The sequence below is a fragment of the Triticum aestivum genome, chromosome 3B, assembly GCF_018294505.1.
Source record: "Triticum aestivum cultivar Chinese Spring chromosome 3B, IWGSC CS RefSeq v2.1, whole genome shotgun sequence".
Classification (NCBI taxonomy): Eukaryota; Viridiplantae; Streptophyta; class Magnoliopsida; order Poales; family Poaceae; genus Triticum; species Triticum aestivum.
In genome coordinates, this window is record NC_057801.1 from 226,457,985 (window position 1) to 226,746,342 (window position 288,358).

The 288,358-nt window shown below is 45.1% G+C and overlaps 1 protein-coding gene and 1 pseudogene across 1 annotated transcript; both read left to right on the forward strand.

Annotated features, from left to right (window-relative positions):
• Nucleotides 1–71,661: 71,661 nt before the first annotated feature.
• Nucleotides 71,662–72,336, forward strand: LOC123065258 (monothiol glutaredoxin-S3). Its single transcript, XM_044488597.1, has one exon. It carries the CDS (start codon nucleotides 71,730–71,732, stop codon nucleotides 72,117–72,119), a length of 390 nt encoding a protein of 129 aa, XP_044344532.1. The 5' UTR covers nucleotides 71,662–71,729; the 3' UTR covers nucleotides 72,120–72,336.
• Nucleotides 72,337–164,081: 91,745 nt separating this feature from the next.
• LOC123065259 (ERI1 exoribonuclease 2-like) lies at nucleotides 164,082–164,995 on the forward strand (annotated as a pseudogene).
• The last annotated feature ends 123,363 nt before the right edge of the window (nucleotides 164,996–288,358 follow it).

The following is a 288,358-nucleotide window of genomic DNA, read 5'->3' on the forward strand; positions in this document are numbered from 1 at the left end:
GGAGCGGCGTTTTCGAACCGGACTGTTTGGTAAACCGGCGGAGGTAACTACCTGGCCGCTGTGCCGGGTTGTGTGGCGAGCTTCATGTTGCTGAGTCTTCATAAGAAATTTGGGATCCAAGTAAGCAAGAGGATGAGAAAATTTAACTTTCCGGTTTGCCTGGCGAAATTTTGGCAAAGGCAAAGGATCTGAATCGGAAGAGAGAATAATTACCTCCGCGGCATCAACATTACTGGCTTCAGCGTCCTCCTGACAAGTATCATCATCAATAAGGCGTGTAAAAAGTAAGCCTAGTGAATCGAGTTCTACCTCAAGGTCCGAGTTACCCACATCATCATTAGCAGCCGGATAAGATGAAGCAGTGGTTTTCCTCTTTTTAGCAGGCTTCTTGATAACCTTGGTCTTTGGCCGGGATGACCGTTCTGTTTTCTCCGGTTTGTCTTGCGGAAGCTTCTTGCTCCAAAACAGATTATCACCCTGAGTAAGCAGTAGTGGATGTTAGGCAGAAATAGTAATAACAGGTTCAGTAAAAAATGCAATCAGAATCTTACAGCTGGCGGTTTGTTGGCAGCACAGAAAGGGAGCAGGCCGGTTTGAGCGCAGAGGTGTTCCGGTTCGTTCAACATTTTCTTCACAGCCTCTGTGACTTCATCATCTGAGAGCTGGATGTTGGTGTGTCGAAGCGGGTCATCAACGCTACCAGTATACTTGCACATTAAACCGGAGCGCCGGCTGAGAGGGAGTATGCTCCATGATATCCAACAGCGTGCGAGATCTACTCCTGTTAAACCATTGGCCATGAAGGCTCGGATCTTGGATAATTGTGGAGCATATTTACTCCTCTCCTTGGCACTTAACCTTTGTGGGAAGGGGTGTGTATTGCTGAGCCGCTCCGGACGAAAGCCAGGCAAAGGATTTTCATCATCAGGGGAAGTATCTTTGCAGTAAAACCATGTTGCATTCCCCTCCTTGGGGTGACTATGTAGTCTGGCATGGGGATAACTGATATCTTTCCTTTTCTGAATTGCCATACCGCCCAATTCGGTATTGGGACCATTAGTGAATTTTGTGCAGCGGTTTAAGTGGAAGCAGTCTCTGAATAATTCAACTGTGGGTTCCTCTTGAAGGTATACCTCACAGAGCACTTGAAAGTGACATAAGTTGGTAACAGAGTTGGGGCCAGTATCTTGCGGGCGGAGTTGAAAATTGGCTAACACATCCTGGTAAAATTTAGAGCCGGGTGGTTTGAAGCCCCGGGCTAAATGATCCGCAAATATCACAACCTCTCCCTCTTGAGGTGTGGGAGGACATTCATCACCAGGAACCCTCCAGTGGATAGTCTCTTTGTTGTCTAAAGACTAAATTATCCAACTGAGTTTCTGTGACACGAGAAGGAACCCAGTTGCACTCATATACTTGTTTGGCCATGGTGAGATCTACAAGAAACATGTGATTCCGGTTCAAAAATATGTTGGATAAAAGAAGGCGCTGGTATGAACAATGCTAAACTGGAGGCAGTATATTTAAACCGGATTTCTATGAAGTGGCATCATATGGTTAAAGAGTTCTGGCGGTTCAACAAGGGGACTAATGGTATATACCGGTTTATTAATTTTTTTCTATATTAAGTTAAACCGCCTGATCTAAACATTGAAAGCAATTGAGGTTGCGGATGGCTAAGTATGCAGAAACAGGTTTCACAAGGTCTTATTGCAGCAATGGATCTGAAGCAAGTTCAGAAAAACAGAAAATATTCAAAAGGTTAAGGCAGAACGGAAGTAAATCAATGGGCAGGTATGTGGATGAGATCTATAGACTTAAGCGTGAAACTACAGGCGGATGCTAAAAAGCTACTGCTAGTCAGAGCAGGGTTTCACAGATCTATCCAGGAGTCTGGGTACGAACATGAACAAGTGATGAACAAGGCAAGAATACGAAACCCTAGAACAGATCTATATTAAGCTTACCAGAATCGAGGAAGACGCGGAAAGCTACCGCAATGCTCTGGTGCGTTCAGGTTGATGCAGCGGCCCAAGACGGTGCAGAGGTTAACGGCGGCGGCGGAGCTCCGAGGCTGGTGACGCGAGGAAGACGAAGAGAAAGGGGACGAGGGGGAGAAAGGAAATGACCCTTCGGTCCTATTTATAAGGAAAAAGACGTGCGTTAGGCGCGCGAATCCAGGAGCCAAAATTTTAGAAGTGGAGCTGCTGCCTTGGGTATCACAGATCTATTAATAAAAGAAGGCGTCATAAATGTTAACTTCGTAATGACGTCATGCCGGTTTACAACAACCAGAGATGATGACGACATGGCGGTTTACTGATTACCAGAAGATGTTGAAGACGAAGATTCTCGTGAATTATTGACATGAACCAGTTCAAATCAATCTGGGGCCTAATGTTGGGGATATTACCCCTGGGCGTGAACCGGCCTACCTGGGCCGGGTTAGCTTCATTAGCAGTTTAAAGGTGATTAGCAGATGAAGGCCCAAGGCCTGTAGTCGGTTTAGAACCTGTAGCCATAAACCGTCTCGATATGTAAACTTGCATTGTAAGTTAGGAATAGAGAGAGACCAACCGGGATACGAGTATGAACCGGTGTGGGGCTCTGTGGACCGACGGGCGTCACCCGTGTATATAAGCGGACGACCCGACGGTGTTTCAAAGACAGACAACAACAACTCGAGGCCTAGGCGAAGCTTGTTTGCTCCCTAGTCATCGAGACCACATCAATTCCATCACAACTAGACGTAGGCTTTTACCTTCATCGAAGGGGCCGAACTAGTATAAACCCTTGTGTCTTTGTGTCCGCTTTAACCCCTTCAAGTTAACCCGTAGCGATGGCTCCACGACTAAGTCCTTTCACAAGGACATCTGCCGTGAGAAATCCACGACATCGTGCATGTGTATATATGCATGTGAGAGAAATAGTGTTTTCCAACTGAGATTAGTGAAAAGAGTGGTACATAGTAGTCAGAAAGAGAGATAGAGAAACAGAGAGAGCATGTGCGTGAGACACCCCGACACCCTGAGAGAAATTGTGAGCATGTGTGAAAGAGAAATGCCGATGCATATAAAGTGTGTGCACTTATGCGTTAGATAGAGAGATATCTACGTGTAGAAGGCGGTTCTACGCATTAAATTAAAATATAAATGGCATTATTATTTTTGGATGAGATCATGAATTTTGCAAAATTGCGTATGGACGAAAATCGGTCTATCAGACACCCATACTCTATTGAATTCTAGCATGTGCATGTGTTTATTTCATATTATCGATCCATAGAGTGAGAGCAGTTTGAAATACAGGCAATGGATGCTTTTGCAATTCATATATAAACATTAATTAGTGCACTCCATGTTGTTAGTGTGAAGCACTTTATACATTTGTCACTTGCATGGATACATTCCAAATTGCTAGCTACGAAATAAATTACATGTCGAATTCAACATAAAGGGGGTTTCAAAGATTCGAATTCATAGGAAGTGCATTCATCTATTTGAACCCGAGATAATGGCATTTGTAAATCAGATGTAAAAGGGGGCATCAATCTTTGTTGTGAGTTTGAACATGGTATATATATTCATACGCATATCTAACTTTTTTTGCAACCAAGGAGATTATACCTGGAACCATGCATGAACTGAGGTAAGTTGCATATTTTTTAATATATACTCGTGTACAATGTATATTAAAATGTACCCCCTCCATTCCAAAATAATCGTAGCTTTAGGATTTTCAAGAGTAAAGATTTGTGAAGTTTGACAAATCCTGAAAGTTCAATTCAAGAGAACCGAAAACGTTAATGCTTCTGCTCCCAAATATTGAACGAAGCGCCAAATAGGCCTCTGGTCACCCGAAACCACGCGAGACTAATGTTTTGGTGGTAGGAAATTACTGTCCTGACTCTGGCCCGTGTAGCCTATCGGTCCGATGTCCAAAGGTCTAAACTGGGGTAGGTTTGTAACTTCACCAAGACGCCAGTCTCAACCGCCTCCGAGAAGCATTCATATGCCGTGGGCGCCTAAACACCCATGCGCTCGGCCAAAATCTATCCCGCCCACATTTGGGACACCTGACATGACTATCCTACCCCCAACCCGCAATATGTCCAAAATTTTAGATGGGGGCAAAGTTTGTAACTTTCCCCAAATTTCAAACAAGCGCGTCTCAAACCTAAACATTGTTCACCCTTAGTTCCCAGCCTCCCTCCATTTCCCCATTCATACTCCGTGGGCGCGAAAACGCCCTCTCTACCAGCCGCGAAACCCCAACCTCCTCCGTCCTCCACCCCATAGCGGCCAATCCACCGCCGCCCTCCTCCATCACGGTGGAGCCGGTACCCCGACGTTGTCGTCCAACGCAACCGCAACCGCAACGTCCTCGAGGACTTAGCAGCTGAAGCCGAGGCAGAGCTACCTCCATGACGCCGACACCGACGTGCGCCGTACCAGAACCACTCCGACCACTCCGTCATGCGCCTCACTGATCGGCTCCACTGTCGCAACCGTCCACCACACCGGAGTTCTTCCCACTACGCCGTCGTTCGCCGCCTTGGATCTGCTTCCCCGCCGCCGACAGACGGCCACCGCACCACACTCAACAACTTGGCCATGGGTTCGTCCAAGGCTGCACCGTCCTCCACAACTTCTGGTTTCCGGCGAACAACAAGATCGTCGGAAAAACATAAGGAGGACATAGTACTGCCAGCAGAAAGAGGTACTCCTCTTCCCTTATTCGTGCAAATCTTACGTCTCCGCTCACACCGTATTCGTCCCACGAAAGAAACTAGTTGAGCGCTTCTTACTGCATCTTCTTCGTGATACTAAATGCACAAGGTTTCCTCCCTTTTACTATTTCACCTTTGCTAGACGTCAGCAGCCCGCCTGGATTTCAATTCAGGGTCAGTCGAACCGCAATTAAAAGAAGCAGCACCCGCTTAGGCGCGCGGAGCACCTAGTGCGCCTGTTCCCCGGGGAAGCGGCGCATCGGTGTCTATCATAGGGGTGTGGGGTGCAAGAGCTGCTTGCGCCCAGTCTGGAGGTCGGCGGGGCTTGAATGGATGGCCGGGGGGGCGGTGCCAAGCACGGTGGTGCGGTGAGGTCTTGGGGAGGGCGCAGGCAAGGGAGGAATACTGGGCCGGTGGTTGCTGGCGTTTCGAGGAAGATCGTCAACACTGACTGGCTGGAGGTAGATGAAGGCGATCTCCCCGTTCTTTGTACATCGGACGGTGCAGAAAAAATGGACTGACCTATTTGCTTTCAGTCGACTGTTATTTTCATAGAATCCTATAGTAATTGAGTGTGCCATGCATGTTGTAGAGCTATCATATGTCTCCCGTCATTTATTTCTCACCGACCTGATATCTGCTACCTTTACACTGTACTAATTGTGCACACACTTCACCCATACTCACACTATTGTTTTTTTATGCATGGGTATTTCAGACTCTGACGCAGTGTTGATGAATGCAGAAAAGAAAAGACAGAAGTCGCTCCAGTGTAATTCGAAGATAAGTAGTAAGCATTTCAACGCTCTAATGGGTGCAGTGTCAGCAGTTGGAGATAGTAAAAGTAGCTCTGCAGTTGATGATCTCAATTGCCACACGCAACCATCCTAGGTGCTTGCTTTAACTTCCCGCTGTCAAATGTGGTTGCATGTTGAATATGGTGTCTAGCTTGTATTGCTTCCAATTTGGTTAAATTGCATCTGCTTACTTTACACATTATACCTTTGATAATGACATGCCTTCCTGTTTTTGATACATACTACATATGTCTATTAACCATGTTCATACATCAAACTAATGCTCTTTTGTATCCCTCGTCAATTACTTATGATGAGACAGTCACCGTGTGGGTTACTGTGAGATGCCCTACTCGTTTAAACAGTGCAGTGTCATCCTCCCCACATGATTCTCAAGAAACAGCAAGGCTAAATGAAGATAGTCAACGTAGCTCTCTAGTTGATCACCGCAATTCCCCCACACCACCATCGCAGGTGCTTGCTCTTACTTGGCAGTGTGATATGTGGTTGCATGTTGCATATGGTGTCTACCTTGTAAATTGCATCTGCTTAGTTAACACATTATACCTGTGAATATGACATGCCTTCCTGTTTTTGGTACATAATACGTCTTTCTATTAACCATGTTCTTACATCAAACTACTTCTCTTGTGTATCCCTCATCAATGCTCCTAATTTGTTAAATTGCATCTCCTTAGCTTACACATTATACATGTGAATATGACACGCCTTCCTGTTTTTGGTACATACTACATCTGCCTATCGCACCATGTTCTTACATCAAACTACTGTTCTTGTGTATCCTGCGTCTATCGCTTACGATGAGACGGTCACAGGCGTGGGTTAATATGAGACGCAATACTCTTATAAAGAATGCAATTTCATCCTCTCCACATGATTCTCAAGAAACAGCAAGCCTAAATGAAGATATTGAACGTTGCTCTGTACCTGAAGACAACACTTCCCCTACACCACCATCACAGGTGCTTGCTCCAACTTCGCAGTGTGATATGTGGTTGCATGTTGCATACGGTGTCTAGCTTGTAATGCTTCTAATTAGGGTAAATTGCATCTACTTAGTTTACACACTATACCTGTGAATATGGCATGCCTTCCTATTTTTGGTACACACTACATCTATGTGTTAACCTTGTTCTTACATGAAACTACCTCTCTTCTATATCCTGCATCAATTACTTATGATGAGTCACCTTTATTCGTTGCATATTGCATATTATTTCTAGTCTGTTGCCATGTATTGCTTCTAATTTGGTCAAATACATTTGTTAGGGCACCCTTTTAATTTGGCAGAGTGATATTGGTTTCATCTTTCATATGGTTTCTAGCTTGCATCGATTCTAACAAGTTCAAGCACCTTGTGCTTAGTTTACACTTTATACATCATACATGTCAATATGTCATGCCGTCCTGTTTTCATACATATTCCATCCTCCTATCATGCAGCTGCCTTACATGAAAGTGGTGTTCGTCAGTATCATGCATCAATAAGTTCTGAAGAGCAAATTTTATTCCTTTTTCTTGTGGGTTTGACTTGACAAGGCAAAATCAAGAAAGAGGGAGGAAAAGAGTAAGGAAGGCGATGATGATGGTCCTCTGCAGCAACGTAAACGGAGCATCTGTACCGATTCTCCTGGTACTGATAGTGCATTACATGGTCCAAGTCTCCGCTCCCCTACTCCACCATCCAAGGTGCTTGCTCTAACTTGGCAGTGTGATATCTGGTTGCAAGTTGCATATGGTGTCTAGCTCGTATTGCTCCTAATTAGTGTAAACTGCATCTGCTTAGCTTACACATGATACATGTGAATATGACACGCTTTCCTGTTTTTGGTACATACTATATCTGTCTATCACACCATGTTCTTACATGAAACTACTCTTCTTGTGTATCCTGCATCAGTCACTTATGATGGGACACCTTTAAGTTGGCAGTGTGATATTGGTTTGCGTCTTGAATATGATTTCTAGCATGTATTGCTTCTAGTTTGATGAACGCCACCTATGACGAGACAGTTTTAACTTGGCAGAGTGATATTGATTGCACCTTCCATATGGTTCTTGCAGTGTTTCTAATTTGTTGAAGTGCCTTCTGCTTAGTTATCACCTCATAGGTGTGAATATGTCAAGCCATCCATTTTTTCGTACATATTCCATCCTCGTATCATGACTTTGCCTTTCATCGGAGTAGTGTTCGTCAGTATCATGCATGAATGAGTTTTGAAGAGCGAATGATATTCCTTTTTCTTGTTGGTATGACCTCACAATGCAAAATCAATAAAGCTGAAGGAAATTGGCAAGGCATTGGATGATGGTGGTCCTTCCGAGCAACTGAAACGGAGGTTCTCTACAGATTCTACTCCGCCATCCTCCCAACATGATTCGCAAGACAACGCAAGGCTAGACAGTCAACGTAGCTGTGTAGATGATGAGCACATCTCCCCTACTCCAGCATCACAGGTTCTTGCTCTAACTTGGCACTATTATATGTGGTTCCATGTTGCGTATGATGTCTAGCTTGTATTGCTTCTAACTTTGTTGAATTGCATCTGCTTACTTTACACATAATGCCTGTGAATATGACATGTGTTCCTGTTTCTACATCAGACTACTATTCTTGCATATCCCGCATCAATCACTTATGATAAGGCACCTTTAAGTCGCCACTGTGATATTGGTTGTGTCTTGCATATGATTTCTAGCATATACTGCTTCTAATTTGTTGAAACGCCATACAGTTTGAACTTGGCAGAGTGATATTGGTTGCATCTTTCATATGGTGTCTAGCTTGCAGTGCTTCTAATTTGTTGAAATGCCTTCTGCTTAGTTACCACATCATAGGTGTGAATATGTCACACCATCTTGTTTTTCATACATATTCCATCCTCGCATCATGTGTTTGCCTTTCATCCGAGTAGTGTTCGTCAGTATCATGCATGAATGAGTTCTGAAGAGCGAATTTTATTCCTTTTTATTATCGGTTTGACTTCACAATGCAAAATCATTACAGCTGAAGGAAATTAGTCCGGCATTGGATGATGGTGGTCCTTCAGAGCAACTCAAACAGGGGGTCTCTACAGATTCTACTCCGCCATCCTCCCAACAAGATTCGCAAGCCAACACAAGGCTGGACAGTCAACGTAGCTGTGTAGATGATGAGCACATCTCCCCTACTCCACCATCACAGGTGCTTGCTCTAACTTGACACTATTATATGTGGTTGCATGTTGCGTATGATGTCTAGCTTGTATTGCTTCTAACTTGAATTGCATCTGCTTACTTTACACATAATGCATGTGAATATGACACATGTTCCTGTTTCTAGAACATACGTGTACACGATGAGCACATCTCCCCTACTCCACCATCACAGGTGCTTGCTCTTACCTGGAACTTTTATACGTGGTTGCATTTTCCGTATGATGTCTAGTTTGTATTGCTTCTGATTATGTTGAATTGCATCTGTGTAGCTTACAACTTATACCTGCAACGATCACTTACCCATAAGACACATTTAACTTGGGACTGTGATGTACGTTGCATCTTGCATTGTCTTCTAGCTTGTACTGCTTCTAGTTTCTTGAAATGGCACTTACGACGAGACACTTTTTACCTGATAGAGTGATATTGGTTGCATGTTCATATGGTGCCTAGCTTTCATTTCTTCTAATTTTGTTGAAATGCCTTCCGCTTACTGTTTTTTCATACATATTCCATCCTCCTATTGTACGTGTGAATATGAAACGCTGTCTTTTTTGTATATATTCCATCCTCCTGCGCTTGCCTTACATCAAAGTAGCTTTCATCTGTATCATGCATCAACCAGTTATGCAGAGCTAATTTTATTCATCTTCTTGTGGTTTTGACTTCATAAGGCAATATCAGAAAATAGGAAGGAAAAGAGTAAGTTAGGGGATGTTGGTGGTACTCCGCACCGACGCAAACAGAGACTCTCTAGATTTGCCACTGCTACTGCTAATGAAGTTGAAGTCCCAAGTTTACATGGTGAGTTCATCTCCTGCACTCCACCATCGCAGGTGCTTGCTCTAAGTTGACAGTGTGATAATTGGTTTCATGTTGCATATGTTGTCTAGCCTGTATTTCTTCTATTTTGATTAAATTGCACCTGCTGAGTTTATACGTTATACATGTGCATATGACATGGCTTTCTGTGTCTAGAATACACTGCATCTATCTATCATACCATGTTCTTACATCAAAGTACTGATGTTGTGTATCCCGCATCAGTAACTCATGATTGGACACTTTAAACATGGCAGTTTCATAGTGGTTGCATCTTGCATTGATTTCTACGTTGTACTGCTTCTAATTTTTCGAGTTGCCACTTATGACAAGACACTTTTAACTTGGCAGAGTAATATTGGTTGCATCTTTCATATGGTTTCTAGCTCGCATTACTTCTATTTTCTTGAAAATCCTTCTGCTTAGTTTGCACATCGTAGCTGTGAATATGTCATGCCGTCCTATTTTTCTTACATATTCCATCCTCATACGATTGTCTTACATCAAAGTATTGCTTGTCTGTATCATGCATCAATGAGTTCTGAAGAGTGATTTTATTCTTTTGTGTTGTGGGTACAGCTTGACATGGCAAAGTCAAAAAAGAGCAAGGAAAATAATATAGTAGGGAGTGCTATTACTCGTCGGGTGAAACGAAAAAGGCTCTGCCGTCGAGATTCTGCTGGTACTTATAGTGCAGTAGAAGGTCCAAGTCCACCGGCTAAATCTACAAACACAGTATCACCTGCTCCACCAGCTGCAGCATCCGCTTCAATTGTACCAGCATCTCGACCAGTTACTCGTTTGTTTACTCCGGAACTGGCCAGTTCCCAAGCTGCCTTCACACCTAACACTACTTCCGAAGCACTATTGACACAACAGAACTTGGCAAGATCAGATGAACCTCATGAGCATCAACACCAAGACGGTACCTGACCGAGTCAAGATGCAGTTGCATGCTCCTTTATATGTACTCTCACAGTTTGATGTACACTAACACTTTCCATATTCGTTGTTGAACTAGCACCACGGCGAAAGCGGAAACAGACATCAGGGATAATGCTTGACAGTTTAACAAAATCTAAAGGATGAAGAATGGAGATCCATTTTGAGGCAGGTTTAAAAAGGCCACGTGATGCTACAGAGTCAGCCAAGTTAGTATCAGAGGCAGCCGTTGCCGTTAGGTGTCATGCGCGTATCCTCCCAATGTGGATCCAGTACAGGAATGAGAAAGACAATACCCAGTTTAACACCTTCCTTGACCATTTATCTGTAAGTAATGTTATTCATCACAATTAGTAATATTGTCTTGCTCTATCCCATACTTTCTAGCTTCCTCCTAATAAGACTCGCATTCTTTTTTCAACAGATGAGGTTCAAGTTGGATCCGAAAGATGATGCAACTAAACAAGCATGCACTCATGTTTTTCAATCTGCTCTGCCACAGTATCGGTACCACCTTAGAAAATCTCACTTTGAAGGCAAGACTAACAATGAAATCACCCAAACATCTCCAGTGGAATATATTACAAATGAAGGCTGGACAGCCCTCGTTAAACACTAGTCTGATCCAAAGTATCAGGTAGGCTATATGTATTTGACCAGACCACATATTGAACTTGTATTTATGTATGTGCCTTACAAGTGTATCTTCTTCTAGGCTAACTGTTTGAAGAACAAAACCAACCGTTCTAAAGTGAAATTCCAATAGACAACAGGATCACGTAGCTATATTGCACACTGCGAGGCTCTTGTAAATAGCTGCTACTTCCTCCTTTTTTTCTGCCATATTAACGTATCTATATTGAATTGTTCCAAATACAGCGGAAAGCCCGTGCGGACCAAAAAGAACCTAAACCGAATGCAGTGCAAATCTTCAAGGATTGACACACCAGCAAGATGAAGGGCATGAGCACACCAGTTCAAGCCGCTGTTGTAAGTCCTTACTCCTCCTGCCTTGAACTGATTGGTACTGTGATGTGTTCATTTAACTACTTGGTTTTGCAGCCAATGTCAGTTACTCTGTTCACTTTTATACACAGTTGTCTTAATGTATCATTTCACCTTACATGGTTTAAAAGAGATGAAGGATATTCTTTTGGTCTTGATCTGTAATCTAGTTGTTATGTTCACGTGCGCACACAATGATAAAATAGCCTGTTTGTTTTATATCTGTTTGCCCATGATATGAATGATGTCATACTTTGTTCATCCTACTTTAAACCATGTCTCTTTATCCTTAGATGTCTACGAATGTGAGGAAATAGACAATATAGTAGGCATGCTACATGGACATATGTTCCGAAAGTGATTTTATTATGTAGTTGGCACTACAATACATGCTAATGTATTACAATACTTCACCAAAATAAGTTATGTATAAACGTTTAACCTACTTTGTTTGTTTTTGTCTCATTAGTAACTCACTGGTACACTAATCTACAAGTTCAAACTTTCAGGAAGCTATGGAACAAATGATTGAACAGCCACAACCACCTGAAGGTGACGAGGCTACTACAGGCACAATGTCACCTCTTGCTGCAGTGCGTCAGTATCTCTCCACTAACAGTGCAAAAAGCACCTTCATGCGTAATTCTGGGTTGGTTGTCAAGGTAACCTCGTCCAAATTGCCTACTGAACAAAATCTTCCTGCTAGACAGAGTGATATATCTGTGCTCCAGACACAAGTCCAATCCCTAATGGACGTTGTTTCGGAAACAAGAATAGTGGTTGAGAAATGTCGTCAAGATATGAATGGTTTTGAAACCAGACTATCAGACATTCGCTTCGTTGTTGAAGAGCAATGGTGGAAAAAAGGTGCAGATTGTGCTGCTCCATCAGATTTTACAGCCTGAAACATTAGCACTCAGGTCAAATGATCTGTGCTTCTATACATCTGATGGTGCTTTTATCTGGAAGGACTGTAAACTTTATGCCAACTCACCTTTTGTTGTATGATTGGAATTTATTTTGTTGTGATACAACATTTATGATGCTGCCACAGGCTGCAGTAATTATGACGCTATTTTTGTATAGTGTAGGTTTATCTTAGTAATGTATTCGGATGAAAGCTTCGTAGGAGCCCAACATGCCAACATTCGTCAGGCCCATTCCAATTGGGCTAAAAACGATTATGGGCCGAAATTGGCATGTAGCCCACTAAAAATATCTGGGCTTAAATTAGCATAAGCTTTCAAATTTTTCTGGTAGGCCTGTGCCCATAGTGGGCCTTTAACAGGCCTAAACATAATTTGGGCCCTCAGTAAAAGTAGGTTGTTTACAGGTGTAAATATGTCGATCCCATAAAAAACATGGGCCTTTAATAGACCGAAAGTGAGATTGGGCACCAAATAACCCACTGGACTTAGCAGGCCGAAATGGTGGCCCATTTACGATGCGGATATTTGACAGGCTGAAATTCGGACAGGCCGTAAATGCGCCGACCTAATACACGGGCCTTTAACAGGCCGAAACTTCGGTCGGGCTAGATTATCGTCATTTTTATATGGGCCATTAATGGGCCCGATATGACGTTGGGCCACATATGGCCCATGGTTTACGTCCGGCGTTAACGGGCCGAAAATGACAACAGGCCGAAAGTGGGCCAAATTTATAGTGGGCCTCTAACAGGCTGAATAACAGACATGTCCGAATATGACCCAAATCCTTCACGGTCGTTTATGGGCCAAAAGTTTTGATGGCCTGTAAATGGGCCCAAATGAAACCGGACCTTTAACAGGCCGGAAATACACCGGGCCGTAATTCGGCCCAATTACTTAGCGGACTGTTAACGGGCCAGAAGTGACCATGGGCCGCATTGATGACAAGTTTAGACCAGGCCGTTGACAGGCCGATTTGACAGAGAATGTTGGGCCTTTAGCTAGGTCGACCCATTATGGTCTGCAGAATCTTGTGGGCCTTTAGCTGGGCTGGCCCATTGTGGTCCGCAAAATCTTGTGGGCCTTTAGCTGGGCCGGCCCAGTATGGTCCGCTAAATTTGTGGGCCTTTAGCTGGGCCAGCCCATTATGGTCCGCTAAATCTTATGGGCCTTCGGTTGGGCGGCCCACTTAAACTTTGTTGGCCACTTTTGGGCCGGTCCACGTGTCAACATATCATAGGCTCATCTCGACCGTTGGATGAGTGACACCTGTGCCAACGCGGAGCTGACACGTGGATCCGTCAGCCAATGAGAATTTTACACGTGGAAAATCGGCATTGGTCGTGGCTGTTAACGGGTTATCGGATCCAAAATCCGACCCAATAGCTTAACGGCGTTCCGTTATGGTGGATGCCACGTGTCGGTCACCCTTGACGAAAGCACTTCTGTGACGCGCGATTTATCGTCATGGAAGTGGACACTTCCGTGATGATAATTTTGGTAATGTCATGGAACACTTCTACAACAGCACAGGTATGACTATCTTGATTCTGTCATAAATTTGTCATGGATGTACATGCATGACAAAAAACGCGACCTATTGTGACAAACACGTATCATCACGGAAGTGTATTTTTATTGTAGTGTAGATGGGTGAGGACTAGATCTGCACGGAGTGTCACGATGGTGCATTGCCGCCTGGGTTATATGGCTGGTGGTGGGAAACCAATGAGGCAAGAGGCATGGATTTTACAATTCACCCATGTGGAGCGCGGGAAGCATTTGCTGGAGCACGGGAAGACTAAGTGGAGCACACATATAACCCTAATACTATATGCGGTGCCACATGTTTTTTATCACACACATGTTAACATAAGGAAACGTATGTGTAAATTACTAATCATTGCACACGAGTACTCGCAGACGCATCGTGTGCGATACTCCTAGCCACCGCAAGCAACTAGTTTCTGTTTTTCAATGTTTTTTGTACAAACAGAATCGCACACGAACTAACTATAGTAACCGTCTGTGTTATAATTTCTCATCGCAAACAGTTCATCCGAGTGGGTTGTTTACTGCGTATCACACGCTTTTGTTGGGGAACGTTGCAGAAAATTAAAAATTTTCCTACGGTTTCACCAAGATCCATCTATGAGTTCATCTAAGCAATGAGTCAAGGGAGTGAGTTTGCATCTACGTACCACTTGTAGATCGCGTGCGGAAGCGTTCAAGGGGATGGTGATGATGGAGTCGTACTCGCCGTGATTCAGATCACCGATGACCAAGTGCTGAACGGACAGCACCTCCGCGTTCAACACACGTACGGGACGGACGACGTCTCCTCCGTCTTGATCTACCAAGGAGGAAGGAGAGGTTGAGGAAGATTGCTCCAACGGCAGCACAACGGCGTGGTGGTGTTGGTGCAGCAGTACTCCGACAGGGCTTCGCCAAGCACGTAACGGAGGAGGAGAGGTGTTGAGGAGGGGAGGGGCTGCGCCTTGGGTTGTGTCCAGCAGCCCTCCCCTCACCCCTCTATTTATAGGGGAAGGGGCAAGGGGGGCCGACCCCTCTAGATGGGATCTAGAGGGGGAGCGGCGGCCAGGGAGGGGGACTTGCCCCCCCAAGCAAAGGGGTCGCCCCCCTTAGGGTTTCCCCCCCAACCCTAGGCGCATTGGCCCAAGGTGGGGGGCGCGCCCAGCCCTCCAGGTGCTGGTTCCCTGCCCCTTGCGGCCCATGTGGCCCTCCGAGAGGGGTGGCCCCTCCCGGTGGACCCCCGGAACCTCTCCGGTGGCCCCGGTACAATACCGATATGCCCCCGAAACTTTCCGGTGTCCGCATGACAACTTCCCATATATAAAACTTCACCTCCGGACCATTCCGGAACTCCTCGTGACATCCGGGATCTCATCCGGGACTCCGAACAACATTCGGTAATCACATACAAGTCTTCCTAATAACCCTAGCGTCACCAAACCTTAAGTGTGTAGACCCTACGGGTTCGGGAGACACGTAGACATGACCGAGACGGCTCTCGGGCAATAACCAACAGCGGGATCTGGATACCCATGTTGGCTCCCACATGCTCCACGATGATTTCATCGGTTAAACCACGATGTCGAGGATTCAATCAACCCCGTATACAATTCCCTTTGTCAATCTGTACGTTACTTGCCCGAGACTCGATCGTCGGTATCCCAATACCTTGTTCAGTCTCGTTACCGGCAAGTCACTTTACTCGTACTGTAATGCATGATCCCGTGACCAACCACTTGGTCACTTTGAGCTCATTATGATGATGCATTACCGAGTGGGCCCAGAGATACCTCTCCGTCATACAGAGTGACAAATCCCAGTCTCGATCCGTGTCAACCCAACAGACACTTTCGGAGATACCTGTAGTGCACCTTTATAGTCACCCAGTTACGTTGTGACGTTTGATACACCCAAAGCACTCCTACGGTATCCGGGAGTTACACGATCTCATGGTCTAAGGAAGAGATACTTGACATTGGAAAAGCTCTAGCAAACGAACTACACGATCTTGTGCTATGCATAGGATTGGGTCTTGTCCATCACATCATTCTCCTAATGATGTGATCCCGTTATCAACGACATCCAATGTCCATAGCCAGGAAACCATGACTATCTGTTGATCAACGAGCTAGTCAACTAGAGGCTTACTAGGGACATATTATGGTCTATGTATTCACACGTGTATTACGATTTCCGGATAATACAGTTATAGCATGAATAAAAGACAATTATCATGAACAAGGAAATATAATAATAATCCTTTTATTATTGCCTCTAGGGCATATTTCCAACAGTCTCCCACTTGCGCTAGAGTCAATAATCTAGTTACATTGTGAGGAATCGCACACCCATAGAGTTCTGGTGTTGATCATGTTTTGCTCGCCAGAGAGGTTTAGTCAACGGATCTGCGACATTCAGATCCGTATGTACTTTGCAAATATCTATGTCTCCAACTTGAACATTTTCACGGATGGAGTTGAAACGATGCTTGATGTGCCTGGTCTTCCTGTGAAACCTGGGCTCCTTGGCAAGGGCAATAGCTCCAGTGTTATCACAGAATAGTTTGATCGGCCCCGACGCATTGGGTATGACTCCTAGGTCGGTGATGAACTCCTTCACCCAAATTGCTTCATGCGCTGCCTCCGAGGCTGCCATCTACTCCGCTTCACATGTAGATCCCGCCACGACGCTCTGCTCCACCATTCAACATATACACGTATCCGGTTTGTGACTTAGAGTCATCCAGATCTGTGTCGAAGCTAGCGTCGACGTAACCCTTTACGACGAGCTCTTCGTCACCTCAATAAACGAGAAACATGTCCTTTGTCCTTTTCAGGTACTTCAGGATATTCTTGACCGCTGTCCAGTGTTCCTTGCCGGGATTACTTTGGTACCTTCCTACCAAACTTACGGCAAGGTTTACATCAGGTCTGGTACACAGCATGGCATACATAATAGATCCTATGGCTGAAGCATAGGGGATGACACTCATCTCTTCTTTATCTTTTGCCGTGGTCGGGGACTGAGCTGAGCTCAATCTCACACCTTGCAACACAGGCAAGAACCCCTTCTTGGACTGATCCATTTTGAACTTCTTCAAAATCTTATCAAGGTATGTGCTTTGTGAAAGACCTATGAGGCGTCTCGATCTATCTCTATAGATCTTGATGCCTAATATATAAGCAGCTTCTCCAAGGTCCTTCATTGAAAAACACTTATTCAAGTAGGCCTTAATGATGTCCAGAAGTTCTATATCATTTCCCGTCAAGAGTATGTCGTCTACATATAATATGAGAAATGCTACAGAGCTCCCACTCACTTTCTTGTAAATGCAGGCTTCTCCATAAGTCTGCATAAACCCAAACGCTTTGATCATCTCATCAAAGCGAATGTTCCAACTCCGAGATGCTTGCACCAGCCCATAAATGGATCGATGGAGCTTGCATACTTTGTTAGTGTTCTTAGGATCGACAAAACCTTCCAGCTGCATCATATACAGCTCTTCCTTAAGATGTCCGTTAAGGAATGCTGTTTTGAGGAACATCTGCCATATCTCATAATCATAGTATGCGGCAATTGCTAACATGATTCGGACGGACTTCAGCTTCGCTACGGGAGAGAATATCTCGTCGTAGTCAATCCCTTGAACTTGTCGATAACCCTTAGCGACAAGTCGAGCTTTATAGATGGTAACATTTCCATCCGCGTCCGTCTTCTTCTTAAAAATCCATTTATTTTCTATCGCTCGCCGATCATCGGGCAAGTCTGTCAAAGTCCATACTTTGTTTTCATACATGGATTCTATCTCGGATTTCATGGCTTCAAGCCATTTGTTGGAATCTGGGCCCGCCATTGCTTCTTCATAGTTCGAAGGTTCACCATTGTCTAACAACATGATTTCCAGGACAGGGTTGCCGTACCACTCTGGTGCGGAACGTGTCCTTGTAGACCTACGAAGTTCGGTAGCAACTTGAACCGAAGTACCTTGATCATCATCATTATTTTCCTCTTCAGTTGGTGTAGGCATCACAGGAACATTTTCCTGAGCTGCACCACTTTCCCATTCGAGAGGTAGTACTTCATTGAGTTCTACTTTCCTCCCACTTACTTCTTTCGAGAGAAACTCTTTTTCCAGAAAGAATCCGTTCTTGGCAACAAAGATCTTGCCCTCGGATCTTAAGTAGAAGGTATACCCAACGGGTTCCTTAGGGTATCCTATGAAGACGCATTTTTCCGACTTGGGTTCGAGCTTTTCAGGTTGAAGTTTCTTGACATAAGCATCGCATCCCCAAACTTTTAGAAACGACAGCTTATGTTTCTTCCCAAACCATAATTCATACGGTGTCATCTCAACAGATTTAGACGGTGCCCTATCTAAAGTGAATGTAGCTGTCTCTAGAGCGTATCCCCAAAAAGATAGCGGTAAATCGGTAAGAGACATCATAGACCGCACCATATCCAATAGAGTGCGACTACGACGTTCGGACACCCCGTTACGCTAAGGTGTTCCAGGCGTGAGTTGTGAAACGATTCCACATTTCCTTAAGTGTGTACCAAATTCGTGACTTAAATATTCTCCTCCATGGTCTGATTGTAGGAACTTTATCTTTCAGTCACGTTGATTCTCTACCTCGTTCTGAAATTCCTTGAACTTTTCAAAGGTCTCAGACTTGTGTTTCATTAAGTAGACATACCCATATCTACTCAAGTCATCAGTGAGAGTGAGAACATAATGATATCCTCCGCGAGCCTCAACGCTCATTGGACCGCACACATCGGTATGTATGATTTCCAACAAGTTGGTTGCTCGCTCCATTGTTCCGGAGAACGGAGTCTTGGTCATTTTGCCCATGAGGCATGGTTCGCATGTGTCAAATGATTCATAATCGAGAGACTCTAAAAGTCCATCAGCATGGAGCTTCTTCATGCGCTTGACACCAATGTGACCAAGGTGGCAGTGCCACAAGTATGTGGGACTATCGTTATCAACTTTACATCTTTTGGCATTCACACTATGAATATGTGTAATATTACGCTCGAGATTCATTAAGAATAAACCATTGACCATCGGGGCATGACCATAAAACATATCTTTCATATAAATAGAAAAACCATTATTCTCGGATTTAAATGAGTAGCCATCTCATATCAAACGAGATCCAGATACAATGTTCATGCTAAAACTTGGCACCAAATAACAATTATTAAGGTCTATAACTAATCCCGTAGGTAAATGTAGAGGTAGCGTGCCGACGGCGATCACATCGACCCTGGAACCATTCCTGACGCACATCGTCACCTCGTCCTTCGCCAGTCTCTGTTTATTCCGCAGCTCCTGATGTGAGTTACAAATATGAGCAATGGCACCGGTATCAAATACCCTGGAGTTACTACGAGTACTGGTAAGGTACACATCAATTACATGTATATCAAATATACCTTTGGTGTTGTCGGCCTTCTTATCCGCTAAGTATTTGGGGCAGTTCCGCTTCCAGTGACCCTTCCCCTTGCAATAAAAGCACTCAGTCTCAGGCTTGGGTCCATTCTTTGACTTCTTCCCGGTAACTGGCTTACCGGGCGCGGCAACATCCTTGCCGTCTTTCTCGAAGTTCTTCTTGCCCTTGCCCTTCTTGAACTTAGTGGTCTTATTGACCATCAACACTTGATGTTCTTTCTTGATCTCAACCTCTGCTGACTTCAGCATTGAAAATACTTCAGGAATGGTCTTCACCATCCCCTGCATATTGTAGTTCATCACAAAGCTCTTGTAGCTTGGTGGGAGCGACTGAAGGATTCTGTCAATGACCGCCTCGTCAGGGAGGTTAATGTCCAGCTGGGTCAGGCGGTTGTGCAACCCAGACATTTTGAGTATGTGCTCATTGACAGAACTGCTTTCCTCCATCTTACAACTATAGAACTTGTCGGAGACTTCATATCTCTCGACCCGGGCATGAGCTTGGAAAACTAGTTTCAGCTCCTCGAACATCTCATATGCTCTGTGATGCTCAAAACGCTTTTGGAGCCCCGGTTCTAAGCTGTAAAGCATGCCGCACTGAACGAGGGAGTAATCATCAGCGCGAGACTGCCAAGCGTTCATAACGTCTTGGTTCTCTGGGACGGGAGCGTCACCTAGCGGTCCTTCTAGGACATATTGTTTCCTGGCAGCTATGAGGATGCTCCTCATGTTCTGGACCCACTCCGTATAGTTGCTGCCATCATCTTTCAGCTTGGTTTTCTCTAGGAACGCGTTGAAGTTCATGTTGACATGAGCGTTGGCCATTTGATCTACAAGACATATTTGCAAAGGTTTTAGACTAAGTTCATGATAATTAAGTTCATCTAATCAAATTATTACAATGAACTCCCACTCAGATTAGACATCCCTCTAGTCATCTAAGTGTTACACGATCCGAGTCGACTAGGCCGTGTCCAATCATCACGTGAGACGGATAGTCATCGTCGGTGAACATATTCATGTTGATCGTATCTTCCATACGACTCGTTTTCGACCTTTCGGTCTCTGTGTTCCGAGGCCATGTCTGTACATGCTAGGCTCGTCAAGTTAACTCTAAGTGTTTTGCATGTGTAAAACTGTCTTACACCCGTTGTATGTGAACGTAAGGATCTATCACACCCGATCATCACGTGGTGCTTCGAAACGACGAACTTTAGCAACGGTGCACAATTAGGGGAGAACACTTCTTGAAATTGTTGTAAGGGATCATCTTATTTACTACCCTCGTTCTAAGTAAACAAGATGCATAAACATAATAAACATCACATGCAATTATATAGTAGTGACATGATATGGCCAATATCATATAGCTCCATTGATCTCCATCTTCGGGGCTCCATGATCATCTTGTCACCGGCATGACACCATGATCTCCATCATCATGATCTCCATCATCGTGTCTTCATGAAGTTGTCACGCCAACGACTACTTCTACTTCTATGGCTAACACGTTTAGCAATAGAGTAAAGTAATTTACACGGTGTTCTTCAATGACACACAAGTCATACAAAAAAATAAAGACAACTCCTATGGCTCCTGCCGGTTGTCATACTCATCGACATGCAAGTCGTGATTCCTATTACAAGAACATGATCTCATACATCACAATATATCACTCATCATTCATCACAACTTCTGGCCATATCACATCACATGACAATTGCTGCAAAAACAAGTTAGACGTCCTCTAATTGTTGTTGCATCTTTTACGTGGCTGCAATTGGGTTCTAGCAAGAACGTTTTCTTACCTACGAATAACCAGAACGTGATTTTGTCAACTTCTATTTACCCTTCATAAGGACCCTTTTCATCGAATCCGCTCCAACTAAAGTGGGAGAGACAGACACCCGCCAGCCACCTTATGCAACTAGTGCATGTCTGTCGGTGGAACCGGTCTCACGTAAGCGTACGTGTAAGGTTGGTCCGGGCCGCTTCATCCCACAATACCACTGAAGCAAGAAAAGACTAGTAGTGGCAAGCAAGTTGACAAGATCCACGCCCACAACGAAATTGTGTTGTACTCGTGCAATAGAGAACTACGCATAGACCTGGCTCTGATACCACTGTTGGGGAACGTTGCAGAAAATTAAAATTTTTCCCACGGTTTCACCAAGATCCATCTATGAGTTCATCTAAGCAACAAGTCAAGGGAGTGAGTTTGCATCTACATACCACTTGTAGATCGCGTGCAGAAGCGTTCAAGGGGATGGTGATGATGGAGTCATACTCGCCGTGATTCAGATCACCGATGACCAAGTGCTGAACGGACATCACCTCCGCGTTCAACACACGTACGGGACAGACGACGTCTCCTCCGTCTTGATCTAGCAAGGAGGAAGGAGAGGTTGAGGAAGATTGCTCCAATGGCAGCACGACGGCGTGGTGGTGTTGGTGCAGCAGTACTCCGACAGGGCTTCGCCAAGCACGTAACGGAGGAGGAGAGGTGTTGGGGAGGGGAGGGGTTGCGCCTTGGGTTGTGTGCAGCAGCCCTCCCCTCAACCCTCTATTTATAGGGGAAGGGGCAAGGGGGGCCGACCCCTCTAGATGGGATCTAGAGGGGGGGCGGCGACCAGGGAGGGGGGACTTGCCCCCCAAGCAAAGGGGGCGCCCCCCTTAGGGTTTCCCCCCAACCCTAGGTGCATAGGCCCAAGGTGGGGGAGCGCCCAGCCCTCCAGGGGCTGGTTCCCTGCCCCTTGCGGCCCATGTGGCCCTCCGATAGGGGTGGCCCCTCCCGGTGGACCCCCGGAACCTCTTCGGTGGCCCCGGTACAATACAGATATGCCCCCGAAACTTTCCGGTGTCCGCATGACAACTTCCCATATATAAAACTTCACCTCCGAACCATTCCGGAACTCCTCGTGACGTCCGGGATCTCATCCGGGACTCCGAAAAACATTCGGTAATCACATACAAGTCTTCCTAATAACCCTAGCGTCACCGAACCTTAAGTGTGTAGACCCTACGGGTTCGGGAGACACGTAGACATGACCGAGACGGCTCTCGGGCAATAACCAACAGCGGGATCTGGATACCCATGTTGGCTCCCACATGCTCGACGATGATTTCATCGGTTGAACCACGATGTCGAGGATTCGATCAACCCCGTATACAATTCCCTTTGTCAATCGGTACGTTACTTGCCCGAGACTCGATCGTCGGTATCCCAATACCTTGTTCAGTCTCGTTACCGGCAAGTCACTTTACTCGTACCGTAATGCATGATCCCGTGACCAACCACTTGGTCACTTTGATCTCATTATGATGATGCATTACCGAGTGGGCCCAGAGATACCTCTCCGTCATACGGAGTGACAAATCCCAGTCTCGATCCGTGTCAACCCAACAGACACTTTCGGAGATACCTGTAGTGCACCTTTATAGTCACCCAGTTACGTTGTGACGTTTGATACACCCAAAGCACTCCTACGGTATCCGGGAGTTACACGATCTCATGGTCTAAGGAAGAGATACTTGACATTGGAAAAGCTCTAGCAAATGAACTACACGATCTTGTGCTATGCTTAGGATTGGATCTTGTCCATCACATCATTCTCCTAATGATGTGATCCCTGTTATCAACGACATCCAATGTCCATAGCCAGGAAACCATGACTATCTGTTGATCAACGAGCTAGTCAACTAGAGGCTTACTAGGGACATATTATGGTCTATGTATTCACACGTGTATTACGATTTCCGGATAATACAGTTATAGCATGAATAAAAGACAATTTTCATGAACAAGGAAATATAATAATAATCCTTTTATTATTGCCTCTAGGGCATATTTCCAACAGCTTCTTGTTTACATGAATCATTTGTGTTCTTTTGGCTCATCGCAAACAGTTCATCTATGTGAACTGTTTGCCGCATATCACACACATCCTGTTAAGTTGATCCATTTCTGCTCTCTTCCCTAATCGAAAACAGTTCGTTCGAGTGAATCGTATGCCGTATATCACACAAACCTTGATCTAGCTGACCGTTTCTGTTGCATTCCCTAATAGCACACAGTTCATCGGAGTGAACTATATGCTGTATATCGCACACACATTGATATGGCTGCCCATTTCTGTTGTTTTGACTCATCGCAAACAGTTCTTCTGGATCAACCGTATGCCCGGCATCGCACACGTAATTAAAATCTGAACCATGTTTGATGTCTCCACCATGGCAAACGTTTTGCATCTTTTTTGACGGTTTTTACATCCCCCTTTGCAATTAATGCATTGCACACAGTTTCGTCAAAGGGTCTCTGATTGTAGTGTCGCGTTAGTAGCGTCCTGCAGTAGTGACTAGAGGCATCTCTCTCATGAGCATACTACAGTGGGTAGACATATTATTGTTGGCAACTGATAAAAACACATAGTTATGACGTTATTCATGTCATGATCAATGCATAGCCATTACATCTGATACAAGTAGACCGAAATCCATCTGCATCTACTACTATTACTCCAGCCCTTGACTGCTATCCAGCATGCATCTTAAGGTATTAAGTTCATAACAAACAGAGTAATGATTGGAGCATGATGACATAATGTAGACAAAGCAAAATCAATTAATATGATTGAACACCATTGTTTACCCTTAGTAGCAACAATACAAATATGTGCCTTGCAACTCCTCATGTCATAGAGTAAGGACACTGCAAGATTGAACCTACTACCAAGCACCTGAAGATAAATCAATCTAGTTGGCCAAAAGAAATAGATAGATCAGGGAGAAATACAAGGCTATAAAATCACACATAATAATTCTCAGAAAATACTCAATTACTTTCAATTAATAATCTGATCATAAACCCACAATTCATGGGATCCCAACAAACACACCGCAAAGATTACATCGAATAGCTCTCCAGAGAGAGAGAGAGAGAGAGAGAGAGAGAGAGAGAGAGAGAGGCATCTAGCTACTGCTATGGACCCGTAGGTCCTATGGGAACTACTCACACATCATCATGGAGGTAGCAAGGTTGATGAAGATGGCCTCCATGATCGATTCCCCCTCCGGCAGAGGCCTCCAGATGGGATCACAAAAGAACAAAGGCTTGTGGCGGTGATAAAATTGTTTCGAGTCTCCCCCTTGGGGTTTCCGAATGCCTATGAATTTATAGCACTGAAATTAGGTCAGTGAGACCTCTGTGGGGCCCATAAGCTCAGGTAGCGCCCCCTAGGGGCGCCGCCTATGAGCTTGTGGCCCTCTCGTAGATCTTATGGCCTCCCACGAAGTTTCTAGGGTCTCTTTTGGTCCATAAGAAATCACCATAAATTTTCATCATGTTTGGACTTTGTTTGATATGGGTTTTCCGTGAAACAAAGAAATAGGCAAAAAAAATAGGAACTAGCACTAGGCACTGAGTTAATAGGTTAGTTCCCAAAAATGATATAAAACTGGCATGTAAAGCATACAAGATTGATAACATAATAGCATGAAACAATCAAAAAATATAGATACATTGGAGACCTATCAGTAAGCATTGTGCATTATGCTTTATGTACTAACCCATGATCTATTGAGGTTTCTTTGTTGGGTTAGGTATGTTTCCATGGGCCTGCATCAAAAGAAAGATATCATATAACCTATGGAGGATGACATCAAGTGGTGATCTTCATCAAGGTTGTTGTGTGAAAGTTCAAGTGGAGCATCACGAAGAGGTCATGCTTGAAGCTTGCCGCCCATTCTCGTGATAATGGACATATGAAGATGTGCCTAAGAGAGGTTCACCCATAGTGGAGTATGGGGGAGCAATCTACTTGTCTTCATCGAGTGTGTGCAATCAAGAAAGGTGGTCAACCTTGAGGAGGTCAAGATCGTCATCATCTAGCTCAAGTGGACTATGCGCAAGACTAAGCTTTGTCCTTGATAGGTTTTCTATTTTATCGGTCTCATGGTGCTAGTTGAGAGACCGAAATATAGGGTCGATAGCCGTACTATCAAGGGGGGATCTCGAGTGAGTAGCTTAATCATATCATTCATAGAGAGCTCAAACCATTGCATCCTTGGTGTCATCTTTCTTGGTTCTTATTTAGCTTTTATCTATGTGAGGTTTTCATTTTGTGTTCGTCTTCTTGTCAAACTCAAGCTCATTGAAAAGGATGTTGCATACATCATCTTTGTGTTTTCGGTGTTGGAGAGTTTGCCGGTTCATATTTTGGGAAGGTCTTCTTCCTTATCCTACTGGCATTTCTTCTCCATTGCTAGTTCTTAATGTATGCAACAAGCTTAAGTTTGCTAATTTTGGAGTTCGTTTGCAGATGTTATGATAGTTTCGGTATTACTTGTTTCTTCTGTTGTGCATTGGCCTTCTGGTAGAGGCCAAGTGGTAGTACCACTCGCAAACATGGTAGTACCGTTGCTATTACCGCTTGGAAAATTCCTTATGAACGTCTCTATTGAGCTCACAATAGTGGAACAATAGTGACATGATAGTACCGCTTGCGCGGTACTTTCGCTTATCACTATCGCTTGTGTTCGAAGGGTGTACAAGTTTTTGTTGCCCATTTTGCTCTCGTGGCAGTTGGACGGTAGCTACATAGTAGTATCGTTTCACGCAGTACTTTCGCTCTAGCGCTGCTCTACTACCGCTTGTTCCTACGTAACCCTTCGACAATTAGCGGTAGTACCACTAGTCGGAGGCGGTAGTACCGCTCTGATGGAACTACCATTCTAGTACTTTTGTACTCATTGGGTTGCGTTGATCGGGCTAAGCGGTAGTACCGCTCCCCCGAGCGTTAGTACCACTTGAGCATGGCCAGTGCACATAACAACTAGGTTTGTGGGGTATTATAAAAGTCTTCTTCCCCATTACCTCGAACGGCTTTGATCAAGCTTTCTCCTCCAACATTAACCTCCTAAAGCTTCTCTCTCTCTTTATTTCTCCCAAGATTCTTGCTTGTTTTTGAGAGAAAAGAAAGAGGAGATCTAGATCTACATTTCCATCAAATCCATCTCTCCTCTAAGAGGGGGCGGACCTAGTGGATCTACATCTTGGAGTTCTTTTGTATTCTCCTTGTTCTTCCTCTCATATTTCTCCATAGCTTTGGTTTCTTTGGTGGGATTTGAGAGTCAGGGACTTGAGCACTTCGTGTGTTCTTGTCATTGCATTAATTGCATCAGTTTGAGTTCTTCATGGTGATTCGTGAAAGTGAAAAGTTGAGTAGCTTATTATTCTTGGGTGTTTGGGCACCCTAGAACTTGCCTCTTGGGTGCTTGGGCGCCCTACATGGTTGGTGGTGTCGCGGAGCTCAAGCTCAATCTTTGTGGTGGAAAGCTCCGAGCAAGCTTCGGGGTCTCCAATTAAGTTGTGCAGATTGCCTCGAGCAATCTGTACGGGTTCGGTAACGGCCCCCAAGGGTCGCCAATTATACGGGTTCGGTGACTGCCCCCAAGGGTCACCAATTGTATGGGTTCGGTGACCGCCCTCAAGAGTCCCTTATTGGAATCACGACACCTTGCATTGTGCGAGGGCGTGAGGAGATTATAGTGGCCCTAGGGGCATTTGGTAGCATTATGCCTCCACACCGCTCCAAATATAGATTAACATATGTAAAGATGTGAAAAACGGGATACATTGTCATATCTGTGTGCTCGGTTATCTCTTACCCGAGCCTTTTACTTATGCACTTTACTTTGTGATAGCCACAGTGCTTCATGTTATATATCTTGCTATCACATAGTTGTTTATCTTGCTTAGCATAAGTTGTTGGCCCAAGTAGGTGAGCCTGTTGATTTATGTTCGTGTTTGACAAATTAAACGTTAGTTTTATTTTATATTTGTTCGACCCTAAACTGTAATTATTTTAAAGCGTCTATCACTTCTCCCCCTCTAGGCGACATCCATGATATTTCAACTAGGGGCTGTTTGGATAGCAGCCCGTGAGTACCCAACCAAAAAATTGACATTGACTCAGGACGTGGGCATGCGTTTGGTTTAGTGCCCAGAATCTCAGATCTGCGCCAAAATTTTGGTTAAACATTCTGTTTCCTCAGTATTCTGCGCCAACAGTTGGCGAGACGAAGGTGACGGAATCTTGCGCCAAATATTTGGCATGCCCTCAGTTTGGTAGGGCTGGTGTGGGCGGCACCCAAACAACCCTTGCATGAGCTCCTGCCCATCGCAAAATAGATCAACTTCTTTGTTGTTTTATTTATTATTGAGTTAAATACATTATAGGTGCCTTAACTTGTTTGATGCGGTTAGTTTGATGTTCAAACTTAAAAAATACATAAAAGTGATGCCGTAACTTGTCCTGATGTTTAAATACGATGTCTCTAAACGTATGCCCCTGTATCTAGTGCTCGTGTGGACGTTGGACCACATGTCAGTGGTAGTCGGCGCTGGACGCGCGAGGTGAACTGCGTGTGCTAGGTTTTTTACGGAACCACCCTTGATTTTAAGTAAAATGTTGCACAAAAATGTGCTAGACATAGGAGTGGAGGGAATTCGAACAAGGGAGTGCCTCACAAAGATGTTGACCACCATGCCACGATTCTGTTCACGTTTAAATTATTGCTAGCAGTTTATATAGACGATTTCATGTATCGCACACATTCTTTCTACCATTTTCCTTATATTTTCCCCCAAGTTCCTATCATGTTTTTTTGAGTGAAGTTCCTGTCAAGTTTTCATTATACATAAAATTTTCCATATGAAAAAATTAAAATAATTATCAATATACAATTATTATTTATTTTATATCTGTATTTTATTCTCATTATTGTTTACTTTGAAGTGATAAAAAGATCTTTTTTCAAAAATTATTGGATTTAATAAGTTGAACTCATATTAAAAATTATTGTGCGAATTTATGTATCTTCCTTAAGGACCACAAGCACGCACAATTATTCTGTATCTTCATTGTATCTTTAAAATACACAATTATTAAAAAATGAGAATAATTTTTTTGAAATACATGTTCAAGTTCAATCGCATTTAAAAAATGTTCAACATGCTTTTGGAAAATGTTTCACGTGTACTATAAATTGTAAACGTGTTCTTGAAAAAATGTTTGACATACATTATTTTTTTTAACAACATGTATTTCAAAAAATGCTCATTGTGTCTTTAAGAAATGTTCGACGTGTATTAAAAAATATTGTGTAAAATTATTCTTACATTTTTACAATGCTTAACATGTTAGTACATTTCTAGAATTTATTACTATTACACAATTATTTTCAACACATATCTAACACTTTTTTAAATACAATATTGTCATTTTTTAATAATTGTGCATTTTAAAAATAAAATAAAGCTAAACAGTAATATTGGTGCTTGTGGTCCTGAATGAAGATATATAAATTTACACAAGAATTTTGAATATACGTTCAACTTTTAAATCCACATATTTTTTTAGAGAAGGTTCATGTTTATCTCTTCAAAGTACACAATAATGAAAATAGAGCATAGATATAAAATAAACAAGAATTGCATATTATAATCGTTGTATATTTTTCATATGGGAATTTTATAGCATGCACAGGTGGGGGAAGGAAGTATTCGGTTCTGTTCGCATGCAGATAAAGCACCTGAAGGCTGACATGCAAAGAATTAAAGAACAGGAGCTCACCCCAGGTCGCATGCAACAGCTACGTGATGTGAGTAAGATTTTGCATGAACTTTATCTACGAGAAGAGATAATGCAAAGATAACGGTCCAGGGTAGATTAGTTAGTAGCTGGCGACCAAAATACCAAAAAATTCCAGAACCGTGCCTCTCATCGGAGAAGGAAAAACACGGTCAAATACCTACTCCGCCCAAATGGATCCAGATGTTCTGATGATGAAGGTATGCGTGCGTTGGCAAGGGACTTCTACTTTGAGCTGTTTACCTCCCAGGGAGTAGCTAACATGGATAGAATTCTGGACAACATTCATGTGTGTGTCTCTGACAACATGAATAACGAGCTTGGGGCTCCCATCTCGGATAAGGAGATTGAAAGAGCACTTTTCTAGATGGGGCCAACTAAATCTCCGGGGCCGGATGGAATACCGGCACTCTTTTATCAACGACACTGGTCGTTGGTAAAGGAAGAGGTCTATAAAACGGTGAAGGATTTTTTGAGTGGAGGAGAGATTCCGAAAGGGTTCAATGATACTATCTTAGTCTTGATTCCAAAGACAAAGTCACCGGACTCTCTTTCACAATTCAGAGCGATTAGTCTGCGTAACGTTTTGTACAAAATTGCAGCCAAGGTGCTTGCTAACAGATTGAATAAGAGTTTACCAATTATGATCTCTGAGGAGCAAAGTGTGTTTCTGCCAGGGAGACTAATTACGGACAATGTTCTAGTGGCCTACGAGTGCGTTCATGCAATAAGGAAAAGGAAGAGAAAGAAACCGCTGTGTGTGGTAAAATTAGATATGATGAAAGCTTATGATCAAGTTGAGTGGTCCTTCCTTGAAAATATGATGATCAAATTTGGTTTCTCTTAAACCTGGACAGCCATGGTGATGAGATGTGTTACATCGGCAAGGTTTGTGGTCAAGCTTAATGGAGACCTCTCCCAAGGTTTTCTACCGGCTCGGGGTTTAAGACAAGGGGACCCGCTCTCTCCGTACTTATTCCTATTTTGCGTCCAGGGTTTTTCTGCCTTACTAAAGAAAGCACAACAGGAGAAGGAACTTAAGAGGGTGTCTTTTGGGCGCACTGGCCCCACTATCACACACCTCTTATTTGCTGACGATAGCATTGTCTTCCTGGAAGCTTCGGTTGATAACTTAACCTGTTTGAGAGCTATTTTCCAGATTTATGAGAATGCATCAGGTCTGAAGGTTAATCTCCAGAAATCGTCCATATTTTTTGGCAAACGGTGTAGTGAGGAGGATAAGACAAGTCTTAAAAATGTGTTGGGAGTTCAGTCCGAGGCTCTCAATGAGAAATACCTAGGCCTCCCCACTATGTTTAGGCGATCTAAGGATGGATGCTTCAAACATGTCAAAGAGGCAGCGAGGGGGAAAGTGTCTGGGTTGAAAGGACAGGGCTTGTTGAAGGCAGCAAGGGAAGTGCTTGTTAAGTCGGGATTGCAGTCAACGCCGACTTACTGTATGAGTGTTTTCCAACTCTCCAAGAAGATGTGCCAGAACCTGAAATCCATCTCTTTGAAATTCTGGTGGGGAGCGGCTAACTGCGAGCAAAAAGTCCATTGGGTTGTATGGGACAAAATGTGTGGCCGCAAAGGAGAAGGGGGAATGGGTTTTAGGGACTTTGAATTATTCAACCAAGCGCTTCTAGCAAAGCAGGTGTGGCGAATCCTCATGGTACCCGGGTCGCTATGCGCGAGGGTCCTTAAGGCTAGGTACTTTCAAGACAGGGACATCATGTCTACTACATGCCCCAAAGGAGCCTCATATACATGGCGAAGCTTGATACATGGCAGGGATTTACTCATGCATGGACTAGTCTGGAGAATAGGAGATGGCTCTAAAGTTAATGTGTATCATGACAACTGGATACCTCGCAGCGGCAGCATAGTACCACTGGGTGCTGAGTTTGATCCTCAAACGACCAAAGTAGCAAACCTATTGAACGCCCAAGGCTCGGGGTGGGATGAGATGAAGATTAACATGATCTTCTATGCCACGGACGCTGCTAATATCAAGCAAATTGTTGTAGGAGGAACCGGCAAAGAGGATTACAGGGCATGGAACTTCACTAAATCGGGCATGTTCACTGTCATATCGGCGTACCATCTTGGGGTCTCAATGCAGAGAGCAAAATGGGGAATGGCTTCATGCTCTAATCCGGTAGCAGATCACAGGAGCTTCTTGCAGCTATGGGGGGCCGATGTCCCTAATAAAGTGAAGATACACACATGGAGAATGCTCTCGAATGGTTTGGCTATTGGAATGGAACTGCGGCGACGACGGATTAAACAGGGGATCTTTTGCATTGCGTGTGGGCGCGAGGAATCCATAGCCCATCTGTTCTAGCAATGCCCTCATACTGCTCACTTCTGGGAGTTGCTGCGAGAGGAAACAGGAGTCCAAGTACCAGGCGGAGTGAAGGCTGCTGAACTAGGGAGGAGCATGCGTTAGTTCATCCTGGAGTGGATTGCGACTGCACCGGCGGATGAGAGGGACCTGGTGATGATGGCGTGGTATGAACTATGGTTAGCAAGGAACAATGCAAGAGATACGAAGAAAATAGAGGAACCGGTCACCATTGTCAGAAGAGTTCTGAATTTGATGGAGGAGTGGCGAACAGTCCGTGCAAAGGATCAGCGACAACCGACCCAGTGAGCGATGCCAACGTGGAAGAAACCTGAGACGGGATGGGTGAAAGCAAATGCGGATGGTGCAATGACAAAGCATAAATCGGCGGGAGCAGGAGGTGTAGTCCTTAGGGACTGCCATGGTGAGTTTCTTGTAGGAGCATGCCATTTTTTCCCGGCTATCATCGATCCCAAAGTTGCAGAGCTACAAGCGTGTCGTCGAGCCATTGAGCTTGTTCAAGAACTCAATGCGTAGAAGCTCATCCTTGAGACAGACTCCAAGGAGACGGTCAGGAAGCTGGTGGATGTCAATAAGGACTTCTCTTGTACTGGCCATTTGGTACAGGAGATCAAAACCTTACTTCTAGGGGTTCAAGAACACCGTGTTTTATGGGTTCGTAGGAGTGCGAATAAAGTAGCACACATCCTAGCTAGGTAAGGTTGTTGTAATTCGTTATGTAAGACTTGGCTTCATGTGACACCGGAGTGTATCCGCTCCGAGGTTACAGAAGAGATGAACTACGAATAAAGAAGCAACGTTTTTCCCTCAAAAAAAAGGAAACTAAACATGAATTTCACTCAGAAAAAAACAAAACACGGTAGGAACTTGAAAAAAAAACTGGTAGAAAGAACATGTGCAGAGCGATATGTGAAATCTTCTATATAAATTGCTAGCTTGTAATTAAACGCAAACCACAATGTGACATGGTGGTTCGCTCCTTAGGGCCAGTTATTTGGGCGGCTTAAAAAATAAGGCACCTCTCCCCGGCTTTTCCCATAAGCTATCTCCTATATTCATTGTGGCTTCTAAACTTGTTATAGGCTCATTTTTTAAGCTGGGGAAAGGTAGCTTATTTTTTAAACCGCTCAAAAGAATTGGCCCTTAGACAGGCAACCAGGAGGTCTTTGGTCAAACCCTCCACGACCACTTCTATCATTTGTTTGTGACATTTTACTTAAAGGGTATGTCTAGAACACATCTAGATGTGACATAACTATGTCACATCTATGTTTTGTTTGTGGTCCTCTTATTTGTTTTTTTGAATGATGATGCTTTTTTCCTCCACGCTGGTTTTTCTATTAGACAATCCTTCGCGCCTGGTGCCCAGCTGTGTTTTTCTTCGTACATGATGCCCCCGACTAGCCCAGCCCATTTTGCACTTCGAATAGTAAAACTAACGAAATAGTAAAAAAAAACTAAGTTACCATGAATCGAACTAGGAACCAGTTGACATGAGTAGATCACATATCCCAAATGGAACGACAACATTAAGGAACCATCAACAGAGAGAAATTAGTGACTAGTTTTTGAAACTTCAAAATATGACTTTTTTTTCTTCAGAAAAGTGATTTTTTTAAACACGGACCCTTTTTAAATTGTAAATACTTTGTAAAAGCTCGGACATTTTATGGAAATGCAAACCTATATTATTATTATTATTATTATTATTATTACTATTATTATTAAATGGGAGCATATTTTGAAACATGAACAAAATTTTAGAACATGAACATCAACATTTTTTAGAAGCATGAACATCGTTTAAAACTCTGAACAAATTTTAAAAATGCTAACATTATTTGAATTTGTGTAAAAAAATAGAACCATGAATATGATTTATTTTTTCAAAATTTGCGTACATTTTCAAAACACAAGCATTTTCAAAATTTGAAAAAAAACATTTTCTCATGGATGGGTGGCTATTTGTCCTCAGTCCCCAATGAGTGCGCCATGCTAATTTCAATCATGGTTGCACAAGAAAATCATTTTACTTTCCAATAATTTGTATCAATGATTGTCTTGGAGAGAAATAAAAAAGGTTAAACATAATATGGAGATAAAAGAGTTAGTTGCGAGTCGATAGTTGACTTGCAACTGGGCCCCTACAAATATTTGCCCCCTAGTTACGAGTCGATGGTTGACTTGTAACTCGGCCCCTACAAACATATGCCCCTCCCCCTCATTGCGAGTTGATTGTTGACTTGTAACTCGGGCAACTACAAAAAAGAACGATGCATCCTAGTTACAGGTCGATGGTTAACTTGCAACCGGGCACCTACAAACATACGCCCCTCCCTAGTTGCGAGTCGACAGTTGACATACAACTAGGGCCACTACAAAAAAGTACGACGCGTTCTAGTTGCGAGTCAATGGTTGACTTGCAACTAGGGCAACTACAAAAAAGTACGATTCATCCCAATTGCGAGTCGATGATGAACTTGCAATTGGGCCCCTACAAACATACACCCCCCTAGTTGTGTTTCGATGGTTGACACTTGATAGGCAACTGGGCTACAAGAAGAAAGTACGACACGTCCTACTTGCGAATCGATGATTGACTTGCAACCGGGCCCTACAAACATACAAATGCCTATAGTTGCGAATCAATGGTTGGCATGTAGCTGGGGCCACTACAAAAAAGTACGACGCGCCCTAGTTGCGACTCGATGGTTGACATGCATCTGAGCCAACACAGACATACGCCCCTAGTTGTGAGTCGATGTTTGACATACAACTGGGGCCACTAGAAAAAATTACGACACGTCCTAGTTGTGAGTCGATGGTTGACTTGCAACTGGCCCCCTACAAACATACCCCTAGTTGCCATTCGATGGTTGACTTGCAACTAGGCCCCTTGAGGGAGTCCTGGATTAGGGGGTCCTCAGACAGCCGGACTATATGCTTATGCCGGACTGTTGGACTATGAAGATACAAGATTGAAGACTTCGTCCCGTGTCCGGGTGGGACACTCCTTTGCGTGGAAGGCAAGCTTGGCAATTCGGATATGTAGATTCCCTTCTCTGTAACCGACTCTGTGTAACCCTAGCCCCCTCCGATGTCTATATAAACCGGAGGGTTTAGTCTGTAGGACAACGACAATAATAATCATAGGCTAGCTTCTAGGGTTTAGCCTCTACGATCTCGTGGTAGATCAACTCTTGTAATACTCATATCATCAAGATCAATCAAGCAGGAAGTAGGGTATTACCTCCATAGAGAGGGCCTGAACCTGGGTAAACATCGTGTCCCCCGCCTCCTGTTACCATTAGCCTTAGACGCACAGTTCGGGACCCCCTACCCGAGATCCGCCGGTTTTGACATCGACATTGGTGCTTTCATTGAGAGTTCCGATGTGACGTCTAAATAAGGCTCGAAGGCTCCTTCAATCATCTACAACGACGCGGTCCAGGGTGAGGTTTTCCTCCCCGGACAGATCTTCGTATTCGGCGACTTTGCACTGCGGGCTAACTCGCTTGGCCATCTGGAGCAGATTGATAGCTACGCCCCTGGCCATCAGGTCAGGTTTGGAAGCCTGAACTACACTGCTGACATCCGCGGGGACTTGATCTTCGACGGATTCGAGCGCATGACAGGTACACCCTACAGCCACGATGAGCATGACCTAGATCTGCCATCGGACGGTGTTCAGGAGATAGCACCTGCAGCTGCCCTGGCTTTATATCCAGTGCAAATCGTGTCATCCGAGGACGGGAGGATGGACCCCGCCATGGAAGCCGCACACTCAACAGCGATAGAGCCGAACACAGATTTCACTTCCAATGACGTCCGTGTCATCGGACTCTCGGACTCGTCTCCGGCCATAGGCTCCGAACCGCGCATATCCGCGCCCATCGGATCTGACTAGGCACCGATCTTGGAGTTCAACTTCATGGACATCTTTCAACACTCGCCCTTGGGCGACGTGCTAAACTCATTAAAATATCTCTCCTTGTCAGGAGACTCTTGGCCGAACTATGTCCGGTTTGAGTGGGAAGCGGACGACGAAGGAATTCGTTACCCACCCACCACCCACTTAATAGCCACTGTCGATGACTTAACCGACATGCTTGATTTCGACTCCGAAGACATTGACGGTATGGACGACGATGCCGAAGAAGAATAGGAACCACCGCCTATAAGGCGCTAGACAGCCACCTCATCGGACGACATATATGTGGTGGACATACCCAAAGAAAACAATGGCGAGGATCAAAAGGATGCAACAACTCCTGAGAAGTAGCCAAAGTACCGACATCAGCGGCGCCACTCTAAACCCCGCCATAGCAAAAACAGCGATACCGGCACAAGAAAGAATAACACCCCAGACGATGCCGAAGACAACGAAGACCCCGCAGACCCCGCGATGGAGCAGGATGAGCAAGGAGACAGCAAACACAGTCCGGGGCCGCTATCCGATCACAGCGATGCCGAAGACAAAACTTATAAACCTATCTCCAGAGAGGAGAACAGTCCGGACGACAATGTACACATCATCCCAAAAAACACTTGGAACAAGAGCACCTCCACAAGAGACTTATTGCCACCGCGAGGAGCTTGAAGAAGCAGAAGCAGCGGCTTAAAGCCGTGCGGGATACGCTCAACCATAGATGGAACAAAGTGCTCGACACTGAGGAAAGATACGGTGGTGATCGCCAGGCAACGAGCTACCCAAAACGTAAGCTGCTGCCCGAATTCAACGGCGAGGCTATCGCGCCCATTCCGCCGAAAAACAATACGGTCGATCTGCCGGACCGGCCACCTCGTGGCCGAGACAAAGCGGCTAATGATGCCGCACACAAATCAGAACCCCATAAAGGAAGGGAGGTCGCAGCCAAGTACCAGAAACACGATCTATGTGAGCACATGGACAAAAGAGCTAGCATAACCAGGTCCATCTATGGATCTAGGAAACGTGTTCCTATGCAGAATCACGGCCACCAAACCGACTATACTGATCAACTACCAGCTCGTAATCAACACCGAACACTATAGCTGTCGGACCCATGCCACGACAAAGCCAAGTACAGGGGTGCCGCACACCCCCTGTGCTTCACCGATGAGGTGGTGGATCATGAATTTCCAGAGGGGTTCAAACCCGTAAACATCAAGGCATACGATGGAACGACAGACCCTGCGGTCTGGATTGAGGACTTTATTCTTCACATCCATATGGCTCGAGGAGACGATCTCCATGCCATCAAATACCTGCCCCTCAAGTTGAAAGGACCGGCTCGGCACTGGTTGAAAAGCCTCCCCGAAAATTCCATTGGAAGCTGGGAGGAACTCGAGGACGCTTTCAGGGCTAATTTTCAATGGACCTATGTCCGACCTCCGGATGCAGACGATTTAAGTCACATAACCCAACAACCCGGAGAGTCAGCCCGTAAGCTTTGGAACAGATTTCTCACCAAGAAGAACCAAATCATCGACTGTCCGGATGCCGAAGCCCTAGCAGCTTTCAAACACAGTGTCCAGGATGAATGGCGTGCCAGACACCTCGGCCAGGAAAAGCCAAGGACAATGGCAGCCCTAACAACTCTAATGACCCGCTTTTGCGCAGGCGAGGACAGTTGGTTGCCCCGCAGCAGCACCAGCGATCCAGGCACATCCGAAATTAGGGATCGCAATGGAAAACCACGACGCAATAAAAACAAACGTCAAAATAATGAAGACAACCCAGACAATACATCGGTAAACGCCGGATTCAGGGGCTCCAGACCCGGTCAACAAAAAAAGCCATTTAAAGGCAGCAGAGATGATCCGTCCAGCTTAAATAAAATTCTAGACAGGTCCTGTTATATTCATGGCACCCCTGACAAACCTGCGAATCACACCAACAGAGAATGCTGGGTCTTCTAGAAGGCCGGCAAGCTAATCGCCGAACAGAAAGGGAAGGAGCCGCTAAGTGAAGATGAGGACGAATCTCGCCAGCCGAACACTTGGGGCCAGAAAAAATTTCCACCGGAGGTCAAAACAGTGAACATGATTTATGGCACCCACATCCCAAAGAGGAAGCGCAAACGCGCACTCCAAGACATATATGCCGTAGAGCCCGTCGCCCCAAAATTCAACCCATGGTCGGCCTGCCCGATCACTTTCGATCGCAGGGATCATCCGACTAGTATCTGTCATGAGGGTTCGGCTGCCTTGGTGCTCGACCCAATAATCGACGGATACCATCTCACCCTAGTCCTCATGGACGACGGTAGTAGTCTTAATCTGATATATCAGGACACAGTCCGCAAGATGGGGATAGACCCATCAAGAATCAACCAAAGCAACACTACCTTTAAAGGAGTAATACCAGGCGTAGAGGCCCGCAGCACGGGCTCTTTAACGTTGGAGGTTGTATTCGGTTCTCCCGATAACTTTCGAAGCGAATAACTAATCTTCGACATTGCTCCGTTCCGAAGCGGCTATCATGCACTACTCGGAAGAACGGCCTTCGCTTGTTTTAATGTGGTGCCGCATTATGCTTATCTCAAACTCAATATGCCCAGTCCACGCGGCGTTATCACAATCAGCGGAAACATAGAGCATTCTCTTTGTACGGAAGAATACGTGGCGGCTCTAGCAGCCGAATCACGGAATGGCCTTTCCAAGTCGAGCAACTCATCGGTCTCCGAGACCACGGACACGGCTAGACGTGTTCGGCGCACACCTAGTTTTAGCAGCTCAGATAAACCTGAGCTTGATTAACGGCTATGCCCCCATATGTGGCGTGGGGGGCTGCCCGCATGTTAAAGTCCATAGTTCGACTTGACCCTATTTACACTCAAGAGATTGCATTTTCATGGTTCACTAAGATAAACCGACTTTGCGCACGGTCACACCAGATTCTTTCACCTGGGTTTTTTTACAGATGCCATCGTGCTATACCCTTCAAAGATACGACACAACGGAGACAAAGGCGCAGACATGCAGCAGGGCCCCGTTCAAAGGTTTCTTTTTAGATTAAGACCCTGTGTTGACCTTTTTATTGTCTCTTGTTGTCTCACACCCTCCTGGCACTTAAAATGACGAAGAGGGATACCGGCGTTATTGGAGAGCTTATGATTCGTCGTTCTAAAATAGACGTTACAGAGGCAGCAACCAGTGTGTTTCTGAGATCTATACTCTCACCACAGGCGCTCTTTCGTCACGCCGGATTGATGCACGTACCTTGAAATTCAGGGCTCATTAGCGAGGGCTGTATTCAGCCCAGTATATGTTGTAAAGTCCGAATACCTTCGGGAGTGTTCGGCGTCGCGAGTTTGGCCTTATATGCATCAGCTCCGAATCATGTCTCTGGTCAATAGTTGGGTTTGCCCGGCTCCCATGTTTTGCTACCTTACGTCCCGCTCTATCGGCAAAGGTGGCACTGGGAGAACTACTGCGATTGTGCCTTGGTTCATCCGGATGAGCACCTCAGTAGAGAAAGCCAAAAACTGACTGTCATGATAAAGCGAGAGACTGGTCAACCACTCGATGACTCAGCGGAATCTTCGCGATTCCTCCGCATTAATGAAGGACCGGTTTTCCGGTCACGTATGTAAACACGCCATATTCAGATAAACGCGGACATACCAAGGGCTATATAGTAGCCCCACCATCAAACTCCTATGGCTAAGTGAAAGTGTTAAAGCTATATAGTCCGATTGCCTCGTTCGCCGTGCTACCACCTCCTTAACGGACCAAGACGTTGGATCAAGTGTGATACGCGCTTTTACCGAACACCCCCGCGTTATACGCGAGGGGGCTGAAGCCGACGGCTGCAAACTTTCAGGTTATATACATATATACATAAACGGCCGCACAGGAGGCACTACAATACTTCACGAGAAAAGGTATAAATGCAGCCTTTATTATCAAAAGCATTGTTTTTACAATCAAGATACATGTCATTCGAACATGATATTCTTTTAGCACTAAGCCTTTATTAAATGGGCACCTTCTAAGACTTCTTCAAAATAGTGCTCGGGCGAGTCCTGGCCCCCGGGTGGACCCCTGGTTGCAATATCGGTAGCCTCCGTCCTCGCCCAATATGTCTTATCACGAACAAGGGCCATCCGTGCACCCTCTATGCACGCCGACCGCTTGACAGCGCCGATATGCGGCACAACACGAATAAATCATTGCACCAAACCAAAATAACTATCCGGACTTGGTTCCTCCGGCCACAGGTGATCCACGACAGCCTTCATGGCAAGCCCGGATAACCTATGGAGCTCGGCCTATTCGCCATTTCCTCGTTCAATAGCAGCGGATGCCTTGGAGTACTGAACTGCGACCAGAACAATCTTTCTGCTTCATGATCTTCTTGATCTCGGAAATACTGTGTCGCATCGGCAGCACTCTTTGACAAATCCAAGTACGTGTCTGGAGAACTCCACAATTGATCAAGAGGGGCGTACTTCGGATCGCGAATTTAGTTCGCAATAAAAAGGGCTTCCCAATTGCGATCTCACCGACTTGCCGGAGCTCCTCCCGAGCCGCTCTGATCTCAGAGCGAGTTTCCTTCGCTGTCTGTAAGGACTTTTCTAGGTCAGTCGTTTTCGCTTGGTTTTCCTTTTCGAGAAGCTCATATCGGCTAGCGGCATTCTGTAGCTCAAGAGCCATGTTGGCCATTCTATCCTCACTTTGGCGACGAGCAGCCTGTTCGGCTTTTAATTCATGAGCTGCCTTCTCAGCAGCCGCATTGCTTCTCCTGGCTTGCTCCTTGGCCTGGGCAAGCTCAGCCCGAAGGGTCTCCACGGCGGCAGCACCATCTGCAGTCAAAGCATATTATAAATCCCAGCATCATGCTCTTATTAATATTCGCTGACCACCCAAATATACATACCATGTGCCTCGTCATGCCGCTTGTTCACAAGCGTGATGTCTTCATCCGACACATCAAGTCGCCGCTTCAGTTCGGCAAATTCGGCAACCCGGGCAGCTACCGGGGCTGCAGCAGCCTATGTACAAAATTGGCACAATCGTTACCTGGGATTATTTCTATTTTTGATCCTTTGATCGCCCCGTTCGGATGGCAACCAGAGTCTCAGAGGCTGCTATCTATACACAGTGCACCTTGTGTTTACAGTACAATCAAAAAATATCACATTGCGTACCTCAAATCCTCTTAGCAGGCTCGTAAAAGCTTCATTCAACCCGCTTTTTGTGGACGAAATCCTGTCAACCACCATACCCATTAAGGTACGATGTGCCTCTGAGATAGGTGCTTGCCGCAGAAGACCCGTCAATGTGTCCGGCTGTATATCCGATAGTTCGGGGCTTTTTCTGTTGGTCTCTCTAGGAGCCTAACACCCCGGACCTCGGGCGGCCGAAGAGTTACCTTATGGCCTTTGCGGATCGGGAGAGATCCTCCGGGACGACACCTCAGGGTCGCCCGCCTTATGAGGCGGAGAAGTAGGAGGAGGCGTTTCTCTCTCCATCATCTCCGGAAGAAGATCCCCCGAGGACGAAGATTGTTGAGGGATGCTATAGGCCGAACTGCAAAACATACGTCTCAGTCATTATTCTCAGGAAAAGAATGGGGTATGCTCCTTTGTTCACTTACAGCTCGGTTAACGGCTGGCCCCTGTCGGCATTGTGCAGCAATGTTTCCCTCTGGGGTAGGGCACCCTGATAAAGGTTTCTTCCCTCGTTTGGAGACCTCTGCTTCCAAGTCTTCGGGGGCGGCCCTTTTCTTCCCGTGGGAAGAGGGGTTTTGGATCCTCCTCCCCGTTCATCCTCCGACACGGGAGTACCAATTTCCCCAGTTACGATGCGTAACGTACCTCCAGCATGAAGTCCGTTTTCGGCTTCCCCATTCCTCTCCTTGTCCTTCCCTGATGGCACTTGATAAGGTGCACAAGCCAGCATCCTGGTTAATATAGGATCCGCCGAATCTTCGGGAAGAGGGGTCGAACACCTGATCCTCTCCGCCTTTCTTATCCAGCCCTGGCCGAGGATGGTTTTCAGGATAATGTTGTGACAAATATAATGAAAGCATGTTCGGTTGTGGAATTACTTACCTGGGTATTTGGATGGTTGCAATCGAGGCCTGCATCCTTTGTTGTGTCCGGACACTTTATTCGTGATCCGGAGAATAATTGATACATCCCTTCCAGCATCATGCCGAAGAATTGCTAAACAGTTTGCGGTCCTTCCGGGTTGAACTCCCACATACGGAGAGGTCGGCGTTGGCATGGCAGGACCCGACGAACTAGCATTACTTGGATTACTTTGACAAGACTGATGTCCTTCTTGATGAGATCCTGAATGCGGCTTTGCAATGTTCGCACGTCATCAACCGATCCCCAGTCCAGCCCCTTGTTAACCCATGATGCAAGCTGTGGCGCAGGAGCGGAGCGGAAGGCAGGGGCGGCCACCCACTTTCTACCTCGGGGTGCTGTGATATAAAACCACTCCCGTTGCCATAGGTCAGAAACTTCCGGGAAGGAACCCTTTGGCCATAAAACATCGACACCTTTGCTTATTATAGCACCTCTGCACTCCGCATGTCACCCGTCGATCATCTTTGGCTTCACATTGAAGGTCTTGATCCATAAGCCGAAGTGTGGGGTAATGCGGAGGAAGGCCTCACACACAACGATGAACGTTGAGATGTGAAGGAACGAATCTGGAGCTAGATCATGAAAATCTAGCCCGTAATAGAACATGAGCCCTCTAACAAAGGGATGAAGATCGAAGCCTATCCCTCGGAGGAAGTGGGAGACAAATACGACGCTCTCATTGGGTTTGGGAGTAGGGATAGCCTGCCCTTGAGCAGGAAGCCTGTGAAGGATTTCGGCGGTCAAGTACCTAGCCTCCCCAAGCTTTGTGATGTCCTCCTCTATGACAGAAGAGGCCATCCACCGGCTTTGAAGTCTGGATCCCGACATGGCCATAGGTCTGAAGCACTTGGACTGAGCCTTGGGTATTGGAACTCGAGGTGGGGGAAGGGAAGGATCAAGTGCGGAAAGAAAAGGACAGGTCTTGACCTCTTTATAAAGGGGATGAATGTCAAGCATCCTTCGCGCGGCCGTTTGGAACTTGCCTAATCCAAGGAGTCATACTAATGGAGCGGTTGGGTTACCCACACCCATATTGATGAGAATCCCGTGATAAGGGGACACGATCTCTGCTTCGACAAGACGTGCCAATGAAACCGCCTCGCGAAACATGTAGTGGTAGGTTGGAAAATGGTTTGAATAATAATCGGGCCGCGGCGTGATGTCATGCTATGGACAAGTTGTCAGCAGATTAGACTCGTGGAAAATTGTACTCTCTATGGTGGTATGTGGAATTTGTTTTGCAGAGCCGGACACGATTCTTGTGTTCAAGATCTACTTTGGAGTATTCGGAGAAGGAACCCGCCTTGCAATGCCGAAGACAATCTGGGCGCCGGACTCATCGTCATTGAAGCCTGGTTCAGGGGCTACTGAGGGAGTCCTGGATTAGGGGGTCCTCGGACAGCCGGACTATATGCTTATGTCGGACTATTGGACTATGAAGGTACAAGATTGAAGACTTCGTCCCGTGTCCGGGTGGGACTCTCCTTTGCATGGAAGGCAAGCTTGGCAATTCGGATATGTAGATTCCCTTCTCTGTAATTGACTCTGTGTAACCCTAGCCCCCTCCGTTGTCTATATAAACCGGAGGGTTTAGTCCGTAGGACAACGACAATCATAATCATAGGCTAGCTTCTAGGGTTTAGCCTCTATGATCTTGTGGTAGATCAACTCTTGTAATACTCATATCATCAAGATCAATCAAGCAGGAAGTAGGGTATTACCTCCATAGAGAGGGACCGAACCTGGGTAAACATCGTGTCCCCCGCCTCCTGTTACCATTAGCCTTAGACGCATAGTTCGGGACCCCCTACCCGAGATCCGCCGGTTTTGACACCGACACCCCTACAAATGTACGCCCTTCCCACTAGTTGCGAGTCAATAGTTGACTTGCATGTCAGGCAACTACAAAAAAGTACGACACATCCTAGTTGCGAGTTGATGGTTGACTTGTAACTTGGCCCCTACAAATATACGCCCCTAGTTGTGAGTCGATGGTTAACATGCAACTGAGGCTACTGAAAAAAAGTACGACCCGTCCTAGTTGCGAGTTGATGGTTGACTTGCAATTGGGGCTAGTACAAAAAAGTATGATGTTCCAGTTCCAAGTCGATGGTTCACTTGCAATTGGGCCCAAACATACAACCCTAGTTGTGTGTCGATGGTTGACATGCAATTGGGGCCACCATAAGAAAGTACGACGCGTCGTAGTTGCGAGTCAATGATTGACTTGCAACTGGGCCCCTATAAACATATGATGCCCCTAGTTGTGAGTCAATGGTTGACATGTAACTAGGGCCACTACAAAAAAACTACGATGCTTCCTAGTTGAGAGTCGATGGTTGACTTGCAATCGGGCCCCTACAACCATATGCCCCTAGTTGCGAGTCAATCGTTGAAATGCAACCGTGGTCACTACAAAAAAGTACAACGCGTCCTAGTTGCGAGTCGATGGTTGACTTGCAACTGGGCCCCTACAAACGTACACTCCTAGTTGTGTGTCAATGATTGACTCGCAACTGTGTCCCTACAAACATACGTCCCCCTAGTTGCGAGTCGATGGTTGAGTTGCACCTAAGCCCCTATAAACATATGTCTCTCTAGTTGCGATTCGATGGTTGGCTTTCAACTAACTAAAAAAACTATGACATGTCCCACTTGTGAGTCGATGGTTGACTTGCAACTGGGCCCCTACAAACATACGCCCCTCCTAGTTGTGAGTCAATGGTTGACATGCAACTAGGGTCACTACAAAAAAGTACGATGTGTCCTAGTTGCGACTCGATGATTGCAACTATGCCCCTACAAACATACGCCCCCTAATTGCGAGTCGATGGTTGACATCCAACTGGGGCCACTAAAAAAATATGACGTGTCCTAGTTGCAAGTCGATGGTTGACTTGCAACTGGGCTCCTACAGACATACGTTAGCCCTACTTGCGAGTCGATGGATGACTTGCAATTGGGCTCCTATAGACATACGTTGGCCCTACTTGCGAGTCGATGGTTGACTTGCAACTAGGGGCCCTAAAAACATATGCCCCCTCTAGTTGCGAGTCGATAGTTGACTTACAACTAGGCCCGTGCAAACTTATGCCCCTAGTTGGGAGTCGATGATTGACATGCAACTGGGGCCACTACAAAAAAGTACGATACGTCCTAGTTTCGAGTTGATGGTTGACTTGCAACTGGGGCAAATACAAAAAAGTATGACGCGAGTCGATGGTTGAATGGCAACTGGGTCCCTAGAAACATGTGTCCCCCTAGTTGCTGGATGATGATTGACTTGCAACTGGGCCCCTACAAACATATCTTCCCCCTAGTTATGAGTCGATGGTTGGCTTCCAACTAGGGGTAACTACAAAAAAAGTTTGACACGTCCCACTTGCGAGTCGATGGTTGACTTGCAACTAGAAACCTACAAACATACGCCCCTCCTAGTTGTGAGTCGATGGTTGACATGCAACTAGGGTCACTACAAAAAAGTATGATGCATCCTAGTTGCGAGTCGATGGTTGACTTGCAACTAAGCCCCTACAAACATATGCCCCACAGTTGCGAGTCTATGGTTGACATGCAACTGGGGCCACTACAAAAAAGTATGACGCGTCCTAGTTGCAAATCGATGGTTGACTTGCAACTGGGCTCCTACAGACATACGTCCGCTCTACTTGCGAGTCGATTGTTTACTTGCAACTAGGGGGCCCTACAAACATACGCCCCCTCTAGTTGCGACTCGATGGTTGACTTACAATTGAGCTCGTACAACCATTCTCCTCCTAGTTGTGAGTCAATGGTTCACATGCAACTGGGGCCACTACAAAAAAGTACGACGCGTCCTAGTTGTGAGTTGATGGTTGATTTTCAACTGGGGCAAGTATAAAAATGTATGATGCGAGTCGATGGTTGACTTGCAACTGGGTCCCTACAAACATACGCCCCCCTAGTTGTGAGTCGATAGTTGACTCACTATTGGGCCCCTACAAACATGTGCCCCCCATAGTTACGAGTCGATGATTGACTTTCAACTAGGGTAACTACAAAAAAGTTTTACACGTCCCACTTGCGAGTCGATATTTAACTTGCAATTGGACCCCTACAAACGTACGCCCCTCCTAGTTGCGAGTCGATGGTTGACATGAAACTAGGGTCACTATAAAAAATATGATGCTTCCTAGTTGCGAGTCGATGATTGACTTGCAACTTGGCCCCTACAAACATATGCCCCCTAGTTGCGAGTCGATGGTTGACATGCAACTAGGACGACTACAAAAAGGTACGAAGCATCCTAGTTGCGTGTGGATGGTTAACTTGCAACTAGGCCCCTACAAACATAGGCCCTCTAGTTGCGAGTCGATGATTGACATGCAACTGGGGCAACTACCAAAAAAGTATGATGTGTCTTAGTTGTGAGTCAATGGTTGCCTTGCAACTAGGCCCCTACAAACATAGGCCCTCTAGTTGCGAGTCGATGATTGACATGCAACTGGGGCAACTACCAAAAAAGTATGATGCGTCTTAGTTGTGAGTCAATGGTTGCCTTGCAACTGGGCTCCTATAGACATACGTCTGCCCTAGTTGCGAGTTGATGGTTGACTTTCAACTGGGGGCCCTACAAACATATGCCCCCTCTAGTTGCGAGTCGATGCTCGACTTACAACTGGGTCCGTATAAACATACGTCCGCATAGTTGCGAGTCGATGGTTGACTTGCAACTAAGACAACTACAAAAGAAATCAATTTTTGAGATGACTACTTGCAAATGAGGCGACTACAAAAACTACAAATAGCTCTATTATGGAGTCGAGGGGTTTACATACAAACTAAAAACAGGATATTTTTATTTTTGTGAAAAAACAACTAGGCAAACACTTGCTTACGCAATATACAAAAAAATGACAAGGAAAAAAGAGTGAATGGAACAAATTGGGGAATACAAAAAACAACATTGCCTACCATCTCTGAGCCTCAGAACCGCCAGGTCAGGTCATGTCCTTCTTTGGATTCGAAACAAAACAATAGAACTAGAAGAACATAAGAGGGGAGGGACAACTCGAGGGAGGCTGGCGTATCAATGTAATATTCTCTCGGTTACACTCTTTGTATTCTAAAAAAACACAAACAAAGGCAACGCCGGCCTAACAAAAAAGAAAAATGGCAAAACAGTCCTGCTCTGCTGTAGGCCTCCCGGCCCGACAGACTCTACAACGCGGCCCGGATCGTTCTCGACATGGGCGATCACTCTAGTGCGAAAACAAAGACACATTAGATCGGACGGCTGGACATCTAGATGCACGATCACTAAATTTCATCAAGATGTATTTTAGCAATCCCGCTGGAAAAAAGTAAGAAAAAAGAAACACAATCACGGAAACGACCGGAAAACACATGGACAAGGATGCGCAGATCGCTCATGTTGGGACAACAACAACAACACATGAGCCGTGCTAAAAGAATATGAATGCCCGTGGGGCTCCCCTACATGTGGGCCAGCGACATGCTTGAATGCCCGTGGGTCCCCTTTGCCTTCGGGCTCCGGAGACGGCCACTCATCTCTGCAAGGACTGCCCATTTGCCGCCGCAGTTTGGTCTCACGTCTAGGTGTGGATGGGAGAGGACTTTGGGGCCACGCCCACGTTGCCCCCTTCGATGGGGATTTCGGACTGGTGGGATTCGCTCACCATCAATTTGCCCAAGGACGATAGAAGAAGGCGGAGCGGCCGCTTCCTTTACACCATCTGGAACATCTGGAAGGAACGAAACCGACACATCTTTAATGGAACTCGCCTCATGCACCTAGAGGTTGCAGCTATTGCCTTCGACGACATCAAGCAAAGGTCTCTGGCCTTTGGCCGGGCACAGGTGGCAGCCGGTATTGGTTGATTAGTGCCATCGTGTGGGCTTTTCTAGGGGTTTTTGTCCGGTTTCTTTCCAAAAAACCGGAACACTCTTGTACATAAACCTGATTCTCCTTCTTATATGAAAAGGCAGTGCTCCGACCGGTTCCTCAAAAAAAAAATGCCCGTGGGTATTGGATACGGTGGGTATATGTCTAGAGGCGTCGTATTTGAACACCGAAACAAGTCACAACATCACTTTTATGTATTTTCAAATTTCGGCATTGAATCGTTTGCGCTAAACAAGTTAAGGCATCCACGATGTATTTAACTCTTTACTATTTTATACCAACCCATCAGGAGGCCAACACGCAGGTAGACTAGGGGGCTGTTCGGAATCTCCCCAGCTCCGTGAAATCCTGAGAATTGTGGAGCTGGTAAACAGGCGCTCCGTGAATTTGAACTATAACTCCACCTGCTCCCGGAGTGGAGCTGTGGAGTGGAGTACATGCGAACAGGGCTTAGGTCGTCGTTTTATGGATTCTGTACAGTTGAGATAATACTGGACGAACGCGCACGCACCCAACGCCAGCCAGCGGCAACGTACGGTAGGTGAGCACTCGCCGTCCGCTGACCCTCGTCAGCATGATGCGTGCTCGCTCGGTTGCTTGCGGGGCCGTGTCCGGGGCCGCATCACGCGCGTCACCCGTAACTGACTGACGTAGGTGCATGCCAAATCGCCATCTACGTTGGACATCCATCCGTCCGGGTCTTCTCTTCTCCCCGCCGGTCGCCGGTCGGTCACTCCATTCCGTCACACTCCGTGGACGCATGCGCCGACCAGAAAGGAAACTAGTGTGTTACTTGCTGTCTTGGGCGACCCGACTAATTAGCCCCTCTAATTTGCCCGTATGAAACGGCCATACCAGCTAGGGAACCGGATCCTCTAACGTTAAGAAGAAAAGTTAGAGAAGCTACAATTTCCTAACTTTCCTTCTTGCAATTCATATGATTAAGGCTAAAATAATTTAAATTAAAATGCAAATTACAGATTTAATGTGTAAATTTATAATCATTAATATAAACAATTTGATGGTGAAATAAAATTAATTATAGATTATTTATATGTACAGTAAATATTAATAGTAAATAATCCGCTAAACGTCTCTAACATTCCTTCTTCATTTTACACTATGATTACACCGTAGCACCGTGACTTTGCTTCTCTAAGTTAGAGGATCCGCACGTGTTCTAATTAGAGTATACGTTGACATTCACTGATTTTAGTGATTTTCTACCATTCCTTGGTATTCCAGTTGATTTCTTGTGGTAAGAGCATCTACAACCGGATCCGGATACATCAAATCCGACCACTCAAATCGTCCGCTGACGCGTCCGGATATGTTCACGGACAGTGATTGGTTACACCTCAAATAATCTCTTCCACAATTGGATAGCTCAATTAAGACTCTTCAAATCCATACAATTACATGCAACTTGAAACCTAATCTAAGCGGAACTCGACTGGCTCCACTGTACCCATGTTCGGTCGGTTGCGCCCCTCGAAGTGTTGCTCCGGTCACCAATGAGATAGACTAGGACATAGGACACACACCGGCTCACGGGACTCGAGGCATCACTGCCTCCCATCCCTACTCTTTCTTGTCAGAGTCCGGAGCCTTGACGGTATCGGTCGATGTGAGGTCGACACCAAATCCGTTGTGGTCAGAGACCACGTCCACCACGACGCGCCTGTGACGCCCGGGGTTGTAAGACATCCGTTGAGGCGCTGCAGAGAGCGACTCCGTCTCGCCGCCGTCTGCCGCTTGGCTACCGTGGCCTCCCGCGCCCTCTGCCATGGCGTTCGGACACCGGACAAAGCGCACTGCCTCTGGGGAGGCAGCAATGACCTGCCCTGCGCCGGATTCACGCACCATTTGGGCGGAAGCGATGGATTCGTGTCAAATTGAGTCCGACTGCTGTCGAGCACTCTCCTCGCGGGCGCAGTGGAGCGCAATGCGGACGACCATCTCCTCCTCGAGGGCCGACTGAGATGAGGTCCAGTTCGCGCATCGGCTGACGGAGGACTCCATTTCGCTGCCCGCCATGCCGAAGAAGGTCGGAGACCGCCAGATGGGAGCTTGAGTGGCGGACTGAACCGAAGGGAAGTGGAGTGGAGTGGTTAGGGTTTGGTTCAGGGAGCGGATGGGGAAGATTATATGTGAGGTCGGGGTGGGCCAGCATGGGCCGGTTCTGACATGGCCGTCGTGCCCGGTCACGCCTGGGCCTCCCCTTATACGCCCAAATTAGGGCTGGATATGAGGGGTGGCGGTCAGCTCGAGCATTTGAGGTCAGTTTGAGGCACCATCTAGGTCGCATTTTTTGACTGGTTACCGACTGAGCCGTCTGCCCGAGCATTTGAGGGCAGTATGAGGCACTTGGATGTAGATGCTCTTTTATGTTGGAAAAAATATTAGTAATTCAAAATAGTAGTTACATCATCCATAAAAAGGGGTACACTTTCGCCCAGAGGCTCCTCAAACCACTCCTTAGTTGATGTAAATGTGGCCAACCTAGCGAGATCATGAGTTACATTATTCACTTCCTTATTACAAAGTTTAAAACTAGTGAAAGTAAAATAGTGTGCCAGAAAATAACACTCATTAAAACTGCAACCGTCGCTCCCACAGAATGTCCCCCATCCTACTTGGTGCCAATGACCTCCATATTAGCAGAGTTAATAAAAGGTGGTTGCAACCCGCCTTTTGTGCAAAAGATAAACAAAATATTAATGCCAAAGCTTGCACACCAATCAATCTTCCAATTTCCACCGAAAATGAAACTTTATCATCTCTGAGTACAACACCATTTGTGTCCCTAAGTAGATCTTCATCAAAATATGCATTAACATTAAGTTCAACAAATCCCTTAGGAGGTCTAGCCCATCCTCCTCTTTTAATGGTTGATTTGGGGGAGGAGGTAGTTATACTTTGATGTTAAAGCACAAATACCCATAGAAATTTGGAATGCATCTTAAGTTTTTCCTTTATGAACCAACTTACGTTTTTCCCACCACAAGTACCAAGTGGTATTTGGAGAAGCCGTTGAGGCCGCGGCCGATTATGCTAACCTCTTTGGTTGCGCACATGCCAATTCCCGATTAAATACCTAGGAATACTGGTTCATTATCGGCGTCTCACCATTGCGGAGTGGAAGCATATGGAGGAGCGTCTAGAGAAATGGTTGAGTAGTTGGAAAGGAAAGCTGCTCTCAGTTGGAGGACGGCTTGTTTTGATTAACTCCGTTCTCACAAATATAGTTCTCTATATGCTTTCTTTCTTCCAACTTCCAAAAGGGGTCCTACGAAGACTGGATTTTTTTAGATCCAGATTCTTTTGGCAAGGAGACAGTGAAAAGAAAAAATACAGGCTAGCCAAATGGAGCGTGGTTCGTAGGCCGAAATACCAAGGTGTCCTTGGTATTCATGACCTGCAAGTCAAGAATGAGGCCCTGCTCAGTAAATGGTTGTTCAAACTTCTTACTGTGGATGGTGGTTGGCAAACCATGTTGCGCAACAAGTATCCAGGCCAAAAGGCAATGTCTCGGGCATATTGAAAACCTGATAACTCACACTTTTGGGATGGCCTAATGGCGGCAAAGAAACATCTCTTTCGCTTTGGGTCTTTTGCGTTAAAAGATGAGTCGGAGATTCGTTTCTGGAAAGATATCTGGCTAGGCAATGCTAGTCTCAGAGAACAATATCCAACCTTATATAACATTACTCGTGATAAGAATAAAACTATTGCACACGTGCTCAGTTCCTCCCCACCGAATATTTCATTCAGGCGGGATTTGATTGGCCCCCGACTTATCCCGGTTGGATTCAATTAACCTGACGCAAGGCCGTGATGTGTTTCGCTGGAACCTTACTACATCAGGGTCTTTCACAGTAGACTCTATGTACCATGCACTCATGCATTTTGATGTATCAGTGAGTAATAATAAGAAAATTTGGAAGTCCAAGATCCCACTAAAAGTGAAAATCTTCATGTGGTATATTCGTAGGGGAGTTGTGTTAATGAAAGACAACCTTGCACGGTGCAACTGGCCAGGGAGTAAGAAGTGTTGTTTCTGTACTCATGACGAGACAATCAAACACCTCTTCTTTCAGTGCAAGTTTGCACGTTCTACGTGGTCAGTCATCCAAATAGTGTCAAATTTATATTCGCCCATAAGTGTTGCCAATATTTTTGGTCATTGGTTGGACGGAGTACCAAATAGGTTCAAAACGCTAATAAGGATGGGAGCATATGCCTTAGTTTAGTCGCTTTGGCTATGTAGAAACGATTTGATTTTTAATGAAAAAATGCTTCTCCTCTACAAGTTATTTTTCGGTGTACACACTCACTATGTACATGGTCTATGCTACAACGACCGGAGTACCAACCACTGTTCAAGGCAATGTGTACGCGATTGGAGCAGGTGGCTAAGGAGATTTTTTCGTGACATGGATGGCAGCATAACCTACGGATTGGTCCACCACCTTCTTCGACATAGGCATAGTGTCGGTCTATAGGACTCTACTGTTACCAATTTGTCGGTTTGTATTTCATGATTTTTTTGTCAGACTTGTGACTTTTGGCTGTGTGCATCTTAGTTATGCAGAGGCCGGGAGTTACTCATAATGCTTTATATTCACTTGATGCTACATTTTAAGATAATAAAATCGCCCTTTATCAAAAAAAAAGTACCAAGTGGTAATAACGATTAATTCACGGGCACTCCAGAGACTCAAAATTGATAGATCCTGGTAGAAGTAATAAAAACTCAAGAACAACTTCCCCCCACACGATTAATTACACAAGCTTTACTAATCACTTTTTGCGTCCCCAAACTGCACCAAACATCCTTCGCTATTGGGCAAAGAAACAACAAATGCTTTGTATCTTATGCCTCATTAGAACAAGTAGGACAAATAGGTGAGACTTTCAAATGTTTATTAGCAGGCGTAACATGACACGGAGAGTGCCATGCAACATATGACAAATAAAAAAAATTACATTTGTTGGGTAAGATAAATTTCAAATCTTACACCAAATAGAATTAACATTGGTTCGTTACATACCATCAATATGTTGCAGTTTTTTCCCATGTTGTTGCTCCCATTCCATAAAATAAGATGACCGAACAGTGAAAAATATATTATATTTTGTATAACTCCGAGCAATAAAATCTGACATGTCATGCAAAGGAAGCGGAATCGCAAGGACACGTCGGGCATCAATAGGCCAAAAACGTCTGTCTCACCAAATCTTCATCCCAAAAATCTGTAACTGGATTAATAATATACGAAACCAATATGGAGTAATAATTTTCCTACCCAAACAATTTGGGATCCATGCATCTTCCCACATATTGATACCGTGCGCATTCTCAGCTCGCTAGATATACCAATGCTTCAAAAAGTTGACTCTCGTATAATACTTTGTCAAGTAAAAGATGATCCTTTTTAAATTTGCATTCATCAAATCAACATAGAGAAAATACTTTTCTCTCCATATATTAGCACATAGAGAATAGGGATTATCAAGTAGATGTCACACTTGTTTAGCCAATAAAGCTAGATTGAAGCAATGTATGTCACGGAAACCCATACTTCCTTCGTTTTTTGGAATGCACATCTTCCACCAGGCCATCTAATGGATCATCTTCCGATTGTCCTCATCACCCGCCAGAAATGTGACATCACGTCAATGATTCCTTTATAAAAAAATAGGAATTTTAAATACAGATATAGCATAGGTGGGAATAGCTTGTACACCAAATTTGAGGAGCATTTCCTTCCCTCCAACTGATAACATTCTTTCTTTCCATCCACTAATTTTCATAATTATCGATCGATCAAATACCGGAAACAGTCACTTTTGTTCATACCCATATTGGCTAGCAAACCCCTAATATTTGTCATTGAGAGCTTCAGTCATTACGTTCAGAGTTGTTCAAATCTGTTCCGTGTTGTCAACCTTTGTATTTGGACTAAAAAATATGCTAGCTTTTTCAACAATCAACAAGTTCCACTATAATATCCTTCAAGAAAGGCCACTCAACTTAGTCATAAGCTTTGTAGATGTATGTCTTGATAGCACACAAACCCTCTTTATCCTGCCTCTTATTCTTAATTGTGTGGAAGCACTCATATGCCACTAAAATATTGTTTGTAATCATTCTTTGGGGCAGGATTAACTTAAACGAGTGGCAATCACTTTTGAGATAACTTTGTATAGCACATTGCTGTCGGTGTACTAGAGTAGGGGTACCCTAGTATCCCGAACTGGTGCACGGGCAGTCGCAGCGCCCCGCGGCAAGGCTTGCCAGGTGCCCGCCAAGGTCCTCCGTGGTTCCTTTGGAGCCATTCAAAAACAAAGTGTTCAAGTCAAGGAGACAAAGCCCCGGCAAGAGGAGCTTGCCGGGAAGGAGACAAGGCCCCGGCAAGAGGAGCTTGCCGGGAAGGCCAACCGAGGCATTTCAAGGAACTTGCCGCGACACGCTACGCGTCCCGGCAAGGCCCGGCGAGTGACAAGCTTCCGGGCGCGACAAGACAACGACCGCGGCAAGGCGCTTGCCGCGGCAGGCCACCACTTTGTACCCACGCTCCAGCGCATCCATCAACGTGTCGCCATGGGACCTTTCCAGGCGCGCGTGGCGAGAGGCTGTGCAGCCAGCGGTGCGAGGTGGCAAGCGGCGCTGACAAGATTGCCATCGTGGCGAGCGGTGGCGCCCCTGACGGTCCCTTTTCTACACTGTTTGGGTGACACAGACGGGCATTTAATGCCTTTGTCCCCTGCCGTCAGGGTTAGGTAGGATACACTGTACAAGTAGTTGTACCAACCACAATTCCTTTCCAGTTTTACCCTTGCCTACGTTGCCACCTGTTGGTGACCCCTTGAGCATATAAAAGGAGGCCCATGCGCAACGTAGAGGGGGTTCGAAGCATTCGAAACCAGAGAACACTCACGCTCTCGAGCAAGAACACAATACAACCACAAAGCAGCAGTAGGAGTATTATCTCTCCGGAGAGCTCCGAAGCTGGGTAAAATCGCTCGTGTGCTTCGCCTCGATCCGCTCTTCGTGCGATCTCTGCCCCCCGCCAGACCAAAAGGGGCTCCGGTCCCCTAGGTGTTTGTTTCCCACGACATCTTTGGCGCGCCAGGTAGGGGGCGTCGAAGTTGTGTGAACCTGATCCGGCGTTCACGCGAGCTAGATCTTCATCATCTTCATCGACATGCCACCGAAGAAGAAGGCTTCGGAGGTGGCTGCTCCGTCCACGTCGATCCCACCGCCACCGGAGCAAACGGGTGGTGGGATAGACGCCGGCGGAGGAACGGGCGTCGACGAGGGAGCTCACGCTGGTACCAGGTCCAAGGACAAGGCTGCGCAAACCTCGGCATCCGTACATGCACCGCGCCCATCTCAGGAGGTGCGGGGCCAACATCGTCATGGTACTCGCGGTACCATACGCTCGTTGGACCAAAATCGAGCTGGCGGATCTCAAGGTGCTCAAGACCAGCATGCACGCCAACCTGCTGGCACGAGCAAGACACGGTCGCCTGGACGAGATCCTGCTCCTTCTAACATAGTTAGAAGTCCGAGCATATCCTGCTCCTCGCACCGTTCACCGCCACCCAAAACTTCGGAAGAAGCTTTGGCACGAGCTCAACTGCTCCTGGATTACCTTCCAACGGTGGACAAGATCGACGATTGGAGGGCCACCATTCAAAGTCTCATCGGCTTCGCCAACGGCGGCACTCCACGACAGCCGGCTACATCGCAGCCGCGGCAAGATCGCCATGCATGAGTCGATGGCGACAAGACTGGTGGGGGTGCAACCACCGTGCACTCTCCACCCTGAAGGCCAAGATCGCCGACTCGCCGGGTCAACCTTGACACTGACTCCACAGCGTCGTCAGATCCACGAGCTCGTCGCGATCAGCGCCAAGTTCTTCAAGAACGACAGCAAGAAGACACTCATACACGCATCGAGCACCGAAGAGAAGCGTGGCGTCAGTCAGACTAGCGCGCTGGGCCCACTATCGACATGCATGCGCTAGGGGAACCAGGCGACTTGTCGTACGCGGTAGGTTGCCCTGCGTTCACTCGTGAGCTGCGGCAAGTCCAGTGGCCCAGCACGAAGAACTTCAAGCCAGATGTACCAGAGAAGTACGACGGCAGGTTGCATCCGTCGGAGTTCCTCAGCATTTACACCATCGCGGTGCAAGCTGCCGGGGGACGCGACGACAAGATCCTTGCCAACTACTTTCCGCTGGTACTCAAGCCCAATGTCAGATCCTGGCTTATGCACTTGCTGGACAACTCCATATCCTCCTGGGCAGATCTGTGCCATCAGTTTGTCGGCGCCTTTACAGGCGGCCACAAGCCTCATGGCCAAGAGAGCGATCTTCATCTGCTCGCCCAGAAGGAAGGAGAGCCCCTGCGCAAGTACATTCAGAGATTCAGCCAAGTACAACGCAACATCCCAGATGTCCACCCTGCCGCGGTCATCAGCGCGTTCCATCAGAACGTGCGTAACCGCAGGATGCGGGAGGAGATGGCGATGTGCAAGATCAGGGACGTCAGTGAGCTATATGCCCTGGCCGACAAGTGTGCACGTGCTGAGGAAGGGAGGAAACTCCCCGGAGAGAACACATGAGCAGGGGGGTCTGACAGCGAGGATGCTGCCCCGGCAAGGAAAAACCGGCGGTGGAACAACAGGAAGAAGAAAGGCAAAGATGTGCTAGTCGTTGAGCAGTCCGGCAACGGAGGTGGCGCCAAGGAAGCCGAAGCTGTGGCAGCCGCCGACAAGCAGGACGGCTCCGGCAAGCAGTACTGCAAGATCCACCGCACCAAGGGCCATGATCTCCAAAGCTGCAAGAAGGTCGAGCAGCTTGTCGAGCAGCAAAAGGCTAAGTACGAGCGACGCGACAAGGAGAAGGCCCAAGAGGGTACTGGAGGATCCGGCAAGAAGCGTCCCGGCCGGGGAGGACGCCGCGGCAAGGCCAAGCAGCGGCAAGGAGACAGGCCTCCCCGCGGCCGCGACAAGGACGAAGATGACGATGAAGACGAAGATATGGATGATGATGAGGCCGATGAGCAGGAGTTTCAGAAAGCCACAGAGGTCCTATGCGTTGACGGCGGTGCTTCTCTGCATACTTCACACCGCCAGCTCAAGCAGTGGGTGCGGGAAGTCAATGCAGCAGAACCACCAGTCGAGTCACGCAAGCCTCTGAAATGGTCCAGCACGCCTATCGTCTTTGATATTGAGGACCACCCTGATCGCATAACTGCAGTCGGGTGCTTGCCGATGTTGGTCTCACCAACTATCCGCAACCTCAAGGTCACTAAGATGCTAGTTGACGGCGGGGCCGGCTTGAACCTGATCTCCTCCGCGGTACTCCAGAAACTCCAGATCCCTGACAGCGAGCTCGAAGAGACCGGCACTTTCCAAGGAATCAACCCGGGAAGGAGCAAGCCGAAGGGAAAGATCACGTTGCCGGTGACATTTGGCAGCGAGCTGAACTTCAGGACTGAGAGAGTCACTTTTGACGTTGCTGACTTCCCATTGCCCTACAATGAGATACTCGGCCGTCCAGCGCTCGCCAAGTTCATGGCAGCCTCTCACTATGCCTACAACATGCTCAAGATGTCAGGTCCGATAAGTGTCATCTCTGTCCCTGGTGACAAGAAAGATGCTCTTATCTGCACCGACAAGATCTACCGGGAAGCAGCAGCCGCAGCGGATCGCAAGCCATTTGCCGCTGAAGCTCCCAGGGGAAAAAATAAGACCATGTCCGGCAAGAGTTCTGATGCCCACTCCGGCAAGCGCACCTCTTCGGAGTGCTGCGCTACCGTCGAGGACGCACCATCGAGCTCCACCGGCAAGTGTAAGAAGATGAAGACAGCTCCGCCAGAGACCAAGAAGGTGCCCGCCAAGGAGGACGCCACTGGTGGTACCTTCACCATCAGTGCCACTCTCGACCCTAAATAGGAAAGCGCGCTCGTTGCTTTCCTGCGGGCGAATGTCGACGTGTTTGCGTGGCAACCGTCTGACATCCCCGGTGTTCCCAGGAAAGTAATTGAGCACCATCTTGCCGTCTGTCCTCATGCGCGGCCCGTCAAGCAGAAAGTCAGGAAACAAGCAGTGGAGCGCCAAGAATTCATTGCAGAAGAAATCAAGAAGTTGTAAGTAGCAGGCCTTGTCAGAGGGGTGCTCCATCCTACGTGGTTGGCCAATCCTGTAGTCGTGCGTAAGGCAAACGGGAAATGGAGGCTTTGTATTGACTTTACTGATGTTAATAAAGCTTGTCCCAAAGACCCATTTCCCTTGCCGCGCATTGACCAGATTGTTGACTCCATGGCAGGATGTGATTTGCTTTCATTTCTTGACGCATACTCAGGATATCATCAGATCTTCATGGCAGAAGAGGATGAGGAGAAGACCGCATTCATCACTCCATGTGGCACATACTGTTTTATACGGATGCCTTTCGGTTTGAAGAATGCTGGTTCAACATTTGCAAGAGTAGTCCATGACGCTTTTGAGCTACAGTTGCACAGAAATGTGGAAGCCTACATGGACGACATAGTGGTCAAGAGCAAGGACAAAGCAACTCTGATTCAAGATTTAGACGAGACCTTTGCAAATCTGCGCAAGATCAACCTCAAGCTCAACCCCGAGAAGTGTATGTTTGGAGTCCCTTCCGGCAAGCTTCTCGGGTTCATCGTGTCTCAGCGGGGAATTGAAGCCAATCCCGACAAGATCAAGGCCATTGAGCAGATTGAAGCACCAAAGCGCGTCAAGGATGTACGAAGGCTTGCCGGCTGCGTGGCTGCTCTCAGCAGGTTTATCTCTAAGTCTGCTGAGCGCGCCCTGCCATTTTTCAAAATATTGAAAAAGGCAGGTCCAATGAAATGGACTCCGGAAGCGGAGGCCGCGCTGCAGGACTTGAAGAGATACCTGTCCTCCACTCCAATACTTGTCGCGCCTAAGCCACAAGAGAAGTTGTTGTTGTATCTAGCGGCAACCAATCAAGTGGTTAGTGCTGCGTTAGTAGCGGAGAGGGAGGCGGATGATGAGCCAGAGACCACGGCAAGTGCATCCAGCGACAAGCAGGGGGCTTCCCCGACAAGCTCTGGTCCCGACAAGGATGGATCTGCGCAGGCACAGGAGAAGAAACAGAAGAAAATGGTGTAGCACCCAGTTTACTTTGTCAGTTCCCTTCTGCAGGGGGCTAGGTCAAGGTACTCTGGTGTGCAGAAATTGCTTTTTGGCCTTCTAATGGCCTCGAGAAAGCTGCGCCATTACTTCCAAGCACATGAGATCATAGTTGTCACTCGCTTTCCGCTGAAGAGGATACTGCAGAATCCAGAAGCAACAGGCAGGATTGTCGAGTGGGCACTGGAACTGTCAAGCTTTGGCATCAAGTTTGAGAGTAATTCAACTATTCAGAGCCGGGCATTGGCAGAATTCATAGCAGAGTGGATGCCAACACCAGATGAAGAAATTCCAGAGACGAGCATCCCCGTCAAGGAAGCAAGCAAAGAGTGGCTGATGTACTTTGATGGTGCCTTCTCGCTGCAAGGCACCGGTGCGGGCGTGCTGCTTGTCGCACCCACCGGAGAGCACCTCAAGTACGTAGTCCAGATGCACTTTTCCAAGGAGCAAGCGACAAACAATAATGCAGAGTATGAAGATTTGCTTGCCGGTCTCAGGATCGCGGCAGACCTTGGGATCAAGAAACTCATTGTCAGGGGTGACTCATAGCTTGTCGTCCGCCAAGTCAACAAAAATTATCAGAGTCCTTTGATGGAAGCTTACGTGGATGAAGTGAGAAAGTTAGAAGAGCACTTTGACGGCCTACAGATGGAACATGTTCCGAGAGCTCAAAACGACATTGCCGATGGCCTGTCAAAATGCGCTGCACTGAAGTTACCTATGGAACCAGGGATCTTTGTGCTCAAATTGACTCAACCATCTGTAACACCATCAACTGGGCAGAACAAGAAGAGGAAGTTGATTTCTGTTGACTATTTTCCGGCAGAGCTACCCGAAGCCGCCGCCAAGAAGGTCCCCAAGATCAACACCAAGAGTGCTGAGGAGCAGTCTGCTCCGACAAGCCCTAGGGTTTGTTCCGTTGAAGCAGACGCTCCCGACAAGTTTTGCTCCGGCAAGCTTGCCGAGGAACATCAAGCTCCGGCTGAGACGCAGGTTCTCGCCGTAGAAGCGGATGTTCCCGCAGCAGCATATGTGCCTTTAGTCCTTGTTGTCGAGCCACAAGCTCCAGCATGGGCGCAACAGATTGTCCTTTTCCTTCAGACAGGAGAACTTCCCGAAGAGCAAGAAGAAGCGGAAAGAGTAGCCCGGCAGTCAAGTATGTACCAGTTTGTCGACGACATACTGTACAGAAGAAGATTCAACGGTGTGAAATTGAAGTGTATTCCCCGGGAAGACGGACAGAAGCTGTTGGCGGAGATACATGGAGGCATATGTGGTCACCACATTGGCGCAAGAGCACTTGCTGGCAAAGCATTCCGGCAAGGTTTCTTTTGGCCGACAGCCCTCCAGGATGCAACTGCACAAGTAACCAAGTGTGAAGCGTGCCAGTTCCATTCCAAGCAGATACACCAGCCAGCTCAAGCTCTCCAGACGATCCCTTTATCCTGGCCATTTTCGGTCTGGGGGCTCGACATCCCCGGCCCCTTTCCTCGAGCTGTCGGGGGCTTTGAGTACTTGTACATTGCAATCGATAAGTTCACAAAGTGGCCGGAAGTGGAAGCAGTGAGGAAGGTGACAGCACAGTCAGCAGTCAAGTTCTTCAGGTCGATTGTTTGCCGTTTCGGGGTCCCTAACAGGATCATCACCGACAACGGCACACAATTCACGAGCCGCACCTTCATGCAGTACGTCCAAGATCTTGGCGCCAAGGTCTGCTTCGCTTCAGTTGCTCACCCGAGAAGCAACGGTCAAGCGGAGAGGGCAAATGCTGAAGTGCTGCATGGGCTCAAGACCAGGACTTTCGACAGGCTGCACAAGTGCGGAAAGAACTGGATTGAGGAGCTGCCGGTGGTTCTTTGGTCGATCAGGACGACGCCAAATCGAGCCACTGGCCAGACACCTTTCGCTCTAGTCTATGGAGCAGAGGCAGTTCTCCCCACGGAACTCGTATACGGATCGCCTCGAGTGCTCGCTTATGATGAGCTTGAGCAAGAGCAGCTGCGACAAGATGACGCGCTGCTCCTTGAGGAGGATCGTCTTCAGGCTGCTGTACGAGCTGCTCGATACCAGCAAGCTTTGCGCCGCTACCATAGCCGCAAAGTTAATGCCAGAAGTCTCGAGGAAGGCGACCTTGTTCTTCGGCGCGTTCAGTCCGTCAAGAATTCCAACAAGTTGACGCCGAAGTGGGAAGGCCCTTACCGGGTGAAACGAGTCACTAGGCCTGGCGCTGTCCGCCTTGAGACCGAAGATGGCTTTCCGGTGAGCAACTCCTGGAACATTGAGCATCTTCGTAAGTTTTACCCGTAAGGCGCAGTTGCCGGAACCTGTTCCGGCAACCACCTTTTGTACAAGTCTTGCCGCTGTTGCATGTAATCCTTTGTACAAAGCCGGGCGCAGACCCCGTGCATAAATAAAGCTCATGTGCTCCACACATCTTGTCAATTTCATGCTTTCTATTTTTTGCATGTGTTATCTGACACTTTGTGCAGCACCTACCCCCGGTAAGCAATAACGAGCCTTAAGGCTCCATATCTTTATTTTCTATTCTTTCTTTTTTTTCAAAAGGAAGGTTCCCTCGCCCACAAGTTTGCTGGGGGGGAAGGAGGAGATAATGGTGTGGACCAGGCGCCGTTCAAGAAAGTTTCGCCTTGCCGGGACGCAAACGACAGAAAAGCTAAGTTGCCAAAGTTTGAGCAATCAGTTTTAAAATTTTTAAGTTATCTTCCTCGAACGACCGTGCTTTGTATGGAAAACCTGTGCGCGGAGGAACCAACTCATAGCTAGTTGCGCCCTTACTTTGTTTCGAGTCCGCTCAACAACTTAAGTGTGCTGCGACTAGTTGCGACAAGGTTTCTTGTCGGTAGCGGCACCGCCAGCGGGCTGCTGATGTTCCGCACTCAGCGCTCGCGGCAAAGGTGCCTACGCCGGCAAGTTCCCTAAAAGCGTAGGGCAAAAACATACAAAGGAAGGAATCAAGTAAAGGAAATAACATAGCATTCGATACCCAAAATAAAAGTTATATTACAAAGACAACTTGTCGCAGTTCTAATAGATTGTTCTCGTAACATGACTAGTAGCGGCAAGAAAAGGAAAAGAACAGGCGGCCTAATCTACGCGATCGCCGTCAACTCTCTTGACTTCATTCACCTTGTCCACAATGGGTGCGACAAGGGCCTTGAGCTCTTCCAGATCAGTATCCGGAGGCAGCTTCCTGAGGACATTGGTGAGGTTGAGGCCTAGGTTGCGGAAGGCCACCTTCACCAACACCTTTTGAAGAACTCTTGCGCAGATCGTGCGCGACTCGTCGGCCAGCTGCTTTGGGATCCTCTCCCGGAGTTGCTGGAGAGCCGTCGCCACGCCCTTGAAGAACAAAGTAAGCTTGGCGCTGGGTTGGAGGTTCTCGTCGGAGGAGTACCCGAAATCCTCCATCCCAGCTGCGCCAGCTCCTCGTCGATGACTGCGGCGATGTTTACGAGACCCTCTGTCCAAAGCTCCACAGTCTCCCTAAAGGTGTTCTGGGTTTCGGCGGCCCTCGTCAGCAGTGCTTCGTTGGCCTTGATCTCCTCCTTCAAGGCCACCTCCCGCTCCTTGGCGCCGTCCAGCGTCTCGGTCAAAGTAGCCAGCTTCAACTCAAGATCAGCGTTGGAGTCCTTGGCGGCGCTCAGCTCCTTGCCCTTCTCGAGGAGACGACCCTGCAGCTCGCCGTGGGCGTGGGCGTCCTTCTCGCGCTCACGCTGGAGCGCGGCAAGCTCTTCATCCCTCGCCTTGAGATCGGCCTCCAGCTGCGTCACCTTCGTCTCCAGCTCTTTCTTGGCGGCCTCAGCAGCTGCGGCAGCATCCTTTGCCTCCTTGAGAGCACCGCCAAGTGTTTGCTCGCGCGCAGCAAGCTCCTCCTCGTAGCTGTCCAGATTGACCTTTCGCTGCGTCAACTCGCCTTCCCGCGCAGACAGCTCCTCGGCGGCAAGCCGCTGTTGCTCTTCAGCTTCAGCCTTCTCGAGGAGGAAGGCCTTCCGCGCCTCGACAAGCTGCGCCCACTCCTCTGCAATGGACCGGAGGGCTTCCTGGTTGCGACTCTGGAGCTCCTCCGCATGCTTCTCAATATCCACTCCCGCCTGCGCGACAAGCGCTTCCCGGGATTCCAGCTTGGCTTGCCGGGCGCGGTAGAGCGACAGCAGCCTCCGCAGCAGCTGTTCCTTCTCAGGCTCTCCGCTGCTGCTGCTCGGCGCATCGACCAGCGTCAGCCCAACGGAGGCGAGCACCTCTCCGTCAAAGACTTCTCCTTCGACCGGCGCCCTGGAGCTTGACGCCCAGGGGAGTTTGATGAAGACGCCATCGCCGGCCTTCATATAGGCGCCGGGCTGAGGCTCTTCGGAGCCTGGCGCTGCGGCGGCGGCGGAGGGATCGGCGGTCGGCGTAGCGCCTTGTGCTCCTGCGGCCTCGGGGCCGTCAGTGCGATCACCAGACCCCTCGCCAGCTCCTATGGCGGCAGCTTTGGCGGCCTCCTCGCCGACAGGATCATCGGCGCCGGCTTCCTCTTCGGTGGCAGCGGCGTTGTTGGTGTTGTTGCGCGTGTTCTCCTCGCCGGTGGCCTCGGTCTCCATCGGCTCCGTGGAAGATGGATCTAAAGACCGGAAGAGGGAGAAGAAGTCAAGAAAATATCCAAGAAGAAAAATTAGAAGAAGAAGAACCCAAGGGAAGTTTTCTGGCAAGAAAGATTACCTATGCTGGGCTCTGCAGTCATGGGCTCCACCACCGGGGGATCGCTGGTCCCGTCCCTTGCCGGAGAATTGTCCCTTGCCGGAGACTTCTCCCTTGCTGGAGAACGCTCCCTTGCCGGGGAGTCCTCCCTTGGCGGCGTAGTTGAAGCAGATAGCATCTCAGGGGCGGCTTCCGGTTGCTCCTGGTGAGGCTGTTCTGCTCCTACACAAACCAACAGACAGATATCAGCAAATGAAGAGCACCCATGCGCGCCCAACAACCGGAAGTAAACAGATACTTACACTGGGGGCTGCGCTGGGGGCTGCTTCGGGGAGTAGTTGCCGGGTCCGGCAAGGTGGTCTCGGGCGCGCCTCCTGCTGTCGCGGTGGGCTCGTACTCGATGACAATCACCGGAGCCTTGGCCCTCTTCGCCGCTCTCTGGGCCAGGGTCCTGAGAAGTTCAGAGTAAAGCAAATCGGATGCAAGACAAAAACAGCAAGAATTGAAGAATTACAAATACAGCAGAGAATCTTACTCTTCTTCTTCCTTGTCGGAGCTGAGCGCGGAGAGGTCGAAGTCTGGCCCTCTTTCGGCGCGACGAGGCGGAGGAGTAGGCTCCCTCGACCGCTTGGCGGGGGCGGCGGGAGGATCAGAAGCGGCGGTCCAGGAGGACCCCGCTCCAGTTGCAGCAGCAGCGTGAGATGCTCCCGCGGCAACAGTGCTTGTCGCGGTGGAGCGTGTCCCGAGGCGCGACGGCTGTTGACTCGTCTACCGCCCCGCTACGTCCCCGGTCCGGTGGAGGCGCCTTCTTGGTGGAGCTGGGTGCTGCGCTGGGAGCTCTGCTTGCGGCAAGCTACTTGAAGACGGCTGGCCGCTCGCGCCCTCGGCGGGCTCGCTCGACTCGGCTTCGGGCTCGGCAAGGTCTCCCTCGCCGGCAAGCTCTCCGGCAAGCTCGTCTCGATCAGCAAGGCTTGCCGCCTCGGCTGCCTCTATCTCCTCCACGGTGAATCCAAACTCACCCGCGGCAGCGGCCGCCGCCGCCTCCTCCGCCCTAGTGGCGATGCGCCGCATCTCCGCATCGGTGGTGTCGCGGGTGAGGCTCTTCTGTTCGTCAGAGCGGATCACCACCTCCATCAAGCCGTCGAAGAACTGCTGCACGACGTCGTCTGCGGGCTCCTGCCAAGTTGGAACAATTCCATGCGAGTCGCACTGCGGCATCATTGCGCGGATGCGATCAAGCGAGGAATTGTTGCACAACAGGACGACGCTCTGCGGCAGCCTAAACCATTCGGGATGCTGAGGGTCGTGCTTGAACAGCTCCTTGAGCATCGCGTCCAACTCCAGGACAATGAAATTGAAGTTGAGGCCCGGGCGCAGCCTCATGATATCCGCCGGACCCCCGAACTCCCAGGCGGGTCTCCTCCTCTCTTGCAGGGGGGCGATGCGGCGGCGAAGAAAATCTGCGCCAACGGCGCCTACAGTCAGCCCGGCAAGCCTGAGCCGCAAGATCCGAGTGATGGCAATCTTTAGCTTATCATCGTCCGCGGCCAGGGCGCTCCAATCATTACCGCGCACTGCTGGGGCTTGGCGCAGGGCAGTAAACGGCTGCGGGTTCTCCTCAACGATCCAACACCATTCTGCTCTCCACTCCTCCCATTTACTGCGGAGCTCCCCCTTCAGATAAGCCTCCTTCTTGCTGGCTCTCGAGATCCAGGCGATTCCGCCAGCTAAAGGCTCTCCTCTCTCGACCCGGGGCATAAAGAAGTGGCGGAAAAGAGCTACATTTGGGTGGACTCCGACAAAAATTTCGCAGAGATGTGCGAAAACTGCCATGGTCAGAACAACATTGGGGGTGAAGTCAAGAAGATGGAACCCCTAGGTGTTCATGATATTGCAGAAGAACTCAGAGAAAGGCGGGCAGAGCCCGCAGTAGAAGAACAGTGCAAAGAACGGATATCCATTTGGAGCCCGTTCCGAAGCGGCGGCGGAGAGTACCTTCGTGCGCGGATGCGCTCGCGTCTCCGTCGACCAGAAGAGGTAGTACCACTCCCTCAGCTCCTTCGCGGCGAGCTCGGGGGGGGGAAAGTTGCCCGCTCCTTTCACAGCGCCTCGGCCGACTTCACACCCTTCCCGGCTTTCGGAGCCATGGCGGAGGTGGTGAGGGAGATCGACGGCGTTGGTGGTGACGGTGGCGATGAGGGGCGGAGCGCTGCTCTCTCTCGACTTTGGAAGAGGGGGGGAGCGGCGGAGATTTCTAAGATTGGAAGTAGCAACGGGCAAGATGGGGGAACTGCCCCTGTTTCCTCTGCTTATAAAGAGGGACGGGGCGGACGTTCCGCTTTTCCGAATAAAGAACCACCCACGATCTCTCCCACGATGCCGCATTCAACGCGTGCCATTAGGGGAGAGCGCGGTGGATACGGAGTAAGATACATCGTGGACCCAAGCCACGCGTGCCCGTGCCCTGTTTTGGCCCTGGCCCAACAGCGCTCGGCACCGTGTGTGGCCCAGGCCCGGGGGCTCCTGTCGGTGTACTAGAGTAGGGGTACCCTAGTATCCCGAGTTGGTGCACGAGCAGTCGCAGCGCCCCGCGGCAAGACTTGCCGGGTGCCCGCCAAGGTCCTCCGTGGTTCCTTTGGAGCCATTCAAGAACAAAGTGTTCAAGTCAAGGAGACAAAGCCCCGGCAAGAGGAGCTTGCCGGGAAGGAGACAAGGCCCCGGAAAGAGGAGCTTGCCGGGAAGGCCAACCGAGGCATTTCAAGGAACTTGCCGCGACACGCTACGCGTCCCGGCAAGGCCCGGCGAGCGACAAGCTTCCGGGCGCGACAAGACAATGACCGCGGCATGCCACCACTTTGTACCCACGCTCCAGCGCATCCGTCAACGTGTCGCCATGGGACCTTTCCAGGCGCGCGTGGTGAGAGGCTGTGCAGCCAGCGGTGCGAGGTGGCAAGTGGCGCTGACAAGATTGCCATCGTGGCGAGCGGTGGCGCCCCTGACGGTCCCTTTTCTGCACTGTTTGGGCGACACAGACGGGCATTTAATGCCTTTGTCCCCTGCCGTCAGGGTTAGGTAGGATACACTGTACAAGTAGTTGTACCAACCAGAATACGCTTTCCAGTTTTGCCCTCGCCTACGTTGCCACCTGTCGGTGACCCCTTTAGCATATAAAAGGAGGCCCGTGCGCAACGTAGAGGGGGTTCGAAACATTCGAAGCCAGAGAACACTCACACTCTCGAGCAAGAACACAATACAATCACAAAGCAGCAGTAGGAGTATTATCTCTCCGGAGAGCTCCGAAGCTGGGTAAAATCGCTCGTGTGCTTCGCCTCGATCCGCTCTTCGTGCGATCTCCGCCCCCCCGCCAGACCAAAAGGGGCTCCGGTCCCATAGGTGTTCGTTTCCCACGACAATTGCATAGACCGATCGGTCTAAATTGAGTTGTCTTTTCCGATGAATTAACCTTTGGGATCATTACAATTGTAATATCATTCCATTCTAGCGGTACAAGTATTCACCGCAAGCCAGAGCTCCTCGGTCGAGTCTTCCCCCAACATAAACCAAAAAAAATTTATAAAAAATGGCAGAGAGTCCATCTCGTGTCCGTGGTTTTAAACCATCAATGTCAAAGAGGGCCTTAACTAGAGGCTGATGATGTGCCTATTGAAAAAACATTTGGGTTCATTCGATTTTCCTGAAGCAATTGGGTTTTCATCTTGCGGTTGCCCTGCCTTCTTCCTTGAGCACACTCATCGACCCTCCCACCAATACAACGATCGGCCAAATGGCTAGCAAACCCCCACCTGTGGCCAGTGGTGCTGCCCCGCGTCCCTCATTTCCCTATCTTGCCCTCATAGCGCCTATGTAGTGATGTTGCCACCACGACAAGCCATTTCGTCCCCATCTCCAACCAAGTCCTAGCTTGTCCTCTCCATATAAACATAATAACTATCTGCCTAGTGCATTGTCCACCAAACTACATGTGAAGATATTGATCCAACATCATTTTATTCCTCACTCGCCATGAAAATGTGAACCAGGAGCGGGGTTTGACCGCGTCACAACAAACATAATGACAATTTCTTGCTTTATCCCTCATCCCCCGCATGAACACTTTAATGCACACTCGGTCTTTGTTTGCTTCACAACAAACATGGATGTCTCCTACTTATATGGGCGATCAACATCAAAACATGACCCATGTCTGGTAGCGACAAACATCAATGTCAACCCCTGCTTTATCCATCATTGGCGCAAAAAGTTGACCCACATGCGTGTTCCTACTGCATTGCGGAAAGCTTTGACATTGTTCTCCCTTGATAGTCCCTCAAACTCGAGTAATCAATATTGGGCCCCAACATGATAATGTAACCCAGGTATGGTTTTCGACCATGTTGCGACAAACATAAGCGCCAGTCTCCCACTTTATCCCTCTCTGATGACCAATATTGTCTCTTAGCGTGAAACATGACCAACATACTGTTTTTGACCGTTTTACGACAAGCATTGGCGTCAATCTCCTACTTCATGACCCTCCGATAACAGTGGCGAAGGCAGAATATTCTTCAAGGTATGGCCGATGTAAGAAGCTAGGTGCACAAAATACAGATTGTGAAGTTTTCCTCACTGGATACCAATATGCAACTCCTATGACTCTTGATGTGAAAACAAGAACCACATTTTCGGCTGTGTCATGCCAAACATTGGCGTCAATCTCCCGGTTTATCCCCGTCAGCTGACTAACATTGGCTCACAACGTAAAAGCATGAACCTTGATTTCTCCTAATGAAATCTGAGAGGGAGGCCTCTCTTTTACTAAAAAAACAACAACGTAAAAACATAAACCATGTGTTGTTTTCGACCACATCCCGACGAACATCGATGTCGATCTCTTGCTTTATCCCTCTCCAATAACTAATATGCAACTTATGTGACCCTGGATCAACCAGAGCCGAGAGATTATCATGTGCCCCAGGTTGTTGGCACGAGTTTTCTAAGAGCATCTCCACTCGTTCGCCCCTCCAGGGGCTAGAAAAAGCGTCGCCCTGGAGGGCGCGCCGGCTGAAATATCGGCTTGGGGGCGATCTGGTTCCTAGCCGTCGCCCCCAGGCGCCGATTTCAGCCCACTTTCGGCGCAAATTGACCAATTTCGGCCCGTATTTGACGTGCTTCGGCACAAATTCAACATAAAAGGCTATTTTTTATCACATAGTTCATCGCAGAAAATCAATAAAAATTAAATAGTTCAATACAAATTATATAGTTCAACAGATAAAAACTCATATTTCATCACACGTCGAGCTAGGCGTTGCCCTCGAGCCTCCATAGGTGCTCCACCAGATCCTGCTGCAGTTGTTGATGCACCAGTGGGTCTCGGATCTCCTGACGTATATTGAGGAAGGCAGTCCAGATTGCCGATAGGTGGTGATCAACTTAGGCTAGAGGACCCTGCCTGTAATATGGTTCAGTGTCAAAAATTGGCTCTTCCTGCTCGCTCTCAGTGATCATGTTGTCTAAGATGACACAGCTAGTCATGATCTCCCACATTTGATCTTTCGACCAGGTCTGAGCGGGGTACCGAACAACAGCAAATTGAGATTGAAGCACACCAAATGCCCGCTTGACATCCTTCCTGCAAGCCTGCCGAACCTTCGCAAAGTGGGAGTTCTTGCCTCCTGGCACAGGGTTTGAGATAGTCTTCACAAATGTGGATCATCTTGGATAGATGCCATCTACTAGGTAGTATCCCTTGTTATAGTGCCGCCCATTGACCTTGAAATTCACCGGAGGAGAATGACCTTCAACAAGCTTGGCAAAGACATGCGAGCACTACAGTACGTTGATGTCATTGTGAGTTCCTGGCATACCAAAGAAGAAGTGCCAAATCAAGAGGTCATGTGTCGCCACTGCCTCAAGTACCACACTGCAACCGCCATTGGCGCCTTTCTACACCCCTGCCAAGCAAATGGATAGTTCTTCCATTTCTAATGTGTGCAGTCGATGCTTCCAAGCATCCTAGGAAATCCACTTGTTGTATTCTGTGCTAGGATCCAAGTTGTGTCTTCAACATTGGGTGATCGCAAGTATTGCGGTCCAAACACTGCCACCACTTCCATGCAGAACCTGTAGAAATACTCAATGGTCGTGGACACGACCATGCGCCCATAGTCGTCCAGTGAATCACCGGGAGCTCCGTATGCAAGCATCCTCATAGCTGTCGTGCACTTCTGGAGTGAGGTGAATCCAAGTGTGACAGTGCAATCCTTCTTCACTTGAAGTGGCCGCCGAACTCCCTGATGGAATTCACAATCCTGAGGAAGAGCTTTTGGCTCATCCGATAACGGCGCCGAAATACTTTGTCGCCGTGCAGTGGAGCGTCGGAGAAGTAGTCGGAGTAGAGCAAGCAATAGCCTTCGAGTCGATGTTGGTTCTTTGCCTTCATCCGCCCCGACGCCGAGCCACCTCGCCGAGGCTTTGCATTGCTCGCTAGCAGGCTGGCCAGGGCGGCAAGGACCATGAGATGCTCTTCTTCCTGGGCGTCGTCTTCGGCTTCCTCCTCCAGCAGCGCCGCGAGTACCTCCTCGTCGTCGGAGTCCATAGCCGAGCAAACAAATCGCCGAACACCTGGCGGGCGTGGTAGGCACGCAGCCGCCGGTATCCCGCCCTGCGCGGCCAGAGCGCCAGAAAGCTCGCCCAGGGACGGGGTGGAGGATGCTGCGGCGAAACCCTTCTCTTTTTCGGCGGGCGAATGGCTTCTCTAGCGGGGGGGAGGGCACCACCGGGATCGGCAAGGCGGCGGGAGGGCGTGCGTGCGGCGGGGGGGGGGGGGGAGGGTGATCGTGACATGCAAGATGAGTTTTCTCCTGACAGAGGTGCCCCAGACAAGTTTTTCCCTTCCGCCGGAGCCCCCAGGCGCCCCCCAGTGCGCTGGGTTCGGCTTGGGATCGCCGGGCCCAAAAACGGGCCGAGTCGGCGGATTTCGGTGTTCTGGATGCACGATTGGGTGATTTTTTCGGCGCCGGCTCTAAAAAAGTCGCCTTGAGGGGCCTGTTGGGGACGCGATTGGAGATGCTCTAAAACCTGTAAGCGAACAAATGCATTTTCTTTTCATGCATATGAATTTGATGGAGTGTGGATAAACCAACACCGTAACCATCTCCCCCTATTTATAATATACCAAAACTAAGCATAAACTTAGCACCAAACACTGTGTGGTAACGTCAGCAATGAGGAATGATACGAAAGTTTTCTAGGTTGTTGGCTGCCTTTGGGCCAAGACTCCAAGTTGACCGAAAGTAAAGATGATCCCTCGACGAAATTAAAACATTAGAGCCAAACGGTTAAGAACGCGTTTCTTGGCATAGCTGGCGACCATTAGATCGATAGCACCAAAGGAACGAAGTCACTTAGGTACTCCAGTAGTCCAGTCTACTTGTGTACCACCTAAAAACGGAAGTGATGTAACCGGCGACACCTTCGTTTTCAAGTGATGATGATGGCAGTGACGTCCGCTAATTAACTCGTACTCCCTCCGTCCGGAAATACTTGTCATCAAAATGGATAAAAGGAAATGTATCTAGACATATTTTAGTTCTAGATTCTTCCCTTTTTATCCATTTTGATGACAAGTATTTTCGGACGGAGGGAGTACGTGGTATACGTGACAGCAACAGTCTGCTGACCTTATACTCGTACAACTGGATCGCATAGATATTTCTTTTATTTTAAGAAAATTTATGACATGCTCATTCACTTGTTATCAAATATTTTTTTTTGTTTGTCCGTAGAGCGGAATGCATTTACGTCATGTATGTTCGACGTATCTACCTACAAGGAAACTCATATGTGTCTATGATGTATTACTCAATTTTTTTTTATTTACTCCGCATATTAGCTTTCGTCAAAGTCAAACTTCGTAAACTTTGACAAATTTATAAACAAAAAATATTAACATATGCAATAACAAATTAATATCATTAGATTCATTATTGAATGCACTTTCACATCACATTGAGTATACTATTGTTTATTATAAACTTGGTGAGACTTTATGAAGTTTGACTTTAATTAACTCTAATGTACAAAGTAAATAAGAACGGAAGGAGTACTAGTAGTTTTTAGTGAGTGGGTATGTGTGATACTGTGTATTTGCTTGCGTGCAAGCGTTGTATCCGATGTTTCCAATATTTTTTCAATACAATATGGAATAAGGTGGGTAAAACTCTGTGCATGTGCCATGTGGCACGCCATGACAAGGAAGCTGACCTAACGTCCCATAGCTTTATGCACTCTGTCCTAACCCCAACCCATATTTCTGACCTCCACATATCCACCTCCCTCCCCCACACCTCAGTACTGCTCGTCAAACTCAAGCGCACGAACGAAGGAACGACGGACCACATGCAGCAAGCCAAGGCGCCGGCACCGTGGCTGACGGCGACGGCCACTGCCATGATCAGCAGCACCGACGACGTGCGGAGGACGGTGCAGGCGAAGCCGGTTGTGGTGGTGGGGCGGCGGGAGTGCTGCATGGCACACGTGGCCCGGTGCCTGCTGCTGGGGCAGGGCGCGAACCCGGCGGTGCTGGAGGTCAGCGACGACGCCGACCCGGCTGCGCTCGTCTTCGCGCTCTGGCCCAAGGACAACAGCACCAAGGTGGCCACCGAAGTCGCCTTCCCGGTGGTGTTCATCGGGGGCAGGCTGCTGGGCGGGCTGGACAGCCTCATGGCCATGCACATGGCCGGCGAGCTCGTGCCGGTCTTGAAGCAGGCAGGAGCCCTCTGGCTTTGAACCTCCGTTCACGCCGTGCCGTTAATTAGTTAGCTCTCGCCATATATGTGTGCGAGTGATTTGTTTCGTGTTTATTATCGCCATATATGTCCTCATGCCATCTAGTAGTATTGTAGACTTCCCTTTGGGAAACGAAAATGGCAAAGAAACAGAGTTTGTTCATAAGATGTGTGCAAAAGGATTTGGAATCATCCTACAGACTTCCATTTTGTTTTTGTTTTTCGAGGAGGCTTGAATAACTCATGAATTTTGTAAGCTCTCAAACTTTGCTCACTTGTGTCCTGCGACCCAATTGTCTATAGGTTGGTTGAGCTCATGTATGTGTCAATCGAACAGGACTAACAATTTTCTATAAAAACACAAGAGGAATCATACCGTTTTCCGGCAAGTCAATAATTACTGCAAAGTCTTTCTTTTATCCGGCGAACATTTCGGAAAGGAGAGAGTTCAGGAGTTTGACCCACATTACCAACGTCGGTTACGAGTGTTTGGGTTGATGCTAGCGGAACTGGCTACTGGCCAGTCGCCTGATTTTATGAAATGGATCAGTCGAATCCTAACCAATCGACTGAACCAAAATTGTGGTCAGCCAATTTCAGTGTTATAGCACACGTTAACTCTTTTTGCATGCGCTCAGTCTTTCGAAGATGCTCATATGGGTAGGATGTGCGTGTATGCGTTTATAAAAGTGAGTGCATGTGCGGGCATGCGTTCATAGCACTTGCTTCTGTACTGTGTTATAAAAACTCCTTTTGCATACAAAACCAACTGGAGCTCACAAGACTTCATGGACCCAATGTAAAACAATGGCCCGTTGATAAACAAAAATAAAAATAGAGAAAAACAAATAAAAATGCAGACAACTTACACAAAAATTGCACATTTGTACGATATGCAAAAATAAGCATATAGGAGTGGAATCTATGCAAAAAAGAAATTTTGTAAGAAGGAATGAATTATTTATTTTATATTTGCAATCTCACACATGTATATTTAGTTTTATAGATGCATACAATACATATATGCATACATACATACATATATATATATATATATATATATATATATGTATATATATATATATATCAAAAATGTATTATTACGATGAAAAATAAGCATACACTAGTGAGGTTTGTGCAAAAGTAGTATTTTCTCAAAAGTAATGGATTAGTGACATCGGTATTACCTTTACAAAATAAAATAAAATGAAAACTAAAACAAAATCTAAAATAATAAACTAGTGGCATTGGCATTTGATCCATGGTGTCTCTACTTATCCGGATCAAAATAATGAATATCGGTATTACCGTTTAAGAAGAAAGAAAAGTTAAAACACAATAATGAGAAAATTTGTACACAGTTTGAATAGAAATTGCACTTTTTTATAATATGAAATAATAAGCACAGATAGTGAAATTTCACAAAAAAAATCCTAAGTAGGAATGAATTAGAGGTATTGGTATTGCCCTTAAAGATAAATAAAATAAAATAAAAACTTAAACAAAATTAAAATATTAAAGTTTTCTAAGAAACAATGAATTAGTGTCATTGGTTTACTGTTAAGAAGAAAGGAACTGGAAATAATAAAACAAATAATGAAATATTTTGTAAACAATTTGCACAGAAGTTACACATTATTAGTGTACATAAAATCATGAATTTTTGGCACATAATATCTATACTCCCGTATAATATACCAATATCAAGGTATATAGACCGTTGGATCTTTGTAATCCAACGGCTCACATTCAATTACTTCATATAATGGACTGCGTGGCCACATACAAGCCGTAGGATAAGCTAATCTAACGGCCGACCATGCAGGTATTCGCGGTGGGTGGGTGCTGCCAAGACTACCACCGTGCGAGAGTACATGTCGACTCCTGATTATTTTACTGTCCACTGGCCCACCGCTACTTTCTCTTATAATTTTTTTTTTGAAACGGAGGTAAAAGATTTGCCTCATATATTAAATAAGGAGAGGAGAGTTTGTTACAACACGCATCCAGAATACGGCATGACAATTATTCTCGCAATAGAAAAGACCCTAACTTCTTTGCCCCGGCGGTGATCCAAAGGTTTGCCTCGTCGATGATGGTGTTGAGTAGAGTTGGCGGAGGCTTGCTCTTATGCCGGAACACTCTTGCGTTTCTCTCATTCCAAATGACCCACGACACAAGCATGGTGATCGAGGCCTTCGCTTTTCGGTTGGTGGTGCCCACGGCGCTCATGCTCGCCCACCATGTCTTGACTGAGTCGAAGGAGCTCCACGCCGACGTGTCCATGTCGTGTATGAGAAATTTCTGAATAACCAAATTCCAAAACCTCAACGTGAAGCGACATCTAAAGAATAGATGTGTTCCACATTCTTGCACTCCCCTGCACAAGGGGCAGGGGCCACAATTTGGCCAACCCCGCTTAGCCAGTCTATCAGCGGTCCAAATTCTATCTTGCAGTGCGAGCCAAGCAAAGAACTTGACCTTCGGTGGGGCCCAAGGCTTCCAAACCATATGGTCCATGGGGGAGAGGACCAAACCCAAAAAAAGTGCCCTGTAAGCAGAGGCCCGCAGAGTAATGCCCAGAGTCCGAGTGTTTCCATACTATGTCGTCCTCAGCAAGCTCATCAAGATGCACCTCATGCAGAAGCATCCAAAGGGTGAAGAATTGTGCTACGTGTTCGGTGGAAACAACCACAGGTGGCCTGATTTTGAGGATCCACGCGTTTTCCTTGAGGGCCTCCCATACCTTCCAATGTTTCCGCGATGAAGACTCGTAGATGAGAGGAGCAATGTCCTTGGGCTTGCACCCAAGAAGCCAAGGGGATTCCCAGAAGGGTGTCTTCGCCCCATTCCCGACCTTGATTGTGGTGCTAGCATAGAAGAAGTTGAGATCTTCCTCATCACACGGGTTACCTCTCCCAACCCACAATTTTGTTGGGTCCTTCCATTCATACCAAGGCCACCGCAGTCTCAAGGCCCGCGCGAACTTATTGGTGTTGAGGACCCCAAGCCCACCATAAGCAAGCGGCCGACAAACAATGTCCCAATTGACCTTGCATTTTGCCCCGGTTGTCTTATCTGACCCAGACCACAGGAAGGCCCTCTCAAGCTTGTCGATGTTTTGGAGGATGGTGGGCTGTATGACAAGCGGCATGATGAAGTAGATCACTTGGGAAGCGAGCACCGACTTGACAAGAGCCGCGCGTCCAATGGTGGTGATGTTCTGGCCCTCATATGTTGTCAATCTGCTTGCCACCTTGTCCACAAGGAACTGCAAGTCAACGATCTTTAGCTTCCACACAGAGAGTGGTAGGCCCAAATATCATAGAGGGAAGGAGGCCGTAACCGCCGGCAGCCCTTGGGTGATTTGCCCCAAGTCAAGGTTACCGCACCGAATCGGAACCATCGAGCTCTTATGGAAATTGGTGCATAGACCAGTGACATCCCCAAAGCCTCTCAGAATAGTCGCAAGGTTGTACACATCACTTTTAATTGGAGCTACAAACACGGCTGCATCGTCCGCATAGAGGGAGGTACGCACCATGACACCTCTCCCTCGGAGCTTATGAAGCAGCCCCTTTTTTGTCGCTATGTCGAGGATACGCTGTAGGGGGTCAATAGCTATGACAAACAAGAGTGCAGAGACGGGGTCCCCTTGGCGTAGCCCCTGGCCGTGCTTGATGGGAGCACCAGGTACTCCATTCAAGAGGATCCTCGAAGATAAGGAACATAGGAGTGCTGCAATCCACTCTCGAAATTTGCTTGGGAAACCTCGTCTCCGAAGGAGGTCAAGCAAATACTCCCATTTGACAGAGTCAAAGGCCTTGCGAATGTCCAACTTGAATAGCAGGGAGGGGGTCTTGCTCTTGTGAAGGCGCCGCGCGAGGTTTCGAACATACATGAAGTTGTCGTGGATGCTCCGTGTTTTCATGAAAGCACTTTGAGCGTTGGAGACGAGGGTGGACATATGCGGTCCAAGCCTTATGGAGAGCACTTTTGCAATGATCTTGGCGATTCCATGAATGAGACTGATGGGTCTATAATCGACGATGCTCTCCGCCCCATCCTTCTTGGGAAGCAACACAACATTCGCAGAATTGAGCCAGTGAAGATTTGTTGTGTGGAGGGAGTCAAAGCATTGAATCACCCTCATGAGGTCGTGCTTGATGATGCCCCAACACTTCTTGAAGAAGAGGCCGGTGAAGCCATCCGGCCCAGGCACCTTGTCGCTAGGCATGCTATTTATTGCCTCGAGGACCTCCTCCTCGGAGAAGGGAGAGTCAAGCTCCTGTAGGTCATGCGACTCCAGGTTAAGTTCCTCCCAATTGAAGTCCTTTGTGCTTGCCCTTCCCCTTTTCATTATATGCGAGAAATGGTCGTGAATTATTTTTTCCTTGGCGTTGTGATCGGTCACCCACCCTTGATCATTCATGATACGGTGAATGTGGTTTTTCCTCCTTCGCGCATTAACCCGACGATGAAAGAACTTTGTGTTGGCATCACCTTCTTTGATGTTTGCAATTCTGGCACATTGCTTCTTGCGTGCTTTCTCGAGCACAGCCAGGCTTATGACCCTTCTCTTGAGCCTAGCCCGAAGGTCGAGCTCCTCGGGGGAGAGCAGCCTTCTCTCCTGAGCAATGTCAAGGCGTAGGATCACCAAGAGGGCGGCATGGAGATGGACCTTAGCTTTAGAGAAGAGACCCCTACTCCACTGTGAGAGGCGCATCGCCGTTTTCTTTAGCTTGTGGAAAAGGATAATGTGTGGCTCGGTGTGCTCAACGGGCTCGACCCAGGCCTTTTGGACCACCTCACTGAAGCCGGGCATAGAAGTCCAAAAGTTCTCGAATTTGAAAGTCTTAGGCCTCCTAGGACCCTTATCATCGGCGAGCAGGAGCGGGCAATGGTCGGATAGGGATGAAGAAAGTGCATGGAGCACGTGGTCGTTGAAGGTGATGTCCCACTCCGCATTGCAAAAGAAGGAGTCAAGCTTGCTCAGGGTTGGGTTTGCCCTCTCGTTGCTCCAGGTGAACCTCCTATTCTGGAGGTGGATTTCTTTAAGCTCACAACTATTGAGAGTTGCACGGAACCGGTTGTCTCGTTTCTCTTATAAATTCATTTTGCAAATATTATGATCCAGTTTTTCCTTTGTTTTCACCAATGCTTTTTTGCGTAGACTTCTAATCATCGGACAAACTAATCATTGTATGCAAGTTAAAAAAAACTAATCATTGTATGCATGCGTGTACTTTACTTTTTTTGTGAAAAGTATATCTACCTTACTTGAAAAAAGAAGTTGATAAATATGGACAATCTGTTCGTATATAGTGTACTATATAAAAATGACTTCAATCCCCCCATCATACAACACTTCACAATGGTCCTTAAATCTACACGTGCATGGCACGTGCCATGTACTGGTAGTATTTGTTTGTATATAGGTACACTCGGCCAAAAAATCACAAAAAACAAAAATAACCAATAAAGGAAAGAAAGAGGGAAAAAGAAAAACCCCATAGAAACAGAAAACAGGAATAAAAAATGAAGCAAAATACCATCAAATAGGAAAGAAATGAATAAAAAATTAAAACTAAATAATGACAAAATTTGCACACAATCTGAACATAAATTGCACTTTGTTATAATAAGCACGAATAAACACATAATAGTGAACTTTTTCGAAAAAAGAAAATTTTCTAAAGAAAGAATGAACTAGTGGCATTGGTATTTGATCCATGGTGTCTCTATTTCTCCCAATCAAAATAATGAATTAGTGGTATTGATATTCCCGTTGAAAATGAAAGAAAAATTATAAAAAAACGATAATGATAAAATTTGCAAACAATTTGACTAGAAATTGCATTTTTTTTCTAATATGCAAGAATAAGCACAAATAGGGAAAATTCACAAAGGGAATCCGAAGTAGGAGTGAGTTAAAGGTACTGGTACTACCCTTAAAAATAAAGAGAATGAAATAAAAACTAAAGAAATTAAAATAGTGAAGTTTTCTAAGAAACAATGAATTAGTGTCATAGGTTTCCTGTTAATATGAAAGGAACTGAAAATAATTAAACAAATGATGAAATATTTTGCAAACAATTTGCATAGAAGTTGCGCATTTTTAAAATATGGAGGAATAAGAATACAATAGTGTAATTTTCACAAAAAGGAAGTTTCCTGGGAAGAAATGAATTTGCGGCGTTGGTATTATCATTAAAGAATAAGGAAATAAAATAATACAAAAAACTGAAATACCAAAGTTTTCAAGAAAGAATGAATTAGTGGCTTAGTTATTACTCTTTAAGAAAAAATAAAATGAAATGGAAACTAGAACAGAATCAAAATAATGAGGTTTTCTAAGGAAGAATGAATTATTAACATTCGTATTACCCTTTAAGAAGAAGAAAATAAAATCGAAACTAAAACAAAATCAAAATAATAATTTTTTTAAGAAAGAATGAATTAGTGTCATTAGTTTTACCCTTTAAGAAAAACTAAATTACTTATTTAATTAAAATAAGGAAGAATGTATTATTAGCATTATTATTACCCATTTAAAAATAACAAAAAAGTTTGCAAAACTTGCACACAACTTCGCTCTTAAATTACACTTTTTTAGTACGCAAGCAATAATCATATAGTAGCGCAATTTCGCGCATATTGCATACTATTTAGGTCTGTATATTACATTCACCCAACATCCTAATAAATATCAACAAAAATAAAAATAGAACCAACTAACAAAGAGAAACAGAAAAACAAAAGTGAAAGCACATAAAAAATGAAGGGAGAGAGAGGAGAGCTGGATCGCACAGTTGATGGGCTTCGGCCCATAAGGAAATCGGCTGACCCAATTAAGGGGCCAGTCAAAAAAAGAAAGAAGCCCACAAAACAACCAACACAGGCCAGGAAAAAAACGCAGCACGAATCTCAGAGAAAAACCAATGGCCATAAAATTGACTGACCCAAAAGTGAAATTTCAGCTGACTGAAATGTAGCTAAAGTCAATGGTAGCACGTTGAAGATGATAACTCTTTTAAAAGACTAAGGTTAGGGCATCTCCAGCCGCTGGCCCTCCAGGAGGGGCAAAAAATCGCCCCCTGGGGGCGCACCGGCGCTAAACCGCGCACTGGGGGCGTGATGCCCCCCAGTCGCGGCGCCCACGGTTTGAGAAAAAATAGCAAACACGGCGCAAAACGACTCAAATTTAAACGCAAACACGGCGAGTTTGTTCAAACTTAAACATATTTTACAAAAAAAACCACGGGCTACTCCCGCCGTCTCCCTCGCCGCCCGCCTCGCCGCCCGCCTCGCTGCCCGCCCACGTGGTTCTACATGCCGAGGAGGCTGTAGAACCGCGTGTAGTCGCCGCCGCCGTCATCGTCATCGTCGTCGTCGCCCCCGCCCCCGCCTAAACCTCCGGCGTCCCTGCTACACCCTTCCCCCGGTTGGCGCGGCGGCGGGTTGGAAGGTCCGGGGGCGTCGTCGTCGTCGTCGCTGTCGAGGATCACGACGCCGCGCTCGTCCTCACGCCCACGCTTGCGGGCGGCGATCTCCACCAGGGCCCGGCACTGCCGGACCGTCTCGTTGCGGAGGTAGTCGTCCCGCGCCCACTGCATGGCGTCCTCGTCGGAGAAGTCGCGCCGGGCTATCTCCTCGTACTCCGCGGGGAGGCCGGGCTCCGGCTTGGGCTCGACGAGGACGAAACGGCCGGTGGGTGGCGAGGCGTTGGCGCCGATACGGACGCCGGAGCTGCGGGTGCGCGCGGCCACCGGCGTGTCCTGGGGCTCCGGCTTGACGGGGCGGAGACAGGGCGAGCCGCCGGACGAAGAGGAGGACCCCCCGGTCTCCATGCGCATCGGGGTCCAGGAGCTTCCCCGGCGGCGTGAAAAGGAAGGGGGGCGGGGTAGTCAAGGCGCGGCCTGTTGCCGCCCTCGATGTACTTGAGGATGGCGTCCAGCGTGCGCCCTGGCACGCCCCACCATCGACGCCGGCCGGCGGAGTTTTGCCTGCCGGAGGGCACGACGCTGTTGGTGGCCTCGAGCTGCTAGGCGTGACGGCGGCGGAAGTACGGCTCCAACAGCGGGCTGTTGGGAGCGTACCGTGGCCCCTCCCTCGCCGCACGCGGCAGGTTCGAGCGGATGCGAGCGATCTCCGCACGCCGCGCCGCGCCGGTGGGTATCGGGGGCACCGGTACGTCGCCCGCGCTGATCCTCCACGCCCCAGGCACCCGCATGTCCGGCGGGACCGGGTACTCGGCCTCGTAAAGGAGGCGAGCCTCGTCTTCATGGAGATGGCAGCGGCCGAAGCCGTTCGCTGCCGCGCCGTCGCCTGGGAAGCGCTCGGCCATTGGTTTTGAACTAGAGACGGCGAAAGGAGGAGAGGAGAGGGAGGGAGGAACGACGGCGGAGGGGAAGTGTGAGTCGACCGAGCGCGCCGGGGCGCGGCATATATAGGCCGACGCGCCGCCCACACGCGTGGCACCGTGCGTACACGTGGCGGGCGAGGCGAGGGCGAGGGACGCGCGTCGTCCGGCCTTCACTGCGCCGCCCGTGAAGCATCAATGGCGCAGGCTGGCCGGCGCGGCAGCGCGGCAGCTTTGGCATTGATTCGCTGCGGGAAATGAGGCGATGAGGACGACGAAGGGCCGAGAAGTAATCCGTGTCGCTGACGCATCGGGCCCGCGGTTTCTTCGAGCCAAAAAAGTTCGCCCGGCGCCCCCGAGCGCCCCCCAGCGCGCCGGGTTCGGGCTGGGTCCGCCGGCGCTGTTTTCGGCCCAAGCCGGCGAAAATCGGGCTCCTGGGGGCGCGACTGGGCCGTTTTTTCAGCGCCGGCGCGAAAAAAACGCCTGGGAAGGCCTTCTTGGGGGCGCGGCTGGAGATGCCCTTAGGGCATCTCCAACGCGAAGCCCTAAAAGGAATACAGTTTCCGTCCCCAAACACGGATACCGGAGCCAGTTATTGAACCGCATCCTCTAAACGTCGAACGTGCTACATAAAAAAAATTATGTGATCACACTGAGGAATACTATGAAGATGGCGATAATAATCAAACTCACCACGAGTAGGGGAAGTAGTGAAGAAGTCGGTGAAGCGCGACGATTCCTGCAGCTAGATTATACCTTCCAGCCGCAAGAATATTCTCTAAGATGAGAGTCGAGGAAGACGACCCCTTTGAGGTATCCATGTGTTCCATACCAGTAGTCCAACATAGCTTCAACGTTGTGGAAGAAGATCTCCGAGAAAATACAGAGATAGAAAGCCCAGCAATGCTTCTCATGTAATGAGTCTAATGGCTCCTGGGCCCAAAAGTATTTTTTGAAATGTCAAAAAAATCAAGACAAAGATTTTATGTGTTGTTAGTCACATCAAAATGCTACCTGCAAATTTTGAGGCAAAAAAGTTAAGCTTTTTGCCTGTATAAAAAAACAAAATGAACACCAAATGTTACCCCCAAATCTCATCCCCAACTTTTTTTTCATCGACAAATAACCGCTTCTCCGTTTCACATGAAAATTGTCAAGCATTCTTGCGACACTAACACTAACATCCACACAAAAATTCAGATTTTTCTGAAAACATTTAGTATTTTTTTCGCGGTATTGTTCACCCGGGAGCATGTGCTCTCGGGAGCCAAAACGCCCCTCTCGGAGTCTAATTCTAATAGGCCAAAAATAAGAAAGGCTCCAGGCATTTAGGGTTTTCTTGTCTCCCATCGGCACTGGCGTCGATCTGTCTCATCTCCTATGGCCTTAGGACCATGGAGGCGCGATGGATCCTGGCCCTTGTTGACAGGACGACTCATGCTTCGTATTTAGGTGATTGTTTTGGGTCTATTTAGAGTTTGTGTCCTGCTCGGGAAGGAGAGACGACGGTGACTCCCTGAAGATGGAATAAGGTTCTCCCCGCCTAGCCCCTATCTTGGCGGTGGCGGTGCGTCTCGCATCGCCGAAGGTCGTGTTGAGGTGTGTCTCCGGTGGATCTCATGGGATTCGGTCGATGTTTGTCTTTGTTGGAACGACATCGATCTGGTTCTTTGTTCATTTGTGTTCTCGTGTCTACAGCTTGGATCTTCTCCATCTACGCTTCTCTTCAGTGGCGGCGATTGCTATTCTAGTGCGCTGGTCCTTTTGGGACTTAGCACGATGACTTCTCGTTTGTCTACTACAACAAGGTTTGCGCGTCTTTGGTGAGGGAGGGGCAATGACAGTGGTGCCTCTTCGGCTCGCTCCGGGGCTTGTAGTCATCGGTAGGTGGTCTAGGGACATGGATTTAACTTTTGTTACTTCTTGTGTTCTTTATACTGCCATGATATTTGATGATTAGATCGAAAGTTTTTCTCGCAAATAAATATCTATTAGACTGAGGTTATAGACTGTCTAATTGGGAGCCTGAACACTTAGGCCAATTAGACCGGGAGAGTGCGGAGCTATGTGGGACAGATCCCATTAGGATTTGTGTGCCTCTTAGGGGGTCTCCCCCCAGACATACACATATATATGTTATCACCACTAGTAGTTACCACCACTTGAGTTTTGTATGTTGTATGTAGTATCTATCAATTCGAAGAGTATGTAGACGTAGTATGTAGTATATATACTCATTTTTAGGTAGTATGCATCATATTTTGAGTATGCTCTTTTTTACGTACAAATATATACGTATTTCACAAATATAATAAAACTATGGTATAACTTGCAAATTTTTATATATAATATATGAACATACTTATAATGATAAAGTAGTATATATAATACCACATGATAGTATATGAGATATGTGGGGTAACTATCCTCAGGTGGTAGAATGGATTTTTAGGATGGGAGAGAGGGAAGCGGGGTGCCAAATTGGATCTATACTCCAATTAGGATTCGACTAGGAGGTGGAGGGGGATTCCTCCTCCTCCCCAATTCGGCCAAGACCTTCCTTATGGAGGTGGCGCCCCATGTGGGCCCACTAGGGGTTGTTATTGCATGACGAACCTTCACAAAAATTTCACCTATATAAAATTCCGGATTTTTAGGATGTCTCAAGAATCCATTCCTAGCACTACAAAAAAATACACTTCCATGATGATACGTGTTTGTCATAGTAGGTCACGTTTTTTGTCATGCATGTACATCCATGACAATTTTATGACAGAATCAAGATAGTCATACTTGTGCTGTCGTAGAAGTGTTCCATGACATTACCAAAATTATCATCACGAAAGTGTCCACTTCCATGACGATAAATCGCGCATCACAGAAGTGCTTTCGTCAAGGGTGACCGACACGTGGCATCCACCGTAACGGAACACCGTTAAGCTATCGGGTCGGGTTTTGGATCCGATAACCCGTTAACAGCCCGGACCAATGGGAAATTTCCACATGTAAATATCTGATTGGCCGGAGGGAACACCTGTCAGCTCGTCAGTGGACCAGAGGTCGCCCGTCCATTGGAGGAGACATGCCTATGATACGTCGACACGTGGTTGGGCCCAACAGATATTTTGCCGTCAGTGAGCGGCTTTGCCGTCAGTATTTCGTCGGGGTAGACAGCAAAGAAAGTTTTGCCGTCAGGAGCTGACGGCAAAGTATGACCAACGGCAAATCTGTGCTTTGCCATCTGTGAGCGCTCTGGCTGACGGCAAACCTAGCGAAAGGATGACAGCAAAGAAACCAAGACGGCAAACTGTCTCTTCGTCGTCTGTTGTTTCACTGACTAACGGCAAAGGGTGGACACGTGTCTAGTTTGACGGTAGGTAACGGTGCCCCAGTTTTGCTGTCTGTGTTTTTCATCCACTGACGGCAAAGTCAGTTTCTTTGTCGTCTGCCTTCTATCCTACTGACGGCGAACTAATAGGAAAAAAAACCTGGCACCGAGCCTTTCTTTGCCGTCTCCTTTTGGTCCCACTGACGGCAAACTAATTGAAATTAAGAAAGAAAAACCCCCACCCGACCGCATCCTCTGTCTCTACCGCGCGCGCTAGGGTATCCCGCCCGTCCCCGGCTCCACCGCGCCGCCGCCGTCTGTCTCCACCTCCACCGCGCCGCCGCAGCTGGTCCCCGCCTCCACCGCGCCGCCGTCGGGACCATTGTCCACTGCGCCCCCCACCCGTCCTCCTCCAATGGCGCGACCGCCACCGGGCCGTCCTCCCCTGCCCTAGCCGTCCCCCACCGGGCCGTCCTCCCCTGCACGGCTGCCGTGGGTAGCACCGCCGCCGGTTCCCTCCTGCGCCCCCCACCCGTCCTCGCCTGCGCCCCCCACCCGTCCTCCACCGGGCCGTCCTCCCCTGCACACGGCTGCCGTGGGCAGCACCGCTGCCGGTTCCCTCCTGCGCATCCGCCGCCGCTGGTCACCACCGAAGCGGGGCACCACCTCCCCCTCTGCCCCAAGCCCCCCTCTGCCCCACCCCACGGTGAGCACCGCTCCCCATCTCTGTTTGTATTCTTTTAGATGGATAGATGTATGGATTGCAGTATGTGGATGGATTTATAGATGTATGTAAGGATGGATGCATAGATGGATGTATGTATAAGGTTGTTCTGCCTAAATTTTTTAGTATAAGGTTGTTCTGCAAGGCAAAATTTCAACTTTTGATTAATGCTCGTAGGAAATTAAATGCTCAGTTTTTGGCAACATGCTTAGATTGGAGAAGACAAGCCAGAGAGTCTAGTCTTGCTACACATATATATATAGTTGTCAATTGTGAGATGATGTTGATAATGTTTTTATCAGATTATTTCACGAGTGCTTATGTTGGTTGTGCCGGTGCTTTTCATGTGCAGGGATTTTCTCTTCACCTCGAGGAGCATTATCCGTCCCGTTGTCATTGCCATCGTTGTTTAACTACCGCCTCTACGGTCTCGGGGTGAGCTTGACTGTCATCTCCTCCCCCTCCCCTATTTGCTTCGTTCCGTTCGTCGTGCCGATGCCACTAGATTTTATTTTCATGTCAAGTCTCGTAACCTAGGCGTCTCCCGTTCGAAAGGGTGGCATCTATAAATATGCATGTCTTTGCATATTTATAACCGTCATCCTTTCGAATTGTCCACGTTATCCATGGACAGCCCGAGTACGTGTAGATTGGGTTTCGTTTCCCGTGCTCTACTTCGGTCCTCAGCAAAATTTCGTCAGCGCCACCTCGTTGTTCTCCGGGTGCACATTCTCTCGGCTTGTTGTCGAGACGTGTATCTGGAGAACAGCGGGGAGGTGCTGCCGAAATTTTGCCGAGGACCGGAGTAGAGCACGGGAAACGAACCCAATCTACACGTACTCGGGTGGGATTAGGACCCATCTTTACCTATTAGAGATAGGATTCAATCCATGGATGCACGTTTCCCTTTTGTATGGTAAAAAATTAAAATCATGTCGTAAATAATATGACAATGGTAATTAGGTGTGTATCTAGTCTTAATTACATTATACATATCTTGATGAATATGAATTTGGTGCCTCTACTGTTAGTTCAAGTACCAGTATGGATGACCGTGAGTGGATGTACACTGGACACCCTAGTCAGGCTGGCATGACCACTGAATGGGTGATGAAGACCAACGAATTTGTGGAGGCAGCATTTGCTAGAGGCCAAAGAAAAAGTTGGTGCCCCTGCTTGAAGTGTCGCAACGGCACAAAATAGTCGAAGAAGACGATGTGTGTGCACCTGCAGAAGCATGGGTTTCAGCGTGGGTATACCCGGTGGACCCTTCATGGCGAGCCTGAATGTAGCAGAGAGGAGGTGGTGCGTCGGCGAACCGACAACAATGGTACCGGGATAGTTGACATCCTAGCTGACTTCAACGATGCACGTGAAGAGGGATCAGAGGAAGAACCGGAGGAGTCTGCGAGGGCCTTCTTAGAAATGCTGAATTCCTCACAACAAACCAATGTCAGCTGGATGCCATTGCACAAGCAATGTCTATAAAGACCCAGTTCAACATGAGCAGAGATTGCTTTAATTTGATGGTGACATCTTGGGGTCGCTCTCTCCCCGAAGGTCACAAACTGGCTACAAGTTGGTATGAAGCGAAGAAAATCCTTCGTGCACTTAAGATGCCCTATGAGCAGATACATGCTTGTCCAAACGGATGTGTCTTATTTACGAAAGAGTATGCCGATGACACGTATTGCGCCAAGTGCAAAGCCTCTAGGTATGTCGAGAGAGACCTCAGTGATGGTACGAAGAAGCAGAGCAAAGTCCCCGCAAATGTTCTTCGATATTTTCCAATCTTGCCAAGAATTCAACGCCTTTACATGAACGAAGATACAGCCAAACAGATGACATGGCACAAATATGGGATAAGACACGACAAAGATGATCATGGGAGACCGATGCTGATACATCCATCTTGTGACCAAGCTTGGAAGAGTTTCGATCGCATACATCATGAGAAAGCAAAAGAGGCAAAGAATGCACGAGTTGCCATCGGACTCGATGGGTTCAATCCGTTTGGTATGGTGTCAAAGACATATAGTTGTTGGCCCGTGTTTGTTGTTCCCCTCAACCTCCCCCCCCGGCGCCCTAATGCAACGCAAGCACATGTTCCTGTCATTGATAATTCCAGGACCCAAGTATCCAGGGAAGAATATAAGTGTGTACATGCAACCACTGGTAGATGAGTTGAAAGAAGCTTGGGTGAACGGGATACGGACATACGACACTGCTAGCAAAAAGAACTTCACAATGCATGTTTGGTACCAGTACTCATTTCATGACTTACCGGCGTATTCACTTTTCATGGGGTGGTCTGTGCATGGGAGGTTCCCATGCCCAAGGTGCAAGGCAAGCATGAAGTGCCGTTGGTTGCAGCATGGTCGCAAGTATTCTTGCTTCGATTTTCATAGACAACATTTGCGTCTTGACCATCCATTTAGAAAAGACAAGAAGAACTTCATGAAAGGTGAAGTCGTTGAACACTCGGCACCACCTGAGATGACGGGTGAACAAATTCGTGATCAACTAGATGCTCTCCAGCCTGATCCCAAACGTCCTGGGTATTTCTTGGGATATAACGAAGAACACGCGTGGACTCATAAGCCATGCTTATGGGATCTCCCTTACTTCCACCAGCTCGAGCTTCCACATAATATTGATGTAATGCACACTGAAAAGAATATCGCCAAGGCCATTTTTGGCACATTGTTCAACATTGCTGAGAAGACGAAGGATAATACTAAGGCTAGACTTGATGTAATGAAGCTATGTCATAGACCCAAACAAAACTTGCGACAACCCGAGGGCAAGAAAAACTGGAGGACGCCAAAGGCGAGGTTTGTTCTTACTAGGGAACAAAAGAAGGAGATACTCATGTGGTTCAAAACTTTGTTGTTCCCTGATGGGTATGCAGCGAACCTTATGAGGGCAGTGAATCTTGATAAATTGAAGCTCAACGGGATGAAGAGTCATGATTGGCACATATGGCTTGAGCGGTTAATGCCGGTGATGATTCGAGGCTATATCCCTGAGGATGATTGGGAAGTATTGGCAAAGCTTAGCTATTTCTTCCGTGTTCTTTGTGCTAAAGAAGTATCTCCTACTGTGATAGATGAGATGGAAGAACGGGCCCCCGAGTTGCTTTGCAAGCTAGAGAAGATCTTTCCACCAGGATTCTTTAATCCGATGGAACATATGATTTTACACCTCCCTTCCGAGGCAAGAATGGGTGGCCCTGTGCAGAATCGTTGGTGCTATGGACTTGAGAGAATGCAGAAGACTCTTCGAGCTAAATGTAAAAATAAATGTAGAATTGAAGCCTCCATAGCCGAGGCATTCTTGGCAGAGGAGATTACAAACTTCATGACATCACGCTATGCGGCCAATATTCCAAGCTTGCATAATGCAAAGTCTCGATACAATACTGGCGACCCTAAACATGAATCCAAGCTCAGCCTCTTCAAAGGGCAACTCGGACCTGTGGGTGCTTCTGGTTCAAAGCATTTGGATCCGAAAGAGTGGAAATCGCTTACGTTGTATATCCTCACCAACCTTCAAGAAGTGCAGCCGTACATTGAGTAAGTGTTGGTACATTATGTAACATTTACTCACATGTTTCTCTCTTAACTCCGCTCATTTCTCATTGGGCAGTGAATTCATTGCCCAATTCTCGAATGGAGGGGTCGAACGTGATTCACTTGAAGAGTATGAGCTTCTTGCTGGTGAAGGAGACGGCAATTATGGTTTCATTTCTTGGTTCAGAGAAAAGGTAAGGTATACTTCTTGGAACACTTGAAGTTGGTATTACGTGCGACTAATACACCTATCCTTCTCTCTTAAACTTGTAGGGTACGTCGATATTGGACAAAGAGTTGAAACAAGTTGCTAATGGGTTTGACTATAAGGTCGGTACATTTGATAAATACGACATCAATGGGTATCGCTTCCGCACACATGGGAACGAGGAACGTCGGGACGTTCTAAAATCAAGGAACACGGGAGTGTCGGCTATTTGCAATGGAGTTGAGTATTATGGAAGACTTGATGAAATATATGAACTGCATTACTTTGGGGCAAATCCTCCGAAAGTCGTTGTCTTCAAATGCCATTGGTTTGATCCGGAGAAGGTTAGGCGGAGGGATGATATTGGGCAAGTCGAAATTCGACAAGACAGCAAATTAGAATGTGAAGATGTCTATATTGTGGCTCAACAGGCGACACAAGTTTTTTATCTCAAGTATGCATGCCAAAAGAAGTACCTTAAGGGTTGGGATGTCGTGTACGATGTGCCGCCACATCGTAAACATCCTTCCCCCAGTGAAGAGGATTATCAACCTCACATCGACCCTGACACATATGATGGAGAATTCTTCCAAGAAGAACATGGGCCTAGAGGCCGTCTCAACATCCATCCACGCATGGAAGTACACATTGACAGTGAAGAAGAAGAAGTCGAAGAGGAAGAAGAAGAGGTTACGAACGTGGAAGACCTCTCAATGCTTGAACGGTTACGTCTAGGAATTGCCGATGAAGGTGACGATGACGGTCAACATGAGGACAACATCCTTGACGACACGTATGATACTGATGATGAGGCTAGAACTGACCTTGAAGAAGAGACGGATTGTGATCCAGATGATCCCGACTATTTTTAGTCGTAGTGTTGAACTGTAATGTTGATTTTGTACTAGTTGCTTTACCATGACCCAGATGATCTCAAACATGTTGTAATGTTGAATTTGTAATATTTTTGAACTTATGCTTATCTATTTGAAGTATAATGTAGTTTTTGTACTATAATTGCCTGGTAATTCTCATTGCGTATGTTTTTTGAACTTATGCTTATTTGTTTGAACTATAATGTATTTGTACTACAATTGCATTGGTAATTCTCATTGCGACAATTGTTTGAACTTATGCTTATTTATTTAAACTATAATCTTGTATTTGTACTAATTGCTTTACCTTTTTTCATAGCAGGTGAGTGAAGCATGGTGGGCCCGCAAAGGAAAAAGCCCGGGCTCCCCATAGCGAGATCTTTGCTTAGCACTTTTATCGCCGATCCTCCGCCTTCCTCTCATCCTCAGGCTCATCGAGGGAGAGGAAAAGGCCGGGGAAGAGGTGCACGTGGAGCAAATGCTAAGAGAAACCCGGTTCGGCCAGTGTCTAAGAGGGTGGAGGACGAGCCGGTGTCTCACTCCCCCGTGTCTGAGAGGGTGGAGGACGAGCGGGTGTCTCACTCCCCCGTGTGTGAGAGGGTGGAGGACGAGCCAGTGTCTCACCCCCCCGTGTCTGAGAGGGTGGAGGACGAGCCGGTGTCTCACTCCCCCGTGTCTGAGAGGGTGGAGGACGAGCCGGTGTCTCACTCCCCCGTGTCTAAGAGGGTGGAGGAAGAGCGGTTGTCGTCGGAGGCCTATGACGAGGAGGCCCCTACCTCTGACAAGGAGGCCTCGACCTCTAACGAGGAGCATGCTGGTTTCATCCAAGTTGAGGAGGGTCGGTCCGTGTACCTACGTGGTTCCTCAAGGCTCCCGGAATGAGGGCTTCCTGTGGAGCAGAGGCCATGTATTGCTCCATGTGGAGAAATGTAACTAACTTTGGCTTCCCATTTTCTACCTTCAATGTATGCAACAATTGCTAATAACTTTGGCTTCTCATTATGTAGCAGTTGGAAGAAAGCTGGAGCTAGCACGGGAAAGTACCGACACGTGAACGGCGTCCTTGGGAGCCTCATTAAGGAGCATTACCCTGGCATGGTTACTTTGCCTGGGGAGGGCAAAGTTCCGGAGCCAGCATGTACCTGGGACCACTACAAAGCCTATGAGGATCTTGGTGTAGCCAACAACATCGAGTTTCACAACAAAGCCGAGCGGGTCTTTGCCGAACTTTGGGTAATCATTAAGTTTCCTTCACACACTGCAGTAGCAAAACTATCTAGGAAACTTAGATTTAGATTTTACTTTTTTTTCTTAATAGAATGCTAGCAGACTATAATATTGCAGTAGCAAAACTATCTAGAAAACTTAGATTTAATATTCATGTGTTATTGAATAAACCTGACTGTATAAACCTGGGTGCATATATATAAACCTGATTGTGTTATTGAATAAAAATCACACACTGCAGTAGCAAACCTGATTGTGTTATTGTGTTATATATTGAATAAACCTGACTGTATAAACCTGGGTGCATATATATAAACCTGATTGTGTTATTGAATAAAAATCACACACTGCAGTAGCAAACCTGATTGTGTTATTGTGTTATTGAATAAACCTGACTGTATAAACCTGGGTGCATATTTATAAACCTGATTTGACTATAAATGAACTAGCAGATTTTACCTGTTTCTATAAATAAACCTGGGTGCATATAAATAAACCTGATTTGACTATAAATAAACCTGTCTCTATATTTTCCTGTTTTCACTATAAATAAACTAGCAGATTTTACTTTATTTAGATTTTATAAGAAACCTCAGACTTAAAGGTTTGAAAATTACTGCACCAAACTAATTTTCTCTATATTTGCAGGATTTCTATAGATGCGAGGATGGAAAGTTGGAGGAGGCACGAGCAGTTGTCAACAAACATTGCCCGAAGCTTGTGCATAATCTGATGCATGAGGCACGCCCTTTAGCCGTCCGCAAATATATGGCAACTCAAGGCTATAAGAGTCTTGATAAGAAAGCTGGTAGGAGACTCCGTCTTGAGAAGGACAAGTACATGCAGGTAAAGCATATTCATGCTTGTTATTTCCTCAACAGGCTGGCACTCAATTTCTTTTTGACATATATGAGATGCAATTGATCAATTAGGTTACTCCGAGATGGTGCGTCGATAAGGGGGAGTGTTGGGAGCGGATCATGGACTATTGGTGTTCCAAAGAGTACAGGGCGAAAAACAAAGATTATAGAAATTGGCGAGCCGGAATGCTGGATCCACCACATCATCAAGGCAACTTGAATGTTATGGAGTACGGTGAACGTTGGGTATATCTTATGGAGTTCTTCATAAGCTTTTTCTTGTCATACATGTTGCCAATCCTTGTGATGAAATCCTAATCATGTTACTTTGGTTGCAGGCATCTCACAATAATGCTCCAGTGCCCAACCTTTTCATCTCGTATGCTTTGGCCCATAAGGCACTGTACAGAACAGCCAAGCCTTACGATGAGAATGACACAGCATCCGCGTACTCCAGCAAGACCGCCTACGATCGGATGGAGAAATTTAAAGGGAAGGCAAAAGAGTTGAAAGGGCCCGAGTATGATGTGACAACAGAGCCTCTTGACCACGCGTAGGTCATGATCTCTGGAGAAGGCAGGAAACATGGCAGGGAAGCAATTGCAGGAGGCATGTTCCCTAGTTCCTCCCGTAGCTCTCTCCCTGAATACAAAGCTCGGTTAGGTATCTCAAAATCTTCTACATGTAAACGCTCGACTCCAGCTACGGTTGAGATGGAGGTATTCTATACAAGTCCTTCTATATATGTTTGTTTCTTACTTACTGTTGGATTGAAGATGCGATTGCCATGCCATATTTTGCAGGCGAGACTGGCGGAGTTGAGGCGAGGGGCGGCGGAGGAGAGGGCGGAGGAGAGGCGAGTGGCGGCGGAGGAGAGGGCGGAGGAGAGGCGACTGGCTGATGAGAGGATGCAGCAAGCGGTGCAGCAGGCGGTGTTGGCACAAACTAGTCAATGCTTTGCAATGTTTGCGGTTAGTTCCTTAATTGCCAAACACATACATAATCTTCACTCAATCATAATCTTCTACTACCAGTACTTAATCTTCACTCAAACATAATTTGCAGGCTTATTGTACCCAGAATGGTATGCCCGCTATGCAGATGCCTCAATCAGGCCATGGATCTAATGCTGATGGATCTTCACATGCACGAGGCCCAAGCGACAACAACATTGGTGGTTCTCCGAATGTTTGAGATCGAGTATGGTTAGTGCGTACATATCTCATTTACGTAGGTCTCAAATTTGTCAACGTAGAAACAAGTAGCTATCTTGATTCTTGAAGATCAAACTTATAAGTAGAGACAAGTAGATACCATTTGAACCGTTTCAAACTATAATCCATTTGAACAATTTCAACCATGATCTTAATTAAATATATGCATTCTTGAAGCTATTTATTTTCATGATTTAGAGAACACTTGAAGATATTCATGATTTAGAGACAAGTAGTTACTTATTTTCATGATTTAGAGACCATTTGAAGATCTCCATGATTTAGAAACTTGTAAGTAGAGACCGTTTGAACCATTTAAAGATCAGACTTATAAGTAAAGATCTAGTGTTAAATTAGCATGTTCAAAATTGGATAAGTGTTCAAGAAACTCCATATGTACTAGAAGCTTTTATTTTGGAAACTCACTATGGAATATGGATCACTATTTATTTTGTAGTGTTGAAGTACTTTCTTTTGTCTATTTGGCATATTGATGATTTCAAGCACGTTATTTGACACACACCATTCAATCTTGTAGGTTGCCACCTGGATGCTCTTTGGACTACGACATGGACATGAAGGCATTTGTTGTAGCTAGTGCCAAATCTTACGTAGTGATGCCATCTTTGTTCATTGTGTATTATATGTTGTGGAACTTTGTTTTGGGACTATATGCTATGGAACTTTGTCCCGGGACTATATATATATGCTATGGAACTTTGTTTTGGGACTATATATATGCTATGGAACTTTGTTTTGGGACTATATGCTATGGAACTTTGTCCTGGTACTATATATATGCTATGGAACTTTGTCCTGCGACTATACATATGCTATGGAACTTCGTTCTTATATTTGTTCGTTGTTACTTATATTTGCTATGGAACTATGCTGTCCTGTTATGGTTCTGTGCTGATATGGTTCTATACTGTGTATTAAACTGTTTAATTTCTGATTTAAAAAAAGGAGCTTTGCCGTCAAGTGACAGACGGCAAAGATGCCACATGTCACCAGCCTGTGCTTCCGCTGGCATTTTGCCGCCTTGCCAACAGGCAGGTTGACGGCAAAGAGGTATAGTTTTGCCGTCTGGGCCAGCAATACTGACGGCGAAATATAAGTCTTTGCCGACTGGGAAAGAAAACCAGACGACAAAGTCCTGCTATTTTGCCCACTGGGAGTACAGTGACAGACGGCAAAGTATGCTTCTTTCCCGTCAGCCAAAATTGACAGTTGACGGCAAAGATAATAGACTTTGCCGTCTGGTTGGACGACCCGTAGACGGCAAAACACTTGACGCCGGCCGTTAGACCGTCCGTTCCGTCTGGTGCAATATTTTGCCGTCAACTTTCCGCAGACTGACGGCAAAAATATAGACTGACGGCAAAGTCTTTGCCGTCAGGGAAAAAAAAGCAGACGGCAAAGTATTCTTTGCCGATTAATCTTTGCCGTCTGACTTTGCCGTCTACTTCCTGACGGCAAACTCTTTGCCGTCTGGATTTACGTCTTTGCCGTCTGTTATGCCCAGACGACAAACTAGCAGTTTCCTGTAGTACTTACTTAGGTACTAGTGGGCCAGCCCAATAACGGCCTGCTTAATAAAGGCCCATTTAAGGTCCGAAGCCAGATATGGCCCGTTAATTGTTCGCCGAATATTTGGGCCCATTTACGGCCCGAAGCCAGATCTGGCCTGTTAATTGTTCGTCAAATATTTGGGCCCAATTACAGCCCAGTGACTTTTGGCCTGTTAGAGGCCCGATGTAGACATGGGCCCATTTCAGCCTGGTGTGACTTTCGGCCTGGGAATGGCCCGTGCTACCCATGGGCCATATATGGTCCGACGGGACATCGGGCAACACTTAAGCCCAACGTAACTTTGGGCCTGTTAAAGGCCTGTCGCATAATTCGGCCCGTTGATGCCTGTACTAAGCTTTCGGCTCTTAAAGGCCCATGATATCAGTGGGCCAACTAAGGCACGAGATATGGTTCGGCCTGGTAACGGCCCATGACCGAACTGGGCCCAGAAAGGCCCGGTCTACATTTCAGCCTGTTGAAGGCCCGTCGAAGACTAGTGAAAACTGAGGCCAACATGCATTTCGGCCTGCTAAACGCCCATGGTTTCATCTGGGCCGTAACAGGCCAGTACAATATTCAGCCTGTTAATGGCCCAATGCTACCTGGGCCAAACTAAGTGCTGGGTCCACAAAAGGCCCAACTAAAATATAGGCCGATGTAAGTTGTGGGCCTGGCGCTGAAAGTGCGTTATATCGACTATGGGGGTGAATAGGCGATTTTTATGAATTCTTCACTGAGAAATTTGCCGGTGAGGAAATTCCTTAGCGAAGAACTACTTGCAGCGGAATAAGTACTCAGAAGTAAGCATAACAGAATAAAATCATGGTCATCATGATGAAATGAAGACTAGCACAGAGTACAGAAAGCGTAATCACAGGATAACACAAGATGAAGACAAACAGACCGAAGAAATTGAACTGAGGAAATTGAGAAAGTCTTCAGTCAAAGTCTTCAAACACAGATATGAACAAACACTCAACACAGTAATGAGGAAATGAAAGGGTTGAGGAAATAGAACCAGTTAGTTGGTGAAGACAATGATTTGGTAAACCAGTTCCAACTGCTGTCTCAGTTGTACGTTTGGTTGGAGCGGCTGAGTATTTAAACTCGAGGACACGCAGTCCCGGACACCCAGTCGCTGAGCACGCAGCTCAGGACACCTAGTCCTCACCGTATTCTCCTTGAACTAAGGTCACGCAGACCTCGTCCAATCACTCGTGGTAAGTCTTCAGGTGACTTCCAAACCTTCACAGACTTGGTCACTCGGCGATCCACAATTCCTCTTGGATGCTCTAGACCATGACGCCTAACCGTCTGGAAGAAGCACAGTCTTCAAAGGTAACAAGCGTCGGATCCACGCAGGATCAATTTCTTCAATGATGCTCAATCACTTTGGGTTTGTAGGGGTTTGGTTTTGGGGTTTTCCTCACTTGATGATTTTCGCTCAAAGTCCTCGGAGGATGGGTTGCTCTCAAATGACAAGTGTCAAGTTCTCTCGGAGCAGCCAACCAGCTAGTGGTTGTAGGGGGCGGCTATTTATAGCCTAGGGAGCAGCCCGACATGATAAGACATAAATGCCCTTCAATGATATGACCGTTAGGTGGATAAGATATTTTGGGACAGCTGGCGCGCAGCGCAGCAACGGTCGGAAATTTGACTCTCAAATTCCTCAGGGCTATCATGTTCCTCACTGTGTAGGCAATTCGCACTAGCGAATTCCTAACTCCTCAGTCAGAGCAAGGTCCTCAGTGACCAGAAGAACTGCGTCTCTGTCACTGAAGAAATTGACTGAACTGTATGAGATTTCCAATGGCTTCACTCGAAGGGATTGGTAGGTGTAGGATTTTGAGTTGAGCATCACATGGAAATTTTTCCTTAGTATTTCCTCGACCCCCTTTAACAGTACGGTGTTTCCTATGACTCAAGAAAGAGAAAATGAAACTATGAAAACAAAAGTCTTCACGCTTCATGTTCCTCAAATGAATATCAAGTCTTCAAGGTCACACCAATTTCTTCCCTTTCAAAGTCTTCAGAATATCAAAGTCTTCAGTCGAAGAACTTCATTTTTAGGGGTCGACTTTCTCTGTAAATATCAAACTCCTCATAGACTTATAGACCTGTGTACACTCACAAACGCATTAGTCCCTTAACCTATAAGTCTTCAATACACCAAAATCACTAAGGGGCACTAGATGCACTTACAATCTCCCCCTTTTTGGTGATTGATGACAATATAGGTTAAGTTTTCAACGGGGATAAACATATGAAGTGTAAATACAGATATTGAGGAATTTGATTGCAAGATATAGAAGAACTCCCCCTGAAGATGTGCATAGTGAGGAATTTACATTTGAGGCAATGCACATTTGAAGAGTTGAATCATGGAGATCTCCCCCTATATCTTGTAATTTATACACGCATTTGATATATAATATGAAGAATTTGAAATGCATGATGAAATATGGTGCCTGATGAAATTCAGCATGCGTGCAATATCATTAACGAGGAATAAGCATGCCGAATAAAGCATCAAAAGTATCAGAGCATAGTGCAACAAAAGTATCAGCGCACCATCGGGTCTAAGATTACAACTCGATCCAAATAAAAGTTTCAGAAGAACGAGAGTTGTAACTTGAAAAATGCCCTTAATATAGACCCGCTTGAAGACTAACTCAGATTTCTCCCCCTTTGTCATCAAATGACCAAAAGGACTGAAACTAAGGACTAACGCCCCTGAAGAATTTTAAGTCGATGGAGGAGCGCCAGCGTTGTCGGGATTGGTTGTTGTAGCAGGGCCTGCCGCAGTGTCGTCCAAATCTTCATACTCATCGGTGTCACGTGATGAAGAATAAGAGCTGGCCACCAGTTGAGGAACTTTGACCCTCTTGAATTTCTTCGGAGGAGGTGCAGACCAGTCAAATTCTTCCTTGAGACCCATAGTCTTCAGTTCTTCAGCGCTATAAACATGAGTAAGGACAGCCCAGGTGCGGTTGAAGGTTTCATGAAGGTAGTATTGGTTCTTCTTCACCGCATTGTGTGTTGAGGTCATATTGTGAAGAAGTGCACCAAACTAACGCTTTACCCATTTGTGATTGCGATCAACCTTCTGATGAAGACTGAGGAGTAACTCACGGTCAGTCATCACCCTGGGTGCTGTGGCTTGAGCATTTTGCTGGGCTGAGTTATTTGCGGAAGAGTCATGTGTGGCAGAGTCGTCATTGGTGGAGTAAGATGCAGCCTTGCGAAATTGACCATGCAATGGACGAATGCCTTCATCGATCACAGCAGTTGCCTTGGCTTTATCATCAGATGATGAAACTGTCCGTTTGAGGACTTCAATGGGAGGCAAGTAGCTACCGTGGTTCAGAGCGTCAGCTTTGTAATTCAGTGAAGATCTTGCCCTGATGAATCTCATAATCCAAGGCGCATAGGGCTTCAGCTCGAATGGTGACATAGCAACATTGGCCAGAGTTCTCATGAAGAAATCATGGATGTTGATGGGAACGCCATGAATGATGTTGAAAAGCACATTCTTCATGATGCCAACGACTTCTTCATCATTTGAGTCGTGGCCTTTGATAGGACTCATTGTCTTCCTCAGAATGTGATAGACAGTCCGAGGCACATAGAGTAATTCCTTGACGAGGAATTTGGTTCGAGGGGCCTGCCCAGGCTTCAAAGGCTTCATGAGCACTTGCATATAGTGATTTCTCAGTTTAGGGTCACTGTAGATGCAACGTGCACTTCATGGGGAGGATCAAGAGGAAGGACACGAAGCAATTCAGTTGCCGGTGCCTTGTAGTGAGTGTATTCAGTCATCCAATCCAACACCCATGAGTTGACATCTTCAACGTCTCCAGTGATATGCAGTGTAGCGTAGAATTGAAGAATGAGTTCTTCATTCCAATCAGAGATGTCAGTGCAGAAATTGAGTAATCCTGCATCGTGAAGAACACTGAGGACTGGCTCGAAGCATGGCAAAGATTCCATATCTACGTGAGGAATATGTTCATGATCGAAGATTTTGTCTTTGTCAAACAACACTGAGGAATAGAAGTTGGCTTGACTAGCAGTCCAGAAACGCCTCTTCCTTATGCGAGCAGAGTCATAGGGGTTGTAGTCGGTGAAGAATACATGCTCGGAAAAGAAGTCTTCAGCCTTGAACTTCTGTTTGCTTGAGAACGGATTCTTTGGCTTTGGCAGAGGGATGTCCGTGAGTTGCATCACCACCTCAGGAATCACGAGCTCAGGAATCACGAGCTCACGAGCTGAGGAATTTCTGGTTCCTCTTCTTGTGCAACCTGATGATCATCAGCAACAGGTTCTTCAGCACTAGTGGCTAGAATGTCTTCATGAACAGAGGGAGTGGCATGAGTTTCTTCAGAGCCCAGTTGAACTGTTGGTGCAGGGGACTGAGGAATCTGTTCGATAGGTGTGAAGAGAGGAGTATTGGGATGCTGACTTTCCCAAAAGTCATCATTCATCACTGGTGTGGTGCATCCTATATCCACATCTTCATCTTCAATTTCCTCAACACCAGCCTCTTCAGCTGTGAACTGAGGCATAGGTGAGGAAATGACTGGCGTTGAAGGGATTTCGTCCACTTCAATTTCTTCATCAATCTGCTCTGACGAAGCAGCAGAATGATTTTCTTCATCAGATCCGCTTGGGATCACATAGTCTTCTCCAAAAGGAACAAGGTCCTTTGATGGCATGGAGGAAATTGGAACAGCATCAATCGGATTTTCGAGTGAGCTGGTCATTGGCTTCATTTTCTTCGCAGCCGAAGATTCTGACGCAGCTGATGCCTTCCTTTTCTTCACTGTAGCTCGCTCTGCAGCCTTGGTTTTCTTCACCTCATAGGCAGATGGAAGAATTGGAGTTGGTGTAGGCGCAGGAGGAGCTGAGGAATCTGGTTGATTTTCTTCAGGCGCAACTGATGCAGTTGCCCTGATCTCTTCAGTTTCTTCAGGCGCACCACTAGTGGATGCCCTGGCAATTTCTTCAGCGGCTGGAATGGAGTCATCAGCCCTGGAACTAGCATTTTTTTCAGCAGGCTGAAAGTCATCAGCGGTGCTGGCATGTTCTTCAGCAGGCTGAGCAGAGTCTGCAGACTGAAGATTTTCTTGTTGCGATGGGGCTGCAACATTTGTGAATTTCTTCGTCAGATTGACGAATCTCACTTTGGCTCCTTGCCAATCAGCATAGTAGGCATCAAAGTCTTTGCTGAGGGCTTGAATTTCAGACTGAGCCTTGAGAAGTTCCTCAAGTGTCATTCTGACAACATTTTTCTTCAGGAGCTTCTCCTTTCTGTATTGAGCTTTCTTGATTTCTCTTGCCTTTTCGAACTTCCATTTCTCTTGATTGATGAAATGGGTCAGCATGTGACTTTGACCAGGAGTCAGAGGAAAATCAGGCATTGGGGTGTTTGGATCCTTGTGCCAGAGATCAATGTAATCGAGGATTTTCCTCGGATCCAAAAGCAGTGGCACAGATGTGCCTTTGGCTCTAGCGGCCTTCACCTGTCTGTCTCTGATGATTTCTGCAAGTTCATCATCAGAAGCTTCATCATCAGAAGACACATGGAATGCGACCTGTTTCTTCCTTGGACTTGGCCGAGGACCGCGTCCAGCTGTTGCTTTAGTCTTCAATAGTGTGGGGCCTGATGAGGACATTGGTGCAGCTGAGGAACTTGCTGAGACACCAGAGGCAATCGAGAAACCAGCAGTCCTTTGACATGTAGGCAGATGCACAGGAGCTGAGGACTTTGAAGGAGCTGCTAAGGACTTTGGTGGAGCAGTAGCAGTGTGAGGAATTTGCCGTGAGGGCATTGCGGAGGAACTTGGCCGTGAGGGCGCTGTTGGTGAAGCACTTGGCTTACGAGCAGGCTTCTTTGGCATGGATTTCCTCGGCCTGACCGAGGCCTCAGTTGCAGCAGCAGTGGCAGAATCCTCATTGAATTTCTTCACTGCCTCCTTGGCTTGTCTTGCCAATTTAGCTTGGCGCTTAGCCCATTCTTCAGGAAAGTCCTCACCACGCTTGATGCTGGTGGATCAGCTACTTGGCCAGGTGCCAATGGAGCTCTTGGGCATGGAGGATTTAAAGCAAATTTCTTCATATACTTTGGAGTAACATATCTGTACTCCCTCCATTCTCTTGCCCATCTTCTCTCAATCCTCTGTATGCGCACTTTGCGCTAATTTTTGTTTTCTTTGCCGAATTTTGCTTCATCAGGTGTGCAATAGTCCTTGTAAATGTCATCAGGGATCTCGAAAGCAGTCATGACCTCAGGCTTCTTTCCTCCTTTCTGCGGCCTCTTACCGTCTTCCATATTCTTCAGATGAGGAATTTGAACAATTGAACACTCTGAAGAAGTATGCAGTTTTTCTTTGAGGAACGCTGCAAATGAGTTAAGTTGATGAGAACCTAGTGATTCAGCAGCAGACATGAGTACCTGTGAACAGAGTATAGGTGCGAGGAATGTGGAGAGGTCATATGCGTTCTCAGAAGGTTTTTCAAAAAGAACAAGTTTTGAGGAATTTAACCAGATGAACCTTGAGGAATTTCACTAAGCGTTCTTGTCTTAGGTTCCAGAGTTGTACAGATCGAAAATCCACACAAATAGGGAATCTTGAAGAAAATGATTGCTTAGAGAAACAGTTCAAGATCATATGGTATGTGAGGTGTTCATATGTGTGAAGATTTGAAGAATAAACACCTTTGAAGATTTTCAGGAAAGTTTGAGAATCAAAGTGAGTAATAAAAGTAACTTTTAATTACCCGAAGTGAAGAACATGACGAACTGAGAAGAACAGATGTGAAGTTCGTCAGGTTAGATCTCCCACGCCCTAACTTGGCAGAGGAAGACAGCTACGCCGGTGGCGGAGTGAAGATTTCCGCGACCGGCACGAGTACGACGGCGACGAGGTCGAGGCAGCGAAGCTCTTCCTCATCGGCGACGATGGAGTAGCGGCGGCGCTAGGATTTGAGGAGCTTGAGCGAGAGAGAGCGATCGAGCGGAGTAAATGAAGTGAGGAAGGGGAGAGGGGTATTTATAGACACGGTGAAAAACAGTTCGCCCGAAGATTTTGGGACGAACATGCCCCTGCCCTTTCTCCTTCTCGCGACATGTGTCACCCACGTACTGTGTAGTTGAGATCGTGTAAGATCGTGGGTGAATATAATAATGCATCATGGGATGCGGAACGGTTTGAGCGGCAAAACCGAAAATCTAGATAAGATTTGTTTTAAAGTTTCGTTCGCAATTTCTTCAGCTGACAAGGACACAGTGAAGATTTTGAACGAGTTTCAAATAGAACGCACATGAAGAATTTGTGAATAGATTGGGTTGAGTATAGCATAGAGGGGGAAGGGTCCGATCACATTCACTTAGCAGAAAAAAGCAACTTGAAGAAATAGCCATAAGTGAATGCTGTAGAGGACATAAACTCATATATATATATATATATATATAGCCAACGAAGAAAAACGACGGAAACAGTGAAGATTTTGCAAAGTTGAAGAATTTAAAAAAAAACTGAAGAATTTCAAAACTGAAAAAAACTCAAATTGAAGATTTTCAACTTTTGTGGTGGCGTGACCCACCGTATAAGAATGATGATTTCAGACACCGCGTACAATTGTCGTAGGGTTCTGAGAATTAAATTCTTCATTAATTTCTTCACACTTAGAGTGTTATTCTTCATTGATTGAAGAAAAACGTTTCTTCATGTGTTGCACATCTAAGTCATCAATTTGCATAAGTGTCAGGATGTGTGTCCTTTTCAAAGAACATTCGAAGATTCTAAGATATTTAGCTCACACCGCAACTTGCTAAATCTCTTCTGATCCAAGGGCTTAGTGAAGATATCAGCTAGCTGTTCTTCAGTCTTCACGTGCTCGATGGAGATGTCGCCCTTCAACACATGATCACGAAGAAAATGATGACGAATCTGAATGTGCTTTGTCTTCGAGTGCTGAACTGGGTTGTGAGCAATCTTGATGGCACTCTCATTGTCGCAGAGGAGAGGCACATTCTTCACGTTGACGCCATAGTCCTTGAGGGTTTTCTTCATCCAAAGCAGTTGAGCACAGCAAGAGCCAACAGCAATGTATTCAGCTTCCGCAGTAGACAGTGATATGCAGTTCTGTTTCTTCGAGGACCAACAGACCAAAGATCGTCCGAGGAAATGACAAGTGCCAGATGTTGACTTGCGGTCCACACGATCACCAGCATAGTCAGAGTCAGAATATCCAATGAGATCAAAAGCAGAGCCCTTGGGGTACCATAATCCTAGTGTTGGTGTGTGAGCTAGATATCGAAGAATATGCTTCACAACCTTATGGTGTGATTCCTTCGGTGCAGCTTGAAATCGAGCACACATGCAAACACTAAGCATTATATCTGGCCTAGATGCACATAAGTACAATAAAGAACCAATCATGGAGCGGTATACCTTGTGATCGAAGTCAATACCATTTTCATCAGTGCATAGATGGCCATTTGTGGGCATAGGAATTTTGACGCCTTTGCAATCTTGCATGCCGAATTTCCTCAGTACATCTTTGAGGTATTTCTCCTGAGATATGAATATGCCATTGCGCTGCTGACGAATTTGAAGATCTAAGAAGAATTTCAACTCTCCCATCATAGACATTTGATATTATTCACTCATCATATAGGCAAATTCATCACTATAACGTTGGTCAGTACAGCCAAAGATAATATCATCAACATATATTTGGCACACAAACAGTTCATCATCATAAGATTTAGTAAAGAGAGTAGAGTTGAGTGAACCGGGTGTGAAGCCATTCTTCACGAAGAATTCCTTCAATGTATCATACCACGCCCGAGGGGCTTGCTTGAGGCCATAGAGGGCCTTATTTAGTCTGAAGACTTTGTCAGGATTCTTTGGATCTTCAAAACCTGGGGGTTGAGCAACATATACTTCTTCCTCAAGCTTACCATTGAGGAATGCACTTTTCACATCCATTTGATATAAGATGATATCATGATGGTTAGCGTAAGCAAGTAATATGCGAATAGCCTCAAGTCTAGCAACAGGTACAAAAGTTTGATCGAAATCAATTCCTTCAACCTGTGTGTAGCCTTGAGCTACTAGTCGTGCCTTATTCCTCACCACAAGGCCATTTTCATCTTGCTTGTTGCGGTAGATCCACTTTGTGCCAATGATATTATGCTTGCGAGGATCTGGACGTTTGACCAGTTCCCAGACATTGTTGAGCTCGAACTGATGTAGTTCTTCTTGCATAGCCTGAATCCACTCCGGCTCCAGAAATGTTTCATCTACCTTAGTGGGCTCTGTGATAGAGACAAAAGCATAGTGCCCACAAAAGTTAGATAAATGTGAAGCTTTTGAGCGTGTGAGAGGACCTGGTGCACTAATGTCATCGATGATCTTCTCCACTTGCACTTCTTTTGCAACGCGAGGATGAGCTGGTTGTCGCTGAGGAATTTGATCAGCATTTTCTTCAGCACCATTTTCCTCAGGATTTTCTTCAGGTGCATCAGCTTGATGTTCTTCATGAACTGGAATGAATTCTTCAGCAGATTCTTCAGTAGGAATGACATCCTCAGTTGCCTTGAACTTGATAGAATCCTCAGGTGCTGGTTCATATTGGGTTTCATGTCAGTGAGGAGTTCATAGGCCGTCTTCTTGAAGAATTTGTGAAGATATACTCTGTTGATGATGTGGCACGCAGTATCAATTGCATCAATCCAAAAACGCTGAGGCGTTTTGTATTCATCAAGCATAGTGCGAGCCATCTCAACAAGAGTTCTGTTCTTGCGCTCCATGACGCCATTTTGCTGAGGAGTATAGGGAGCAGATAACTCATGAGTAATACCAAGTTCATCAAGATAGTCATCAAGACCGGAATTCTTGAACTCAGTTCCATTGTCACTTCTGATGTGCTTGATCTTCACACCAAAGTTGGTTGAAGCCCTCGAGGAAAAACGTTTGAAGACTTCCCGCACTTCATGTTTGTAAGTAACAATGTGTACCCATGTATATCGAGAGTAATCATCAACAATGACAAAACCATATAGAGATGCATCATTAGTGACTGCTCAGTAATGATTTGGTCCGAAGAGGTCCACGTGAAGCAATTCGAATGGACGAGTAGTGGTCATGATAGTCTTCACTGGATGCTTGGCCTTGGTCATTTTTCCTGCTTCACAAGCTCCCCATAAGTGATCCTTGAGGAATTTGACATTATCAATGCCAATGACATGCTTCTTCTTCGCAAGCGTGTGCAAATTCCTCATGCCTGCGTGACCAAGTCGTCAATGCCATAGCCAGCCTTCTGAAGCTTTTGCAAGTAGACACACGGCTGGTTGTGGTCCTGTAGAGAAATCAACAATATACAAATCTCCTCTCCTAAAGCCTTCGAAGACTTTGGAATTGTCAGCTTCCATAATCACAACACAGCGATACTTGCCAAAGACAGCAACCATATCAAGATCACAAAGCATTAAGACTGACATGAGGTTGTATCCTAAGGACTCAACAAGCTTGACTTTGTCCATGTGTTTATCCTTAGAGATTGCAACCTTACCAAGACCCAATACCTGACTTTTGCCTTTGTCAGCAAAGATGATATGCTTCAGATGTGACGGTGATAAGGGAGCATCCATCAATAGATTCTTGTCACCAGTCATGTGATTCGTACATCCACTATCGAGGACCCACTCAGTAGTTTTGGGTTGATCATCCTGCAGATGAATTAGTGTAACTTACAATCTCATATGCTTCATCAGTGAAGAATATGATATCAAGTTCATCAGATGAATTTCATCAAGCAGTAAACAGATATAGCAGTATGAGGACATGTGAAATGAAGGTTCATTTCATCATGATTCGCCTGCGTCCTTTCAGGAAATTTTGTCAGGTCCCCAGCAAATTCTTCAGACGTTAAAGCACGTCTGGAGACCTGACCCTGCAGAAGAGATTAGTTCCTTTTCTTCACCACCCACATCTGAAGGGGTGGCAAAGAGTTCATCACTCTGCGAGCACCATACGAGAATGGTGGCATAGAGGCCAAACCATTTCGTTTCACATAAGAGGGGTTAGGGTAAGCATATGAATAAGTAGAGAAATTCTTTGAGGACTTATGAACATAATGGTTTGAAGAATAATGCACATATTCATAGCCCTTAGCTCTACCCTGCGAAATAGAGTGGTTAGCACGATGATAATCATATGAGGACTTTGATCCTTTTGAGGAATTTGATCCATGTGAGGAATTTGGTCCGTATGAGGACTTGGATCCATATGAAGAACTTGGTCCATATGAAGAATTTGATCTGGGGTTCCTGTTCTTCACAGGTGGTGTCATGAGGACATTCACCTGAAGACTTTCAAGGCACTTCTTGGGAACCCAGATTTTCTTCATAGGAGAACCATTCCTGCAGTTAGTGCCAACATATCTAGCAAATACTTCACCATTCTGATTTTTGAACAGTTTATAGTTGGAGTCAAATGACTCATCAGAAGAATGAGGAGATTCACATGTAAAGCCAGATAAGTTAGATGGATCAACTGGATGTCCCTTTGCAGCAACCCATGAGGTTTTGGGGTACTGCTCAGGCTTCCAATATGTTCCATTAGCATTAAGTTTCCTCTCAAAGGCGATACCCTCTTTCCTAGGGTTTCTGTTGAGGATCTGCTTTTTAAGCACATCACAAAGAGTCTGATGCCCTTTGAGGCTTTTGTACATGCCTGTCATGTACAATTCCTTCAGCCCTGCATTGTCAGTGATACTAGCAATGTCCTCAGATGAGGAATTAGTGATAGCAGAGGTAGGTGAAGAATTTGTAACAGTTGAAGCATTTGAACATTCAGGTGAAGAATTAGCAGATTCACGTTCAATGCACTTTAAGCATGGAGGAACAAATTCTTCCTGAGAAGCGCTGATTTGTTGAGCTAGTAATGAATCGCGCTCCTTCTGAAGATCTTCATAACACACTCTTAGCTTTTCAAGATCTTCCTTTCTTTGAAGAGATTCAGAAGAAAGCTTCTCGTGATCTTGCTTTCCTTGAAGAAATTCATAAGAAAGTTTCTCATGATCAGATAAGAGAGTGTTATGATGACTTTAAAGGTTATCAAACCTAGACTGAAGTCTCTGAAGATTTTCAGTCAGGGCTTTAGTGCGATCCATTTCTTCACCCAACATATCATCACTTTTGTCTAGCATGTTTTGAACCTTTTCAAAAGCCCGTTGTTGTTTTACAACAATCTTAGCAAGTTTAGAGTAGCTGGGCTTGAGATCCTCATCAGATTCATTTTCACTAGATTCAGAGGAGTTGTATTTGAGTACCTTTGCACCTTTCGCCATGAAGCAATAGGTGGGAGCGTAGCCATCATTATCTTCATCAGGCTTGTCGGTGGGGTCAGTTTCTTTAGTGTTGAAGATGGACTTGCTGACGAAAGCAGTAGCGAAGGCCAGACTCACCACACCAGATTCAGATTCTTCAGACACACCCTCTTCCTCATTTTCCTCAGATTCAGCTTCAGAGTCCATTTCCTTGCCAATGAATGCCCGAGCCTTCTTGGAGCTGCTCTTCTTGTGAGATGAAAACTTCGAGGATTTTGATGACGAAGATTTTGACGATGTCTTCTTCTTCTTCGCATCATCGGAACTGTAATCCTTGTACTTCTTCTTCTTCATTTCCTTTTCCCACTGAGGACAATCTTGAATATAGTGACCAGGTTTCTTGCATTTGTGGCACAGCCTTCTCTTATAGTCACTGGATGAGGAATCACTACTTCTTAAGGATTTTCCAAAGCGACCACGTCTTGAGAACTTCTGGAATTTCTTCACGAGCAGTGCTAGCTCCTGGCTCAATTCTTCAGGATCACCAAGGCTACTACCAGAATCCTCACATTCCGAGTCAGACACAGCCTTGGCTTTCAGGGCACGTGGTTTGCCATAGCTCGAACCATAGAGATCTCTCTTTTCAGCAAGCTGGAACTCGTGAGTATTTAGCCTTTCGAGGATATCGGCAGGATCAAGAGACTTGTAGTCAGCACGTTCTTGTATCATCAATCCAAGAGTATCAAATGAGGAATCAAGCGATCTCAACAGTTTCTTCACCACCTCATGATCAGTGATGTCAGTGGCACCGAGGGCTTGAAGCCCATTTAAGATGTCAGTGAGGCGATCAAAGGTTTGTTGGACATTTTCATTGTCGAGTCTTTTGAAGCTGTTGAAGAGATTCCGAAGAACATCAACTCGAGAGTCACGCTGAGTTGAGACTCCTTCATTCACTTTGGACAGCCTATCCCAGATAAGCTTAGCAGTTTCCAAAGCACTCACTCTTCCATACTGTCCTTTACTCAGATGGCCACATATGATATTCTTCGCTTGAGAATCGAGTTGCTTGAATCTCTTCACATCGGTAGCATTCAGTGAGGGTGTGACAGAGGGAACACCATTTTCCACAACATACCAGAGATCGTTGTCAATTGCCTCAAGATGCATTCGCATCTTGTTTTTCCAGTAGGGGTAGTCCGTCCCATCAAAGGTAGGACACCCAGCCGAGACCTTGATCATACCTGCGATCGACATAACTAAAACTCCAGGCGGTTAAACCAAAATCACACAGAACAAGGGAGTACCTCACTCTGATACCAATTGAAAGTGCGTTATATCGACTAGAGGGGGGGTGAATAGGCGATTTTTATGAATTCTTCAGTGAGGAATTTGCCGGTGAGGAAATTCCTTAGCGAAGAACTACTTGCAGCGGAATAAGTACTCAGAATTAAGCATAACAGAATACAAGCATGGTCATCATGATGAAATGAAGACTAGCACAGAGTACAGAAAGCGTAATCACAGGATAACACAAGATGAAGACAAACAGACCGAAGAAATTGAACTGAGGAAATTGAGAAAGTCTTCAGTCAAAGTCTTCAAACACAGATATGAACAAACACTCAACACAGTAATGAGGAAATGAAAGGGTTGAGGAAATAGAACCAGTTAGTTGGTGAAGACAATGATTTGGTAAACCAGTTCCAACTGCTGTCTCAGTTGTACGTCTGGTTGGAGCGGCTGAGTATTTAAACTCGAGGACACGCAGTCCCGGACACCCAGTCGCTGAGCACGCAGCTCAGGACACCCAGTCCTCACCGTATTCTCCTTGAACTAAGGTCACGTAGACCTCGTCCAGTCACTCGTGGTAAGTCTTCAGGTGACTTCCAAACCTTCACAGACTTGGTCACTCGGCGATCCACAATTCCTCTTGGATGCTCTAGACCATGACGCCTAACCGTCTGGAAGAAGCACAGTCTTCAAAGGTAACAAGCGTCGGATCCACGCAGGATCAATTTCTTCAGTGATGCTCAATCACTTTGGGTTTGTAGGGGTTTGGTTTTGGGGTTTTCCTCACTTGATGATTTTCGCTCAAAGTCCTCGGAGGATGGGTTGCTCTCAAATGACAAGTGTTAAGTTCTCTCGGAGCAGCCAACCAGCTAGTGGTTGTAGGGGGCGGCTATTTATAGCCTAGGGAGCAGCCCGACATGATAAGACATAAATGCCCTTCAATGATATGACCGTTAGGTGGATAAGATATTTTGGGACAGCTGGCGCGCAGCACAGCAACGGTCGGAAATTTGACTCTCAAATTCCTCAGGGCTATCATGTTCCTCACTGTGTAGGCAATTCGCACTGGCGAATTCCTAACTCCTCAGTCAGAGCAAGGTCCTCAGTGACCAGAAGAACTGCATCTCTGTCACTGAAGAAATTGACTGAACTGTATGAGATTTCCAATGGCTTCACTCGAAGGGATTGGTAGGTGTAGGATTTTGAGTTGAGCATCACATGGAAATTTTTCCTTAGTATTTCCTCGACCCCCTTTAACAGTACGGTGTTTCCTATGACTCAAGAAAGAGAAAATGAAACTACGAAAACAAAAGTCTTCACGCTTCATGTTCCTCAAATGAATATCAAGTCTTCAAGGTCACACCAATTTCTTCCCTTTCAAAGTCTTCAGAATATCAAAGTCTTCAGTCGAAGAACTTCATTTTTAGGGGTCGACTTTCTCTGTAAATATCAAACTCCTCATAGACTTATAGACCTGTGTACACTCACAAACGCATTAGTCCCTTAACCTATAAGTCTTCAATACACCAAAATCACTAAGGGGCACTAGATGCACTTACAATCTCCCCCTTTTTGGTGATTGATGACAATATAGGTTAAGTTTTCAACGGGGATAAACATATGAAGTGTAAACACTGATATTGAGGAATTTGATTGCAAGATATAGAAGAACTCCCCCTGAAGATGTGCATAGTGAGGAATTTACATTTGAGGCAATGCACATTTGAAGAGTTGAATCATGGAGATCTCCCCCTATATCTTGTAATTCATACACGCATTTGATATATAATATGAAGAATTTGAAATGCATGATGAAATATGGTGCCTGATGAAATTCAGCATGCGTGCAATATCATTAACGAGGAATAAGCATGCCGAATAAAGCATCAAAAGTATCAGAGCATAGTGCAACAAAAGTATCAGCGCACCATCGGGTTTAAGATTACAACTCGATCCAAATAAAAGTTTCAGAAGAACGAGAGTTGTAACTTAAAAAAATGCCCTTAATATAGACTCGCTTGAAGACTAACTCAGATGTCTCCCCCTTTGTCATCAAATGACCAAAAGGACTGAAACTGAGGACTAACGCCCCTGAAGAATTTTAAGTCGATGGAGGAGCGCCAGCGTTGTCGGGGTTGGTTGTTATAGCAGGGCCTGCCGCAGTGTCGTCCAAATCTTCATACTCATCGATGTCACGCGATGAAGAATAAGAGCTGGCCACCAGTTGAGGAACTTTGACCCTCTTGAATTTCTTCGGAGGAGGTGCAGACCAGTCAAATTCTTCCTTGAGACCCATAGTCTTTAGTTCTTCAGCGCTATAGACATGAGTGAGGACAGCCCAGGTGCGGTTGAAGGTTTCATGAAGGTAGTATTGGTTCTTATTCACCGCATTGTGTGTTGAGGTCATATTGTGAAGAAGTGCACCAAACTGACGCTTTACCCATTTGTGATTGCGATCAACCTTCTGATGAAGACTGAGGAGTAACTCACGGTCAGTCATCACCCTGGGTGCTGTGGCTTGAGGATTTTGCTGTGCTGAGTTATTTGCGACAGAGTCATGTGTGGCAGAGTCATCATTGGTGGAGTAAGATGCAGCCTTGCGAAATTGACCATCCAATGGACGAATGCCTTCATCGATCACAGCAGCTGCCTTGCCTTTATCATCAGATGACGAAACTATCCGTTTGAGGACTTCAATGGGAGGCAAGTAGCTACCATGGTTCAGAGTGTAAGCTTTATAATTCAGTGAAGATCTTGCCCTGATGAATCTCATAATCCAAGGCGCATAGGGCTTCAGCTCGAATGGTGACATAGGAACATTGGACAGAGTTCTCATGAAGAAATCATGGAAGTTGATGGGAACGCCATGAATGATGTTGAAAAGCATATTCTTCATGATGCCAACGACTTCTTCATCATTTGAGTCGTGGCCTTTGATAGGACTCATTGTCTTCCTCAGAATGCGATAGACAGTCCGAGGCACATAGAGTAATTCCTTGATGAGGAATTTGGTTCGAGGGGCCTGCCCAGGCTTCAAAGGCTTCATGAGCACTTGCATATAGTGATTTGTCAGTTCAGGGTCACTGTAGATGCAACGTGCACTGTCATGGGGAGGATCGAGAGGAAGGACACGAAGCAATTCAGTTGCCGGTGCCTTGTAGTGAGCGTTTTCAGTCATCCAATCCAACACCCATGAGTTGACATCTTCAGCGTCTCCAGTGATATGCAGTGTAGCGTAGAATTGAAGAATGAGTTCTTCATTCCAATCACAGATGTCAGTGCAGAAATTGAGTAATCCTGCATCGTGAAGAACACTGAGGACTGGCTCGAAGCATGGCAGAGATTCCATATCTACGTGAGGAATATGTTCATGATCAAAGATTTTGTCTTTGTCAAAAAGCACTGAGGAATAGAAGTTGGCTTGACTAGCAGTCCAGAAACTCCTCTTCCTTATGCGAGCAGAGTCATAGGGGTTGTAGTCGGTGAAGAATACATGCTCGGAAAAGAAGTCTTCAGCCTTGAACTTCTGTTTTCTTGAGAACGGATTCTTTGGCTTTGGCAGAGGGATGTCAGTGAGTTGCATCACCACCTCAGGAATCACGAGCTCAGGTTTGTGCTTCTGTTCTAAAGGACGCCGAGGGGCCCACATGTCATGAAACAAATTTGGACCCATATACAAATTAAAAACTAAAGGACGAGGATCGAACTTGCGACCAGGGCCTTCAAGCCGCACGTCAATAGGCAACATACGTAGAACAACAATGTTTGTTGTACCCCCCCTTTGTTCACATAATCTTTTTATGTTACCATAGCCTATTTAATGGATAACATGTAATATTATTTTTAGTACTATTTGCCTTCACTTACTGGTGGGTTCCATGTGTGCTCTCTCTCTCTCCTCCCCTTCTGCGTTTAGACGCACGAGCAAACACGAAGAACTCGCAGGCGATGTTGCCGTTGACCATATCTGGACGCGTTCACAAGTTACGGCACCAGTTTCACATACTAGCAGCACTAGTCAGTGTGTACGTGCAATGCACGTTAATTTGGAAGTATATTAAGTGCATGCGAATATTAAGTAGGATATTATTTGCGTGTTATTATGTGATTAGCACTATTTTTGGCATGAAATTAACTACACGCTAAACGTGTTGAGCACTCGACATTGAAGCAGTCTAGGTCGTTGGATGACAAAGAATACATGTGGCTTGATGACGTTTTATATTTAATTTGATACGGCTCTAGCAGAATATTCAATCGATCAAACCATAGATTTTGTTCAGTCTGACTCCGACTTTAAATTATACGACGATCGATATAAAATAAACGGAAATGATAAACGTTAGGATTTTAAGCATGGCAATCTGAACGTTATTCATGGAAAATTTAGATTACGCGGCGGCGGGGGGCGTCTTGCGGTGGGAAGCGGCTCCTCTGCCGTGCTCTATGTGTCGTCGGGCCATTGACCGACGGCGACGGCAGCGTCTTGCGCCATTGTTGGCATACTCTTGGACGTTGGCCTAGCTTCAAGGAAGGCCAAAATGTACTGGACTTTGGAGCGAGTCAACTGGCCAAAGGAGGCGACTGGCGTTGGTGCAAGGAAGCGGTCGACGACGGCCATCCATGCCGCTGAGGGAGGCACTGGCACCCGCGTGGGGACAAGCGCTTTCAATGGCGCGGCGGAGACATTCGTGTGCACGGGCACTAGCACGAGCGCGCACGTTAGTGCACGCGCAGGCGTGTGCGCTGGTAGGTGCACGGGCATGCGCATCAGTGCACGCGCAGGCGCATGCGCTGGCAGGTGCACGGGCGCGTGAAAGTCGGTGAGGACCTCGTGGAACCCTGTGGCATCAAGCTCGGCGACAATGTGCAGCTCCCAGCCCATCAATGCCACGGGGATGGGTGCTGGCACAGTCGGGGCGACGGGAGCCGGAACGGGAGCGGGGACAGTCGCGGCGTCTTCCCGCAAGGCCAGTTCAAGCTCGTCCCAAAGTGCCTTATGTTCTTGAGACTCCGGATGGGTGTCTTCCTCAGGAAACTGGAAGACTAAGGGCAGACCATCGTGATGCGACATGGCATACATTTAGGTCAGGCTAGTTGGAGGTAGACGACAGGAGAATCAGAGAGGAAGAGACAAGATTGTAGCGATACCGGGTAGTGCGGGGTTGATTTTAAACTACGGCGCCGGCGACATCAAAAGTGGGAGCAGTTAGGACGAAGGTGGGCGGCGGAGCCTGGTCAAAGGGCTCGCCTCCCGGTGAGCCTGAACAGCGGTCTGCTCGCACGCCTCCCTGTCAGCCAACGTAGCGGTCTGCTCGCACGCCTCCCGTCGACTCACACGCTTGCTCGGACGGCACCTGCCGATGAGAAGCGGGACTCGTGGTGGCACGTAAACGCCCACGGTTTCAATAGTGAAAGCGTTCGCCTTAACGTGACAGGTCTTTGTTACAAAATACCCTGGCTCTTCATTTGTGCAACTTGTCATAAGCAGTTTGTCTCAAATTGAAGAAAACAATTATGAAGTAATGTTTGTGCCATATCACGTGACCATGCTCAGTTTCAAGAATTTATGGTCACTTTTAGATTTTCTGAAATTTAAGATCCAGGATTCGAAACTATATCATAACCCTCATCATGCAATAATTTTTCAAGCCATACATTTGTCCTGTTGTATTTCTAAAGAAAGGATTTGGTCAAACATTTTTCTTAGTTAGACTTCAGACAAGTTATATATGCAGAGTAAAAGGATAATCCCTCCATACCAGTGCATTGCCTGATATATTAACTCAAGTACTAGGCACGAACAAACAGGCTCAATTCTGTGCTCATCCTGGTGTAGTAGTAGTACTAGGCAATGAAGTTCACGGGTGACCTTGGCGAGCGGCGACCAAGGGAATTGAACCGTGCTCGGCACGGTAGGTAACATTGTCTAGTTACTAAAGCATCCCTTCGTTGTTCATCGGTAGTCATTATGGACCGGGGACTTGAGGGGAATTTCCTACGGCTGGAATTCTGGCCGCCAGATATTTCAACTCGAAACGTTGAGGCTCGACTGGTTGGGGTTGCCTAATGTGCGTACCACGCACGCCACGAGATGGACACGAGCCCAATTTTTTTATTTTTTTTATATTTTTAGGATCAACACGAGCCAAGGTCTAGCTGGTACGCCGTTGGGTCCTACCATTCAAGAATACGTAAGGAACCTTTTAAATTGCCGAACGAATCTATGTGTAGTACAATGCCCGTATTGTCCTTGCAAATACTAATCTCAACGTGGTAATTGATTTATGACGAGTTGTTGAATTAGAGTGAGTTTGTGATATAGTGATCTCAACGTGGATTTCACATTTCATGGTATCCCTAGCTAGTAATTTTTTCAATGCAAATTCAAATTTAAAAGATGAACAATATAGAGGTGAGAAAGCTTTATATGTATCAAGCATATGACCACACACACACACAGAGAGACACACACTTACAAACACAACAACAATCCAATAATTAAAGTGCATCTATTTTTCCAAACCATGCATGTACGAGACGAATTCAAAAATACTCCTTCTATTCCTAAATATTAGTCTTTTAGAGATTTCAACAAGTGACTACATACAGAGCAAAATGAGTTAATCTACACTCTAAAATATGTCTATATACATCCGTATGTGCCAGTCCATTTGAAATCTCTGAAAAGACTAATATTTAGGAACGAAGGGAGTAAAATGTAAGACATGCATGGTCCTCCGCTCAATTTTTAAAATGAACATGAAACTGAAACATGAATATTAAGTCTAGTACTACAGTACATGCAAATGTTGTGTTTAGGCGGAGCTATGATTGTCGGGGGTCAACCCCTTGACCTTAGATAAAATTGTGAAGCTCTGTTTAGGGTTTTTTAGATTATATTTGTCCCCACCCTCCCAACCACTGATTGGTTATGCACCCCCACCCCTCCTCACCGGGAGAATATCATGTGCCTCCATACCTTAGATGCCATATGCCGATACGAGTTGCTTGGAGCTTGTAGATCTGAGATATAGCAGCTCACATGATGTCTTAATATTTTTACAGGAAACCTTGATGAGTTTGAGAATTGCACACAATTTGTACAAAAACTACTCAGATGCCCTTGGATCCCATATCCAACGACCTCGAAGCTCGTAACACCGTAGCATCTAAGATGAAGGAGGACATCACATTCTCCTGTATGTAAGAATATCATGTGCTACCACACCTTAGATGCTTTGGTGATACAAGCTCTTCGGAGCCGTTGGATTTGCGACCCAACACCTCCTCGGTGGTTCGAATGGTTTTTTGCAAAGAAGCCCCCAAAGTGTTCGGCCACTGCTTACAAGCACAAAGACTGCTCAGATGCCATTGGATCTCAAGATCAAATGACCTCGAAGCTCATATCACTGTAGCATCCAAGCTGCGATAGCACCTTATGTTTTCTCGCACGGGAGAATATGAGGTGCTCCCGCACCATAGATTCTATGGTGATACAAGTTCACGGAGATCTAACGGCCCACGATAGGAGGTTTGAATGCTTTTGCAATATATGGTTGAGAGAGTTTGGGAAATGCGCAGAAAGTACAAGTACTACACATGTGCCATCTGATAACTGATCATACGACCTAGATGCTCATATCACCGTAGCGGGTAATTAAGCTAAGGGGAGCACCTAATATGAGCAACAGGGAGCCGTTGGATCCAAGATGCAGCGGCACACACGAGGCCTGAATGTTTTATTTGCAAAAGAACCTTTGGAGAGTTTGGAAATTGCGCATAATTACAAAGACTAACGGTGTAAAAACTCCTATCACCATAGCATCTAAGCTGCGGGGTGGATGTGATATTCTATGCCACTGTCATTTTTGTTCGTAAACTTGCAAAATATGTGTAACTCGTGCCGTTACTTGTCTAACCGCGCAAAGTGTTTGTTCAAAAAACCATCCTACACTGAAATATCGGAACAACACACGGGGGTCCCACTTGTCATTAATCAAATTTGGACCTAAATCTAACAAATCTGAAAGACGAGATTTGAACTGGCAACCTGGACTACAAAGCGTAAGTTGATAGCCTGAAACAACAACTGTTGTTGGCTTTGTCCCATAACTTGATTTTATACAGTATTGCGTTGAGTACAGTAGAGGGAGTGCCTCGTCAACACGTGCATGACCGTTGACTCACTTACTGGTGGGTCCCAGGTCTACGATCTGCCTCTTCTCTCCATCGTCTAACCTTTGCACGGGCACACACGAAGAGCGGCGCTAGCTTGCTGTCGTGTTATTACAACTAAAAAAAAGCTTGGAAAATAGAAGAATTGCCTAGAACAAGAGACGTTGTGGCTGGTCGAGACGGAGCTAACCACATCTATCCTCTTTGCCACATTAGCATGATGAAGCTGTGTGGCTAGTGGGGTGTTTTCGACCGACTGGCCGGGTCCCTAGGTTGAACCATAGGTATATTTTTATAAGCACATTTTTCCTCCGTGCCGAGACGTGGCACACCCTACCGCGCGGTTTCGGGGTCCTCCCGGGTGGTGCACGCATATATTCTTCCTGACGTGGGACGCCCTACCGCGCGTCTTCTGGGTCCTGCTCGGTCATAGCGCCGAAGCAAGTAAATGAGTCATCAAATCATGAAAGACCACCTTTCCCGCCGAGTACATCAGTGAAGCACGGTGGCTAGCTAGTTGGGCTAGTTCGATCGATTAGCTAGGCCACCACCACATTTGTTTTTTGCCCCTTTTTTTATGTACTTGCCGGCAGGTAAATTCAAATATCCACCGCGGTGTTGCTCTGGTGTTTGGGTGTGGCCGGACTTTTAATTATTTGATTGACGGGAGTAGGCGCAGCAGGATTTTTTATTTTTTGATTGACGGGAGCAGGAGCGGCAGCAATTAGTCACGATGACTCCGCTTGTAAAACCTACTGCTCCCTGATGTGAGAAGTCACCGACTGGTGTTTTACTATGGTGAAAACCAAAAGATTCCCCGCTCCTTGGCTGGCTCCCTCCGCCTTCCCGTAGGTTGCATTGCCTTTCAGCCGGTTCGCCCCCTTTGCTTCCTGTCCCCATTGCTTCTACTTGGTGCCATGGTGGCGCAGCAGATCATGGAGTCCGAGGTGAGGCGCCTGACATAGGAGCTCTAGGCCAAGGATGCGGAGCTTAGGGCCAAGGACGTGGAGCTCCGTGAGCTCAATGAGGAGAGGAGTGCCATGCTCCTCCATTGTGTGAGGGAGTTCACAGAGCTTCAAAAGCGGCAGGCGTCCACCAAAAAGATGCTTGAGGCGTCGGCGGTGTTGCTGCAGAAAGCGGGAGATACGATAGGCCGTCAGGGGACCCGGCTGGAGCGCGAGCGGGCCGATCATGACGAGGTCCAGGATCGCCTCAGCCACTTGATGAACGAAGTTGCCACGTACGTGTTGCGGCTGCGTGATGCCTACCGTCGTGCCAGCGCGATCATTCCGACCGTCAGGCTAAACCCGGTCGACTTCAATGAGTTGCGGCTTCCTCACATGGTCTCCTTCTTCACCTATATCTTCGAGGAGCTGAGCCGTCTCCGGGCGATGGTGGGGGCAAAGCTGGACAAGGAGGGGTTGCGGGCTGCCGTCGCTGTTGCCGGGCCGCCGTCGCTGTTGCCGGGCGAATCCTTTCAGGGCTCCATCACCGGAATCCATTCATGCCATTGGACGCCGTCTTTGACGAGCTGGCTCCCATCGACTGGGAGCGGGCTCTGCGAGCGGTTGCACCCTGCATCACCAACGTCGTGCGCCTCGAGAAGTAGAGGGACTTCGGTGGTGTTTATGCGCCCTCTGCATGGGCATGTCCATGTCTCAGCACAACATGACCGTTGGATCAAACTCAGACGGTGCAGATCAGTCACTGTAGCACAAAGCGTGTGTGTGTGTTTGGTTGCATTCTCATCTCAATATAGTTGCTTCCTCTTCGTGTATTTGTGTTAACCTAGTACTGTGGACTCATGCACCCTTCATGCACTCTGCCAAACACCCAAAAGTGGGTTGAGAAGGGAACTTTTGCTCCCATCCCGTGCACCCTTCATACACCATGCCTAACACTATTCGTGCTTCATATGGTTCATGTTTCATGGAGTACTGTAGCACCGTACTCTCCGTGCGTTGTAGACCTAGTTCTGTTAACATTGATCTCACTGTTCATTCTCGACCATACAGTCGAAAAAGCGGTACTATGTTACTACATTACTATTCATATAGTTGACATGTGCACAACATCATTTGTTATCGTCATATCTTACTACACTAGCAACAATATTATGTAGTGCTGACGTATGAACCACTGCACATGCCTAGTAGTAGGAGCAGTGTGTATGTTCAAGTGGCTGCCGTGTTTCGCACTCCTCCATCATAAGAGTGGAAATGCTTGCTGTAATCATTTTTTCTTCAGAAAAACAGTGGACATGCTCTACCGTGCAGATCCTCCTCCAGCCATGCACTAAATTACTCACTTTCGCCGACGTGTGGGATAGCCAGCATTTGGGTCCACCAGCCATGCACTAAATTACTCCGTAGTAGAGTGACGGTAGACTACCCCGATTGAAGCTCCGCAGTAATGCCCAATGAGCCATCAAATCACAAAACCCCCTCCTTTCCAGCAGTAAGTTGGACGGTCGAAGCAACCATCATTTCACTCTTCTCTCTCAGCTTCCTCTCTTGAAGAAAACCCCCACTCGCTTCGCTTCTCCCTCATCTCGTTCCTCATTTCACTCTTCTCTCTCAGCTTCCTCTCTTGGATGGACGCTAGAGCACCGGCCGACATGATGTCTATGGTTCTGTCCAAAACCATCGAGGCTCATGGTACGAAGAAGCGCAAGCACCCCGCCGAGACTACCGCAGACAAGCTCAAAGCCATCGCCCTGTCCAAGCCCCCTCTCTGGGATCCCTCATTAAGCAAGTCCAGGTAATATCTCTTCTTGACGATCTTTTTCTCGATCTTGATCGTGTTTTTTCATCTAACACGCATTACTAGTACTAGTAGTACAACTTTCTAGGTGATCTTGCATGTGATTTTTGTGTGCCAAATGACGGTTCTAAATTCCTCATTTGACCAAAACATGCAAGAGGTTGACACTGATTTCTTATAGATTACTTTCAACTACTCCCTCTGTCCCAAATTTCTTGTCTTAGATTTGTCTAGATACGGATGTATCTGTGACTTCATACATTCGTATCTAGACAAATCTAAGACAAGAATTTTGGGACGGAGGGAGTACTTTATGAACAGCAATGCTACCTTTGAAGAGGGTATATTTGCCTCAGTAACTTGTGTTATGGATATTGCAAGTGATCCCTCTGCTCTCATGCCTTTGAAGACATGTTCTAGTGTCTTTGTTCACTCATTTCTGTGCGTATATGTAGTCATATATGGAGTATAATATCAAAAATCATCTTATATTTTTGAACGGAGGTAGTAATAAACTATGGTTTCTGTTTGAATTAGAACCAGGTCCGCGGTGGAGATGAAGTTCTCAAAATCATGCCGTGTGAACTGGAAGACCCGAGGATGAGTTCTGCTGCTAAACTATCCAGCTGTTGTGTCCTTGTCGCCGTGTGTCCTGAACTAGTGTTTTCCTGTAGCATTGTTGTTAGGCGTGTTCTTGAGGCTGTACTTGACCACAACAATTTCCTGGATGTGCCTTCGATTACGAAGGGTGTGGTTCTTGTAAAGCTTCCCAACAAATCTGATGCGGCATGTCTTCATCATCATGTTTATGAGTGGAAAGACCACTCTGTTAGGTTCTCCAAGGTTGACGAGATGGTGATGGTGCATGTAGACATCTCTCACGAAGTCCATGGCCTAGTCAGTTATGCGGGGTTCATCCCGTAGGTCAGTGGCAAGAAATAGTCTGCAGAGTTTAATTAGTGCAACTTTGCTTGTCTGTAGTAAGTACTATTGTTCAGTACTTGATTTGTGTTTGTGAACCATGTATTGTTTATTAGTACTGCTGCTTTTGGTGTGTGGTCAGTCCTGAGAATGGTCTATGTTAATGTTTGTCCACTCAATTCAATCTGTATATTATGAAGTATCCAGATCATCTTTTTTGTGAGGAAGGTTTATCAATTATGGTTACACTCCAATATCTGTATGCATTGCAGGGTTTATCGCACCCACCAGGATTTCCAGTCCCATGGATTTCAGTCCATATGATTTGTCACGACCTTTCGACCGTCCTACTTGTGGGAGTAGGCGGGGCCCCTGCATGCCACCCATAGTTGGACGATCAATCTTTTGTTTAGTACTTCAACATAGTGATTTCCTGGTAAGGATTCACTCGTGTCACATCAAGTAAATCTTATTGATTTACTGTCTAAATCTTATTGATTTAATGTCATGTTTTCTTTCTTTTCCTGCAATTTTACGATGCAGGTTTTGCCATGTGACTTTCATCACAGAATAAACCATTTGGTTTGCTCTACGATGGCTATTTTTGCAGGTTTCACTTCTTATGTCGTGTCAATAACAAAGGCACTATCCATCACTTATATTACTGGGGAAAAGCGGATCAGTCTGTTGTCTGAGTACAAGCTGAATCCCTATGATGAACTACAGTTTGGTTTAACAAAACACCACAATTAGTCCTTCTCACGTTTAAAAGAAATGAAGAAAAAACTGGATCACGGTCACGGATCCTAGTCAAGTTAGAAAGCTGATCATAGCAGACCAGACACGATCGCCGCTGTCTCGCACATCGGTACCACTTTCAGCAACGGATCGAGCACCAGCAGTTGCTCTAGCACTGACAGCGGCAGCAGCTCAGTCTGATCCAGCACAGGATTGGGCACCGACCGCGTCAGCGAATCAGGCCGATCTACCGGAGGATCGGGCATCGACACCGGCACCTGCTCCGACACCGGCACCAGCTCTACAAGGAGCACCATCTCTGGCAGCAGTGGCGGATTTGGCACCTGCACCAACACTTGCACTTGCATCTGCTCCGGCCCGTGCAGCGGCAACCAAACGAGCAGTTGCACCGACAACAGATTTGGCTGCAATTCGCACTTCATATACCAAAGTCCTTACAAAACCGACACATCCACCTTCTTGGTAAGCATTGGCCGCCCAAGTGCTTCGTTCTTTTTTCTTTCCATTTTGTTTCACATGATTCACTGTGTTGATCTAACTATTTGGGTATGTCTTCTTGTTTGCAAACAGAGAATTCCTAGAGCAACGAGGGAGTTGTTCAACAATCCGGGCGACCGCGGCCAAGTTTCTCTTACAATGCGCAGCCTTGGTGTGAATGAACCTGCTCAATATACCGTAAGTACAAAGGATGGTCGCATGACAATTGATGCTAAAGGATGGTCAAGGTTCAAATCTAAATCATATCTTGCGGTAGGGGATGATGTCAAAATCGAACTTTCTCGGCAAGGAGAGCTGGTCCAAATCAACTTTGAAATTCTTCAGTAGCAGCACACAATTGCCGAACTGATCTATCCTCCAAGAGATTTTGATGTAATAATCTGGCATGGTGAAACAAGTGTCCTGTGTGTATAAGTAGTACGACAGTATATTTATCACATGGTATATCATTGATAGAATTGCAACTCTCATTGCTGGTTAGGAACTGTCGTTCGATTTCATTCCAACAGTTGTTGTGCTTTATTCAATTTTGTGTATTCGCCTTGCGACAGCATCTAAAACCAGCGTCGTACCAATCGCTTGCAATATGAAAAGCGCTGAGGTAGAACACATGGGCCCCCAAACATGCAGGGTGGGCCTGCAGCCCAAAGTCCAGAACCATGAGCATGTCTGAGTATTATATTCTCAGCTGAACCCCCATAATGCCTGTGCGTTGCACGTAACATCAAGATGCATTTGTGTGAGTATTTTATCTTGTGAGAGAAAAGGATGAATGAGGGAAGGCCTTATTTGCAAATGTCGAGAGGTGTGTGGGTACCTTTTTGCAAAAGTGCCATAGTTTCCTTCCTATCCGTCAGATATAAATCGGACGGCCTATATTGCAGGATGGCAGGCACACCATCATCACCAAATCGTCTATACTGTGTTAAAAACAACTCTGTTTTTTATAATTATATATGTTATATATATTCCCCTTCATTTTTCTTCTATATACAGTTGTGATATAAAAGATTTGTATATTTCTTTACAGAGGGAGTATCTCTCTGTCAAAAATATATTTATGTGTAACTAGTTACTCCTGTCTTTGTACTTCCTTTCGCTGATATGTGGGGCATCCGGCAACGGGGTCCACGTGCCATATGCACAAATTAGAGTGCACAACTGCACGGTAGACACACCCTGGTCGTAGCGCCACAGTAATGCCCAATGAGCTGTCAAATCACAACCCCCCCTTCCAGCTTTAGCAGTAAGACAAAGCGACAATATTTCACTGGACCTGAATCCCCTTCTCCCTCATCTGCTTGTTCAGAGAAAACCCCATCTCGACGATTGCATAGGGTTTTCTCATGGAGAACCAGGTACGAATTCTTCATCCATCCCCGATAAATCCAAGTCCCTTGGTCGCAGGTAATCCTAGGATGGCAGCCGCCGTCGTTGATGCATTTTTCTTCCTACTGAATCTAGTGTGTTTCATTTGCAGTGCCCAAAGTGTGAGGACCCTACAGGTTTCTGCGCCCTCAGCGAGACGCCACACTTGTTCCTTCTCATCCTAACACAGGATTTTAAAACATGCACAGTATGTTCCTAGAATCCTCTTTTCTATCCGGGAGGGTGGGTTTTTTTTGAACATGCTGTCGACTAATTTGGAAATTTGGATTGCTATATATGGATAAAAGGTACTACTAGTACGATGGTCAACACTGACGTGCAGGAGGAAGTTATTTCCAGATTTGGATAGGGAATACATTGTGTTCTCATATTATTTTTCCTGCAGTGCATTATTTGCTCTGCCAGAACACATGTACTCAAGATGCTCGGCCTTGCCATAACTGAATACACCAGTTTAATGGTCACAGTGAAGACAAGCCATGGATATAAGTTCCGAGTTGGGTTCATGAACCAACAAGATCGCTGCTTTTTATGGCCGAACTTGGACAAACTTTCTCAAGTGTTACGGACTGAAAGTTGGCGCACGAATGTTGATGGAAATAGCAGAACCTGGTCTCATCTTCACTGCGATCTTCCACCCCGATGTCCTTCCAATTGTTCATCCATGTTAGTTTCATATCTGGTTCTTGCTTGTTGCCTCGATTACTTCTTAATCCACCTATTCTGTCTAACTAATCACAATTTAACTTTAGAAGTAGCAACGAATCTCTCACGAAGATGCTACTTCTAACTAATATTTTATTATAATTGGTGGCACGTGTAGGTTTTTTCAGAGTTAAGCGGGCTGCTCGTTTGTTATTCTATAATAACTCGGCTATTACTGATGGCACTGAAGTTGACTAGGATGACATCCACAAGTTCCTACGCTTTATTGATCGTCTTGAGGTCCTTGTGGCGCGTTTCAATGGTGGAAGGCCACGTGGCATATGTGTGCCACTGCTGCACTCGTTGAACAGGTCCAACTGTGCCGAGAAACTTATGGTATGAGCTATTTTCCGTTACATATGTTGTTCATAAACTATTACTTTTACACAGTTTTACAGTTGTGATCTTCTTGAAACAGAAACTGCCCAGTTCTATTGTTCCTATACAGATGCCTGACCATGGTCGAGTCAGACTTGCGCTTGGTCACAACATGATGTTTATGTCGACATACTCCATTCCCCTTGGAGGTGAAAAGGTACTTATTCATTGGTGGTCTCAAATAATGAAGGCCCGTCCATCTTGGAGAATAGGACAGAAGATTATGTTCATGCTTTTCCATGGCTCTAAAGCGAGTATCCTGTTTATTGACCACATTGCGAGATGAAGCCACTTTCAGAAGGTTGTGGATGCGTGGGGTGGCACCTGAGCCTTGTCCTGGGGCTTGGCGGCCTCACCCTTGGTTAACTATAGGCAAAGTAGCACTGTTCGAGGCGTGCTTTGTATGGTTGAACCTGTATAAGTACTCATACTACTTTCAGCTTTGGTTGTTAAGTGCCCCTGCTGGTTTCATTTAAGGTTGTTAAGTACTCCTGGTGCTTTTACATTTTGTCGTGTTTCTTCAGTCCTGTCTTCCTCCAGCCGCCAAAACCTAACCAGCACCGGCGGGACCGCCTACTTCCGCCTCCCATGGCTGGCTGCGCCTCAGCGCACGCATCGCCGCCACACCGTCTCCTAAATTGTTAACGCCAACGTCCGAGGCCTCGCCGTCGTCCTCCGCACGCTTTGGTGCGCTCACCGCAGCACCGCCCTCTCGCGTTGTCAACATGTTCAACAAACAACAGGAATCGACAGAAGTATGTGGAGAGGATGACAGTAGGGGCCCACCATGTCAGCGTATGGAAAAATAAAATGCTTCCTCCTAGTGTTTCCTGACATGTGGGACCCACGACATTGTCAGCGTATATAGTCAATAGACAAGAGAACAAAACAAGATCGGCTGACACCTGGGACGTAGCTGCTCGAGCAGTATTTTTTTGTTATTGTTGAGACGGAGCAGGGTTTGAACTGGGTTGTGGCCCGTCTAGCCCAGACTTATATTTTATGTTCACCATGTGACCAGCCCAGCTATTTTTTATTTGTGAAAACGAGCCCAGTTTATTTTTTCTGAAGAATACCCAATCTAGGCCTACTTATTTTTCTATGCCCTGATGGGCTGCAACTCTTTCAAGACGCCTGCAAATGTTGAAAGTAATGTGAAATGGGTTGTAAATAAAAAAACAGATGACAAATTGGCAATTACTTTATAATTGCTGAATTTTTTCACATTTTCAGATTCCTATTTCACTGGGCATTAACCTAATTCAAATATATCTTCAAAGTACTTTAAATCTGGCTCAACATTTCGGTATTAAAAATAGTTTGGAACCCACAGAAATATGCGAAATTGGCCCTGGCTAACCCAAAAACGGACTGCAATAAATTGCATAAGAAGTTGCAATGAGCTATATATAAATTATTAAAAAAGAGGGAACGGTCTGACTTGTGGGCCTGTTAAGTTGACGCGTATGCAGGATTTTTTAGTTATTATATACGTCAACAAACGATTCTAGCAGATGTAACCATTGGATGTCAATCCAACGGCCGTCGTGTTTCTTCAATCTCTGATCTTCTTTCTGCAGCCGCCAAAGCAGTGCCGAGGGACCGCCTGCTCCCGCCTCCGGTGGCCGGCTGTGCTACCACGCAGCCTCACCGCCCCTACTACTCCCACCGCTGGCCAGGGCATCCCTCTACTCACCCACACCCCCTGTTATTCTGCGGTGACGGCAGCCTCACACCGTAGCCGAACCCGTGAACCCTCGTACTCCTCTCCGCGCGGGCTTCCACTGCCGCATCTTCCCTGGCTCCGCGTCGTCCCCTTCCTAGGCCTCGCCGTTGTCCACCGCCCTGGTGCTCTCGGTGTGGCGTGGTCAATGTGGTCAATGACTGACTTCCATCGGAAGAGTATTGTACGTGGAGAGGCTGACAACTGGGTCCATGGCAGCTGCAAGGAAGTGCCTCCTTATTACGCGGAAAATAATTATTCCTCCACCCGACAGCAGGGACCCACCAGACAAGCCACCGTATTTCGTGAAAAAACATTTCCCCCTAACTGTTGGGACCCACCGGGCGGGCCATCGTATTTCGCGAAAAAACGTTCCCCCCGCTGTCAGCTCGGACCCACCAGAAGTGCCTCCTTATTACGCACACAAAAATGAATACTCCCCCTACTAGCTGGGACCCACGTTGGTGTGAGGCTGACTTGTGGGCCTACTAAGTTGACTGGGACGGAGGCCTTTGTCAACTTAGTCAATATGAACGATTCTAGCTCCAGTGACCGTACGATGTCCATCCAACGGCCGTAGTGCTTATTCAACCTCTGGTCTTCTTGCTCCAGCCGCCCAAAGCAGCACCGGTCGTGCCGCATGCTCCTGCCTCCCATGGCCGGCTGTGCTGCCGCCGAGGCCTCACCACCCCCTACTATTCCCACCGCTGGCCAGGCCCTGCGGCGACGACAACCTCACACCACAGCCGAACCAGTGAACCCTCATACTCCTCTCCGCGCGGGCTTCCACTGCCGCGTCTTCCCTGGCTCCGCGTCGTCCCCCTTCCTAGGCCTCGCTGTCGTCCACCGCCTAGGTGCTCTCGGTGCAGCATGGTCAACGTGGTCAAGGAATGACTTCCATCGGACATGGACTGTACGTGGAGAGGCTGACAGCTGGGTCCATGGCCGCAGCAACGAAGTGCCTCCTTATTACGCGGAAATAATGATTCCTCCACCTAACAGCAGGGACCCACCGGACGGGCCACTGTATTTTGTGAAAAAAAGTTTCCCCCTTGACTGTTGGGACCCACCAACTACATCTTCGCATGCAAGGAAGTGCGCCCCGGCAAAAAAAACCATTCGCCCCCCTGACTGCTAGGACCCACCAGCTACATCTTCGCATGCAAGGAAGTGCGTCCGGGCAAAAAAAAGATTCGCCCCCTGACTGCTGGGACCCACCAGCTACATCTTTGCATGCACGGAAGTGCGTCCGGGCAAAAAAAAACGATTTGAACCCCTGACTGCTAGGACCCACCATCTACATCTTTGCACGCAAGTGCCTGACAGTCGGGACCCACCTGGTCGAAGCGTACGCAGCGTTGTCATTCTGGTCGCGAACGTTGGTAACCCACAAGTATAGGGGATCGCAACAGCTTTGGAGGGTAGAGTATTCAACCCAAACTTATTGATTCGACACAAGGGGAGCCAAAGAATATTCTCAAGTATTAGCAGTTGAGTTGTCAATTCAACCACATCTGGATAACTTAGTATCTGCAGCAAAGTATTTAGTAGCAAAGTAGTATGATAGTAATGGTAATAGTGGCAAAAGTAAAGATAGCAGATTTGTAGTAGTTGTAACAGTAGCAACGGAAAAGTAAATAAGCAAAGCACAATATGTGAAAAGCTCATAGGCATTGGATCAGTGATGGGTAATTATGTCGGATGCGATTCCTCATGTAATAGCTATAACATAGGGTGACACAGAACAAGCTCCAGTTCATCAATGTAATGTAGGCATGTATTCCGAATATAGTCATACGTGCTTATGGAAAAGACCTTGCATGACATCTTTTGTCCTACCCTCCCGTGGCAGTGGGGTCCTAGTGGAAACTAAGGGATATTAAGGCCTCCTTTTAATAGAGTACCAGACCAAAGCATCAACACATAGTGAATGCATGAACTCCTCAAACTACGGTCATCACCGAGAAGTATCCCGATTATTGTCACTTTGGGGTTGTCGGATCATAACACATAATAGGTGACTATAGACTTGCAAGATAGGATCAAGAACTCACATATATTCATGAAAACATAATAGGTTCAGATCTGAAATCATGGCACTCGGGCCCTAGTGACAAGCATTAAGCATAGCAAAGTCATAGCAACATCAATCTCAGAACATAGTGCATACTAGGGATCAAACCCTAACAAAACTAACTTGATTACATGGTAAATCTCATCCAACACATCACTGTCCAGCAAGCCTACTATGGAATTACTCACGCACAGCGGTGAGCATCATGAAATTGGTGATGGAGGATGGTTGATGATGACGACGGCGACGAATCCCCCTCTCCGGAGCCCCGAACGGACTCCAGATCAGCCCTCCCGAGAGAGATGAGGGCTTGGCGGCGGCTCCGTATCGTAAAACGCGATGAAACTTTCTCTCTAATTTTTTTCTCCGCGAAAGCAAATATATGGAGTTGGAGTTGAGGTCGGTGGACGTCCAGGGGGCCCACGAGGTAGGGGGCACGCCCTAGGGGGGCGCTCCCACCCTCGTGGACAGGGTGTGGGGCCCCTGGCGCTGATTCTTTCGCCAGTATTTTTTATATTTTCCAAAAGTTATCTCCGTGGATTTTCAGGTCATTCCGAGAACTTTTGTTTTCTGCACAATAAACAACACCATGCTAGTTTTGCTGAAAACAGTGTCAGTCCGGGTTAGTTTCATTTGAATCATGCAAGTTAGAGTCCAAAACAAGGGCAAAAGTGTTTGAAAAAGTAGATACGTTGGAGATGTATCAACTGCCCCAAGCTCAAACCTTTGCTTGTCCTCAAGCAATTCAGTTGATAAACTAAAAGTGATAAAGAAAAACTTTTACAAACTATGTTTGCTCTTGTTTTTGTAAATATGTAAAGCCAGCATTCAAGTTTTCAGCAAAGATTATGAACTAACCATATTCACAATAACACTTAGGTCTCATATTTACTCATATCAATGGCATAATCAGCTAGCGAGCAATAATAATAAAACTCGAATGACAACACTTTCTCAAAACAATCATGATATGATATGACAACATGGTATCTCGCTAGCACTTTCTGAGACCGCAAAACATAAATGCAGTGCACCTTTAAAGATCAAGGACTGACTAAACATTGTAATTCATGGTAAAAGAGATCCAGTCAAGTCATACCCAATATAAACTAACAGTAATGCCTGCAAATGACAATGTGCTCTCCAGCGGGTGCTTTTTAATAAGAGGGTGATGACTCAACATAAAAGTAAATAGATAGGCCCTTCGCAGAAGGAAGCATGGATTTGTAGAGGTGCCAGAGCTCGATTTTAAAATAGAGATGAATAACATTTTGAGCGGTATACTTTCAGTCTGAACGCAACAACTATGAGATGGCGATATCTTCCATGCTACATACATTATAGGTGGTTCCCAAACAGAATGGTAAAAGTTTATACTCCCCCACCACCAATGAGCATCAATCCATGGCTTTCTTGAAACAATGAGTGCCTCCAACTAGCAATAGCCCTGGGGGAGTTTTGTTTAATAATTTTGATTTGCTTTGATCTTTTTGATCATGGGACTGGGCATCCCGGTTACCAGCCATTTTATCGTGAATGAGGAGCGGAGTCCACTCCTCTTGAGAATAACCCACCCAGCATGGAAGATACAAACAACCCTAGTTGAAATATGAGCAGCTCGAGCATACAAAACAGAATTTCATTTCAAGGTTTGGAGTTTGGCACATACAAATTTACTTGGAACGATAGGTAGATACCGCATATAGGAAGGTATGGTGGACTCATATGGAATAACTTTGGGGTTTATGGAGTTTGGATGCACAAGCAGTATTCCCACTTAGTACAGGTGAAGGCTAGCAAAAGACTGGGAAGCGACCAACTGAGAGAGCGACAATAGTCATGAACATGCATTAAAATTAATCTACACCAGGTGCAAGCATGATTAGGATATAATCCACCATGAACATAAATATCGTAAAGGCTATGTTGATTTGTTTTCAACTACATGCGTGAGCATGTGCCAAGTCGAGTCACTCAATTCATTCAAAGGAGGATACCATCCCATCATACCACATCATAACCATTTTAATAGCATGTTGGCATGCAAGGTAAACCATTATAAACTCATAGCTAATTAAGCATGGCATAAGCAACTATAATATCTAAATGTCATTGCAAACATGTTTATTCATAATAGGCTGAATCAGGAACGATGAACTCATCATATTTACAAAAACAAGAGAGGTCGAGTTCATACCAGCTTCTCTCATCTCAATCAGTCCATCATATATTGTCATTATTGCCTTTCACTTGCACGACCAAACGATGTGTACAATAATAATAGTGCATGTGCATTGGACTAAGCTGGAATCTGCAAGCATTCAATTCAAGAGAGAAGACAAAGTAATTTGGTCTCTAAGTTAAATCAACAATCATGCATATGAGAGCCACTAAGCATTTTCATTATGGTCTTCTATCTCGACCCCCAAAGGAAAGAAAAGAAACAAAACTATTTACATGGGAAAGCTCCCGACAAGCAAAAAGAAGAACGAGAAATCTTTTTGGGTTTTCATTTAATTACTACTACAAGCATAGAAATTAAACTAACTATTTTTTTTGTTTTTTCTTAAGGTTTATCAAACACACAAGAAGAAAGCTAGAAAAATAAGTTAAACTAACATGGATAATACAATGAAAGAGTATGAGCACCGACAACTAGAATAGTGTGTGAACATGAATGTAAAGTCGGTGAGAAATACGTACTCCCCCAAGCTTAGGCTTTTGGCCTAAGTTGGTCTAATGCCAAGGATAGCCTGGCTGATATCCGAAGTTATAACCGGGGTCGTACTGAGATGCAGCAGCTAATGCCTCCTGAGCTGCGGCATGTTGGCGAGCTGCCTCTGCTCTCCTCTCGTGTTCGGTTGCCTCCTCCCTGGTAACAACATATATTTGTTTTGCCTGGTAATCAAAAAGGGAAGCATCGAGGAGAGTAACATGGACAGCGCGACGTCTGTCAAAGATTAGCCGATACTGGAGGAATGTTCATTCCTCAAAAGAAAACGATGTCTGACCATGCGTCAAAATCTAAATAAGCGGGAGGCAACTCCATATCTCCTTCACATGGAGATATACCAAGATAATTAGCAACACGGGTCGCATAAGTTCCTGCAAATAAATCTCCAGATATACCATTCTTATGCAACCTACATGCAACTATTGCCCCCAAGTTGTAATCTTTATTACCTAAAACAGCACTCTTGAGGACACAAATATCAAGGACACACATGTGACATGCTTCATCTTTACCGTTAATGCATCTACCAATGAAGAGAGCAAAATAATGTATAGCAGGAAAATGAATGCTCCCTATGGTAGCTTGTGCTATATCCCTAGATTCTCCCACAGTGATACCAGTGAGAAAGTCTTTATATTCAGATTTGTGGGGTTCATGAACATTGCCCCACTCCGGGAGTTTGCAAGCAATAGTAAAATCTTCTAGGTCCATGGTATAAGATTCATCATAAATATCAAACAGGACATTCTGAGAATTACACAAAGATATAAATTTAAATCTTCTCGCGAGTGAATCAGTCGATTGGTAGTACTGAGGACACTTATATTGTATGAAGTCCTCAAGATCGGCATTACGCACAGACGCATCAAATTCATCCTTGATGCCTGCATTAACCATAAAATCTTCTGATGGCCATTCACAAGCCCGCACTTCTGCGTCCCTTGGTGGTTCATCGTCTTGCTCATGCATAGCACGCCCAGGTCCTCTCTTTGTTGAGGAACCACCTTGGTACATTCTCCTAGACATATTTCTTTATCTGAAAAATTTCTGAAATTTTTAGTAACTTCAAAATAAAAGTGAATCAAACGAAACAAGATTGATAGCAACTACTCCCACAAGTGCCTAGAGCCTATATCATGCATTAGAGGACCTCATAAATTTGACATGCAAGCTCAAGAACAGGGTCACCTGTGCAGCAAAAAATTGCAATGAATAAAGCACTAGAACAAAAACTAATTGGACCAATGGAGGAGTCACATACCAAGCAACAATCTCCCAAAGCAGTTTTGTGAATGGAGCTTTGAGCAAGGAGATCGAAAATCACAGCAAAATGAGCTAGAACTCGTGCTTGAGCTGGATGGGGATTTTTGGGAAGAAGATGGAGTGTGTGGGTGCAGGAATAAGTGGAGGGCGGCCACCGTGGGCACACAAGACAGGGGGCGCGCCCAGGGGGTGTGGGCGCGCCCTCCACCCTCGTGGCCAGGTGCTTGCCCCCCCCCTGTAGTGTTCTCAGTGCCTAAAATCCTCAAATATTCCAATAAAAATCATACTAAATTTGCAGGGCATTTGGAGCACTTTTATTTTCAGGATATTTTTATTGCATGGATAATTCAGAAAACAAACATATAATACTATTTTGCTTTATCTATTCTAAACAACAGAAAGTAGAAAGAGAGTACAGAAGGTTGTGCCTTCTAGTTTCATCCATCTCATGATCATCAAAATGAATCCACTAACAAGGTTGATCAAGTCTTGTTAGCAAGCTCATTCCGAATAACATGGAACCGGAGAAATTTTGAATAACACTAGATTACCTCAACGGGGATATAAACATCCCCAATAATAAGAATATCATATTTTTTCTTGATAGTAGGAAGAGGAAATTCAAAACCTCCAATGATGATAGTTGGAATCTTTCCAATAGAATTGATGCTATGAACTTGAGGTTGTTTCCTCGGAAAGTGTACCGTATGCTCATTACCATTAACATGAAAAGTGACATTGCCTTTGTTGCAATCGATAACAGCCCCTACAATATTCAAAAAGGGTCTACCAAGGATAATCGACATACTATCGTCCTCGGGAATATCAAGAATAACAAAGTTCGTTAAGATAGTGACATTTGCAACCACAACAGGCACATCCTCACAAATACCGACAGGTATAGCAGTTGATTTATCAGCCATTCGCAAAGATATTTCACTAGGTGTTAACTTATTCAATTCAAGTCTATGATATAAAGAGAGAGGCATAACACTAACACCGGCTCCAAGATCACATAAAGCAGTTTTAACATAATTTCTTTTAATGGAGCATGGTATAGTTGGTACCCCCGGATCTCCAAGTTTCTTTGATATACCAGCCTTAAAAGTATATTTAGCAAGCATGGTGGAAATTTCAGCTTCCGGTATCTTTCTTTTATTTGTAATGATATCCTTCATGTATTTAGCATAAGGATTTAATTTAAGCATATCAGTTAAGCGCATACGTAAGAAGATAGGTCTAATCATTTCAGCAAAGCGCTCAAAATCATCATCATCCTTTGTCTTGGATGATTTAGGAGGAAAAGGCATGGGTTTCTGAACCCATGGTTCTCTTTCTTTACCGTGCTTCCTAGCAACAAAATCTCTTTTGTCATAACGTTGATTCTTTGATTGTGGGTTATCAAGATCAACAGGAGGTTCAATCTCTACATCTTTATTTTTGCTAGGTTGAGCATCAACATGAAAATTATCATCAACATTATCACTAGGTTCATGTTTATCACCAGATTGTGTTTCAGCATCAAAAATAGAAATATCATTGGGATTCTCAGGTGTGTCTATAACAGGTTGACTAGAAGCATGCAAAGTCCTATCATTTTTATTTTTCTTCTTTTTAGAAGAACTAGGTGCCTCTAAATTATTTCTCTGAGAATCTTGCTCAATTCTCTTAGGGTGGCCTTCAGGATACAAAGGTTCCCGAGTAATTCTACAAGGTCTAGTAGCCACTCTAACAGCAAAATCATGTTTATTATTTAATTCATCGAGCAAATAACTTTGAGCTTTAAGTACTTGCTCTGCTTGAGTGGTAACCATAGAAGCATATTTGCTAATGAGTTTGAGTTCACCTTTAACTCTAGCCATATAATCACTCAAGCGTCCTATCATGAAAGCATTACTCTTTAATTCTCTACCAACATAAGCATTAAAACTTTCTTATCTAGCCATAAAGTCATCAAATTCATCTAAGCAAAGGCTATGAAATTTAGTAGACGGGATTTCAACTTTATCATATCTATAGAGAGAATTTACCTTTACTACCTGTGTAGGGTTATCAAGACAATGTGTTTCTTCAACATGCGGTATATTAAGACCATGTATTTCTTCAATACGAGGTAAATTCTTAACATCTTCAGCTTTAATACCTTTTTCTTTCATTGATTTCTTTGCCTCTTGCATATCTTCAGGACTTAGAAATAGAATTCCCCTCTTCTTCGGAGTTGGTTTAGGAATAGGCTCGGGAGTTGGCTCAATTGGCTCAGGAATAGTCCAATTATTTTCATTAGTCAACATATTGTTCAATAACAATTCAGCTTGGTCGACTGTTCTTTCCCTGAAAACACAACCAGCACAACTATCCAAGTAGTCCTTGGAAGCATCGGTTATTCCATTATAAAAGATATCAAGTATTTCATTTTTCTTAAGAGGATGATCAGGCAAAGCATTAAGTAATCAGAGAAGCCTCCCCCAAGCCTGTGAGAGACTCTCTTCTTCGATTTGCACAAAATTATATATTTCCCGCAAGGCAGTTTGTTTCTTATGAGTAGGGAAATATTTAGCAGAGAAGTAATAAATCATATCCTGGGGACTACGCACACAACTAAGATCAAGAGAATTAAACCAAGTTTTTGCATCACCCTTTAATGAGAATGGAAATATCTTAAGGATAAAATAATAGCAAGACTTCTCATCATTAGTAAATAGGGTGGCTATATCATTTAACTTGGTAAGATGTGCCATAACAGTTTCAGATTCATAGCCATAAAAAGGATCAGATTCAACCAAAGTAACTATATTAGGATCAACAGAGAATTCATAATCCTTATCAGTAACACAAAGAGGTGAAGTAGCAAAAAGCAGGGTCATGTTTCATTCTAGCATTAAGAGATTGCTGCTTCCATTTAGCTAATAACTTCTTAAGATCATATCTATCATTGCAAGCAAAAATAGCTCTAGGAGCTTCTTCATCCATAACATAACCCTAAGGAACAACAGGCAATTCATACTTAGGGGGAGAACCTTCATCATCACTATCATCAATAATTTCATTCTCTCTAACCCTAGCAAGTTGTTCATCAAGATATTCACCTAATGGCACAAAGTATCAAGCATAGAAGTAGTTTCATCATAAGTATCATGCATAGCAGAAGTGGCATCATCAATAACATGCAACATATCAGAATTCATAGCAGTAGCAGGTTTAGGTGTTGCAAGCTTACTCAAAACAGAAGGAGAATCTAGTGCAGAGCTAGATGGCAGTTCCTTACCTCCCCTCTTAGTTGAGGGAAAAATCTTAGTTCTTGAGTCTTTCAAGTTCTTCATAGTGATCAGCAGATATAAGTCCCAAGTGACTCAAATAATAGAGCTATGCTCCCCGGCAACGGCGCCAGAAATGACTCTTGATAACCCAAAAGTATAGGGGATCACAACAGCATTCGAGGGTAGAGTATTCAACCCAAATTTATTGATTCGAAACAAGGAGAGCCAAAGAATATTGTCAAGTATTAGCAGTTGAGTTGTCAATTCAACCACACCTGGATAACTTAGTATCTGCAGCAAAGTATTTAGTAGCAAAGTAGTATGATAGTAATGGTAACAGTGGCAAAAGTAAAGATAACAGTTTTGTAGTAGTTCTAATAGTAGCAACGGAAAAGTAAATAAGCAAAGCACAATATGTGAAAAGCTCGTAGGCATTGGATCAGTGATGGATAATTATGTCGAATGTGATTCCTCATGAAATAGCTATAACATAGGGTGACATAGAACTAGCTCCAGTTCATCAATGTAATGTAGGCATGTATTCCGAATCCAGTCATACGTGCTTATGGAAAAGAACTTGCATGAAATCTTTTGTCCTACCCTCCCGTGGCAGCAGGGTCCTAGTGGAAACTAAGGGATATTAAGGCCTCCTTTTAATAGAGTACCGGACCAAAGCATTAACACATAGTGAATACATGAACTCCTCAAACTACGGTCATCACCGAGAAGTATCCCGATTATTGTCACTTCGGGGTTGTCGGATCATAACACATAATAGGTGACTATAGACTTGCAAGATAGGATCAAGAACTCACATATATTCATGAAAACATAATAGGTTCAGATCTGAAATCATGGCACATGGGACCTAGTGACAAGCATTAAGCATAGCAAAGTCATAGCAACATCAATCTCAGAACATAGTGGATACTAGGGATCAATCCCTAACAAAAATAACTTGATTACATGGTAAATCTCATCCAACCCATCACTGTCCAGCAAGCCTACGATGGAATTACTCACGCCGGCAGTGAGCATCATGAAATTAGTGATGGAGGATGTATGATGATGACGATGGCGACAAATCCCCCTCTCCGGAGCCCCGAACGGACTCCAGATCAGCCCTCCCGAGAGAGATTAGGGCTTGGCGGTGGCTCCGAATCGTAAAACGCAATGAAACTTTCTCTCTGATTTTTTTCTCCGCCAAACAGAATATATAGAGTTGGAGTTGAGGTCGGTGGAGCGTCAGGGGGGCACATGAGACAGGGGGGCGCGCCCAGGGGAGGGGCGCGCCCCCCACCCTCGTGAACAGGGTGTGGGCCCCCTGGCCTTTATTCTTTCGCTAGTATTTTTATATTTTCCAAAAGTTATCTCCGTGGATTTTTAGGTCATTCCGAGAAATTTTATTTTCTGCACAATAAACAACACCATGGTAGTTCTTCTAAAAACATCGTCAGTCCGGGTTAGTTTCATTCAAATCATGCAAGTTAGAGTCCAAAACAAGGGCAAAAGTGTTTGGAAAAGTAGATACGTTGGATACGTATCAAACGTGTACGTACATACTGGTGGATGTAGAGGCGTGCATGTGTCGTAGTAGGGGTGTGCACGTAGCATGTACATGTACATACATCGGCCAGTGTGCAAGAACGAAAATACGGCCACGTACGTACATATGGGCGGGGTCTCGAACGCCTACTCGTGCATACGTATGGCCAGGGCTCATGTACATGGCTGGGTCGGAACGGAGAAACAGCGTCGTCGTCGTGTTCATGGGGAGCCAACAGGCAGGGTCGGAACGGAATGCGTCGTCGTGTTCATCGGGAGGGCTTGGCGATGGAAACAAGGCCTGGCGTACCGCAGAACGGAGGAAACGACCTTGTGTTCAACCGGCCACGTTCGAAACAGGATCCTGTTGATCGGGAGGGGTCTGGCATACCACAAAACGGAGGAAACAGACTTGTGTTGGACCTCCTACGGTCAAAACAGGGTCCTGTTGATCGGGAGGGGTGTGGCGTATCGCAAAACGGAGGAAACGGACTTGTGTTGGGGCGCTACGGTCGAAACGGGGGTCCTGTTCATCGGGAGGGGTGTGGCATACCGCAAAATGGGACTCCACGGGATACTGTTCATCTCCACCGTCGACCTCCTCCAGCCTCCATGGGCAACTGTTCATCCACCGTCGACCTCCTCTGGCCCCCACTTGCGACTGTTCATCCACGAGCTCCTGTTCATCCAGCCTCCACCGTGCGCTACTCCACTGGCTACTATTCAACCACCCCTCTCCACGGGCTCCTGTTCAACCACCCCTCCACGGCTACTATTCATCCACCCCTCCACCGTCTACTATTCATCCAGCCCTCCATGGGGTCTTGTTCATCCAGCCCAAACCGGCTCGATCGATCGGGGTCATGTTCATCCAGAGGCAATGCCATGGGGTATTGTTCATCCACCCCCACCGCTCACTATTCATCCAACCCCTCCCCCCCCCACAACGCTCACTGTTCATCCAGAGGCAGCATCGATCGGCTTCGGTTAGCAGCAGTAGCAAAGGAATCGCTCGATCAGGTTCAGTTAACAGCCATCGATCGATCTCTCGGGTTCAGTAACGCGTAGCCTGCAGTGCAATTGCTCGGGTTCAGTTAGAGCCCAATGCCTCGCTCGGGTTCAGTTAGAGCCGAACACCTCGCACACGCGCGTACGTGTACAAGAAAAACACACATCGCTCGGCCCCCGACCACCCACTATAACCGGGAACTCGTCGAAATTTCCCTCGCCCTCGCTTCTACCACGATTTTTTCCGTCATGGAGGGCCCAAAGAATGTCATGTAGCTGCGTCTCCGGACCGCCTAGAACGAAAAGCCCATTTTCTATCATGATTTTTTGTCATAGAAGTAGGAGCCCACCACATCTATGATGATACCGGGTTTTCTCACAATTATCGTCATAGAAGTGTCATAAGTATGACAGAAAAAAATGCGTTCGGCCCAAAATGTCACGGATGTGTCTTTTTTTGTAGTGTAGACCCCTGAAAACTTTCCATATGTAGATCTCAGGCTTTTTGAAATCATGTTATGCCTTTCCGAAATTCGCGAAACCCTTCGAGAACCACCCGAAACATTTTTGGTGCTCATTTATTCATTCTCATTTCTCACATTATAATGGCTACTAGTCGTTAAGCCTCTCGTCCTATAGGTTGGGAAATAAGCAGGCATCATGCGGAGCACTTTTCGGTTTTAACTGTGGGACCTGGATACCCTTGTTACTCCTGCATGTTCACGAAGTTCTCTAGCGAACCTTTTATTCTTGAATACCATTCCATTTGCTTCATGATACGATACAAAACCCGAGGTGAGGTAATATTAGTACCCCCATGATTAAGTCCTTGATCACTATACCGGTGATGACCCACAAGTATAGGGGATCTATCGTAGTCCTTTCGATAAGTAAGAGTGTCGAACCCAATGAGGAGCAGAAGGAAATGACAAGCGATTTTCAGTAAGGTATTCTCTGCAAGCACTGAAATTGCAGGTAAGAGATAGTTTTGTGATAAGATAATTTGTAACGGGTAACAAGCAATGAAAGTAAATAAAGTGCAGCAAGGTGGCCCAATCCTTTTTGTAGCAAAGGACAAGCCTGAACAATTTCTTATAATGAGAAAAGCTCTCCCGAGGACACATGGGAATTATCGTCAAGCTAGTTTTCATCACGCTCATATGATTCGCGTTCGGTACTTTGATAATTTGATATGTGGGTGGACCGGTGCTTGGTTACTGCCCTTTCTTGGACAAGCATCCCACTTATGACTAACCCCTAATTCAAGCATCTGCAACTACAAAATAAGTATTAAGGTAAACCTAACCATAGCATGAAACTAGTGGATCCAAATCAGCCCCTTACGAAGCAACGCATAAACTAGGGTTTAAGCTTCTGTCACTCTAGCAACCCATCATCTACTTATTACTTCCCAATGCCTTCCTTAGGCCCAAATAATGGTGAAGTGTCATGTAGTCGACGTTCACATAACACCACTAGAAGAAAGACAACATACATCTCATCAAAATATCGAACGAATACCAAATTCACATGACTACTAATAGCAAGACTTCACCCATGTCTGCAGGAACAAACGTAACTACTCACAAAGCATATTCATGTTCATGATTAGAGGAGTATTAATATGCATTAAGGACCTGAACATATGATCTTCCACCAAGTAAACCAATTAGCATCAACTACAAGGAGTAATCAACACTACTAGCAACCCATAGGTACCAATTTGTGGTTTTGATACATGATTGGATACAAGAGATGAACTAGGGTTTTGAGAGGAGATGGTGCTAGTGAAGATTTTGATGGAGATTGGGCCCCTCCCGATGAGAGGATCGTTGGTGATGATGATGGTGATGATTTCCCCCTCCCGGAGGGAAGTTTCCCCAGCAGAACAGCTCCGCCGGAGCCCTAGATTGGTTCCGCCAAGGTTCCTCCTCGTGGCGGTGGTGTTTCGTCCCGTAAGCTTGCTTATGATTTTTTCCAAGGTAAAAGCCTTCATATAGCAGAAGATGGGCACCGGAGGGCCACCAGGGGGCCCAGGAGACAGGGGGTGCGCCTAGTAGGGGGGGCGCGCCTCCACCCTCCTGGTCAGGGTGTGGGCCCCTCTGGTATTTTCTTCGCTCAATAATTCTTATTTCCAAAAATGACTTCTGTGGAGTTTCAGGATTTTTGGAGCTATGTAGAATAGGTTTCCAATATTTTCTCATTTTCCAGCCAGAATCCCAGCTGCCGACATTCTCCCTCTTCATGATAAACCTTGTAAAATAAGAGAGAATAGCCATAAGCATTGTGACATAACGTGTAATAATAGCCCATAATGCAATAAATATTGATAGAAAAGCATGATGCAAAATGGACGTATCAACTGGCTATCCTCATTATTAGTTTTGTTCTCTTTACTCGTGTATGTGTTTCTGTATCCCTGTGATGTCCACCATATGTATCTGGTGAGACGATAATGACACTGCAACACTGAATGAGCCCGGAGAGTATTTTTCATCGAGAATGAAGCAAATTCCAGTCTTGAACTATCTTCACCAAGACATATGTTTCTGATATACCCGTAGGTTACTTTTATTCACGTCCAGTTATGGATTGGCATTCTATAATCCCAAAGTAACTACCCAGTATGTTGGCATACGATATTCTCACGGTCTAAGGAACTAAGTAAACGGTGACATATTATATGAAAATAACGACAACATAACAACGATACTATTCTCTAGGTAATTCATAAGTTGGGTTATCCAACACCATTGTTCTGGTAACAATTTGTTCTCATTATTGATAGCATCCTTCTTACTATAAAAATGCTCATGATTAGGAAAATAAGATCGACATCAATAATTGAGCTAGCCTTAGAGGCATCACTAGGGATCATATTGGTGTTTATATTTTCACACATGTATTTGGGTTTTCTTCCGAATCACTATTCAAGAACCAATAAAATTCTAGCACAAAAACATAAACTTTAATTGTGAAGATGAAAATATAATTATACATTTATTATTACCTATAGGGCATATTTACAACAATCTTCTGCTTGCACTAGAGTCAATAATCAAGTTACTTAAGTACTCTAGCACTAATGGCGTCCCAGTGTTGCTCATGTTTTGCTCGTGGTAAAGGATGATACTTCTCCAATGTATCTATTATTTTTTAAGTATTCATGATATATTATCATCAATTATATATGGTTTTCATGCAGTTTTATATTAGTTTTCTGGACTAACTTATTAACCTAGTGTCCAATGTCAGTTGTTGTTTTCTGCATGTTTTGTTTTGTAAAAAATCAATATCTAGGAAGGTCAAATGGTGTCCGAGGGCCCTACATGGCAAGGTGGCACTACCACCCCCTAGCCACGCCGTGGGCTCGTGTGGGGCCCGTGGATGTCGGTTGGAGCCCTTCATTCGCGGAAAGAAATCTAATTTTATGGAAATAATACCCTCAAAATTCCAGCCTGACCAAAGTTACGTATATCCGGCTATAAAAGAAACGATGTTCGTCCAGAAAATAGTACCAAAAAAAGAGAGAAAAGGAGAAGAGAAATCCAATCTTGGAGGGTCTCTCGCCCCTCCGAGAGCCATGGTGGCCAAGTACGAGAGAGGAGAACCTCTCCCCATCTAGAGAGGAGGCCATAGAGGAGGTCGGAGGGGAAACCTCTCTCCCTCTCTCTGTTTGGCGCCGGAGAGCCGCCGAGAGAACCATCATCGCAACGATCGTCTTGATCAATGTCATCGTCTTTACCAACATCTTCATCACCTTTCGCACCTATTTTCAGTGGTGCACTCTCCTACAACCCGCTGTAATCCCCTACTTGAACATGGTGTTTTGGTGCTATGAATTATTATCCAATGATTTGTATCATCGCTATTATGTCTGAGTAGATTATTGTTGTCCTATGGGTTAATTGGTGAATTGATATGATTGGTATGAGTTGCATGATTATTTCATTGTTGTTCTTTGGTGCCCATCATGTGAGTGCGCGTGTGGATTACATATTAGGGTTAGTAGCATATTGATAGGACTATGCATAGGCCGGCCAGAGTGATAGATATTATCGAGGCTGAGTGTAGAAATTGATGCATATGGGATTGAAGAGGGGCCAATATATCTTAATGCTATGGTGGGTTTTACCTTAATAAACCTGTTAGTAGTTGCGGATTCTTGCTAATAGTTCCAATCATAAGTGCATAAGATTTCAAGTAAGGGATGGCATGCTAGCAGAGGCCTCTCCCACATGTAAACTTGCAATGATGATTGGTTTAGTAACTTAGCTAATTACCCAAGTACAATTCTGCACGCCAGACTGCCACTATCCCACACATGCTATTTGTATTATATTTTTATCTTTACTTAGGCAGCACCTATTTTCATGTTTACGTTCTTCGTTATCTTGCAAAGCTATCTCTTTATAACCACAAAATACTTCTAGTTTTATTTCCAAGATAAAGCAAGAACCCTGTGTACATAGGGTTGTATCAGTGGCAGATAGGACCTGAGAGAAAATAATCTTATCTTTAGATCCATGTGGGTTCGACACTCCATACTTAGCATTTCCATCATTGGAAGTGCTATGATAACTTGCACTTGGGGATTATCAATGGCGTCGTCAACAGATCTCACACGTTTAGATCTATGGGTGTGTTTGGTTGCCGAAACAATTCCTACATTGCATACACTTCTCAACCTAGCCTGGTTGAGCAAAAACAGGCCCTAATACACCATTTGCAAGTTGTTTGCCTGCATCTAGTGTCCCTACATTAGGTAATACGCAAGTGCACTTTGTTTGGTTGCTTGCATGGGCCCAAGCGGCACATGAACATGGCGTTTGGTTGTATACGGCGTACATGTTGTGCTTACCTTGTACCCCAGTTGGTGAGCTTACCCACAATGATCACACCTAGCACACCAATGCCACAACACAGCAATGGCGATGAACTGGGCGAAGATGATGAAGTTCTTCAGCTTCAGCTCAAACTGACGATCCACCTTGACACCTTCAACCTTGCCACTGTCAACATTGCTGCCTCCGTGCTTTCGCACCCAGTCAGAGTAAGCTTGTTCTGCCGCCTGCCTAGTCTTGAACCCTCTATGGCTGTTGTTGCTATATGATGCCACTTGTGCACTGGCTTCTTCCCACGAACTATAAACCCCTAGAGCCTTACCGATGAACACGGCATACCACTTTCCCTAGCAATGCACAAGAGCAAGAGTTGAAGCAGCAAATCAATGGAGCACACAAGTAGCAAGCAAAGTAGCACACAAACAACAATGAAGCAGAAGAGAAGAAGTAAAGCATGCATGATCATACGGCATAACAAGTTCAACCTAGCACTACCTTGGTGTTAACCTACCACCACATCCAAAAGAGGGTGTCATCCTACCACCACAAGTTCACCATCAGCGTGAGGGGTTAGTATATACCACCTCACCAAAATATACAGACCATCAAATTGTTTTTCAGCCCTAGCTACACAAAATGTGCATCGTCATCGTCATCTTCGTCATCGTCGCCACCGCCATCGCCATCGGGATCATGCACGCTCACAGGTAGCACTACTCTAGTAGTAGTGCTTGCCCAGCCAGCTCCTGAGCCACAACACCTTGTGAGCGTCTGCCATGGCAACGAACCCAACACCCTAGGCCTTGTTGTCAAGCAGGTGGCTGAGAGCTGCCATGAGAGCCTCGTCGCTGAAGCCACCCTGGGGCATGACAGCGCCATACAGGTCAGGGTGGACGTCGAGGGGCTTGCACTCCTTGATGGCTGTTGCCACCTGATGTCTACTATGCAACTTTATTCTTGTAGACACGGGTTGGGCCACCAAGCGCATAGTTTTGCAGGACAGTAGCAATTTTCCCTCAAGTGGATGACCTAAGGTTTATCAATCCATAAGAGGTGTAGGATGAAGATGGTCTCTCTCAAATGACCCTGCAACCAAATACAATAAATCTCTTGTGTCCCCAAGACACCCAATACAATGGCAAATTGTATAGGTGCACTAGTTCGGTGAAGAGATGGTGATAAAAGTGTAATATGGATAGTAGAAATATATTTTTATAATCTGAATAAATAAAATAGCAAGGTAGCAAATAGTAAAAGGGCACAAAAAAACAGTGTTGCAATGCTTAAAAATGAGGCCTAGGGTCCGTACTTTCGCTAGTGCAACCTCTCAACAATGCTAACATAATTGGATCATATGATTATCCCTCAAAGTGCAATAAAGAATCACTCTCAGGTTCCTATTAGCGGAGAACAAAAGATAGGAATCGTTTGTAGGTCACGAAACCACCTCAAAGCTATTCTTTCCGTTCGATCTATTCAAGAGTTCGTACTAAAATAACACATAGCTATTTTTTCCGTTCGATCTATCTAGAGTTCTTACTAGAATAAAACCAAAGCAAATTCATATTCATAATACTCAATCCACACAAAGAACTATAAAGCGACCCCAAAGTTTCTGCCTTAGAAAAACGTGCATCAACCCCTATGCATGATTACCCCAATATCACTGCGGGAATCCGCGAGTTGAATGCCATAACTCATATCAAGTGAATCAATAGGATACCTCATTGTCACCTCAAGTATTCATATTGCAAGGCATATATCTTGTGTTCTCATCTCTGAATATTCGATCCGACAAGACAAAACTTTGAAGGGTAAAGATTTAATTCATCATAACAAGAGTATAGAGGGGAGAAACATCATATGATCCGACTATATTAAGAAAGCCCATGATATAGATCACGAGAGAGAGAGAGAGATCAAACACATAGCCACTGGTACAAACCCTCAGCCCCGAGGGTGGAATACTCCCTCCTCATCGTGGTGGCCGCCGGGATGATGAAGATGGCCGCCAGAGATGATTCCCCCTCCGGTAGGGTGCCAGAACGGGGTCTAGAGTGGTTTTCACGGATACAGAGACCTTGCGGCGGCAGGACTTCTGATCTAGGGCTACCCCGAAGGGTTTCGGAATATTTGGGAATTTATAGTGCAAAGAGGGGGTGCGGGAGGCCACCGATGTGGGCACAACCCACCTGGGCGCGCCAGGGGGCCTTGGCACACCCTGGTGGGTTGTGCCCCCTCAGGGCACCCCCAGGTGCAGCTCAGGCCCATTGGGTACCTTCTGGTCCAGAAAAAATCTCCAAAAAGTTACGCGGTGTTTGAACTCCATTTGATATTGATTTCCTGCAATGTAAATACAAGCAAAAAACAGCAACTGACACTGGGCACTGGGTCAGTAGCTTAGTCCCAAAAATGATATAAGTTGCTATAAAATGATTGTAGAACATCCAAGAATGATAATATATTAGCATGAATACTTCATAAATTATAGATATGTTGGAGACGTATCAGCATCCCCAAGCTTAATTCCTACTCGTCCTTGAGTAGGTAAATGATAAAAAAAAATATAAAGTGTGAATGCTAGCAAAGTGCATAAGTTTGATCAATGGTAATTTCAGTCACTTTTTCTAGCATCATAACAACAATTCTTTCTTATAAAACTTCTCATGTTATAGTAGCAACCAATTCACATGTTAAGGTTCAAACAATGAATTCTCTTGGAACACAACAACCTATGTTCTCAGTCACCAAGCAATTGCAATTCAACTTATTCAACAGCGTTTAAGTAAGATCTCCACATACTCAACCATCATATAGTCTTGAATGATTGCTAACACTCACCGCATACACATGAGCAAAACGTTTCAACCGGACACATAGAAAGATAGGGGCTTATAATTTCGCCTCCCAACGTATTCACCTTTGGGTGATGTCAACAACAATAACTCATGCTACCCAAATTCAACTGGATATATGTGCCTAGATATTTATTCACCACATGATGCTTGCCAAAGGAGAAAAATAAAAAGGAATAGAGAGAAAAACTTTTGAATCTTTGCATAAAAGTAAATACTGAAAAGTAAAAGATAGGCCCTTCACAGAGGGAAGCAGAGGTTGACATGCGCTTATTTGTTTGTATGCTCAATCCCTTAGTGCAAAAGAACGTCAGGTTATATTGCCCCTTATGATAGCAACCTTTATTATGCAGTCTGTCGCTTTTATTCTTTGCATTCACAAGTACATACAACGCTCAGTTTTCTCTTACACTAAATGATCTAACACTTCTAGAAGCAATTTTTATTGCCTTGTTGCACCGATGACGAATTACTTGAAGGATCTTGCTCAATCCTTAGGTAGGTATGGTGGACACTTGAAAATAAGATTTGGGTTTAAGGGTTTTTGGATGCACAAGTAGTATCTCTACTTGGTGCAGAATTTTTGTCTAGCAAAGATAGGGGGCAAGCACCACATGTTGAAGGATCTATGACAATATAAATTCTATGTGAATATGAGCAAACATAAATCATTACATTGTCTTCCTTGTCCAACGTCAACAATTTTGGCATATAATATTTTGATGGGGGCTCACAATCACAAAAGATGTCCATGATAGTGTATTTGCATGTGAAAGTTCTCTTCCTTATACTAATTATTCGTGAATTGCTTGTATGCCCAATATTGTGATTGTCAAGCCTCAAAAGATTTCACTTTCTAAACCCAATGTAAAGCTACATTAGGCATGATATAATTTAAAATTCATGACATTCGATTCATTCAACAATTTACTCATAGGATATAAGTGAAGCACAAGAGTAAATGACAAACTACTCCAAAAAGATATAAGTGAAGATCATGCAAGTAGTTAAGTAAATAGGTAGCCATTTGAGGACTCTCTCTTATTCAAAAACTTTCAGATCTAAGTATTTAATTAAAACAGCAAGAAAAATGAAAATAAAATGACATTTCAAGAGTAGCACAACTCATGTGAAGAAGCAAAAACTTAGGTTCAGCCGATACTAACCGATAATTGTTGAAGAAGAAAGGTGGGATGCCTACCGGGGCATCCCCAAGCTTAAATGCTTGAGACTTATTAAAATATTAGCTTGGGATGCCTTGGGCATACCCAAGCTTGAGCTTTTGTGTCTCCTTAATTCCTTTTATACCACGGTTTTCCTAAATCTCAAAAGCTCCATCCACACAAAACTCAACAAGAACTTGTGAGATAAGTTAGTATAAACCAATGCAAAACCTTATCATCCTCTACTGTAGAAAATCACTAAAATCATTATTAAAAATTGCATACTAAATGTCTCTGCATATTTAATACTCCTATCCTCAAATAGAATCAGTAGACAAGCAAACATATGCAAACAATGCAAACATAACAACAATCTGCCAAAACAGTATAGTCTGTGAAGAATGCAAGATTCATCATACTTCCCTAACTCCAACAATTATTAGAAAATACTACACTGTAGAAAATTTATCAGAGCTTATTTTTCAAAAAGTTTCAACAATTTATCATATTCTTACTTTTCTAGGGATTTTTTGCAACATCGATAAACTTTCTGTTTTCAAACGGCAACAAGTATATACTTGCAAAATGAGCACGGCAAAGGCTATCATTGCCACTTTTATTGAAATAAAATATGCAAAAAATTATTCTAAATAACATAAAGCAAATCCTAGCAAAATAAATTGATGCTCCAAGCAAAACACATATCATGTGACGAATGAAAACATAGCTCCAAGTGAGGTTACCGATAATGTTGGAGACGAAAGAGGGGATGCCATCCAGGGCATCCCCAGCTTAGTTGCTTGCATCTTACTTGAATATTACCTTGGGGTGCCTTGAGAATCCCCAAGTTTAGGGTCTTTTCACTCCTTATTCTCCTCATATCAACATCTCACCCAAAACTTGAAAACTTCAATCACACAAAACTTAACGGAACCTTGTGAGATAGGTTAGTATGATAAAGAGCAAACCATTTCACTTTAGGTACTTTCAAAGACAAGATTCATAATTGTTTCCACACAATGCCTAATGCATAATACCATTTCCACAATTTATATTGAGCAATATAAGCCATAGAAACAAGGAAACAAGCAAACTATGCATTGAAAACAGAATCTGTCAAAAACAGAACAGTCTGTAGTAATCTGTACTCAAACCATACTTCTGCTACTCCAAAAATTATGAAATAAATTGGAACACGTGATCAATTTGTATAATAATATTCTTAAAAAAGAATCAACTCAAAATCACTCTTCTCTTAGAAATGAGAGCTATTTTCGTGAGCGCAAGAGTTTCTGTTTTTTAGCAAGATCAAATCAACTATCACCCAACAAGATCTCAAAGGCTTTACTTGGCACTTTATTGAAACAAAAGCAATAAAAAATTATTACTACAGTATCATAATCATGTGAACACACAAAAACAGTAAGGGTAAATATTGATTTGTCTCCCAACAAGCGCTTTTCTTTAATGCCTTTTAGCTAGGCATGATGATTCCAATGATGCTCACAAAAAAGATAAGGATTGGAACACAAAAGGAGAGCATCATGAAGCATATGACTAGCACATTTAAGTCTAACCCACTTCCTATGCATAGGGATTTTATGAGCAAATAATTCATGGGAACAAGAATCATCTAGCATAGGAAGGCAAAACAAGTGCAACTTCAAAACCTTCAACACAAAGAGAGGGAACTTGATATTATTGCAATATGTAAAAGCATATGTTCCTGTCTCATAGTAATTTTCAGTAGCATCATGAATGAATTCAACAATATAACTGTCACATAAAGCATTCTTTTCATGATCCACAAGCATAGAAAATTTATTACTCTCCACATAAGCAAATTTCTTCTCATCAATAGTAGTGGGAGCAAACTCAACAAAATAACTATCATGAGAGTGAAAATTAAAATCAAGATGACAAGTTTCATGGTTATCATTATTCTTTATAGCATACACATCATGACCATAATCATCATAAATAGGAGGCATGCTATCATTGTAACAAATTTGCACATCAAAACTTGGGGGAATAAAAATATCATCTTCATCAAACATAGCATCCCCAAGCTTATGGCTTGGCATATCACTAGCATCATGGATATTCAAAGAATTCATACTAGCAACATTGCAATCATGCTCATCATTCATGCATTCTATGCCAAACATTTAATAGCACTCTTCTTCTAACAATTGAGCACAATTTTCCGAACCATCATTTTCAAGAAAGACATTATAAAGATAATCAATAATATGATGCAACCTTAATTCCATTTTTTTGTAGTTTTCTTTTATAAACCAAACTAGTGATAAAACAAGAAACTAAAAGATTCGATTACAAGATCTAAAGATATACCTTCAAGCACTCACCTCCCCGGCAACAGCGCCAAGAGGCGTGAGTGCTGGTTTCCTAACCTCCCCGGCAACGGCGCCAGAAAAGAGCTTGATGTCTACTACGCAACTTTATTCTTGTAGACACGTGTTGGGCCTCCAAGTGCAGAGTTTTGTACGACAGTAGCAATTTCCCCTCAAGTTAATGACCTAAGGTTTATCAATCCATGAGAGGTGTAGGATGAAGATGGTCTCTCTCAAACGACCCTGCAACCAAATACAAGAAATCTCTTGTGTCCCAACACACCCAATACAATGGCAAATTGTATAGGTGCACTAGTTCGGCAAAGAGATGGTGATAAAAGTGTAATATGGATAGTAGAAATATATTTTCATAGGGCCGTACTTTCGCTAGTGCAACCTCTCAACAATGCTAACATAGTTGGATCATATTATTATCCCTCAAAGTGCAATAAAGAATCACTCCCGAGTTCCTTTTAGCGGAACAAAAGATAGGAATTGTTTGTAGGTCACAAAACCACCTCAAAGCTATTCTTTCTGTTCGATCTATTCAAGAGTTCGTACTAAAATAACACAAAGCCATTTTTTCCGTTCGATCTATCCTAGAGTTCGTACTAGAATAACACCAAAGCAAATTCATAGCATAATACTCAATCCACACAAAGAACTATAAAGAGACCCCAAAGTTTCCGCGGGAGAAAAACGTGCATCAACCCCTATGCATAGATTACCCCAATATCACCTCGGGAATCCGCGAGTTGAATGCCATAATACATATCTAGTGAATCAATAGGATACCTCATTGTCACCTCACGTATTCATATTGCAAGACATATATCATGTGTTCTCATCTCTGAATATTCAATCCGACAAGACAGAACTTTGAAGGGTAAAGATTCAATTCATCATAACAAGAGTATAGAGGGGAGAAACATCATGTGATCCGACTATATTAACAAAGCCCATGATATAGATCACAAGAGAGAGAGAGAGAGATCAAACACATAGCTACCAGTACAAACCCTCAGCCCCGAGGGTGGACTACTCCCTCCTCATCGTGGTGGCCGCCGGGATGATGAATATGGCCACTGGAGATGATTCCCCCCTCCAGCAGGGTGCCGAAATGGGGTCTAGATTGGTTTTCACAGATACAGAGACCTTGCAGAGGCGTAACTTTTGATTTAGGGCTACACCGAAGGGTTTCGGAATATTTGGGAATTTATAGTGCAAAGAGGGGGGTGGGAGGCCACCGAGGTGGGCACAACCCACCTGGGCGCGCCAGGGGGCCCTGGCGCGCCCTGGCGGGTTTTGCCCCCCTCAGCCCCCCAGGTGCACCTCAGGCCCATTGGGTACCTTCTGGTCCAGAAAAAATCTCCAAAAAATTACGCGGTGTTTGGACTCCGTTTGATATTAATTTCCTGCGATGTAAAAAACGAGCAAAAACAACAACTGGCACTGGGCACTGGGTCAATAGGTTAGTCCCAAAAAATGATATAAAGTTGCTATAAAATGATTGTAAAACATCCAAGAATGATAATATATTAGCATGAATACTTCATAAATTATAGATACGTTGGAGACGTATCACCACCTCCTTCACCACCTCAGTCATGCTGCAAAAGACATTGATCTCCTCCTCCATTAGGCCTCCTCTCTTCCTCTTCCTATCATGGACGGGGTCAAATGGCTTGTCAAGGGCTTCACGAAGGGCTTGTCAGGGCCATCAAGGACCTCGACGTCCAGGGTCACAGGGAAGTCTGGCATGGGAGAACTAAGAGGCTCCCCCGAGCCCATGGCATGCTTCTCAATTGCCAGCCCGAAGGAGAAGATGTGTTGCATCTGGTTGTAGTTCTGTCTGGGTGTGTTGAGGAACTCAGCGTCCTTTGGGTGGTCCTAAGAATGAAACATGAGTGTTGTTAGTTGCGATTAGGAGTAGGCAATGGTGGACAGTATGAAAAGGAAGAGGGATGTGAGCTAACCGCGACATGGCCGGCGTAGTGCTCTGCCTCTAGAACTATGGAGCAAGTGTTCTCATCCCATGAGGCGCCGCTAAGGTCTCTCTGCTTGGACACTTGGATCCATCGACTTCTCCACTTCCTCAGGTGGTTGTACACCTGGGTGGCAGACACCTCCTGCCCATAGAACTCGAACACCTACTTCGCAACGGTGTTCAAGTGCACCTCCTTGAAGCCCTTGTCAGTCCTAACTCCACTAGAGATGATCTCACACATCTTGTTCAGCATGAACATGGACATGAACGGCTGCCACTTCATGTTGTTCGACCTACCATCCTTCCTTGCCTTTGCTGCTGCTACCTTGAGTGTAGTGACAGCAGCAGCAGGAGGAGTTGGCTCAACGAGCACTACTGGCACATAGAGGGAATCAAACGCGAACATCTCTGAATCAGGTGCCACCTCGGATATAGGCTACGAGTCCTTGACAAACAATGGAGCAAACTGGTTGTCGGATAGGACAAGGGCCTGACTAAGATCTTGCATCTGCGTGTTCATGTCCTACAATCGTAGCACACATTGACAATAAGCATAGCACACCAATCTATCCCCTAGGAGCATGCGTGTAGTACTTGGTTTTTGATGACTTCTAAATTTTTGCAGTAAGTATATGAGTTCTTTTGACTAATGCTGAGTCCATGGATTATATGCACTCTCACCTTTCCACCTTTGCTAGCCTCTTCGGTACCGTGCATTGCCCTTTCTCACCTTGAGAGTTGGTGCAAACTTCGCCGGTGCATCCAAACCCCGTGATATGATATGCTCTATCACACATAAACCTCCTTATATCTTCCTCAAAACAGCCACCATACCTACCTATTATGGCATTTCCATAGCCATTCCGAGATATATTGCCATGCAACTTCCATCATCATCATCATCATCATGACATACATTACTTTTGTCATAGTGCCATCGCATGATCATGCAGTTGATATCGTATTTGTGGCAAAGCCACCATGCATTATTTTTCATACATGTCACTCTTGATTCATTGCACCATCCCGGTACACCGCCGGAGGCATTCATATAGAGTCATATCTTGTTGTAAGTTTCGAGTTGTAATCCTTATGTTGTAATCAATAGAAGTGTGATGATCATCATTATTAGAGCATTTCCCAAAAAAAAGAAAGGCCAAAAGAAAAAAAAGAAAGGCCCCAAAAAAAGGGCAATGCTACTATCTCTTTTTCCACACTTGTGCTTCAAAGTAGCACCTTGTTCTTCATGTAGTGAGTCTCATATATTGTGCTTCAAAGTAGCACTTTGTGCTTCATGTAGTGAGTCTCATAAGTTGTCTTTTTATACTAGTGGGAATTTTTCATTATAGAACTTGGCTTGTATATTCCTACGATGGGCTTCCTCAAATGCCCTAGGTCTTCGTGAGCAAGCAAGTTGGATGCACACCCACTAGTTTTCTTTTGTTGAGCATTCATAGCTCTAGTGCATCCGTTGCATGGCAGTCCCTACTCCTCATGTTGACACCAATTGATGGGCATCTCCATAGCCAGTTGATTAGCCTCGTCAATGTGAGACTTTCTCCTTTTTTGTCTTCTCGACACAATCCCCATCATCATATTCTATTCCACCCAATAGTGCTATAACCATGGCTCGCGCTCATGTATTGCGTGAAGGTTGAAAAAGTTTGAGATTATTTGAGTATGAAACAATTTCTTGGCTTGTCATCGGGGGTATAGAAGTTGGGAACATCTTTGTGTGACAAAAATGAAGCATAGCCTAACTATATGATTTTGTAGGGAAGAACTTTCTTTGGCCATGTTATTTTGAGAAGACATGATTGCTTTGATTAGTATGCTTGAAATATTATTATTTTTATGTCAATATGAACTTTTGTCTTGAATCTTTCGGATCTGAATATTCATATCACAATTAAGGAGATTTACATTGAAATTATGCCAAAGTATCACTCCGCATCAAAAATTCTTTTTTATCATTTACCTACTCGAGGACGAGCAGGAATTAAGCTTGGGGATGCTTGATACGTCTCCAACGTATCTATAATTTTTGATTGATCCATGCTACTTTATCTACTGTTTTAGGGAATATTGAGGCCCAGCCCAGATTTGTTGTTTTATGCATATTTTAGTGTTTCGAGGAAAAGGAATATCAGACGGAGTCAAAACGGAACGAAACCAACTGGAGAAGTTATTTTTGGAAGGAAAGCAACCTGATAGACTTGGAGTGCACGTTAGGGGAGTCCCTGGGCGCGCCCCCTGGCTCGTGAGCACCCCGGAGGTCCACCGACGTACCCCTTGCACCCATATATACCTATGTACCCTAAAACTTCCAGAATAGAAGATAGAGCGGGAGTTCCTCCGCCGCAAGCCTCTGTAGCCACCAAAAACCTCTCGGGAGCCCGTTCCGGCACTCTGCCAGAGGGGGAACCCATCACCGGTGGCCATCTTCATCATCCCAGCGCTATCCATGACGAGGAGGGAGTAGTTCACTCTCGGGGTTGAGGGTATGTACCAGTAGCTATGTGTTTGATCTCTCTCTCTTGTCTTCTCTCTCGTGTTCTCTCTCGTGTTCCTCTATGGCACGATCTTGATGTATCCCGAGCTTTGCTATTGTAGTTGGATCTTATGATGTTTCTCCCCCTCTACTATCTTGTGATGAATTGAGTTTCCCCTTTGAAGTTATCTTATCGGATTGAGTCTTTATGAGAACACTTGATGTATGTCTTGCCGTGATTATCTGCGGTGACAATGGGATATCATGTGCCACTTGATGTATGTTTTGGTGATCAACTTGCGGGTTTCGTGACATTGGGAACCTATGCATAGGGGTTGGCACACGTTCTTGACTCTCCGGTAGAAACTTTGGGGCACTCTTTGAAGTACTTTGTGTTGGTTGGATGAATCTAAGATTGTGTGATGCATATTGTATAATCATGCCCACGGATACTTGAGGTGACAATGGAGTATCTAGGTGACATTAGGGTTTTGGTTGATTTGTATCTTAAGGTGTTATTCTAGTACGAACTCTTTTATAGATTGATCCGAAAGAATAACTTTGAGGTGGTTTCGTACCCTACCATAATCTCTATGTTTGTTCTCCGCTATTAGTGGCTTCAGAGTGACTCTTTGTTGCATGTTGAGGGCTTGTTATATTATCTATCTATGTTATTATTGTTGAGAGAACTTGCACTAGTGAAAGTATGCACCCTAGGCCTTGTTTCCTATCATTACAATACCGTTTACGCTCACTTTTATCATTAGTTACCTTTCTGTTTTTATTATTTCAGATTACAAAAACCTTTATCTACTATCCTTATTGCACTTGTATCACCATCTCTTCACCGAACTAGTGCACCTATACAATTTACTATTGTATTGGTTGTGTTGGGGACACAAGAGACTTTTTGTTATTTGGTTGCAGGGTTGTTGGAGAGAGACCATCTTCATCCTACACCTCCTATGGATTGATAAACCTTAGGTCATCCACTTGAGGGAAATTTGCTACTGTCCTACAAACCTGTGCACTTGCAGGCCCAACAACGTCTACAAGAAGAAGGTTGTGTAGTAGACATCAAGCTCTTTTCTGGCGCCGTTGCCGGGGAGGTGAGTGCTTGAAGGTATATCTTTAGATCTTGCAATCGAATCTTTTTGTTTCTTGTTTTAGCACTAGTTTAGTTTATAAAAGAAAACTACAAAAAAATGGAGTTAAGTTTGTCTCAAACGCTTCACCTTTTTAATATCTTTCGTGAGTATGATGGGAAGGAAAATTGTGCCAAAGTGCTAGAAGAAGAATTACATAGAATGCTTGGCATAAAATATGTGAATGATGAGCATGATTGCGATGTTGTTAGTATGAATTCCTTGAATATCTATGATGCTAATGATATGCAAAGCCACAAGCTTGGGGAAGCTATGTTTGATGATTATGATATTTTTTGTCCCCCAAGTTTTGATGAGCAAATTTATTTTGATGAAAGCATGCCTCCTATCTATGATGATTATTGTGATGACACGCATGCTTTAAATAATAATGATAACCATGAAACTTGTCATCTTGATCTTAATTTTCAATCACATGATAGTTATTTTGTTGAGTTTGCTCCCACTACTATTCATGAGAAGAATTTTGCTTATGTGGAGAGTAGTAAATTTTCTATGCTAGTAGATCATGAAAAGAATGCTTTAGGTGCTGGTTATATTGTTGAATTCATTCATGATGCTACTGAAAATTATTATGAGGGAGGAATATATGCTTGTAGGAATGTCAAGTTTCCTCTCTATGTGCTTAAATTCTTGAAGCTATGCTTGTGTTACCTTCCTATGCTAGTTGATTATTGTTCCCATCAGTTGTTTGTTCGCAAAATCCCTATGCATAGGAAGTGGGTTAGACTTAAATGTGCTAGTCATATGCTTCATGATGCTCCCATTATGTTTCAATTCTTATCTTTTATGTGAGCATCATTGTCATCATCATGCCTAGCTAGAAAGGCATTAAAGAAAAGCGCTTGTTGGGAGACAACCCAATATTTATCCTTACTGTTTTTGTGTGTTTACATGATTATTCTACTGTAGTAATCATGTTTTATAGCTTTTGTTTCAATAAAATGCCAAGTAAGACCTTTAGGATAGCTTACGGTGATAGTTGTGTTGATCCTGCTGAAAATCAGAAACTTTTTCGCCCAGTAAATTAGTTTTGTTAATTCACAGAAACGTGATCTTGATCTGATTCTTTTTTCTTTGGATTGGTACAGAAATTGCTTAGCACTTCCTAATTTGGTAGGATTGTTCGAGTTCTATAAGTATACGTTTGATACAGATTACTACAGACTGTTCTGTTTTTGACAGATTCTGTTTTCTATGTGTTGTTTGCTTATTTTGATGAATCTATGAGTAGTATCGGAGGGTATGAACCATAGATAAGTTGAAGTACAGTAGATATTACACCAATATGAATTTATAATGAGTTCATTACAGTACCTAAGTGGTGGTTTTATTTTCTTATATTAACGGAGCTTACGAGTTTTCTGTTGAGTTTTGTGTTGTGGAGTTTTCAAGTTTTGGGTAAGGATTCGATGGACTATGGAAGAAGGAGTGGTAAGAGCCTAAGATTGGGGATTCCCAAGGCACCCCAAGGATATATTCAAGGTCAACCAAGAGCCTAAGCTTGGGGATGCCCCGGAAGGCATCCCCTCTTTCGTCTTTGTTCATCGGTAACTTTACTTGGAGCTATATTTTTATTCACCACATGATATGTATTTTGCTTGGAGCGTCATTTTCTCTTGTTACTATTTGCTTTATGTTAGTTATAATAATGTTTTGCATCTTTAGTTTCAATAAAGAAGTCAAGGATAGCCTTTGCCATGCTTATTTTGCTAGTATACATGTGGCTGTTTGAAAACAGAAAGTTTACCGCTGTTGAAAAAATTCCCTAGAAAAGTCAGAGAGTGGTATAATGTTGAATCTTTTTGCATATTGAGCTCTGATAAATTTATTACAGTGTTAATTTTAGTTCATAATTTTTGGAGTTAGGGAATTATGATGACTCTTGCATTCTTTACAGACTGTACTGTTTTGGCAGATTGCTGTTATGTTTGCATTGTTTGCATATGTTTGCTTGTTTAATGATTCTATTTGAGGATAGGAGTATTAGATATGCAGAGGAATTTAGTATTCAATGTTGAATAATAATTTTAGTGATTTTTTACAGTAGGAAATGATAAGGTTTTGCATTGGTTTATACTAACCTATCTCACGAGTTCTTGTCGAGTTTGTTGTGAATGAAGCTTTTGATAAAAAGAGAAACCATGGTATGAGAGGAATTAAGGAGACACAAAAGTTCAAGCTTGGGGATGACCAAGGCACCCCAAGATAATATTTCAAGAAATCTCAAGCATCTAAGCTTGGGGATGCCCCTGTAGGCATCCCACCTTTCTTCTTCAACAACTATCGGTTAGTATCGGTTGAGCCTAAGTTTTTGCTTCTTCACATGAGTTGTGCTATCCTTGCAATGTAGTTTTCTTTAGCTTTGCTTGCTGTTTGAATAAAGTATCAAGATCTGAAATTATTAAATGAGAGAGAGCCATACATGAATTGTAATTTGCTAGAATACTCTATGTGCTTCACTTATATCTTTTGAGCGTGATAATTTTTGCTCTAGTACTTCACTTATATCTTTTAGAGCACGGTGGTGGATTTCTTTAAAGAAACTATGGATCTCTCATGCTTCATTTAGATTATTTTTAGAGTCATTAATAGCATGTTAATTTGCTTAATATTAATATACTTGGTATTCAAGATATGTGAAACTTTCTTATGAGTGTGTTGAATACTAAGAAAAGTTTGATGCTTGATAATTGTTTTGAGATATGGAGGTGATAATATCAAAGTCGTGCTAGTTGGGTGATTATGAATTTAAAGAATGCTTGTGTTGAAGTTAGCAAGTCCCGTAGCATGCACGTATGGTTAAAGTTGTGTAACAAATTTGAAACATGAAGTGTACCTGGCTTGTGCATCCTTATGAATGGCGGTCGGGGACGAGCGATGGTCTTTTCCTACCAATCTATCCCCCTAGGAGCATGCGCGTAGTACTTGGTTTTTGATGACTTCTAAATTTTTGCAATAAGTATATGAGTTCTTTTGACTAATGTTGAGTCCATGGATTATACGCACTCTCACCTTTCCACCTTTGCTAGCCTCTTCGGTACCGTGCATTGCCCTTTCTCACCTTGAGAGTTGCTGCAAACTTCGCCGGTGCATCCAAACCCCGTGATACAATATGCTCTATCACACATAAACCTCCTTATATATTCCTCAAAACAGCCACCTATTATGGCATTTCCATAGCCATTCCGAGATATATTGCCATGCAACTTCCATCATCATCATCATGGCATACATTACTTTTGTCATATTGCCATCGCATGATCATGTAGTTGACATCGTATTTGTGGCAAAGCCACCATGCATTATTTTTCATACATGTCACTCTTGATTCATTGCACCACCCCGGTACACCGCTGGAGGCATTCATATAGAGTCATATCTTGTTCTAAGTTTCGAGTTGTAATCCTTATATTGTAATCAATAGAAGTGTGATGATCATCATTATTAGAGCATTGCCCAAAAAAAGAAGAAAGGCCAAAAGAAAAAAAGAAAGGCCCAAAAAAGAGAAAATAAATAAAAAAGGGCAATGCTACAATCTCTTTTTCCACACTTGTGCTTCAAAGTAGCACCTTGTTCTTCATGTAGTGAGTCTCATATATTGTGCTTCAAAGTAGCACCTTGTTCTTCATGTAGTGAGTCTCATAAGTTGTCTTTTTTATACTAGTGGGAATTTTTCATTATAGAACTTGGCTTGTATATTCCTACGATGGGCTTCCTCAAATGCCCTAGGTCTTCATGAGTAAGCAAGTTGGATGCACACCCACTAGTTTTCTTTTGTTGAGCATTCATAGCTCTAGTGCATCCGTTGCATGGCAATCCCTACTCCTCATGTTGATATCAATTGATGGGCATCTCCATAGCCTGTTGATTAGCCTCGTCAATGTGAGACTTTCTCCTTTTTTGTCTTCTCCACACAATCCCCATCATCATATTCTATTCCACCCATAGTGCTATATCCATGGCTCGCGCTCATGTATTGCGTGAAGGTTGAAAAAGTTTGAGATTATTTGAGTATGAAACAATTGCTTGGCTTGTCATCGGGCTATAGAAGTTGGGAACATCTTTGTGTGACGAAAATGAAGCATAGCCTAACTATATGATTTTGTAGGGATGAACTTTCTTTGGCCATGTTATTTTGAGAAGACATGATTGCTTTGATTAGTATGCTTGAAATATTATTATTTTTATGTCAATATGAACTTTTGTCTTGAATCTTTCGGATCTGAATATTCATATCACAATTAAGGAGATTTACATTGAATTTATGCCAAAGTATCACTCCGCATCAAAAATTCTTTTTTATCATTTACCTACTCGAGGATGAGCAGGAATTAAGCATGGGGATGCTTGATACGTCTCCAACGTATCTATAATTTTTGATTGCTCCATGCTACTTTATCTACTGTTTTAGGCAATATTGGGCTTTATTATCCACTTCTATATTATTTTTGGGACTAACCTATTAACCGGAGGCCCAGCCCAGATTTGCTATTTTATGCCTATTTTAGTGTTTCGAGGAAAAGGAATATCAGACGGAGTCAAAACGGAACGAAATCAACTGGAGAAGTTATTTTTGGAAGGAAAGCAACCTGATAGACTTGGAGTGCACGTCAGGGGAGTCCCGGGCTGCCCACGAGGGTGGGGGCGCGCCCACCACCCTAGGCGCGCCCCCTGCCTCGTGAGCACCCCGGAGGTCCACCGACGTACCCCTTGCACCCATATATACCTACGTACCCTAAAACTTCCAGAACAGAAGATAGATCGGGAGTTCCGCCGCCACAACCTCTCTAGCCACCAAAAACCTCTCGGGAGCCCGTTCCGGCACCCTGCCGGAGGGGGTACCCATCACCGGTGGCCATCTTCATCATCCCGGCGCTATCCATGATGAGGAGGGAGTAGTTCACCCTCGGGGCTGAGGGTATGTACCAGTAGCTATGTGTTTGATCTCCCTCTCTCGTGTTCTCTCTCGTGTTCCTCTATGGCATGATCTTGATGTATCACGAGCTTTGCTATTGTAGTTGGATCTTATGATGTTTCTCCCCCTCTACTCTCTTGTGATGAATTGAGTTTCCCCTTTGAAGTTATCTTATTGGATTGAGTATTTATGAGAACACTTGATGTATGTCTTGCCGTGATTATCTGTGGTGACAATGGGATATCATGTGCCACTTGATGTATGTTTTGGTGATCAACTTGCGGGTTTCGTGACATTGGGAACCTATGCATAGGGTTTGGCACACGTTCTTGACTCTCCGGTAGAAACTTTGGGGCACTCTTTGAAGTACTTTGTGTTGTTTGGATGAATCTGAGATTGTGTGATGCATATCGTATAATCATGCCCACGGATACTTGAAGTGACAATGGAGTATCTAGGTGAAATTAGGGTTTTGGTTGATTTGTATCTTAAGGTGTTATTCTAGTACGAACTCTTTTATAGATTGATCCGAAAGAATAACTTATTTTGTACCCTACCATAATCTCTACGTTTGTTCTCCGCTATTAGTGGCTTCGGAGTGACTCTTTGTTGCATGTTGAGGGCTTGTTATATTATCTATCTATGTTATTATTGTTGAGAGAACTTGCACTAGTGAAAGTATGAACCCTAGGCCTTGTTTCCTATCATTACAATACCATTTACGCTCACTTTTATCATTAGTTACCTTGCTGGTTTTATTATTTCAGATTACAAAAACCTTTATCTACTATCCTTATTGCACTTGTATCACCATCTCTTCGCCGAACTAGTGCACCTATACAATTTACCATTGTATTGGGTGTGTTGGGGACACAAGAGACTTTTTGTTATTTGGTTGCAGGGTTGTTGGAGAGAGACCATCTTCATCCTATGCCTCCTACGGATTGATAAACCTTAGGTCATCCACTTGAGGGAAATTTGCTACTGTCCTACAAACCTATGCACTTGCAGGCCCAACAACATCTACAAGAAGAAGTTTGTGTAGTAGACATCATGAATCAACACAAGCACAAGGTTCAACTTCAAACTCTACTACTAATCTAGCTACCACATGCTTGAACATCTAGCCCTACCACTAATTGCAACCGCGGCATAGCAATCAATCATATCAGCTCACAGATCAGACCACTAATCAACCATGCATCTAGATCAAACCCTAGCTGCAACTTAGATCTAGATAGAAGGAATAGAGAGAAAGGGGGATTGAACTCACAGAGGCCATGGCTGCAGCTTGAGGACGAGGGGGCGGTCATGGAAGATCAACGCCGGCCGGTGAAGGAGCGCCGACGCCGTGAACCGTCGGCCGACGAAGATGCGCCACTTACCTGCTCGTCGGTGCCGATGCGCGTCGGCGGGAAAGCTCGAACGGAGGGAGAATGGTGGAGGGAGTTGGGGCAGTGAGGGAAGGGCTAAATAGGGGTGGACTCGGCGGGAGGTGAGCCGAAATCCTCATGCCAATTTTTTGGCAACGCGGGTGAGCTCCCTCCATCTCCCTGGTCGCACGAGGAGAGAAGCGCGTCGCCCTCCCCTCCCTCGCCCGAGCCAGGCTCATGAGCTACTGCCGATTCGGGCGTTTCCCCTCGGCCTGGCCTGGACGTGCTTTAAGTTCCATGCAATGCGGGCTGCACAGTAATCGCAAGAAACCAAATGGGCCAATTTCTTCCTGCACGGGCCAAACTGGGCCATATGCAGGCAACCAAACATGCCCTATATGAATCCTTCGAATCTTCACAAATCCATGCTCCATAAAATCTTGTATTATGTGGAATTGGTGTTCAAAAGGTTTGGACTTCTTGTTGACCTTGGCTCCCTTTCCTGGGCCACAACGTGGCTATTGTCTCAATAAGATCCATTGGGTCCAGCGCACTTCGGACCACACCAAGCTCGGTGATGAACTTCTTGATTCGATAGCCCTCCTTGGATGCTTCTTAAGCAGCCATACATTTTGTCTCTGACTCCCTGTTGTAGAATTCGTCACGATAATTTGCTTAGAACTCATCTAGCTTACTGTGCCACCATTTAGTGTAAAAACAAACCCTGACTGAGATCTAAAGTCATCTGGATCAGTCATGAACCTTGCATTGGTGTAACCCTTTACATGAGCTCTTCATCACCTCCATACACTAGGATCATTTTCTTAGTCCTGTTAAGGTATATCTATTGATCACGAGATTTGGAAAGAAAATCATGAGAATTAAAATAAGTTCATTAAATCTGAAACAAAACTTCATAGAGATTTTGAAAAGAAATCATTGATTTTCGCAAAAAAATTCAGGGGATTTGGAAAAAAATCGTAAGTTGAAAAGGTTGATGCATTTGAAACAATAAGTTCACAGATATTTGGAAAAGGAAAAACAATTCATCGATTTTGGAAAAAATCATGAGATTTACAAAAAAAGTTTGTAATTTGATGAAAGTTAACGAAATTTGGAACAAAAGTTCACTGAGATTTGGAAACAGGAAAACAAATTTGAAATAGTTAATGGATTTGTGAAAATAAGTTTAGGAATTTGATTTAAAAATGAAAAAGAAAGGAAAAATAAACCTAAAAGCAAAAGGAAGTAATGAAAAGGAAACGAAAAATGAAAAACAAAATGTAAAAACTGGCAAAAAAACATGACGGGTAAAACCAGAAGAAACAACCACCTAGAAAACCACGAGTACATTTATTGCAAAGGTTCCTCAAAACATGGTGGAAATAAGAAAGACCAACGTGGGTCGTCCCATGGACATACATGATGTAGTGGAGGGTGCGCGCCTGTTAGCGAATTGAACTGTATCTAGCGCTTAAGGTTGAAAATAAGAATACGGTCTTTCTTCTGGGTGCGACAGGACCTCCTATTCGGCGTAGTGCGCGCAGCGACATCACAAAACGTGCACCCTGCCCCCCCTCCCCCCGTACCCTCTTGTGCCGTGTAAACTATTCATATCGGTCGACCGGCTAAGTTTTCGACTTGTCTCACGCTTGCATTACACACGGTGGGGCCATGCGCTGCTTTTTCTCCCTTATCTTTTCACACGCATTTGCTTTCGTCCACTTGTTCCCCTTCCTTCCTCTATCTCCTTTTCTCTTCCACCTTCCACGCCACATCACAGGCAAGGTTGTTACCACTTTTTCCATTGCGGCCAAGGTCGACCACGAGCTACGACAGGCGAAAGGGAGGGGCGACGACAATGCAGGTTAAAGCAGGCGAGCGGTGTTGCGAGACAACTTTGGCATGCGTGGCAAGGACAGGGGATGAGTTGCAAGGTGCTGCAACTAGCTGAGCTAGCAGCTCAACCGACAAGCACACGACCACGACATCGGCTACCTGGTGTTGCAACTACCAGAGATGAAAGCTTCTACTGCAGACATCAGAAGATGCAATCGGGCAGCCAAGCGAACCATGTCGGCGATGCAGGACGATGTAACTGGCACTTAGGGTGCTACAATGGGCACCATCGAGAGCTAGAGCCAACCACCGGCGATGCTATGAGGGCCATGCTGAGATGCTGCACCAGCGACCCGGAGTGCTACCACGGGCACCATCGAAAGCGGGAACCGGTGCATCGAGGGGGCCAAAAGAACGACGACGAGCTGCATCTAGGAGTCCCTAGTGCTGCAATCGGCATGGCAGTAAGGTAGAACCAGCACGGTGGCAAGCTGCAAATCAAGGCAACAAATGCTACGATCGACATACAATGAGCTGGAATGGGAGCCCCGATGTTGCAACCGTCATGGCAGCGAGCTGGAATTGGAGCGCACGGTGCTGTAACCGGGTGCGGCTGTCAAGCAACTGTGGTGGGGCGACGACATCAAGCATCGACGAGCGGTGGTGCAACCGATGGACAATTTGGCCATGAGCGCGTTATGTGGCAATTTTTTGCGATCCAAACAACGTTGTGCTAGTGTCGAGCTAAGCAGGGGAGGTTAGTGAACACCTGCTTCTTGTTGACTTTTTTTTTGTTATGGGAAACCACCGATCCAACGGCCGTTACACACTCAATCATGTGGCTGTGGTGCAACCGAACGAGTTTTCGGCCGGCTTACCGGCGCCTAGCGCAACCCTTTGCCCCGGCCCATGATGGGGCGGAACACACCTTTTTTATTTCTTCCAAAACTAATGTATTTCAGAAACAGTGTTCAAGAAATAATAAAATATTCAAGAATTAAAAAAATATTCATGATCTTGAAAAATGTTCAGGAAATAATATAACATCATGGATTCGAAAACGTTCGAATAGTCAAAAAATGTTCAGGAAATCAAAAAAAGTTCATGATTTTTTTTAAAAAAACTGCATATAAAAAATAAAAATAGATCGTGAATTAGAACAACATGTTCATGAGTTAAAAAATGTTCATCAACATTGTTCACAATTTTCAAAAAATATTCATGTATTTCAAAAAATCCACTCATTTCTTTAAAAAAATGTTACATAAAAACGATTCACCGGTTCAATAAATGTTCATGAATTTCAAAAAAGTATTCTTAAAAAAATGTTCATGACATTCGAAAAAGTATGCATGAGCTTGGAAAGTATTCACAATTTTAAAAAGTCTTCGCAAATTTATAAAAAATGTTGCTGAATTTAAAAAAGGTTCATGATTTCAAAAACATATTCACAATTTGAAGCAATGTTCATAATTTATAAAAAGCAAAAAATTTGAAAGATGTTTCCAAAAAATAGTAAAAGAAAAGAAAAAGGAAAGGGGAAGAAAAGAGGGGGAAATGGAAAGAATAAATAAACATAAAAAAGCAAATAACACAGAAAGAAAGAAAGAATGAGAATAAAAAAGAAAGGAAAGAACAAAAATGAAAAAAATCAAAAGAAAACACTCGCCAAAAAACCGGTCCATGAAGGAGCTACTTCAGCCTGCCCAAAAGTATGAAACGAGGAGCGCAATTTGCGTGTTTGCTCGCCATCCTGGGGCAGTAGCCCACGTGGTGTGAAGGGAGCACGTGATAGGCCTAGCGTAGACCCGGACATGGACATCCCAACTAGGACAGCCTAGCCTGAAAGCCCGAAAATAAGCCTGAACAAGGAATAAATTATTCAGTGTAAAAACTTATTCAGTGTAAAATAAATAAATTAGAAATAGCTTTTGGTTTGCTGATCCAACTGAAAATCACAGCCTTTGGTTTGTTGATTAGATTAAAAAATCCCCAAAAAAGGATTAGATTAAAAAAATATCACCAACGACATAAAAAGAAACACCCGCGAACCGTTGTTGCGAAAAGCATCGGATTGGATTGGGATTTAAAGGGGACGGCGCACCGGCGGGTTCGCGACCCTAGTTTTCGATCTGATCTTTCCCCCATCTTCGCCGCCTATCTTCCCAACTTCCCCCCATCTCGAGTTTGCGCGCACTCCGGCGAACATGGCAGCGATCATGGCGGGGTGTGGGCAGGGGCTGGAGCAAGATTTCGATTTCTTCGTGGTGGTCGACTTCGAGGCGACGTGCGTCAAAGACGCGCAGATCTTCCCGCAGGAAATCATCGAGTTCCCCGCCGTGCTCGTCGACGGCGCCACCGGCCGCATCGAGTTCGCGTTTCGCAGGTATGTTCGTCCAAAACATCACCTTGTGCTGACCCAGTTTTGCAGGGAACTCACCGGCATCCGGCAGGAGGACGTCGACGGCGGCGTGGATCTCGGCGAGGCGCTCTGGCTGCACGACGCTTGGTTGAAGGCGGCGACGGCGGGGGCAGGGAACAAGAGACGTGTCCGCTTGGCCGTCGTGGCATGGGGGGACTGGGATTGCCGGACCATGCTCGAGTTCGAGTGCCGCTTCAAGGGCATCGAGAAGCCCTCGTACTTCGATCAGTGGATCAATCTGAGAGTCCCCTTCTAGGCGGCGCTCGGTGGCGGAGGGCGGGTCAACCTGCAGGAAGCGGTTAGGGCGGCAGGGCTGGACTGGGAGGGCCGCCTGTACTGCGGGCTGGATGACGCGCGCAACACCGTGCGGCTGCTTGATAAGCTCATGCGGCGCGGGGTCAAGATCACCATCACCGGCTCGGTGGCGCTGTCGCCGCCGATGCAGAAGCAGCCGGCTCGCACAAGCCCTTGCGGTGGCTCACCGGCGCTGGTGTCGGCGCCGCCGCCAATCCAGCAGCAGCCGCCTCGCACAGGCCCTTTTGATGGCTCGTTTGCGCTGGTGCTGGCGCCGATCCAGTAGCAGCTGCCGCAGCCTCACATGATAAGCCCCTACGGTGGCTCCTCTGCGACGTGCTTGTGCGACTGCGGGCTGGCGAGCAGAGGAGGCGTGATACAGGGGAAGTGCTTCTCGGGATGCGCTAACTGTGTTAGAATAAAACGCTAATGCAAGATCATTGACGACACACCGAGGCACGATATTTGTTAACGAGGTTCACCGATATGGCTACATCCCCGGGGCATGACTACGGGCGCTCCTCCCCAAGATACCGCAACACCGGCCGCCCGGGCGCCGACACAAGCCGTCGGCTCCCCGGCGTACCTGTTTCTATCAAGTCGTCATGGGTTACAACGTGTGGTGCCCCTCCGTATATAAGAGGCCTAGGATACAAGTGTCCGACTCCTACACAACTCGTACCTAACCACACCAATTACAACTCCAAGTCGTAACCCCTTGCGTACATAGTATATTCGACACAAATATAACAAACTCCACCTTGGCGAATATTCTCCACCACCTAGAAGTCGTCCATGCTCGAACCTCCATGTACTCCGAACTTGGGTTGTCTTCTTTGTAGCTTACTGAAAGCTACCCGACGGGCCAGACCCGCTGTCGGTGTCAAAACCGGCGGATCTCGGGTAGGGGGTCCCGAACTGTGCGTCTAGGCGGATGGTAACAGGAGACAAGGGACACGATGTTTTACCCAGGTTCGGGCCCTCTTGATGGAGGTAAAACCCTACGTCCTGCTTGATTAATATTGATGATATGGGTAGTACAAGAGTGGATCTACCACGAGATCAAGGAGGCTAAACCCTAGAAGCTAGCCTATTGTATGATTGTTGTATATCTTTATCGACTAGCCTGGCCTCGGTTTATATAATGCACCGGAGGCCTAGGATAACAAGAGTCCTATCCGAATACGCCGGTGGGGGAGGAGTCCTTGTCTTGATCGCCAAGTCTTGTAGAATCTTCCTTGTATGCGGCACCTGTCCGGACTGGCCCATGAGTATACGGCCGTGGGGGTCCTCGCCCAATCTAATAGATCAGGAGATGACGTGGTGAGTACCCCCTAGTCCAGGACACCGTCAGTAGCCCCCTGAACTGGTCTTCAAGTTAGGGACGCTCCTCGATTCTTCAGAACTGTTCTTCATCTTCGGTCATCAGTCTTGAAAACTGGTTCAACGAATCTTCTTTATCTTCGATCTTGAGGATCGCCGAAATGCATTCGACGGGTTTACACGTCGGGTATCCGAGGAACCCCTTTAAGTTTCCGGCCTTTATCAATGCCTCGTTATTTTTATGCCACACCTCGGGTTTGAAGTTGTTCCCGGGCGGCAGCGTCCTCTTGCGTCCGAGCTCTAACGCCGGACTCCATTCGAGGTATCTTTTCAGCCGAGCACCAACGCCGGACCGCTTCCCAGTTTTAACGCCGGAACGTATCCGAGCTCCAACGCCAGATTATGTATCCGAGCTCCAACGCCGGACTATGTATCCGAGCTCCAATGCCGGACTGTATCCGAGGTGTCGTAAATCACCTTGGTTCAAAGAAGTTTGAAGGAGTTTAGCCAAGCTTAATGCCGGAAATGCCCTCTATGGAGCCAGCCACTAGCGCCCGAGCTTTATGTCGGACTACTTCCGAGGTGGTGCACCACCCCGACTGTGGGCCGATTTTTTGTCAATATTTTTTATTATTGCAATTTATTCTCTGCCGAGATATATAGCCAGTAGCCCTCAAGGTGTTTATCGGTCTAAAACCCGAGATGCACCTGAAGGATGACGTAAGACCGCTGATCCCAGTAGCCGCTGAGACTCAGGTTGATTTGCAAAATCGGCCTGAGGATCAAGTCTAAGCTCGGCAGAATACTTCGGGACACTAAAAGCAGCGTGCTTAGTCCTCGAGACTCAGGTTGGGTGCGGCCGACCAACCTGAGGATCAAAATCTCCTCGGAAACTATATTGCACATAAAATTTTCTGCATTGGGCAAGCACTGCAGTAGCCCCCGAGACACTGGTCGGGTGGCAACACCAGATCAGGGGATCAATATGCCCCTTTGATATGTTTTAAATAATAAGCCCGAAGCCCAGTAGCCCCCGAGCCTTAATGCGGGCACGGGTGGCCGAATTAAGGATCAATATCGATAGTAAAATCACAAATTATGTGTAATGACTCTATGTATCCAAGTACTTTACGTCATTGATGCTCGGATCCGCATTGTACAAAACTTTGTTGACCGACCATCGGCTTCCACCTCCTCGGCCAATAGCTAAGGAGTGTTTGTCCTACTTTATAAAGCCTTTATGAGGACGACAAACAAGGAAATCTGGCCATACAGTTTTATAAAAAAAGGTACGCGGAGAGATATATTATATTACTGTTTAACAGAAGAAATGTCTTCCAAAGAAAATAGTCCCGCTATCGGTTCCTTTCTTTGGGTTGTCATGCTAAGCATGATCATAAAACCTCAGCTCCAATGTAAGAGCAAAATATCGAGGATTTAGTTGGAGAGGCTAGTTAATAGCCCCCGGTAGTGTTCGGCGACAGTCGAGGTCAAGCCGTAAACACTTCGGCCAATGTTATGAACGGCCTGTTATTTAACATAGTTATCGGATCACTGACCAGTTTACGCTTATTGTGACAGTCAGTTTTCGGCTTTCTCCACTGAGGAGCTTAACCATGTGAGCTGGAAGCACAATCGCAGTGGTTCTCCCTTTGCACGCCTAGCCGAACAAAACGGAACATAGGAAGCAAGTGCGGGAGCCGAGCAACCCAACTATTTACCGAAGACACAATTCGAAACCGATTCATATATAGCAATATCCGAGAATATTTTTGCCGAAATCCCTAAAAGGTGTTCGGCGTTGCACTGCGAGACTAATGCCGGAAAAGCACAAATAGTTTAAAAGTGCCAAAAAGCTTGGAAAACCAAGAAACGTCAGTGAAAACATGACGTCCGAACAATATCAAGTGTTCGGTGCCAATCCTAAAATTGGTCTTAGAAAAAAGAAGTGCTTCTGTCGTGCTTTAACATGATACATCCTATCTCAGGACTTCGAGCGGGTCAGCCTACGGCTTCAACCTCCTATCCCGAGGGCGGAGTACTTCTCATCAGGCCAGTTTGGCAAACTAAACTCTAGCGGCTTTGAGAGAGAAATTAAGCTCCCCGGCTAGTGACCGCACACTCGTGTCAAAAAAAGGAGTGATAAATAATAAAAACTTTGCAACGACTAAGGAGAAAAACACTTAGTATAAAATGGCTCAAATAAACATAAGAGCCCCCAAGTGACTTGGGTAAAAGTTGACTATATAATGTAAGGTGACATGTAAAATGCCTTCTAGCCGGATTGTAGATCGTTTGTCGTAGCGGACCTTTTCGCTTCAACCTCTGGACCCAATAGTCCGGAGTGTGTCCGAATACCCTCGCGGTTATAAAAGCCGGGGCATGCGTGGAGACCAGGCGTAGGGGTCATTAGTGCTTTATCAGACAAGTACCCAACTAGTTATGTTATATTACATGGTTAGTAAGAAACATCTTCCAGGGAGAATAGTTCCGTTAGGGGTTCCTTTCCCTGGGAGGCATGCCCTAAAGTGCATGTCCGGACTGCGGAAAGAGCAGAAAAACATCTGGGGGCAGGTAAATAAATAGGTAAGAAATCATCTTTTAGTTCACCGACCGAGTATTCCCTTAAGAACGCTAGCTTTCGGCTTCACCCAGTCTGAGGTACACATCCGGCTGACCCGGCAGTAACAATCGCAGAGGTGCTCCCTTTACCACCTAGCCGAACAATCGGGAACGTAGGGGTAAGCACATGAGCCAGGCAACCCAGCTTGGCCAAAACTTAAGTCATATCGATGCATATAATGGTGAATAAAAGGTACATGCGGAAGTGTGACACATGTGTTGGGCATAAATCCCGTATTAATAAGCTTCTGTTAAAGAAGCCCCTAGGTATAATGAGCGCGGATAGCACGTCAAGTGTGTGCAAACAAAGTTTGGACAAGGAAAATTTTTACAAGCCACTTTTTTCCAAAAAAGTATAATGCTTGGTCGAACCGAACACAAGTTAAAATTTTAAAACTTTGAGCATGAAGACAACTTAGCTGGTTAATGTGTTCGGTATTGACGACGTGGTCCGAGCTTGATGCGGGACAAGGTTCCGTCCCCCAAGCCGGTCCCGAGGTGGCGGAGCAAAGAGCTCGGCATTCCGAAGTGGTGACATAGCTCGGTAAATGCAGAATGGCAGAGTGATGCCGAAGTCCCCGACATGGGGTAATGAAGTGTTGATGAAGCCCCCCGTCCAGCCGAGGTGACGCCAAAGGATATAGTCCGGCTGGATCATTTTCCTGTGCACAAAAATTAGTGCAAACCGGAGATAATAGTGATAATAATAATTAAAAAAATTGTCGCATAATGAATAATTTATGCAAAGTGAGTAATAAAAGAAATATGGCCTGGCGCCGAGGTCGATGTCGATGCAGGGCGTCGGCGTGATGCGGTAAAGGCGTGGCAAAGCCTGAATTCACAGGTCGGTCCGTGCTCCGGATGCGGCGTTCGCCGGACTATGTACGGAGACTGACCGAACCATGATGCGACCGTCGTTAATGCGGCCACCATTTGATAGTCCTGTCAACATATGATGGACAAACCAGAGTAATAATTCCTTGGGAAAAATAAACCTAAACAAACAAAAAATATTAGGATTAATAGCACCTGGTTTATTTGTTGTAGCAATCCGAAGGAGGATGATGCTGGCAAAGGCTGGCTTGCTGAGGCAAAGCCCTCGGTCCAGCTAATCGTGACGAAGCTGGTCGGCTGGTGACGTCGAAGTGTCCGGAGTAGGTTGATGAAGAGATGATGAATCCTCCGGTCCAGCCGAGATATCGAAGTAGTTTGGCGTGATGGACACCGGCTTGAAGGAGCAACAGTGCAGCCCTGCCGATGCAGGTCATGACGTGCTCGATGCCGGCTTGATGAGGCGACCGTGCGGTGATGCCGATATTCCCGCTCCGTGTAATCCGTGGGGCGGCGATGTTGATGATGATTTGTTCTTCGCGATGCCGGACTCTTGTTCGGCTTGCCGAGATGATGATCCGAAGAAGTTAAGCTCAGCTCAACAAAGTGACGACGTGTCTAGCGCGGGTCGGCAGCCGTGGAACAATATTGCCGAACTGGTTTGACACCAGCAATGATGTTGAAGATCATGTTCAAAAGATCTTAAGGTTAGTGGGATGTGTTTGGGAACAATACACAATATCCCATACAAAACTTCCTTCAAAAAGGATGTCCGAAATCCCGTTCATAAAAAAGATAAATTCGGGTCGGATTCGTTCTCGCGCAGAAAACAGATCCGAAAAGTGATGCACTAATCGGAAGGTTCCCGGAGTTCTGACGGTCGGATCGAACTGAAATTTGGAGGGGTGGTAAATATAGGAATTCCGCAGCCGATCAACGGTTGGATCTTCCAAAGGACGTCCGAGCTAGAAGCTGGACGCCACGCCCTAAACTCGTCCAGATTCCCGTCCAGATTTGACAGGGCTCCGATATATCGTGGATTGCGAGAGATTCCTCCATCGGAACTCGACGAAATTTTCCAGGGTTGTTGTAGACTCAATTCCGCACAATTCCACCAAGGCGATCGTCAAAGCGATACTCGAGGAGGTGGTGGCAGAGGATACGAGTTCGCTGTCCAGAAAAACAGCACGGTCGCTTGAGCGCAATGTTGACGTTGAGCCCCCGAGCTCCATGGATGATTCCTCCGTGATCTTGATAGAGACCGGAGTTGATGTTTGATGAAGGCCCTCGTCCGAACATGGTGATCCGAACACGGGGCGCAATTCTTGGTCGAACCAAGGTGACCAGTCGAGCTGGTGAAGAAGGTGCCGAAGTCGCAGTTGATCTGCAGGCGAGCCATCGATCCTTTTGTCGATCACACACCGAAACTCTCAATGAAAGCACCAATGTCGGTGTCAAAACCGGCGGATCTCGGGTAGGGGGTCCCGAACTGTGCGTCTAGGCGGATGATAACAGGAGACAAGGGACACGATGTTTTACCCAGGTTCGGGCCCTCTTGATGGAGGTAAAACCCTACGTCCTGCTTGATTAATATTGATGATATGGGTAGTACAAGAGTGGATCTACCACGAGATCAAGGAGGCTAAACCCTAGAAGCTAGCCTATGGTATGATTGTTGTATATCTTTATCGACTAGCCTGGCCTCGGTTTATATAATGCACCAGAGGCCTAGGATAACAAGAGTCCTAGCCGAATACGCCGGTGGGGGAGGAGTCCTTGTCTTGATCGCAAAGTCTTGTAGAATCTTCCTTGTATGCGGCACCTGTCTGGACTGGCCCATGAGTATACGGCCGTGGGGGTCCTCAGCCCAATCTAATAGATCGGGAGATGACGTGGTGAGTACCCCCTAGTCCAGGACACCGTCACCCGCCGCCACCGTGAGACTCCACTGCTACTCCTGCAGCTCCACTCCCCATGGCTCCACCTGCAATAGTGCTCCCTTGCAACTTGTAAAGATGCGAAGCCGTCCTCTCTCCTATCATCACAGTCACCCCACCTTCCATGATTTTCATGGTCTTCGTACCCCGATCATAACGGAATTCCATACCACCATCATGAAGAACACCAAGCGAAATTAGATTCCTCCTTAGCCCTGGCACATGCCTGACTCCCCGAAGCATCCGCTCAACTCTATCAACCATCTTGATTTTGATGTCACCTACTCCAGCAACACGATAACCTGTGTCATCGCCCACATAGGCTAAACCAAACTCACCAGACTTGTACGAAGAGAACCACTCCCTGTTGGGCGGCGCATGAAAAGAGCAAGCTGAATCCAACATCCACGCTTCAGTTTTTGTTGACCGTCTATTAGATACAACGAGAACATCATTATCACTGTCTGAGCCATCATGATGAGTAGCCGCATTAGAACTTGCCTCACCCTTCAGTTCTGGGCATTCCCTCTTTATATGTCCCCAGTCTTTGCACCTGTAGCACTGCACCTTTTTCTTCTTTTTCATCTCCACCTCTTGTCCCTTCCTGAGCTGATAACCTTTAACTGCCAACCCCAAACCTTGAGTACTCTCCCTTTCTGCAGCATTCTTTTGCTTCATCAACTCATGTCCAAGTAACGCTGCAATGACTTCCTCATTATTGATGGTTGTCTTTCCATGTGTCAATGTAATGACCAAATGCTCATAGGACGGTGGCAACGAAACAAGAAGAAGTAGTGCCTTATCCTCATCCTCAATCTTCACATCCAGACGCGCTAGATCCGTGACCAACTGATTAAAGGCATTCACATGCTCCACAAGATCCGACCCCTCCTGCATCTTCAGCCCATAGAACTTTTGCTTCAAATACAGCTTATTGGTCGCTGACTTGGACATATGACGATTTGCCAACTTGTCCCAAATTCCCTTAGGAGTATCTTCGTCCATGACATGATACATGACCTGATCCGCAAAAGCCGTATGGTAGCGGCCGCCTGCACTTGCATATCCTCCCACACATCATTGTCAACCTTGTCGGCTTCGTATCCTGCAAACCCTTCAAGATTCCCTGCTGCGCCAGAATATCCTTGACTCTTGTCTGCCATAGACCGAAGTTACCCGTGCCATCGAATTTCTCCACATCAAACTTGGTGAACCCCGGCGCCATGCCGAGCCGCGATCTAACCGACCTGTTGCCGCCGGTCTTACCGCCCTTTTCCTCTGCGACTTCCTCACGAAAAAGATCACTGATCCCGTATTCCTCGTCTGAAGCCACGCCGCAGTCCGCGATCTACCAAGAACCCTGACTTGCACCGCACCCAATCAGCCCTTCAGAAATCACCGTGGCTGATCAAACTAGCTATCACGGAAAACCAGCCCGCTCCACCTTTTTTCTGAACTTGCAGACGATTTCTGTGCCTGTTCGCCTCGACGTTCCCAGCCTTTTATTACCGCTGGTAGAACCGGCCCTTTTTCCCCTTGCCTGACACGGAAAACGAGTTTCATAGCCTCACGGACACGGCCTGCACAAGTCTCCTGACTCAATTCTAATTCTGACCGGCCTTTACCCAAAAAACCGGGCCCAATGCATTGCATACCAAACTAAACAACTGCACCAGCACGTATGCTAGCTTTCCTTTGATTAATTTAGAAACTTCCATGCAATCACTGCTAATCTTGTAGACTCCTCCACCAACACGCGTTAGCGCATGCGGCCAATGGAGACTTGCTGCCGCACGATGCTGAAACACGCTTGTCTCGCGTACGCAGCCCCACGCCGTGACCTTGCTTTCCTCTGTCTGTGTGCCTCGGGAAAAATCCGTCGCTGATCTCGACGAACAACTTCGCCTAGTCTCTGATCTTGATCTTCGCCAGCAATCTGTAACTTGCCCTGTCGCGCGCACACTGTACGCCAACCCTGCTAAAACAGACGCCACCTCGTGCATCATCCGTGCACGAGCCGTGCCGTACACTGGCCCCCAGCGTCGCCGACACAATCCGTCCGCAGTGCCGTGCCTCCGCCCTTGTACAACACCGAGCGCATCATCTCGATGCTCTCACACTCCGATCTATCCGGCCGTCCCCCACGTCTGGTCGTCGGTCTGATCGCGAGCCGAAACCGTCGCCTCCGCAACGTCTTCAACAGCCACTACGTCGGTCCGATCGCCACGTCTAGCCGATTCTTACCGACTGCAGCCCATCGAACGGTCCAGGCCTCCTGCCCGAAGTGTCCGACACCACCGACCACATCCACGATCGCCGCCATGCTCCACCTTGCACCAATCAGACGTTCCATGGCACCCGTCGAGCATGATCCTCGTACCTTTCGATGATCTTCCGCATAGCCTTCTCGCAACCTTGCTCATGATACCACTTGTTAGAATAAAACGCTAATGCAAGATCATAGACGACACACCGAGGCACGATATTTGTTAACGAGGTTCACCGATATGGCTACATCCCCGGGGCATGACTACGGGCGCTCCTCCCCAAGATACCGCAACACCGGCCGCCCGGGCGCCGACACAAGCCGTCGGCTCCCCCGCGTACCTGTTGCTATCAAGTCATCATGGGTTACAACGTGTGGTGCCCCTCCGTATATAAGAGGCCTAGGATACAAGTGTCCGACTCCTACACAACTCGTACCTAACCACACCAATTACAACTCCAAGTCCACGTAACCCCTTACGTACATAGTATATTCGACACAAATATAACAAACTGGTCGCCGGCCATGGGACCCGTGTCTCCCTACTTCGCCTGGAGCAACTGAATGAGTGACCCACGGCATGATACTGAGATTCAGAGTCCAGTGTGGCTTAGTTGTTAGTGTTAATCGTCCTAGCCATCAGAATCAGAGTTAGTCTAGGTGTAAATTTGGTCATTGAAATCGAACTTAACAATAGGGCTATTCTTGATGTAATCGGTGTCTAAATTAGCATTATCAATAAAAATTTCGTTTTAGTTATGTAATCGGTGTCTGATTCTACTATACTCATGTGATTGTTCACTGTAATATGTGTCTGAATTATTATCAATACAAATTTCGTTTTAATTATATTACTATTAATAGAAGATTCCTTTTTCTCTGGATTTCTTCAGTATTGAGCAACAGGCCAACGGTTGACTTGTAAGTGAAATTGATAAATTTCTGATGAATGCTACGAAATCGATAAATTGCTGTTGAAGGCTACAATTCCAATCGACAACGCAAACTGTAAGTCGCCATCCGATGAAGCCCCCTGCTCGTCTAAGGGGCTGCTCACCCGGCAGCTCATCCATCACGTCGGCCAAAGATGCAGTGACGACGATCGATCCCGAGGAGAGGGATGCAGCGAACAAGGGAATGTTACAACTTGCCATCTTGCCGCATATCATCATCATATAGACAACCTTATATCAAGATTGACAAATAAAACAGCCAAGTGTAGATTTCTGAGATAAGAGCTAACACAAATCATTTGCTCCAACACAAAGCTCTTACTCCCTCCGTTCCAAAATATTACAAAACAAATGATTTTGGAACGGAGGGAGTACATAAACGCCACACATTTTCAGTCATAAAATGAAAATTTGGTCACAAGCACACCACAACCATTGTTGCTGGCCAATAAAGCCTATCCTCTACAGACCAGCAGGTAGCATCACAACCAAGCACAAGGACTAACCAGTAACCATGGTTTGGGTGGGTCGGTTACAAGGTGCTCAAAGACTAGCAAAATCTACTGCCTACGGAGGGGAACAAGCTACTCTGCGCTACCTAGCCCTTGGGTTCTACTGCAAGGGCTATATCAACCACCTACAGAAGTTGTCGCAGACCACCTGAAGTGCGCCTTCAGGCCAATAAAACCAGGTTTGCTATTAGCATCATACCAGCTGATGTGAATGTGCATAGGAATTTCACTTTGTTGTGCTGATGTGTTTCCTGATCATGTTCAAGGTCTCCATAACCTGTGAAAGCAAGACTACAATAAGTACTCGACAGAAACATCAAAATCATAATTTGTAAGGGTGCAAGAAAATCATGCTGTCCCAATGGATGCCAGCAATTCCTACCACACTAGCATGATATGGAGCAATAGGTACTCCTAGACGCAGGTGCCCATGGGACCGTCATGGTGTACGCATGAACGACACCGGTCCATGGGTTGTACCCGCCGACCCACATAGGAGTCTCCTGGGGCTGCTGCAGCTGACGAGGAGGGCCCGCGGCCTGTGGCTGCTGCTGGCCGCCGTGCCTGCCTCTGCGGCGCCAATCGGCGGGTGGTGCAGGAGGGGCGGGGTGATGCGGCTGCGGGTAGGGCGCTGGGTGGCGCTGCTGTGGAGGCACAGCCGGGGCAGCGGGTGGAGGTGGTGGCCCGCCGCGGGTGGTGCCGGCGGCGAGGGCAGTGTGGATGGCCCGCGCCTTTACCTGCTTCATCCGCCGCTCCTCGAGCCGGAGGTAAGCAATAAACTTGGCGAAGGAGAGCTTGGGGATGAGGGTGAGGTTTGGCGTGGCGTTGCCGAAGTCCTCGTTGAGGCCGGTGGTGAGCGTGCTGAGGAGGAGATCATCATCAATCTTTGCACCAATATCGTCGAGCTCGTCTGCAAGAGTCTTGACAATAGTCGTCGACGGAGAAGTTGTCCTGGTGGCATCCGAAAAACTCTTGCTACAAAAAAACGCGACATTGAAGACGATTGTCGGTGAAGAGCCCGTTCAGCTTGGTCCACACGGCATGGGTGTCATCACCGTCTTACACGACCATCTGAAATAGGTCTGGCGAGATGGTGAGGAAGAACCACCGGATGAGCGTGGCATCGATGGTGGACCAGTCATGGAACTCGGGCACAAGGCTGGAGTCGACGAAGCCGTCCACATGGTCGAGGAGGTGGTACTCCCGGAACACGAGGGAGAAGTACGTCTTCCACGCGTAGTATGAGGAGTCTGTCTGGGAGAGACGAATCGGAACCCGCTCATAGATGTTGAGGTTGTGGATGTCAGTGACGTCGGGAGGGTTGGCGTCGGCGAACAGGTTGGAGGGGTTGGAGGAGCCGGTCGAGGTGACAGATCACATGGCGGTGGCGTGGTGGTGCGGCGAGGGCTCGGGTTAGGGTTTGGTGGCGGCGGCTAGGGAGAGGTGCAGCCGCAGTGTGGGGCTAGGTTGCGGCGGCGGCTAAGGGAAGCGGTGGAGGCGGCTAGGGAGAGGTGCAGCCGCAGTGTGGGGCTAGGTTGCGGCGGCGGCTAAGGGAAGCGGTGGCGGCGCTAGGGTTAGGCAGCTGCGAGTGTCGCGGCGAGAGCAGCAGGAGGGAGTGGCGTGGGGGGGGGAGAAGGTAGCGGCGGCGATCGTGATGAGAAGGCGCGGGTGGGGGGGGGGTGAGAAGATAGCGGCGGCGGCGATCGCGATGAGAAGGCGCGGTGCGACGACGGTGGCTGGGGCGGCGGCGGCGCAAAGGAGGCGCGCGACAGCGGTGGCGGAGGGGAAGCGAGGGTTGTAACCTAAAAACGGACACCATGTATGTTGTTGGAATTGCACTATGTATTACTGAGGTGCAATCGCACATATATATGATGTACAATGGTGTACCACGACCTCAACTATACAAGAAAAACTAGGAAGTGGGCCCAATATACAATATGCACAACACATATACTCAATAGGTTGGATCGTGATCGGGCGCGAAGAGTACGACTACATTAACCGCGTTGATAAACGCTTTCGCTTAGCGATCTACAAGGGTATGTAGATGCTCTCCCCCTCTCGTAGCTATGCATCTCCATGGATAGATCTTGCGTGTGCATAGAAATATTTTTGTTTTCCATGCAACATTCCCCAACACACCTATGGTGGTGGCACCGGCGCGAGGGCATCGACCGATGCTCATGGTGGTGGAGCCTCCTCCTTCTTCCCTTGGTTGTTGTCCCTTTTTCTCTAGTATGGAGTAGCAATGGAGATGGGATGTGGATGAAATGAGATGTGTTGTGGAAGATGGAGAAAGCGATTAGGGTTGTAGATGATATATATGGAGCCGCCGGTGGTTGTTACTCCTGGCGGGATCTAGACTGGCCCCGCAGATCAATACTAGTCTTTTCTACGCACTTTGTCCTCACTCGTGGGCAGAAAAGACTAGTATTGATCTGTGGGGCCAGTCTAGATCCCGCCAGGAGTAACGACCACCGGCGGGTGTGTCTGGGGCGTTACACCTCCCTAGCCTCCTCTCTTGATGGGCTCCATCCAATGGCTCACAATGAGTCAAAGTCTATCAAACTCTTCTTTACGAGCCAAGGATCCTGTGGGATCGAACAAGGACAAAATTGGGGAAGAATCCCCTCTGGAAGGGAAACTTCCGGAGCTGCCTACACATCAAAGTACCGCTCAAATGACACGTGCGGTCGTTCGGAACATCGTCTTTTGATATGTCCTCCTCCTGTAAAACGACCGTCAAATCTTCGTACGAACTCTGCATTTGACGTTCTTGGGCTCGTTTGATTTGTATGATTGACACTGATCCATTTCTGGTCTTAGAACTTGATTTGGAGCACTTTGGAAAAATGACTTTTTCCGCCCTCCGAAATGTCCAAGTCTGACCCCTGGCTGACTCTATATCAATCCCATCCTTGGTATTTTATCATGCTTGGTCCTAGGTTGCTCCAAAACACGTGTAGACACAAGAAAACAAGGAAAACTAATAAGAATCATATAAAACACTAAATGTCCGATGCTCACAATGATAAGTGCAAATACCGGTAATCATGCATAACGACAAATATTCAGTTCAATGGGACATAGTATATTTGACGCCCCCGATTCAATCGTACACTAATCATGCACGCAAACGTGTACGATCAAGATCAGGGACTCACGGGAAGATATCACAACTCAACTCTAAAAACATAAGTAAGTCATACAAGCATCATAATACAAGCCAGGGGCCTCGAGGGCTCGAATACAGATGCTCGATCATAGACGAGTCAGCGGAAGCAACAATATCTGAGTACAGACATAAGTTAAACAAGTTTGCCTTAAGAAGGCTAGCACAAACTGGGATACAGATCGAAAGAGGCGCATGCCTCCTGCCTGGGATCCTCCTAACTACTCCTGGTCGTCGTCAGCGGGCTGCACGTAGTAGTAGGCACCTCCGGTGTAGTAGGAGTCGTCGTCGACGGTGGCGTCTGGCTCCCGGACTCCAGCATCTGGTTGCGACAACCAGAAAGAAAGGAAAGGGGGAAAGGGGGGAGAAAGCAACCGTGAGTACTCATCCAAAGTACTCGCAAGCAAGGAACTACACTACATATGCATGGGTATATGTGTAAAGGGCCATATCAGTGGACTGAACTGTAGAATGCCAGAATAAGAGGGGGATAACTAATCCTATCGAAGACTACGCTTCTGGTAGCCTCCGTCTTGCAGCATGTAGAAGAGAGTATACTGAAGTCCTCCAAGTAGCATCACATAGCATAATCCTACCCGGCGATCCTCTCCTCGTGGCCCTATTAGAGAGCGATCACCGGGTTGTATCTGGCACTTGGAAGGGTGTGTTTTATTAAGTATCCGGTTCTAGTTGTCATAAGATCAAGGTACAACTCCAAGTCGTCCTGTTACCGAAGATCATGACTATTCGAATAGATTAACTTCCCTGCAGGGGTGCACCACATAACCCAACACGCTCGATCCCATTTGGCCGGACACACTTTCCTGGGTCATGCCCGGCCTCGGAAGATCAACACGTCGCAGCCCCACCTAGGCACAACAGAGAGGTCAACACGTCGGTCTAAATCCTATGCGTGCAGGGGTCTGGGCCCATCGCCCATTGCACACCTGCATGTTGCGAGGGCGGCCGGAAGCTGACCTAGCCTCCCTTATACAAGAGTAGGCGTTCCAGTCCAATCCGGCGCGCCGCTCCGTCGCTGACGTCAAGAAGGCTTCGGATGATACCACGACATCGAGTGCCCATAAATGTTCCCGCATAGTTGGTTAGTGCGTATAGGCCAGTGGCCAGACTCAGATCAAATACCAAGATCTCGTAAAGCGTGTTAAGTATCCGCGAACACCGAACAGGGCCAGGCCCACCTGTCTCCTAGGTGGTCTCAACCTGCCCTGTCGCTCCGCCACAAAGTAACAGTCGGGGGCCGTCGGGAACCCAGGCCCACCTCTATCGGGATGGAGCCACCTGTCCTTCCAGCCCCCACATCGGAATCACTTGCGGGTACTCAACGAGCTGACCCGACTTTAGTCACCATCTGTATAGTATGTATGTATGTATAGTATATACCCGTGATCACATCCGAAGTGATCATGACCCGATAGTATAGCAAGGCAGACTGACAAGAATGTAGGGCCAACGATGATAAACTGGCATCCTATACTAAGCATTTAGGATTGCAGGTAAGGTATCAACAGATGTAGCAACAATGTCAGGCTATGCATCAGAATAGGATCAATGGAAAGCAGTAACATGCTACACTACTCTAATGCAAGCAGTATAGAGGAGAATAGGCGATATCTGGTGAACAAGGGGGGGGGGGGGGCTTGCCTGGTTGCTCTGGCAAGGAGGGCCCGTCAACGCCGTAGTCAAACTGGGGGTCGTCGGCAGTCTCGGGGTCTACCGGAAAGAAGTAACGGAGGGGGAACACAATAAATAACTGAGCAATCAAAGTATCACAAAGCGTAGCATGGTAATACGCGGTGCTAGAGGTGACCTAACGCGGTAGTAGGTGATACCGGCGAAGGGGGGAAACATCCGGGAAAGTATCCCCGGAGTTTCGCATTTTCAGATAGATGAACCGGAGGGGAAAAGTTGCGTGTTTGCTATGCTAGGGAGGTGTGGTGGACGAACGGGCTGGGTAACCGAATTCGTCTCATCGTTCTGAGCAACTTTCATGTATAAAGTTTTTCCATCCGAGCTACGGTTTATTTTATATTAATTTTTTAAGTTTTAAATCATTTTCTAGAATTAACAAAATTAATTTAATACTAAAATACATTTATGACGTCAGCATGACGTCAACACAACGTCAGCAGTCAACCAGTCAATTGACTGGGTCAAACTGACACGTGGGTCCTACTGTCATTGACTAAGACTAATTAAACAGGTTAACTAGTTTAATTAGTTGTTCAGCTTAATTAATCAAAATTAATTAAGTTAATTAATTCTTCAATTAATTAATTTTTTTATTTTTATTATATATGTATATATATATTTATAAAACATTCTCAGGGGGTGGGGCCCCCATTTCATTGGCCCTAGGGGCCAAACGGGCGCGCGGGTAACGGGAAACGGGCATGGGCGTGGGCACCCGTCGAGGATGACCCGGGTGCAGCGGACGGAGCCCAGGGGCGCCGGACACGGGCGTCGACTGACCGGGGCCGCAGTTCGCGGCGGCGGCGAGCGTAGGGGACGGCGGCGCGCGGGCTCGTGCCCGAGGCCACCAGGGGAGGCGGGCTCCGGTGAGCCGTGGAGCAGAGGCGGATGGGGCCGGCGCGGGCGCGTGGAAGTAGGCACGGCCCGGCGGTTCGAGGCTGCAGCAGCAGGGGAGGAGCCTAAGGGCGCGAGGGGCCGGTGGCCAGTGGCGGGGTGGAGCAGCGCCTCCTGTAGCACGCAGCTGCGGGACGAGGGGAGGCATGGCGAGCCGGCGCGCGCGTGCGCTGGACGAGGCCGCGGCCATGAGTGCGTGGGTGGACGGAGCCGGTGACAGAGATTGAGGGAAGAGGAGGAAGGGAGGGGTGGTGGCTCACTGGGCCCTGCAGGTGTGCGAGAGTGAGCTCGGGGAGGGCTCGACGGCGGCATGCTCCGGCGATGGGGACGGCGTGGTGGCTCCAGCGACGGCGTCGGGATGGTGGTGATGGCCGTCGAGGGCGATAGGGCCGAGGGGGGTGACGGGGACGTCGTTCCGGCGAGGAGAGGGACGAGGAGGCGAGGAGGAGGACGGTGAGGCGGCGACGAGGTCCAGCAACGGCGTGGCAGCTCCGGGGCGACGAGATCGGGGCATCGGCGTCGGCGGTTTGTTCCCCCTCCCGATCCAATCGGGAGAGATGGGGGAGGGAGATATTTCGGGGAGGAGTGGGTAACGAGGGGGGGGGGGGAAGTGGGGGTGACGGGCTCTAGGGTTCGGTCGAGGGGTAGGTGTAGGTTGGGGTGGGCCAGTTCGACTGGGCCGGCAGGAGTGGCCAGCTGGGCCGGTTGGCCCCGGGGGGGGGGGGGGGAATTGGGTCGGCCTGGCTGGGCCATGGCCCAGTTGGGCCGAGCGGGAGTTCTTTCTATCCTTTTGTTTTTTTATTTGCTTGTTTTTTGTTATTGTTTTGTTTATATTTTGAGCATCTAACTATTTTATCAAAATGTGGTTTCTCCACCATAATTGCTCATGATTTATTTGACCTATCTTGAACATTTTAGTTTTAACTTTTGAAAACTTTATTCCTTTGACTTGATTTTGAATTTAACTTTGAACGAGATCTGAATCATTATGAGATTAGCAACAGTGATCGCGGTGACGTGGCATCATTGGCGTGGGATTACTGTAGCTTAATTATCCGGTCATCACAAATCTCCTCCACTACAAGAAATCTCGTCCCGAGATTTAAGAGGGGAAGTAAGGGGGAAGGGATTTGGTTACGAAATTCTAACGTTTCTTCTCGGTCATACTTGCTCTTCTCGAAGAGGTCGATCCATTACATTGATGTCTTCAGTCCTCTGCTTCAAGTCATGATGATGAAGTTTGTCGTCCTTTCTTTAGGATCTCCATCGTACTTACGAAAAGGTGAGAAGGGAAAACCCTATAAGGACGAATTCTAACAAGATCGAGCATTAGATGGTTAACTCAGGGGAAGAATCATAAGTATCTCTCGAATTGAAACTTAAGAAGATGTCGAGAGCAAGTAAGAAGGTACCATGAGAAATTTCAAACGGATAGGCAAGCGTTTGATGCCTAATCAGATGGTGAAAGGGTTTCAGAGCAACGCGAATAAGTATTGTGTCTGATACCTGAATAGATCACTTAGCAGGTGACCTGTGAGTTACATAAGAAGTCAAGAGCGAGGAATAACTTTGGAAACCGGGGGTGTACAGGAGAGTCAGGTTTTGATCCTGTGGAACTGTGGGTTATGGGCCCACCATGTGATTAAAAGTAGGAAAATCATTGATATCTTGCATGGTCATGATAACAGGACATGTCAGAGGGTAGCCTATCAGTTATGTTGGCAACAATGTCGATACCAAGGGCGAGGGACGAAGAGAACCATTTTCCTGCTCGTTGAACGAGGCGGACCATTAGGCAAAGTTCTCGTCCATCGGTGGCTACCGGAATGTCATCAACAATAGTAACAGGGTCTTATTGACACGGTTGTACACAAAGGTGTTTATATAAGCAAAAGATTATTATTGCTTAGATCATATAGATCTCAAGCAACGTTAAACCAACCAATGAAAAGGAAAATATGATTATCAGATTAAACAGGACAATGGAAAGGAAAATGTGTTTAAATACATATTTCAAGGGTATATCCTTCCCAAGGACAAGCAGAGCATGATATCCACGACATGATATAATTGTAGAAAACCCTTTAGGAAAGGGGTGAGAAATTTCATGACACTACCCAACAATGGTGTTTGGGTAATTGAGCAGGACACATTGAGCATTGGGCTTCAAATGTTCTTGTTGAAAATAGGAGTACCAAAGACAAGCTTAGAGATAGCATTGACATGGTCATCAGGTGAAGATCAGACTTTGGAAACACAAAGGATCCATCAGGAATAACTTGTAGAATAAGTCTTACGATTTCCTCAGGGAAGAATGGATAACCTTGCTAAAAAGGAAATAGTAACAATAGGTCCTCCGGCCAGGTGTGCTAGGCATGACATCACCTTACCGAGAGATATATAGACCAATGTTAAAACTCTTGGAAATATGTTCCAACCATCATATCTGACCGGGATTCAGATCTGATTGGTGTCAGGATACCTTAGACTCAGGATGCCTGAGATGAAAAGGTGCAACAAAAATTGACGAGAAGACATCATAAGATCCTCAGGAAATGAACTATGGAAGCGAGTTCTGAAACATGAGTTCATTACTAAACCAACAAGAGGATGAGGAGGTGGCTGATGGAATCAGCGGCAATTCATCGAGATTAACAAAAGATGGATTTCCACAATTATGTGAACAAGGAGATAACATTTGTCAGATCAAATGGTGTAATGATGTATGTTCAAGGAAAACATACACAATTAAACATTGGTTGAAAGGTGCACCCGAATATGGGCTAGGTTGCACAACCAATGTCAGAATGGTGATTCAATAATCAATAGTCTAAGAATGAACGGCCGACCATTAACTTCAAGGCAATAGGGTTGCTAGAAGGGACAAATCCAAACAGCACCGTTCATCTGTTGGTATCCTGGTTAGAACCAACACGGGGACCAAGAAAGAATGGTGATGGCGAGAAGCATCGCTGCAACAAGAATTTCTTAAGAGGTGGTGAAATTCTCACGACATTCTTGACATAAAAGGTGGTAATATTCCAAGGTAAAGAAGAACAATGCTGGGTAGCAAGGAACTCAAGGTATAACACAAAACACGAACAAGTTTGTGTTGGAGGGAAGGCAATAAAGTGGTTGATGATAACACAAATCATCGAGGCAAGGATGGTATTTCTCATCGTGGATCCGGTTGATATCCCGGAAGAGCTTATAAGGTTGATGATGATCATGACACATTTGTCGAGAGATTTCATGAAGATGTAATCAATCAGCGACGACATCAAGTCAAAGGAATGATGAAGCAAGAGGTTATTGGCACCACAGTTACGACACAACTCAAACTCAAGCTTGTTGTTTAAGGTGAAAGGGTATGACGAGGAAAATCGACGTAAGCTTAGTTATTGTCGCAAATTGGTGCTCGGAGAATAAGGACCAGATAGCACAGTTAGAATCATCACGACAATGATATAGCCAAACAGGCTAGGAATGGCGTGATCGGGTACAAACTTGTACTTATAGAAGCTTACTGAAGAGTTGTTTAACCATAGTGCAGACTCGGTTCAGTTATCGGTGTCTTTGAGTGTTTAATAACTCGAAGCCCGTGAAAAATTGTAATCAGTGATAATGTAGTATTTGATGAAGAACTCATAAGAAGTTATGCAGTTCCAAGATAATCTCAAGATACCAGGGGGTAATACTCGAGGATAGAGCAGAGTAGATGGTGGACACATGAAATGATCTGCAAAAGACAAGTACTTAAACTTGCACGAGAAAAGGTATTTAAAGGAGGACATGGTCAGAACCACGATTGCAAAAGGCCAGCTCTCAGATATAAGATGAACTTATACCAAGGGAATACTTAATTTAAGAGAAGCTTTCATGATAAGTTCTACATCGTGTCCATGGCATGAACACAAAGTCCAAGGTCGACTCCCAGTTCTCCAATGCATGACCATTAATTCACTGCTCTAGATAAAAATGATATTAGTTGTTGAAAGTTTTACCTGGTGCAATACCAGATAAGTATGACCCGTGAAATCTTTCGGGTTCACACGGATTAGGGAACGGGTAGGTTCAACCCACCAGGGCATCTTAGGAATATATACTACAAACTTCGATAGTAATTAACACAAGCTTGATAGCAGAGCATGGTTGACAAAGCAGAGGATACAATTTACCAAATGCGGTATATATCCTAGGAAAGGCTCAAGGTTATCGAATATGAAGGACATTGTCGGATAAAATCCAACAAAGGATCTGGGGTGAGTATTGACACACAACCAGAGGAAGAAGCAAGGCAAAGACATTGGATTATAGAAACAACTGAATAACTTAGAGCTCAATTGCTAAGGAATTATGATTTACAAAGCGAAGGATCAGAAGCAGACGCTCTGATCAAGGATGGATAAGTTCAATAGACTTAGGGGCACAATCAACGACAATTTAATTGGCGAGAACCAGCTCATGATTAAAACGACGTCTAAGCCGGAAGGATGAATTCTAGGATCTGTTTGAGGATTGCGAGCATTCGCAACAAATCGAATCAACGGACTCAAAATGACAATGACAATGGATGTCAACAAGATTACTAGACTTATGGGATTAACCATAATGCAAGCAATCAAGAATTTCAAGAGCAATAAGATGCTCAAGATTTTCGGAAGATCGAATGATATTTCGAGGATTGGTGACATACATGAATCAACTGGGGATGAGTGGATACTCGGTAAGGGCGAGAAATTATCCGTAGTGGTATTCATATAGCAAAGAACTGCAAGGCAGTAGGCACAAAGTATTCTCGAAACATTAGAGAGAATTTCGAGGTATCTTGTAATAACAAGATCGACTGGGTATAAAGTAAGGATGACGGGTGTAAGTATTTATCCATAGGGATATTGCAGTGGTAGGGAATTGCAAAAGCAACGGGCACAAGGGCTCGGGAGAATATCGGAAGGTATCTTCGGAATCCTTCAGTGCACAGAGTAATCATCTGGACTGAAGAGGCTCTTCGAGAGAAAGTACTATCGAGAACCTAGAGTCAGAGTTAGTAACAAAATCGTTTAACCTGAATAGAAGAGAGATCAGATTCCCAGAGTACAGATCGAGGAGTAAAAGATCCTAATACCACCCAATGGCGACGTGGGCCCGTAAGGCACACATCCATGTTAGTAAAAGTTTTGCAATGTCTAGACTCGACTTCGGCCAAGGAGTGTGGAAGGGGGATTCCTACAGGCAGTCGGCTCTGATACCAACTTGTGACGCCCCCGATTCAATCGTACACTAATCATGCATGCAAACGTGTATGATCAAGATCGGGGACTCACGGGAAAATATCACAACTCAACTCTAAAAACATAAATAAGTCATACAAGCATCATAATACAAGCCAGGGGCCTCGAGGGCTCGAATACAGATGCTCGATCATAGACGAGTCAGCGGAAGCAACAATATCTGAGTACAGACATAAGTTAAACAAGTCTGCTTTAAGAAGGCTAGCACAAACTGGGATACAGATCGAAAGAGGCGCAGGCCTCCTGCCTGGGATCCTCCTAAATACTCCTGGTTGTCGTCAGCGGGCTGCACGTAGTAGTAGGCACCTCCGGTGTAGTAGGAGTCGTCGTTGACGGTGGCGTCTGGCTCCTGGACTCCAGCATCTGGTTGCGACAACTAGAAAGAAAGGAAAGGGCGAAAGGGGGGAGAAAGCAACCGTGAGTACTCATCCAAGGTACTCCCAAGCAAGGAACTACACTACATATGCATGGGTATATGTGTAAAGGGCCATATTAGTGGACTGAACTGCAGAATGCCAGGATAAGAGGGGGATAACTAATCCTGTCGAAGACTACGCTTCTGGCAGCCTCCGTCTTGCAGCATGTAGAAGAGAGTAGTCTGAAGTCCTCCAAGTAGCATCGCATAGCATAATCCTACCCGGCGATCCTCTCCTTGTCGCCCTGTTAGAGAGCGATCACCGGGTTGTATCTGGCACTTGGAAGGGTGTGTTTTATTAAGTATCCGGTTCTAGTTGTCATAAGGTCAAGGTACAACTCCAAGTCGTCCTGTTACCGAAGATCACGGCTATTCGAATAGATTAACTTCCCTGCAGGGGTGCACCACATAACCCAACACGCTCGATCCCATTTGGCCGGACACACTTTCCTGGGTCATGCCCGGCCTCGGAAGATCAACACGTCGCAGCCCCACCTAGGCACAACAGAGAGGTCAACACGCCGGTCTAAATCCTATGCGCGCAGGGGTCTGGGCCCATCGCCCATTGCACACCTGCATGTTGCGAGGGCGGCCGGAAGTAGACCTAGCCTCCCTTATACAAGAGTAGGCGTTCCAGTCCAATCCGGCGCACCGCTCCGTCGCTGACGTCAAGAAGGCTTCGGCTGATACCACGACTTGGAGTGCCCATAATTGTTCCTGCGTAGTTGGTTAGTGCGTATAGGCCAGTGGCCAGACTCAGATCAAATACCAAGATCTCGTTAAGCGTGTTAAGTATCCGCGAACGCCGAACAGGGCCAGGCCCACCTGTCTCCTAGGTGGTCTCAACCTGCCCTGTCGCTCCGCCACAAAGTAACAGTCGGGGGCCGTCAGGAACCCAGGCCCACCTCTACCGGGATGGAGCCACCTGTCCTTCCAGCCCCCACATCAGAATGACTTGCGGGTACTCAACGAGCTGACCCGACTTTAGTCACCATCTATATAGTATGTATGTATGTATAGTATATACCCGTGATCACATCCCAAGTGATCATGGCCCGATAGTATAGCAAGGCAGACTGACAAGAATGTAGGGCCAATGATGATAAACTAGCATCCTATACTAAGCATTTAGGATTGCAGGTAAGGTATCAACAGATGTAGCAACAATGTCAGGCTATGCATCAGAATAGGATCAACGGAAAGCAGTAACATGCTACACTACTCTAATGCAAGCAGTATAGAGGAGAATAGGCGATATCTGGTGATCAAGGGGGGGGGGGCTTGCCTGGTTGCTCTGGCAAGGAGGGCCCGTCAACTCCGTAGTCGAACTGGGGGTCGTCGGCAGTCTCGGGGTCTACCAGAAAGAAGTAACGGAGGGGGAACACAATAAATAACTGAGCAATCAAAGTATCACAAAGGGTAGCATGGTAATACGCGGTGCTAGAGGTGACCTAATGCGGTAGTAGGTGATACCGTCGAAGGGGGGAAACATCCGGGAAAGTATCCCCGGAGTTTCGCGTTTTCAGACAGATGAGCCGGAGGGGAAAAGTTGCGTGTTTGCTATGCTAGGGAGGTGTGGCGGATGAACGGGCTGCGTTACCGGATTCGTCTCCTTGTTTTGAGCAACTTTCATGTACAAAGTTTTTCCATCCGAGCTACGGTTTATTTTATATTAATTTTTAAAGTTTTAAATCATTTTCTAGAATTAACAAAATTAATTTATTACTAAAATACATTTTTGACGTCAGCATGATGTTAGCACGACGTCAGCAGTCAACCAGTCAATTGACTGGGTCAAACTGACACGTGGGTCCTACTGTCATTGACTAAGACTAATTAAACAGGTTAACTAGTTTAATTAGTTGTTCAGCTTAATTAATCAAAATTAATTAAGTTAATTAACTCTTCAATTAATTAATTGTTTTTATTTTTATTATATATATATATATTTTTATAAAACGTTCTCAGGGGGTGGGCCCCCCATGTCATTGGCCCTAGGGGCCAAACGGGCGCGCGGGTAACAGGAAACAGGCACGGGCGTGGGCACCCGTCGAGGCTGACCCGGGTGCGGCGGACGGAGCCCAAGGGCGCCAGACCCGGGCATCGACTGACCGGGGCCACAGTTCGCGGCGGCGGCGAGCGTAGGGGACGGCGGCGTGCAGGCTCGTGCCCGAGGCCACCAGGTGAGGCGGGCTGCGGTGAGCCGTGGAGCAGAGGCGGATGGGGCCGGTGTGGGCGCGCGGAAGCAGGCGCGGCCCGGCGGTTCAAGGCTGCAGCAGCAGGGGAGGAGGCTAAGGGCGCGAGGGGCCGGTGGCCAGGGGCGGGGCGGAGCGGCGCCTCCTGCAGCACGCAGCTGCGGGACGAGGGGAGGCATGGCGAGCTGGCGCGCGTGCGCTGGACGAGGCCGCGGCCATGAGCGCGCGGGTGGACAGAGCCAGTGACAGAGATCGAGGGGAGAGGAGGAAGGGAGGGGTGGTGGCTCACTGGGCCCTGTAGGTGTGCGAGAGTGAGCTCGGGGAGGGCTCGACGGCGGCATGCTCCGGCGATGGGGACGGCGCGGTGGCTCCGGCAACGGCGTCGGGATGGTGGTGATGGCCGTCTAGGGCGACAGGGTCGAGGGGGGTGACGGGGACGTCGTTCCAGCGAGGAGAGGGACGAGGAGGCGAGGAGGAGGACGGTGAGGCGTCGACGAGGTCCAGCGACGGCGTGGCAGCTCCGGGGCGACGGGATCGGGGCATCGGCGTCAGCGGTTTGTTCCCCCTCCCGATCCAATAGGGAGAGATGGGGGAGGGAGATATTTCGGGGAGGAGTGGGGGGGAGTGGGGGCGACGGGCTCTAGGGTTCGGTCGAGGGGTAGGTGTAGGTCGGGGTGGGCCAGTTCGACTGGGCCGGCAGGAGTGGCCAGCTGGGCCAGTTGGCCCCGGGGGGGGGGGGGGGGAATTGGGTCGGCCTGGCTGGGCCATGGCCCAGTTGGGCCGAGCGGGAGTTCTTTCTATCCTTTTGTTTTTTTATTTGCTTGTTTTTTGTTATTGTTTTGTTTATATTTTGAGCATCTAACTATTTTATCAAAATGTGGTTTCTCCACCATAATTGCTCATGATTTATTTGACCTATCTTGAACATTTTAGTTTTAACTTTTGAAAACTTTATTCCTTTGACTTGATTTTGAATTTAACTTTGAACGAGATCTGAATCATTATGAGATTAGCAACAGTGATCGTGGTGACGTGGCATCATTAGCGTGGGATTACTTTAGCTTAATTATCCGGTCGTCACATATATGAAGAGAACATGCAACAAATAAGCTCTAAAAAGTGTAGAATCATCAGGCACCACCTCCACTTGGGCCTTGGTGGCCCAAGTTTCCTTCCACCACTAGGCCTTTTAAGGCCCGTTAATATTTAAATTAATATAAAAGCTTTCTAATTATTATTAGAACCTTATATATATATATATATATATATATATATATATATATATTATATAATTTAACATCCCCGGAAACATTTCCACCTATATATTATTTATTGGTATTACCCGATACTCTCCAAAACCCTTTCGGTGACCCCGAAACGCTTCCAGATCCTCTCAAAACTATTCTGAATATTAATGAAACAATTTCACAAATATGTTCTCATCACTCATGTGCTACTAACGCTTAGCAGATCGTGATTGCCTTAAGCTTGTGACTCTGTAGGTTCGGTAACTCATAGACATGAACGAAACCCACTACAAGAAATCCGTCAACTTGCGACCATCACTATTGGTCACTGAATGGTCATTGTTTTCCATTTGTGACTTTTTTGACCAAAAACAGATGGTCAAAAGCTGGCGGTCGTAAACTGAAATTAACGACCTTCTTTGTGATATGTAAAAGGTCAACGACCTTCTTTGTGATATGTAAAAGGTTGTTGGTTCTATGACCAATTTTTTGGTCACTGGCAGCCTCCCGAGGCCACGTAGGATCCAGCATGGCAAGCTAACGTGGATAAGATTCAGCCCGGTCCAATTCGGTGTTCTGCATGGGCCTAGCCCAGCAATTCGGCCTTTTTATATTTTTTCTATCAATTTTTGATCGGCTTCATGGGCCAAGCCCAACATTGCAACCTTTTTTATTGTTGGTGAAGGAAATATGCCCTAGAGGCAATAATAAAGTTATTATTTATTACCTTAATTCATGATAAATGTTTATTATTCATGCTAGAATTACATTAACTGGAAACATAATACATGTGTGAATACATAGACAAACAGAGTGTCACTAGTATGCCTCTACTTAACTAGCTCGTTGATCAAAGATGGTTAAGTTTCCTGGCCATAGACATGAGTTGTCATTTGATAAACGAGACCACATCATTAGGAGAATGATGTGATTGACTTGACCCATTCCGTTAGCTTAGCACTTGATCGATTTAGTTTAATGCTATTGCTTTCTTCATGACTTATACATGTTCCTATGACTATGAGATATTATGCAACCCCCGATTACCGAAGGAACACTTTCTGTGCTGCTGATAACCCACAAGTGTAGGGGATCGCAACAGCTTTCGAGGGTAAAGTATTCAACCCAAATTTATTGATTCGACACAAGGGGAGCCAAAGAATATTCTTGAGTATTAGCAGTTGAGTTGTCAATTCAACCACACCTGGATAACTTAGTATCTGCAGCAAAGTATTTAGTAGCAAAGTAGTATGATAATAAAGGTAACGATAGCAAAAGTAATGTTTTTGGGTTTTGTAGTGATTGTAACAATAGCAACGGAAAAGTAAATAAGCGAAGCACATGATGTGAAAAGCTCGCAAGCAATGGATCAGTGATGGATAATTATGTCGGATGCGATTCCTCATGTAATAGCTATAACATAGGGTGACACAGAACTAGCTCCAGTTCATCAATGTAATGTAGGCATGTATACCGTAAATAGTCATACGTGCTTATGGAAAAGAACTTGCATGACATCTTTTGTCCTACCCTCCCGTGGCAGCGGGGTCCTAGTGGAAACTAAGGGATATTAAGGCCTCCTTTTAACAAAGAACCGAAACAAAGCATTAGCACATAGTGAATACATGAACTCCTCAAACTACAGTCATCACCGAGAAGTATCCCGATTATTGTCACTTCGGGGTTGTCGGATCATAACACATAATAGGTGACTATAGACATGCACGATAGGATCAAGAACTCACATATATTCATGAAAACATAATAGGTTCAGATCTGAAATCATGGCACTCGGGCCCTAGTGACAAGCATTAAGCATAGCAAAGTCATAGCAACATCAATGTCAGAACATAGTGGATACTAGGGATCAAACCCTAACAAAACTAACTTGATTACATGGTAAATCTCATCCACCCATCACCGTCCAGCAAGACTATAATGGAATTACTCACGCACGGCGGTGAGCATCATGAAATTGGTGATGGAGGATGGTTGATGATGACGACGACGACGAATCCCCCTCTCCGGAGCCCCGAACGGACTCCAAATCAGCCCTCCCTAGAGAGATTAGGGCTTGGCGGCGGCTCCATATCGTAAAACACGATGAAACTTTCTCTCTGTTTTTTTCCTCTGCGAGACGGAATATATGGAGTTGGAGTTGAGGTCGGCGAAGCCTCAGGGGGCCCACGAGACAGGGGGCACGCCCAGGGGGTAGGGCGCGCCCCCACCCTCGTGGACAGGGGGTGGGCCCCCTGGTGTTGATTCTTTCGCCAATATTTTTTATATTTTCCAAAAAGCGCCTCCGTGGATTTTCAGCACATTCCAAGAACTTTTGTTTTCTACACATAGAACAACATCATGGCAGTTCTGCTGAAAACAGCGTCAGTCCGGGTTAGTTTCATTCAAATCATGCAAGTTAGAGTCCAAAACAAGGGCAAAAGTGTTTGGAAAAGTAGATACGTTGGAGACGTATCAACCCCCCCAAGCTTAAACCTTTGCTTGTCCACAAGCAATTCAGTTGATAAACTGAAAGTGCTAAAGAAAAACTTTTACAAACTCTGTTTGCTCTTGTTGTTGTAAACATGCAAAGCCATGATTCAGGTTTCAACAAATATTATGAACTAACCATACTCACAATAACACTTAGGTCTCACAATTACTCATATCAATAGCATAACTAGCTAGCGAGCCATAATAATAAAACTCGGATGACAACACTTTCGCAAAACAATCATAACATGATATAACAAGATGGTATCTCGCTAGCCCTTTCTAAGACCGCAAAACATAAATGCAGAGCACCTTTAAAGATCAAGGACTGACTAAACATTGTAATTTATGGTAAAAGAGACCTAGTCAAGTCATACCCAATATAAACCAATAGTAATGAATGCAAATGACAATGTGCTCTCCAGCGGGTGCTTTTTAATAAGAAGGGTGATGACTCAACATAAAAGTAAATAGATAGGCCCTTCGCAGAGGGAAGCAGGGATTTGTAGAGGTGCCAGAGCTCGATTTTGAAATAGAGAGGAATAACATTTTGAGTAGCATACTTTTACTGTCAATGCAACAACTATGAGATGGCTGTATCTTCCATACTACATGCATTATAAGCAGTTCCCAAATAGAATGGTAAAGGTTTGTACTCCCCCAACCACCAACAAGCATCAATCCATGGCTTGCTCGAAACAACGAGTGCCTCCAACTAACAACAACCCCGGGGGAGTTTAGTTTAATTACTTCGATTTGCTTTGATCTTATTGGATCATGGGACTGGGCATCCCGGTTATCGGCCCTTCTCGTGAATAAGGAGCGGAGTCTACTCCTCTTGAGAATAACCTACCTAGCATGGAAGATATAGGCAGCCCTAGTTGAAACATGAGCTGCTCGAGCATACAAAACAGAATTTCATTTGAAGGTTTAGAGTTTGGCACATACAAATTTACTTGGAACGGCAGGTAAATACCGCATATAGGAAGGTATGGTGGACTCATTGGAATAACTTTGGGGTTTAAGGAGTTTGGATGCACAAGCAGTATTCCCGCTTAGTACAGGTGAAGGCTAGCAAAAGACTGGGAAGCGACTAGGAAGCGACCAATTGAGACAGCGACAACAGTCATAAACATGCATTAAAATTAATTTACACCGAGTACAAGCATGAGTAGGTTATAATCTACCATGAACATAAATATCATGAAGGTTATGTTGATTTGTTTCAACTACATGCGTGAACATGTGCCAAGTCGAGTCACTCAATTCATTCAAAGGAGGATACCATCCCATCATACCACATCATAATCATTCTAATAGCATGTTGGCATGCAAGGTAAACCATTATAACTCATAGCTAATCAAGCATGGCACAAGCAACTATAATCTCTAAATGGCATTGCAAATATGTTTACTTCATAATAGGCTGAATCAGAAACGATGAACTCATCATATTTACAAAAACAAGAGAGGTTGAGTTCATACTAGCTTTTCTCATCTCAATAAGTCCATCATATATCGTCATTATTGCCTTTCACTTGCACGACCAAACAATGTGTATAATAATAAGAGTGCACGTGCATTGGACTAAGCTGGAATCTACAAGCATTCAACTCAAGAGACAAGACAAAGTAATATGGGCTCTGAATTAAATAAACAATCATGCATATGAGAGCCACTAAGCATTTTCAATATGGTCTTCTCGACCCCCAAAGGAAAGAAAAGAAAATAAAACTATTTACACGGGAAAGCTCCCAACAAGTAAGAAGAAGAACGAGAAATCGTTTTGGGTTTTCATTTTAATTTCTACTACAAGCATGGAAATTAAATAACTATTTTTTTTTGTTTTTCTTAAGGTTTATCAAACACACAAGAAGAAAGCGAGAAAGAAAATTAAACTAACATGGATAATACAATGAAAGAGTATGAGTACCGACTACTAGTGTGTGAACATGAATGTAAAGTCAGTGAGAAATACGTACTCCCCCAAGCTTACGCTTTTGGCCAAAGTTGGTCTAATACCAAGGACCGCCTGGCTGATATCCGTAGTTGTAGCTGGGGTTGTACTGAGATGGAGCAGAAACCACCTCCTGAGTTGCGACATGTTGGCGTGCTGCCTCCGCTCTCCCCTCGTGTTTAGCTGCATCCTCCCTGGTAACAACATATCTTCCTTTTGCCTGATAATCAAAAAGGAGAGGAGCAGGAAGAGTAACATGGACGATGTTGCGTCTGTCATAGATTAGTCGATAATGTAGGAATTGTTCATTCCTCCTAAGAAAATGATGATTGACCATAGCGTCATAATATAAATAAGCAGGAGGTATCATCATATCCCCCTCTCGTGGGACTATACCAAGATAATTAGCCACACGGGTTGCATAAATTCCTCCAAATAAATCTCCAGCTCTACCATTATTCTGAAACCTACGTGCAACTATTGCCCCCCAAGTTATAACCTTTATAACCTAACACAACACTCATGAGGACATAGAGATTAGGGACACACATATGACATGCTTCGTCTTTACCGTTAATGCATTTACCAATGAAGAGAGCAAAATAATGTATAGCAGGAAAATGAATGCTCCCTATGGTAGCTTGTGCTATGTCCCTGGATTCTCCCACAGTAATACTAGCAAGGAAATCTCTAAATTCAGATTTGTGAGGATCATTAATATTACCCCACTGCGGAAGTTTGTAGGCAGTCATAAAATCCTCTAGGTCCATGGTATAAGATGTATAATATATATCAAATAGGACACTAGGAGAATTACGCGTACAATTATATTTAAACCTCCGCACGAAGGAATCAGTCAATTGATAGTACTGAGGACACTTATCTTGTAAGAAGTCCTCCAGCTCAGCATTACGCACATACGCGTCAAATTCCTCCTTAAAGCCTGCTTCGACCACGAAATCATCGGATGGCCACTCACAAGCTCGTACATCCGCGTCCCTCGGTAATTCAACATCTTGCTCACGTATAGCAACCCTGGGTCCTTTCTTTACCGAGGAACCACCTTGGTACATTCTCCTAGACATAATTCTTTTTCTGAAAAATTTCTGAAATTTTAGTAACTTCAAAATAAAAGTGAATAAAAATAAACAAGATTGATAGCAACTACTCCTACAAGTGCCTAGAGCCTATATCATGCATTAGAATTGCTTGGGACCTCATAAAATTAACATGCAAGCTCAAGAACATGGTCACCTATGCAGAAAAAATTTGCAATGAATAAAGCACTAGAACAAAAACTAAGTGGACCAATGGAGGAGTCACATACCAAGCAACAATCTCCCAAAGAAGTTTTGTGAATAGAGGTTTGAGCAAGGAGATCAAAAATCGCAGCAAAATGAGCTAAAACTCGTGTTTCAGCTGGATGGAGATTTTTTTGGGTAGAAGATGGAGTGTGTGGGTGCTGGCATAAGTGGAGGAGGCCCACCAGGGGCCCACGAGACAGGGGGCACGCCTAGGGGGTTGGGCGCACCCTCCACTCTCGTGGCCTGGTGCTTGCCCCTCCTGCAGTGATTTCAGTGCCTAAAATTCTCAAATATTCCATAAAAAACATACTAAATTTGCAGGGAATTTGGAGCACTTTTATTTTCAGGATATTTTTTTATTGCACGGATAATTCAGAAAACTGACAAACAATACTATATTTGCTTTATTTATTCTAAATAACAGAAAGTAAAAAGAGGGTACAGAAGGTTGTGCCTTCTAGTTTCATCCATCTCATGATCATCAAAATTAATCCACTAACAAGGTTGATCAAGTCTTGTTAACAAACTCATTCCGAATAACACGGAACCGGAGAAATTTCGAATAACTCTAAGTTACCTCAACGGGGATATGAACATCCCCAACAATAAGAATATCATACTTTTTCTTGATAGTAGGGAGAGGAAATTCAAAACCTCCAATAATGATAGTTGGAACTTTTCCAATAGAATTAATGCTATGAACTTGAGATTGTTTCCTCGGAAAGTGTATCGTGTGCTCATTACACTACAAAAGAAATACACTTCCGTGATGATACGTGTTTGTCATAGTAGGTCGCGTTTTTTGTCATGCATGTACGTCCATGACGATTTTATGACAGAATCAAGATAGTCATACCTGTGTTGTCGTAGAAGTGTTCCATGACATTACCAAAATTATCATCACGGAAGTGTCCACTTCCATGACAATAAATCGCGCATCACATAAGTGCTTTCGTCAAGGGTGACCGACACGTGGCATCCACCATAACGGAACGCTGTTAAGCTATCGGGTCCGGTTTTGGATCTGATAACCCGTTAACAACCTAGACCAATGGGGATTTTCCACGTGTAAAATCATCATTGGCCGCAGGAAACACGTGTTGCCTCACCGTTGGGACAGATGTCATCCACTCATTGGACAGGAGGCGCCTATGATAGGTCGACACGTGGCACGGCCCAACAGTGGCCCATTCCGGCGAAAAAGGCCGGCCTAGTAAAAATTAGCAGGGCAGCCCATATAAGGCCTACTTGTGTCAGGTCCATTTAAGCCCACGGCCCATACGAGATGTGCCAATTCGGCCCGTCAACGGCTCGTTAAAGATTTGACACCATTGCAGCTCATCGTCAGTTCGAGCCCGTTAACAACCCGCTATATATTTGGCCTCAATATCGGCCCGATGAGATTACAGCCTATTAACGACCCATTTAATGGATGGGCTAATTTTTAGGATGTACATCTTTCGGCCTTTTAGCGACCCATTTAAATGTTGGGCTAATTTCTGGCCCGGTGTGTCTTTGAGCCTGTTGACGGCCCATAAATCTGATGGACCATTTGTTGTCGGACCTGAGTTTCGGCCTTTTACCGGCCGATTTAAGCGTTGGGCCAATTTCTGGCCCAGTGTCACTTTCAGCCTATTGACGGCCCATAAATCAGTTGGGCCATTTGTAGTTGGACCTGAGTTTTGGCCTTTTAGCGACCCATTTAAGTGTTGGGCCAATTCCCGTCCCTGTGTGCCTTTCGGCCTGTTAACGGACCACAATTGAGTTGGGCCATTTGTAGTCGAACCTTAGTTTTGGCCTTTTAACGGCCCATGCCCTTCATGGTCCAATACCAGCCCGGTTTCTCTTTCGGCCTGCTGAAGGCCCACAACACAGTTGGGCCATTTACGATACGGCCTAACTTTCGGCCTCTTAGCGGCCCATGGTCTTCATGGTCCAGTACAAGCACGCTGTCTCTTTCGGCCTGCTAAAAGCCTACAGTATAGTTGGGCCATATGTAGCCCAAACTTAGTAACGGCCCGTGAAATAAATTAGGGCCACCTGTTGCCCGCTTTGATGCCGGCCTGTTAATGACCCGGGAGGTAAGAGGGCCGACCATTAACTTTCGGCCTAGTAACGGCCCATTAACTTAATGGGCCCACTAAAGTTCGTACATGTCTTTAGGCCAAATTAGATAATTTGAGCCCATTACGACGAGCAATTATGCACAGGACCAAAACCAATCAAGCAAAGGTACGGCATACAGGGAATAACGTTGCACATCCAGCATATATTACAGGAAATTACATCCACTGGGCAATCAAAAATTGATGCCAGTGCAAATAAATGAGCAGAACCTAACCATCTACAACGTCACAATCTGCAACCTCAGCACAGATGACGCCCATAAGCATGTGGGCAAGTTCTTTCTTCTTTGCTACACTGTCTCTGAAAACATTGATCAGTTGTTGTGTCACACGGCTCTGCACCTCTGATTCATCCACCATTTCCATCACTGCTTCAGCCATTAATTGGTTCACAAACAGACATTTATTCCGTTGCATTCGAGACAGAGGATACTGAACAGATTCAGATGGCGATTTTGGCAGGCTTGTATTATTGATAATGGAGATGTCTCGACCACTGCATCATAACATAAATTAGGATGGGAACCAAACAGATTAATCATGAGTTATTGCCATATTACCTGGCCTAGATTTACTGGAAAGAAACAATGGGGCTGCCTTGCTGTTTTTAGAGTTTGTCTTCTTATCTTCAGCAGCCTGCACAAAATTTACACACTAGCATTGCTATCATTGGCCAAGTCAGATAATAGGAAAGCAACATTGACACAACGAACGTTTGGGCAACTAGCCTACATCAAATTAACACAATATGGCACAGCTATCATCAGCCAGGTAAGGTAGTACGAAAGCAACATTGACACAATGAATGAATGGGCAACCAGAGAAGCACTACAATTTAGTAATGTGCGTGATATGAGATAGTACATTCATGCAGCTCAGTATGCAAAACTACCAGGCAGTTTTCCTTACAAAAATCAACATTGGCGCCTTTAACATTTTGCTACAACTAATTTTAGATCAGATAAAGGTTAGATTCACGCCGATTAACAAAATACATGTTATGTAAAAATATAGTGATATACAATAGGTACTTACATCAGCATTGGAGCACAGAGAATTCCCGCAAGATATTTTCCTCGAATACGATCCCAATGGAGGAAGTCTTCTATCATTTAACCTTATTTTCTAAAAGAGAGATGGGTAAGAAACATGTAGAAAATATGATGAGAATGCTATAAAATTTCATGATGGGAGGATATGCACACGGTTCTTAGAATGGAGTTGACATTCTTTTGCTGGACTGGAGCGGACTAGTTCCTTGGCCACTGGAATCTGCTTATTATCAGTGGGAGTTGGGTTTCTCTGTGCTGGAGCAGTATCTATGAAAAATGGAGTTGGTTTATTATCTCCTGGCGTTTGGATCTTTTGCAAAGACCTGGTTTGTAACCCTTCAGATTCTAACATAGCCATCTTCCCCTTGCATGCCTTATATAGAAGAATGGTGATTCAGTTATAAAACATGCTACAGGAGAGATGGAATAGGTACTGAAGAATAGAAAGACATGACATATTGACATGTATTCCCTCCATCTGGAAATAAATGGATGGGTCTAGGCGTATTTCAGTTCTAGATACATCCAGTTTTATCCATTTCTACGACATTTAATCCGGACGGAGGGAGTATGATGTAAGTGCTAGGGATACGACAAGACAACACAGTAAAAAAACACTGAAAAATCCACTACAGAACCAAAGTATTCAAACCCACTGATATGAGATAGTACACTCATGCAGCTCAGGATGCAAAACTACCAGGCAGTTTTCCTTACAAAAATCAACATTCTGGCCTTTAATCATACATTTTGCTACAACTAATGTTAGATTAGATAAAGGTTGGATTCACGCCAATTAACAAAATACATGCTGATGTAAAAATATAGTGATATACAACAGGTACTTACATCTACATTGGAGCACAGAGAATTCCTGCAAGAATCTTTCCTCATAAACGATACCATTGCAGAAATTCTTCTATCTGTTAAGCTTATTTTCTAAAAGAGAGATGGGTAAGAAACATGTAGAAAATATGATAAGCATGCTATAAAATTTCATGATGCAAGGATACGCACACGCTTCTTAGAATTGAGTTGACATATTTTTGCTGGACTGGAGCGGACTAGTTCTTTGGCCACTGGAATCTGCTTATTATCAGTAGGAGTTGGGTTTCTCTGTGCTGGAGCAGTATATATGAAAAATGGAGTTGGTTTATTATCTCCTGGCGTTTGGATCTTTTGCAAAGACCTGGTTTGTAACCCTTCAGATTCTAACATAGCCATCTTCCCCTTGCATGCCTTATATAGAAGAATGGTGATTCAGTTATAAAACATGCTACATCAGAGATGGAATAGGTACTGAAGAATAGAAAGACATGACATATTGACATGTATTCCCTCCATCCGGAAATAAATGGATGGGTCTAGGCGTATTTCAGTTCTAGATACATCTTTTTTTATCCATTTCGGCAACATGTAATCCGGACGGAGGGAGTATGGTGTAAGAGCTAGGGATACGACAGGACAACACAACAAAAAAACACTAGTTGAATGTAAAACTATATGCTAGCGGAATACGTACAGAAATAACTAAGGCAACATACACGTGTATGATTGGGAAAATAAGATGGCATTGCAACAAAGCACTAGAACAACACTTGAATGTAAAAAAAAACATGGTATGGCATATAGATGAAGTACATACTGATGAATAACAATGCATAAGATATTCAGAAGCATGATGTCCAAATTAAGCAGATGGCATTGTGATAGAGTAGAATGATAGTACTTGAATTTGAAAACAGGTTGTCATGAATGGAATAGGTACTAAAAAATAGGAAGGCATGACATATTTACATGCATGATCAGCATGCTAAGCACATGGCATTGCAACAAAGTAGATACACTCCAGGACATTATATGCATGTTGTACCCATATCACAGGCCAAGTTAGAGCAAGGACCTTGTGGGGTGAAGAGGATTCATCATCTTTCTACAAGTCTTCTGAAGAACTGCCTTTACATGTTCCATCATATTGGGTATCATTGACATCAAGTTTATTGGCCTTTACATTGCTCCGTGAGGTTCTTGTGGATATATCAGTGTGTGCAATTATATCTGACATGCATGGAAGACAACTAGTAGTTAGATTTATGTAAATGAGTGCCTGTAGGAGACGACATAAATAGTAGGACTGGGGTTAACTAGCAGCAACAGGTCTCATAAACTAAAGGGAGAACACAGATGAAAGCTACAGAATATGTATCGTTTGTACTCGAGATTAACTAGATGGCACACAAAAGTATTAAAGAACAACATAGGTAATACTAGAAGTGGTATAATACTATAATTACCAGCATGTGGGATAGCATTGGCTGATGGATGATAACTATGGAACAAAGTTACCTAAAGAACAAGTATCTTAGCTGAACTATGGAACAACGTGAACTCCTGAACAAAACCCGTAAGAGATTAGCATGAATATACAGTGAAATGTGATGATCTATTTTCCATGCTTAGATGAATAACAAAGCCATAAATGTTGCACACAAGTAAGATGAGGGTACAACCTATCTGGCTGCCATCCATAGGAGTGAGCATCATGTGCTGACTTGTCGATGGCCCTGCAGTTGTTGTGGCTGTCCATGTCGGGCACACACATTCGATGCAGGGAACTATTGAGTGGGGACTGTAGCTCCCTTCTGGTGTATGCTTCCCTTGTTCGAGCATCTGCGGTGAGTCGGAAGACGGTGTGTCTGAAGATGCAAATAACGCATAATGTTAAGAATGACATATCTCTTTGATCTGAAGAAATACACTAAGAGATCAACAGCAAGGTACGAGAGTGGTCACACGTCTGTTGACTGAAGACTAAATTGGGGTCACAGGATTTTATTTTATTTTGGTACTGTCCGATCTACGCCGGTTGGCTTGATGGCCGTCTTGTGCCTCCCGGCTGACACTGTTCAGAATCTTCCCCGAAGAGCCAGCGACCAACGGCAGAGCAGCCTTCCTCTGCCGTCCGTGGCCCCGGCCAAAACCCTGCTCCCCGCCCCACCGCATTGCCGTGGTTGCGCCGCCCCCGGGCCAATCCACAAAGACTCCCCGTCATCTAGATTCGGCAAAGGCAGTACCATCAACCCACACAACTCTAAAAGATAGCCATCTAAGCGCTGCTTCCACGGCGAACTTGCGGCCCCGCACCCTTACGTTAGACACCAGCCAACCGGCAACCTAGGAGCTCCGCCGCCTCGAGGGGTGCTACTTCCTATTGGGAATCGATTGGCCCAGAATAAAAATTCAGACAACTGACGCCTAAATAAAGTGATTTGAGATGAGGGTGCGACCTATCTGGCGGCATGGTGAAGTAGGCAGGTCCAGCTGCCGAGTCGGTGAGGCCGGCGCGGTTGCGGTGGCAACCGGCGGCAGGGAAAGAGCGATGTCACGACGGTCAGTGGCTACGTGGAAGCAGCGCCAGGACTCTGGACGGATCCGAAGTTGGAGCGCTGTGGCGCCGCGAACAACGGCGGGGGTGAATCGGCTCCGGTAGTTCACGCGACCGTCGTCGAGGCAGCACCAGCAGCACGGAGTAAGAGGCACATGGCCCAGTGCACGATGGCAATTGGACAGCGTCTCCGGCATTAGGGAGGAGGGCGGCTGTGAAATTGGTGCGGTGGGGGGCGCCATGGAGGTGGGGTTGAGGTTTCGTGGCTCGGGAGAAGGGAGCTTCCCAGGGAGAAGGTGATTTGGCGCCCACGAGGTATGAATGGGGGCGGGCGGGGGGAATTGGGAGGGGAGTGGAACCATGTCTTACGGACGCATTTGTTTGAAATGTGAGGGGGAGTTACAGTTCTACCCTTGCCTATAGGCTTCTCGGCTTGGGTCTGTGTACTGAGGGTCGGGGTTAGTAGAGTAACTTTGCTTCTCCCCAAATAGTGGGCGGGAGCGATTTCGGGCGAGGAGGGCGTGTTTTGAACTATAGTGGGTACGAGAGATTTCGGGCGAGGAGAGCGTGTTTTGAAATAGTGGGAGCATGCTATTTCGGGTGAGGAGAGCGTGTTTTGCTGACCATGGTTTATGAATTTTTCGGCACATGTCATTCCGGCCGAGGAGAAGGCGCGCTTGGATGAAGTTACGAACCTACCCTCGATGTACAATAGGCCAATTGATGCGTGTCCCACATAGGACGGTAATTTCGCGTCTCCCATTTATTTGCTCGGGTGAATTCCACCGAGCAGAGAGGATGTTTAATGGTTCGTTCAAATTTTGGGAGAATGAGCATCCACGTCTACCTTACCAAGTCGATTCGAATCAAATTTTGAAATATTAGCTTGCCACTTCTTTTTTAGATGGAGAGATGATGCTCAGGAGTAATTTTTTTTACATGCTCGTTGCTAGCGATTTACTATATGACAAATAGTTGACCCACTCAAAAACGTGAATCAAACCCAAAATGAAATATCTCGATTCAATGAACTAGCTCGTTCAGTAGGTCAAAATAGTGAACTAAATCCTAAATTGAACACCTCAATCGAGTAGCATGTTGTACAGTATTATAGTACTCCATGAACATGTTGAAAGTCAAACTAATGAACTTGTTTGATATACGCATATATCCGTTCATGTGTGGATTGCAGACAACATGTTCTCCAATTTAAATATTTGAATGCAAGTTCATATCGAAACATGGTTTATATCAGTCTTTGATGCATAAAACGCGACCTCCCCCTCTCCTGGACTCCTGTTCTCTCTCTCTCTCTCACTCTCACCGACAATCTTCAATTCTGTCGCACGCATCCGACGCAAAAGCCTTCTTGGTCCCTCTCCCTTTCTCTCCATCTCTCTCTCTCTCTCTCTCTCTCTCCTCGCTCTCTCTCCCTCTCTCCCTCTCTCTCTCTCCCTCTCCCTCTCTCTCTCTCTGTGTGTGTGTGTGTGGGGGGGGGGTCTTTCTAGTTCGCATTCATATATACACCATCTATAGGTCTCTCTCGCACACTATGTATGATACTCTAGCTAGTCCAAGCTAGATATCTTGGGTGCACTCATCGTACGCACACAAATTCCTTAGCTCTTTGCCCGTAACTCTCTCAAGCACCACTATGTCATCTCGGAGCTCTTCTCCCCCTCTCTCAAACTCTCCATCCACCTGGGTCACACATACACATGCATATCTCACTCGCACTCGATAGGCTCATCTAAAACTCTATCTCTCTCCCTCGTTCTCTCTCCATCTCACACGCACACACACGCACACAATCTCATGCCCAGCTAGCCAAGTATGATGGTCTCTCACTCAATTGTAGGCACACGCAGTCCCCCCTATATGTATATGACTAGCTAATCTTAGTCTCCATCACAAACATGTGCATGGTCTATCTCGATTTCTCTCGGGGCATCTTTCTATCGCGCACGCACCCCCTCGATCTCCCACCCATATAGTCCCCTCACGATCTCGAGGGGATCTCTCTATCACAAACACACCCTCTCTCCCTCCCCATGCGTCCATGCCATCCATGTGTCCCTCTCGACCTTTTTTCCTTGTTGGCCAGACCTCTATTGGACATGTGCTACAGGGGTGTCTCTCTCCATAGCAAACAATCACACACTAGCTATCTTCGAGTATCTCCTCGCCTCGCTTTTCCATCTCGGAGATGCATGCATGATATGTTCGCATAAGAAACGAAAAAACACACACTCTCTCTAATTTATCGTTTGTTGTCACTTTCTCTTTCACGCACATACTCTTTTTGCACACTTACTCATTCTCCTTCACACGCACTTGATCTGTCTCGACTGAGGCACCCTCCTCCGTCCATAGCATATAGATTTTTTGAAAAGTCAAACATCACAAAGTTTGACCATGTACATGGAGAAAAAGAATTAAATCTAGTACGGCAAACATATACCATTAGATTCACCACGAGATGTAGTTTTGTATGATGTATCTTTTGTATTGTAGATATAAATAACATTTGCGTAAACTAGATCAAAGTTTTCAAAGTTTGACTTCTAAAAAATTTACATGCACTGCATTATTGAGCGGATGGAATATCTCTTTCCCCCTCTCAGCTATCTGACGCACCACTCAGCCATATCGGGGCTCCTCAATCTCTCTCAAACTTTATTGGTCAGTTTAGTTCGTGACCTGACCCTCATGCCTTGATGGCCGGTATTGCGTGGTGTGGACGTGAGATGTAAAATATTTCTACCTGGCCAGGCTTGTGTGGTGCTGAAGCGTTTGGTTCATGCGTGGGCCAGGCAAAGCATCAACGTCCCATCAATCAATCCATGCATCAATTATTTAATGCTAATATCCATCCATGTTGCTGTTAGCCTCGTGGCCTCACGACCAGGCACGGCCAGGCGTTCGAAATCGGTCACTTGGGCCAGGCTACTTGCAGTGTCTGGAGTTCAGCCAGGCTAATTAAAGTGCAAGGGAACCCAGCCCAGACGGGCTTTCTTTTTCACAGGGTAGCAACCAAACAAGCGTGCATGAAATCCAGCCACAACCCCAGGCCACACAAAAGATGCTCACAATGCAAGCCAAACTAGCCTTATATCTCCCTGGTTCACACATACACATGTCTCGCTCGCGCTATACATATAGACCCGTCCAACACTCTCCGCCCTTGTTCTCTCTCCATGTGACACGCACCCCCTAAGTACCATAATCCCTCACTCCATCATAGGCTCTGTTTGGATCCATGGCTTAGAGTTAGTTTGGGTTAGTTTGGAGTCAACTAACCCAAAAAGATCCAAACAGGAGGGTTAGTTGGGGTTAGATGCATCTAACCCATCCAAGAGGTGCTTATTTGGGTTAGTTCTTCTCGGGACCACTAATAAACAATTTTTTCTCTCGCTCTCCCCGCAGTAGATCCCTCCCCACTTCCTCGAAGCTTCTCGTCCTCTCCCTCCCCCCTCTCGCACCGCCCGTGAAGGTGCCTCGCCGTATCCACGCTCCATCTAACCCTTCCATCCAAACACCTCTTTACTTAGAGTTAGTTCAGGGTTAGTTCAGGGTTAGAATCTAACTCTAACCTCTAACCGAGTTAGAGTATCCAAACAGGGCCATAGGCGCAAGCACTCCCCCCTCCTAAGTATGATTATCTCTTACTAGCCATCAGGAACACACGTATTGTCTCCTTCCATCCATACGTCTATCTCGATATCTCTCGGGGCATCTTCTATCGCGCACACACCTTGTCACTCGATCTCCCACCCATGTAGTCCCATCATGATCTCCAGGGGATCTCTCTATGACAAACATACACTCTCTCCTCCCCATGTCTGCATTTTCTCCATACGTCTCTCTCGATCTCTCTCCCTTGTTTGTCAGACCCGTCTTGGACACGTGCTAGGGGTTTTCCTCTCTCAGTTCCAAACAACCACACACTATCTCCTCACCTTGCCTCCGTTGTTGAAGATGCATGTGTGATATGTTTGCATCAGACACGCACGCTTTTTCTCTACTTTTATCGTGTGTTGTCCATGTCTCTTTCACACACGCACACACACTTTTTTCACTCTTTCTCTCTCTCTCTCTTTCTCTATCGTTAGGGACTCTGTCACGTCCATAAGCATATGGATGTTTTGAAAAGTCAAACCTCAGAAAAGTTTGACCAGGTATATGTGGAGAAAAACATTTACATCTAGAACGATCATTAGATTCATCACAACATGTACTTACTTCATACTATCATTTATCTTTGGTATTGTAGACATAAGTAATTTCTTTATAAACTTGGTCAAAGTTTCAAAAGTTTAACTTAAAAAAATGTTGGAACTACATTATCAAACGGAGGGAGTAGCTCTTTCTCTCTCTCTCTCTCTCTCTCTCTGCTATCTCTCACGGGCCTGCCCTCTCACTCGAACTCTCTATACCGACAGATTATACACTCACTGTGTCAGCGTATAGCTCCATATATTGTTTAGTTGACCGGTCAACCAATCCACATGATGTGTTGTCAGTTCGTGTTCTGTATCTTGGTGTGCTGGCCCATGTGGCAGTGGGTGAAAATAAGTAAATTAAAGGCCCATCTGACTCATGGTGAAGTAAACAAAGTTGAAACCACTCGCGATAGCACCCAGCACGGTAGTAAATTGAGGGCGCATTGAGGACAAACTTCTTGCGCACGAAGGATGCACTCGCGCACAATTCACCACTACGCGACGACATGCACAGAAGGACGCACTCGCGCACACCCAACACACAACACACACCAGCACATGTGTACACCGGCGTCGCTGCCGGTTGAGATGGACGGCGAGGCAGCCAACAAGCGGAGGCGGCTTGAGCCAAAACCGCATCCGACGAGCCTGGACTTCATCAGCAGCCTCCCCGACGACATGCTACTCATCATCATCGGCCTCCTCCCCACCAAATCTGCCGTGCGGACCGCCCTGCTCTCCCAGCGGTGGCGCCCCCTCTGGCGCTGCGTCCCCCTCAACCTTAGCATCGACAGCTGCCTCTGCGACGGGGATAGCAAACGCATGGCCGCAGTCTCCAAGATCCTTTCATCGCACCCTGGGCCAGCCAGACGCCTTGACATCCGCATGTTCAGTACCAAGTGCAAGGTCCAACCCAAGTTCAACGAGTGGTTATTATCCCCCGCCCTAGATCAGCTCGAGGAGCTCAGCTTTGAAGCTGGACGATGTCGCTCTCTGCCGCCGTCCGTGCTTCGCCTCATGCCAACGATGCGCCGCGCCAGCTTCAGCTCCTGCTATCTTCCCCAGATTAATGTTGTGCCCGCCCTTCTTCTCCCTCAACTCAAGCAGCTCGACCTCTTCGACGTTGTCATCTCGAAGAAGCCTATAGAGCACCTGCTCCGCAGCTGTACTGCGCTCGAGTACCTTCATCTTGAGCAGATCCACGGGTTCATTAGCCTCCACATCGCCTTGATGAATCTCCGATGGATTTATGTGTCTTGCTGGCCCCACAACAAGACATCAATTGGGAAGAGATCACTCCAGTTGTTCCACGTTATGGTCATTGAGAATGCGCCTTTCCTTGGGAGATTGCTTGTATTGGTTCTAGAAGGTCCAAAAAAATCAGGGTCATTGACGCGCCGAAATTGACAGCGTTGGTGTACTCGTCTGCCAAATTCTCCAAACTCTTTATTGGATCCATAATCGTTCAGGTACAACACTCATCTTCTTCTCCGTCTTCTTGAAATTCACATTTTTTAATTTCTTCTTGATGTATTTACGATCGTCTTCCAGAAAATGATTCCCACAAGCTTGACCCAGTCCATGCGCACAGTGAAGATCTTAGCACTAAAATCTATTGGCCTTAATCTGGATCAAATTGTTGGATTCCTTACATGCTTTCCGTGCACGGAGAAGCTACTCATCGAGGTGAAACTTCTTTCCTATAAGTAAATGGTAATCACAACGTAGCTCAATTTTTTCGTAATTTTCCCAAATTACGATGACAAGTGTAGTGTTCAAAACTGCATCTACGCACTGCACCGAAAGAAATGTTTTTAGTATTTTTTCTCACGTGATCACCTGCATCATTTTTATGCTGTACTACTATAGTAGCCTAGGCTAGTCATAGTGGAAAGTAACTTAGACTACTCCAGTAACTCTATGGTTACCCTAAGAGCAAGTACTACCTCCGTCCTGGTTTACTCTTCCAATTTTGTAGTATCAAAATTTGACCATAGATTTAACTAAAAAAATGTTAATGCATGTCACTAAGAACTATATCGTTGGATTCGTATTTGAACATAATTTCAAATGGTGTAATTTTTAGTGACATGCATTGGCATTTTCTTAGGTAAATCTATGGTCAAAATTTTATACTAAATACGAGGTAGTATTCCCTCTGTCACAAAATTCTTGTCTTACATTTGTTTAGATACGGATGTATCTAACACTAAAATGTAACTAGATACATCCGCATTTAGACAAATTTAAGACAAGAATTTTGGGATGGAGGGAGTACAAAAGTGGGCTATGTAGGCCAAAACATGTGCCAAATTCACTTGTGATGCATTTGGCATCGATGCCCCTCCATTGTTCACCTGGTGCCCCAATCTGGATCACCTACTTTGCTCTGGAGCCAAATTAACTCACACAATGAAAAAACACTGCATGGGAGAGAGAGAGGACTGAGGCAATAAAAAAACACTTGTTTGGGAGAGTGAGAGGCTGGTGTAGTTGGTTTGATTGATTTGTTTATACATGTGGGTCTGTGTGCACAGTGGTGCCAACTCTCTCACATCGCGAGAGCAGTGCCGAAATCTTTTGATTTGACATCGATGCGTATTATGTGGCATACTTTTGCGAAATATGGCATCAGCCACATAGTGGAAGGCAACAAATGCCCAAGCTCTTCACGTGCTCCTAGTTAAATGAGAGGAAACAGAAAGAGAGAGAGAGAGAGAGAGAGAGAGAGAGAGAGAGAGTGAAAAAATATCACTAGCCAGCCAACCCTATCGTATGAGCAAATGATATTGGTACCTCTTGATGACACGACAATCTTATGCAGCCAACTGCTCTAATATGTTCTCTTCTTTTGTAGATAAAAAAAGACCCGAAAGTGAAGAATGTGCTGCACTATAACAATCTCATCAAATCCCTTGATCTCCATCTTACAGAAATTGATTTGATCGACTATCGAGGCAGCACATCTGAGATTAAATTGGCAAGGTTCTTTGTTCTGGAGGCAAGTGTGCTCAAGGTAATGAGGTTTGGCGTTCTCTGGCGCAACAATGAATTGCGTGCTAATCACCGCAAGCGTCTAAGCCTAAATGACAAAGTCTCCGCAGAAGCTGAATTTGTTTTTGAAACATCAAGTGGCCAGAGACTCGAAAACTTATTTGCCCATTAGTGACTTGTCAGGGTGGTGGATTTTAGTTTGTACGATAATGCTGCATCCACCTAAAGTAACGGAAGTTCTTACGTAAACTTCCTAGTAATTCCCTCTTCCTAGGTGCAGCATTACTCCTAACATTTGTAATATCAGTTTGACACTTGTAATATTGCCGTGTCCTATTCCTGCATTTTCAAAATCCTGTGAATCAAACAGGTCCTGAGTTGGTGATGATGTTGTGCCTCCCATCTTTCACCAATAGCCGTCGGATCTAGATCTGACGCATACAAACCAAGCTTCTCCATTTTTGCAAAAAGATGTCCGCACTTGTTCCCTATTTACAAACAACCTTATCTCCTCCCCACCACATCTAGAAGGCCGTGGAAAAATCTGGCGCGATGGCCGCTGTCGGAGCCGTCCACCCCCAATCTTGGTGTTTCGTGCAATGCATGGGCATCTACGCACGGGAAATTATGTCGAACAGGGCTAGTTGTAAGCAGGCTAGCTCTACAACCATGATGATAGTGACTGCAGACGGTGAGGCTGACTATGGTATGCTGAACACGGCGCCTCTACTCAGGTGTCATCTCCGGCGCAGGGTCTTGTCACTTCACTGTGAGGAGCACATAATAATTTGACCAACGGGTAGTACAGTGCTAGTACTCCTACTACTACATTGGTAGTTTTACTACTAGTACTAGTCGCACCACCGTCTGGATTTAGGAGTACTACCACGTCCATCTGGATTTTAGTATTTGACTAGCAATATCTAGTAATGCATGTCACAAAAAATGTACTACTCCCTCTGTAAATAAATACATGGTGTTTTATTCCTATCGGCGAGAGAACTTAATGTTTTTTGCTAACTAGAGTACTAATAGGATTACATGCAATGAACTAAACACTGCATGTCATGTTTGGTAGTCTCTAGTCATTGAAAGCATGCACGACCCACACCTCTCATTGGTTGATATGTCACGAAATAAGAAACAAAGAGGGATTTAATGCACCGTGCCTAAGTGTTTTGGGATTATTTGGTTTTCGTAATGTCACTTACACAACATTTTTGTTTACATGCATTAACATTTTATTAGTTAAATCAAAGGTCAAAACTTGGCGCAAAATGCAAAGGGGACCAATAAACTAGTAAACATCAAACTTCTCTCGTTTGGCCCCAACTAGAGGTCCGGTGAGATGACTATACTGCACCAACATGGAGGGGGACACAACTTCATTGACTTACGACAACTACCTTTGGGTGAATGACACGTGGGCCCAGGGGGTGGCTGGCCCACCTATCATACAGCCAAGGGCAGGTGCAGTAGAGGGCTGATGAGTAGTACGAAATCCTACGCACCTATGCACGCTAACCAAGGGCAAGAGTGATCACTCGAATCGCAAGATCAGTGGACTAGAAGCTAAGCTAGACCCATGGATGCGATGAGCGAGAGCATCAGCCGGCTGTGCCAGATGGTCCACGACGCCGGCCTGCGGCCCGACAACGAGGAACATCTCAAGGTAGTATTGCTTGAGGCCGTCAGGGCGAGGGGCCGCTTGGATGACATCTTCGTCTCCTTGTTCGACGAGGTCCTTGTCGGTTTCCTCGACAAGTTCACCGTCGTCAAGAAGCTCGCGGACGACTTTGACGTAAGCCTCCAGCCGACGCGCCCAGGCTCTGTGATGCCCGCCACCCTCAACGGCCACTATGGTGACAACCTCTTCGACACACTGGTGGCCCTGCGACTACCCGCCGTCGCACCGGAGAATGTCCACCTCGAGGTCGCGCTCGCCGTGCAGCGCCTGGCTCAGCAAGACACCATCGACATAATCACCCATGTCTACGCGCAAATCATACACAAGGACTACTACATGCAAGAGAAGGACGATAGGACGCTGGCCTTCTTGGACCGCAGGGCAACCTTGGATGGCACTGTTCAGAAGCACGCTGAGCTCGCCACCAACGCCGCTGCACCTCACACGTCGGTTGGTGACCCGGCGCACTAGGGCGTGAGGATGTCGTTGATGGATCCGTATGTATTTTTATCTTTCCGTCAAATCCATGTAGTAGTATATGATACTACAGTAATTATCTTACCTTTCGCATCAACTTCATAATTTTCGTACGTACTCCATGCATGAACGGCGCCAGAACCAAACTTCTCATTACTCTAGGCAAAATCGTTATTTTCTATCTATCGATCGCGCCATGGAGCAGAACCAAATTTTACAATTTACGAGTTCAAAAGGAAAAGACTGTCGTGTTCGCGCCGCACCCCCACACGGTTGGTCCGGCACGCTGCTCAAGCGGGAATGCGTGCAGTGTTGCATTTTCACTTACAAGTGGGACCGCAGTTGAGCAAACCGACTATCAGCAAACCCCCACCCCACCCACCACGCGATGGCTGAGAAAACAGGAGGGAGAAGAGATGGCTATAGCACGGAATCCAAGAAAATTGGTGTCAGATGGGACTCGTGTGGGTGGCGTGTGCCATACTGCTAGACGTGAATGCTAGTTATGGCCCATTCCACGCCACTATATCGAGCCTATATCGAGGTACGTAGAACAAATTTCCTGCAGTCCGTGCTCAGCCCTCCTCTATCTCTCTTCTCAGCCAGCCAGTGGACGCGTGGAGCCCATCGTCTGTTTGCTCACATGCAGTCCCACATGTCAGTGAAAACGCAAGCGGACCCACTGAACCTGCACATCTTTCACCTAGACGTACTGGTGATGAAAAACAAATCCAAGAAAGATCTTCGGTGGCCGCTTTTGGAGTTACTCAAGAGTAGTAAGATTCTATTTATAGTTTAACCCAAGATGCACATTTCGTGGCTTCAACTACCACTCTATTTTCTTTCATGACACGACCTGGATGCTGGATGTCCCACGTGTCGGCAAAAGGAGGAAGAACCCGACCAAATCTTCGGTTGTGCTCTCGGATTAGACTAGTTGTGCTAACTTAAAATTTTTATTGTGTACTCCCTCCGTTCCAAAATACTTGACTTCCATTTGTCCAAAAAATAGATGTACCTATATACTTAAACATGTCTAGATACATATATATTTTGACAAATAGAAGGCATGTATTCTGCAACGGAGGGAGTAGAATGGATGCAAGTTTTTGTATTGGGAAGAAGAGTACATCCATATATTGATAGAGCGCAATTTAGTAGATGTTCTATCACTTTTAGCTAGCACAGAGGCTATAGACGAGATTAGTGCACTTGTTGATACTCCTACTTGGTATGCGTGTTGCTGCTTAGACGCAGAGAAAAACGGACCGGAGGGAGTACTAGAATAGAGGCTAGACATGAGACTAGATGCGAGGAAGCGACGTCTACTTCTTTACACTCGAAGAAGAAAGAAGCACGCAAGATCGAGCCTCCGCAGATCAACGATGAATTCATCGAGAAGGCACTAATCCAACTTACAGGAGTAGTAAAATGTATTCTTGTGGTTCTTTTTTTCTTTGGTCTTGCTTTTCTAGTCAAAATTATCATTGGAGTTCATGCAAAACGGAGGTCCGTTTGGAGTCGTGCGTTGTAGTTGGCCTTACAAGTGGGACCGCAGTTAAGGAAACTGACTATCGGCAAACCCCACCTCGCCCGCCGCGCGATGGCTGAGTTAGAGAAACAATGAGGTTGAAGAGATTGCTCTAGCACGGAGTCCAAGAAATATGGTGTCATGGAAGTCGTGCTGGTGGCGTATGCCGTACTCCTGGACGTGAATGCTTGTTCTGGCCCATGCCACCCTACTACTCCTACTACTTACTATATAGTACTACTAGTATCGAGGATTCGAGGTGCTGGTTACGTAGTACAATATGGCTACAGTAAAAACACCCGCACGACGCGCGAAGCAAGTGAAGCTAGTGCAAATAGTGTACTACTATTGTTGATTGGCCTCATCCGATAACCTGTTTCAATGCACGTACCATTATGTATTCGGAAAATGTTTTTTGGCTCGTCGCACCACTCACTCACAGAAGCGACTCGAAAGCCATTCATAAATTTAGTAAGTTTATCACATGCATATCATTTTATTACATACAACAGGTCATCAACCCACATCGACAACGAGGATACATTATAAATACTAAAGTTTTCACCACACAACAAATAACAAGCAATGAAATGAACTTCAACTCAACCATTCCTCCGCGTTGGAAACACTTGCTTTGAACCACAAGTGATTCTGTGGGACGGGCCATCCATTGTCGATCTGGAAACCATGCAACGGCTGTTGGAATAGGTTCGGAGAGTGCGACCATGGGAGACTACACCTGCTCCCTTAGCAGTAACATCATCAGTGGGCTGTATACACACGAGAAGAGGTGATCCATCGGAATTAGTTGCCAGGTGCCAAATAGTATATGGGCGCTGCTCGTCCTCATGCTCGTGATCATCACCATTGTCATCTCCCCCTTGGTTATAAAAATCTTCAAGTATAGGTGGTGGAATGTTCACATGACCTTGGAAACACAAGAAGAAGGTTAATTAGTAAAGGGAAACTTGCTAACCTGCATGCATGTGGATGAAACAATTATAATTACGGTGGAAGACAAACGTACCGAAACAACGATTCCATGCAAAAACAGTGCCATGAGTGGTGGCAGCAAACACAAGGCCCTCGTATTGAATTGCATCACAGTACTCATCCATGTACAGAAACTGATTTTTGAGAAATATCCATCGAGTCAAACCAGCAAGGACGGCAACAAGCTTGTCAAAGATAGCAATAACTTCACAGTTGTTGTAATTCCAAGTGCGGCTGGGAACTCGAGAAATTGCTATCTTCCGTAGAACACAGTCACCCTGATTGTATTTGAACGTGCGTACAATACCGGTGTGCTCAACCTCTGGGCAGTCTGCTGAGATTTTTGGAAGTGGAACCCGGTCACGAGTGTACACATTCACAAGTTCCCACTCGCAGTTGGACCCAATGTAAGCAACCCAATCTCTATTTGTGCCTGCCCAAGCCTTGCCCTCAAGCGATGGCATCTTAACATCATACGTATCATTATCAGGCGGCATCAACTTGCACAGGGCGAGGCCTCCGTTGTGACGGCGCCAATCATCAGGGTCACGGCGAAGAAGATAGGGGAGATCAAACCGCTCCTTGACTCTTGGGTTCCTTGTAATGATGTTATTAGTTGAGTCGAGAATGGGCTTTAACGAACCTGCCATGCAAGCTGAGGTGATGACGTCACACCGATCTATGAGTTCCTCCACCACGTCATCTTTCAGATCGGGGCAAGAATAACGGGGTCGTTTCTGTCCTGTTCCCTCCATGGAGAAGACGATCGAACAATGGCAGAAGAAAGGGTGAAGGGCTGAAGGAAAATGGAGGAGGGAGAGGAAGAGCATGCGACAACAGTTCCAAATCGAGAGGGAAAGGCGAAGAATCGGTGGACGGTTGCCAGTTTGCCACGGTTCATGAAGGGGTGCTCCGGCCTACACGTCGGTTCGAAAATACTCCTACTACTCGCCGTCATCTCACTGATATGTTGGAACGGGACCACATGTCAACGAAACATGGTGTGTAATTTCTCATGCAAAATGCGATCTGGCCGCGTTGGCCCGAGGTGCCGCATTAGTTATAGACCTTTATTTTTTTAATGGCGTGCCATTAAGTTTTGAAGCACGACTAACTGGTACTGTACGTAGAGAAAATATAAACTACTCTACCACTACTCCACCTCCAGTACTAGTAGTATAAAAAAGATATATAGGCTGGAGCTTCAGCGCTTTCTTGCCAAGGGCTGCCCACTTGCTTCTCACACTACCACCCTCTCTCCAGATCTAAAAAATACGGCCCCTCTCTCCCTCCTCGCCGGTGGTCACAGATCTGCCGGGAAAGAAAAGGACGTGCAGCGTTGACGCACTCGTCGTTGGTGAGCGAGGTCACGCACTGACGACAAGGCCGTCCTCTCAGACCTAGCGCCCATGCGGGATGGCCTCCGTCCCCAAGCTCACTGTAGTAGTGTGTGCGGAGGACGACGACCACGAGCAAAGCCACTTCCCACCGACCCTCGGGTATGCTACCTCTTTTCGAACCATACCCTTGTTCTATTGCCCCATCTGGCACGTCGTTGCATGTGGATATTTTTCCACTCCACCATCTTCCCAATTTTCTATCCTCTGCTCTGCTGGCCACACAGACGAAAACCATAATTTGCACTATTAATGGAAACCCTACTTCATGCAGACTAATCCATGTCTGGGTTGAATAAGGAAAGGAAGGGAGACTGTACTGTCCAAGAGAGTAGGCATCGAACCCGCATCTAGGTTGAAAAGGGGAATATCAGTAGCTAAGGAACGAGTCTCGTGTCTCTTGGTTGAAGAAGGGTAGAAAGGCATGACAACGCAATAGAGAATGACCAGGTCGATCGGTTTGTTTTCCTCACATAGGAAAAAGGTGGCTAAAGAGAACAAAAATGGGACGTAATCCACATATGCTGCATGGATATTTGTTGCTCTGGGTAACCATACCTCCCTCACCACTCTGCCTCCGTGGAGGTACATCGTACTGGTGTGCCCACTATCCGAATGGGCCTCCCATGCTCTTATTGCCACTTCTTTTGCTGTTAGTATAACGCCAGCAGTCAAGTCAAGCAATGCTACTGCTAAAGTGATGCCATATTTAACTAATGCCGCTCTCAGTCTAACGCCACCGATAAATTTAAGCAATGCCATTTAATGTCACTGGATTATTTCAAGGTTACCTGTTGATTGTGGGTGTATTAATGATTTTTCAGCTAAGGCATTCTAATGCTGTTGCACAGCCAGTATACCAACGATGAAACTTGTTACTACCTTCAGATTTTTGCACTCTTAATGCTTATAGATTACATACCTCACTTTCATGAGATAAGTTAATTTTTTGTATGGTGTCACCAAAATGCCAAGGCGCTGATGTCATTTTATTTTGGTTAAACTGAACAGACAATTACGAAGACAAGAGGAAAGGTCAAGAGTGGGCACCTCCTCCTCCGGCTGTTCTCTTGATTCGTTCGATCAAGTTTTTATGTTTGATCGATTATCAAGATTGGGATAGCAATTTTTAAGGTCCCCCCGAGTTTGAAATGATATTTACCTTGGAGGTACATGGTTTGCAATTTTTTTATACTGTCATTAGTTAATAATGCTAGTTACCTTCTGATGTCTACTACACAACCTTCTTCTTGTAGACGTTGTTGGGCCTGCAAGTGCACAGGTTTGTAGGACAGTAGCAAATTTCCCTCAAGTGGATGACCTAAGGTTTATCAATCTGTGGGAGGCGTAGGATGAAGATGGTCTCTCTCAAGCAACCCTGCAACCAAATAACAAAGAGTCTCTTGTGTCCCCAACACACCCAATACAATGGCAAATTGTATAGGTGCACTAGTTCGGCGAAGAGATGGTGATACAAGTGCAATATGGATAGTAGATATAGGTTTTTGTAATCTGAAAATATAAAAACAGCAAGGTAACTAATGATAAAAGTGAGCGTAAACGGTATTGCAATGATAGGAAACAAGGCCTAGGGTTCATACTTTCACTAGTGCAAGTTCTCTCAACAATAATAACATAGATAGATCATATAACAAGCCCTCAACATGCAACAAAGCGTCACACCAAAGCCACTAATAGTGGAGAACAAACGTAGAGATTATGGTAGGGTACGAAACCACCTCAAAGTTATTCTTTCGGATCAATCTATAAAAGAGTTCGTACTAGAATAACACCTTAAGACACAAATCAACTAAAACCCTAATGTCACCTAGATACTCCATTGTCACCTCAAGTATCCGTGGGCATGATTATACGATATGCATCACACAATCTCAGATTCATCCAACCAACACAAAGTACTTCAAAGAGTGCCCCAAAGTTTCTACCGGAGAGTCAAGAACGTGTGCCAACCCCTATGCATAGGTTCATGGGCGGAACCCGCAAGTTGGTTACCAAAACATATATCAAGAGGCACGTGATATCCCATTGTCACCACAGACGGCAAGACATACATCAAGTGTTCTCAAATAAAGACTCAATCCAATAAGATAACTTTAAGAGGGAAACTCAATTCATCACAAGAGAGTAGAGGGGGAGAAACAGCATAAGATCCAACTACAATAGCAAAGCTCGGGATACAACAAGATCGTGCCATAGAGGAAACACGAGAGAGAACACGAGAGAGAGAGAGAGAGATCAAACACATAGCTACTGGTACATACCCTTAGCCCCGAGGGTGAACTACTCCCTCCTCATCATGGATAGCGCCGGGATGATGAAGATGGCCACCGGTGATGGATTCCCCCTCCGGCAGGGTGCCAGAACAGGCTCTCGAGAGGTTTTTGGTGGCTACATAGGCTTGCGGCGGCGGAACTCCCGATCTATCTTGATATTCGATGGTTTTAGGGTATGTAGGCATATATAGGCGAAGGAAGCCGGTCGGGAGGTGCTCGAGGAGCCCACGAGACAGGGAGCCACCACCAGTAGGTGGGGGGCGCGGCCTCCTATCTCGTGGCCTCCTCAAGGATCTTCTGACATGGACTCCAAGTCTCCAGGATCATATTCTTCCAAAAAATTACGCTGCCGAAGGTTTCATTCCGTTTGGACTCCGTTTGGTATTCCTTTTCTTTGAATACTGAAATAGGCAAAAAAACAGCAATATGGGCTCGGCCTCCGGTTAGTAGGTTAGTCCCAAAAATGATATAAATGTGTAAAATAAAGCCCATAAACATCCAAAGGGGGTAATATAATAGCATGGAACAATCAAAAATTATAGATACGTTGGAGATGTATCAAGCATCCCCAAGCTTAATTCCTACTCGTCCTCGAGTAGGTAAATGATAAAAACAGAATTTTTGATGTGGAATGCTACCTAGCATAATTCATAATGTAATTTTCTTTATTGTGGCATGAATATTCCGATCCAAATGATTCAAAATAAAAGTTCATATTGATTAAAGAAATAGTAACACTTCAAGCATACTAATCAATGTAATCATGTCTTCTCAAAATAACATGGCAAAAGAAAGTTCATCCCTACAAAATCATATAGTTAGGCTATGCTTCATTTTCATCACACAAAGATTTTCCCAACTTCTATACCCCCGATGACAAGCCAAGCAATTGTTTCATACTTAAATAATCTCAAACCTTTTCAACCTTCATGCAATACATGAGCGTGAGCCATGGATATATCACTATGGGTGGAATAGAATATGATGATGGGGATTGTGTGGAGAAGACAAAAAAGGAGAAGGTCTCACATTGACGAGGATAACCAACGGGCTATGGAGATGCCCATCAATTGATGTCAACATGAGGAGTAGGGATTGCCATGCAACGGATGCACTAGAGCTATAAATGAATGCTCAACAAAAGAAAACTAGTGGGTGTGCATCCAACTTGCTTACTCACGAAGACCTAGGGCATTTGAGGAAGCCCATCGTAGGAATATACAAGCCAAGTTCTATAATGAAAAATTCCCACTAGTATGAAAAAGACAACTTATGAGACTCACTATATGAAAAAGGTGGTGCTACTTTGAAGCACAATATATGAGACTCACTACATGAAGAACAAGTTTTTACTTTGAAGCACAAGTGTGGAAAAAGAGATAGTAACGTTGCCCCTTTTATTTATTTCCTTTTTTTTCTTTTTCTTTTTTTTTCTTTTTTTGGGCCTTTCTTTTTTTTTCTTTTATTTTGGCCTTTCTTCTTTTTTTCTATTTTTTTTCTTTTTGGGCAATGCTCTAATAATGATGATCATCACACTTCTATTGATTACAACATAAGAATTACAACTCGAAACTAGAACAAGATATGACTCTATACGAATGCCTCCGGCGGTGTACCAGGATGGTGCAATGAATCAAGAGTGACATGTATGAAAAATAATGCATGGTGGCTTTGCCACAAATACGATGTCAACTACATGATCATGCAATGGCAATATGACAAAAGTAAAGTATGTCATGATGATGATGAACGGAACGGTGGAAAGTTGCATGGCAATATATCTTGGAATGGCTATGGAAATGCCATAATAGGTAGGTATGGTGGCTGTTTTGAGGAAGATATAAGGAGGTTTATCTGTGATAGAGCATATCATATCACGGGGTTTGGATGCACCGGTGAAGTTTGCACCAAATCTCAAGGTGAGAAAGGGCAATGCACGGTACCGAAGAGGCTAGCAAAGGCGGAAAGGTAAAAGTGCGTATAATCCATGGACTCAACATTAGTCAAAAGAAATCATATACTTATTGCAAAATTTTAGAAGTCATCAAAAATCAAGTACTACGTGCATGCTCCTAGGGGGATAGATTGGTAGGAAAATACCATCGCTCGTCCCCGACCGCCACTCATAAGGATGCATAAGCCAGGTACACTTCATGTTTCAAATTTGTTACACAACTTTAACCATACGTGCATGCTACGGGACTTGCTAACTTCAACACAAGCATTATTTAAATTCATAATTACCCAACTAGCATGACTTTAATATCACTACCTCCCTATCTCAATACAATTATCAAGCATCAAATTGATCATAGCATCCAATTCACTTCCTATGATAATTTTTATTATACCCAACTTGGATGCTCATCATTCTAGGACCAACTTTGTAACCTAGCAAATACCATGATGTTCTAAAAGACTCTAAAAATAATATAAGTCAAGCATGAGAGACTATCAATTTCTACAAAATATAACCACCGCCGTGCTCTAAAAGATATAAGTGATGCACTAGAGCAAATGACAAACTACTCCGAAAGATATAAGTAAAGATCAATGAGTAGTCGAATAATTGTGCAACTATGTGAAGACTCTCTAACATTAAATATTTTCAGATCTTGGTATTGTATTCAAACATCAAGGAAAGAAAAATAAAATGACATTGCAAGGATAGCACAACTCATGTGAAGAAGCAAAAACTTAGGCTCAACCGATACTAACCGATAGTTGTTGAAGAAGAAAGGTGGGATGCCTACCGGGGCATCCCCAATCTTAGATGATTGAGACTTCTTGAAATATTATCTTGGGGTGCCTTGGGCATCCCCCAGCTTGAACTTTTGTGTCTCCTTAATTCCTCTCATATCATGGTTTCTCTTTTTATCAAAAGCTTCATCCACACCAAACTCAACAAGAACTCGTGAGGTAGGTTAGTATAAACCAATGCAAAACCTTATCATTTTCTACTGTAAAAAATCAATAAAATTATTATTCAACATTTCATACTAAATGCCTCTGCATATTTAATACTCCTATCCTCAAATAGAATCATTAAACAAGCAAACATATGCAAACAATGCAAACATAACAGCAATCTGCCAAAACAGTACAGTCTGTAAAGAATGCAAGAGTATCCATAATTCCCTAACTCCAAAAATTATGAAATAAAATTCCCACTGTAGTAAATTTATCAGATCTCATTATTCAAAAGGTTTCAACATTATACCATTCTCTGACTTTTCTAGAGAATTTTTGCAACAGCGGTAAACTTTCTGTTTTCAAACAGCAACATGTATACTAGCAAAATAAGCATGGCAAAGGCTATCCTTGACATTTTTATCAAAAATAAAGATGCAAAGCATTAATCTAAACAACATAAAATACTAACAAAAGAAAATGACGCTCCAAGCAAAACACATATCATGTGGTGAATAAAAATATAGCTCCAAGTAAAGTTACCGATGAACGAAGACGAAAGAGGGGATGCCATCCGGGGCATCCCCAAGCTTAGGCTTTTGGCTATTCTTGAATATTACCTTGGGGTGCCTTGGGAATCCCCAAGCTTAGGCTCTTGCCACTCCTTATTCCATAGTCCATCGAATCTTTACCCAAAACTTGAAAACTCCACAACACAAAACTCAACAGAAAACTCGTAAGCTCCGTTAGTATAAGAAAATAAAAACACCACTTAGTTACTGTAATAAACTCATTCTAAATTCATATTGGTGTAATATCTACTGTATTCCAACTTATATATGGTTCATACCCTCCGATACTACTCATAGATTCATCAAAATAAGCAAACAACACATAGAAAACAGAATCTGTCAAAAACAGAACACTCTGTAGTAATCTGTATCAAACGTATACTTATGGAACTTCAAAAATCCTACCACATTAGGAAGTCCTAAGCAATTCGTGTACCAATCCAGAGCAAAAAGAATCAGATCATAAGCACATTTCTGTGAATTAACAAAACTAAATTACTGGGTGCAAAAGTTTCTGATTTTCAGCAGGATCAACACAACTATCACTGTAAGCTATCCTAAAGGTCTTACTTGGCACTTTATTGAAACAAAAGCTATAAAACATGATTACTACAGTAGCATAATCATGTGAACACACAAAAACAGTAAGGATAAATGTTGGTTTGTCTCCCAACAAGCGCTTTTCTTTAATGCCTTTCTAGCTAGGCTTGATGATGGCAATGATGCTCACATAAAAGATAAGAATTGAAACATAACGGGAGCATCATGAAGCATATGACTAGCACATTTAAGCCTAACCCACTTCCTATGCATAGGGATTTTGCGAGCAAATAACTTATGGGAACAATAATCAACTAGCATTGGAAGGTAAAACAAGCATAGCTTCAAGATTTTCAACACATAGAGAGGAAACTTTACATTATTGCAGTTCCTACAAGCATATATTCCTCCCTTATAATAATTTTCAGTAGCATCATGAATGAATTCAACAATGTATCCAGCACCTAAAGCATTCTTTTCATGATCTACAAGCATAGAAAATTTACTAATCTCCACATAAGCAAATTTCTTCTCATTCAGAATAGTGGGAGTATCATAAGAGACTTGACCACTAAAAATTGTTTCCACATTAAAAGAGTAATGTTCAGAAAAAGGGTAATCATAATCATGACAACTTGTATAAATATAATCATCACTATTTTTTATAGCATAAGTTTCATCACAATAATCATCATAAGTAGCAACTTCGTTCTCATCATAATCGATTGAAACCTCTCCCAAGATAGTGGAATCACTAAATAAAGTTGACAATCTTCGAAACCCACTTTCATGTTCATCACAATAAGATTCAACATCCTCCAAAATAGTGCGATCACTACTTCCTAAAGTTGACACTCTTCCAAACCCACTTTCATCAATATAATCATCATACGTAGGAGGCATGCTATCATCATAACTTGGAATGCTAAAAATATCATCTTCATTAAACATAACATCCCCAAGCTTGGGACAAACATTAATTTCAGCAAATATATTCTCAAATATTTCATTCTCATCAAACATAGCTTCCCCAAGCTTGGGCCCTTCCATATCATAAGCATAGTCACTCTCATCATTAAAAATATGGATATCACCAATAGTATATCAATTATCATCATCTCAAGTAGTAGGAGTAACATCATTTGGAAGGGATACCTTTTTACCTTTGTTGTCCCTTCTTTTCCTTTTCTTTTTCACATTATGTGTTGGTTGAACCTTCCTCTTTGAGCTCCTTATTGATGATATTGGTTGAATAGAAAGCTCCTCCTCGTTACCTGATTCATCATGAGAAATAATAGGAGGATATTGGGAAGTCTCTTCCCTTTCATTAGTATTTTCATCATCTTCTATTTGCTTTCTTTTCTTTAGGTAATTGGCAATATCAGGATTTTCAATGCAATTCTCCGCACAAAACAAATAAATCTTTTCTAGATCAATATCAAGATAATGCATAAGATTAAATTTTGGAATAGGCTTAGTTAAACGTTTGAACTCTTCACAACCCAAAAGCAACCTAAGTTCATTGTAATGAGAAAGGGAGATCAAATCATCACAATTTTTGGACACGATCCGATCATGAAACAATTTGCATTGGAGATGTAAATGATCTTGTTTATTGCAAATTTCACAACGGGATAGATATCTTGAATTCTCCGCACTCTTATCTAGCCTTTCTTGCAACTTCTTAGTTTCTAAATATTTATGCCTCTTGCAATATATATCTTCTGTATTTGGTGTGTTTATGCAAACATGCACTCCACAAAAGTTGACATGCTCATAAGATATATTTTCATCATGAATAGAGCAATCATCATTAGTACTAAGGATATTCAATGAGTTCATACTAACAACATTGCAATCATGCTCATCATTCAAAGATTCAGTACCAAGCATTTTAGAGCATTCTTCTTCTAGCACTTGAGCACAATTTTCCTTTCCATCATACTCACAAAAGATATTAAAAAGACGAAGCGTATGAGACAAACTTAACTCCACTTTTTTTGTAGTTTTCTTTTATAAACTAAACTAGTGATAAAACAAGAAACAAAAAGACTCGATTGCAAGAAAAGAGCTTGATGTCTACTACACAACCTTCTTCTTGTAGACTTTGTTGGGCCTGCAAGTGCATAGGTTTGTAGGACAGTAGCAAATTTCCCTCAAGTGGATGACCTAAGGTTTATCAATCCGTGGGAGGCGTAGGATGAAGATGGTCTCTCTCAAGCAACCCTGCAACCAAATAACAAAGAGTCTCTTGTGTCCCCAACACACCCAATACAATGGCAAATTGTATAGGTGCACTAGTTCGGCAAAGAGATGGTGATACAAGTGCAATATGGATAGTAGATATAGGTTTTTGTAATCTGAAAATATAAAAACAGCAAGGTAACTAATGATAAAAGTGAGCATAAACGGTATTGCAATGATAGGAAACAAGGCCTAGGGTTCATACTTTCACTAGTGCAAGTTCTCTCAACAATAATAACATAGATAGATCATATAACAAGCCCTCAACATGCAACAAAGAGTCACTCCAAAGCCACTAATAGCGGAGAACAAACGTAGAGATTATGGTAGGGTACGAAACCACCTCAAAGTTATTCTTTCGGATCAATCTATAAAAGAGTTCGTACTAGAATAACACCTTAAGACACAAATCAACCAAAACCCTAATGTCACCTAGATACTCCATTGTCACCTCAAGTATCCGTGGGCATGATTATACGATATGCATCACACAATCTCAGATTCATCCAACCAACACAAAGTACTTCAAAGAGTGCCCCAAAGTTTCTACCGAAGAGTCAAGAACGTGTGCCAACCCCTATGCATAGGTTCATGGGCGGAACCCGCAAGTTGGTTACCAAAACATACATCAAGAGGCACGTGATATCCCAATGTCACCACAGATAAACACGGCAAGACATACATCAAGTGTTCTCAAATAAAGACTCAATCCAATAAGATAACTTCAAGAGGGAAACTCAATTCATCACAAGAGAGTAGAGGGGGAGAAACATCATAAGATCCAACTACAATAGCAAAGCTCGGGATACATCAAGATCGTGCCATAGAGGGAACATGAGAGAGAACACGAGAGAGAGAGAGAGAGAGATCAAACACACAGCTACTGGTACATACCCTCAGCCCCGAGGGTGAACTACTCCCTCCTCGTCAGGGATAGCGCCAGGATGATGAAGATGGCCACCGGTGATGGATTCCCCCTCCGGCAGGGTGCCGGAATGGGCTCCCGAGAGGTTTTTGGTGGCTACAGAGGCTTGCGGCGGCGAAACTCCCGATCTATCTTGATATTCGATGGTTTTAGGGTACGTAGGCATATATAGGCGAAAGAAGTCGATCGGGGGGTGCTCGAGGGGCTCACGAGACAGGGGGCCACCACCAGTGGGGGGGGCCTCCTATCTCGTGGCCTCCTCGAGGATCTTCTGACGTGGACTCCAAGTCTCCAGGATCATATTCTTCCAAAAAATCACGTTGCCGAAGGTTTCATTCCGTTTGGACTCCATTTGGTATTCCTTTTATTCGAAAAACTGAAATAGGCAAAAAAAACAGCAATATGGGCTGGGCCTCTAGTTAGTAGGTTAGTCCCAAAAATGATATAAATGTGTAAAATAAAGCCCATAAACATCCAAAAGGGGTAATATAATAGCATGGAACAATCAAAAATTATAGATACGTTGGAGACGTATCACCTTCAGACTTCTGTATTTGATTTAATGCTCATGCACAGCTAGTATAGCAATGTTGAAACTTGTTACCTTTACATTTTGTATTGTTAATTCTTATAGAAACCTTCCAGTGCTAGAGTTTATTGAAATCTGTTAAGTAAAACCATTGAATTGTACCCCATAATAAACTAACTACTCTACTGTTGCACTAGCCACTGGATTAGTGTATATTTGTAGTATTCGAATGGTGTTTCATTAGCGTATGGACATAAATAAAGTGTGGCAAGCTTTCCCATATATGTGCTCAAGAAAACTACTACCTGTTTTTCTAAATACTAGACGTTTAGGTACTTTAAATTGAACCGCGAAAACGTCTTATATTAAGGAACAGAGGGTGTAGAGTTCACTCAAATTATCCCGGTAAAGCTAATCACACATTTGTTAAAATTAATGTTCATTATGTTATCAGAGGAGGTTTGTATGTTTGTCTCTAATGCCTGTCAACTACATACCCGACATCATGATGTAATGTTAAGTCATTTCCTTTTGTACAGTGTCACTGAATTGTCAAGGCGGTGATGGCATTTTATTTTAGTAGAACTGCACAAAATTTGCTTAAAAGAAGAGGAAAGGTCAGGAATGGCTCAGTTTTTCAGAAAAAACTATGTATGCCTTCCTGACATCAGCCGCTGTTGCTTTATTTATTCCTTCAAACAGGTGGTTAGAAACAGTCTTGCTACCTTTTCCCATTAAGAAATTGGAATGCTTATATTTGTGAGTCTATGCTTCAACTAGTGCCACTTTTATAGTAATCACACTTTCAATATCTATGCAAACAGGGATGCTCGATTTTAGTGGAACTTTACAAAAAGTCCAACTGGTTCAACATTAGGAGCATGTTTTTTTCCAAACCTTTATATCCAATTGGTGGCACTATGAGCTGTTCATTAAGAAGGTACATGGTTTGCTACTATCTTTCTACTCTTTTTGTACTATCATTAGATAGTAATACTAGTGGTTTGCATGTGAATTTATTGGCAGGGTGGACCTACATTGGAGGTGCAGGACAAGATTCAATGATTGGATGCTTAATTTCGGTTGTATCGATTTCACCTCTTCCATCACTTCGAACATGGTGTGGTATATGTTTACTAGCTGCTTGATATTTGTGCAGACAGAGATGTCTGCCCGTTGCTATTTGTCAAACCAACAAAGTGTCCGCAATTTTGGTTGAACTGCACAAGAGAATAGTATAGTCACTGCATGCAGTGCCATTTGAAAATAGACACAAAGATTGGATAGTCACTTCATGGACTGCAGAAAAGTAGTACTGTACTATTTACTGGCCAACACTAGGTGCTTCATTGCTTTGGTCTGTTTATACAATGGGCATCATTTTTCCCTAATTTAAAGTTTGTATTCCGAAAATAGTCTCGCGGTGTGATCGAGAGAAGACCAAATCATATTGCAGTGGATGTTCCTCCATCATGTGTGGTTCATTCTCATGGTTCCAGCTATTGGTGAAACCACTTATGTTTGCAAGAGGAATTGTAGACTTCACAAACAAATTTGTCTTTCAGTCTGTACTGAATGTTGGCCAAGAGAAGCATCCATGTTAGTAGGAAGAACATATGTTTTTTCTAGATCTTTGCTTTTGGAGCTACATATTTGTATATGATCTATGAATCATTGAGATGCATTAACATGTTGATCTTATGTATGGGAATCGTACTAGTTAGTTTTAGTTGCGAGTCTTGCGACGCAAGATCCGAAGTGGCTGATCTTTGCTTTTGGAGCTACATATTTATATATGATCTATGAATTATTGAGATGCATTAACAGTTACTTATTTCTGTTCGCTCAGTGTTTACAAGTTACTGATCGATCACTAGCTAGCCTACAAATGCGCTCCTGGCAGTTTTATTTGCGATGCAAGATGCGAAGTGGCAGTTTTTTGAATAAAAATGCCTACCTCTGAAGAAACTGACAAGCTACACTATCGATTCTACACGGATACAAATGCCTACCTCTGAAGAAACTGACAAGCTACACTATCGATCCTACACGGATAAATAGCGGATCACGCACGTACTACCTCCTTTCCGGTTTACAGGGCTCAATTCAAGAAATGACCTACTCGATCCTACACGAATAAATAGCAGATCACGCACGTACTAGTACCTCCTTTCCGGTTTGCAGGGCTTAATTCAAACCTCTCACCAACCAAGGTGCTCCCTCCGTCCGGGTTTATTAGTCCCGTGAGCAAAGCAGCAAGACCAAGGCATGGCAATAATTAACGGCATGCAGAAGTTTAAGCCTAATTAATTCCAGCAATTTAAGTGGCTGCATGCGTGCCCTCAGCTGCGACTCGTTGCATGATGCTTCGCGTACTACCTGCGAGCGATTCTGAGTGCCTGCATGCAGCCGGCCGTAATTAAGGCAGCTAACTAATGTGAAAAAAGACACGCTCTAATTGTTGCGGGCTTTTTAAATCCGTGAAATCATTATTGATAAGGAGGGAGATGATTCGAGTGCACTCGTTTGACCGCCATGCAACCCAGACGGGATGGGACGGCACAGTCATAATTTTAGTTTCCCTAGTTTTCCACGACAAGCTGGCGCGCTAAGCCATTATGCATTGAATTCCGATGACCGTCGCACTACCTTCCCCCTATAAGTACTGTTTCCCAGCCTTCTCAGGTGCCACCGTGACCCAACTCGCCATATCCTCATAAGCCCCGACCGGCCCGACGTCGCTCGCCACATCCGCCATGCCCCCGCCCGTCCGCGGTAGGCAACGCCGGAGGCGGTCACCGCCGGAACTGGTGTTCGGATTTTCACGGGAAGGCAGACGGAGGGAGGAGGCATTCTATCTATCTTTAAATGGCAATGCGCAGATCGAGGAGTTGTTGGAGTGCGACCGCATGGCGGAGGAGCAGGAGTTGTTGGAGCGCGACCGCCTGGCGGAGGAGCAGCGTATCACTGATTTGCACCGCTAGCGGGACATGGAGCAGCAGCGCACCGACGCTCTGAATTGCGAGCAGAGCGCCCGCGACTAGGCCAACTACGTGGAGGCCGGCGCCCGGCAAATAGCCCTGGAGGCTGTCGGGCACGCACGCGTTCGCGACGCCGATCTTTACTACCTGCTCGTCAAGTGGGTTTCCCGCTTGGAAGCCAAAGCTTCGGTGGACCACGCCGGCATGGAAAGGGCCAACGCGTGCGAGCAACGCGCCCTATCGCACCTCTGGCAAGTGCGAGGCGAGGCGCATGACGCCGGTGCCGGCGTTTAGCGTGTACCACAGATGGCGGCCGGCATCGTCTAGTTAGCTAAGAGTAAGTTAGTAGTTGTCTAGTGGGAGTAGATAGTTAACTTGGCTATGATGGTTGTCAACATGGAAGTTCAGTACTCTATATGTGGATCAGACCTGTTACTTTGCTCTGAATGTTGAACTTTCCATTTGAACGTATGGAATGGGCTGTTATTTTTTTAAATGGGTTGTATTTGTCCTCCACGGGTTTAGAGGCTGACTTGTGGGCCTAGCAAGTTGACGCGTACACAATAAGGAGATGATTGTACGTCGAGAGGATGACAGCAGGGACCCACCAAGGTCATGGCAGTACGCAAGCAAGTGCCTCCTTATTTCAAGCCAATAAAAAAATGGCTCCTCCTAGTGGATTTTTGACATCTGGGTCCCATGCCATTGTCAACATAGTCAATAAACGAGAGAATTGCACAACGAGTGGCTGACACCAGGGACCCAGCAGCTCGCCCAGTTATTTTTGTTTTGGGTTAATTTGATAAATGCCTCCGAGAAATGCCACTGCAATTTCCGAACTTTGAAAAATGCCATTTCATGCCATTTCTAATGGCATTTTTCGAAGTCTGGAGTGGCATTTTTCAAAGTTTGCAAACTGCAGTGGCGTTTTTCAAAGTTTGCAAAAATTGCAGTGGCATTTTTCAAAGTTTGGAAATTGCAGTGGCATTTTTATGAATCGCCATAATTGGAGTGGCATTTATCTAATTTGTTTTTGAGATGGAATCAGGGTGTCAACTGGGCTTTGCAGGACACTCTGGCCTGTCTAGACAGCCTTTTCTTTTATGTTTACCACAGACCAGCCAGTAGTTTTTTTCTTTCTGAAAATGGCTAGCCCAGTTTATTTGTGATTTGTCAAGTAAGTCGCTTTATCAGGCCTGTTGAGCTGAAAACTTTCAAGACGAGGAGAGCTTCATTCGGCTGGCCGAGAAAATGGCCTATCAGTAATGAGAAATGGGCTGTACATTTTTAAAACACATCAAACCGGCAATTAGTTTCAAATATCTTTTTTTCATTTCAAGAATCTAAATTGCATTGATTTTTATGCGTGGACAATTTATTGGATTTTATATTGATATACATTTATTTTTAAAATCAGTCTGAATGTGACTCGAAATTTTGGGATTAAAAACAGTTCAGACCGCACCGACATATGCAAAATTTCGTATAATTTTTTAACCATGGCCACAATATGGGCTGTAATGCTAACAAAAAGAATATGGGCTCCAAAAAACCCATAAGAATTAGCAAATGGGTTGTAAACTATTTGAAATAATGGCAAATGGGTTGTATGCTGTTTTCCACAGATTTGAGGCTTTCCACAGATGGCCTGTACACTGTTGGATGTCCATCCAACGGCCGTCGTGCTTCTTCAATCTCTCCTCTTCCTGCTCCAGCTGCTCAAACAAGCGCCGGCGGGATTGCCTGCTCCCTCCTCCCCGCGGCCGGCTGTGCTGCCGGGCAGGCCTCACCGCCCCACCGTACTCCCATCGCTGGCCTAGCCATCCCTCTACTCACCCACAGTCCCACACCTGCTGTTATTCTCCGGCGACGGCAGACGAACCAGTAAACCCTCGTACAGTCGTACTCCCCTCCGCGTGGGAAACAACTGCTGAGTCTTCCCTACCTCCGTGTCGTTCCCTTCCTAGGCCTCGCTGTTGTCCACCGCCCTGGTGCTCTCGGCGTGGCGTGGTCAACGTGGTCAATGACCGACATGCATCTGAAGTGGACTGTACGTGGAGAGGCTGATAGCTGGGTCCACGGCCACACGCAAGGAAATGCCTCCTTATTACGTGCAAAATAATGATTCCTCCACCTGACATCTGGGACCCACCGAAAGGGCCTCTATATTTCGCGAAAAAAACGTTACTTCTAGCTCGCTCAGAGGCTTTGAGGTGTGATCCATATAGATAGTAGCCCCTGAGACTCTGGTTGCCCGCCATAGGCGGCAAACGGGGGATCATAAATCAATGATTGCGCTGTAAATACGTGCAGGTACCTGTGGGTCCGGCCGCCGACCAGTCCGTTGAAGTTGCCGAACTAACGAGGCAGATTGGATCGATTGATGCCGATATCACGCTGGTGAACGAGCGGCTGGATAAATCACAAGGTATGTGCTCTACCTTCCTTTGTATAGGGAAATATGAAGGCGACATGATATTAGTGCAATATGTTTGGACTGCAGATGGTGCTGCTGCCATGGAGGCCCTGAGGGCGGAACTTGCTCAAGCCAAGGAACAAGCTTGGGTGAGCAATGCGGCTGCCCTAAAGGCGGCCGAGGAATTGAGAGCCGATCAGGCTGCTCATCACCGAAGCGAGGAAAAGATAGCCAAAATGGCTGTTGAGTTAAAAAATGCCGCTGACCGGTATGAGCTCCTTAAAAAGGAGCATAAGGATAGTTTAGCCGATCTGAACAAGGCACTGAATGCCACCAAGGAGATACGGACCGAGCTCAGGGGTGCACGGGAGGAGCTTCAACAGGCCGGAAAAATCGCGGCTGGGGGCTCCTACTTGCTGCGGACAAAGTTTTTCGATCTGAAGTACGCTTCCCTGGATGGACGCTGGAGTCCTGGAGACGCGTATGCAGATTTGGTGAAGAGTACAGCTGACGCTGCCAAGTTCTTCGAAGATTAGGGTGACAAGGAAGTGGAGAAGCTTTTCTGGTTGCAATTCACTGCTCCCACTCGCCCGCTGCCGTTAAGTGACAAGATGGCTGCTCTAGCGGAGCCTCACAGGCTGTCCGGGCTTGCAATGCGGTCTGTAATAGACCATCTTTGGCCAAAGGGGCCTAAGCCGGACAGTTACTTAGGCTTGGTGCAACAATTCCTTGGGGCCGTGCCTTGGATCGACGCCATGAGAAGGTCGGCGTGCATAGAGGGTGCGCGGATGGCTCTTGCCCGCGTTAAAGCCTATTGGACGGATATGGAGGCCACCATTATAGTGACCCAGGATCCGGCGGGGGGCCAATATCCGGCCGAGCACTACTTGGCATAGTTCACAGAAGGTGCCCGCCTAATAGAGGCGTAGTGCTCGAAGAATGTCTTGTTCGAGTGATCCATCGAATCATTGTAAAAACAATGTTTATTTTGATTATGAGCCTATATTTATACTGTTTGCCTAAAAATATGATTGTGTCCCCTGTGCGGCCGTTTATATATATATATATAAATATGTAATCCGAAAGTTAGCAGTCGTTGGCTTCAGCTCCCACGCATACAATGCCGGGGTGTTCGCGAAAAATATGCTTAATCACACTTGATCCAACGTCTTGGTGCATTAAGGAGGTGATCGCACGTCGAACTAGGCAACCGGACTATATAGCTGTAACACTTTCGCTTAGCCATGGGAGTCTAAAGTTGGGGTTACTATGTAGCCCCTGGTACCTTCGCGTGCATCCGAATACGGGCGCGTATGTACATGACCGGGAAATGGCCCTTCGTTAATGCAGAGGAATCCTAAAGATTCCGGTAAGTCTTCGAGTGGTTGATCAGTCTCTCGCTGTATCATGACAGTCAGTTTTCGGCTTTCTCTACTAAGGTGCTCATCCGGAATAACCAGGGCACAATCGTAGTAGTTCTCCTTTGGCCACCTTAGCCGATAATAACGGAACGTAAGGCGGCAAACCCACGAGTCGGGCGAACCCAACATTTTACCAAAGACATGATTCGAAGCTGATGCATATAAGGCCAAACTCGTGACGCCGAACACTCCCGAAGGTATTTGGACTTTATAACAGATGATGGGCTCAAGAATGCCCATTCATTATAAACCCTGTATTTCCAGGTACGTGCGTAAGTCTGTCGTGGCGAAATGCCAATAACGACAGTATCCTCTATGGGTATGGAACCCATGGGATGGTTAAACAACAAGAGGCAATAGAAAAGGTTTACACAGGGGCTTAATCTAAAAGGAAACCTGTTGAGCGGGGCCCTGCTGCACGTCTGCGCCTTTGTCTCTGTTGTGCCGTATCTTGGAAGGGCATCGCGCGAACGTTGTCTGTGAAAAAGAGAACTTGTAGGAGAGTACAACGTAAGTATGCGATGGATAATAAAAGTATAATATGTTGGCCTTCTAATAAAGTTGAGCCAAGTGTGGGGCTTTATTAATATTTATAGCCCTTGGTGTCCTCTATGGGAATACATATACGGTGCCCTGGTTCAATTTTGTCCGGGCTACCGGACTCGTCTAACCGTGTCTGTGGTCTTAATGACCAGTCATGTTTTCTGATATTGGAGGCCGCTTATAGTCCGGTCGCCAGGGCCGTCGCGTGTTCCTCTGCGCGTGAGGAGCACTCTGTGATTCCGCTAATGGTGATGACGCCATGTGGACCGGGCATCTTGAGTGTAAGGTAGCCATAGTACGGCAATGCGTTGAAGCGGGCGAAGGCCGTTCTTCCAAGCAATGCATGATAGTTGCTTTGGAAGGGTGCGATGATGAAGAGTAGTTCTTTGCTTCTGGAGTTGCCTGGAGAGCCGAATGTTACCTCCAGTACGACGGAGCCCCTGCTGTAGGCTTCAACGCCTGGTATCACCCCTTCAAAGGTGGTGTTAATTTGACTAATTCTGGATGGGTCTATCCCCATCCTGCGGACAGTGTCCTCATATATTAGATTGAGACTGGTGCCGCTGTCCATGAGGACGTGGGTGAGATGGTATCCGTCGATTATTGGGTCGAGCACCAGGACATCCAGTAGTTAGGTGTGGGTCTGATGGGTTCTATATCGCATGCGTCTCTATGCGCGCGTTCGTGCCTTCACATGGATGTGCGAGTCACGTGGATCATTTTTACTGTTTTAACCTCTGGCGGGAATTTTTTCTGTCCCCCAGTGTTCGGCTGGCGAGGTTCATCCTCGTCTTCATTTGGTGTTTCCCTTCCCTTGTGTTCGGCATTTAATTTGCCGGCCTGTTTGAAGACCCAGCACTCTCTGTGCTTGTGGTTCGCAGGTTTGTCAGGGGTGCCATGAATTTGGCATAGTCTGTCCAGGACTCTGTTCAGACCGGACGGTCCCTCTTTACTACCTTTAGATGGCTTATTTTGCTGATTAGGTCGAGAGCCCCTGAATCCGGCATTAACCATTGTGTTATCCGGGCTCTCTTCCTTGTTTTGGTGTTTGTTTTTATTACGCCGTGGCTTCCGTTGCCATCCCTTATTTCGGATGTGCTGGGGTCGCTGCTGCCTTTACGGACTAGCCAGCTATCTTCATCCATGCAAAAGCGGGTCATGAGACTTGTTAGGGCTGCCATTGTCCTTGGCTTTTCTTGGCCGAGGTGTCTGGCGAGCCACTCGTCGCGGATGCTGTGTTTGAATGCCGCTAAGGCTTCGGCATCCGGACAATCGATAATTTGATTCTTTTTAGTCAGGAATCTGTTCCAAAGCTTGCGGGCGGACTCTCCGGGCTGTTGGGTTATGTGACTTAAATCGTCAGCATCCGGAGGCCGGACTTAAGTCCCTTGAAAATTGGCCCTGAAAGCATCCTCGAGTTCCTCCCAACTCCCAATTGAATTTTCGGGGAGGCTTTTCAACCAGTGTCGAGCTGGTCCCTTTAGTTTGAGGGAAGGTATTTGATGGCGTGGAGGTCATCCCCACGAGCCATATGTATATGCAGGATAAAGTCCTCAATCCAGACCCCTGGGTCTGTCGTTCCGTCGTATGCCTCTATGCTCATAGGTTTAAAGCACTTGGAAATTCATGGTCCAGTACTTCTTCGGTAAAGCACAGGGGGTGAGCAGCCCCTCTGTATCTGGACGTGTTGTGGCATGTCGTCGGCTGTTGTTGTGTCCGGTGTTTATTCTGAACTGGTATTTGATTGGCATAATTGTTTTGATGACCACAGTCCCTCGCTGATGGACCTAGCTGCGCCAGCTTTCTTATCCAGGTGCTCACGTAGATCGTGTGCGGTGTCGGTAGCCGCTTTGTTGCGGTTATGGAGTGGTACGTACGGCCTCCTGGTTGTGTTACTCTTTGGTGGAACGGCCTCGTCGTTGAATTCTGGCAGTAGCTTTCGTTTTGGATAGCTCTTTGTATGGTGATCGTCGCCATATCTTTCTTCAGTGTCTAGCACTTTATTCCATCTACGACTGAGCATTTCCTGCGCGGCTTTGAGCCGTTGCTTCAGCTTCTTCAGAGTTCTCGCTGTGGCCATAAGCTTTCTGTGGAGGTTATCTCGTTCCACACGTTCTTCCGGAATGATGAATGCATCATCGTCCGGACTGTCTTCTTGACCTGGGCCGGTTTGATGAACTCGTCCCTCTGGATCATTGTCATCGGGCGTCTGCTCCGAACTGTGTTCGGCGTGACCTGGCTCATCCTGCTCCATCGCTGGTTCCGTATGGTCGTTGTTTCCTTCGGGGTTGACCGGAGTATCGATCCTTCTAGCGCTCTTGCTGCTATTTTTACTGTTGCTGGACTTGGAACGGCGTCTACATCGTCGCTTTGGCTTTTGCCCGGGGGTTTTATCTTCCGGATTTTCACCGTTCTCCTCCTTGGGCGTATCCACCATGTACATGTCGTGTGACGAGGCGGAATTCCGGCACCGCATAGATTCTAAATCTTCTCCTGCATCGTCGTCCATACCGTCAATGCCTTCGGAGTCGAAGTCAAGCACATCGGTTAAATCATCAACCGTGGCTATTAAGTGGGTGGTGGGTGGGTAACGAATTTCCTCGTCGCCTACTTCCCACTCCAGCCGGACATAGTTCGGCCCGGAATTTTCTGTCAAAGAGAGAGTTTTTAACGAGTTCAACATGTCAAGAAATGGCGAGTGCTGGAAGATATCCGCAGTGGTGAACTCCATTATCGGAGCCCAACTTGGCTCGGTTGGCTCGACAGCGCACGGACTGGAACCAACAACCGGATATGAATCCGGGGGTCCAAAGTCACAGGCCATCACAGAGGTGAGACCCGTGTTCGGCTCCTGCGGGACGGAGTCTAACCCTCCGTCTTTAGGTGACGCAGCCTGCTCCGGATTTGAGTCCAGGGTCACTGCAGGGGTAATATCCTGAGTGTTGTCCGACAGCAAGTCAAAGCCATGCCCGTCGTGACTGTCCGGCGCTCCTGGCGCAGGCCCGAATCTGTCGAAGATCAAGTCTCCGCGAAGGTCAGCCGTGTAGTTCAGGTTTCCGAACCTGATCTGATGGCCAGGGGTGTAGCTGTCGATCTGCTCCAGATGGCCAAGCGAATTGGCCCGCAGTGTGACGCCGCCGAACACGAAAGTCTATCCGGGAAGTCAAGTCTCACCCTGGACCGTGTCGTTGACGATGATTGAAGGAGCCATCGAGCCCTGCAGCGACGACACAGAGGAACTCTCGATGAAAGCGCCAATGTCGGTGTCAAAATCGGCGGATCTCGGGTAGGGGGTCCCGATCTGTGCGTCTAGGCTGATGGTAACAGGAAGCAAGGGACACGGATGTTTACCCAGGTTCGGGCCCTCTCGATGGAGGTAAAACCCTACTTCCTGCTTGATTAATATTGAAGATATGGGTAGTACAAGAGTAGATCTACCACGAGATCATAGAGGCTAAAACCTAAGAGCTAGCCTATGATGGTATGATTGTAATTGTGATCGGCCTTCTAAGGACCAACCTCTCCGGTTTATATAGACACCAGAGAGGGCTAGGGTTTACATGGAGTCGGTTACAAGGAAGGAAACACAATATCTCGATCGCCAAGCTTGCCTTCCACGCCAAGAAGAGTCCCATCCGGACACGGGCCGAAGTCTTGAGTCTTGCATCTTCACGCTTCAATAGTCCGGACGATGTATATAGTCCGGCTGTCCGGATACCCCCTTATCCAGGACTCCCTCAATCACCGAGAAGTATCCCGATTATTGTCACTTCGGGGTTGTTGGATCATAACACATAATAGGTGACTATATACTTGCAAGATAGGATCAAGAACACACATATATTCATGAAAACATAATAGGTTCAGATCTGAAATCCTGGCACTCGGGCCCTAGTGACAAAGATTAAGCATAGCAAAGTCATAGCAACATCAATCTCAGAACATAGTGGATACTAGGGATCAAACCTAACAAAACTAACTTGATTACACGGTAAATCTCATCCAACCCATCACCGTCCAGCAAGCCTACGATGGAATTACTCACGCACGGCGGTGAGCATCATGAAATTTGTGATGGAGGATGGTTGATGATGATGACAGCGACTAATCCCCCTCTCCGGAGCCCCGAACGGACTCCAGATCAGCCCTCCCGAGAGAGATTAGGGCTTGGCGGCGGCTCCGTATCATAAAACATGATGAAACTTTCTCTCCGATTTTTTTCTCTGCGGGACGGGATATATGAAGTTGGAGTTGAGGTCAGCGGAGCCTCAGGGGGCCCACGAGACAGGGGCGTGCCCAGGGGGGAGGGCACGCCCCCCACCCTTGTGGACAGGGTGTGGGCCCCTTGGTCTTGATTGTTTCGCCAGTATTTTTTATATTTTCCAAAAAGTGCCTCTGTGGATTTCCAGGACATTCCGAGAACTTTTGTTTTCTACACACAAAACAACATCATGGCAGTTCTGCTGAAAACAGCGTCAATCCGGGTTAGTTTCATTCAAATCATGCAAGTTAGAGTCCAAAACAAGGGCAAAAGTGTTTGGAAAAGTAGATACGTTGGAGACGTATCAGCTACCAAACGTCACAACGTAACTGGGTGATTATAAAGGTGCTCTACAGGTGTCTCCAATGGTACTTGTTGAGTTGGCATAGATCAAGATTAGGATTTGTCACTCCGATTGTCGGAGAGGTATCTCTGGGCCCTCTCGGTAATGCACATCACAATAAGCCTTGCAAAGCAATATGACTAATGAGTTAGTTAAGGGATGATGCATTACGGAACGAGTAAAGAGACTTGCCGGTAACGAGATTGAACTAGGTATTGAGATACCGACGATCGAATCTCGGGCAAGTAACATACCGATGACAAAGGGAAGAACGTATGTTGTTATGTGGTTTGACCGATAAAGATCTTCGTAGAATATGTAGGAGCCAATATGAGCATCCAGGTTCCGCTATTGGTTATTGACCAGAGACGTGTCTCGGTCATGTCTACATAGTTCTCGAACCCATAGGGTCTGCACGCTTAACGTTCGGTGACGATCAGTATTATGAGCTTATGTGTTTTGATGTACCGAAGGTAGTTCAGAGTCCCGGATATGATCACAGACATGACGAGGAGTCTCGAAATGGTCGAGACATAAAGATCAATATATTGGATGACTATGTTTGGACTTCGGAAGGGTTCATGGCAAGTTCAGACAAATACCGGAGTACCAGGGGGTTACCGGAACCCCCCGGGGAGTGTAATGGGCCTATTGGGCCTTAGTGGAGAAGAGGAGGGGCGGCCAGGGCAGGCCGCGCCCCCCTCCCCCTCTAGTCCGAATTGGACAAGGAGGGGGGGGCGACGCCCCTTTTCCTTTCCCCACTCTCCTCCTTCCCTCTCTCCTACTCCTACTCTTGGAAGGGTTAGAGTCCTACTCCCAGTAGGCGTAGGACTCCCCTTGGGGCGCACCTAGGAGGTCCGGCCCCTCCCCCTCCTCTAGTCCTTTATATATGGGGGAGGGGGGCACCCCATAGACACACAAGTTGATCATTGATGTTTTAGCCGTGTGCGGTGCCCCCTCCACCATAATCCACCTCGGTCATATTGTAGCAGTGCTTAAGGGAAGCCCTACGTCAGTAGCTTCATCAACACCGTCATCACGTCGTCATGCTGATGGAACTCTCCCTCAAAGCTCTACTGGATCATGAGTTCGTGGGACGTCACCGAGCTGAACGTGCACAGATCGCGGAGGTGTCGTACGTTCGGTACTAGGATCAGTCGATTGTGAAGACGTACGACTACATCAACCGTGTTGTCATAACGCTTCTTCTTACGGTCTACAAGGGTATGTGGACGACACTCTCCCCTCTCATTGCTATGCATCACCATGATATTGCGTGTGCGTAGGAATTTTTTTGAAATTACTACATTCCCCAACAGTGGTATCAGAGCCTGGTTTATATGTAGATGTTATATGCACGAGTAGAACACAGGTGAGTTGTGGGTGATACTAGTCATACTGCTTACCAGCATGTCATACTTTGATTCAGTGGTATTGTTGGATGAAGCGGCCCGGGCCGACATTACGCGTACGCTTACGCGAGACTGGTTCTACCGACGTGCTTCGCACACAGGTGGCTGGCGGGTGTCAGTTTCTGCAACTTTAGTTGAATCGAGTGTGGCTATGCTCGGTCCTTGTTGAAGGTTAAAACAACACTAACTTGACGAAATATCATTGTGGTTTTGATGCGTAGGTAAGAACGGTTCTTACTCAGCCTGTAGCAGCCACGTAAAACTTGCAACAACAAAGTAGAGGACGTCTAACTTGTCTTTGCAGGGCATGTTGTGATGTGATATGGTCAAGACATGATGCTATATTTTATTGTATGAAATGATCATGTTTTGTAACGAAGTTATCGGCAACTGGCAGGAGCCATATGGTTGTCGCTTTATTGTATGCAATGCAATCGCCCTGTAATTGCTTTACTTTATCACTAAGCGGTAGCGATAGTCGTAGTAGCAATAGTTGGCGAGACGACAACGATGCTTCGATGGAGATCAAGCTGTCAAGCCAGTGACGATGGTGATCATGACGGTGCTTTGGAGATGGAGATCAACGGCACAAGATGATGATGACCATATCATATCACTTATATTGATTGCATGTGATGTTTATCCTTTATGCATCTTATTCTGCTTTGATTGACGGTAGCATTATAAGATGATCTCTCACTAAATTTCAAGGTACAAGTGTTCTCCCTGAGTATGCACCGTTGCCAAAGTTCGTCGTGCCGAGACACCACGTGATGATCGGGTGTGATAAGCTCTACGTTCACATACAACGGGTGCAAGCCAGTTTTGCACATGCAGAAATACTCGGGTTAAACTTGACGAGCCTAGCATATGCAGATATTGCCTCGGAACACTGAGACCGAAAGGTCGAGCGTGAATCATATAGTAGATATGATCAACATAGTGATGTTCACCATTGAAAACTACTCCATTTCACGTGATGATCGGACATGGTTTAGTTGATTTGGATCACGTGATCGCTTAGATGATTAGAGGGATGTCTATCTAAGTGGGAGTTCTTAAGTAATATGATTAATTGAACTTTAGTTTATCATGAACTTAGTACATGGTAGTATTTTTGCTTGTCTATGTTGTTGTGGATAGATGGCCCGTGTTGTTGTTCCGTTGAATTTTAATGCGTTCCTTGAGAAAGCTAAGTTGAAAGATGATGGTAGCAATTACACAGACTGGGTCCGTAACTTGAGAATCATCCTCATTGCTGCACAGAAGAATTACGTCCTGGAACCAGCGCTGGGTGCCAGGCCTGCTGCAGATGCTGCTGGTGATGTTAAGAACATCTGGCAGAGTAAAGCTGATGACTACTCGATAGTTCAGTGTGCCATGCCTTACGGCTTAGAATCGGGACTTCAAGGACGTTTTGAATGTCATGGAGCATATGAGATGTTCCAGGAGTTGAAGTTAATATTTCAAGCAAATGCCCGGATTGAGAGATATGAAGTCTCCAATAAGTTCTACAGCTGCAAAATGGAGGAGAATAGTTCTGTCAGTGAACATATACTCAAAATGTCTGGGTATAATAATCACTTGATTCAACTGGGAGTTAATCTTCCGGATGATAGTGTCATTGACAGAATTCTCCAATCACTGCCTCCAAGCTACAAGAGCTTTGTGATGAACTATAATATGCAAGGGATGGATAAGACAATTCCCGAGCTCTTCGCGATGCTAAAGGCTGCAGAGGTAGAAATCAAGAAGGAGCATCAAGTGTTGATGGTCAATAAGACCACCAGTTTCAAGAAAAATGGTAAAGGGAAGAAGAAGGGGATCTTCAAGAAGAACGGCAAACAAGTTGCTGCTCGGGAGAAGAAACCCAAGTCTGGACCTAAGCCTGAGACTGAGTCCTTCTACTGCAAAGGGACTGGCCACTAGAAGCGGAATTGCCCCAAGTATTTGGCGGATAAGAAGGATGGCAAGGTGAACAAAGGTATATGTGATATACATGTTATTGATGTGTACCTTACTAAAGCTCGCAGTAGCACCTGGGTATTTGATACTGGTTCTGTTGCTAATATTTGCAACTCGAAACAGGGACTACAGATTAAGCAAAGATTGGCTAAGGACGAGGTGACGATGCGCGTGGGAAATGGTTCCAAAGTCGATGTGATCGCCGTCGTCACACTACCTCTACATCTACCTTTGGGATTAGTTTTAGACCTAAATAATTGTTATTTGGTGACAGCGTTAAGCATGAACATTATATCTGGATCTTGTTTGATGCGAGACGGTTGTTCATTTAAATCTGAGAATAATGGTTGTTCTATTTATATGAGTAATATGTTTTATGGTCATGCACCCTTGAAGAGTGGTCTATTTTTGTTGAATCTTGATTGTAGTAATACACATATTCATAATGTTGAAGCCAAAAAATGTAGAGCTGATAATGATAGTGCAACTTATTTGTGGCACTGCCATTTGGGTCATATTGGTGTAAAGCGCATGAAGAAACTCCATACCGATGGACTTTTGGAATCACTTGGTACACGAACCATGCCTCATGGGCAAGATGACTAAAACGCCTTTCTCCGGAACAATGGAGCGAGCAACAGATTTATTGGAAATCATACATACTGATGTATGTGGTCCGATGAATATTGAGGCTCGCGGTGGGTATCGTTATTTTCTCACCTTCACAGATGATTTAAGCAGATATGGGTATATCTACTTAATGAAACATAAGTTTGAAACATTTGAAAAGTTCAAAGAATTTCAGAGTGAAGTGGAAAATTGTAGCGACGAGACCTCGAACAGTCTGATCTCTGTGCTTTAGTGTCATCCCTGGATCAGTAATGCTGACACGCATAGTACTTGAAGGATTTATAACAGAGTAGCAATCACACACTTATTACATTGAATGTCTTAGAAGAGAACTTATTACAATAAATGAGTCCATCTAATAACGATAACATCGGAAGTCTTGGAAGATAAGTGAGTCCATCAACTCCAACGGCATCACTGAGTATAGAACCATGACCTAAGGCACCTTACTCGTCGTCTGAAAAGTCTGCAACATGAACGTTACAGCCCGAAAATGGGTCAGCACATGGAATATGCTGGCAATGTAACACATAGAGAGTAATGAAAGAATAAAGCTATTCTACATGCATATATGGCTGGTGGAAAGCTCTATGGTTACAGTTTTGCAAAAAAGCCAATTTTTCCCTACTGCAAAGGAATAAATTTGGTTTAACTATCATGGTGGTTGTTAAACATTAAGAAGATAGACATCCTCTCAATCCCAATTAAACATCATCATTAGACCCAACAAATTAAATTAAAGTAACATGATGAGATTCACATGATAATCCAAGTACTAGATACTCAAGATGTCCATAACCGGGGACACGGCTAACCATGATTAGTTTATACACTCTGCAGAGGTTTGCGCACTTTTCCCCACAAGACTCGATTTCCTCCGTTGGGATTCTCGCACTACATGATTTTGAGAAACGGATGACCGAGACATAGTCTTTCAGAAGCGTTTGCACCTTACGATCGGGTAGACAGTACCAACCTACATCCCCTACATCTGCTAGTATACCACTGTAAGAGTTCACACGACTTAATCAACTATGCTAGAGCCCATAGTAGCTTGTGGCTGCACACGGAAGTTTCTAGCATGAAAAATGTCATGATCCCTTTGAGCCTGGGTGGCGGTTCATAAATAAAAACAAGCAATCGCTGGAATACCGAGGTGCCTCAATCCACCCAGATGTGTGTTTAAGTTGCCACCTTAAATAAACCATTAAATAACAATCTCACATCTGTCATGGATACACTCACCCAATCCATGTCTACTAGCATAGCATGGCATAATAAGCAAACGTAGAAGTAACTCCCAAGGGTTTGATAATAAAACAGGTAATAGGTACTACCTCATCTAGTTCCCAGCAACGGCGGCTGCTCCTGGCAGCAACGGCGGCTGCAGCGGGGCGGGCGGCTTGCGGCGGCGGCAGCTCTGGCTTGGGGCTCCAAGGGGGGCCCCGGGTCGGCTTTTAAAGGGGGGGCGGTGGCTTGCGGGAGGGGACGGGGAGGCGTGGTCCTCCCGGACTCGGCGGCGGCGGCGATTGGGACTCCGGTCCCGATCCGGAGCGGGAGACGGCGGCGGCGCTGGGCCGGCTCTGCTGGGCCTTCGGCCCAGTCGGGCGCGCGGTATTTTTTTTTTAAAAAACAATTCTGCCGAAACTAAGAAAAATCCTAGAAAATAAAATAAAATTCTAAAAATGCCAAAATAAATTTTCATCGTAAATATTTAGAACGAGATGAACATTTTCTTGGCCCTAAAATGCAGTTTTGAAAAACGTGCAATTTTCCTAAATTCAAATAAAATAGCCAATAACTCCGAAATAAAATCTTATTTGATTTTTTTATTAAATCCTCAATATTTCTTTATTTTTGGTAAAGTCATTTTATTCCCTCTCTCATATTTTTATAATAGAAATAATTGAAGATAAAATAAATCAAATCAAATGATCCTACTTTCCAAATTTGAGAAAACTCAAATACAAAAATAACGAAATCCACAACTCTCTCCAAGGGTCCTTGAGTTGCGTAGAATTTCTAGGATAAAACCAAAAACAAATAAAATATGATATGATGATCTAGTGTCTAACATTCCAAATTGAAAATTTGGGATGTTACAAAAATCATCGTAACAAGAAAATAAAGTTTCTACGATCTGATCGTGGAGGAGAATTTTTAAGTTACGAATTTGGTCTTCATTTGAAAAAATGCGGAATAGTTTCATAACTCACGCCACCTGGAACACCACACTGTAATGGTGTGTCCGAACATCGTAATCGTACTTTATTAGATATGGTGCGATCTATGATGTCTCTTACTAATTTACCGCTATCGTTTTGGGGTTATGCTTTAGAGACGGCTGCATTCACATTAAATAGGGCACCATCTAAATTCGTTGAGATGACTCCTTATGAACTATGGTTTGGCAAGAAACCAAAGTTGTCGTTTCTTAAAATTTGGGGCTACGATGCTTATGTGAAAAAACTTTAACCTGATAAGCTCGAACCCAAATCGGAGAAATGTGTCTTCCTAGGATACCCAAAGGAGACTATTGGGTACACCTTCTATCACAAATCCGAAGGCAAGACATTTGTTGCTAAAAATGGATCCTTTCTAGAGAAGGAGTTTCTCTCGAAGGAAGTGAGTGGGAGGAAAGTAGAACTTGATGAGGTAATGATACGTCCATTTTGAATCATGCTTTTATATCGATATTTATTGCATTATGGACTGTTATTACACATTATGTCACAATACTTATGCCTATTCTCTTATTTTACAAGGTTTACATGAAGAGGGAGAATGCCGGCAGCTGGAATTCTAGGCTGGAAAAGGAGGAAATATTAGAGACCTATTCTACACAACTCCAAAAGTCCTGAAACTCCACGAAAGTCATTTTTGGAATTAATAAAAAATACTAAGCGGGAGAAATACGAGAGGGGGGCCACCCACCGTCCAGGAGGGTGGGGGGCGCGCCCTACCCCCTGGGCGCGCCCCTACCTCGTGGGCCCCCTGGCAGCCTTCCGGTGACCATCTTCTGCTATATGAAGTCTTTTACCCTGGAAAAAATCATAAGCAAGCTTTCGGGATGAAACTCCGCCGCCACGAGGCGGAACCTTGGCGGAACCAATCTAGGGCTCCGGCGGAGCTGTTCTGCCGGGGAAACCTCCCTTCGGGAGGGGGAAATCATCACCACCGTCATCACCATCGATCCTCTCATAGGGAGGGGGTCAATCTCCATCAACATCTTCACTAGCACCATCTCCTCTCAAACCCTAGTTCATCTCTTGTATCCAATCTTTGTACCAAAACCTCAGATTGGTACCTGTGGGTTGCTAGTAGTGTTGATTACTCCTTGTAGTTTATGTTAGTTGGTTTATGCGGTGGAAGATCATTTGTTCAGATCCTTAATGCATATTAATACCCCTCTGATTATGAACATGAATATGCTCTGTGAGTAGTTATGTTTGTTCCCGAGGACATGGGTGAAGCCTTGCTATAACTAGTCATGTGAATTTGGTATTCGTTCGATATTTTGATGAGATGTATGTTGTCTCCCCTCTAGTGGTGTTATGTGAACGTCGACTACATGACACTTCACCATTATTTGGGCCTAGAGGGAGGCATTGGGAAGTAATAAGTTGATGATGGGTTGCTAGAGTGACATAAGCTTAAACCCTAGTTTAATGCGTTGCTTCGTAAGGGGATGATTTGGATCCACATGTTTCATGGTATGGTTAGGTTTACCTTAATACTTCTTTTGTTGTTCGGATGCTTGCAATAAGGGTTAATCATAAGTGGGATTCTTGTCCAAGAAAGGGCAGTACCCAAGCACCGGTCCACCCACATATCAAATTATCAAAGTAACGAACACGAATCATATGAGCGTGATGAAAACTAGCTTGATGATAATTCCCATGTGTCCTCGGGAGCGCTTTTCTCTATATAAGAACTTGTCCAGGCTTGTCCTTTGCTACAAAAAGGATTGGGCCACCTTGCTGCACTTTATTTACTTTCATTACTTGTTACCCGTTACGAATTACCTTATCACAAAACTATCTGTTACCGATAATTTCAGTGCTTGCAGAGAATACCTTACGGAAAACCGCTTGTCATTTCCTTCTGCTCCTCGTTGGGTTTGACACTCTTAATTATCGAAAGGACTACGATAGATCCCCTACACTTGTGGGTCATCAAGACTCTTTTCTGGCGCCGTTGCCAAGGAGTGAAGCGCCTTTGGTAAGTGGAACTTGGTAAGGGAAAATTTATATAGTGTTCTGAAATTTATTGTCACTTGTTACTATGGAACATAATCCTTTGAGGGGCTTGTTCGGGTTATCTTCACCCCGACCAGTAGAGCAAAGAGTTTCTCCTCAACCTAGTGAACCTACTAAAAATGTTTACTTTGAAATTCCTTCTGGTATGGTAGAGAAACTGCTAGCTAATCCCTTTACAGGAGATGGAACATTGCATCCTGATTTACACCTAATCTATGTGGATGAAGTTTGTGGATTATTTAAGCTTGCAGGTATGCCCGATGATGTTATCAAGAAGAAGGTCTTCCCTTTGTCTTTGAAGGGAGAGGCATTGACGTGGTATAGGCTATGTGATGATATGGGATCATGGAACTACAACCGATTGAATTTGGAATTTCACCAGAAGTTTTATCCTATGCATCTTGTTCATCGTGATCACAATTATATATATAATTTTTGGCCTCGCGAAGGAGAAAACATCGCTCAAGCTTGGGGGAGGCTTAATTCAATGTTATATTCATGCCCCAATCATGAGTTCTCAAGAGAAATGATCATTCAAAAAATTTATGCTCGGCTTTCTCTCAACAATCGCTCAATGCTCGATACTTCTTGTGCTGGCTCTTTTATGATGAAGACAATTGAATTCAAATGGGATTTATTGGAAAGAATTAAACAAAACTCTGAAGATTGGGATATCGACGAAGGTAAGGAGTTAGGTATGACACCTAAGTTTGATTGTGTTCAATCTTTTATGGATACTTATGCTTTTCATGGATTTAGCACTAAATATGGACTTGACTCTGAGATAGTAGCTTCCTTCTGTGAATCATTTGGTAATCATGTTGACCTCCCTAAGGAGAAGTGGTTTAAATATAATGCTCCCACTGAAGTAAAAGTAGTAGCACCTATTAATGTTGAAGAAAAGACTATCACTTATAATGATCCTATTGTTCCTGCTACTTATATTGAGAAACCACCTTTCCCTATTAGGATAAAGGATCATGCTAAAGCTTCAACTATGGTTCGTAAGAGTAATACTAGAACATAAACACCTCCTGAGCAAATTAAAGTTGAACCTAGTATTGCTATGGATAAATATCTCTTGGCTGATAATATTGATGGGCATGTTATTTATTTGTGTGATACAACTGCTAGAATTGCTAGACCCGATGCTAAGAAACATAGACCTGTTGTAGGCATGCCTGTTATTTCTGTTAAAATAGGAGATCATTGTTATCATGGCTTATGTGATATGGGTGCTAGTGCTAGTGCAATACCTCATTCCTTATACAAAGAAATTATGCGTGATATTGCACCTACTGAGATAGAAGAAATTGATGTTACAATTAAGCTTGCCAATAGAGATACTATTTCACCAATTGGGATTGTTAGAGATGTTGAAGTCTTGTGTGGGAAAGTTAAATATCCTTCTGATTTTCTTGTTCTTGGTTCCGCACAATATGACTTTTGTCCCATTATATTTGGTAGACCCTTCTTGAACACTGTTAATGCTATGATAGATTGCGAAAAGGATGTTGTTACGATTGGCTTAGGGGATATGTCTCATGAGTTTAATTTTGCTAACTTTCGTAGACAACCCCATGATAAAGAATTGCCTAGTAAGGATGAAATTATTGGTCTTGCTTCTACTGTCGTGCCTCCTAATGATCCTTTAGAACAATATTTGCTAGACCATGAAAATGATATGTTTATGAATGAAAGAAGGGAGATAGATGAAGTATTCTTTAAAAGGGACCTATTTTGAAACACAACTTGCCTATTGAAATTCTAGGGGATCCTCCTCCACCCAAGGGTGATCCCGTGTTTGAGCTTAAACCATTACCTAATAATCTCAAATATGCTTATCTTGATGAAAAGAAGATATATCCTGTTATTATTAGTGCTAACCTTTCGGAGCAGGAAGAGGAGAGATTATTGAAAACTCTGAAGAAGCACCATGCTGCTATTGGATATACTCTTGATGATCTTAAGGGCGTTAGTCCCACTTTATGCCAACACAAAATAAATTTGGAGAAAGACGCCAAACCAGTTATTGATCACCAACGACGATTAAATCCTAAGATGAAAGAAGTGGTAAGAAAGGAAATACTAAAGCTCCTGGAGGCAGGTATAATTTATCCCGTTGCTGATAGTCAGTGGGTAATTGCTATCCATTGTGTCCCTAAGAAGGGAGGTATTACTGTTGTTCCTAATGATAAAGATGAATTGATCCCGCAAAGAATTATTACAGGTTATAGGATGGTAATTGATTTCCGTAAGTTAAATAAAGCTACTAAAAAGGATCATTACCCTCTACCTTTTATTGATCAAATGCTAGAAAGATTATCTAAACATACACATTTTTGCTTTCTAGATGGTTACTCTGGTTTCTCTCAAATACCTGTGTCAGCAGAGGATCAAGAAAAGACCACTTTTACTTGCCCTTTCGATAATTTTGCTTATAGATGTATGCTTTTTGGTTTATGTAATGCACCTGCTACCTTTCAAAGATGCATGATGGCTATATTCTCTGACTTTTGTAAAAAGATTTGTTAGGTTTCATGGATCATTTCTCCGTTTATGGGTCTTCTTTTGATGATTGCATGAGCAACCTTGATCGAGTTTTGCAGAGATGTGAAGATACTAGTCTCGTCTTGAATTGGGTTAATGAAGGTATTGTCTTGGGGCATAAAATTTCTGAAAGAGGTATTGAAGTTAATAAAGCTAAGGTTGATGCTATTGAAAAGATGTCGTGTCCCAAGGACATTAAAGGTATAAGAAGTTTCCTTGGTCATGCCGGTTTTTATAGGAGGTTCATTAAGGACTTCTCTAAAATTTCTAGGCCTGTGACTAATCTCTTACAAAAAGATATTCCTTTTGTCTTCGATGATGATTGTGTAGAAGCATTTGAAATACTTAAGAAAGCTTTGATTTCTGCACCTATTGTTCAGCCACCTGATTGGAATCTACCCTTTGAAATTATGCGTGATGCTAGTGATTATGCTATAGGTGCTGTTCTAGGACAAAGAGTTGATAAGAAACTAAATGTTATTCAATATGCTAGTAAAACTCTAGATAGTGCCCAGAGAAATTATGCTACTACTGAAAAAGAATTCTTAGCAGTTGTATTTGCTTGTGATAAGTTCAGAACTTATATTATTGATTCTAAAGTAACTATTCACACTAATCATGCTGCTATTAAATATCTTATGGAAAGAAAGATGCTAAACTTAGACTTATTAGATGGGTTCTCCTACTACAAAAATTTGATTTGCATATTATTGATAGAAAGGGAGCTGAGAACCCCGTTGCAGACAACTTGTCTAGGTTAGAGAATGTTCTTGATGACCCACTACCTATTGATGATAGCTTTCCTGATGAACAATTAGCTGTCATAAATGCTTCTTGTAGTGCTCCATGGTATGCTGATTATGCTAATTACATTGTTGCTAAATTCATACCACCTAGTTTCACATACTAGCAAAAGAAAAAGTTTTTCAATGATTTAAGACATTACTTCTGGGATGACCCACACCTTTATAAAGGAGTAGATGGTGTTATTAGACGTTGTATACCTTAGCATGAACAGGAACAGATCCTATGCAAGTGTCACTCTGAGGCATATGGAGGACACCACGCTGGAGATAGAACTGCACATAAGGTACTGCAATCCGGTTTTTATTGGCCTACTCTCTTCAAGGATGCCCGTAAGTTTGTCTTGTCTTGTGATGAATGTCAAAGAATTGGTAATATTAGTAGACATCAAGAAATGCCTATGAATTATTCACTTGTTATTGAACCATTTGATGTTTGGGGCTTTGATTATATGGGACCGTTTCCTTCCTCTAATGGGTATACACATATTTTAGTTGCTGTTGATTACGTTACTAAGTGGGTAGAAGCTATTCCAACTAGTAGTGATGTTCATAACACCTCTATTAAGATGCTTAAAGAAGTTATTTTTCCGAGGTTTGGAGTCCCTAGATACTTAATGACTGATGGTGGTTCACATTTTATTCATGGTGCTTTTCGTAAAATGCTTGCTAAGTATGATGTTAATTACAGAATTGCATCTCCATATCACCCTCAGTCTAGTGGTCAAGTAGAATTGAGTAACAGAGAGCTTAAATTAATTTTTGAAAAAGACTGTTAATAGATCTAGAAAGAATTGGTCCAAAAAACTTGATGATGCATTATGGGCTATGTAACATCCCAAATTTTCAGTTTGGAATGTTATACATAGATCATCATTGCATATCATATTTTTGTTGCATTGTTGGCTCGATCCTAGAAATTCTACACAACTCAAGGACGCGCGTAGAGAGTTGGGGTTTCGTTATTTTCATTGAGTTTTTCTCAAATTTTGAAAATAGGATCATTGATTTTATTTATTTATCTTCAATTATTTCTTCTACCCAAATTTCAGAGAGGGAATAAAATGACTTTCCCAAAATAAAGAAATAATAAAGATTTAATAAAAAATCAAATAAGATTTATTTTGGAGTTTTTCGCTGTTTATTTGAATTTAGGAAAATGCGCGTTTTTAAAAATTGCCTTTAGGCCCCAAATAAATGTTCATCTTGTCCGGCTTGATTTTAGAAGTTGGAGTAAATTTATTTCGGGAATTTTGGAGTCCGTTTAGTATTTCTTTTTATTTTTCTTCTGCGCGAAATTATTTATTTAAAAAAAAAGAAAAAGAAAAAACGCAACCGACCTACGAGCCGTGCCCGAGAGGGACTCCGCTCGGGGGCACTATATATAGCGCCGCCCCGGCGCCCCAGGCCCAGCCGCCCCGCCCCGCCAGCCCGCCAGCCTCCGCCGGCCCACCCGCGCAAACCCTAACCCTAGCCGCCAGCCGCCGCCGCCGCCGCCAGCCGCCGCCGCCGGACCCCGCCGACCCCGCCGCCCGCATGCTCGCCGAGGTTCGTCGCCGCCTCATTTTCCGCGCCGTTTTTTTAGAAAACTGAGCGGTTTTTTCCGTCGGTTTATTTTCTTTTTCGTTTTTTTAGTTTCGGTTTTTTTCGATTAGATCGGTTTTATTTTCGGTTTAGTTTAATTAGCGAGCATTCGCTCGTTCGTTCGTTTTAACGAATGTTTTCATCAGATTAGTTCAGTTAACGAACGTTCGTTCGTTGACCCGTTCGTCGTTTTTCTTTTTCTCGGATTAAATCCGCGTTTTTTCTCATCGCGATTCCTGATCCGATTTTCGTTTTAGTATAACTTTTCGCTCGTTTATCAGAATCAGGCGATTCAAGCGCCTGGAGTTTCGTCTCGAAACCCTCTTTCCGAATAATCTACTTAAAAAAGTTTTTGCTTCTGTAAAATTTGACTTAGATCCAGATTAGTAAAACGAAGCTGTTTTCTTTCACCGTTTGACTTTCGTTGCTTTGTTTGATTTGTTTCTTTTTGCAAACCGGAGTTCTTAAGTTGAACATTCTGGTTAGATCTTTTACTCGAGTTTTACCTGTGCATTAGATGAGTACTTATTGTATGATTGTTTGTTTGTCTGCGATAGAATACCCGGAGTGTGCCGCCTGTTACTTCGAGTCTCTAGGTCTCGCGGATCATCAACAAGGCAAGTAACACTTGATCATACCTTTCTACTACCCAGTTTTTATGCATTAGATCAATCCTCAAACATTGCATGATTAGGATCTAATTAAATTGTGGGATGGGAAGTAGAAGAGGTAGTACCTATTACCTGTTTTATTATCAAACCTTTGGGAGTTACTTCCACGTTTGCTTATTATGCCATGCTATGCTAGTAGACGTGGATTGGGTGAGTGTATCCATGACAGATGTGAGATTGTTAAATTAATGGTTTATTTAAGGTGGCAACTTGAATACACATTTGGGTGGATTGAGGCACCTGGTTTCTATCAGGACTTGCCTGTATTTCTTCGGACCGCCACCCAGGCTCAAAGGGATCATGAGATTATTCAAACTAGAAACTTCCGTGTGCAGCCACATGCTATTATGGGCTCTAGCAAAGTTGACTAAGTTGTGCGAACTCTTACGGGGTGGACTAGCAGATGTAGGGGATGTAGGTTGGTACGGTCTACCCATTATGTAAGGTGCAAGTTCTTCTGAAAGACTATGTCTCGGTCATCCGTTTCTCAAACACCATGCAGTGCAAGAAACCAAGCAGAGGCAATCGAGTCATGTGGGGAAAAGTGCGCAAACCTCTGCAGAGTGTATAAACTAATCATGGTTAGCCGTGTCCCCGGTTATGGACATCTTGAGTATCTAGTACCTGGATATCATGTGAATCTCATCATGTCACTTCTAAATTAATATTGTTGGGTTTAATGAGTACTTTTTAATTGGGATTGAGAATGATGTCAACCATTCTCAATGTTTAACAACCACCCTGATAGTTAAATAACTTTATTCCTTTGCAGTAGGGAAAAATTGGCTTTATGCAAAAACTGTAACCATAAAGCTTTTCCACGAGCCAAATATGCATGTAGTATAGCTTATTCCATTGTTACTCTCTACGTGTTACATTGCTAGCATATTCCATGTGCTGACCCATTTTCGGGCTGCAACATTTCATGTTGTAGACTTTTCAGACGACGAGTAAGATGCTTTTAGGTCGTGGTTCTATACTCAGTGATGCCGTTGGAATTGATGGACTCACTTATCTTCCAAGCCTTCCGCTTTTATCGATTTTAGATGGCCTTAAGCCATATTTATTTCAATAAGTTCTCTTTTGAGACATTCGATGTAATAAGTATGTGATTGCTACTCTGTTATAAATCCTCCAAGTACTGTGTGGTGTCAGCATTACTGATCCAGGGATGACACTGAGCACAGAGATCAGACTGTTTGAGGTCTGGTCGCTACAAAGGTGGTATCAGAGCACACGCTAACTGTAGGACACGGCCACTAAGCTTAAACCCTAGATCACTACTCTTTCTTCTCATTTCTGACTCCTCATCTTTTCTATTCTTTAGGATGGCAGATGCAAGGATCAAGTTCGCGCAACCAGATGAGAATTCACCTTTTGGATATCACTTGAAGGAAGCCACTAGATACTTGAACATAGGAGTCCCAAGCTTCACCGGGACTTTCAACGCCACTTTACCCGAAGAGGAGCGTTGGAGGATTCAAGTCTACACTCCAGGAAGGACGTTTGCACCAGTCACGGAGCCAATAGGGTTTACCTTTGATGTACCAACATGGAGCCTAGGAAAAAGCATGGCAGCTCACATCGCCATGGGACGAATTGGAGAAGTTTACTACAATGATCTCAAGAATACTATCTACCAGATTTGTGGGCGCCGAGATGAGCATTGGGAGATGATCACCACCAGGAAGGACAGATCAATCGCAGCATATATTCAGGAGTTAAACCAACACATCCGACGCCAGGAGAATCAGATGTGCACAGATATGGAGGAACTACAGAAGGCTATGACCAGGATCAAGGAGCTAGAAGCAGAACTCAAGGCTACACGTAAGGACTATATGGAAGAAATCGTCGCTCTAGTAGGACAGAACGGTGGCCTTAAGGAGAAGATTGGAGTATTCATGGGAGGATCAGCACCCAGAGAGGAAGAGGATGAACCTACTTGTCCAGATAATTATATCATCATCGACGACACCGACTCGGATCCCGACGACAGCAATGATGACTCTGTTGATGAAGCTGGAGCATATATCATGGAATCTACATCGGAGCAGTTTTTCTAGTTGATCACCATAACAGTAGTAGAATTTTCCACCATTTAATTAGTTTTAGTCCAAGCACTTTTGTAACGATAGTTAGACCATTGTATGCCCTTGTTTGAATTGATTGGAATGATATTGTGTGTTTTTGTCTCATGTGCATATGGGTAGTGTTATCTCACTAGTCCTCATTCTATTCTTAACTCTCCCCTTTAAACCCTCAGCTGCCTCCTAGACGCGACCCCGAGTTTGTTTTCCCGCCAGAGATCACCCAGTTGATTCAGCAGCAGAATACCTTGATTCAAACATTGGTACAGAACCAAGGCAACAACAACAACAACAACAACCCACCACCACCACCTATTGACCATCTGGCACGTTTCTTAAGGTTGAATTTGCCGGTGTTTTCCAGTAGCACCGAGCCGATAGTAGCAGATGATTGGCTCCATGAGATAGGGAGGGAGTTGACCACTGCAGGATGCACAGATGGAGAAAAGGTGAAGTTTGCCGCACATCATCTTGACGGACCCGCAGCAGCATAGTGGGAGAATTTTACAGCCACTTACCCTGTAGACACTATCACATGGAATCAGTTTCAGCAAGCTTTTTGTACTGCCCATGTTTCAGCAGGAGCTATGGCCATGAAGAAGCGTGAGTTTCGCAACTTACGCCAAGGAGGACGGACAGTTGGCCAGTATGTGGATGATTTCAGTAAGCTAGCCCGCTATGCCCCAGATGACGTTGCTACAGATGCAGCTAAACAGGAGAAGTTTCTAGAAGGACTGAATGATGAGCTGAGCATGCAGTTGATGGTAGCCACTTTCAATAACTACCAGGAGTTAGTAGATCGTGCTCTTATGATTGAGGGGAAGCAGCAGCAGATTGACAATCGTAAGAGGAAATATGCACAGGGGAAGTACAATTCTGGAGCTCAGCAGAAGCCACGCTTTACCCCAAAGTCAGGAGGACATTTTCAGCATACTCACAGAGGAGGCAGCTCGCACAATCATAATGGCGCAAAGAATGGAAACGGGAATGGAGGAAGCAATGGACAAAGCCGCACCAACCCGTCAACACCATCCAAGGCAGACCTGAGCCATATCACTTGTTATAAGTGCCGTAAGACTGGGCATTATGCAAATGATTGCCCAGAAGCCCAAAATGGAAATGGCAATGGAAGCTCAGGAAAGAAGCCGAACCCTTTAAACAGGGGGCAAGTGAACCACGTTACCGTGGAGGAGGTTGAAGCTCAGCCAGACGCAGTAATAGGTAAGTTTTTGGTTAAGACATTTACTGCAGTTGTTCTTTTCGATACTGGTGCATCGCATTCATACATATCAAGGGGATTTGTGGATAAATATAAACTACCGACCCAAGCACTTAGGTCACCCATGCTAGTAACCTCACCCGGAGCAGAGTATACGGCTAGTATATGGTGTGATCGACTGCCATTAAGGATTGGACACCATGTATTTCCCTCGGACCTAATAGTTTTGGAATCGCAAGGTTTGGATGTGATATTAGGCATGGATTGGTTATCGAAGTATGGAGGGAATATTGATTGCGCCAGTAAGTCGATTTTTCTTACCACCCCTGAAGGAAGAAGAATCAAGTATGTATCACGGAATGAGCCGAGAAGAGCACATGTAAATTCCTTATCAGGAGTTGTGTAGGAGGAAGTACCAGTGGTAAGGGATTTCCCCGATGTATTTCCAGAAGAGTTGCCAGGCATGCCACCGGATAGAGACATTGAGTTCTTAATTGAACTACTGCCAGGCACTGGGCCTATATCCAAGAGACCGTACAGGATGCCAGCCCAAGATTTGGAGGAAATTAAGAAGCAGATTAAGGAGTTGTTGGACAAAGGTTTTATTCGCCCAAGTTCTTCGCCTTGGGGATCGCCAGTACTTCTAGTGGAAAAGAAGGATGGATCGTTAAGAATGGTTGTCGATTATCGCGGATTGAATGAAGTAACAATCAAGAACAAGTACCCACTACCAATGATCAATGATCTGTTTGATCGGTTGCAAGGAGCTAAGGTGTTTTCCAAGATTGATTTGCGATCAGGATACCATCAGTTGAAGATTCGGGAGCAAGATATACCGAAGACGGCTTTTACCACCAGGTATGGGCTGTATGAGTATACCGTTATGTCATTTGGTCTGACTAACGCCCCAGCCTATTTTATGAACATGATGAACAAAGTGTTTATGGAGTTTTTGGATAAGTTCGTCGTGGTGTTCATTGATGATATTTTGGTGTACTCGAAAAATGAAGAGGAACATAAGGAGCACTTGCGTTTGGTACTCGAGAAGCTCAGAGAACATCAGCTATACGCCAAGTTCAGCAAGTGTGAGTTTTGGTTGAAGGAAGTTTGATTTCTCGGACATGTTATATCCGGAGAAGGTATCGCAGTAGACCCCACTAAAGTTGTCACTGTGACTAACTGGGAAGCACCAACAACAGTTGGAGAGATCAGGAGTTTCCTTGGACTTGCAGGATACTACCGGAGATTCATTGAAAATTTCTCGAAGATTGCGAAGCCTATGACAGAGTTGTTGAAGAAGGATACTAAGTTCATTTGGACTGAGGAGTGTGAGGCTAGTTTCGAAGAGTTGAAGCAACATTTGGTTACCTCACCATTACTAATTCTGCCAGATCAGACTAAGGATTATGAAGTGTATTGCGACGTTTCACGTCGAGGACTTGGAGCAGTGCTTATGCAGGAGGGAAGAGTTGTTTCGTATGCTTCACGACAGCTTAAGCCTCATGAGTTGAATTATGCTACTCATGATTTGGAGTTAGCAGCCGTAGTGCACGCACTAAAAACATGGAGACATTTTCTCATTGGAAATCATTGTGAGGTGTACACGGATCACAAGAGTTTGAAGTACATCTTCACGCAGAAGGAGTTAAATCTCAGGCAGAGGAGATGGTTGGAGCTTATTAAGGATTATGATATGAGATTGCATTATCACCCCGGGAAGGCTAATGTTGTAGCAAACGCGTTGAGCCGCAAGAGCCACGTCAATACACTAATGATGGGACGAATACCCAAGGAGTTATCCGAGGATCTACATGAGCTATGTTTGGAAATAGTTCCGAGAGGCTATGTAGCAGCATTGGAGATTCAGTCTACTTTGATGGATAAAATCAGAGAAGCTCAAAAGGCAGATAAGGCAATTGCTTCCATTAAGGAAAGGATGAGCAAGGGAAAGTCTAAAGGATTTCGTGAGGATGAGCACGATACCTTATGGTTTGAGGACCGTGTTTATGTGCCCAATGACCCGGAGATCAGGAAGTTGATTCTGCAAGAGGCACATGATTCACCATATTCGATTCACCCCGAAAATACAAAGATGTATTGGGATTTGAAGGAAACTTTCTGGTGGACCGGAATGAAGAAGGATATTGCAGAGTATGTAGCAGTTTGTGATGTATGTCAGAGGGTGAAGGAAGAACATCAGAAGCCAGCGGGATTGTTACAGCCACTGCCTATACCCGAATGGAAGTGGGACAAACTAGGCATGGATTTCATCATGGGATTGCCCAGGACTCGTTCAGGCTATGACTCAATTTGGGTTGTAGTCGATCGTTTGAAGAAGGTAGCTCATTTCGTCCCAGTAAAGACTACCTACAGAAGTGCCAAATTGGCTAAGATATACATGACAAGGATTGTATGTTTGCATGGAGTTCCGAGGAGTATCGTATCAGATAGAGGAACCCAATTCACCTCGAAGTTCTGGAAGCAGTTGCACGAAACATTGGGAACCAGGCTGGAGTTTAGCACAGCTTCCACCCACAGACAGATGGACAGACTGAGAGAGTCAATCAGATTTTGGAGGATATGCTTAGAGCTTGTGTTTTGGATTATGGATCAAGTTGGGATGACAACTTGCCATACGCGGAGTTTTCTTACAACAATAGTTATCAATCCAGTTTGAAGATGGCCCCTTTCGAAGCCTTGTACGGAAGGAGGTGCAGAACCCCGTTGTTGTGGGATGAGGTAGGAGATCGCCAGTTGTTTGGATCGGATTTGATTAAGGAGTCTGAACAGAAAGTAAAGTTGATTCGCGACAGGCTCAAGGTAGCTCAGTCAAGGCAGAAGAGCTATGCAGATTCAAAACGCAAGGGGACAGAATATGAAGTCGGGGACAGAGTTTATCTTCGAGTATCTCCACTTCGAGGAGTTAAGCGTTTTGGAGTTAAAGGAAAGTTAGCGCCATGTTTTGTCGGGCCATACAAGGTTTTGGAACGCATGGGAGAAGTAGCGTACAAGTTGGAATTACCTGAGGGATTGTCAGGAGTTCACGATGTGTTCCATGTTTCACAGTTGAAGAAGTGTCACGCAGAGATGGCTGATATACCACTGAGAGATACTGTGCCACTGGAAGCGATTCAGTTGAAAGAAGATTTGACCTATGAAGAGAAACCAGTTAAGATTCTGGAGTATGCCAGCAGAGTTACCCGCAGTAAGGTTATCAAGTTTTGCAAAGTTCAGTGGAGCCACCACACCGAGGAGGAAGCCACCTGGGAGCGAGAGGAAGATCTACTCAAGGACCACCCTCACCTATTTGCTAGCCAACCCGAATCTCGAGGGAGAGATTCATCTTAAGGGGGGTAGGTTTGTAACATCTCAAATTTTCAATTTGGAATGTTATACATAGATCATCATTGCATATCATATTTTTGTTGCATTGTTGGCTCGATCCTAGAAATTCTACACAACTCAAGGACCCATGGAGAGAGTTGGGGTTTTGTTATTTTCATATTTGAGTATATCGTGGTTTATGTGTGATAGAGCATATCGTATCACGGGGTTTGGATGCACCGGCGAAGTTTGCACCAAATCTCAAGGTGAGAAAGGGCCATGCACGGTACCGAAGAGGCTAGCAAAGGCGGAAAGGTAAAAGTGCATATAATCCATGGACTCAACATTAGTCAAAAGAACTCATATACTTATTGCAAAATTTTAGAAGTCATCAAAAATCAAGTACTACATGCATGCTCCTAGGGGGATAGATTGGTAGGAAAATATCATCGCTCGTCCCCGACCGCCACTCATAAGGATGCACAAGCCAGGTACACTTCATGTTTCAAATTTGTTACACAACTTTAACCATACGTGCATGCTACAGGACTTGCTAACTTCAACACAAGCATTCTTTAAATTCATAATTACCCAACTAGCATGACTTTAATATCACTACCTCCCTATCTCAAAACAATTATCAAGCATCAAATTGATCATAGCATCCAATTCACTTCCTATGATAGTTTTTATTATACCCAACTTGGATGCTCATCATTCTAGGACCAACTTTGTAACCATAGCAAATACCATGATGTTCTAAAAGACTCTAAAAATAATATAAGTGAAGCATGAGAGACTATCAATTTCTACAAAATATAACCACCGCCGTGCTCTAAAAGATATAAGTGATGCACTAGAGCAAATGACAAACTACTCCGAAAGATATAATAAAGATCAATGAGTAGTCGAATAATTGTGCAACTATGTGAAGACTCTCTAACATTAAAGATTTTCAGATCTTGGTATTGTATTCAAACATCAAGGAAAGCAAAATAAAATGACATTGCAAGGATAGCACAACTCATGTGAAGAAGCAAAAACTTAGGCTCAACCGATACTAACCGATAGTTGTTGAAGAAGAAAGGTGGGATGCCTACCGGGGCATCCCCAATCTTAGGTGCTTGAGACTTCTTGAAATATTATCTTGGGGTGCCTTGGGCATCCCCAAGCTTGAACTTTTGTGTCTCCTTAATTCCTCTCATATCATGGTTTCTCTTTTTAACAAAAACTTCATCCACACCAAACTCAACAAGAACTCGTGAGGTAGGTTAGTATAAACCAATGCAAAACCTTATCATTTTCTACTGTAAAAAATCAATAAAATTATTATTCAACATTGCATACTAAATGCCTCTGCATATTTAATACTCCTATCCTCAAATAGAATCATTAAACAAGCAAACATATGCAAACAATGCAAACATAACAGCAATCTGCCAAAACAGTACAGTCTGTAAAGAATGCAAGAGTATCCATAATTCCCTAACTCCAAAAATTATGAAAGAAAATTCCCACTGTATTAAATTTATCAGATCTCATTATGCAAAAGGTTTCAACATTATACCATTCTCTGACTTTTCTAGGGAATTTTTGCAACAGCGGTAAACTTTCTGTTTTCAAACAGCAACATGTATACGAGCAAAATAAGCATGGCAAAAGCTATCCTTGACATTTTTATCAAAAATAAAGATGCAAAGAATTAATCTAAACAACAGAAAATACTAACAAAAGAAAACGATGCTCCAAGCAAAACACATATCATGTGGTGAATAAAAATATAGCTCCAAGTAAAGTTACCGATGAACGAAGACGAAAGAGGGGATGCCATTCGGGGCATCCCCAAGCTTAGGATTTTGGATATTCTTGAATATTACCTTGGGGTGCCTTGGGAATCCCCAATCTTAGGCTCTTGCCACTCCTTATTCCATAGTCCATCGAATCTTTACCCAAAACTTGAAAACTCCACAACACAAAACTCAACATAAAACTCGTAAGCTCCGTTAGTATAAGAAAATAAAACCACCACTTAGGTACTGTAAAGAACTCATTCTAAATTCATATTGGTATAATATCTACTGTATTCCAACTTATATATGGTTCATACCCTCCGATACTACTCATAGATTCATCAAAATAAGCAAACAACACATAGAAAACAGAATCTGTCAAAAACAGAACAGTCTGTAGTAATCTGTATCAAACGTATACTTATGGAACTCCAAAAATCCTACCACATTAGTAAGTCCTAAGCAATTCGTGTACCAATCCAGAGCAAAAAGAATCAGATCATAAGCACGTTTCTGTGAATTAACAAAACTAAATTACTGGGTGCAAAAGTTTCTGATTTTCAGCAGGATCAACACAACTATCACCGTAAGCTATCCTAAAGGTCTTACTTGGCACTTTATTGAAACGAAAGCTATAAAACATGATTACTACAGTAGCATAATCCTGTGAACACACAAAAACAGTAAGGATAAATGTTGGGTTGTCTCCCAACAAGCGCTTTTCTTTAATGCCTTTCTAGCTAGGCTTGATGATGGCAATGATGCTCACATAAAAGATAAGAATTGAAACATAACGGGAGCATCATGAAGCATATGACTAGCACATTTAAGCCTAACCCAATTCCTATGCATAGGGATTTTGCGAGCAAATAACTTATGGGAACAATAATCAACTAGCATAGGAAGGTAAAACAAGCATAGCTTCAAGATTTTCAACACATAGAGAGGAAACTTCACATTATTGCAGTTCCTACAAGCATATATTCCTCCCTTATAATAATTTTCAGTAGCATCATGAATGAATTCAACAATGTAACCAGCACATAAAGCATTCTTTTCATGATCTACAAGCATAGAAAATTTACTAATCTCCACATAAGCAAATTTCTTCTCATTCGGAATAGTGGGAGTATCATAAGAGACTTGAACACTAAAAATTGTTTCCACATTAAAAGAGTAATGTTTAGAAAAAGGGTAATCATAATCATGACAAGTTTTATAAATATAATCATCACTATTTTTTATAGCATAAGTTTCATCACAATAATCATCATAAGTAGCAACTTCGTTCTCATCATAATCGATTGAAACCTCTCCCAAGATAGTGGAATCACTAAATAAAGTTGACACTCTTCGAAACCCACTTTCATGTTCATCACAATAAGATTCAACATCCTCCAAAATAGTGCAATCACTACTTCCTAAAGTTGACACTCTTCCAAACCCACTTTCATCAATATAATCATCATACGTAGGAGGCATGCTATCATCATAACTTGGGATGCTAAACATATCATCTTCATTAAACATAGCATCCCCAAGATTGGGAGAAACATTAATTTGAGCAAATATATTCTCAAATATTTCTTTCTCATCAAACATAGCTTCCCCAAGCTTGGCCCCTTCCATATCATAAGCATAATCACTCTCATCATTAAAAATATGTATATCACCAATAGTATAGCAATTATCATCATCACAAGTAGTAGGAGCAACATGATTTGGAAGGGATACCTTTTTACCTTTGTTGCCCCTTCTTTTCCTTTTCTTTTTCACATTATGTGTTGGTTGAACCTTCCTCTTTGAGCTCCTTATTGATGAGATTGGTTGAATAGAAAGCTCCTCCTCGTTACCTGATTCATCATGAGAAATAATAGGAGGATATTGGGAAGTCTCTTCCCTTTCATTAGTATTTTCATCATCTTCTATTTGCTTTCTTTTCTTTAGGTAATTGGCAATATAAGGATTTTCAATGCAATTCTCCGCGCAAAACAAATAAATCTTTTCTAGATCAATATCAAGAGAATGCATAAGACTAAATTTTGGAATAGGCTTAGGTAAACGTTTCAACTCTTCACAACCCAAAAGCAACCTAAGTTCATTGTAATGAGAAAGGGAGATCAAATCATCACAATTTTTGGACACGATCCGATCATGAAACAATTTGCATTGGAGATGTAAATGATCTTGTTTATTGCAAAATTCACAATGGGATAGATATCTTGAATTCTCCGCACTCTTATCTAGCCTTTCTTGCAACTTCTTAGTTTCTAAATATTTATGCCTCTTGCAATATATATCTTCTGTATTTGGTGTGTTTATGCAAACATGCACTCCACAAAAGTTGACATGCTCATAAGATATATTTTCATCATGAATAGAGCAATCATCATTAGTACTAAGGATATTCAATGAGTTCATACTAACAACATTGCAATCATGCTCATCATTCAAAGATTCAGTACCAAGCATTTTAGAGCATTCTTCTTCTAGCACTTGAGCACAATTTTCCTTTCCATCATACTCACGAAAGATATTAAAAAGACGAAGCGTATGAGACAAACATAACTCCATTTTTTTGTAGTTTTCTTTTATAAACTAAACTAGTGATAAAAAAAGAAACAAAAAGACTCGATTGCAAGATCTAAAGATATACCTTCAAGCATTCACCTCCCCGGTAACGGCGCCAGAAAAGAGCTTGATGTCTACTACACAACCTTCTTCTTGTAGACTTTGTTGGGCCTGCAAGTGCATAGGTTTGTAGGACAGTAGCAAATTTCCCTCAAGTGGATGGCCTAAGGTTTATCAATCCGTGGGAGGCGTAGGATGAAGATGGTCTCTCTCAAGCAACCCTGCAACCAAATAACAAAGAGTCTCTTGTGTCCCCAACACACCCAATACAATGGTAAATTGTATAGGTGCACTAGTTCGGTGAAGAGATGGTGATACAAGTGCAATATGGATAGTAGATATAGGTTTTTGTAATCTGAAAATATAAAAACAGCAAGGTAAATAATGATAAAAGTGAGCATAAACGGTATTGCAATGATAGGAAACAAGGCCTAGGGTTCATACTTTCACTAGTGCAAGTTCTCTCAACAATAATAACATAGATAGATCATATAACAAGCCCTCAACATGCAACAAAGAGTCACTCCAAAGCCACTAATAGCGGAGAACAAACGTAGATATTATGGTAGGGTACGAAACCACCTCAAAGTTATTCTTTCGGATCAATCTATAAAAGAGTTCGTACTAGAATAACACCTTAAGACACAAATCAACCAAAACCCTAATGTCACCTAGATACTCCATTGTCACCTCAAGTATCCGTGGGCATGATTATACGATATGCATCACACAATCTCAAATTCATCCAACCAACACAAAGTACTTCAAAGAGTGCCCCAAAGTTTCTACCGAAGAGTCAAGAACGTGTGCCAACCCCTATGCATAGGTTCATGGGCGGAACCCGCAAGTTGGTTACCAAAACATACATCAAGAGGCACGTGATATCCCATTGTCACCACAGATAAACACGGCAAGACATACATCAAGTGTTCTCAAATAAAGACTCAATCCAATAAGATAACTTCAAGAGGGAAACTCAGTTCATCACAAGAGATTAGAGGGGGAGAAACATCATAAGATCCAACTACAATAACAAAGCTCGGGATACATCAAGATCGTGCCATAGAGGGAACACGAGAGAGAACACGAGAGAGAGAGATCAAACACATAGCTACTGGTACATACCCTCAGCCCCGAGGGTGAACTACTCCCTCCTCATCAGGGATAGCGCCAGGATGATGAAGATGGCCACCGGTGATGGATTCCCCCTCCGGCAGGGTGCCAGAATGGGCTCCCGAGAGGTTTTTGGTGGCTACAGAGGCTTGCAGCGGCGGAACTCCCGATCTATCTTGATATTCGATGGTTTTAGGGTACGTAGGCATATATAGGCGAAAGAAGTCGATCGGGAGGTGCTCGAGGGGCTCACGAGACAGGGGGCCACCACCAGTAGGGGGGGGGGCCTCCTATCTCATGGCCTCCTCGAGGATCTTCTGACGTGGACTCCAAGTCTCCAGGATCATATTCGTCCAAAAAACCACGCTGCCGAAGGTTTCATTCTGTTTGGACTCCGTTTGGTATTCCTTTTATTCGAAAAACTGAAATAGGCAAAAAAAACAGCAATATGGGCTGGGCCTCTGGTTAGTAGGTTAGTCCAAAAAATGATATAAATGTGTAAAATAAAGCCCATAAACATCCAAAAGGGGTAATATAATAGCATGGAACAATCAAAAATTATAGATACGTTGGAGACGTATCACCTTCAGACTTCTGTATTTGGTTTAATGCTCATGCACAGCTAGTATAGCAATGTTGAAACTTGTTACCTTTACATTTTGTATTGTTAATTCTTATAGAAACCTTCCAGTGCTAGAGTTTATTGAAATCTGTTAAGTAAAACCATTGTATTGTACCCCATAATAAACTAACTACTCTATTGTTGCACTAGCCACTGGATTAGTGTATATTTGTAGTATTCGAATGGTGTTTCATTAGCGTATGGACATAAATAAAGTGTGGCAAGCTTTCCCATATATGTGCTCAAGAAAACTACTACCTGTTTTTCTAAATACTAGACGTTTAGGTACTTTAAATTGAACCGCGAAAATGTCTTATATTAAGGAACAGAGGGTGTAGAGTTCACTCAAATTATCCCGGTAAAGCTAATCACACATTTGTTAAAATTAATGTTCATTATGTTATCACATGATGTTTGTATGTTTGTCTCTAATGCCTGTCGACTACATACCCGACATCATGATGTAATGTTAAGTCATTTCCTTTTGTACAGTGTCACTGAATTGTCAAGGCGGTGATGGCATTTTATTTTAGTAGAACTGCACAAAATTTGCTTAAAAGAAGAGGAAAGGTCAGGAATGGCTCAGTTTTTCAGAAAAAACTATGTATGCCTTCCTGACATCAGCCGTTGTTGCTTTATTTATTCCTTCAAACAGGTGGTTAGAAACAGTCTTGCTACCTTTTCCCATTAAGAAATTGGAATGCTTATATTTGTGAGTCTATGCTTCAACTAGTGCCACTTTTATAGTAATCACACTTTCAATATCTATGCAAACAGGGATGCTTGATTTTAGTGGAACTTTACAAAAAGTCCAACTGGTTCAACATTAGGAGCATGTTTTTTTCCCAAACCTTTATATCCAATTGGTGGCACTATGAGCTGTTCATTAAGAAGGTACATGGTTTGCTACTATCTTTCTACTCTTTTTGTAATATCATTAGATAGTAATACTAGTGGTTTGCATGTGAATTTATTGGCAGGGTGGACCTACATTGGAGGTGCAGGACAAGATTCAATGATTGGATGCTCAATTTCGGTTGTATCGATTTCACCTCTTCCATCACTTCGAACATGGTGTGGTATATGTTTACTAGCTGCTTGATATTTGTGCAGACAGAGATGTCTGCCCGTTGCTATTTGGCAAACCAACAAAGTGTCCGCAATTTTGGTTGAACTGCACAAGAGAATAGTATAGTCACTGCATGCAGTGCCGTTTGAAAATAGACACAAAGATTGGATAGTCACTTCATGGACTGCAGAAAAGTAGTACTGTACTATTTACTGGCCAACACTAGGTGCTTCATTGCTTTGGTCTGATTATACAATGGGCATCATTTTCCCTAAGTTAAAGTTTGTATTCCGAAAATAGTCTTGCGGTGTGATCGAGAGAAGACCAAATCATATTGCAGTGGATGTTCCTCCATCATGTGTGGTTCATTCTCATGGTTCCTGCTATTGGTGAAACCACTTACGTTTGCAAGAGGAATTGTAGACTTCACAAACAAATTTGTCTTTCAGTCTGTACTGAATGTTGGCCAAGAGAAGCATCCATGTTAGTAGGAAGAACATATGTTTTTTCTAGATCTTTGCTTTTGGAGCTACATATTTGTATATGATCTATGAATCATTGAGATGCATTAACATGTTGATCTTATGTATGGGAATCGTACTAGTTAGTTTTAGTTGCGAGTCTTGCGATGCAAGATCCGAAGTGGCTGATCTTTGCTTTTGGAGCTACATATTTATATATGATCTGTGAATCATTGAGATGCATTAACAGTTACTTATTTCTGTTCGCTCAGTGTTTACAAGTTACTGACCGATCACTAGCTAGCCTACAAATGTGCTCCTGGCAGTTTTATTTGCGACGCAAGATGCGAAGTGGCAGTTTTTTGAATAAAAATGCCTACCTCTGAAGAAACCGACAAGCTACACTATCGATCCTACACGGATAAAAATGCCTACCTCTGAAGAAACTGACAAGCTACACTATCGATCCTACACGGATAAATAGCGGATCACGCACGTACTACCTCCTTTCCGGTTTACAGGGCTCAATTCAAGAAACGACCTACTCGATCCTACACGAATAAATAGCAGATCACACACGTACTAGTACCTCCTTTCCGGTTTGCAGGGCTTAATTCAAACCTCTCACCAACCAAGGTGCTCCCTCCGTCCGGGTTTATTAGTCCCGTGAGCAAAGCAGCAAGACCAAGGCATGGCATTAATTAACGGCATGCAGAAGTTTAAGCCTAATTAATTCCAGCAATTTAAGTGGCTGCATGCGTGCCCTCGGTTGTGACTCGTTGCATGCTGCTTCGCGTACTAGCTGCGAGCGATTCTGAGTGCCTGCATGCAGCCGGCCGTAATTAAGGCAGCTAACTAATGTGAAAAAAGACATGCTTTAATTGTTGCGGGCTTTATAAATCCGTGAAATCATTATTGACAAGGAGGGAGATGATTCGAGTGCACTTGTTTGACCGCCATGCAACCCAGACGGGATGGGACGACACGGTCATAATTTCAGTTTCCCTAGTTTTCCACGGCAAGATGGCGCGCTAAGCCATTATGCATTGAATTCCGATGACCGTCGCGCTACCTTCCCCCTATAAGTACTGTTTCCCAGCCTTCTCAGGTGCCACCGTGACCCAACTCGCCATATCCTCATAAGCCCCCACCGGCCCGACGTCGCTCGCCACGTCCGCCATGCCCCCGCCCGTCCGCGGTAGGCAAAGCCGGAGGCGGTCACCGCCGGAACTAGTGTTCGGATTTTCACGGGAAGGCAGACGGAGGGAGGAGGCATTCTATCTATCTTTAAATGGCAATGCGCAGATCGAGGAGTTGTTGGAGTGCGACCGCATGGCGGAGGAGCAGGAGTTGTTGGAGCGCGACCGCCTGGCGGAGGAGCAGCGTATCACTGATTTGCACCACTAGCGGGACATGGAGCAGCAACACACCGACGCTCTGAGTTGCGAGCAGAGCGCCCGCGACTAGGCCAACTACATGGAGGCCGGCGCCCGGCAAATAGCCCTAGAGGCTGTTGGACACGCACGCGTTCACGACGCCGATCTTTACTACCTTCTCGTCAAGTGGGTTTCCCGCTTGGAAGCCGAAGCTTCGGTGGACCACGCCGGCATGGAAAGGGCCAATGCGTGCGAGCAACGCGCCCTATCGCACCTCTGGCAAGTCCGAGGCGAGGCGCAGGACGCCGGTGCCGGCGTTTAGCGTGTACCACAGATGGCGGCCGTCATCGTCTAGTTAGCTAAGAGTAAGTTAGTAGTTGTCTAGTGGGAGTAGATACTTAACTTGGCTATGATGGTTGTCAACATGGAAGTTTAGTACTCTATATGTGGATCAGACCTGTTACTTTGCTCTGAATGTTGAACTTTCCGTTTGAACATATGGAATGGGCTGTTATTTATTTAAATGGGTTGTATTTGTCCTCCACGGGTTTAGAGGCTGACTTGTGGGCCTAGCAAGTTGACGCGTACACAATCAGGAGATGATTGTACGTCGAGAGGATGACAGCAGGGACCCACCAAGGTCATGGCAGTACCCAAGCAAGTGCCTCCTTATTTCAAGCCAATAAAAAAATGGCTCCTCCTAGTGGATTTCTGACATCTGGGTCCCATGCCATTGTCAACGTAGTCAATAAACGAGAGAATGGCACAACGAGTGGCTGATACCAGGGACCCAGCAGCTCGCCTAGTTATTTTTGTTTTGGGTTAATTTGATAAATGCCTCCGAGAAATGCCACTGCAATTTCCAAACTTTGAAAAATGCCATTTCATGCCATTTCTAGTGGCATTTTTCGAAGTCTGGAGTGGCATTTTTCAAAGTTTGCAAACTGCAGTGGCGTTTTTCAAAGTTTGCAAAAATTGCAGTGGCATTTTTCAAAGTTTGGAAATTGCAGTGGCATTTTTATGAATCGCCATAATTGGAGTGGCATTTATCTAATTTGTTTTTGAGACGGAATCAGGGTGTCAACTGGGCTTTGCGGGACACTCTGGCCTGTCTAGACAGCCTTTTCTTTTATATTTACCAAAGAACAACCAGTAGTTTTTTTCTTTCTGAAAATGGCTAGCCCAATTTATTTGTGATTTGTCAAGTAAGTCGCTTTATCAGGCCTGTTGGGCTGAAAACTTTCAAGACAAGGAGAGCTTCATTCGGCTGGCCGAGAAAATGGCCTATCAGTAATGAGAAATGGGCTGTACATTTTTAAAACACATCAAACCGGCAATTAGTTTCAAATATCTTTTTTTCATTTCAAGAATCTAAATTGCATTGATTTTTATGCATGGACAATTTATTGGATTTTATATTGATATACATTTATTTTTAAAATCAGTCTGAATGTGACTCGAAATTTTGGGATTAAAAACAGTTCAGACCGCACCGACATATGCAAAATTTCGTATAATTTTTTAACCATGGCCACAATATGGGCTGTAATGCTAACAAAAAGAATATGGGCTCCAAAAAACCCGTAAGAATTAGCAAATGGGCTATAAACTATTTGAAATAATGGCAGATGGGCTGTATGCTGTTTTCTGCAGATTTGAGGCTTTCCACAGATGGCCTGTATACTGTTGGATGTCCATCCAACGACCATCGTGCTTCTTCAATCTCTCCTCTTCCTGCTCCAGCTGCTCAAACAAGCGCCGGCAGGATTGCCTGCTCCCTCCTCCCCGCGGCCGGCTGTGCTGCCAGGCAGGCCTCACCACCCCAGCGTACTCCCATCGCTGGCCTAGCCATCCCTCTACTCACCCACAGTCCCACACCTGCTGTTATTCTCCGGCGACGGCAGACGAACCAGTAAACCCTCGTACAGTCGTACTCCCCTCCGCATGGGAAACAACTGCCGAGTCTTCCCTGCCTCCGTGTCGTTCCCTGCCTAGGCCTCGTCGTTGTCCACCGCCCTGGTGCTCTCGGCGTGGTGTGGTCAACGTGGTCAACGACCGACATGCATCTGAAGTGGACTATATGTGGAGAGGCTGATAGCTGGGTCCACGGCCACACGCAAGGAAACGCCTCCTTATTACGTGCAAAATAATGATTCCTCCACCTGACATCTGGGACCCACCGAAAGGGCCTCTGTATTTCGCGAAAAAAACATTACTTCTAGCTCGCTCAGAGGCTTTGAGGTGTGCTCCATATAGATAGTAGCCCCTGAGACTCTGGTTGCCCGCCCTAGGCGGCAAACGGGGGATCATAAATCAATGATTGCGCTGTAAATACGTGCAGGTACCTGTGGGTCCGGCCGCCGACCAGTCCGTTGAAGTTGCCGAACTAACGAGGCAGATTGGATCGATTGATGCCGATATCACGCTGGTGAACGAGCGGCAGGATAAATCATAAGGTATGTGCTCTACCTTCCTTTGTATAGGGAAATATGAAGGCGGCATGATATTAATGCAATATGTTTGGACTGTAGATGGTGCTGCTGCCGTGGAGGCCCTGAGGGCGGAACTTGCTCAAGCGAAGGAACAAGCTCGGGTGAGCAATGCGGCTGCCCTAAAGGCGGACGAGGAATTGAGAGCCAAACAGGCTGCTCATTATCGAAGCGAGGAAAAGATAGCCGAAATGGCTGTTGAGTTAAAAAATGCCGCTGACCGGTATGAGCTCCTTAAAAAGGAGCATAAGGATAGTTCAGCCGATCTGACAAGGCACTGAATGCCACCAAGGAGATACGGACCGAGCTCAGGGGTGCGCGGGAGGAGCTTCAACATGCCGGCAAAATTGCGGCTGGGGGCTCCTACTTGCTGCGGACGAAGTTTTTTGATCCGAAGTACACTTCCCTAGATGGACACTGGAGTCCTGCGGACGCGTATGCAGATTTGGCGAAGAGTACAGCTGATGCTGCTAAGTTCTTCGAAGATCAGGGTGACAAGGAAGTGGAGAAGCTTTTCTGGTTGCAATTCACTACTCCCACTTGCCCGCTGCCATTAAGTGACAAGATGGCTGCTCTAGCGGAGCCTCACAGGCTATCCGGGCTTGCAATGCGGTCTGTAATAGACCATTTTGGCCAAAGGGGCCTAAGTCGGACAGTTACTTTGGCTTGGTGCAACAATTACTTGGGGCCGTTCCTTGGATCGACGCCATGAGAAGGTCGGCGTGCATAGAGGGTGCGCGGATGGCTCTTGCCCGCGTTAAAGCCTATTGGACGGATATGGAGGCCACCATTATAGTGACCCAGGATCCGGCGGGGGGCCAATATCCGGCCGAGCACTACTTGGCACAGTTCACAGAAGGTGCCAGCCTAATAGAGGCGTGGTGCTCAAAGAATGTCTTGTTCGAGTGATCCATCGAATCATTGTAAAAACAATGTTTATTTTGATTATGAGGCTATATTTATACTGTGCGGCCGTTTATATATACATACATATATATATATATATATATATATAAATATGTAATCCAAAAGTTAGCAGTCGTTGGCTTCAGCCCCCACGCATACAATGCGGGGGTGTTCGCGAAAAATATGCTTAATCACACTTGATCCAACGTCTTGGTCCATTAATGAGGTGATCGAACGTCGAACTAGGTAACCGGACTATATAGCTGTAACACTTTCGCTTAGCCATGGGAGTCTAAAGTTGGGGCTACTATGTAGCCCCTGGTACCTTCGCGTGCATCCGAATACGGGCGCGTATGTACATGACCGGGAAATGGCCCTTTGTTAATGCAGAGGAATCCTAAAGATTCTGGTGAGTCTTCGAGTGGTTGATCAGTCTCTCACTGTATCATGACAGTCAGTTTTCGGCTTTCTCTACTAAGGTGCTCATCCGGAATAACCAGGGCACAATCGTAGTAGTTCTCCTTTGGCCACCTTAGCCGATAATAACGGAACATAAGGCGGCAAACCCAGGAGCCGGGCGAACCCAACATTTTACCAAAGACATGATTCGGAGCTGATGCATATAAGGCCAAACTCGTGATGCCGAACACTCCCGAAGGTATTCGGACTTTATCACAGATGATGGGCTCAAGAATGCCCATTCATTGTAAACCATGTATTTCCAGGTACGTGCGTAAGTCTGTCGTGGCGAAATGACAATAACGACAGTATCCTCTGTGGGTATGGAACCCATGGGATGGTTAAACAACAAGAGGCAATAGAAAAGGTTTACGCAGGGGCTTAATCTAAAAGGAATCCTCTTGAGCGGGGCCCTGCTACATGTCTGCGCCTTTGTCTCTGTTGTGCCGTATCCTGGAAGGGCATCGCGCGAACGTTGTCTGTGAAAAAGAGAACTCGTAGGAGAGTACAACGTAAGTATGCCATGGATAATGAAAGTATAATATGTTGGCCTGCTAATAAAGTTGAGCCAAGTGTGGGGCTTTATTAAATATTTATAGCCCTTGGTGTCCTCTATGGGAATACATATACGGTGCCCTGGTTCAATTTTGTCCGGGCTACCGAACTCGTCTAACCGTGTCTGTGGTCTTAATGACCAGTCATGTTTTCTGATATTGGAGGCCGCTTATAGTCCGGCCGCCAGGGCCGTCGCGTGTTCCTCTGCGCGTGAGGAGCACTCTGTGATTCCGCTAATGGTGATGACGCCATGTGGACCGGGCATCTTGAGTGTAAGGTAGCCATAGTACGGCAATGCGTTGAAGCGGGCGAAGGCCGTTCTTCCAAGCAATGCATGATAGACGCTTTGGAAGGGTGCGATGATGAAGAGTAGTTCTTCGCTTCTGGAGTTGCCTGGAGAGCCGAATGTTACCTCCAGTACGAGGGAGCCCCTGCTATAGGCTTCAACACCTGGTATCACCCCTTCAAAGGTGGTGTTAATTTGACTAATTTTGGATGGGTCTATCCCCATCCTGCGGACAGTGTCCTCTTATATTAGATTGAGACTGCTGCCGCCGTCCATGAGGACGTGGGTGAGATGGTATCCGTCGATTATTGGGTCGAGCACCAGGGCCTCCGATCCTTCGCGCCGAATACTAGTTCGGCCGTCCAAGTGATCGAAGGTGATCGGATAAGACATCCAGTAGTTAGGTGTGGGTACGATGGGTTCTATATCGCATGCGTCTCTATGCGCGCGTTCGTGCCTTCTCATGGATGTGCGAGTCGCGTGGATCATTTTTACTGTTTTAACCTCTGGCGGGAATTTTTTCTGTCCCCCGGTGTTCGGCTGGCGAGGTTCATCCTCGTCTTCATTTGGTGTTTCCCTTCCCTTGTGTTCGGCATTTAATTTGCCGGCCTGTTTGAAGACCCAGCACTCTCTGTGCGTGTGGTTCGCAGGTTTGTCAGGGGTGCCATGAATTTGGCATAGTCTGTCCAGGACTCTGTTCAGACCGGACGGTCCCTCTTTACTACCTTTAGATGGCTTATTTTGCTGATTAGGTCGAGAGCCCCTGAATCCGGCATTAACCGTTGTGTTATCCGGGCTCTCTTCCTTGTTTTGGCGTTTGTTTTTATTACGCCGTGGCTTCCCGTTGCAATCCCTTATTTCGGATGTGCTGGGGTCGCTGGTGCCTTTACGGGCTAGCCAGCTATCTTCATCCATGCAAAAGCGGGTCATGAGACTTGTTAGGGCTGCCATTGTCCTTGGCTTTTCTTGGCCGAGGTGTCTGGCGAGCCACTCGTCACGGATGCTGTGTTTGAATGCCGCTAAGGCTTCGGCATCCGGACAATCGATAATTTGATTCTTTTTAGTCAGGAATCTTTTCCAAAGCTTGCGGGCGTACTCTCCGGGCTGTTGGGTTATGTGACTTAAATCGTCAGCATCCGGAGGCCGGACTTAAGTCCCTTGAAAATTGGCCCTGAAAGCATCCTCGAGTTCCTCCCAACTCCCAATTGAATTTTCGGGGAGGCTTTTCAACCAGTGTCGAGCTGGTCCCTTTAGTTTGAGGGAAGGTATTTGATGGCGTGGAGGTCATCCCCACGCGCCATATGTATATGCAGGATAAAGTCCTCAATCCAGACCCCTGGGTCTGTCGTTCCGTCGTATGCCTCTATGCTCATAGGTTTAAAGCACTTGGAAATTCATGGTCCAGTACTTCTTCGGTAAAGCACAGGGGGTGAGCACCCCCTCTGTATCTGGATGTGTTGTGGCATGTCGTCGGCTGTTGTTGTGTCCGGTGTTTATTCCGAACTGGTATTTGATTGGCATAATCGTTTTGATGACCACAGTCCCTCGCCGATGGACCTAGCTGCGCCAGCTTTCTTATCCAGGTGCTCACGTAGATCGTGTGCGGTGTCGGTAGCCGCTTTGTTGCGGTTATGGAGTGGTACGTACGGCCTCCTGGTCATGTTACTCTTTGGTGGAACGGCCTCGTCGTCGAATTCTGGCAGTAGCTTGCGTTTTGGATAGCTCTTTGTATGGCGATCGTCGCCATATCTTTCTTCAGTGTCTAGCACTTTATTCCATGTGCGACTGAGCGTTTCATCCGCGGCTTTGAGCCGTTGCTTCAGCTTCTTCAGACTTCTCGCTGTGGCCATAAGCTTTCTGTGGAGGTTATCTCGTTCCACGCGTTCTTCCGGAATGATGAATGTATCATCGTCCGGACTGTCTTCTTGACCTGGGCCAGTTTGGTGAACTCGTCCCGATGGATCATTGTCATCGGGCGTCTGCTCCGAACTGTGTTCGGCGTGACCTGGCTCGTCCTGCTCCATCGCTGGTTCCGTATGGTCGTTGTTTCCTTCGGGGTTGACCGGAGTATCGATCCTTCTGGCGCTCTTACTGCTATTTTTACTGTTGCTGGACTTGGAACGGCGTCTGCACCATCGCTTTGGCTTTTGCCCGGGGGTTTTATCTTCCGGATTGTCACCGTCATCCTCCTTGGGCATATCCACCATGTATATGTCGTGTGACGAGGCGGAAGTCCGGCACCCCATAGATTCTAAATCTTCTCCTGCATCGTCGTCCATACCGTCGATGCCTTCGGAGTCGAAGTCAAGCACATCGGTTAAATCATCAACCGTGGCTATTAAGTGGGTGGTGGGTGGGTAACAAATTTCCTCGTCGCCTACTTCCTACTCCAGCCGGACATAGTTCGGCCCGGAATTTTCTGTCAAAAAGAGAGTTTTTAACGAGTTAAGCATGTCGAGAAAGGGCGAGTGCTGGAAGATATCCGCAGTGGTGAACTCCATTATCGGAGCCCAACTTGGCTCGGTTGGCTCGACAGTGCGCGGACTGGAACCAACAACCGGATACGAATCCGGGGGTCCAAAGTCACAGGCCACCACAGAGGTGAGACCCGTGTTCGGCTCCTGCGGGACGGAGTCTAACCCTCCATCTTTAGGCGATGCAGCCTGCTCCGGATTTGAGTCCGGGGTCACTGCAGGGGTAATATCCTGAGTGTTGTCCGACAGCATGTCAAAGCCATGCCCGTCGTGATTGTCCGGTGCTCCTGGCGCAGGCCCGAATCCATCGAAGATCAAGTCTCCGTGAAGGTCAGCCGTGTAGTTCAGGTTTCCGAACCTGATCTGATGGCCAGGGGTGTAGCTATCGGTCTGCTCCAGATGGCCAAGCTAATTGGCCCGCAGTGCGACGCCGCTGAACATGAAAGTCTATCCGAGAAGGAAAGTCTCACCCTGGACCGTGTCGTTGACGATGATTGAAGGAGCCATCGAGCCCTGCAGTGACGACACAGAGGAACTCTCAATGAAAGCACCAATGTCGGTGTCAAAATCGGCGGATCTCGGGTAGGGGGTCCCGATCTGTGCGTCTAGGCTGATGGTAACAGGAAGCAAGGGACACGGATGTTTACCCAGGTTCAGGCCCTCTGGATGGAGGTAAAACCCTACTTCCTGCATGATTAATATTGAAGATATGGGTAGTACAAGAGTAGATCTACCACGAGATCGTAGAGGCTAAACCCTAAGAGCTAGCCTATGATGGTATGATTGTAATTGTGATCGGCCTTCTAAGGACCAACCTCTCCCGTTTATATAGACACCAGAGAGGGCTAGGGTTTACATGGAGTTGGTTACAAGGAAGGAAACACAATATCTGGATCGCCAAGCTTGCCTTCCACGCCAAGAAGAGTCCCATCCGGACACGGGGTCTTGAGTCTTGTATCTTCACGCTTCAATAGTCCGGACGATGTATATAGTCCGGCTGTCCGGATACCCCCTTATCCAGGACTCCCTCAATCACCGAGAAGTATCCCGATTATTGTCACTTCGGGGTTGTTGGATCATAACACATAATAGGTGACATAGACTTGCAAGATAGGATCAAGAACACACATATATTCATGAAAACATAATAGGTTCAGATTTGAAATCCTGGCACTCGGGCCCTAGTGACAAGCATTAAGCATAGCAAAGTCATAGCAACATCAATCTCAGAACATAGTGGATACTAGGGATCAAACCCTAACAAAACTAACTTGATTACACGGTAAATCTCATCCAACCCATCACCGTCCAGCAAGCCTACGATGGAATTACTCACGCACGGCGGTGAGCATCATGAAATTTGTGATGGAGGATGGTTGATGATGATGACAGCGACAAATCCCCCTCTCCGGAGCCCCAAATGGACTCTAGATCAGCCCTCGCGAGAGAGATTAGGGCTTGGCGGCGGCTCCGTATCGTAAAACATGATGAAACTTTCTCTCCGATTTTTTCTCTGCGGGACAGAATATATGGAGTTGGAGTTGAGGTCAGCGGAGCCTCAGTGGGCCCACGAGATAGGGGGCGCGCCCAGGGGGAGGGCGCGCCCCCCACCCTCGTGGACAGGGTGTGGCCCCCCTGGTCTTGATTCTTTCGCTAGTATTTTTTATATTTTCCAAAAAGTGCCTTTGTGGATTTCCAGGACATTCCGAGAACTTTTGTTTTCTACACATAAAACAACATCATGGCAGTTCTGCTGAAAACAGCGTCAGTCCGGGTTAGTTTCATTCAAATCATGCAAGTTAGAGTCCAAAACAAGGGCAAAAGTGTTTGGAAAAGTAGATACGTTGGAGACGTATCAGCTACCAAACGTCATAACGTTACTGGGTGATTATAAAGGTGCTCTACAGGTGTCTCCAATGGTACTTGTTGAGTTGGCATAGATCAAGATTAGGATTTGTCATTCCGATTGTCGGAGAGGTATCTCTGGGCCCTCTCGGTAATGCACATCACTATAAGCCTTGCAAAGCAATGTGACTAATGAGTTAGTTAAGGGATGATGCATTACGGAACGAGTAAAGAGACTTGCCGATAACGAGATTGAACTAGGTATTGAGATACCGACGATCGAATCTCGAGCAAGTAACATACCGATGACAAAGGGAAGAACGTATGTTGTTATGCGGTTTGACCGATAAAGATCTTCGTAGAATATGTAGGAGCCAATATGAGCATCCAGGTTCCGCTATTGGTTATTGACCAGAGGCGTGTCTCGGTCATGTCTACATAGTTCTCGAACCCATAGGGTCTGCACGCTTAAGGTTCGGTGACGATCGGTATTATGAGCTTATGTGTTTTGATGTACCGAAGGTAGTTCGGAGTCCCGGATATGATCACAGACATGACGAGGAGTCTCGAAATGGTCGAGACATAAAGATCAATATATTGGATGACTATGTTTGGACTTCGGAAGGGTTCATGGCAAGTTCAGACAAATACCGGAGTACCAGGGGGTTACCGGAACCCCCCGGGGAGTGTAATGGGCCTATTGGGCCTTAGTGGAGAAGAGGAGGGGCGGCCAGGGCAGGCTGCGCGCCCCCTCCCCCTCTAGTCCTAATTGGACAAGGAGGGGGGGCGACGCCCCTTTTCCTTTCCCCTCTCTCCTGCTTCCCTCTCTCCTACTCCTACTCTTGGAAGGGTTAGAGTCCTACTCCCAGTGGGTGTAGGACTCCCCTTGGGGCGCACCTAGGAGGTCCGGCCCCTCCCCCTCCTCCAGTCCTTTATATATGGGGGAGGGGGGCACCCCATAGACACACAAGTTGATCATTGATGTTTTAGCCGTGTGCGGTGCCCCCCTCCACCATAATCCACGTCGGTCATATTGTAGCGGTGCTTAAGGGAAGCCCTACGTCAGTAGCTTCATCAACACCGTCATCACGCCGTCGTGCTGACGGAACTCTCCCTCAAAGCTCTACTGGATCGTGAGTTCGTGGGACGTCGCCGAGCTGAACGTGCACAGATCACGGAGGTGTCTTACGTTCGGTACTAGGATCGGTCGATTGTGAAGACGTACGAGTACATCAACCGTGTTGTCATAACGCTTCTGCTTACGGTCTACAAGGGTACGTGGACGACACTCTCCCCTCTCATTGCTATGCATCACCATGATCTTGCGTGTGCGTAGGAATTTTTTGAAATTACTACATTCCCCAACATTGGTATCAGAGCCAGGTTTATATGTAGATGTTATGTGCACGAGTAGAACACAAGTGAGTTGTGGGTGATACTAGTCATACTGCTTACCAGCATGTCATACTTTGATTCGGCGGTATTGTTGGATGAAGCGTCCCGGGCCGACATTACGCGTACGCTTACGCGAGACTAGTTCTACCGACGTGCTTCGCACACAGGTGGCTGGCGGGTGTCAGTTTCTCCAACTTTAGTTGAATCGAGTGTGGCTATGCCCAGTCCTTGTTGAAGGCTAAAACAACACTAACTTGACGAAATATCATTGTGGTTTTGATGCATAGGTAAGAAAGGTTCTTACTCAGCCTGTAGCAGCCACGTAAAACTTGCAACAAAAAAGTAGAGGACGTCTAACTTGTTTTTTCAGGGCATGTTGTGATGTGATATGGTCAAGACATGATGCTATATTTTATTGTATGAAATGATCATGTTTTGTAACGAAGTTATCGGCAACTGGCAGGAGCCATATGGTTGTCGCTTTATTGTATGCAATGCAATGCCCTGTAATTGCTTTACTTTATCACTAAGCGGTAGCGATAGTCGTAGTAGCAATAGTTGGCGAGACGACAACGATGCTTCGATGGAGATCAAGGTGTCAAGCTAGTGACGATGGTGATCATGACGGTGCTTTGGAGATGGAGATCAAAGGCACAAGATGATGATGACCATATCATATCACTTATATTGATTGCATGTGATGTTTATCCTTTATGCATCTTATTCTGCTTTGACTGATGGTAGAATTATAAGATGATCTCTCACTAAATTTCAAGGTACAAGTGTTCTCCCTGAGTATGCACCGTTGCCAAAGTTCGTCGTGCCGAGACACCACGTGATGATCAGGTGTGATAAGCTCTACGTTCACATACAACGGGTGCAAGCCAGTTTTGCACACGCAGAAATACTCGGGTTAAACTTGACGAGCCTAGCATATGCATATATTGCCTCGGAACACTGAGACCGAAAGGTCAAGCGTGAATCATATAGTAGATATGATCAACATAGTGACGTTCACCATTGAAAACTACTCCATTTCACGTGATGATCGGACATGGTTTAGTTGATTTGGATCACGTGATCACTTAGATGATTAGAGGGATGTCTATCTAAGTGGGAGTTCTTAAGTAATATGATTAATTGAACTTTAATTTATCATGAACTTAGTACATGGTAGTATTTTTGCTTGTCTATGTTGTTGTGGATAGATGGCCCGTGTTGTTGTTCCGTTGAATTTTAATGTGTTCCTTGAGAAAGCTAAGTTGAAAGATGATGGTAGCAATTACACAGACTGGGTCCGTAACTTGAGAATCGTCCTCATTGCTGCACAGAAGAATTACATCCTGGAACCAGCGCTGGGTGCCAGGCCTGCTGCAGATGCTGCTGGTGATATTAAGAACATCTGGCAGAGTAAAGCTGATGACTACTCAATAGTTCAGTGTGCCATGCTTTACGGCTTAGAATCGGGACTTCAAGGACGTTTTGAATGTCATGGAGCATATGAGATGTTCCAGGAGTTGAAGTTAATATTTCAAGCAAATGCCCGGATTGAGAGATATGAAGTCTCCAATAAGTTCTACAGCTGCAAAATGGAGGAGAATAGTTCTGTCAGTGAACATATACTCGAAATGTCTGGGTATAATAATCACTTGATTCTACTGGGAGTTAATCTTCCGGATGATAGTGTCATTGACAGAATTCTTCAATCACTGCCTCCAAGCTATAAGAGCTTTGTGATGAACTATAATATGCAAGGGATGGATAAGACAATTCCCGAGCTCTTCGCGATGCTAAAGGCTGCAGAGGTAGAAATCAAGAAGGAGCATCAAGTGTTGATGGTCAATAAGACCACCAGTTTCAAGAAAAATGGTAAAGGGAAGAAGAAGGGGATCTTCAAGAAGAACGGCAAACAAGTTGCTGCTCAGGAGAAGAAACCCAAGTCTGGACCTAAGCCTGAGACTGAGTGCTTCTACTGCAAAGGGATTGGCCACTAGAAGCGGAATTGCCCCAAGTATTTGGCGGATAAGAAGGATGGCAAGGTGAACAAAGGTATATGTGATATACATGTTATTGATGTGTACCTTACTAAAGCTCGCAGTAGCACCTGGGTATTTGATACTGGTTCTGTTGCTAATATTTGCAACTCGAAACAGGGACTACGGATTAAGCGAAGATTGGCTAAGGACGAGGTGATGATGCGCGTGGGAAATGGTTCCAAAGTCGATGTGATCGTCGTTGTCACACTACCTCTACATCTACCTTTGGGATTAGTTTTAGACCTAAATAATTGTTATTTGGTGACAACGTTAAGCATGAACATTATATCTGGATTTTGTTTGATGCGAGATGGTTGTTCATTTAAATCTGAGAATAATGGTTGTTCTATTTATATGAGTAATATGTTTTATGGTCATGCACCCTTGAAGAGTGGTCTATTTTTGTTGAATCTCGATTGTAGTAATACACATATTCATAATGTTGAAGCCAAAAAATGTAGAGCTGATAATGATAGTGCAACTTATTTGTGGCACTGCCATTTGGGTCATATTGGTGTAAAGCGCATGAAGAAACTCCATACTGATGGACTTTTGGAATCACTTGGTACACGAACCATGCCTCATGGGCAAGATGACTGAAACGCCGTTCTCCGGAACAATGGAGCGAGCAACAAATTTATTGGAAATCATACATACTGATGTATGTGGTCCGATGAATATTGAGGCTCGCGGCGGGTATCGTTATTTTCTCACCTTCACAGATGATTTAAGCAGATATGGGTATATCTACTTAATGAAACATAAGTTTGAAACATTTGAAAAGTTCAAAGAATTTCAGAGTGAAGTGGAAAATTGTAGCGACGAGACCTCGAACAGTCTGATCTCTGTGCTTTAGTGTCATCCCTGGATCAGTAATGCTGACACGCACAGTACTTGAAGGATTTATAACAGAGTAGCAATCACACACTTATTACATCGAATGTCTCAAAAGAGAACTTATTACAATAAATGAGTCCATCTAATAATGATAACATCGGAAGTCTTGGAAGATAAGTGAGTCCATCAACTCCAACGGCATCACTGAGTATAGAACCATGACCTAAGGCACCTTACTCGTCGTCTGAGAAGTCTGCAACATGAACGTTACAGCCCGAAAATGGGTCAGCACATGGAATATGCTGGCAATGTAACACATATAGAGTAATGAAAGAATAAAGCTATTCTACATGCATATGCGGCTGGTGGAAAGCTCTATGGTTACAGTTTTGCAAAAAAAGCCAATTTTTCCCTACTGCAAAGGAATAAATTTGGTTTAACTATCATGGTGGTTGTTAAACATTAAGAAGATAGACATCCTCTCAATCCCAATTAAACATCATCATTAAACCCAACAAATTAAATTAAAGTAACATGATGAGATTCACATGATAATCCAAGTACTAGATACTCAAGATGTCCATAACCGGGGACACGGCTAACCATGATTAGTTTATACACTCTGCAGAGGTTTGCGCACTTTCCCCCACAAGACTCGATCTCCTTCGTTGGGATTCTCGCACTACATGATTTTGAGAAACGGATGACCGAGACATAGTCTTTCAGAAGCGTTTGCACCTTACGATCGGGTAGACAGTACCAACCTACATCCCCTACATCTGCTAGTATACCACTGTAAGAGTTCACACGACTTAATCAAGTATGCTAGAGCCCATAGTAGCTTGTGGCTGCACACGAAAGTTTCTAGCATGAAAAATCTCATGATCCCTTTGAGCCTGGGTGGCGATTCATAAAGAAAAACAAGCAATCGCTGGAATACCGAGGTGCCTCAATCCACCCAGATGTGTGTTTAAGTTGCCACCTTAAATAAACCATTAAATAACAATCTCACATCTGTCATGGATACACTCACCCAATCCACGTCTACTAGCATAGCATGGCATAATAAGAAAACGTAGAAGTAACTCCCAAGGGTTTGATAATAAAACAGGTAATAGGTACTACCTCATCTAGTTCCCAAAACCCACAATTTAATTACATCCAAATCATGCAATGTTTGAGGATTGATCTAATCCAATAAAACTGGGTATGGAAGATATATGATCAAAGTGTTACTTGCCTTGCTGATGATCCGTGAAACCTAGAGATTCGAAGTAGCAAGCGGCGCACTCCGGGTACTCTATCGCAAACAAACAAGCATACAATAAGTACTCATCTAATGCATACGTCAAACTCAAATAAGAGAACTAACTAGAAAGTCCAACTTCAGAACTCCAGTTTGCAAAAAGAATCAAATCGAACGAAGCAACGAAACACAAACGGCGAAAGAAACAAGCTTCGTTTACTAATCTGGAACTAAGTCAAATTTTACAGAAGCAAAAACTTGTTTGAGTTGGTTAAACGGAAAGAGGGTTTCGAGATGAAACTCTAGGCGCTTGAATCGCCTGATTCCGATAAACAAGCGAAAAGTTATACTAGAACGAAAATCGGATCAGAAATCGCGATCTGGAAATAATCGCGGAAAATCCGAGAAAAAGAAAAACTGACAAACAGTTTAACAAACGGATGTTCGTTAACAGAAACTAAACGGTGAACTCGTCCGTTAAAACGAACAAACGAGTGAACGCTCGCTAAATAAATAAACCGGGAAAAAATAAAATAAATCGATCTAAAAAAATAAACCTAGGGTTTTCTAAAAAAACTGAATCGATTTTTCTTAGAAAACCGGGGCGGCGAACGGCGGCTACCTCGTTGGGGCTCCAGCGAAGTCCAGCGCCTCCGGCGGGGCTTTGGGCGGCGGCGGGGAGGCGTGGGGTGGCGGGCGGCGGCTACGGGCATCGGCGACGGCTGCTCCTGGCAGGGACGGCGGCTGCAGCGGGGCGGGCGGCTTGCGGCGGCGGCAGCTCTGGCTTGGGGCTCCAAGGGGGGCCCCGGGTCGGCTTTTAAAGGGGGGGCGGTGGCTTGCGGGAGGGGACGGGGAGGCGTGGTCCTCCCGGACTCAGCGGCGGCGGCGATCGGGACTCCGGTCACGATCCGGAGCGGGAGACGGCGGCGGCGCTGGGCCGGCTCTGCTGGGCCTTCGGCCCAGTCGGGCGCGCGGTAATTTTTTTTTAAAAAACAATTCCGCCGAAACTAAGAAAAATCCTAGAAAATAAAATAAAATTCTAAAAATGCCAAAATATATTTTCATCGTCTCAATAAAATATTTAGAACGAGATGAACATTTTCTTGGCCCTAAAATGCAGTTTTGAAAAACATGCAATTTTCCTAAATTCAAATAAAATAGCCAGTAACTCCGAAATAAAATCTTATTTGATTTTTTTATTAAATCCTCAATATTTCTTTATTTTTGGTAAAGTCATTTTATTCCCTCTCTCATATTTTTATAATAGAAATAATTGAAGATAAAATAAATAAAATCAAATGATCCTACTTTCAAAATTTGAGAAAACTCAAATATGAAAATAACGAAATCCGCAACTCTTTCCGAGGGTCCTTGAGTTGCGTAGAATTTCTAGGATAAAACCAAAAACAAATAAAATGTGATATGATGATCTAGTGTATAACATTCCAAATTGAAAATTTGGGATGTTACAAAAATCATCGTAACAAGAAAATATAGTTTCTACGATCTGATCGTGGAGGAGAATTTTTAAGTTACGAGTTTGGTCTTCATTTGAAAAAATGCGGAATAGTTTCGTAACTCACGCCACCCGGAACACCACACCGTAATGGTGTGTCCGAACGTCGTAATCATACTTTGTTAGATATGGTGCGATCTATGATGTCTCTTACTGATTTACCGCTATCGTTTTGGGGTTATGCTTTAGAGACGGCTGCATTCACGTTAAATAGGGCACCATCTAAATCCGTTGAGATGACTCCTTATGAACTATGGTTTGGCAAGAAACCAAAGTTGTTGTTTCTTAAAATTTGGGGCTACGATGCTTATGTGAAAAAATTTCAACCTGATAAGCTCGAACCCAAATCGGAGAAATGTGTCTTCCTAGGATACCCAAAGGAGACTATTGGGTACACCTTCTATCACAGATCCGAAGGCAAGACATTTCTTGCTAAAAATGGATCCTTTCTAGAGAAGGAGTTTCTCTCGAAAGAAGTGAGTGGGAGGAAAGAAGAACTTGATGAGGTAATGATACGCCCATTTTGCATCATGCTTTTATATCGATATTTATTGCATTATGGACTGTTATTACACATTATGTCACAATATTTATGCCTATTCTCTCTTATTTTACAAGGTTTACATGAAGAGGGAGAATGCCGGCAGGTGGAATTCTGGGCTGGAAAAGGAGCAAATATTATAGACCTATTCTACACAACTCCAAAAGTCCTGAAACTCCACGAAAGTCATTTTTGGAATTAATAAAAAATACTAAGCGGGAGAAATACGAGAGGGGGGCCACCCACCGTCCACGAGGGTGGGGGGCGCGCCCTACCCCCTGGGCGCGCCCCCTACCTCGTGGGCCCCCTGGCAGCCTTCCGGTGACCATCTTCTACTATATGAAGTCTCTTACCCTGGAAAAAAATCATAAGCAAGCTTTCGGGACGAAACTCCGCCGGCACGAGGCGGAACCTTGGCGGAACCAATCTAGGGCTCCGGCGGAGCTGTTCTGCCGGGGAAACCTCCCTTCAGGAGGGGGAAATCATCACCACCGTCATCACCATCGATCCTCTCATAGGGAGGGGGTCAATCTCCATCAACATCTTCACTAGCACCATGTCCTCTCAAACCCTAGTTCATCTCTTGTATCCAATCTTTGTACCAAAACCTCAGATTGGTACCTGTGGGTTGCTAGTAGTGTTGATTACTCCTTGTAGTTGATGTTAGTTGGTTTATTCGGTGGAAGATCATTTGTTCAGATCCTTAATGCATATTAATACCCCTCTAATTATGAACATGAATATGCTCTATGAGTAGTTATGTTTGTTCCCGAGGACATGGGTGAAGCCTTGCTATAACTAGTCATGTGAATTTGGTATTCGTTCGATATTTTGATGAGATGTATGTTGTCTCCCCTCTAGTGGTGTTATGTGAACATCGACTACATGACACTTCACCATTATTTGGGCCTAGAGGGAGGCATTGGGAAGTAATAAGTTGATGATGGGTTGCTAGAGTGACATAAGCTTAAACCCTAGTTTATGTGTTGCTTCGTAAGGGGCTGATTTGGATCCACATGTTTCATGCTATGGTTAGGTTTACCTTAATACTTCTTTTGTAGTTGTGGATGCTTGCAATAAGGGTTAATCATAAGTGGGATTCTTGTCCAAGAAAGGGCAGTACCCAAGCACCGGTCCACCCACATATCAAATTATCAAAGTAACGAACACGAATTATATGAGCGTGATGAAAACTAGCTTGATGATAATTCCCATGTGTCCTCGGGAGCGCTTTTCTCTATATAAGAACTTGTCCAGGCTTGTCCTTTGCTACAAAAAGGATTGGGCCACCTTGCTGCACTTTATTTACTTTCATTACTTGTTACCCGTTACAAATTACCTTATCACAAAACTTATCTATTACCGATAATTTCAGTGCTTACAAATTACCTTACTGAAAACCGCTTGTCATTTCCTTCTGCTCCTCGTTGGGTTGGACAATCTTAATTATCGAAAGGACTACGATAGATCCCCTACACTTGTGGGTCATCAAGACTCTTTTCTGGCACCGTTGCCGGGGAGTGAAGCGCCTTTGGTAAGTGGAACTTGGTAAGGGAAAATTTATATAGTGTTCTGAAATTTATTGTCACTTGTTACTATGGAACATAATCCTTTGAGGTGCTTGTTCGGGGTATCTTCACCCCGACCAGTAGAGCAAAGAGTTTCTCCTCAACCTAGTGAACCTACTAAAAATGTTTACTTTGAAATTCCTTCGGGTATGGTAGAGAAACTGCTAGCTAATCCCTTTACAGGAGATGGAACATTGCATCCTGATTTACACCTAATCTATGTGGATGAAGTTTGTGGATTATTTAAGCTTGCAGGTATGCCCGATGATGTTATAAAGAAGAAGGTCTTCCCTTTGTCTTTGAAGGGAGAGGCATTTACGTGGTATAGGCTATGTGATGATATGGGATCATGGAACTACAACCGATTGAATTTGGAATTTCACCAGAAGTTTTATCCTATGCATCTTGTTCATCGTGATCGCAATTATATATATAATTTTTGGCCTCGCGAAGGAGAAAACATTGCCCAAGCTTGGGGGAGGCTTAATTCAATGTTATATTCATGCCCCAATCATGAGTTCTCAAGAGAAATGATCATTCAAAAAATTTATGCTCGGCTTTCTCTCAACAATCGCTCAATGCTCGATACTTGTTGTGCTAGCTCTTTTATGATGAAGACTATTGAATTCAAATGGGATTTATTGGAAAGAATTAAACACAACTCTGAAGAGTGGGATATCGATGAAGGTAAGGAGTCAGGTATGACACCTAAGTTTGATTGTGTTCAATCTTTTATGGATACTGATGCTTTTCGTGGATTTAGCACTAAATATGGACTTGACTCTAAGATAGTAGCTTCCTTCTGTGAATCATTTGCTAATCATGTTGACCTCCCTAAGGAGAAGTGGTTTAAATATAATGCTCCCACTGAAGTAAAAGTAGTAGCACCTATTAATGTTGAAGAAAAGACTATCACTTATAATGATCCTATTGTTCCTGCTACTTATATTGAGAAACCACCTTTCCCTATTAGGATAAAGGATCATGCTAAAGCTTCAACTGTGGTTCGTAAGAGTAATACTAGAACATATACACCTCCTGAGCAAATTAAAGTTGAACCTAGTATTGCTATGGATAAATATCTCTTGGCTGATAATATTGATGGGCATGTTATTTATTTGTGTGATACAGCTGCTAGAATTGCTAGACCCGATGCTAAGAAACATAGACCTGTTGTAGGCATGCCTGTTATTTCTGTTAAAATAGGAGATCATTGTTATCATGGCTTATGTGATATGGGTGCTAGTGCTAGTGCAATACCTCATTCCTTATACAAAGAAATTATGCATGATATTGCACCTGCTGAGATAGAAGAAATTGATGTTACAATTAAGCTTGCCAATAGAGATACTATTTCACCAATTGGGATTGTTAGAGATGTTGAAGTCTTGTGTGGGAAAGTTAAATATCCTGCTGATTTTCTTGTTCTTGGTTCCCCACAAGATGACTTTTGTCCCATTATATTTGGTAGACCCTTCTTGAACACTGTTAATGCTATGATAGATTGCGAAAAGGATGTTGTTACGATTGGCTTAGGGGATATGTCTCATGAGTTTAATTTTGCTAAATTTCATAGACAACCCCATGATAAAGAATTGCCTAGTAAGGGTGAAATTATTGGTCTTGCTTCTACTGCCGTGCCTCCTAATGATCCTTTAGAACAATATTTGCTAGACCATGAAAATGATATGTTTATGAATGAAAGAAGGGAGATAGATGAAGTATTCTTTAAACAGGGACCTATTTTGAAACACAACTTGCCTGTTGAAATTCTAGGGGATCCTCTCAAATATGCTTATCTTGATGAAAAGAAGATATATCCTGTTATTATTAGTGCTAACCTTTCAGAGCAGGAAGAGGAGAGATTATTGAAAACTCTGAAGAAGCACCGTGCTGCTATTGGATATACTCTTGATGATCTTAAGGGCGTTAGTCCCACTTTATGCCAACACAAAATAAATTTGGAGAAAGACGCCAAACCAGTTATTGATCACCAACGACGATTAAATCGTAAGATGAAAGAAGTGGTAAGAAAGGAAATACTAAAGCTCCTGGAGGCAGGTATAATTTATCCCATTGCTGATAGTCAGTGGGTAATTCCTATCCATTGTGTCCCTAAGAAGGGAGGTATTACTGTTGTTCCTAATGATAAAGATGAATTGATCCCGCAAAGAATTATTACAGGTTATAGGATGGTAATTGATTTCCGTAAGTTAAATAAAGCTACTAAAAAGGATCATTACCCTCTACATTTTATTGATCAAATGCTAGAAAGATTATCTAAACATACACATTTTTGCTTTCTAGATGGTTACTCTGGTTTCTCTCAAATACCTGTGTCAGCAGAGGATCAAGAAAAGACCACTTTTACTTGCCCTTTCGGTACTTTTGCTTATAGATGTATGCCTTTTGGTTTATGTAATGCACCTGCTACCTTTCAAAGATGCATGATGGCTATATTCTCCGACTTTTGTGAAAAGATTTGTTAGGTTTCATGGATCATTTCTCCGTTTATGGGTCTTCTTTTGATGATTGCATGAGCAACCTTGATCGAGTTTTGCAGAGATGTGAAGATACTAGTCTCGTCTTGAATTGGGTTAATGAAGGTATTGTCTTGGGGCATAAAATTTCTGAAAGAGGTATTGAAGTTAATAAAGCTAAGGTTGATGCTATTGAAAAGATGTCGTGTCCCAAGGACATTAAAGGTATAAGAAGTTTCCTTGGTCATGCCGGTTTTTATAGGAGGTTCATTAAGGACTTCTCTAAAATTTCTAGGCATGTGACTAATCTCTTACAAAAAGATATTCCTTTTGTCTTCGATGATGATTGTGTAGAAGCATTTGAAATACTTAAGAAAGCTTTGATTTCTGCACCTATTGTTCAGCCACCTGATTGGAATCTACCCTTTGAAATTATGCGTGATGCTAGTGATTATGCTATAGGTGCTGTTCTAGGACAAAGAGTTGATAAGAAACTAAATGTTATTCAATATGCTAGTAAAACTCTAGACAGTGCCCAGAGAAATTATGCTACTACTGAAAAAGAATTCTTAGCAGTTGTATTTGCTTGTGATAAGTTCA

What these genes read in the sequence shown, in the direction of transcription:
- LOC123065258 (XM_044488597.1), top strand. Translation starts at nt 71,730, where the DNA reads ATGCAGCAAGCCAAGGCGCCGGCACCGTGGCTGACGGCGACGGCCACT.